We start from the raw sequence: 288,358 nt of genomic DNA, 5'->3' as shown, positions 1-288,358 counted from the left end.
AAAGAGCCGCTAAGCTGCTAACAGTTAGTTGTATGGTTGAGAGGGATGAGGTATGGCAAATAAGTCTGGCAGCCCAACTGATTGGCAAACGTACTGCAAATTTAAGAAATCATGTGACTAAGCTAAATAAAAAGAAACTATACTATGAAACAAATAAATAATACAAAATAATGATAGTAAAAAGCTTTGGAGCACCTTCAATTAAATATTGTGGAAAAAAGCCAACTCGGCTCCATCATTCCTTGAATCAGATCGCTCATTTATCATAAAACCCACTGATATTGTCAACTACTTTAATGACTTTTTCATTGGCAAGATAAACAAACTTAGGGATGACATTCCAGCAACAAACGCTAACACTACACATCCAAGTATATCTGACCAAATTATTGAAGACAAGAATTGTACTTTTGAATTCTGTAAAGTCAGTGTAGAAGAGGTGAACAAATTGTCTATCAACAATGACAAGCCACCGAGGTCTGGCAATCTGGATGGAAAATTACTGAGGATAATAGCGGACGATATTGCCACTCCTATTTGCCTCATCTTCAATTTAAGCCTACTAGAAAGTGTGCTCTCAGGCCTGGAGGGAAGCTAAAGTCATTACGCTACCCAAGAACAGTAAAGCCTCCTTTACTGGCTCAAACAGCTGACCAATCAGTCTGTTACCAACCCTTAGTAAGCTTCTGGATTATTTTTGTTGACCAGATACAATGCTATTTCACAGTAAACAAATTGACAGACTTTCAGCATGCATATTGGGAAGAACACTCAACAAGCACAGGCACTTACACAAATGACTGATGATTGGCTGAGAGAATTCATGATAAAATGATTGTGGGGGCTGTCTTGTTAGAATTCAGTGCAGCTTTTGACATTATCGATCATAGTCTGCTGCTGGAAAAACTTGTGCCCCTGCTATAATGTGGATAAAGAGTTACTTGTCTAACAGAACACAGAGGGTGATCTTTAATGGAAGCCTCTCAAACATAATCCAGGTAGAAGCAGGAATTACCCAGGGTAGCTGTTTAGGCCCCTTGATTTAAAAAAATCTTTACTAACGACATGCCACTGGCTTTGAGTGAGGCCAGTGTGTCTATGTATGCGGATGACTCAACACTATACACGTCAGCTACTACAGCGACAGAAAGGACTAACACTTAACAAAGAGCTGCAGTTAGTTTCAGAATGGCTAGCAAGGAATAAGTTGGTCCTAAATATTTCCAAAACTAAAAGCTTTGTATATGGGACAAATCATTCACTAAACCCTGAACCTCAACTACATATTGTGATGAATAATGTGGGAATTGAGCAAGTTGAGGTGACTAAACTGCTTGGAATAACCCTGGATTGTAAACTGTCATGGTCAAAACATATTGATACAACAGTACCTAAGATGGGGATAAGTCTGTCCATAATAAAGCGATGCTCTGCCTTCTTAACAACACTATAAACAAGGCAGGTTCCTACAGGCCCTAGTTGTGTCGCACCTTGACTACTGTGCAGTCGTGTGGTCAGGTGCCACAAAAAGGACTTAGAAAAATTGAACAGGGCAGCACGGCTGGCCCTTGGATGTACACAGAGAGCTAATATTAATAATACGCATGTCAATCTGAAAGTGGAGTAGAGATTGACGTCGTCACTACTTTTATTTGAGAGGTATTGACATGTTGGGGATTTATACTACTATCTGTACTTATTGGTGGGACAGACGGTGCTTCATCCTTTCCTACACTTAAATTACCCTTGCCTAATGATTGTGTCTGAAGCTGGGCTTGCAACATGGCTATCGTCACCATAAGGCGATAGTTCTCCTACAGTTGAAGTTGGAAGTTTACATAAACTTAGGTTGGAGTCATTAAAACTTGTTTTTCAACCACTCCAAAAATGTCTTGTTAACAAACTGTAGCTTTGGCAAGTCGGTTCGGACATCTACTTTGTGAATGACACAAGTCATTTTTCCAACAATTGTTTACAGACAGATTATTTAACTTATAATTCACTGTATCACAATTCCAGTGGGTCAGAAGATACACTAAGTTGACTGTGCCTTTAAACAGCTTGGAAAATCATAGAAAATTATGCCATGGCTTTAGAAGCTTCTGATAGGCTAATTGACATAATTTGAGATAATTGGAGGTGTACCTGTGGATGTATTTCAAGGCCTACCTTAAAACTCAGTGCCTCTTTGCTTGACATTATGGGAAAATCAAAAGAAATCAGCCAACCCACCTCATAAAAAAAATGTAGACCTCCACAAGTCTGGTTCATCCTTAGGAGCAATTTCCAAACGCCAGAAGGTACCACGTTCATCTGTACATACAATAGTTTAAACAGTATTAACACCATGGGACCACGCAGCCGTCATACCGCTCAGGAAGGAGACGCGTTCTGTCTCCTGGAGATGAACGTACTTTGGTGCGAAAAGTGCAAATCAATCGCAGAACAACAGCAAAGGACCCTGTGAAGATGCTGGAGGAAACGTGTACAAAAGTATCTATATCCACAGTAAAACAAGTCCTATATCAACATAATCTGAAAGGCCTACCAGCAAGGAAGAAGCCACTACTCCTAAACCGCGATTAAAAATCCAGACTTCGGTTTGCAACTGCACATGGGGACAAAGATTGTACATTTTGGAGAAATGTCCTCTGGTCTGATGAAACAAAAATAGAACTGTTTGGCCATAATGACCATCGTTATGTTTGGAGGAAAAAGGGGCAGGCTTGCAAGCCGAAGAACACCATTCCAACCGTGAAGCACGGGGGTGGCAGCATCATGTTGTGGGGGTGCTTTGCTGCAGGAGGGACTGGTGCACTTCACAAAATAGATGGCATCATGACGTAGGAAAATTATGTGGATATACTGAAGCAACATCTCAAGACATCAGTCAGGAAGTTAAAGCTTGGTCGCAAATGGGTCTTCCAAATGGACAATGACCCCAAGCATACTTCCAAAGTTGTGTCAAAATGGTTTAAGGATAACAAAGTCAAGGTGTTTGAGTGGCCATCACAAAGCCCTGACCTCATCCTTTAGAAAATTTGTGGTCAGAACTGAAAAAGCATGTGCGAGCAAGGAGGCCTACAAACCTGACCCAGTTACACCAGCTCTGTCAGGAGGATTGGGCCAAAATTCACCCAACTTGTTGTGGGAAGCTTGTGGAAAGCTACCCGAAACGTTTGACCCAAGTTAAACAATTTAAAGGCAATGCTACCAAATACTAATTGAGTGTATGTAAACTTCTGACCCACTGGGAATGTGATGAAAGAAATAAAAGCTGCAATAAATCATTCTCTCTACTATTATTCTGACATTTCACATTCTTAAAATGAGGTGGTGATCCTAACTGACCTAAGACAGGGAATGTTTACTAGGATTAAATGTCAGGAATTGTGAAAAACTGAGTTTACATGTATTTGGCTAAGGTGTATGTAAACTTCTGACTTCAACTGTACTTCTTGCACTTCGCTGAGCAGAACTGTTGTGAAGGAAGTTGTCAAGGAAGCGAGTTTGTGTTTATACTGGACCTCCCGTACGGCGCTTCTGCATGCCAACATAGGCTCTGCAATTGCGTTACACCATCCATACGGTGCCTCCGATCACATTTTCGGATCAAGCATAAATTGGCTTTAAGACAGATAGGCCTAACATCATCACAACAGCATGTTTCCAATGAAAGACGCATCAAACTAGTTCTACTATTGAACAATTCACGTTGAACAGGCCCAAATAAACGTGTTCTTCAGTGATGTACTTTGTTGTTTATATTGCTTATGAAAGTGGACATGGCATGGAAAGTCCTGCCACTAGAGAGCAGTAGATATCTTCTCACAGTTTGCATGCATCATGACCATCAAAACGCTAATTTACAGAATACTCCAATGCCAGGTATTACCATGGCAGCTGCCCAAGCCTGTTGTCGTACAATATAAGGGTTGTACCAGAAGGTGAATTACGCTATGACATTTGGGAAGGTCTCAGTATTGAGCATGTGCATGGTTTTTTTTAAGGGCCTAATAATAAACTGTAAAACATAATTACCTTTTAATGTGGCATGGACTCAACCAGTCATGACATTTTCATCTGATTGTCCGAGAAATAACTTAAAAAAGAAGGCATGTTCTTCCACTCCAAAATAATTCCAGCATCCATACTGCATGTATACTCATGCCATTGTATGAATGGAAATAGACAGATGTTACAAAACACCAAGTGTGCCTAATGACATTCAGCGATTGCCATTGATTAGGCCTGCATTATATTGATGCGTCTTGCTGACATGGTCAACTTACTAGACTAGTCTACAATGTGTATTACCATGAACTACAAATAGTCCTACCGGTAGCCAGTGATGTAGTGGTAAAAATAATAGGTGGGTAAACTGATTGCTGGTCACGGTGAAAAAGTAACTCTCCCTGGACTTTCAATGCATTTTCTTGAACAGAGTTTACCCTCCACTTGGCCTACACCACTGCCGGGAGCCTACCCTCTCAGCCAAGGCAATGTTAAACACTTGAACATACACAGAATAGACTACATTTAATATAATACATGTTTTGCACCCTAGTTCATGAATTGTCCATAATTCATGAGTTACTGCTTGGAGTCTTCACAGATCATATGATATAAAACACTACCTTTCTTTCCTGACATTAATTAGTGTTTTGTAGCATTGAACAATTCAATTAGAACATTGAGCTTAAACCCTGTACGAATCATGGATCTTGGAGATCTCTGAAAATGCATCGTACTACGTAACGTTTCATTATGTTTCGCCGTGAGAACAAATCTCACACAAATCCAACATAATGTAGGCATATGCTAATTCAAAATCGAATGCTTCTAACCAAAATAGTTACCTATAGGCCTGTTGTCATTAACATATACTGTATACATTGAACAAAAATATAAACGCAACATGTAAAGTGTCCCAGAAATGTTCCAAACGCACAAAAAGCTTATTTCTCTCATATTCCGTGCACAAATTTGTTTACATCCCTATTTGTGAGCATGTATCCTTTGCCAAGATAATCCATCCACCTGACAGGTGTGACACCTCAAGAAGCTGATTAAACAGCATGATCATTACACAGGTGCACCTTGTCCTGGGGACAAAAAAGGCCACGAAAATGTGCAGTTTTGTCACACAACACTGCCACTGATGTCTCAAGTTGAGGCATGCTGACTGCAATTGGCATGCTGACTGCAGGAATGTCCACCAGAGCTTTTGCCAGAGACACCTTGACCAACTTTATGCAAAGTAGATGAGTCACACTGCATAAGGCAAATGGTGGTCACACCAGATACTGACTGGCTTTCTGATCCACACCGCTACCTTTTTTGTAAGGTGTCTGTGACCAACAGATGCATATCTGTATTCCCAGTAATGTGAAATCCATAAATTAGGGCCTAATGAATTTATTTGAATTGACTGATTTTGTTTAGTATACTTGTTGGATGGATTGGATGCACATTTTTTTATTTAACCTGTATTTAACTAGGCCAGCCAGTTAAGAACAAATTCTTACAATGACAGCCTAGGAACAGTGGGTTAACTGCCTTGTTCAGGGACGGAATGACAGATTTTTACCTTGTCAGATCGGGGATTCGATCTAGCAACCTTTTGGTTACTGGCCCAACGCTGTAACCACTAGGCTACCTGCCGCATTTGTGTCTAGCTGCAGGCTAGTTGTCAAGTGATATTGTCGACCATCATCAGGTGATTCAGTGAAGAAAACAAATATTGACAGCAATACATGTACGAACATTAGTCCTGATTTTAATTTTAAATTTATTTCACCTTTATTTAACCAGATAGGCAAGTTGAGAACAAGTTCTCATTTACAATTGCGACCTGGCCAAGGTAAGGCAAAGAAGTTCGACACATACAACAACACAGAGTTACACATGGAGTAAAACAAACATACAGTCAATAATACAGTAGAAAAATAAGTCTATATACAATGTGAGCAAATGAGGTGAGATAAGGGAGGTAAAGACAATAAATAGGCCATGGTGGCGAAGTAAATACAATATAGCAAGTAAAACACTGGAATGGTAGATTTGCAGTGGAAGAATGTGCAAAGTAGAGATAGAAATAATGGGGTGCAAAGGAGCAAAATAAATAAATAAATACAGTAGGGGGAGAGGTAGTTGTTTGGGCTAAATTATAGATGGGCTATGTACAGGTGCAGTAATCTGTGAGCTGCTCTGACAGCTGGTGCTTAAAGCTAGTGAGGGAGATAAGTGTTTGCAGTTTCAGAGATTTTTGTAGTTCATTCCAGTCATTGGCAGCAGAGAACTGGAAGGAGAAGCGGCCAAAGGAAGAATTGGTTTTGGGGGTGACCAGAGAGATATACCTGCTGGAGCGCGTGCTACAGGTGGGTGCTGCTATGGTGACCATCGAGCTGAGATAAGGGGGGACTTTACCTAGCAGGGTCTTGTAGATGACCTGGAGCCAGTGGGTTTGGCGACGAGTATGAAGCGAGGGCCAGCCAACGAGAGCGTACAGGTCGCAGTGGTGGGTAGTATATAGGGCTGTGGGGACAAAACGGATGGCACTGTGATAGACTGCATCCAATTTATTGAGTAGGGTGTTTGAGGCTATTTTGTAAATGACATCGCCGAAGTCGAGGATCGGTAGGATGGTCAGTTTTACAAGGGTATGTTTGGCAGCATGAGTGAAGGATGCTTTGTTGCGAAATAGGATGCCAATTCTAGATTTAACTTTGGATTGGAGATGTTTGATGTGAGTCTGGAAGGAGAGTTTACAGTCTAACCAGACACCTAGGTATTTGTAGTTGTCCACATATTCTAAGTCAGAACTGTCCAGAGTAGTGATGTTGGACGGGCGGGCAGGTGCTGGCAGCGATCGGTTGAAGAGCATGCATTTAGTTTTACTTGTATTTAAGAGCAATTGGAGGCCACGGAAGGAGAGTTGTATGGCATTGAAGCTTGTCTGGAGGGTTGTGTCCAAAGAAGGGCCAGAAGTATACAGAATGGTGTCGTCTGCGTAGAGGTGGATCAGAGACTCACCAGCAGCAAGAGTGACATCATTAATGTATACAGAGAAGAGAGTCGGTCCAAGAATTGAACCCTGTGGCACCCCCATAGAGACGGCCAGAGGCCTGGACAACAGGCCCTCCGATTTGACACACTGAACTCTATCAGAGAAGTAGTTGGTGAACCAGGCGAGGCAATCATTTGAGAAACCAAGGCTATCGAGTCTGCCGATGAGGATGTGGTGATTGACAGAGTCGAAAGCCTTGGCCAGGTCAATGAATACGGCTGCACAGTATTGTTTCTTATCGATGGCGATTAGGATATCGTTTAGGACCTTGAGCGTGGCTGAGGTTCACCCATGACCAGCTCTGAAACCAGATTGCATAGCGGAGAAGGTATGGTGGGATTCAAAATGGTCGGTAATCTGTTTGTTGACTTTGCTTTCGAAGACCTTAGAAAGGCAGGGTAGGATAGATATAGGTCTGTAGCAGTTTGGGTCAAGAGTGTCCCCCCCTTTGAAGAGGGGGATGACCGCAGCTGCTTTCCAATCTTTGGGAATCTCAGACGACACAAAAGAGAGGTTGAACATGCTAGTAATAGGGGTTGCAACAATTTCGGCAGATAATTTTAGAAAGAAAGGGTCCAGATTGTCTAGCCCGGCTGATTTGTAGGGGTCCAGATTTTGCAGCTCTTTCAGAACATCAGCTGACTGGATTTGGGAGAAGGAGAAATGGGGAAGGCTTGGGCGAGTTGCTGTGGGGGGTGCAGTGCTGTTGACCGGGGTCGGGGTAGCCAGGTGGAAAGCATGGCCAGCCGTAGAAAAATGCTTATTGAAATTCTCAATTATAGTGGATTTATCAGTGGTGACAGTGTTTCCTGTCCTCAGTGCAGTGGGCAGCTGGGAGGAGGTGTTCTTATTCTCCATGGACTTTACAGTGTCCCAGAACTTTTTGAGTTTGTGTTGCAGGAAGCAAATTTCTGCTTGAAAAAGCTAGCCTTGGCTTTTCTAACTGCCTGTGTATATTGGTTTCTAGCTTCCCTGAAAAGCTGCATATCACGGGGGCTGTTCGATGCAAATGCAGAACGCCATAGGATGTTTTTGTGTTGGTTAAGGGCAGTCAGGTCTGGAGAGAACCAAGGGCTATATCTGTTCCTGGTTCTAATTTTTTTGAATGGCGCGTGCTTATTTAAGATGGTGAGGAAGGCATAAAAAAAAGAAACAGGCATCCTCTACTGACGGGATGAGATCAATATCCTTCCAGGATACCCCGACCAGGTCGATTAGAAAGGCCTGCTCGCTGAAGTGTTTCAGGGAGCATTTGACAGTGATGAGTGGCGGTCGTTTGACCGCTGACCCATTATGGATGCAGGCAATGAGGCAGTGATCGCTGAGATCTTGGTTGAAAACCGCAGAGGTGTATTTAGAGGGTAAGTTGGTTAGGATGACATCTATGAGGGTGCCCGTGTTTACGGCTTTGGGGTGGTACCCGGTAGGTTCATTGATAATATGTGTGAGATTGAGGGCATCAAGCTGTCTGAAAATGTTGTAGTTAGGAATGGAGATTTCAGAATTTTTAGTGGTCTTCCTAAGCCAGGATCAGACACGGCTAGAACATCCGGGTTGGCAGAGTGTGCTAAAGCAGTGAATAAAACAAACTTAGGGAGGAGGCTTCTAATGTTAACATGCATGAAACCAAGGCTATTACGGTTACAGAAGTCATCAAAAGAGAGTGCCTGGGGAATAGGAGTGGAGCTAGGCACTGCAGGGCCTGGATTCACCTCTACATCACCAGAGGAACAGAGGAGGAGTAGGATAAGGGTACGGCTAAAAGCTATGAGAATTGGTCGTCTAGAACGTCCGGAACAGAGAGTAAAAGGAGGTTTCTGGGGGGCGATAAAATAGCTTCAAGGTATAATGTACAGACAAAGGTATGGTAGGATGTGAATACAGTGGAGGTAAACCTAGGTATTGAGTGATGATGAGAGAGATATTGTCTCTAGAAACATCATTGAAACCAGGTGATGTCATCGCATGTGTGGGTGGTGGAACTGAAAGGTTGGATAAGGTATGATGAGCAGGGCTAGAGGCTCTACATTGAAATAAGTCAATAAACACTAACCAGAACAGCAATGGACAAGGCATATTGACATTAAGGAGAGGCATGCTTAGTCGAGTGATCATAAGGGTCCAGTGAGTAGTGAGGTTGGTTGGGGTAACGGCGATTCAGACAGCTAGCCGAGCCATCGGTAACAAGCTATAGCATAGGATGGAGGCCTGTTTTTATCCACCTCGTGTGTTTCCGACGGTAGATTAGTGGGGTTCCGTGTGGTAGAGGGGATCAATCCAATTGGCAAAATAGATATAGTTATAGTGACCCAAGAAAAATTGTCCGATAGACCTATTCAGATAGCAGCCGATAAGACAGCTAACGATTAGTGGGCCGCAGATGGGCGTTCAGGTAACGTCGTGACGGAGGGGCCAGTTGGATAACTCCCTCGGGCAGATAACGTTCGGTAGTCCAGTCGTGAAGGCCCGGTGGGGCTCTGCATCGGCAGTAAAACGGGTCGGGATAGGTGATTGTAGCCCAGGAGTGGCTGATGGAACTCTTCAGCTGGCTAGCTCCGGAATAATTGATGTTTGCTCCGGGATCGACGTAAGCCAATAGTCACACGGTTAGCAGCTAGCTAGCTGCGAGATCCAGGTGTAAATGTCCAGAGCTTGCGGTTGAAATCCGGGGATATGGAGAGAAAAATAGGTCCGGTATGTTCTGGTCTGAGTCGCGTTGTACAAAACTGGCGATAGCTTTTCGAGCTAAAGGATAGCTGATGACCACAAACCGTGGTTAGCTGAATACTAACGTTAGCCAGTAAACTGGCTAGCTTCTGGCTAGCTTCTATTGTGGATTTCAGATTTGAGGTAAATAATACTTTTTTTTTTTTTTTTTAATTGGTTAGGCGGGTTGCAGGAGAGTGTTTTGAAAAACAAAACAAAAAATAAAATATATAAAAGAAATGCGAAGAAAGATGTAAATATATATATACACGGGACACGACAAGGACAAAGGACGTCTGATTGCTATGCCATCTTGGATGGAGAGGAATTTACTATTGACTTTGAGCATGACAAATTTCACCTCATATCCCAACAAAGAAACACAAACAAGTTAGCAGGATGAATGCTTTATTCTGATTTTCTACATGCAGAAAACAGTTATGTTTATATACTTGTTTTTCAATGTATCACTTTAACAAAAAAATAGCACAAGACAATTTGACATGCATCTTCTCAATTAATCACTACTGAAAATGAAATAAATATACACAGTGGCACAAGTATTCTCAGTACCAAAACACTGAGGTTACCAAAACAGTAACAAAACAATAAATACAACAAACATCTGTGGATGTTATACAACGTTTTCGTCTTCAGAAAGAGGTTCTCTGCAATTTACTTTTCATAAATAAACTGCTCTTGCTAAGATCACGCATGAGAACACATCAGTACCTTTCAATAGGAAAGGAGTTACACAGCCTCCCGTTGAACTGAAACAAACATACCATCACACGGTAAGCCACAGACACTCAGAGCCCTCACCCTCACATTCCCTAAACCGAAGGAGAAGAAACAACTGACATCAAATAAAGCTGACAGCTATTTTTAAATCTCGTCTAGCTTTTCACAGGCTCTAGTTTGTTAATTGTCCGCACTCTATACTTGGTCTCTCTCGTACCATTATTCTTGAACATAAAAAGACAGCTTATTTATTCTGCTTCGTCCCAAATTAGTGTAAGAAGAAGAGGTGCTGTGGCTGCGTTGTTATACGCCTCAGTCCCACTCTGCTTGCCTTGAGTTAGGCCTAACTCACACTCACAGGTGCACGGGCAATTCAACTTTTGCTCGGCAAGACAAAGTCAAGATTCAGTAGTTCTACTCCCCAGTTCCCAGGCTGAGTTGGAACTCCCAAGGGAAAGGTCTGGGACTGGAACTTGGAGGGGAAGAGGGGGAGGAGGGCAGAGATTGTACCATCTGATGAATACACCAAGAAGACTGCAATACAGTACGAACCACAGACTTTTCAAAAACGGGGCATAAAAATGACATTTAACCCCCGCCCTCTTCCAGAGAAAATAAATGGCAAAGTTTGACAGGGACAGTCCATTTTTGACAGTCAGTTGAGTCATACTCTAACGTCATTTAGGTTAGAGCTATTAGCAGAGCAGAAGTAACTCGTCATCGCTATTGGTCTCCGTCTTGCTTGTGGCCTCCACACAGGCGTCTGGGATCTGTGCGGTGTGAACCATGCTACAGTGTTCACAGGGCCCGTTCCGGCCCAGGGACACCCGGCCTGACCTGAGAGAGGCTGGGGATGATAGGCGGGGGGCAGCCTGATCTAGACCTACCTCCAGGCTGAGGAGCCTGGAGGTCTCGCTGGTGGAGTCAGTGTCCGAGGCAGCATCCGACACAGGGATAAGCAGCTCCACGTCGTCTTCGTCCTCCCTGGTCCCTGCTCCATGCTCTAGGTGCCTCAGAGGGCTGAGGTTCTGGGTTCCCCCACCCGAGGAGCCTCCGGAGCGGCCCAGGGAGAAACGTACCCAGCGCAGGCTGCGGGTGACGCGGCTCAGGGCACTGCTCAGCTGGCTCCTCCCGGTCGCAGTACCCTGAGGCTCTGCTGCCTCTCCCCCTGGGGTCTCTATGGTGTGTGTCTCCACCACTGCCGGGCTGGCCCTAGCCCGGTGGCTGTCCCTACGGCTGGGAAGAGGGGCGGGAGTGGTGGAGTTTGTCGACACCGAGACGATGGCCTCCACTGCAGTTGCCGGAGGGGTCTTTACGGGGAGGGGGGCTACAAGCCCCCCCACGGCCCCAGGGACATCCCGACGCTCGCTCTCTGTATCTGTGTCGTCCGAGTCGAGGGGCAGCAGCCCCCGGTGGGGTCCAGCCCTGTCGGGTTCGTGGGCCGAGCAGCCACCGTTACCGCTGCTGGTGCTGTTGTCCTCGCCGTCAGCAGACACCAGGGCCAGTGAGCCGGAGCGCCGTGAGCGTGTGAAGTTGAAGAGGCGTTGCCAGATGTTGCTGTGGCGACCGGAGGTGGGCAGGTGGATGGAGGTGAAACCCAGCTGGGAGCGAACAGCCAACCTCAGGTTCTCCAACACAGACGCCTGGACAACACACAGGGAGAACAGCAAGACTGTTAGTATCATCAATCAAATAATAAAGCCCTTTTTAAATCAACAGTTTACACAGTCCTTTACAGTAAGTAACCCAATCTATTATAGATGACAATAAACATCAAACTCCTGAGATGTGAATCTGAAGGTCATTGGGAAATGTGTCTCCCAACAGAAACCAGGAAAGACTAGAGTTTATCCCACATAGTTGTAAGCTGGCGGCAAACGGGACTGTTTGTTTGGATTTCCATGACAAAGGCTTTATGAGGAGAGAAAAGTTGGTGCTGAACAAACTTGTTGGAGGAGTGGCTATACAGAGAAGCAGGCAGGACAGCTTGATTCGTGGCTGAGGCTCCGGACCTGTCCGTGTTTGGCTGACTAACTGTGACTCTCCTGGCTGCTATCCGCGATCCTCCCTCCACTCAGAGACAAACGATGCTTCCTCCCTCCACTCCAGTTACAAACTGCTTTAAATCAATTATTTCATTTCACCCGAATATCTTTTTTTCCCTTTTTGTCTGTACACTGTAAGCTCAAATAAACCTTACTATATATAAACGGCCATATACTGTAAACATACAGCAGTTACTGTTTAACTAAACAAGCCCAGTCAACTTCCACTTAATGAATCACAGTTAAACCGCTTCAACTTTTGTTACTGAAGCCGGGTTGTTCGATATTACACAGTTGATTCTTGGTGTCTCCAATCCTATGACAAAGATAGGCATTCACGTCCGGACTTGAAATGTGCACTCTTAACACAGACTGAAGCTTGAGTCGTGTATGGACAAGGGGATCACATCTTCCGAGGAGAACAAGAGAGGGCAGTTTGATCTAGATGTAGACTTGCCTGGTTGCCGGAGCAGACAGGGAAGTCCTCCACGGGGGGGATGAGGCCCTGGGCGATCAGCTGACCATAGGAGGGCGGAGCCTCCCTCCTCAGGAGCTCAGCCTCAACCCTGGACAGCTGGGTCTCAAATGACCTGGGGAAACAGTTAGAGGGATTCAAAGGAATGGAAGCAACAAACACAACCAGATCAGTTAGATGTACAAAAAAAAAATGCATTTCAAAGTTCATTCAGTGTCCTTTGATGGAGAAAAAAGACAGAAATCAGAGAGCTAACTAGCTATTTGAATCCAAAGAAAGCATTTATAAAAGCCTAAAGACTAGTCTGGATTACCAATCATCTGTCGTAGTAGGTGTGAAACATACTCAAGCTGTCATAGCAAACCACACAGACAGAAATAAAGTCTTATGACTTATGTGGGCGCTGTATAACTGTTTAACAACTGTGTAATAACAAGGGGTCTGAGTTTATTACCTGCGCTCAAACATCCGGAGGGAGTAGAGCTTGCAGGTGCAGCCCAGAGCGATGACCAGCAGCAGGCCACAGATGAGACTTCCTATAACCGCCGCCGTGATGACCCGTGTGGGCACGATGACCGGACAACTCTCCTCGTCGCTTCCGTCGCCGCAGTCGTCCTGCGCGTCACACACCCAGCTCTCGAACACACAGCGGTTGTTCTTACAGTGGAAGTTGCCCGGCTGGCAGAAGAAGCAGTTCTTCTCGTCCGAGCCGTTGGGGCAGCGGTTCTGGTAGTTGCAGCGGTCCGAGCGCGGGTAGCAGGCGCCATTTCTGGAGCAGGGAAACTCATCCTCCTGGCAGGTGCTACAGTTGACCTCGTCGCGGCCATTGGGGCAGTGCCAGTAACCGTCGCAGCGTTGCTGCTCCGTGTAGCAGCCCCAGTTGCCCCCACACGGGATCTCCCAGGGCAGACAGAAACCGTCCACCTGGCAGGAGATGAGGTAGATTAGGTAGATTCATTGATTAGTTGATTCGAGGGCATCCGTAATGATTCCAAAATAAAGAAATCAAGACTTTTCAAGGGAGAGTTTAAAGGGAAATATCAGAAGCACTTCTAGGTCAGTGTGATGTGTTTTACACATATTTGGCCTCAAAGAAAGTGGGTCTGGGTTTCGTGCGTCTAACGATACACGATACACCCAATGACAAAAATACGGACGAGATCAGAAAATGTAAGTAAGTTCTGCTTTGTGGCATTTCGCAAAGCCTCTGATATACCAATCGCACTATATATTTGTGTGCGTGTAGATATTGTTGTACTTCTTCGATAGAGCCATTGGATGTCTTTCAGCGGATTCATTCCTATATATACAAGATGATACATCAGAAATACTACAGCTCTGTGTGGGGCAGTGCTTCCTGCCCTGGTCCGTCGTGCATTCGGTATGAATGCTGGATCTTGTGGTACACTATGAGCAGAAGAATAGACAGGAAGTCAAAACGTCCTAATTCTGCCAGTGAAATGAAAACGAGCTTGTTGTATTTATATTTATGAAAAAACGTATCGTTGTTACTATTCTATATACAGTGGCAGAGATAAGGCTTAAATGTCCCTTTAAATAAACAAGATTGTTGGTTTTGATTTTTTTTTAAATGCTTTTCTCCCGCGCAATAAATAAGAAGCTAGTATGCAACGATGTGGGTACCTCGTACTATATTTTGCTATATTATATTTTATACTATATTTTGAAAACTATTAATTGAATCAATCGGCCCTAGCAACCAAACCAATAGCAACTAATCGATTTGGAGAAACTTGGGTTGAACTCATGCGCCTACCTGGTAGGTAACATTGAAGCCCCTTGCCGCATTGATCTTGTCAGCGTAGAAGTGAACGCGCAGCTGGCCCGAGGACGAGACCACGGCCATGGGGGCACGGGAGTCGAAGGCTGTGAGGACGCGGAGTAGACGGCGAGGGTTCTCTTCCAAGCCGTCGTACACCTTGACGTAGTCCCCATAGCCCGTCCCGTCCAGCTTGAAGTCCATGAAACGCAGGATCACCTGGAAACAATCCATTAAAGAATTAATGAATGATTTTCAAATACATAGTCTGCGTCTGGTGAGCCTTTGTCAAAAATAGTTTACCATATAGCGTGTCATTTCAGACAAACCCATAGTTGTCTCAGCCATGTGAATACCGTACAACAATACACACATACAAAAAAATCATTGAGGATTTTTTGTATTTATAAAATCAACAGTCCTAGCTACATCCAACCTTGCGGTGGTCGCCTGTGTCGATAAGCCAGGTGCAGTTGCTGCCTGGTGGGTAGAAGTCAGGGTAGTTGGGCGAGCTGAAGGTGCCGTAGAAGTTCCGCAGCCACTCGCCGCAGGTGGGCACGTCACAGTCGATCTCGTCACCAAGGTCCTGGCAGTCGATGCTGCCGTCACATTTGAGCGACTCGTGCAGGCAGGTGTAGACGCGGGTGTAGCGGGACAGGCAGGGAAACTGAATGATAATTGTATTAATTCATAATATTAATATTATTATTTTATTTTACAAATTTAAAATACATAGTTTCCTCGGCCATGGGAGTACAACAAAAATCGTAGAGGATTGAAAACAAAGTCTACAAACGTATTTTCAATTGTGGTCCTTGTTTTTATCAAGTGGGCAAAATAATGGACAGCTTGCGCAAGATTGGCTGTACATTAGACACCCCAAAAGCACTTTATATTCAATTAAATTGGAAAATACATACAGAAAGTATTCACACCCCTTGACTTTTTCCACATTTTGTTGTGTTACAGCCTTAATTTAAAATCGCCTAAATTTAGATTTTGTGTCACTGGTCTAAACACACACAATACCCCATAATGTAAGAGTGGAATTATGTGAAAAACATTATCTACGAACTAATTTAAAATGAAAAGCTGAAAATGCTTGAGTCAATTAGTTTTCAACTCTTCTGTTATAGCAAGCCTTAATACGTTCAGGAGTACAAACTTGCTTAACAAATTACGAGAGTTACGAGAGTGGCAGCGATGGGACAAGACTACCAATTAGATATCACGAAAATTGGAGAGAAAAAGGGCAAAAAATAAATATTTAATGACTGGAAAATGGCTGTCTAGCAATGACCAATAACCAATTTCACAGAGCTTAAAGAATTTGAAAAAATCATAATATGCAAAAAGTATACAATCCAGGTGTGCAAAGCTCTTAGAGACTTACCCAGAAAGAGTCACAGCTGTAATCGCTGCCGAAGATGATTCTAACATGTATTGACTCAGGGGTACCAGTCAAATGTTTGGACACACCTACTCATTCCAGGGTTTTTCTTAATTTTTTACTATTTTCTACATTGTAGAATAATAGTGAAGACATTAGAACTATAAAATAACACATATGGAATCATGTAGTAACCAAAAAAAGTGCTAAATCAAAATAGATTTTAGTAGCCACCCTTTCCCTTGATGACAGCTTTGCACTCTCTTGGCATTCTCTTCATGAGGTAGTCACCTGGATTGCATTTCAATTAACAGGTGTGGCTTGTTAAAAGTTAATTTGTGGAATTTCTTTCCTTCTTAATGCGTTTGAGCCAATCAGTTATGTTATGACAAGGTAGTGGTGGTATACAGAAGATAGCCCTATTTAGTGAAATACCAAGTCCATATTATGGCAAGAACAGCTCAAATAAGCAAAGAGAAACGACCCCCCATCATTACTTTAAGACATGAAGGTCAGTCAATCCGGAGTTTCTTCAAGGGCAGTTGCAAAAACCATCAAGCGCTATGATGAAACTGGCTCTCGTGAGGACCGCCACAGGAAAGGAAGACCCGGATTTACCTCTGCTGCAGAGAATAAGTTTATTAGAGTTACCAGCCTCAAAAATTGCAGCTCAAATATATGCTTCAGAGTTCAAGTAACAGACATCTCAACATCAACTATTCAGACACTGCGTGAATCAGGCCTTCATGGTCAAATTGCTACAAAGAAACCACTACTACAGAACACCAATAATAAGAAGAGACTTGCTTGAGCCAAGAAACACGAGCAACGGACATTAGACCGGTGGAAATCTGTCCTTTGGACTGAGAGTTTTGGTTCCAACCACAGTGTCTTTCTGAGACGCAGAGTAGGTGAACGAATGATCTCCGCATGTGTGGTTCCCACCGTGAAGCTTGGAGGAGGAGGTGTGATGGTGCTTGCTGGTGACACGGTCTGTGATTTATTTAGAATCCAAGGCACACTTAAAAAGCATGGCAACCACAGCATTCTGCAGCAATACGCCATCCCATCTGGTTTGCGCTTAGTGGGACTATAATTTCAACAGGACAATGACCAAAAACACACCTCCAGGCTGTGTAATGGCTATTTGACCAAGGAGAGTGATGGAGTGCTGCATCAGATGACCTGGCCTCCAAAATCACCCGACCTCAACCCAATTGAGATGGTTTGGGATGAGTTGGACCGCAGAGTGAAGGAAAAGCAGCCAACAAGTGCTCAGCATATGTGGGAACTCCTTCAAGACTGTTGGAAAAGTATTCCTCATGAAGCTGGTTAAGAGAATGCCAAGAGTGTGCAAAGCTTTCATCAAGGCAAAAGGTGGCCACTTTGAAGAATCTAAAATATATTTTGATTTGTTTAACACTCTGTTGGTTACTACATGATTCCATATGTGTTATTTCACAGTTGATGGCATCACTATTATTCTACAATGTAGCAAATAATAAATAGAAAGAAAAACCCTTGAATGAGTCCAAACTTTTGACTGGTACTGTATGTAAATGAGATACCTGGTTGAAGGCACAGGGCTGGAAGGAGAATGCTGCCGAGGGGTTGGGCTGTACACACAGCTCCTCGTCAGAGTTGTCACCACACTCGTCCATGGTGTTGCACTTCCACGACTCCGGGATGCACTTTCCGTTGGAACAGTGGAACTGGTCCAAGTCGCAGCTGATCATCTCCGATTTTCCTGAAATTAGGAATATTAGGAAATACTAGGACTGTGGCGGTCATGAAAGTTCGTCAGCCGGTGTTTGTCAAGCAAATATCTGTCGGTCTCACGGTAATTGACCGTTAATTAACATAAACACATTTTGCATCTCCTGGCTTCCACACATCCCTGCCACTGATGCAGACCTTTGGAACATGTACATTTTAGAAAGTCAAATAAATCCATGTAATATGGCCTACGTCTTCACAATAAATCCATTATATATTTTAAAACAGGTCTAAAGAAGCATGATATGAAGAAAATGTTGTCCTTATGTTAGGTCCTGATCTGGCTATGCCAAATGGCTGTGGGCTACACTAGTTCATTTAGCAGACAAGATTTGCTTAGAATTCCGTGGCATTATTTTATAGTATGAAGTATACAATTGAACAAAGCTGAATAAAATAGAAAGGACATTTTCTCCAAACAATTTGAGGGAGTGCGCACGTGCGGCTATTCTGTGTTGAGCGGTTAACAAAGAAATACCTATTCCTATATGCTTAATTTAGAGTTATTAGTGTAACTTTCGTTCTACAAACTTTGCGATATATGTTTTGATTTTTAATACATTGTAAGGCTGCATGATGAGACTAATGATGACTTGAAAAAAGTAGCTTGAAATGAGCTCTGCTTTGTTTCTTGAGTAGGCTGTACTAGAGGTCGACCGATTATGATTTTTCAACGCCGATACCGATTATTGGAGGACCAAAAAAAGCCGATACCGATTAATCGGACTATTAATTAATTAATTTGTAATAATGACAATTACAACAATACTGAATGAACACTTTATTTTAACTTAATATAATACATCAATAAAATCAATTTAGCCTCAAATAAATAATGAAACATGTTCAATTTGGATTAAATAATGCAAAAACAAAGTGTTGGAGAAAGTGCACGTTTAAGTTCCTTGCTCAGAACATAAGAACATATGAAAGCTGGTGGTTCCTTTTAACATGAGTCTTCAATATACCCAGGTAAGAAGTTTTAGGTTGTAGTTATTATAGGACTATTTCTCTCTATACCATTTGCATTTCATATACCTTTGACTATTGGATGTTCTTATAGGCACTTTAGTATTGTCAGTGTAACAGTATAGCTTCCGTCCCTCTCCTCGCCCCTACCTGGGCTCAAACCAGGAACACATCGACAACAGCCACCCTCAAAGCATCGTTGCACCTCGCTCCACAAAAGCCGCGGCCCTTGCAGAGCAAGGGGAACAACTACTTCAAGGTCTCAGAGTGAGCTACGTCACCGATTGAAACGCTATTAGCGCGCACCCCGCTAACTAGCTAGCCATTTCACATCGGTTACACCAGCCTAATCTCGGGAGTTGATAGGCTTGAAGTAATAAACAGCTCAATGCTTGAAGCACAGGGAAGAGCTGCTGGCAAACGCACGAAAGTGCTGTTTGAATGAATGTTTACGAGCCTGCTGCTGCCTACCACCGCTCAGTCAGACTGCTCTATCAAATATCAAATCATAGACTTAATTATAACATAATAACACACAGAAATACGAGCCTTATGTCATTAATATGGTCAAATCCGGAAACTATCATTTCGAAAACAAAACGTTTATTCTTTCAGCGAAATACGGAACCGTTCCGTATTTTATCTAATGGGTGGCATCCATAAGTCTAAAAATTCCTGTTACATTGTACAACCGTCAGTCAATGTTATGTCATAATTACGTACAATTCTGGCAAATTAGTTCGCAACGAGCCTGGCGGCCCAAACTGTCGCATATACCCTGACTCTGTGTGCAATTAACGCAAGAGAAGTGACACAATTTCCCTAGTTTAATATTGCCTGCTAACCTGGATTTCTTTTAACTACCTATACCTCTGTGTATTGATTTTAAGAAAGGCATTGATGTTTATGGTTAGGAACATTCGTGCAACGATTGTGCTTTTTTCGCAAATGCGCTTTTGCTAAATCATCCCCCGTTTGGCGAAGTTGGTCTTCACACAGTTCGCAACGAGCCAGGCGGCCCAAACTGCTGCATATAGCCTGACTCTGTTGCATAGAATGCAAGAGAAGTGACACAATTTCCCTAGTTAAAAGAAATTCATGTTAGCAGGCAATATTAACTAAATATGCAGGTTTAAAAATATATACTTGTGTATTGATTTTAAGAAAGGCGTTGATGGTTAGGTACACATTGGTGCAACGACAGTGCTTTTTTCGCGAATGCGCTTGTTAAATCACCTGTTTGGCGAAGTAGGCTATGATTCAATGATAAATTAACAGGCACCGCATCGATTATATGCAACGGCAGAACAAGCTAGATAAACTAGTAATATCATCAACCATGTGTAGTTAACTAGTGATTATGTTAAGATTGATTGTTTTTTATAAAATACGTTTAATGCTAGCTAGCACCTTGGCTCCTTGCTGCACTCGCATAACAGGTAATCAGCCTGCCACGCAGTCTCCTCGTGGAGTGCAATGTAATCGGCCATGATTGGTGTCCAAAAATGCCGATTACCGATTGTTATGAAAACTTGAAATCGGCCCTAATTAATCAGCCTTTCCGATTAATCGGTCGACCTCTAGGCTGTACACATTACATCAGTCACTCATTCACAATTTGACAACCACTTGATAATGCTTAGAATAAATATTCCAAACATAGTCTGGGACAGTTGTGGGATGCGATAGATCCGAAATTAATACAACCACTAGCATCAAAATACCTTTTTACGCAATGTGGCTGACGCAACAGATCAGAACGTTTAGCTTAAAATGTTGATAAACTATTAGGCTATTTCTTCACATTGTAAGCGCAGCAATGCGCACATGGTAGTAGGCTATAAGCGCAAATGTTCCATTAGCGGACAACACCATTATCATAAGCGGAAAACACCATTATCAGAAGTGACCACAAATGAAATTATGCATGTAATAATTTTCACCATAAAAATGCACCATTATTATAAAAGTATCTTCCCCAAACTTGAAACTCACACACTGCTTGGGTCTGCCAGTTAGGCTCTACACCCCTTGTACAGCGGATTAATATGCTTAATTTTAAGAAGTTATTTGGCCACTTTAGTTGATCCAAACCTTATCAAAACATATAGGGCTTTGGGCTAGGCTACTATGATTTGAAAAAGTCGCAAAAAATGCAGTTTCTTATGCTGGGCATCATTCACAAGTGATATTATATAATTCACAAGTGATAGACTAATATTGTCACCCATCAGACTATTCTTGATTTAATCTTGTCTTTACATATACTAAATAATATATGTGTGAAATTTGTTTTGGATTTAGAATGGACCATTATCATGCACCTGTATCGAAACAGGGACAGCGTGAAAAAATACATGTCATCTATGCACTTAAATAGTGAATGGAGAACGCTTTTCCCCGTGGTTTATTTTCATGCCAGCCAGGTAGGCTATACTCCTGTTGTAAAGATAAACAATGTGCTTAATATTAGGAAAGTTGAGAAATAAATATAGTAGGCCTAGTCTATAGAAAGCTGATGGGATCCTCCTCTTTAGTAGAGGCCATCACTCTGTTTTCTCACGCAATTTCATAGCCTATAGAAATGTTGCCCAACATGAGCTCATGAAGTGTTTGATTAGATTTTCGATTACATTTGCATTGATGTCAGAGTGATTAGAGGGACAATAAAGTGCTGAGTACCAGGCAGTTAAGCAAGTTTGGTAGGCTACTATATGACCAGCAGCAGCATCAGAGCTTGGAGAAGCCTAATTTACAGTGACTAAATGGTCACGTGGAATTTGACTGCCTTCATGACTCGTGACCGCCGGTGTGGCAGAAATCTGGTCACCGCAACAGCCCTAGGGAAAATACCACCATTTAATGCACTGTGTGACCATTTAAAAATGTTTTACCATTAGTGACAATCAAGCGAAAATTGTAGGACCATTTAGTTAAATTATGTACAATGATAGTGCCTATTGATCAAGCTGTGCACCATCAACATTATATCTGCAGAATCAATTTCTTCATACGTTAATTTATAGACGTACACGGTCCGTGAGCCTCTGATCCTTTGTCTTTTTACACGTTTGAAAATCCAATGCTTGGAGACAACAGAGAGAAAAGCATAGAAAGAGGACAAAAAAACTAAAAGCTGCTTTCTCTCTTTTCTCTTGGGGGTAGGAACATCCTCACCACCAGTAGACATCTGTCCACATGTCATCTCTGATCTGACCGTACAATAGTCCTTGCTACAGATATAAATAGCATGATTCTGCGAGCGGTGCTACCTGTTATATAAGACAGCCTGAAGCCCTTGCCGGTCATGATGTCGTCCGAGTGGAACTTGATCCACACGTGGTCCTGGGAGGAAATGTAAGGGGCTGGGATGGATGAGCCACATGCCCGGTATCCGTCCAGGTTCTTGTAGGTGCTAATGGAGATCCAGTCCAGGCCGCAACGGTGAGAGCTCTGGATCTCAAAGTCCTGGAAACTGGGGGGAGAAATGGCAAAGGGTTAAAAAAGGTTTCCCGACAGTAAAAACCATTCATGTACTGTACATTTCACAATTTAGTAAGTTAAAGATCGAATCCGCATTTTGGGAAACAGCACCACTGTTCGCCCCAGCATCTTTGTTATTGTTTTGTTGATGAAACAACGGAGAGGAGTGTCTAGCAGCGTGGTAAAATGAAATGTGCAGTACATATTCTGCTGTTCTATTGCGCGTGCATTGATGTTCGAGTGTTTACGTTGTTTGCAGTAACTTGTTGAAATATCCCAAAAGGACGTGGCAGTCTCACTAATTAAGGACTCTAGCTTTATAGACACTCTTATCCAGAGCGAATTACAATAAGTGCATTCAACTGAAGTAGGTAAGAAAACCACATATCTAGTCGAAGTCTGTAAACTGGATGTCACCGATATGAGCGACTTTCATAGGGTACATGCTAGAAAAAAGCAAACAGTTGAAAGAAGTTTCCCAACAATAAAGATGATCAATGTATTTCCCTGATATGACTAGTTGACTTTCCTCCAGGGTTAGAATACATTGGATGAGACATAACCAATAACTGAACTGCTTTTATTTTTTAAATAAAGAGAGTAAAACCACTTATATTACTAATGTGTAGAACCATGACTTGCGTATAAGCACTACTAACCTATTACTAACACATTCACTAATTTAGTGAATTTATCAAGTGTTGTTTGCATGCAAGCCCTGTTGCCCATTAATGGTCATTGATAGATTGCATTTTCTGTTTGTTCTTAACCACTAAACAGGGTCTATTTCTGTGCTGGTAACCATGGACACAGCACTGCCATAAAGAAAAGGCAAGTTGCTGTCAGCACTCTGGTCAGTGCTCATCCAGAGGCGGCGTTCCTAGTGGCCAGGGACTTTAACGCAGGGAAACTTAAATCCGTTTTACCTCATTTCTACCAGCATGTAACATGTGCAACCAGGGGGGGGAAAAATCTAGACAGCCTTAACTTCACACACACAAAGATGCGTACAAAGAACTCCCTCGCCCTCCATTTGGCAAATCTGACCATAAAGCTATCGTCCTGGTTCCTGCTTACAAGCTAAACTAAAGCAGGAAGGACCAGTGACTCGCTCAATACGGAAGTAGTCAGATGACGCAGATACTAAGCTACAGGACTGTTTTACGACAGGACTGTTTTGCTAGCACAGACTGGAATATGTTCCAAGACTCTTCCGATAGCATTGAGGAGCACACCACAATAGTCACTGGCTTCATCAATAAGTGCATCGATGACGTTGTCCCCACAGTGACCGTACGTACAGTTGAAGTCGGAAGTTTACATACAATTAAATAGGAGTCATAAAAAATTGTTTTTTAACCACTCCACAAAATTCTTGTTAACAAACAATAGTTTTGGCTAGTCGGTTTGTGCATGACAAAATACATTTTTCCAACAATTGTTTACAGACAGATTATTTCACTTATCATTCACTGTATCACAATTCCAGTGGGTCAGAAGTTTACATACACTAAGTCGACTGTGCCTTTAAACAGCTTGGAAAATTCCAGAAAATTATGTCATGGCTTTAGAAGCTTCTGATTGACATAATTGGAGTCAATTGGCTAATTGACATCATTTGAGTCAATTGGAGGTGCACCTGTGGATACATTTCAAGGCCTACCTTCAAACTCAGTGCCTCTTTACTTGACATCATGGGAAAATCATATGAAATCAGCCAAGACCTCAGAAAAAAAAATTGTAGACCTCCACCAGTCTGATTTATCCTTGGGAGCAATTTCCAAACGCCTGAAGGTACCGCGTTCATCTGTACAAACAATAGTATGCAAGTATAAACACCATGGGACCACGCAGCCATCATACCGCTCAGGAAGGAGACGCGTTCTGCTCCTACAGATGAACGTACTTTGCGAAAAGTGCAAATCAATCCCAGAAAAACTGTCCCTGGACTCTAGGTGTGTCGCTTCTGGATGAGCATTGTCTTGTTTGCTTATGGCCTTATACAGCTCTTGAGTGTGGTCTTAGTGCCAGCCTCGTTTTTTGTGGTAAATAGACGGCTACGAAAAATAAAGATGAAAACTCTCTTGGTAGATAGTGTGGTCTACAGCTTATCATGAGGTACTCTACCTTAGGCGAGCAATACCTCAAGATTACCTTAAAATTAGACATTGCGCACCAGCTGTTATTGACAAAGACACACACCCCCTCCCCTTGTCTTACTGGACGTAGCTGTTCTGTCCTGCCGATGCACGTAAAACCCAGCCAACTGTATATTATCTGTGTCGTCGATTAGCCACGACTCGGTGAAACATAAGATACTACAGTTTTTAATGTCCTGTTGGTAGGACAGTCTCGAAATGAGCTCATCCAGTTTATTATCCAGTGATTGCACGTTGGCTAATAGAACGGATGGTAGGGGCGGGTTGAGGGGGTCGACTAAAGTGTTTTGCCTTGCTTAGGGCCCCCAGTTACCCAACCCCCATATGGGCCCCCTACCTCCTCTCTTCCCCATCTGCTGATTAACACACAGGCTTCTGTAGTTGGCAGTTGCAGTAAAAAAAAAATCTCTGCATTTTTCCCCACCTCAACTACCCCCTACGGGCTTGGGGCAGGAGGAATCGGCCCCTGCATTAATCAGGCCCTCTTATCGCGTGGGCAGTGTACACATCCAGCTAGGCTGAGGAGGGTACAGACTGAGGGAGGGAGATACTGAGGGAGGAGAGGAGGAAGAGGGAGAGATGGATCGAAGTGCTGAGGAAGAGAAGCGGTATAGATTGTGTAGAGGAGATGGTGTAGAGCTAGCTGTACCTGATGGTGATGATTTCCCCAGGGTTAGCCCTGATGTTCCAGCTGCAGTTGATCCTGGAGGGGTACTGGAAGGGCCAGCCAGGGCTGGTGATCACTCCACTGGACGCCCTGATCTGCTCTGCCACATCTCCACAGGCTGGGGACACACACACACACGCACACGCACACACACACACACACACACACACACACACACACACACACACACACACACACACACACACACACACACACACACACACAGAGACAACCCACGCAGACACACAAATGAGCATTTAAAGTGCTAATTTCAGGCCGGAATTTTGGAAAGTAGTGCTCACAAGCCAAAACGGGTCACCAAAGATTGTGTTCCGCCTTACATACAGTTGAAGTCGGAAGTTTACATACACTTAGGTTGGAGTCATTAAAACTAGTTTTTCAACCACTCCACACATTTCGTGTTAACACACTATAGTTTTGGCTAGTTGGTTAGGACATCTACTTTGTGCATGACACAAGAAATTTTTCCAACAATTGTTTACAGACAGATTATTTCACTTATCATTCACTGTATCACAATTCCAGTGGGTCAGACGTTTACATACACTAAGTTGACTGTGCCTTTAAACAGCTTGGAAAATTCCAGAAAATGATGTCATGGCTTTGGAAGCTTCTGATAGGCTAATTGACATCATTTGAGTCAATTGGAGGTGTACCTGTGGATGTATTTCAAGGCCTACCTTCAAACTCAGTGCCTCTTTGCTTGACATCATGGGGAAATCTAAAGAAATCAGCCAAGACCTCAGAATTTTCTTTTGAGACCTCCACAAGTCTGGTTCATCCTTGGGAGCAATTCCCAAACGCCTGAAGGTACCACGTTCATCTGTACAAACAATAGTACCATGGGACCACGCAGCCGTCATACTGCTCAGGAAGGAGACGCGTTCTGTCTCCTAGAGATGAACGTACTTTGGTGCGAAAAGTGCAAATCAATCCCAGAAAAACAGCAAAGGATATTGTGAAGATGCTGGAGGAAATAGGTACAAAAGTATCTATATCCACAGTAAAACAAGTCCTATATCGACATAACCTGAAAGGCCGCTCAGCAAGGAAGAAGCTACTGCTCCAAAACCGCCATTAAAAAAAGCCAGACTTCGGTTTGCAACTGCACATGGGGACAAAGATGGTACTTTTTGGAGAGATGTCCTTTGGTCTGATGAAGCAAAAATAGAACTGTTTGGCCATAATGACCATCGTTATGTTTGGAGGAAAAAGGGGCAGGCTTGCAAGCCGAAGAACACCATCCCAACCGTGAAGCACGGGGGTGGCAGCATCATGTTATGGGGTGCTTTACTTCAGGAGGGACTGGTGCACTTCACAAAATAGATGGCATCATGAGGCAGGAAAATTATGTGGATATATTGAAGCAACATCTCAAGACATCAGACAGGAAGTTAAAGCTTGGTCACAAATGGGTCTTCCAAATAGACAATGACCCCAAGCATACTTCCAAATTGTGGCAAAATGGCTTAAGGACAACAAAGTCAAGGTATTGGAGCGGCCATCACAAGCCCTGACCTCAATCCCATAGAAAATTTGTGGGCAGAACTGAAAAAGCGTGTGCGAGCAAGGAGGCGTACAAACCTGACTCAGTTACACCAGCTCTGTCAGGAGGAATGGGCCAAAATTCACCCAACATATTGTGGGAAGCTTGTGGAAGGCTACCCGAAATGTTTGACCCAAGTTAAACAATTTAAAGGCAATGCTACCAAATACTATTTGAGTGTATGTAAACTTCTGACCCAATAGGAATGTGATGAAAGAAATAAAAGCTGCAATAAATCATTTCTCTACTATTATTCTGACATTTCAAATTACAATAAAGTGCTGATCCTAACTGACCTAAGAAAGGGAATTTTTACTTGAATTAAATGTCAGGAATTGTGAAAAACTGAGTTTAAATGTATTTGGCTAAGGTGTATGTAAACTTCCGACTTCAACTGTGTGTGTATCACGTCATTGTTCTCGAACCCTGCACTGTGCACAAAGAGAGTAAATAAAAGATGTGCTTGGATCCACCATGCAACCTCATTGGACAATACTGGGCTGACCTGATCCCGCCTACCATTTTTACCTTGCAACCTAATTGGGCATGATTCCACCTGCCAATAAACATTGTCCATCATGCTAGGTTGTTGTTAGCTACTGATTTTATATCACCCTTTGTTGCATGGTCGGAAAAGACTATGGCAAAATATAATAAAATCTGAGGACCTTCAGAAAGTATTTACACCCCTTGACTTTTTCCAAATTTTGTTGTGTTAAAAAGTGGGGGAAAAAATGTATTTCATTTTCATTTTTGGTCAACAATCTACAGAAAACAGAAAAAAACTATACATCTTGATTAGATAAGTAAGGTTAGAAACACCTAAGATATTTGCACACCTGGATTGTACAATATTTGCCCATTATAAAAATAAAAAAAATTCTTCAAGCTCTGTCAAGTTGGTTGTTGATAATTGCTAGACAGCCATTTTCAAGTCTTGACAGATTTTCTACACTGAATGTACAAAACATTAGGAACACCTGCTCTTTCCATGATTTAAGCCCTATTCGCATGGGACTAATTCTACTATAGAATGTCAGTTATGTAATTATTACCCCAGCATGTCCATTTTTTCAGTGGACGATTCGGACGGAATTAGTTCTACCAAACTGCCGCTGCAATTCTTTTTTTTCCTCATTCAAAATTGGCTCTTCCTGGCGTGAAGATATTTCAAATATCTAAGGATGGCCTAATATTAGCCTACAGTTCAGAGAAAGTCAAAATAATAATGCATATCATTAAGAAGCATGAACTGTAACCTATCCAGACATTTAATTACCTGACGTGTACGGCAATTTAGCAATTCATTGGCAGAATATCATCCACTTCATCTTTTAAAACTGAAGTATCGCACTAGGAAAGTTGATATATGACAAAACAGTTCATCTGAAGGCTATATGCATAGTACTTTGTTCTAAGCATCAGATTGTCCAGATGTTCTTACCCAAACTGGGTGCAGCACCTGTTCAACTCTGTAATATCCTTCAAAACAGGGGCGTGAAGATTCACACAGGATAATTATGATCTGAAGATTTGGCAGTTTGCCGAAAAACAGTAGGCTTTTAGTGCTGGGATAATAACCTTCCTGCCAAGTAAAAATGACTGACATGGCAGATTTGAATGGGACTAAATCAAATCAAATCAAATGGGACTAAAATAACAGATGTTCTCTTCACAGTCCACGCTGTTCCATAAGGTATATTTTTATAAATCTGATTCTAACGCTTGCATCTGTTTCCTGATGTGGAATTGGGTGTCTGAGCTGTGTGCTAGTAGTTTAAACAGACACCTGCATTCAGCATGTCAACACTTCTTACAAAAACAAGTAGTGATGTCAATTTCTCCTCCACTTTGAGCCACGAGAGATTGACATGCATATTATTAATTGTAGCTCTCTGTGTAGATTCAAGGCCTAACTGTGCTGCCCTGTTCTGAGCCAATTGTAAAAAGCCAAGAGCTTTTTACTGTTATTCATCTTTGTTTCATAGTATAATTTCTTCTTCTTATTTAGTTTAGTCACGATTTCTCAATTTGCAGTACATTTGCCAATCAGTTGTGCAGCCAGACTTATTTGCCTCAGCTCTCTCAACCATACAATTTTTATATTCTTCATCAATCCACCGGGATTTAACCGTTTTTAGTCATTTTCTTAAATGGGTGCATGCTTATTAGTAACTGGAATAAGCAATTTCATAAATGTGTCAAGTGCAGCGTGTGGTAGCTCCTCATTACACACCACAGGCATACAAATATTGTTTATATCAACATAGGAATCACTACAAAACTTCTTGTATGACCTCGTGTGACTTTGGTTTTCCTAGATATTATTACTACATTGTGATCACTACATCCGATGGATTTGGATACTGCTGTCAAGCAAATGTCTGTAGCATTAGTGAAGATGTGATCCAATATATGTTGATGATTTCATTCCTGTGCTGTTTGTAACTACCCTGGTATGTTGACTGATAACCTGAACCAGGTTGCAGGCACTGGTTACAGTTTGAAGCTTTTTATTGAGTGGGCAGCTTGATGAAAGCCAGTCAATATTACAATCACACAGAAAACATACCTCTCTGTTGATATTACATACATTTATCAAGCACTTCACATGTTATCCAGATACTGACTGTTAGCACTTGGGGGTCTATAGCAGATTCCCACAATAATGGGCTTTAGGTGAGGCAGATGAACCTGTAGCCATATTACTTCCAACATAATTTAACATGAGATCCTCTGAGCTTTACAGGAATGTAGTTCTAAATATAAACAGCAACACCACCACCATTGGGATTTCTGTCTTTTCTGTTGATGCTATAACCATGTGGCTCAGTTGGTAGAGCTTGGCGCTTGATTCCCACGGGGGACCAGTACCAGAAAATGCATGAACTCACTACTGTAAGTGGCTCTGGATAAGAGCATCTGCTAAATGACAAAAAATGTAAAATGTATATATTGCTACCACTGTATCAAAAGGTATGATCTATAATCCATCCTCCTTATAAAACGTGTTTTGTTTACCAAAAAGGTATTGAAAATGTCAACAAACGTTACACCCATTCAGCTGCAATAATCACATAGCCAGTTGTGAAGCGAAAGAATTCTGCTAAAGCGTTCAATGACACGATTCAAAGAGGGCACAGGGCCAGATATGATGGGTATTTTATTAGTGTCTAGCAGAGAATCAGTCAGCTCTTTAAAATCCAGTTTCAACTGTTCAGAGCTGACTTCATAATGTCATTAAAACCCACATGGACTACGATAGAATTGATTTCCTGTCCTGACGTAGTACATTCGCGAGCAGCTTAGTAATGTCATTTACTCGAGCTCCGGGATAGGACATTGTTTTTGCACCAGGAACAGTCATTTCTTATCATGGAGCTGCCAAAATCACGGCTGGCGAGAAGGATGAGGAAATTCGCCCACTCCAACGCTTCACAGGATTCGGAAAACCCTTTAAGGATGGGCGAGAGGCAGGATAACTTGAGTCAGTTGCTCCTGGTGCCTGGTGCAGGCCCGATCGATCCAGAGCAGGGAAGGAAGGTTGCTGATGCCGACTTCGAAATCCTAGGGGACTGAGTAGGCACGGCGGCCGAGAGACACAGGTACCACCAGTGACTAAGGTGCAGGAGATCAAGCTCCAGGGCGGCGAAACTATTAGTTGTTTGTATCTGCTCCGGGCCCGTCGTACGGAGTGTGCTAGCCTCCCTACACTGGCTTCCTGTTAAGGCAAGGGCAAGGGCTGATTTCAAGGTTTTACTGCTAACCTACAAAGCATTACATGGGCTTGCTCCTACCTATCTTTCCGATTTGGTCCTGCCGTACATACCTACACGTACGCTACGGTCACAAGACGCAGGCCTCCGAATTGTCCCTAGAATTTCTAAGCAAACAGCTGGAGGCAGGGCTTTCTCCTATAGATTTCCATTTTTATGGAATGTTCTGCCTACCCATGTGAGAGACGCAGACTCGGTCTCAACTTTGAAGTCTTTACTGAAGACTCATCTCTTCAGTGGGTCATATGATTGAGTGTAGTCTGGCCCAGGAGTGTGAAGGTGAACGGAAAGGCTCTGGAGCAACAAACCGCCCTTGCTGTCTCTGCCTGGCCAATTCCCCTCTCTCCACTGGGATTCTCTGCCTCTAACCCTATTACAGGGGCTGAGTCACTGGCTTACTGGTGCTCTTTCATGCCGTCCCTAGGAGGGGTGCGTCACTTGAGTGGGTTGAGTCACTGACGTGATCTTCCTGTCTGGGTTGGCGCCCCCCCTTGGGTTGTGCCGTGGTGGAGATCTTTGTGGGCTACACTCGGCCTTGTCTCAGGATGGTAAGTTGGTGGTTGAAGATATCCCTCTAGTGGTGTGGGGGCTGTGCTTTGGCAAAGTGGGTGGGGTTATATCCTTCCTATTTGGCCCTGTCCGGGGGTATCATCGGATGGGGCCCCAGTGTCTCCTGACCCCTCCTGTCTCAGCCTCCAGTATTTATGCTGCAGTCGTTTGTGTCGGGGGCTAGGGTCAGTTTGTTATATCTGGAGTACTTCTCCTGTCTTATCCGGTGTCCTGTGTGAATTTAAGTATGCTCTCTCTAATTCTCTCTTTCTTTCTCTCTCTCGGAGGACCTGAGCCCTAGGGTCATGCCTCAGGACTACCTGGCATGATGACTCCTTGCTGTCCCCAGTCCACCTGGTCGTGCTGCTGCTCCAGTTTCAACTGTTCTGCCTGCGGCTATGGAACCCTGACCTGTTCACCGGACGTGCTACCTGTCCCAGACCTGCTGTTTTCAACTCTCTAGAGACCGCAGGAGCGGTAGAGATACTCTTAATGATCGGCTATGAAAAGCCAACTGACATTTACTCCTGAGGTGCTGACTTGCTGCACCCTCGACAACTACTGTGATTATTATTATTCGACCATGCTGGTAATTTATGAACATTTGAACATCTTGGCCATGTTCTGTTATAATCTCCACCCGGCACAGCCAGAAGAGGACTGGCCACCCCTCATAGCCTGGTTCCTCTCTAGGTTTCTTCCTAGTTTTTGGCCTTTCTAGGGAGTTTTTCCTAGCCACCGTGCTTCTACACCTGCATTGCTTGCTGTTTGGGGTTTTAGGCTGGGTTTCTGTACAGCACTTTGAGATATCAGCTAATGTAAGAAGGGCTATGTAAATACATTTGATTTGATTTGATTAGCCTGCTTTGCGCCATGCCGCTGTCTTCAGCTTCCATGGCTCGTAACATGCGACCATCATTGGATTTGCATGCTCCTCTTGCTGTGCTCCTTCGACCACTATCAGATGGGGGAGGAGAGAAAGAAGATGGCTCCCGTGGAGAGGGAACTCGGGGGAACACCGGCCAGTCGGACAACAACAAACAGCAAGGCAGAGATGCATCCAACAAATGCGAACATCGTCCAGCCACCGGCGTAGAAAAGGTAAACATTCCAATCTGCGTTTCCCCCAGTTTCTTACGTAGGTTTGGAATTTCTTTGATCAAGGAAACCACTTCAATCCTATAATCCTCGGCAAGCAAACAATTGCCACATTGGAACTCCGAGTGATTTGTATTTACTATGGATCCCCATTAGCTGATGTAAAGGCAGAAGCTACTCTTCCTGGGGTCCGGCAGAATTAAGGCAGTTATACACATTTAAAAACATTACAGAATTCACAACACACTAAGTGTGTGCCCTCAGGCGCATACTCCACAACCACATATCTACAACACAAAAACACAAAATGTGTATGTGTGTGTATAGTGCGTATGTTATCATGTGTGTGTTACTTCACAGTCCCCGCTGTTCCATAAGGTGTATATTTACCTGCTTTTTAAATCTGATTCTACTGCTTTCATCAGTTACCTGATGTGGAATAGAGTTCCATATAGTCATGGCTCTATGTAGTACTGTGCGCCTCCCATAGTCTGTTCTGGACTTGGGGGCCGTGAAGAGACCTCTGGTGGCATGTCTTGTGGGGTATGCATGGGTGTCCGAGCTGTGAGCTAGTATTTTAAAAACAGACAGCTCTGTACCTTCAGCTTGTCAACACCTCTTACGAAGATTGACATGCATGTCATTATTGTTAGCTCTCCGTGTACTTTTAACTTCTTTGGGGTAGGGGGCAGTATTTTCACGTTCGGATGAAAAGCATGCCCAGAGTAAACGGCCTGCTACAAAGCCATAAAAGCTATAATATGCATATTATTAGTAGATTTGGATAGAAAACACTCTGAAGTTTCTAAAACTGTTTGAATGATGTCTGTGAGTATAACAGAACTCATCAGGCAGGCAAAAACCTGAGAAAAAAATCCAACAAGGAAGTGAGAAATCTGAGGTTGGTCGATTTTCAACTCAGCTCCTATGTAATGTTGCACTTCCTAAGGCTTCCACTAGATGTCAACAGTCGTTAGAACCTTGTCTGATGCCTCTACTGTTTAGTGCGGCCGAAGGAGAGAGGAATGAGTCAGGTCTGCCATGACCTGAACATGTTTTGACCATGCGCGTTCACGTGAGAGCGAGCTCTGTTCCATCGCAATTCTGAAGACACAGGAATACTCCGGTTGGAACATTATTGAAGAATTATGTTAAAAACATCCTAAAGATTGATTCAATACTTCGTTTGTCATGTTTTTACGGAATGTAATATAACTTTTTTAACTTTTCGTCCGTACTTTCCGCTGGACCTGCCCGCGCGTCGTGAGTTTGGAAAGTGTACTGAACGCTAGAACAACAAGGAGGAATTTGGACATAAATGATGGACATTATCGAACAAAACAAACATTTATTATGAAACTGGGATTCCTGGGAGTGCATTCTGATGAAGATCATCAAAGGTAAGTGAATGTTTATATTGTTACTTCTGACTTCTGTTGACTGCATAATATGGCGGCTATATTTGTGTCTTGATTGGACTCTGAGCGCCGACTCAGATTATTGCATGGTTTGCTTTTTCCGTAAAACTTTTTTGAAATCTGACACAACAGTTGCATTAAGGAGAAGTGCATCTAAAATTCCATGCATAACTGTTGTATCTTTTAGCAATGTTTACTATGAGTATTCCTGTAAATTGATGTGGCTCTCTGCAAAATCAAAGGATGTTTTGTGACTTCTGAACGTAAGGCGCCAATGTAAACTCAGATTTTTGGATATAAATATGAACTTTACCGAACAAAACATACATGTATTGTGTAACATGAAGTCCTGTGAGTGTCATCTGATGAAGATCATCAAAGGTTAGTGATTAATTTGATCTATATTTCTGCTTTTTGTGAATCCTCTCTTTGGCTGGAAAAATGGCTGTTATTCTGTGAATAGGCACTCATCTAACATAATCGTTTGGTTTGCTTTCGTCGTAAAGCTTTTTTGAAATCGGACACTGTGGCTGGATTTACAACAAGTGTATCTTTAAAATGGTGTAAAATACATGTATGTTTGAGGAATTCTAATTATGGGATGGATATCTGTTGTTTTGAATTTGGCGCCCTGCACTTTCACTGGCTGTTGAAGAGGTGGGACACTAACGTCTCACATACCCTAGAGAGGTTAAGGGCCAGTCGTGCTGCCCTGTTCTGAGCCAACTGCAACTTTCCCAAGTGCCTCTTTGTGGCACCTGGCCACACTACTGAACAGTAGTTCAGGTGCAACAAAACCAGGGCCTGTAGGACCTGCCTTGTTGATAGTGCTGTTAACAAGGTTGAGCAACGCTTTATTATGGACAGACTTCTTCCCATCTTAGCTACTGTTGTATCAACTTGATGCACCGGTACCGCTTGCCGTATGGAAGTAGAGAGCCTTTGAACAGGGTATGGTAGTAGGTGCCAGGCGCACCGGTTTGAGTGTGTCAAGAACTGCAACATTGCTGGATTTTTCACACTCAACAGTTTTCCATGTGTATCAAGAATGGTCCACCACCCAAAGGAGATCGAGCCAACTTGACACAACTTTGGGAAGCATTGGAGTCAACATGGGCCAGCATCCCTGTGGAACGCTTTCGACACCTTGTAGAATCCATGCTTCGACTAAATGAGGCTGTTCTGAGAGCAAAAAGGGGGTGCAGATGTTGTGTATATTTGGTGTATATGTGTATATTTGGCCATGTGTTTTAGGTTATTGTACTGCTGAAAGGTGCATTCATCTACCAGTGTCTGTTGGAAAGACAACCAGGTATTCCTCGAGGATTATGCCTGTGCTTTGCTGTATTCCGTGTCTTTCTATGCTAAAAAAACTCCCTAGTCCTTGCCGATGACAAGTATACCCATAACATGATGCAGCCACCACTATGCTCGAAAATATGAAGTGGTACTCAGTGATGTGTTGTGTTGGATTTGCCCCAAATATTTCAGGACAGAAAGTTAATTTCTTTGCCACATTTTTTTGCAGTATTACTTTAGTGCCTTTTTGCAAACATGATGCATGCTTTGGAATATTTTGTATTCGGTACAGGCTTCCTTTTCACCCTGTCATTTAGGTTGGTATGTGTCGTAACTACAATGTTGTTGATCCATCCTTAGTTCTCTCATATCACAACCATTTTTTTGATTTTATTTAAATTTAACCTTTATTTAACTAGTCAAGTCAGTTAAGAACAAATTCTTACATACAATGGCGTCCTACCCCGGCCAAACCCGGGCGACGCTGGGCCAATTGTGCGCCGCCCTATGGGACTCCCAATCACGGCCGGATGTGATGCAGCCTGGATTCGAACCAGGGACTGCAGTGACGCACTGCTTTAGACCGCTGCGACACTCGGGAGCCTGAACTCTGTAAGTGTTGAAATCACCATTGGCCTCATGGTGAAATCCCTGAGCAGTTTCCTTCCACTCCGGCAGCTGAGTTAAGAAGGACGCATGCTTCTTTGTAGTGACTGGGTGTAATGATACATCATCCAAAGCCTATTTCATAACTTCACCATGCACAAAAGGATAATCAGCGGTTGCTTTTTTGTTGTTGTTACACATCTACCAATCGGTGTCCTTCTTTGCGAGGTATTGAAAAACCTCCCTGGTCTTTGTGGTTGAACCTGTGCTTGAAATTCACTACTCGATTGAGGGACCTTATAGATAATTGTATGTGTGGGGTAAAGCGATGGGTAGCAATTCAAAAATCATATTAACCACATATTATTGAACACAGAATGAGTTTGCAACTTCTGTGATTTGTTAAGCACAGTTTTAATCCTGAACTTACTTAGGCTTGCCATAACAATAGAGGTTGAATACTTATGGACTCAAGACATTTCAGCTTTTCATTTTTTTTATTAATTTCTAGAAACAAAATTCGACGTTACGGGCTATTGTGTGACACAAAATCTCAATTTAATACATTTTAAATTCAGGCTGTAACAAAATGTGGAAAAAGTAAAGGGGTGTGAATACTTTCGAAAGGCACTGTATGAGCTAAAATAAATTATTTATTCAAAAAATGTATTACCCTCGCTTTTCATTAGGCTAGATGCTTCAACTGCCAGAGAGCTTCTGACAGGGCAAAAAAATGTAATCACCATCAAAATAATTTCCCTTTTCCAAATAGATATTGATGCGTGCAGCTATGGAAATACAATTTATGATCACTGTTACATTTTTTTGTTGGGTAATATAATTTTGTTGGGCTACAAAAAAAGTACTAACTTTAAATGACTAATAGTTTTATCATCATTAAAAAAAAATATTGCAAGAGATGTTTCCAAGCCAGGGCAAAACTTCCTCGAGCTAGTAAGTGAATGTCATTTTGCACAATGGAAATGTTATACTTATGTCTGCATCAAATAGCCTACTCCTTTGCAAGTCATGTAGCCAATAGATTATAGATTAGCCATACTGTGGACTACCATCACTGGAATACCCGTTGTGAGTTTGTCAAGACAAAAATGTCATAATGGAATCAGGAAAGTAGGCCACAATGTTCTTATTTATAGTGAGTGAAAAAACTGTTTGCTTCTGAGGGCCTATACAGTACAAGTCAAAAGTTTGGACACACCTACTCAAGGGCTTTTCTTTATTTTTACTATTTTCTACTTTATATAATAATAGTGAAGACATCAAAACTATGAAATAACACATATGGAATCATAAAGTAACCCAAAATGTTTTCAACAAATCAACATATATTTTAGATTCTTCAAAGTAGCCACCCTTTGCCTTGAGAGCTTTGCACACTCTTGGCATTCTCTCAACCAGCTTCACGAGGCATGCTTTTCCAAATCTTGAAGGAATTCCCACATATGCTGAGCACTTGACTTGTTGGCAGCTTTTCCTTCAATCTGCAGTCCAACTCTGGTTGTTCTGTTCTGTTCATGCAAAAAGGCTATTCTGAAAGTCTGCTGTGGGCAACAATTGTAGTGTTTGGTTCTTCGCAGACAAAAACAAAGGCTGAGTTGTAAGCCTACTGCCTACTGCCAAAAGCTCAGAGATAATCATAAATCATGTGATCTAGGCTAAATCAACTTACCATTAGAAATCCCCGATACGTAAACGTTCTCGTTGTGCTGGGAGCAAACTGCATTTCCTAGAAAAGATAAAAACAAAAAAAAAGGTTATTTTCTAATGAATGATTGTGTGATCACGAGATGGAGCTTTGGACTCATCTTTTGTGTAAACGGGCTTATTCATAACTGTGGCCCTTCTGAGGCAAGTCCACTGGTTCTAGGGCAAATGCAAATGTTGACCTATTGAATCAATGAAACCCAAGACTGACTTTTTCATTTTCCTTTATTTTACCAGGTAAGTTGACTGAGAACACGTTCTCATTTGCAGCAACGACCTGGGGAATAGTTACAGGGGAGAGGAGGGGGATGAATGAGCCAATTGTAAACTGGGGATTATTAGGTGACCGTGATGGTTTGAGGGCCAGATTGGGAATTTAGCCAGGACACCGGGGTTAACACCCCTACTCTTACGATAAGTGCCATGGGATCTTTAATGACCTCAGAGTCAGGACACCCGTTTAACGTCCCATCCGAAAGACGGCACCCTACACTTTAGACATAGGCTACAAACAACACGTCGATTAACAGGCAACTGAAATGACATCTGTAGTCTTGCAGCAGGAGAATTTGAGAAGCTTTGAGACAGTGTGTAGGATAATGTGTATGGGAACAACTGGCAGTTAGAGAGGACGATAACACTTGCCCAAAGTGTCATGCGTAAACATTGGTCAACAACTGAGTGGAAAATAGTGGAAAGTGGAAAACTAACTAGGCGTAACATTCTTGCAGGTTATGAGTATCATAGAAAAAGAAGAAAAAATATATGACTGAAAGAATTAATTCTACATGCCTATAGAAATATATATGACTTGACAGGCTAGGCTAATGGAAGACTTGAAGTACTTGGCTGCCTGGCCCTAGGCTTATGCCTTGTTATTAGCCAAGCTGTGAGCTGAGGGCATTTAGGCAATGTCGGGTGTGTGGTGCTGTGAGTGAGCAATAGAACAGAGCATCAATAATCTTCAGACAAACCCTCCAACATGTCTCAACAAAGGAAACAATGTTGTTAAACGACTAGTTTTGACTACAGAAGCACTGCTCCTTCCCTGGGGTAGCCTTGAAACTGACTAAACGCAAACAAGACAAGGACTGAATCATTTGACTAGACAAACTACTTAGAAGTATTAACCTATGACATGCTATTCTGAAAACTTCATCGCTCATGTCTCAATCAACTAAGGCAAGCCACTAGGCCTACATGCCCATTATGGATGGTAATGGGGGGGGAAAAACACCCCAGTAGGCATATTGCATTAATTTGTTGGTTGGGTAGTTCCACCTCAAAAAGCACAAGAAAGAGGGTTGACACCCACCATCTCAGATTGTTATGAAATCGCTTCTGTTGTTAGAAACCGTTAAGATTAGCATTCCTGCCAAATCAATTTGTTGAAATATAATTTTGTCTCCGAGAAATTGAGCTAATTGATTGCACCCAATTTGGCAATTTTATAGGATTCATATATAAAAGTACCTAACATCTGATTTGAATGGTCAAAAGCCACCCACGGACCCTCCACACCAATCCCCACCCCAACAACGAGTATACAGTATCAGTTCTTTATGTTTGACAAGTAGTATGGAGCTGTGGCTCTGAGTATTGTTTCTTCATCCTATGTAATGTGTTCTCAGTGAATTTGGTGGTGTTGTTTTCCCCCCAGTTCAGAGAAATTAGTAAATTAAGATGTTGGGTTTATGTCCCATCCTACATCCTGATATTACCAGGTTCTGACCACTATAATGGTGCTGTTCCTCCTATTAGGTGATTCTTGAAAGAGCACACCCCCCTTTTGTTAAAAGTGATAGTTCACCCAAATTACATATTGGTTTTCTTACCCTGTAAACAGTCCATTGACCAGGTATGACAGCAGCACATGCTATGTAATTTGGGTGAACTATCCCTTTAACAATGGGGGAGATTCTTTAAATGGGGCAGAAACCCCAAAACTTAAATTACTAATTTCTCTGAACAGGGGGGGAAAAACATTAAATTTCATAGGATGAAGAAGCAATATTCCGAGCCGGAATAGCATACCACCCTCATGGAGTCTGTTTCTGACCGTTTGAGCAGACACATGCACATTTGTGGCCTGCTGGAGGTCATTTTGCAGGGCTCTGGCAGTGCTCCTCCTTGCACAAAGGCGGAGGTAGCGGTCCTGCTGCTGGGTTGTTGCCCTCCTACGGCCTCCTCCACGTCTCCTGATGTACTGGCCTCTCTCCTGGTAGCGCCTCCATGCTCTGGACACTACGCTGACAGACACAGCAAACCTTCTTGCCACAGCTCGCATTGATGTGCCATCCTGGATGAGCTGCACTACCTGAGACTCTTGTGTGGGTTGTAGACTCCGTCTCATGTTACCACTAGAGTGAATGCACCGCCAGCATTCAAAAGTGACCAAAACATCAGCCAGGAAGCATCGGAACTGAGAAGTGGTCTGTGGTCACCACCTGCAGAACCACTCCTTTATTGGGGGTGTCTTGCTAATTGCCTATAATTTCCACCTTTTGTCTATTCCATTTGCACAACAGCATGTGAAATTTATTGTCAATTGAGTGTTGCTTCCTAAGTGGACAGTTTGATTTCACAGAAGTGTGATTGACTTGGAGTTACATTGTGTTGTTTAAGTGTTCCCTTTATTTTTTTGAGCAGTGTATTAAAAGTCAACAGCGATCTTTTTTTTTACCTTTATTTTACTAGGCAAGTGGGTTAACTGCCTGTTCAGAGGTAGAACGACAGATTTGTACCTTGTCAGCTCGGGATTTGAACTTGCAACCTTTCAGTTACTAGACCAATGCTCTAACCACTAGGCTACCCTGCCACCCCATCATGGGCATGCAACTAAGGTTTTTCATCATACAAAATAAATTAATGCCAAAAAATTTGGCAGAAATAGCTTCATTTTCATCAGTTGACAATAGAAGTGTAATGCTATTTAGCTAGCAGCCACACAAATAAATTAGCTTACAATGAAAAAGCAAGGCATTTTTTGCAAAACAAAGCATGTACATCACATTTCGAATGTTTATCATAGAATGATTGTAACCATCTACATTTTCTAATGTTTTGCTTGAAGTTAATCTTGCATTTTACCGGATAAAAGTACACCGAGAAAATTAGCACATCAGAGTGCTGTCTGCTGATAGAATGCCCATTCGTGAATACGTGAATTTGCTTAGTCTGACGACGAGGGCACAGATTTCTCATCCGAGCGGAAAAGTGCAACTGAAGCACAACATTTTTCTGAAGCCGAGCAGATATTACAATAAGAAACATTTTAGATTTGTGCTTACAAAATACAGCAAGATATTTATTTAGTGTTTTATCTTTATTTTTTGCATTAATTTTAAATACGCAGAATTCTGTGTTAATGCGACCCCTGGTACAGTAGAGTACAGTAAAGAGTACAGTTCAGTACAGTATATTACTCATTTGTGCTCTACTGTACCATACTCTACTGCAACTGTGGTTTGGGATTACTATGATTTCCCCATTGTGGCAAATTCAATTGCAGTCATTTTGTTGCAGATTTTTCAGTCACTGTTACCGATTCATAAACAAAATTGTTATCAGTAAAAACACAAACTAAACGGTAGGTCTACCTATAGTTATTACTTCTGTGAACTTTCATAATTCTCCCTCATGCGGGAGAGAAATAAGAAAATATCATAAAGATATGTGGGTAATTGGAAAGTGATGGTGGGGGGGGGGGGGGGGGGGGGGGATCGGCAGTTACAAACTGCGATATAATTTTGGACAATATTATATCAATACCAAGACTCAAAGTATCGATTTGTAAAAAAATGAATAAAATGCCAGGTAGCGTTAGCTAGCACTAGTTGGCTGTACCTGCGCCGAAATTCAGGTATTTTTCATTCTATAACTTGTTCTACAGCTTTTTAAAAATAGTGTGCCAACATGTTTTCAGCACTTTTATTTCCATGACTGATCAAAACTAATTTTCTCGTGTCTCTGCAGCAAACATATACAGTGAATTTGTAAAGTATTCAGACCCCTTGACTTTTCCAAAAGACTTTTCCAAATACATTCTAAAATGTATTAAATGTTATTTTTTCCATCAATCTACACACAATACCCCATAATGACAAAGCAAAAACTGGTTTAGATATTTTTGCAAATCTATTAACTATAAAAAGCTGAAATATCACATTTACATAAGTATTCATACCCTTTACTCAGTACTTTGTTTAAACACCTTTGGCAGCAATTACAGCCTTGAGTCTTCTTGGATACGACGCTACAAGCTTGGCACACCTGTATTTGGGGAGTTTCTCCCATTTGTCTCTGCAGATTCTCTGTCAGGTTGGATGGGGAGCATCGCTGCACAGCTATTTTCAGGTCTCTCCAGAGATGTTCGATCGGGTTCAAGTCCAGGCTCTGGTTGAGCCACTCAAGGACATTCAGAGACTTGTCCCGAAGCCACTCCTGCAATGTCTTGGCTGTGTGCTTAGGGTTGTTGTCCTGTTGGAAGGTGAACCTTTGCTCCAGTCTGAGGTCCTGAGCGCTCTGGAGCAGGTTCATCAAGGATCTCTCTGTACTTTGCTACGTACATCTTTGCCTCGATCCTGACTAGTCTCCCAGTCCCTGCCGCTGAAAGACATCTCCACAACATGATGCTGCCTCCACCATGCTTCACCGTAGGGATGGTGCTAGGTTTCCTCCAGACGTGACGATTAGCATTCATGTCAAAGAGTTCAATCTTGTTTCTCATGGTCTGAGTCCTTTAGGTGCCTTTCGGCAAACTCCAAGCGGGCTGTCATGTGCCTTTTACTGAGGAGTGGCTTCCCTCTGGCCACTCTACCATAAAGGCCTGATTGGTGGAGTGCTGAAGAGATAGTTGTCCTTCTGGAAGGTTCTCCCATCTCCACAGAGGAATGCTGGAGCTCTGTCAGAGTGACTATCTGGTTCTTGGTCACCTCCCTGACCAAGGCCCTTCTCCACCGATTGCTCAGTTTGACCAGGCAGCCAGCTCTAGGGAGAGTCTTGATGGTTCCAAACTTCTTCCATTCAAGAATAATGGAGGCCACTGTGTTCTTGGGGACCTTCAATGCTGCAGACATGTTTTGGTACCCTTCCCCAGATTTGTGCATCGATACAATTCTGTCTCTGAGCTCTACGGACAATTCCTTCGACCCCATGGCTTGGTTTTTGCTCTGACATGCACTGTGGGACCGTATATAGACAGGTGTGTGTGACTTTCCAAATCATGTCCAATGAATTGAATTTACCACAGGGGGACTCCAATCAAGTTGTAGAAACATCTCAAGGATGATCAATGGAAACATGATGCACCTGAGCTCAATTTCGAGTCTCATAACAAATGGTCTGAATACTTATGCAAATATGACATTTCTGTTATTAATTTTAATACATTTCCAAAAATGTCTAAAAACCTGTTTTTGCTTTGTCATTATGTGGTATTCTGTGAAGATTGGTGACAGGAATAAATATTTTATCCATTTTAGAATAAGGCTGTAAAGTAACAAATTGTGGAAAAAGTCAAGGGGTCTGAATACTTTCCCGAATGCACTGTAGTGAGCAATATGATTGGAACATCAAATCACAAGAAAATCCCAGTATCGAATCGGAATACATATAGCATTGTGAGAATCTCCCAAAAATATAGACTCTTAGCTTTCATTTGACACCAAATGTTATATGCTCCTATAAACTTCATGTTACATTTTAGTCATTTAGCAGACGAGACTTAGAGCATACATTTTCATACTGGTCCACCATGGGAATCGAACCCACAACCCTGGCTTATCTAGCGACATGCTCTACCAACTGAGCTACACAGGACTACGTCGGTGCGCATGGGTCCTTTTAGGTGGAAATGGCCATATCCTGCTGTGTGCTTGAGTTGCTGTGGTATAGATTGTATGAGAGTTGTAACAAATATGTAGTTATTAAATACTTACCAGTGAATATGAAGAGGAACATGTGTAGAGATATCCATGAAGAAGATGAAATCCCATTTGAGCTCAAAGTGTAGTAGGCCATTATAGCTAATGAACTAGGCCAAATTATATTTGTTGCTACTTTGTTGCTTGTTACAATGTTCCCAAAAATGTAACTAAGCAAGCTCTCTTTGGTGTCCCAAAAACATTTAGGAAGTGACAAATACAAAAGCAACCAATGAGATTGCTACGGATTTAATGTTATTTTAACTAACGTTTGCCAATTCCTTTCTGGCCAGACAACTGACAGTGATCGACAATCAATTATACAGCCAATACAGATCTCATACAGTTATCTTGCTAGCTAGATGACAATGAAGAAACAATAATATAGCCGTCTTGACAAAATACTGCAATCAAACCGTTAAAAACAACAGTGCGTTGTAACTGGCTGGCTAGTTAGTTAGCTGGTATAACAACAAAATAGCGACATTGAATTTTAGCTAACCAAACTGCTAGCTAACGATTACTCTAATGTAAGCTATCTATCTATTCCTAGCCAATATTAATCCATCGTCACATTACATGTGTAGATATATGTGACACCCCATCTCCTAGTATGATATTAACCTTTGTGTTATGCATTGTTCCAGAACAGAGGAAAATGCAAAGGCATTGCTAGCAATATAGTCAACTCCACCGTTAACTAGCTAACGTTAGCTACTAGAACTCCCCTTTGTGTTAGCTAGCTAGCTAACGTTAGTGATCAACGCAAACGTTAGCTATCGTTAACAAAGATAGCTAGCTGGGTTAGCACAATGACGTTTCAATACCAACATTGAAATCGCACATAAATGTCACTGAATGTAAACTAGAAAAATAAATACAATATAACCGAAAGATAACTGTGAACTAAAAAAACAAAAGAGCGTTGCAATCCCTCTTCTCTCGTTTTACGCCTCCACAACCTCCCAACTGCTAGCTACAAGCTAGCCTGCTAACGTAAGCTAGCTTCCAAAGCAATGGCAGAACGGAACGAAAATATTCCTGAGGTATCCTTGAAACGTCACTTCACTGTCTTCTTCTAGTGGTGTCTAAAATGTTTATTTAGAGTTTCATCATCATTGAAAATGTTATAAAGCATAAGCCCCCTAAAACTCCGGGCCCTAACCTGTATGTAACAGTACACCCCGTTGTAGCCACTACTAGCTATGAATCGGCTGAATGTTGTTACAGCCGGGGTATCAGTATCATCAGTATCATTATCATCAGTATCATTATCATCATCATCCCCTTCTGCTTCTTCTTTTTGTGCGTTTCCGGCAGACTAGACGCTGTATTGCGTATTGCTGCCTTTCTCAGGTCGGAGTGCGAATTACACGTTTAAATATCTAAAAAAACGTCACCCGTAGGTGCAGGCCGGTGGAATAGGGAAACGACAACGAAATAGTGCGCTCGCGAACGAGCATTACAACTCCGCCTGAAAAACGACCACCAATCACCTTTCATGCTGACAATAACACTCCGTATACTTTGGAAGTATTGGAATTAGGCCAGGATTGTATCTAAGGAAATCGCAATGCATGGCGAACTTGGTCAAATGTCTTTGGAGTGGTTGGCAGAATGTATTTTTTTAAGTGACATTTGCTGTATCTGAAAGACAAAAACAATTGCACATTGTTGTGGACCATGTTGGGCAAGGTTGCCCAATTTCGCCTTACCTCTTCCTGCTTGCAACTCAACTTCTTACAAGTTTTGTTAAATCCAGTGATATAAAAGGGATCTCTATTGCGGACAGAGATATTATCATAAGTCAACTTGCAGATGACACAACCCTCTTTTTGAAAGATGCTGACCAGATTCCTAGAGCAGTCGATGTGATAGATATATTTTCCAAAGCATCTGGTCTTTGCCTAAACCTTAATAAGTGTGAATTGTTTGCTGTTAAAGACTGTGTGATACCCTCTATAAGCAATATTCCAGTCAAGGAAAAAGTAACATACCTTGGGATTACCATATCTAAGGATCAACAGGAAAGATGCTCATTACATGTTATACCTATTATTGAAAAAACCCAAATGAAGTTGAACCATTGGTTGCAGAGGGATTTATCCTTGAAAGGTTGAGTATTGCTTTCTAAAGCTGAATGTATCTCCAGACTTACTTATGCAGCCCGGTCTCTATATCTTGACAACAAAATAGGTAAAGCAACCAGGTGCTTTTCAACTTCATCTGGAAAAATCGTACACATTATATTAGGAAATCTGTCATTATGAACTCATATGAATATGGTGGACAACATTTTTTAGATTTTCCTTCTTTGAATACTATTTTTAAGATAAATTGGGCTAAACTTTTTTTTAAAGAATCCTACTTCAATTTGGAATTTCATCCCTCATTATATCTTCTCCCGTTTTGGTGGCCTCAATTTTGTTACTTTGTAACTATAACATTGATAAGATTCCTACAAAATGATCTGCTTTTCACAGACACGTATTCTTAGCGTGGTCGTTAATATATAAACATAATTTTTCCCCGCATAGGTATTTCATTTGGAACAATAAGGACATTTTGTATAGAAACAAGTCTTTATTTTTTAAGAACTGGTTCAATAATCATATCCTACTGGTGAGTCAACTTTTTAATGTAGAAGGATTGTTACTCAATTATGAGGAATTTTTTATCTCGTTACAATATCCCTGTAACACCTAGAGAGTTCGCCATAGTCTTTGATGCTATTCCATCTGGAACTCTCATGTTATTCAGAGGTGTAGCCAGACCTCACCCTCGCTTAATCCAGTTGACTCTCTAATAGGGAAAATATGTTTCTCCTTCCTCCCTCAGAACAATAGGTCTATATGTGCTTTATTTCAAAGGGATATTGTATCCATTCCTTATGTCACAAGTTACTGGAATACATTGGTCACTAATATCTGTTGGAAAAAAGTATGGTTATTACCACACAAATACTTGCTTGTTAACAAGGTCAAAGAGGTCTCTTTTAGAATGATCCATAAGTATTACCCTGCAAATCAATACCTGAAGAAACACAAAAACTTTTTGTGTAGAGCATCCAGAAACAGTTTCACATTTATTTTGGCATTGTCTACATGTAAAAAAAAAAAATGGAAAGATATTCAAAGTTTTATAATTGTTAATATTCTTGATGACTTTTGTTTTTTATGGGAGAATGTGCTGCTCGGTTTCCTTAACCATAATAAAGATAAAGAAAAACAATTTTACCTTAGAAATCTAATTGTGCTAATGGCAAAATTTCATATTCATAAATGTACATTCACGAATAAAAAAACACGCTTCTGTGTTTTCTATAAGGAATTCGAGCAGTACATTAATACCATTATACATTCTTCCAATAAGAAAGCTGTTAAAACAATCAATATGTGTGCATCTTTTAAGGTCTTCGTATAATCTGTCATTTGTTGTACCCCCTAGCATATGTTATCATTGTCTGTTTGTATACTTCTTGTATGTATACTGATTTTTCTCCCCCCCAAAATAAAATACAAATACATTGTTGTGGACCTGTAAATAGATGTTTTATATTTGTGTTTTATTTTTACTTTTTCCGAACATAAATATTGTAATGAAATAGGAAGGGAGCAGGTCTCGAACCCTCGACTTTCTAGCCCGAAGTCCAGCGCACTATCGACTGTGCCGCAAAAGCATGCTCTTGCGGAAGAGTCGATATCCACGTTTATAAACCCAGGGTCGGTACAATATGCTGCACTGCCTGTGAATTCTGAAACATTGTCCACTCGGAACGAAAAGAAAACTGACTTACAGTAGGACTACTTACAGTGATAGCCTACCCACTTACACTGTTTATTCGCTTAAAAAAAAAAAAAACATTGAAATTATAATATCTAAAAAGCACAATGATAGATACGCATGGTAATTTGTTGTATGGCTGCTACAGGAATATTAATAAAAAATGTCTAGAAAAGGTGAGGAATTTATTCTGCAATGTTTATAATAGTGTACGTATTATGTTTATATATGAAATAATGTCTACTCGAGAAATTTGACATTACAGTATTCAGCCACAGTAGCCTACAAACGTCAATGGAAAAGGTAAACCGTCTGTTCTACCAGTAAACTGCGCTTTGGATCGGCTCAAACAGAGCAAAATATTTGAAATATCTAAATCAAATCTTATTTGTCACATACAGTTGAAGTCGGAAGTTTACATACACCTTAGCCAAATACATTTAAACTCAGTTTTTCCACAATTCCTGACATTTAATCCTAGTAAAAATTCCCTGTCTTGTCAGAATAATAGTAGAGAGAATTACTGTCAGAATAATAGTAGAGAGAATTACTTATTTCAGCCTTTATTTCTTTCATCACATTCCCAGTGGGTCAGAAGTTTACATACACTCAATTCGTTTTTGGTAGCATTGCCTTTAAATTTTTTAACTTGGGTCACATGTTTTGGGTAGCCTTCCACAAGCTTCCCACAATACGTTGGGTGAACTTTGGCCCATTCCTCCTGACAGAGCTGGTGTAACTGAGTCAGGTTTGTAGGCCTCCGTGCTCGCACACGCTTTTTCAGTTCTGTACATGTAGCATTGTGATGTTGTTCCCCTAGATTATGCACCAAGTGCGTTTACACCAATTGTACAGTCAGCTCCTGGGAGTAGAGTGTTTGCTAGTCCTGAGTTTACAAGCACTGGGAGGGGTAGGCTGTTTACTCCACCTGACCAGGGTATCCCACCTCTGTCTTTTGGTGTACCATCATCCCCAGTCCTCAGTAATAATGGGACACCTCCGAGTCAGCTTAGTGACCTTATTAAGCAGATTGGTTCAGCGAGTTTACTGCAGCCTGGGGCTTCAAGTCTTTCTCCTGCCTATCCCCCTGACCAACCCCAGCAGTTCCCCTGCCTGAGCAATGTGGGTCAACTATTATTGATGCGTCCAAGCTGAATCTGGTTGTGTAGTCAGATGTTAGTGCTCCACCTTTCTTTAGGGTGATGGCTCAGATAAGTACTCTGTCCTGGAGTGGGAGGAGCTAATGGGAGTCTATCTAGAGAAAAGGGGTTACATTGGGTCTGAGCATGTTGGGGAGGTGATGTCTAAGCTCATGGGGAGGGCACGGGATGTGACCAAAGTCTGGAGGAGTAACAACCCTGTTGTCACAGATGTTAAGGCAGTGTTCAGTGTTCTCAGGCAACACTTTGGGGATACTGTCTGCTCAGGTATGCCATTAGCTGATTTCTACTCAATCAAACCATACACTAATGAGGGTCCACTAGATTTCTGGATTAGGCTTAATTAACAAAGCTGCAGAGGTGAACAGTACCTTGTGAGCGAAGGTAGAACCTTGCCCAATCAGTGCTCAGAGTTGGCAGTCATGTTTGTACGCAACTGTCCTGATAAAGAGTTGGCCCAAGTGTTCAAGTGCAAACCCCTTCGTGACTGGACAGCCAGTGAGGTACAGGATCATTTGGATGAACTGTTAAGGGAGCGTAAAGCATGTAGAACACAACTTTCACAGCAGGTGGCTGCCATCTTTGACTCCGCCCAGGAGGAAGTGGATCCTGTGAGCAGACCTAATGTGTCATCTTTTTCTCGATGTGGCCGTGAACCAGAACAGGCCCCATCTGTATCTGAGGGTGGGACATTATAGAAAGTTTTGAGTGTGTTAAAGAAGGCTCTTGTCAGCAATACTAGAAAGCTAGAAAACTAGAAAGCCTCCATTCTGAGGGCAATGTGGGGCAGTCTAAATTTTCCTCCACTGATGATGATATCCAATCTGTTTATTCTTATTTTTGTGAGTCAGTACCCAAGAACAACACAGTAATTTTTCAGAACACAATGAAAATTACTTAGAATTTACACCACTGTGCTAGTACAGGATAACGTTGAGCTGAAGGGGATGTTAGATAGTGGGTCCATGGCTACTACTCTGCGTGCAGATATTGTACCATGGTTGAGGGAGGCAGGAGTGGTAGAGGGGAACTTTCTACCTCCTTCAGACATCATCCTCGTGGGTTGTGGTACGCAAACTAGCCCAGTGGGCATGTGTGACTTAAAAATACAGCTTTATGGCTTCAGTTATCAAGTCCCAGTGCTTATTGTAGATGGGCAGGTTGATGAACTCATTGTGGGCACTAACGTGTTGAAGTCTCTGATTAGGCAGTTCAAATCAAATGACAGCTACTGGCGGGTGGTGGGTATGCCAGGTCCTTCTGGCCAGTGTGATGACAGCCAGTTGCTGCGTCTCCTATCAAATCTGGAGAGATGGAGAGGAGACTCCATCCCAGATAAAGTGGGCACTATTAAATTGAAGAGAGCAGTAACCCTCCAACCCATGAGTGAGCATCTGGTGTGGAGCCGCCTACCCCCAAAGACAAAACTCTATGTGGGCCGTACTGTTGTTGTCGAGCCCAGCACGTCTCGTTGTGTGAATCGACACATATTAGTAGGGAGAGTAGTTACGCCTCTGTGGGGGGATGGATGGCTCCCTGTGAAGATTGTGAATCCAACAACTTCGCCAGTTACCCTGAGATGAAATGCTAAAGTGGCGGATGTGTACCCTTGCATTGCATTGGAGGATTTTGATGATGTCAAGCAGCAAGCAGCTTACCGGAACATGGCAAAAGTACAATGTGACAGCTCACATGGCAGTTTGACTGCTAAGAATTCAGTTGGTGGCAGTGTAGTTAATGGCAACAGTACACTGAGCAATCTTGGATTTCAAGGCCTGTCTGTTGAGGAGTGTACAGTTTCACAGTTCTGGAAAGACAAACTTGTCAGTTTAATTGAGAAGTATGACACAGTGTTCTCTAGACATAGCCTGGATTGTGGCAAGGCAAAAGAGTTCTGCCATCGCATACGGCTGACTGATGACTGCCCATTTCAATTACCTTATCGTAGGCTTTCTCCAGCTCATTACCAAAAACTCAGGGAAACACTGGATGATATGGAGGAAAAGGAAATCGTCAGAAAATCCAGCAGCGAGTATGCCTCGCCATTGGTGCTGGTATATAGAAAAAGAATGGGGACTTGCGTCTGTGTACTGACTTTAGGTGGTTAAATGCTCGCACAGTAAAGGATGCTCATCCCCTGCCTCATCAGGCTGATGTACTGTCTGCGCTGGGAGGTAATGCCTTCTTCAGCACAATGGATTTGACGTCAGGGTACTACAATGTGCCACTGCATGAAGAGGATAAGAAATACACTGCCTTTTCCTCTCCTTTAGGTCTGCACGAGTACAATCGTTTACCTCAATGCCTTTGCAACAGCCCAGCTACTTTTAAGAGAATGATGCTGACCATCTTTGGTGACCAAAACTTTCTAAGTCTCCTTTGCTATTTGGATGATCTGATGGTTTTTGATAAGATGGAGGAAGAGAGTCTGCAGAGACTTGAGATGGTTTTTCAGCAGTTGCAGGAGCACAATCTTAAACTGTCTCCGTCTAAGTGCAAGTTTTTGAGGAGGTCTGTTAAGTTTTTGGGCCACATCATTTTTCAGGAGGGTGTAGCCACTGACCCTGCTAAGGGTCAAACCATTTTAAATGTGATTGAGAGAGATGATGGAAGCTGATGGTGTCACTCCATCTCCTAGCAAAATCCGTTCTTTCTTTGGTATGGTAGTATACTATCAACACTACATTGAGAATTGTTCCATGGTTGCTAGGCCATTGTTTCAGCTGACTACAGGTCAGAAGAAGCCTAGGAGAGGCAAGGGCCGAAAGAGGCCTGGTACCTTTCGCAGGCTCACTGCTGCAGACTGAACTGCCGAATGTCAACTCGCTTTTGAAGCTTTGAAAGCAGCACTAGTTGACCAGGCACTGCTGGCTCATCCAGATTTTTCTCAGACATTTTTACTTTCTGTTGATGCATCTACTAGTGGTTTGGGAGCTGTACTATCCCAAGTGCGAGATGGGAATGCCATAGCCAGGCCAATAGCTTTTGCTAGTAAATCTCTTAATCATGCACAATCCAAGTATCCTGCTCACCGGCTGGAATTTCTAGCCATGAAATGGGCCATTCATGATAAATTCAGCCATTGGCTGCGAGGGCATACGTTTACTGTGTGGACCGACAACAATCCACTCAAATATATTCTTACAAAGCCGAGACTTGATGCATGCGAGCAGAGATGGGTTGCAAAGCTGGCTCCCAAAGCTGGCTCCCTTTGATTTTGATATCCAGTACATACCAGGGCCCAACAATGTTGTTGCTGATGCTTTGAGCAGAGAGCCATTTGTCCGCTCCAAAGTTCTGCACCGACTGACAGGAATTCCATATGATGTCCTGCTGGAGGAAGCAAGAGGTCTTTGAGTGGATGATGTTCAAGACATGTTCCGCCTCTCCTGTGAGCAGCCTGAGGCTGACTGTAGAACGTCTATGGCTCCTGGGAGTGAGTTGAGTAGAGCTGGAGACTTTGTCAGTGGTTTGGTTTCCTGTGAAGAGGTGTCTGCTGTCCTCCATGTCCACCGCCGATGGGATGATGGTGCCACAGTGAAGGCCGTTTCACATGTGCAGCACCTTGAGAAGTTGATGTCCATGGGTCAGAGCCCATTACCTGTCCTTACACACAAGGAGCTGTATGACAACCAGTCACTGGATCCTATCATCAGCAGAGTCATGTTCTTTGTAGATAGAGGCCGGCGCCCATCTAGGAGAGAGCGAGTCCTTGAAGCTAAAGAAACAGTTTATACCCTAAGACAGTGGGGAAAACTCACCACGCGGTTAGGGATTCTGTATCGTGTCTCAAAAAACCCAGTGAGTAAGAAGAAAATATTCCAGTATGTCGTACCTGTGTCTTTGAGAGGCCTTGTGTTGAAGGGAATTCATGATGATGCTGGTCATCAAGGTCAGCAGCGCACATTGTGGCTTACGAGACAGCGGTTTTACTGGGAATCTATGGAAAAGGATGTCAAGGAATACGTGGCCCACTGTAAGAGAGGTGTGTTGAGTAAAGCACCTGAGCCTGAAACAAGAGATCCACTTGTCTCCATTGTGACAATGGCACGTTTAGAACTCGTGTGTATTGATTTCTGGACTGCAGAATATTCAAACAACAAGTCTATTGATGTGTTAGTAGTGACTGATCACTTTACTAAGCCTGTGCGTATCAATATCCAAACCAGTCTGCTAAGACTGTTGCTCGTGTTCTCTGGAATAATTTCTTCTGCATTTATGGGTTCGCTGATTGTATCCATTCTGACAGGGGTGCTAACTTTGAGAGTTCACTTATTGCAGAATTACTTCAGTTATCTGGTGTTAAAAAGTCCCACACCACACCTTATCATCCCATGGGTAACAGTCAAGCAGAACGTCTGAATCGCACACTGGGTGGGATGATTAGAGCTCTGCCAGCTAGGTCCAAGGCTAAATGGTCTCAGATGTTGAACACATTGACATTCTCCTATAACTGAACTGTTCACGAGACTACTGGGTTTCCGCCCTTCTTCTTGATGTTTGAACGCACCCCTAGGTTGCCGGTAGATGTTATGTTTGAAAGTGTGCTGTTGGATGGGGACACAGTAGATGTGGATGAGTATGTCCAGTCTCTGGGTGAGGATCTGAGAGAGGCCATGACATTGGCCCAGCAGCATGCCAGTAAGCAACAAAAGAGACAAGCCGAGGTCTACAACAGACGGTCTAAGGGTCACTCAGTGCAGAAGGGAGACAGAGTTCTACTTGCTAACAAGGGGGAGAGGGGCAAGAAGAAACTGACTGATCGCTGGGAGAGTGTGGTGTACATAGTGGTTGCGAAGAACAGCTCACTGAACACATATCGTATCCAACAACCTACCACTGGACGCATCAAAACTGTGCATAGGAACCTGGTTATGCCAGTCAACTTTCTGCCTTTGCCTTCTTGGGAGGAACCTGATGGTCAAGGATCTCTATCTAGTGGTGACGTGATCTCTGCGATGTCTGCAGAGTCCAGCCAAATGAATGGGAGTGATGCCAGGACTGTCCACTGGGTAGCAGGCCTTCCTGAGTCTTCTGGGAGGATACTCCAAGAGGATGGTGAAGTCCCAGCTGATGGAAGTGAAGTGGAACAACCGTATGAAGTCCCCTTAAGTGAGATGTGCTTAGCAGAAGTGGACCAGAGATATCCCAGAAGCCTACAAGAGTTCTGATAGCGAAACTCCATTCAGTGTGGATGATGCTGTGACAGATGATGTTACCTTGGTTGAAGATGCTTCGTCAGTGTGGTCTGTGACAATCGACCAGGATTCTGATCAGTCGTCTGACACTACTAGTGTTGAGTCGGTAACTGAAAGTGTGCTGGCTCCGGATATGCCGATCTGTAGTACTCCCCATCCTGAGGTTAGACCTCTGAGCACGGTTAGTGCTGTCCGTGACATTCCTGCTAGGTTTTTGGGTGAGGGTGTTCGGACTAGACAAGGTAGACTTATTAAGCCAGTGAATAGGCTAATCCAAACTATGTCTACACAGGAAATGAAACAGTTCTTGGTTTCTCAGTGACGGTAGGATATTGCCTACCTTTTCATTTTTTTGATATACAATGGGGAGAACAAGTATTTGATACACTGACGATTTTGCAGGTTTTTCTACTTACAAAGCATGTAGAGGTCTGTAATTGTTATCATAGGTACACTTCAACTGTGAGAGACGGAATCTAAAACAAAAATCCAGAAAATCGCATTGTATGATTTTTAAGTAATTCATTTGCATTTTATTGCATGACATAAGTATTTGATACATCAGAAAAGCAGAACTTAATATTTGGTACAGAAACCTTTGTTTGCAATTACAGAGATCATACGTTTCCTGTAGTTCTTGACCAGGTTTGCACACACTGCAGCAGGGATTTTGGCCCACTCCTCCATACAGACCTTCTCCAGATCCTTCAGGTTTTGGGGCTGTCGCTGGGCAATACGGACTTTCAGCTCCCTCCTAAGATTTTCTATTGGGTTCAGGTCTGGAGCCTGGCTAGGCCACTCCAGGACCTTGAGATGCTTCTTATGGAGCCACTCCTTAGTTGCCCTGGCTGTGTGTTTCGGGTCGTTGTCATGCTGGAAGACCCAGCCACGACCCATCTTCAATGCTCTTACTGAGGGAAGGAGGTTGTTGGCCAAGATCGCGATACATGGCCCCATCCATCCTCCCCTCAATACGGTGCAGTCGTCCTGTCCCCTTTGCAGAAAAGCATCCCCAAAGAATGATGTTTCCACCTCCATGCTTCACGGTTGGGATGGTGTTCTTGGGGTTGTACTCATCCTTCTTCTTCCTCCAAACACGGTGAGTGGAGTTTAGACCAAAAAGCTCTATTTTTGTCTCATCAGACCACATGACCTTCTCCCATTCCTCCTCTGGATCATCCAGATGGTCATTGGCAAACTTCAGACGGGCCTGGACATGCGCTGGCTTGAGCAGGGGGACCTTGCGTGCGCTGCAGGATTTTAATCCATGACGGCGTAGTGTGTTACTAATGGTTTTCTTTGAGACTGTGGTCACAGCTCTCTTCAGGTCATTGACCAGGTCCTGCCGTGTTGTTCTGGGCTGATCCCTCACCTTCCTCATGATCATTGATGCCCCACGAGGTGAGATCTTGCATGGAGCCCCAGACCGAGGGTGATTGACCGTCATCTTGAACTTCTTCCATTTTCTAATAATTGCGGCAACAGTTGTTGCCTTCTCACCAAGCTGCTTGCCTATTGTCCTGTAGCCCATCCCAGCCTTGTGCAGGTCTACAATTTTATCCCTGATGTCCTTACACAGCTCTCTGGTCTTGGCCATTGTGGAGAGGTTGGAGTCTGTTTGATTGAGTGTGTGGACAGGTGTCTTTTATACAGGTAACAAGTTCAAACAGGTGCAGTTAATACAGGTAATGAGAGGAGAACAGGAGGGCTTCTTAAAGAGAAACTAACAGGTCTGTGAGAGCCGGAATTTTTACTGGTTGGTAGGTGATCAAATACTTATGTCATGCAATAAAATGCAAATTAATTACTTAAAAATCATACAATGCGATTTTCTGGATTTTTGTTTTAGATTCCGTCTCTCACAGTTGAAGTGTACATATGATAAAAATTACAGACCTCTACATGCTTTGTAAGTAGGGAAACCTGCAAAATCGGCAGTGTATCAAATACTTGTTCTCCCCACTGTATGTAGTAATCTAAGCGTGTCTTAGAATGATTTGTGGGTTTGTTTAATATATTTGGCAATTCATGTAACTTTGTGTGTAGTCCATCGGCATAAAATGTATATGTCATTTTTTTGTATACAGAATAAGGGATTAGCTACCCCTTATTTTTCCTAATCCTTCGTGGATAGGTTTTCAGCTGATGGACCATTTGTGGGTCTAGAATTAAGGGACTACACTGGGTTACTCTGTCGCACTGTGGGTGTGATTGTCTTTTTTCTTTCTTTGCTTTGTTACTGTCACGATCGTCGTATGAGTGAGACCAAGGCGCAGCGTGGTATGCGTACATTCTCTTTTAATGAATGAAACACTTAACAAAAACAACAAAAACAACAAAACCAACAAACGAAACATAAAGCTATACAAAATAGTGCAGACAGGCAACTAAACATAGTCAAGATCCCAGAACTAACAATGGGGAAATGGCTACTTAAATATGATCCCCAATCAGAGACAACAATAAACAGCTGTCTCTGATTGGGAACCATATCAGGCCAACATAGACATACAAAAACCTAGATGACCTACCCTAGTCACTATCACGCCCCAATCAACACAGAGAAAAAACAGCTTACTATGGTCAGGGCGTGACAGTTACCTTCGAGGTAATGTGTTTTGTTTTGTGCCTATAATCTAGTGTAAAACAGTGGGGGTGAATGTAGCAGTGTGATGTTGTTCCCCTAGATAATGCACCAAGTTGTACACAAGGACCAATTCAAATAGGCCAGGTCAAGAGGGGATGTTAATAATTTGATAATAATAATAATAATTCAGTGTATTTTTTAAATTTATTTCCAGCTGCATAGCTAATGTTATTTTTTGGTGTACAAACACATTTTCATATCTATATCGTACATACACGTGATTGTAAAAGTTTTCTATATTTTGGTTTAGTCCATCGCAGGTTATCTGTATTTCCGTACCCCCTTATTGTTCTCTTTTGCCTGATCTTCAGCTAGAGAGGGGTATGTTGTTCTTGGCTCTGCAATTGTTCAATATAAAACTGTGGTAATGTTACACAATGTGCTGTTATGCAACTATAAGTTTGTTACAATGTGGACAATATAATGATTTATATTAACAAGTTTTACCGAGCTCGCTAACTAGGGTACCTATTGTAACTTGTGAGTACTTGGGACAGTGTTTGAGTGAGTGTCCATGTGCTCGCGCAGGTGCCTGAGAGCTGTGACTGCTCCAAGGGCTAAAATATTGTGTGTTGTCTCTTCGTGTGCAGGTATGTCTTTTATTTTGTCCGAATTATGTTGTATGTCATTTTACTTGTATTGTATGGTGTGCTGTTGTGCACTGAATGTGTGCACGCAGCACCTGTTATTTATTTTGGCGCTCTCTTTTGCCTGACCTTCGGCTAGCGAGGTGCCTGAGAGCTGTGACTGCGCCAAGGGCTAAAATATTGTGTGTTGTCTCTTCGTGTGCAGGGCAAATAAAAAAATCCAACCAGCAGACCTCCAGTTGTGGCAGTGTCCTACTTAAATCACAAAACACAGAACGAACCACGCTACACCCACACATTTTCTATAGGATTGAGGTCAGGGCTTTGTGATGGCCACTCCAATACCTTGACTTTGTTATCCATAAACCATTTTGCCACAACTTTGGAAGTATGCTTGGGGTCATTGTCCATTTGGAAGACCCATTTGCGACCAAGCTTTAACTTCCTGACTGATGTCTTGAGATGTTGCTTCAATATTTTCACATACTTTTCGTTCCTCACGATGCCATCTATTTTGTGAAGTGCATCAGTCCCTCTTGCAGCAAATCACTCCCACAACATGATGCTGCCACCCCCGTGCTTCACGGTTGGGATGGTGTTCTTCGGCTTGCAAGCCTCCCCCTTTTTCCTCCAAACATAACGATGGACATTATGGCCAATCAATTCTATTTTTGTTTCATCAGACCAGAGGACATTTCTCCAAAAAGCATAATATTTGTCACCATGTGCAGTTGCAAACCGTAGTCTGGCTTTTTTATGGCGGTTTTGGAGCAGTGGCTTCTTCCATGCTGGTCGGCCGTTCAGGTTATGTCGATATAGGAATCGTTTTACTGTGGATATAGATACTTTTGTACCTGTTTCCTCCAATATCTTCACAGGGTCCTTTGTTGTTGTTCTGGGATTGATTTGCACTTTTCTCACCAAAGTACGTTCAGCTATAGGAGATAGAATGCATCTCTTTCCTGAGCGGTATGACGGTTGCGTGGTCCCATGGTGTTTATACATGCATACTATTGTTTGTACAGATGAACGTGGTACCTTCAGGTGTTTGGAAATTGCTCCCAAGGATGAACCAGACTTGTGGAGGTCTACCATTTTTTTTTCTGAGGTTTTGGCTGATTTCTTTAGATTTTCTCATGATGTCAAGCAAAGAGGAACTGAGTTTAAAGGTAGGCCTTGAAATACATCCACAGGTACACCTCCAATTGACTCAAATGATGTCAATTAGCCTATCAGAAGCTTCTAAAGCCATGACATAATTTTCTGGAGTTTAAAGGCACAGTCAACTAACTGTATGTAAACTTCTAACCCACAGGATTTGTGATACAGTGAATGATAAGTGATATCATTTGTCTGTAAACAATTGTTGGAAAAATTACTTGTGTCAGACACAAAGTAGATGTCCTAACCGACTTGCCAAAACTATAGTTTGTTTACAAGAAATTTGTGGAGTGGTTGAAAAACAAGTTTTAATGACTCCAACCTAAGTGTATGTAAACTTCCGACTTCAAATGTATATAATAGGCGGTGTCAGAGGAAAGCCCATAAAATAGTCAGAGATTCCAGTCACCCAAGTTATAGATTGTTTTCTCTGCTACCGCACGGCAAGTGGTACTGGAGCGCCAAATCTAGGACCAAAAGGCTCCTCAACAGCTTCTATCCCCAAGCCATAAGAATGCTGAACAATTCTTAAAAATTGCCACCGAACAAGTTACATTGACCCCCCCTCCCTTCTTGTACACTGCTGCTACTCGCTGTTTGTTTGTTACCTATGCATAGTCACTTTACCCCCACCTACATGTACAGATTACCTCAACTAGCCTGTACCCCTGCACACTGACTCGATACCGGTGCCCCTTGTATATAGCCTCGTTATTGTTATTCTAATTGTGTTACTTTTTATTTTAGCCTACTTGGTAAATATTTTCTTCTTCTTGAACTGCACTGTTGGTTAAGGGCTTGTAAGTAAGCATTTCACTGTAAAGTCTACACTTGTTGTATTCGGCACATGTGGCAAATAAAGTTTGATTTGATCCCCCTCCCGGATGCGAATGAGATTGTAGGCACTCCGCAGGGCCAGTTTGGTGAAGAACCGGACCCAGCGGAGCTGCTCGATGGCTGTCGGCATTGATTCCACGTTAATCGATACAAGGGCTTAATCCTCCCTCCTTCTTGGCCACGAAGAAGAAACCAGCCAACGCAGGGGACGTGGACCTGCGGATGAAACCCTGTTGGAGGGCATCTTGAATGTAGTCTATCTACCCTCTGTCGGTTGGCCTGGGTCTCAGCCACCGACAGAGGGTAGATGCGTCTGCGCAGAGGTGTAGCACCGGAAAACAGGTCAATGGCACAGTCCCAGGGGTGATGAGGAGAGAGATTGGTAAGACGGGTCTTGGAGAAAACCTCCCTTAGATCCTGATATTCCTCCGGGATATTGGGCTGGAGGGCAACCACAGGACTCTCAACCGACGTGGAACCACAGGGGACAGGGAAGCATGTCCTCCGGCATTCAGGTGACCAGTCAGTAATTCTCATCCTCGACCATGAGATGGTAGGGTTATGGCGCTGAAGCCAAGGTAGGCCGAGGATGATTTTGTGAACTGGTGTAATGGTGATGAAGAAGGGGATGTTTTCTTGGTGATTAGGCTCCACAGTGAGGGTGAGTGGGGGTGAGTGAGGGTGAGGGTGAGTGGTTGGGTGATCCTAGAGGCCGACAGCCAAGACCTTGAACTGGAAAAGGAGAACGGGTAGGTAGTAATAACTCTCCTGCAGAGTGTGATTGAGAAACATTTTGACTTGAGTTTTGTAAGGTTGGGTACTCTTCCAACACCACTAATCTCACCCTCATTCCTAACCGCCAGCAGTGGGACCCGAGTGATGGTAACAGGACTGTGTCAGAAGGTTGCTGCTTATCAACCGTTGGGACCCAAAGTTTACACTGTAACAAGGGTGTTCACAAAGGGGTGCGGTGTAGATTGGACTTGGGATGAGAGATGTGTACCTAACCAGAGCATAGGGAAGCATTATGCACAGATACTGACAGTAGCAGAACATAGGATGTCATTGGAGATGTTGGTGGCTAGAAAATCGGGTAGGATTTGGGAGACAGGTAGGGAGTATCTGAAAGATTCAGTCCTAAATCTATCAGTGAACCACAAAGGCAATAGGAGATTAGGAACAGGAGACAGAGTCAATGCAATAGCTATTCTCACGGCAGTCGCTGTAGGGACAGCAACTGAAGAAGCAGTAGTAATGGTGAAGGATGCTATAGTAACAGCATGGAACTGGACTACGGCGCAAATGAGGGGTATATTGAAGTATGCATCATGGGCAGTGTTAGTGGTAGCAGCGGTTACCTTCGTAGCATTGCTGGGATATCACCTTCTGAGGGCATTGATGTTGAAACGTATGTACAATGATGATTTACCTCTAGATGAGGTAAAGTTGATTAAGGCCACCGCACGTTTATATCGGGGGGCCATGGAGGATGAAGGAGATAGGGGCCGAAGTGATTATGTGGCGTGGGAACACCTTTTTGTAACCTGTGGCCGAACGGGGGAAGAGTGGGTGAAAGCATGAGTTTTTTTAGGGCCTTCATTTTTCTGTGGACCCCAGCATAACAGCATCCCGAAGGCATAGTCAGGCTAAGAGAGAATGTTTTCAAACTGCGGTTTTTCTTTGTATATATAATTATGTTTTGTGTTTCTTTTTGCTTTTCAAGTTCTGTGCTATCACTCTCTTAGGAACCCGAAGGAGGAAATGGAGAAAGTCAAAAGCTCCAGTTGAAATGTCATTATCAGTTGTATGACGAGAGGGGGGAACACGAGTGTGCATAGTGTGATTATAGATTAGAGGCCATAAGTCTCGGAGGTGTAAATATACAAATCAACTGTGAATGTTAATCAGGTTTTTATTCATTTCTCATTCATTTCCAAGTTTATGTAATTTTGAACAGTATGGAGTTACTGTTAAAAAGGGGGGACTGTTGGATTCTAGCTTGGAATATAGTTATTCATGTTACCATACTGCTTAACATGTACAATTAATATACACTGCTCAAAAAAATAAAGGGAACACTTAAACAACACAATGTAACTCCAAGTCAATCACACTTCTGTGAAATCAAACTGTCCACTTAGGAAGCAACACTGATTGACAATAAATTTCACATGCTGTTGTGCAAATGGAATAGACAACAGGTGGAAATTATAGGCAATTAGCAAGACACCCCCAATAAAGGAGTGGTTCTGCAGGTGGTGACCACAGACCACTTCTCAGTTCCTATGCTTCCTGGCTGATGTTTTGGTCACTTTTGAATGCTGGCGGTGCTTTCACTCTAGTGGTAGCATGAGACGGAGTCTACAACCCACACAAGTGGCTCAGGTAGTGCAGCTCATCCAGGATGGCACATCAATGCGAGCTGTGGCAAGAAGGTTTGCTGTGTCTGTCAGCGTAGTGTCCAGAGCATGGAGGCGCTACCAGGAGACAGGCCAGTACATCAGGAGACGTGGAGGAGGCCGTAGGTGGGCAACAACCCAGCAGCAGGATCGCTACCTCCGCCTTTGTGCAAGGAGGAGCACGAGGAGCACTGCCAGAGCCCTGCAAAATGACCTCCAGCAGGCCACAAATGTGCATGTGTCTGCTCAAACGGTCAGAAACAGACTCCATGAGGGTGGTATGAGGGCCCGACGTCCACAGGTGGGGGTTGTGCTTACAGCCCAACACCGTGCAGGACGTTTGGCATTTGCCAGAGAACACCAAGATTGTGCTCTTCACAGATGAAAGCAGGTTCACACTGAGCACGTGACAGACGTGACAGAGTCTGGAGACGCCGTGGAGAACGTTCTGCTGCCTGCAACATCCTCCAGCATGACCGGTTTGGCGGTGGGTCAGTCATGGTGTGGGGTGGCATTTCTTTGGGGGGCCGCACAGCCCTCCATGTGCTCGCCAGAGGTAGCCTGACTGCCATTAGGTACCGAGATGAGATCCTCAGACCCCTTGTGAGACCATATGCTGGTGCGGTTGGCCCTGGGTTCCTCCTAATGCAAGACAATGCTAGACCTCATGTGGCTGGAGTGTGTCAGCAGTTCCTGCAAGAGGAAGGCATTGATGCTATGGACTGGCCCGCCCGTTCCCCAGACCTGAATCCAATTGAGCACATCTGGGACATCATGTCTCGCTCCATCCACCAAAGCCACGTTGCACCACAGACTGTCCAGGAGTTGGCGGATGCTTTAGTCAAGGTCTGGGAGGAGATCCCTCAGGAGACCATCCGCCACCTCATCAGGAGCATGCCCAGGCGTTGTAGGGAGGTCATACAGGCACGTGGAGGCCACACACACTACTGAGCCTCATTTTGACTTGTTTTAAGGACATTACATCAAAGTTGGATCAGCCTGTAGTGTGGTTTTCCACTTTCATTTTGAGTGTGACTCCAAATCCAGACCTCCATGGGTTGATAAATTTGATTTCCATTGATAATTTTTGTGTGATTTTGTTGTCAGCACATTCAACTATGTAAAGAAAAAAGTATTTAATAAGAATATTTCATTCATTCAGATCTAGGATGTGTTATTTTAGTGTTCCCTTTATTTTTTTGAGCAGTGTATATTGGGGTCAATGGAGGGTGGATAAGGGAGAGTGCAGAAAGTTGACTTTTTGTTATTGTCAAATATCATGTATCCTATGGAGAGAGGCAAAGAGTAACAGTCTGATTTCAGTCACTGATAAGGTTGGATTGCCGGTGGATTACAGAGGAGTGAGAAATGTGGGCCGAGGTCAGGTCAGATGATGTGAGAAGGAACAGTCATCACTTAAGTTCCTGCCTAGCAACAGAGATGCATTGGCTGTCTAGAGGTGCAATGAGGAGACTCCACCTAGAAGGAGGGTATAAATACAGGTGCTTGTGTAAACATGTCTTTGTCTTCTGGAGCTGTTTGACCTAGTGGGTGAATAAACTTGGTTTGAGCTTTGGCTAGTTGTCCATGAGTTTTACTCTGTTCAGAACCTAACAATCCCCATTAGCTGCTGCCAAGGCAGAAGCTACTCTTCCTGGGGTCAAGCTAAATTAAGGCAGTTATACATTTTTTTAAACATTACAAAAGATTCAAAACAGATTTCTCCACACATTAAGTGTGTACCCTCAGGCCACTACTCTATTACCACATATCTACAACACAAAATCCATGTGCACGTTTGTGTATAGTGCACATGTTATCATGTGTGTGTATGCATGTGTCTATGCCTGTGTTTGTGTCTCTTCACAGTCCCAGCTGTTCCATAAGATGCACTTTTATCTGTTTTTTAAATCTAATTTTATTGCATGCATCAGTTACTTGATGTGGAATGGAGTTCCATGTAGTCATGGCTCTATGTAGTACTGTGCGCCTCCCATAGTCTGTTCTGGACTTGGGAACTGTGATGAGACCTCTGGTGACATGTCTTGTGGGGTATGTATGGGTGTCCAAGCTGTGCACCAGCAGTTCAAACAGACAGCTTGGTGCATTCAACATGTCAAAACCTCTCACAAATACAAGTAGTGATGAAGTCAATCTCTCCTCCACTTTGAGCCAGGAGTGATTGACATGCATATTATTAATAATAGATCTCTGTGTACTCCCAAGGGCCAGCCAAGCTGGCCTGTTCCTTGCTAATTGCAATTTTCCAAAGTCCCTCTTTGTGGCACCTGACCACACGACTGAACAGTAGTCCAGGTGCGATTAAACTAGGGCCTGTAGGACTTGCCTTGTTGATAGTGTTGTTAAGAAGGCAGAGCAGCGCTTTATTACGGACAGACTTCTCCCCATCTTAGCTACTGTTGTATCAATATGTTTTGACCATGACAGTTTACAATCCAGTGTTACTCCAAGCAGTTTATTCACTGCTACTTTCTCAATTTCCACATTATTCACTACAAGATTTAGTTGAGGTTTAGGGTTTAGTGAATGATTTGTCCCAATTACAATGCTTTTAGTTTTTTAAATATTTAGGACTAACTTATTCCTTGCCACCCATTCTGAAACTAACTGCAGCTCTTTGTTAAGTGTTTCAGTTATTTCAGTCGCTATAGTATCTGACGTGTATAGTATTGAGTCATCCGCTTTAGTCAAAGCCAGTGGCATGTCGTTAGTAAAGGGGCCTAGACAGTTGCTCTTGGGAATTCCTGATTCTTCCGGGATTATGTTGGAGAGGCTTCCATTAAAGATCACCCGCTGTGTTCTGTTAGACAGCCATAACACATATGTTTTTCCAGCATCAAATCGATAATGTCAAACGCCGCACTGAAGTCTAACAAAACAGCCCCCAAAATCATTTTTGTAAGTGCTTTGTCTGTTGTCAATTTGTTTACTATAAAATAGCATTGTATCTGGTCAAACACAATTTGTTCTTGAACTTTACTAAGGGTTGGTAATAGGCTGATTGGTCGGCTATTTGAGCCAGTAAAGGGGGCTTTACTATTCTTAGGTAGCGGAATGACTTTTGCTTCACTCCAGGCCTGAGGGAACACACTTTCTACTAGGCCTAAATTGAAGATATAGCAAATAGGAGTGGCAATATCGTCCGCTATTATCCTCAGTAATTTTCATTTGAAGTTGTTAGACTCCGGTGGCTTGTCATTGTTGATAGACAACAATATCTTTTTCACCTCTTCCAAACACACTTTAAGGAATTCAAATGTACAATGCTGTTTGTAACTACCCCGGGAGCTTGACTGACAACCTAAACCAGGTTGCAGGCACTGACTGGTCACAGTTCGAAGCTTTCTCTTGAGTGGGCAGATTCAATATTTAAATCACCCAGAAAATATACCTCTCTGTTGATATCACATACATTATCAAGCATTTCACATATGTTATCCAGATACGGACTGTTAGCACTTGGGGGTCTATAGCAGATTCCCACCAGAATGGGCTTTAGGTGAGGCAGATGAACCTGTAGCCATATTACTTATTTAACATGAGATCCTCTCTAAGCTTCACAGGAATGTGGTTATGAATATAAACAGCAACACCTCCACCACAATAGCTGTGAGATCAGCAGAGGCATTCAGGGCAGTAAGAGGGACATACAATATGTTACTTACATTGTATCTGCCAATGCCCCTGGGATAATATACATTTGCTGAAGCATTATGACAACTCAGCAACACAACGGTTGGGATTAACTGAGCTGGGCTTGGGCCATTGATAGGTCATTGTCTCAACGTAGCCTTATAATGCTGTGAAAGGATCCAGGAACCCCAATGATTTTGGTGGATCCCATCCACCCACAGAGCTGCAATAGTCTTGTATCCGGTTATGGAAGGCTAAAAGTCTGCTGAACTGTTCAATGCCACAATTTAGGGAGGGCCAGATATTATGGGGTGTTTGTTGTTGTCAAGTAGTGACCCAATCAGTTGTTTAAAATCCATCTTCAGCTGTTCTGAGCTGGCCTTCATAATGTCATTGAATCACACATAAACCAATATACACTACATTTCCTGATGCTGGTTTAAACTGTTTGGGAGCAGCTTATTGATGTCATGTACTCGTGCTCCTGCATAGCACAACGTTTTTGCTCTAGGGACTGAGACATTTCTCACCATTGAACTCGTCAATACAACGGCCGGAGAAGGGAATGGAAAAATCTGCCCATTCCTACCCCTCACACAATTAGTTGAACCTTTCAAGGGCACATGAGAAGCAGGATAGCGTACTCCCGCTGCTCCCGGCGATAGGTCCAGACCTCCCACAGTAGGCAGTGCCCCGTCAGATCGAGAGAGAGGGATTGGAGCTGAACTCGACGACAAAGCTGCTGCTGGAGTCAACGTAGACACATTCAATCCCAGCGATGAAGGCGCAGGTAGATCCGGCACCAGTGCAGCAGAGCTATTCCTTATGTCAATCTGCTACGAACCTCTCCCAGTCACTCCCATCCACTTAGCAGCATGCCGCTGCCTTCGGTTTCCACAACTTGTGACATGGGACCAGCGCTGACTGGAACAAATCTTATTGCTGTTCTCTGTCTACTCCACTACAAGATGGAGGAGATGCAGATGGAGAACTTCCTTGGCAGGCAAGTTCCAGGTAGCACAGGCCATAGGGACAGATGACTAGGTTGGGGAAACATCCATCAGGCAGAGCGGCATCCAGTCACAGGAGTTGATAACGAATGTTTAATTGCATTTTTCTCATAAGTTCGCTCAGTATTGAGATTTGTTTGCTCAGCAAGTCAGTTTGCTCAGCTCAGTCGTTTGTCGTGCTGAGAAATTATATATAAAAAAAAATCTGAATTATGCCCCACCTCATGAGGTTCCTTGAGGATGTGAGTCCTTAGGCTTCTTCTGCCTAATGGTAAGTCTGCTGCTGCTGCATAGGATGATGCTCTCTCTAAATCCAGTGCTGAATATCAGGGAGGGGAACGAACAACAAGGGATTGTATTCTGTTTACCAGTGATGCTAAAGTCCTACGTCCTCTTTCGATTTTGGGATATCCATCTCATTTGGGATTTGATTTGGTGGCAGATAATGATTCTAATGCAAGGGACTTTGTTTCCCTTATGTAATGCGGGGAGCTTGTATCAAAGCCACTGTTTAAGAACATACAACAGATTAGAAGCAGATTCAGTGGCCTAATGTAAAACAACAACTACAACCCCACCAACATACCTTATCCTTCTTTGACTTGTTTTTATTGCTACTTTTTCCAATATAGCATTAAAACGAATACTAAATTCTAAAATGTTGCTCATGTAGTTAAACGTAAGCAAAGTTTTCTAAAATTTCTAAAATGGTTTGAAAGCTGCATACTACCTATTAAATGATGCAAGCAAAGAAGAAAATGATTGAGCATTTGTTTCAGTATAGTTACATTATTTGATCATTGTTAGTAGGATAAATTATTCATGGTCGTGTTATGTAGAAATGAATAGATTCAATGTCTTTTGATTTAGCAACTCTTCCAAAATTAAGCCGTTTTTGTTATGCCACTTGCCTTTTTGATTTAACATATAGATGATGCCTACTGAAGAATAGTTATTGTACAAATATGGGGAGGAGTTTGATTATGGGACAACTGTAGGGTCAATTACAATGGACATGAAATAAGATTCTCATAGTGATCCTACTGCATTTTATGGCTTGAGAACTGAAATTCGAATCTTCTCTACAATTTTTTTCAGTAAGCTGTATTCTATATTTTGTTCTGAAGTTGCAATTTGTGTGTATTTCTAGTTGAAGACACACAAACATGTCTATTTTAGAAGAATATTGGAATATTTGGCACATTAAGAGATCAATAACATTTTACATTCAATATAGCATATAACTGTCACATACAATATAGTCTCAAATGCAGCCCTATCTGTGGCCCCTGCATCTTCCAGCTTTGGAAAAGCAGATGCAGATGTTGCAATAATAACAGTGTATCTTTGTCCTGAGCCTGCATCCAAATGTGTGATATTCTAAGGGTCTATGTCTCGCCAAGCACCACAGCAGGAATAAATAGCTGGTTGTCTTGGAGACCGCTGAAAGTACTGAGGTGAGAGGGATTGAGTACACTATGTCCAGATACAGAACGCAAAAGAGAACAGCAACCATCTTTGTTTAAACCGGGACACGTTCACCTTAGTTGAGAAGCCACCCTGATAGACCATAATTACATATACCTACTGTTGTATAGCACACTGTATTACTTATACAACTAATATAAGGACAGGACACGAGACGGGAGCAGAAATTAAGTGGGCATTGTTTAATGCATTTCACAGGAAAAACATTCCAAGCATTTTAACGTAGGTAAGCAAGGGGGGTTACAGGTGCCTCAAAGGGACAAAACTAGAATATCAATACACAACACCTACACCTGTAGTTGTTTTATCCATGAGTGATATAAACTCTTTGATTTTCAAATTTTTACAGTTTTAGACAAATATCGTATGTCATATCTAAGAATTCCCAGTCTGATTGGAATCTTTTCGATGTTTTACTTTGCTCAGTCAATAGTGCATCATTGTGTCATACAGAGACCCCTAGAGAAACGGAATGACAAGAATGTGGCTACCATTACACTAGATGGCAGTATTGACTAAAATTTCAAGTTTCTTGCCTCTGTTCTACCATCATTAGCAAACTATCAGCCTCCCCCTTCAAATGAGACCTTTATTAATTGAGAGATGAGAGGATGAGATTTATAAAGGGTATATCTGTAGATCCTTGACAGATCTCAAGAGTCACAATAGTCACCTGACAGAGACAGGCAGAATACTATTTGTTCTTATCTCCCTCTCATCAGCGAGGACATTTACAGTGCTCAAAGTTTCCAGATAATGTTGAAAACAGACTTTCACAAGGCAACCATCACAGTCACCGGTTCTCAAATGTCAACATGCTCTTGTAACTAAGAGGAGAATGGAAAAAGATAAAGTCAAAATGGAGAAATCTATACATTACATAGCAGTGGTTTTGTGAATCAATGGCTTACAGTCTCCTGTTCATGTATCTTTGGTAAACTCATTGGTCATTCTAAGATCTTCAGATAGAAGAGGAATCTGAATGAAGTAGATAGCTACAATCTCCTTACTTGCAACATGGCAAGTGAATGAGACTCCCTCCTAGAGTACAGTTTATCATGTCTGCCTGATATAGCTTCTGTCAAAGGCTTTCACCTCACCTTGAGCGACGCCTGGGTGTCCGAGGCTAGTCCTGATACAATTTCACTGAAGTTAAAACACACATCACACCCAACATGTGCAGTCTCTCATACTTCAGCACAAATCATTGTGTAATAAGCCCCATTAAACGTCAACTCATACAGGACTGCTTATTAGAAATGTGGTACTTCTCCCTCTTTTTACAAAGCACCCTTACCACTGACATTTTAACATGTCAACATATAGTCATATTCATACCTCAGAGCTTTGATGGAGAGTTCTACGTGAAAGGCTTGAAATTTGCCCTCAGATTTGGATGGAAAATAGACTTGGATGAGCCGTAAGTGAACATAATGCAGAAGAGGGTTGTTGTTCTCAAATGAGGGGAAAATATAGTGTGAATCAGGTTAGTTAGATAGATATATTGACAGGTCTATACTATACTATCAATCGATCTTAGTAAGGTAATAGCGAATGCAAAAAAAAGAGATAACATGGTAATTGTCATATGGTGTTTTATACACCTGACAATGACGGAAAAAGTGATACAAACCATTGCAGAAAAACAACACTGCAGTAATACTAATGTGGTAACACTTTACTTGACACCTAGCGTCATATCACGTTATGATATGGTCATAACCATGTCATAAATGTCATAACAGCTGACATAACCTGTCACAGCCTAAATATTTACACCTGTTGTGACATATGTTATTTTATGGTTGATTATGACACCTACATAAGTGTCAAAACCCACATTTATTCAAATGTATTATTTCCCTTCCAATAAGTTTTCTTTCGTTTGAAATATGTCTCTTAAAGCCTTCGTTGTTGTTGTAATGAATTCTTTAAAGTCATATTTTTCCACTTTATGACACTGTCAAGAAACATTATGACCATCCTGTGTCACTTTACTTGGACTAAGAAAATACACTTTATGACGCTGTCATGAAGCATTATGACCATCAGCATTATATAAGCCAGATAGGCCTATCACGTACAGTACATGACAATATGTCAGTCATCAGTCAAAAAAGAGGGGGTCTTGTCCCACTCCTGAAATCTGCTCCTGCATTCATCCCAGTCATCAGCCACAGAGAAATGGGGTAGGTACATGTCTGACATCAATGTGTGAGCAATTACAATGATAATTCAATATGGTTCATTTCAGAAAATGCTTCTTCGGGATCGGTGTCCCTTCCACGGGACGGTTGAGCTAATGTAGGCTAATGCAATTAGCATGAGGTTGTAAGTATTAAGCACATTTCCCAGGACATAGACATATCTGATATTGGCAGAAAGCGTACGTTCTTGTTAATATAATTGCACTGTCCAATTTACAGTATCTATTACAGTGAAAGAATACCATTCTATTGGTTGAGGAGAGTGCACAATTTTGAACATGAAAAGTTATTAATAAACAAATTTGGTCAGTCTTGATACAACATTTTGAACAGAAATGCAATGGTTCACTGGATCAGTGTAAAATTTGCATATACACTGCTGCCATCTAGTGGCCAAAATATAAATTGCACCTGGGCTGGAATAATACATTATGGCCTTTCCCTTGCATTTCAAAGATGATGGTACAAAAAAATTGAAAAGAACGGTTGTTTTTTTCTTTGTATTATCTTTTACCAGACCTATTGTGTTATATTCTCCTACATTCCTTTCACATTTCCACAAAATTCAAAGTTTTTCCTTTCAAATGGTACCAAGAATATGCATATCCTTGCTTCAGGGCCTGAGCTACAGGCAGTTAGATTTGGGTATGTCATTTTAGGCGAAAATTGAAAAGAATCCTTATACAATACAACAAAAATATGTTTGACAAGTAGGCTATCGTGTTATGGAATGTTTTGCCTTGTGTGGTAGGTTTTGTGGGTTTTGACACTCTTATGTTGGTGTCATAACCAGCCATAAAATAACTACCATGGTAGGTTTGGTGGGTTTTGACACTCTTACTGTATGTAGGTGTCATAACCACCCATAAAAAAATTATATATATTTCACAACAGGTCTAAATAGATGTGTCATGACAGTGTTATGACCATGTTATGACAAGTTATGTCTGCTGTTGACATATTATGACATGGTTATTTAGTTTTACTAATTTAGTTTTACTCAGCTAAACATAGCCCCATAGATTCCAATGTGAGAGAGATATAAACATCACCTGTACTGTAAAATGTAAGTGGTTGAGTGACAGGTGTGGACTCCACTGGTTGGAACAGCCATTTGGGAATGCATATTTCCAGATGTCTTTTAGCTTTTACCCAGACAGTTTCGAGGGGGGATAGAGAAACATCACAGAGAGAGTACCATGCAAATGAACACAGAGATGCAAATCTTTACTGACAAGCCGCATATTTTGACAGCCATCTGTGAAGATGCCTTTTCTCATTCAACAAATTAGCAATTAAAAGTAGTCCCACTTAATTCTGCTGTACCATGGTTGTTTCATGGCTGGTGCTGCGAGCATATATCTACTGCATAGAAATATTTGTAGTGGATTCAGATTTATGTAGATTAAAATACCTGAACCTTGCACATATGGCACTATGGAATTTCAAAGACACAATTAAAGTATGCATGTGGAAATTATGAAAAAGAGAGAAAGAGAGAGAGAAAGAGAAAAAGTACACTTTTGTTTATTATCTATTTCACTTGTTTTGGCAATGTAAACATATGTTTCCCATTCCAATAAAGCCCTTTGAATTGAAAAAGGGAGTGAAAGAGAGAGAGAGGAGGATAAGGAGAGACAAAGAGAAAGAGAAAGAGGAGAGAGGGTGGGAGGAGAGAGAGATCAAATTAACTCTCCTTGCAATTCTTTAATTTTGCTTGTCTAATATTTATCTGTCAGACTTTTGTCCCAGTCAAAACTGTCAATTAGATTATATGAGCATTTCATACATGTATGTGATTCCTATCACAGACAAATAATAGGGGAGAGCGAATGGAGAAGCAGAGAGAGCGAGAGAATGACAGAGTCTCCAATCAATGTCTCACAAGGACAATAACTGGCATTTCTTTTTCTTCTTCTTAATTTCCTACCCAAATACAAACTGCTTTAACATCACAATATAAACCATTATATCTCCAAGAAAAGATCCAAAAGACCTGTATTTTCCTTAAGCTTCCAGATCAGAAGACTGAGTTTAGGTGGGTGCAGATGTTGTCGCAAACTGACACACTTTCAAAATACAACGTTTTAAAACACCATAATTGTGTAATGAAATCATGAAAAGTAATGCACCTAAGCTGCGATCTGGTGTTTGGAGGCTGTTTGAATGTAAACCCAATGTAAGTGTTTTAAAACAGAAATGAAGTACTCTGAAACACTCAAAGTGGTTCATCAACCTGAATATTGGTGTTTTTGAGAGTGTTGTGAAAACACTCTGAGGGTTTAAGTGCATGTAAAATGCAGCATGAAAACACAAAAACGGTGTTTCTCATAGGATTAGAGGTTTAGAAATGCAAATACTTTATAGCCTAAATATTGATTGATGTTAAGGTCCTATGGAGAATATTTTTTGTGGAATTCCACCTTTATTTTTTCAAACCTTTATTTAGACATATTAGGGGCAGTAAGATGATACATTTCGTAGGAATTTTACCGACTCAACCACACAGCCACACTGTAAGAAATTATTCAGGGGTGAATTGAAATTAACACAAAAAAACCCATCACATACTTAATAAAAATGAATGCAAGTTGTGCAGAGCCCGTGGTCTAGCGGTAACGAACCCGGCTTAGACTCGTCATCCCTCTCCCCACCGAAGAACAGGGTTAAATTCCCTACTCCAACCCTTCAATCTGCTTCTCCCACCTATCTGTATTCCCTCTGTCATTGCATAACTGTCTCAATAAAAAAATTCTAATTCTGTTTTAATTTTGCACTAAACAGGAATCGAAACACCAAATAGTGTTTTCAATCTTTTCTGTTAGTGTTACCAGTTCCTGGCAAGGTATTGCACAACACTTGATTAAATAGTGTTACAACACACCATGTTATGTTTCAAAACATCTCAGGATGATGTGTTTCAATACTCCAGCAAAGTTAAGGTTTAGTCTTCTTCAAGTTGGTGGCAGCTCAGTTAACCCTAGTTTTGGTGTTACAAAGTACTTCATTTTAACAGTGCAGTGCCATCCTAATTATTTCACATCAGTAGATATGCAACAAATATGACTTTTATGATCAGTAGTGCTTTGGCATTGCTGTTTAGGAATTCACTGCATTTTGATCTAATCCCGCCATCAAAATATTCATGAACACAATGGTATCTCATTCCAGCAGGCTGACAGCCATTAACTGGGAAATTCAGGTAATTTATTAACACTTATCAGGACCTGGAAAGGCCTTTCCACTGTGTTTGTCACATAGGGAAGGATAAATGGGTGCTACAAAAATGATTTATGATGGCCTGTTGTTATTTGCTCCAGAAAATGTATTAAAATGTGTGTCCAATTTTGGCTCAAGATCTTCAGTTAAAAAGTCCCCTTTAATTTATCTTCTCGCAGCATGCACAAGCAAACATTAAGATTGCTTTTCAAATATTCTAATGATTTCTGATAAAATGCAAGGCTATGATTGTGCCAGTTGAATGTCGGCTTATTGTTGGACTGCATGTATTCATAAATCATAATACTGGTATCTTCTTTTGAAACTCATTTGGAGAAATTATCATTAATAAGACAAAATATGTATTTCATTTTAAAAAATGTCCGCATATGCCTCAGTGCAATATGAAATCATGTAAAATACATCACTATTATCTGGAGTGCATTGGATCCTTTTGTCTTCTATCTGTCTGGGTGTTCAATTTAACCCAAACAGCTCTAAGCTTTGGTCTGAGGACAGATAAGCACAGGACAGATCAATATGGCTGTTGTTAAGGTTAACTGAGGTGATGTTGCGTGTTGTTCTTGCACTGTCGATGATATTGACATTCTCAATCAAGTGAGAAACGCGTGTTTAGTTCTGTTCGAAACCCATGTTCAATACTGTAATTTCAGGGCACATTCTGATGGATGTTCTGAGAACTGGAAAATAAGGCAGAGATAGATTATCACATGTTTAAAAAAAATCAAAAAAATACGTTGTCATTTAGCAGACAATAGAGTCATAGCTAGAAGGGGGGGGGGGGGGTTGAAGTGAAGAGGAGGATTATTTAAGATACTGTTTGAAGAAGTAGGGTTTCAGATGTTTTAAAAAGATTAATATTAACATGATGTATTCCGTATCTTAAATAGCATACCTTGATGATAGTATTGAATAAATAATTGTCAATACAGAGCACATGTTGAAGTAATATGGTTACAGGTTAATCTACCTCACCTAAAGCTGCTATAGACCACCAAGTGCTAACAGTCAGTATCTGGATAATATGTGTGAAATGCTTGATAATATGTGATATCAACAAAGAGGTATATTTTCTGGGTGATTAACATATCTATGAAAACCGAAGTTCCAAAGGCTGGGCCTAATATAGTGTATCAGAGGTCATACAATACATTTTGTAGTGATTCTTATGTTGATGATGTAAAGAATATTTGCAGGTCTGTGGTGTGTAATGAAGAGCAACCAGATGTTGCACTTGACACATTTATGAAATTGTTTATTCCAGTTACTAATAAGCATGCACCCATTAATAAAATTAATGTGAAACATGTTAAATCCCCTTGAATTGATGAGGAATTTAAAAATAGTATGGTTGAGAGGGATGATGCAAAAGGTACAGCAAATAAGTCTGGCAGCACGACTGATTGGCAAACGTACTGCAAATTGAGAAATCATGTGACTAAACTGAATAAAAAGAAGAAGAAACTATATTATGAGTCACATTATATAAAGATTGATAGTAAAAACAACTTTGGAGCTCCTTAAATGAAATGTTGGGCAAAAGGGAAAACTCAGCTACATCATTCATTGACTCAGACGGCTCATGAGGATACTAGTGGACGATATTGCCACTCCTATTTCAAATCAAATCAAATTTTATTGGTCACATACGCATATTTAGCAGACGTTATTGCGGGTGTAGCGAAATTCTTGTGTATTCTTGCGCAAATGCGGTTGCGGGCGGTGCAGTTGCGGTATCAGGCGGTGATACAGCCCGAATAGATGCTCTCAATTGTGCATCTGTAAAAGTTTGTGAAGGTCTTAGGGGCCAAGCGGGCTGAGCAGGTACCCTTGTGGGGCCCCTGTGTTGAGGATCAGGGAAATGTCTTACCTTCACCACCTGGGGCGGCCCGTCAGGAAGTCCAGGACCCAGTTGCACAGGACCCGAGCTTAATGATGAGCTTGGAGGGTACTATGGTGTTGAAGGCTGAGCTATAGTCAATGAACAGCATTCTTACATATGTATTCCTCTTGTCCAGATGGAATAGGGTCTTGTGCAGTGCGATGGCGATTGCATCGTCTGTGGATCTATTGGGGTGGTAAGCAAATTGAAGTGGGTCTAGGGTGTCAGGTAAGGTAGAGGTGATATGATCCTTATCTAGCCTCTCAAAGCACTGCATCATGACAGAAGTGAGTGCTATGGGGCGATAGTCATTTAGTTCCGTCACCTTTGCTTTCTTGGGTACAGGAACAATGGTGGACATCTTGAAGCAAGTGAGGACAGCAGACTGGGATAGGTAGAGATTGAATATGTCTGTAAACACACCAGCCAGCTGGTCTGCGCATGCTCTGAGGATGCTGCTAGGGATGCCCTCTGGGCCGGCAGCCTTTGCGAAACATGCTTAAAATGTCTTACTCATGTTGGTCATGGAGAATGAGAGCCTCCAGTCCTTGGGAGCGGGCTACGTCGGTGACACTGTGTTATCCTCAAAGCGGGCGAAGAAGGTGTTTAGCTTGTCCCGGAAGCAAGACGTCAGTGTCCGCGATGTGGCTGGTTTTCCCATTGTAATCCGTGATTGTCTGTAGACCCTGCCACATACGTCTCGTGTCATAGCTGTTGAATTGCGACTCAGATTTGTCTCTGTACTGACGTTTTGCCTGTTTGATTGTCTTACGTAGGGAATAACTAAACTATTTGTATAGTACTATTTCTATTCGACCATATTCCCAGTCACCTTCCCATGGTTACATGCGGTGGTTCATGCTAGACCTTAGCACGGGTACTTCCTGTTTGAGTTTCTGCCTATAGGAAGGGAGGAGCAAAATGGAGTCGTGATCTGATTTGCTGAAGAGAGGGCGGGGGAGGGCCTTGTAGGCATCCCAGAAGGGGAAGTAGCAGTCCAGTGTTTTTCCAGCGCGAGTACTACAGTTAATGTGTTGATAGAAGAGTGTGTTTTCCTCAAATTTGCTCTGTTAAAATCCCCAGCTAAAATAAATGCCTCCTCAGGATATGTGGTTGCCAGTTTGCATAAAGTCCAGTGTAGTTCCTTGAGGGCCTTTGTGGTGTTGGCTTGAGGGGGAATATACACGGCTGTGACTATAACCAAAGAGAATTCTCTTGGAAGGTAATTTAATTGTGAGGTATTCTAGATTGGGTGAACAAAAGGACTTGAGTTTCTGTAGGTTATCACAATCACACCATGAGTAGTTAATCATGAAACATGCACAACAGCCTTTCTTCCCGGATAGTTATTTATTCCTGTCTGCGTGATGTACTGAGAACCCAGCTGGCTGTATGGACGAGGACAGTATGTCTGGAGAGAGCCATGATTCTGTGAAACAGAGTATGTTACGGTCCCTGTTGTCTCTCTGGAAGGAGATCCTCACCCTGAGCTGGTCTACTTTATTATCGAGAGACTGAACATTAGTGAGTAATATACTTGGAAGCGGTGGATGGTGTGCACTTGGCACTTGGCGGCGTCTTGGAGCAGCCTATGGGATAAATTAAATTGCCCTGGGGGGTATGAACGAAGGATCCAATTTGGGAAAGTCATATTCCTGGTCGTAATGCTGGTGAGTTACTGCCGCTCTGATATCCAAAAGTTATTTTGATTTGTTTGTAATAACACAAAAAACGTTAATAGCTAATAATGTAAGGAATAACACACAAAAAACTAAATACTGCAAAGTTGCTTAGGAGCTAGAAGCAGACCGGCCATTTCTGTCTGTGCCATCTCTGGCGAAATGTTTATAGGGGACAGATTGAAGTGGTGGCAAGTCTCAAACTTTTAATGAGCGAGTATTTGCCATGTCTTTTGGTCTGTTTGCCCTGTAATCACTGCTAGTTTGGAAGCCTTTGTTACCTTCTTATGGCTGGGGGCAGTATTGAGTAGCTTGGATGAATAAGGTGCCCAGAGTAAACTGCCTGCTACTTAGTCCCAGAAGCTAAGATATGCATATGATTAGTATATTTGGATAGAAAACACGCTGACGTTTCTAAAACTGTTTGAATGATGTCTGTGAGTATAACAGAACTCATATGGCAGGCAAAAACCTGAGAAGAAATCCAACCAGGAAGTTGGAAATCTGAGGTTTGTAGTTTTTCAACTCATCGCCTATCGAATATACAGTGGGATATTGGTCATATTGCACTTCCTAAGGCTTCCACTAGATGTCAACAGTCTTTAGAACCTTGTTTGATGCTTCTACTGTGAAGGATGAGGGAATGAGGGCTCTTTGAGTCAGGGGTCTGGCAGAGTGCCATGAGCTGACCAGGCGAGTGAGAGTTAGCTTGCGTTCCATTGCATTTCTGAAGACAAAGGAATTCTCCGGTTGAAACATTATTGAAGATTTATGATAAAAACATCCTAACACATGTTTCTGCGGACTGTAATGGAACTTTTGGACTTTTCGTCTGCTCGCGCCTCAGGAATTTGGATTACTGGGCTAAACACGCGAACAAAAAGGAGGTATTTGGACATAAATTATGTACTTTATCGAACAAATCAAACATTTATTGTCGAACTGGGATTCCTGGGAGTGCATTCTGATGAAGATCATCAAAGGTAAGTGAATATTTATAACGCTATTTCTGACTTCTGTTGACTCCAACATGGTTTTGTTGTCTGAGCGCTGTACTCAGATTATTGCATGGTGTGCTTTTTCCGTAAAGTTTAAAAAAAATCTGACACAGCCGTTGCATTAAGGAGAAGTATATCTCTAATTCTGTGCATAACACTTGTATCTTATATTAAAGTTTACGATGACTATTTCTGTAAATTGATGTGGCTCTCTGCAAAATCACCGGATGTTTTGGAAGCAAAACATTACTGAACGTAACGCGCCAATGTAAACTGAGATTTTTGGATATAAATATGCACTTTATCAAACAAAACATACATGTATTGTGTAACATGAAGTCCTATGAGTGTCATCTGATGAAGATCATCAAAGGTTAGTGATTCATTTAATCTCTATTTCTGCTTTTTGTGACTCCTCTCTTTTGCTGGAAAAATGGCTGTGTTTTTCTGTGACTAGGTACTGACCTAACATAATCGTTTGGTGTGCTTTCGTCGTAAAGCCTTTTTGAAATCGGACAATGTGGTTTGATTAACAACAAGTTTATCTTTAAAATGGTGTGAAATACTTGTATGTTTGAGGAATTTTAATTGAGATTTCTGTAGTTTGAATTTGGCGCCCTGCACTTTCACTGGCTGTTGTCAGATCGATCCCGTTAACGGGATCTTAGCCGATCTCAGCCATAAGAGGTTTTAAGGCCTATAGAAGTGGAAGCGATATCAAAGACCAACATTTTGATATACATTCATTGATTTGCTGTAATATGTAAACACATTACCTATTTGCCATATCTACTAGAAAATGTGTGCCCTCAAGCCTGGAGGGAAGCAAAAGTAATTCCGCTACACTAGAGCCCCTTTTACTGACTCAAATAGCCTATCAATCAGCCTGTTACCAACCCTTAGTAAACTTTTGGAGAAAGTATTTTTTTGACCAGATACAATGCTATTTTATAGTAAACAAATTGACAACAGACTTTCAGTAGGCTTATAGGGAAGAACATTCAACAAGCACAGCACTAACACAAATGACTGACGATTGGCTGAGGGAAACTGATGATAAAATGATTGTGGAGGCTGTTCTGTTAGACTTCACTGTGGCTTTTGACATTATCGGTGACAATAGGCAGAGTTGCAAAGAAAAAGCCATATCTCAGACTGGCCAAAAGAAGAAAAGATTAAGATGGCTAAAGAACACATACACTGAACAGAGGAACTCTGCCTAGAAGGCCAGCATCCCAGAGTCGCCTCTTCAATGTTGACGTTGAGACTGGTGTTTTGCGGGTACAATTGAATGAATCTGCCAGTTGAGGACTTGTGAGGCATCTGTTTCTCAAACTAGACACTCTAACGTACTTGTCCTCTTGCTCAGTTGTGCACCGGGGACTCCCACTCCTCTTTCTATTCTGGTTAGAGCCAGTTTGTGCTGTTCTGTGAAGGGAGTAGTACACAGTGCAACTGTTCTGTGAAGGGAGTAGTACACAGCGTTGTACGAGATCTTCCGTGTCTTGGCAATTTCTCGCATGGAATAGCCTTCAATTCTCTGAACAAGAATAGACTGACGAGTTTCAGAAGAAAGTTATTTGTTTCTGGCCATTTTGAGCCTGTTATCGAACCCACAAATGCTGATGCTCCAGATACTCAACTAGTCCAAAGAAGGCCAGTTTTATTGCTTCTTTAATCAGGACAACAGTTTTCAGCTGTGCTAACATAATTGCAAAAGGGTTTTCTAATGATCAATTAGCCTTTTAAAATTATAAACTTGGATTAGCTAACACAACGTATTATTGGAACATAGGAGTGATGGTTGCTGATAATGGGCCTCTGTACGCCTATGTAGATATTCCATTGAAAATGTGTTCTTTCTAGCTACAATAGTCATTTACAACATTAACCAATGTCTACACTGTATTTCTGATTGATTTTATGTTATTTTAATGAACAAAAAAATTTGCTTTTATTTCAAAAACAAGGACATTTCGAAGTGACTCCAAACTTTTGAACGGTAGTGTATATATATATTTTTTATGTCTCGCGGGCCGGATTGAATTGCCCATTCTTTGCCCCTCCCCCTTGTCCTAGATGCTCGAGGTTTCGCACCTGGACTACTGTTCAGTCGTGTGGTCAGGTGCCACAAAGAGGGACTTAGGAAAATTGCAATGGCTCAGAAAAAGGCAGCATGGCCCTTGGATGTACACAGAGAACAAACAATAATATTATACCTTTATTTCAACAAGGAACACAGACTGGGACCAAGGTCTCTTTTACAGCCGGGCCCTGCGTATACATGTTTACACATACAGTTTAGGTACAATGATTAAGAAACTACACAAGACAAACAAAACGATCACAGATCGTCAAACTCTCCTGGCTCAAAGTAGAGGAGAGGTTGACATCATCACTACCTGTATTTGTGAGAGGTATTAACATGTTGAAAGCACCGAGCTGTCTGTTTAAACGACTAACACCCACTCAGACACCCATGCATAGCCCACAAGACATGCCACCAGAGGCATGTCGTGCGTCACTACTTCCCAGAGAGCCGTTTAAATGTAAACTTGTTTTTATTATTATAATGCGTTTTTTTGCCAGAAATGCCTTCTGGAACATCTGAACTTTCATGTGCCTTAATAAAAACTTGTATGCCATCTGTAAATACAAGTAAAATTGTTAAATTACGAGCCTAGTTGGTTTAGCCACAGAAAAAGGGAGCAACCTTCCTGCTAGCCATGATTGGCTGAGATAATGAGTGAGCTGGAAATGCTGAGCGATGAGTTCGGATTAGTCTGCCATATAGCACGCTTCTGTCTATTTGAGCTGGTCAGTATGTGTAGGTAATCCTGTCTAACGCAGCTTTAAATGTTTTTATCTATTGAGTAGTATATCTCCATAATTGTTGCTCTCCACTTTCTGGAGGAGTTTCTGGAGTTTTGAAATCAGTGGAATTGATGTATGATAGCTAAGGAGATGGAGAAAACACCTGTCTTCGGATTACATCTTCAAACTAAGGGCAACCATGGCATCCGTGACAGGGAGACGCATCCATCCATGATGTATACGGGTAAGATAGTCTAGCTAGTTACATTTTCAGATATTACACATTTGTAATTTTGACAGAAAGTGGTTTCATTTCAAGTGTACTGTTAGCTAGCTAACGTTAGTTGGCTGGCTCACTAGCTAACGTTAGTTAGTTTTTTCTTATCGTTGTTATTTTGTGTAGTGTTCAGTTTGATATTAAAATATGACGAACACTTACCACGCTGCATTTTGGTCCTCCTCTCCTTCCACGAACGAGAATCGTTACAGATGGAGAGTGACCGCATTTCAGCCGTGCGTAATTGGCCGACTCCCACCACGGAGTCGGCCAATTACTACCGGAGGTTAATCCGGGGTTTTGGTCAGGTAGCGGCTCCCATTACCTCACTGCTGAAGGGGGGACCTGTACGTTTGCAGTGGTCGGCTGAGGCGGACAGGGCTTTTGGTCACCTGAGGGCTCTGTTTACCTCTGCTCCCGTGCTGTCCCATCCGGATCCCTCATTGGCGTTCATAGTGGAGGTGGACGCGTCCGAGGCTGGGATAGGAGCCGTGCTCTCTCAGTGCTCGGGTACATTACCGAAGCTCCGCCCCTGTGCCTTCTCCTCGAAGAAGCTCAGCCCGGTGGAGCAAAACTATGACGTGGGGGACCGGGAGCTGTTGGCTGTCGTCAAGGCTCTGAAGGCGTGGAGACATTGGCTTGAGGGGGCTTAACACCCTTTTCTCATCTGGACTGACCACCACAATCTGGAGTACATCCGGGCAGCGAGGAGACTGAACCCTTGCCAGGCAAGGTGGGCCATGTTTTTCACCCGTTTAGTTTTTTCCCTTTCCTACAGACCAGGTTCCCAAAACGTGAAGGGAGACGCACTGTCCCGACTGTATGACACAGAGGAGCAGCCCATGGATCGCACTCCCATACTCCCGGTCTCCTGCCTGGTGGCGCCGGTAGTGTGGGAGCTGGACGTGGACATTGAGCAGGCGTTACGTGCAGAGTCCGCTCCCCTCCAGTGTCCCGCTGGGCGTCTGTACGTTCCGTCTGCTGACCGTGACCGGTTGATCTATTGGGCCCACACCTCACCCTCCTCTTTTCATTCTGGGATCGGTCGGACGGTGCGCTGTTGGTTGGAAAGTACAGGTGGCCTACCTTGGCCAAGGATGTGAGGGTTTAGGTTTCCTCCTGCACGGTGTGCGCCCAGTGTAAGGCTCCTAGGCACCTGCCCAGAGGGAAGCTACACCCCTTATCCGTTCCACAGTGGCCTTGGTCGCACCTGTCGGTGGATTTTCTTACCGACCTCCCCCCCTCACAGGGAAACAACACGATCCTGGTTGTTGTGGATCGGTTCTCTAAGTCCTGCCGTCTCCTCCCACTACCCAGTCTCCCTACGGCCCTACAGATTGCGGAGGCCTTGTTTACGCACGTCTTCCGACACTACGGGGTGCCTGAGGATATAGTGTCTGATCAAGGTCCCCAGTTCACTTCGAGGGTCTGGAAGGCGTTCATGGAACGTCTGGGGGTCTCGATCAGCCTTACCTCGGGGTTTCATCCCGAGAGTAATGGGCAGGTGGAGAGAGCCTGTGGTTTTCTGAACATAACGCGGAAACCAAATGGAGGTTTTTGGTTATAAAAATAATCTTTATCGAACAAAAATAACATTTATTGTGTAACTGGGAGTGCAAACATCCGAAGATCATCAAAGGTAAGCGATTCATTTTATTGCTTTTCTGACTTTCGTGACCAAGCTAATTTGCGGCTAGCTGTTCTTACTGTTTTGTCTAGTGATTGATAAACTCACAAATGCTTGGATTGCTTTAGCTGTAAAGCATATTTTCAAAATCTGACACGATAGGTGGATTAACAACAAGCTAAGCTGTGTTTTGGTATATTTCACTTGTGATTTCATGATTATAAATATTTGTAGTATTTTTTATTTATTTTGGCGCTCTGCAATTCAGCGGTTGTTTACAAAAATGATCCCGCTAAAGGGATCCGTGCGTCAAGAAGTTAAAGGCCGGTGGTGGTTGACCTGCTCCAGGAGTCTGAGGTGCGGGAGGTTCCTCCGCCCCCTCTGGACATCGAGGGTGCCCCGGCGTACTCCGTTCGCTCTATACTGGATCCGAGGCGTCGGACGAGGGGCCTTCAGTACCTCGTGGAGTGGGAGTGGTACGGTCCGGAGGAGAGGTGCTGGGTTCCGGTGGAGGACGTGTTGGACCCTTCAATGCTGCGGGAGTTCCACCGTCTCCGTCCGGATCACCCTGTGCCTCGCCCTCCGGGTCGTCCCCGAGGCCGGCGTCGGCACACTGCTGGAGTGGCGTGTCAAGGGGGGGTACTGTCACGACTTCCGCCGAAGTCGGGTCCTCTCCTTGTTCGGTCGGCGGTCAGCGTCGCCGGTCTTCTAGCCATCATCAATCCATTTTTCATTTTACATGTGTTTTGTCTTGTTTTTCCTCACTCCTGGTTTCAATTCCCTCAATTACTTGTATTGTGTTTTTAACCCTCTGTTCCCCCCCGTGTCTTTGTGTTTGATTGTTTATTTTAGTGCTTGTGCACGTTCCCGTGAGTGCACAACGGGTTATTTTTGTGCCCATTTATCTTGTTGTTCTGGAAGCCGTTGGTTTTGCTTAATAAATCTCCGGTTATTACCCAGTTCTGCTCTCCTGCGCCTGACTTCTCTGCCGCCAATTACGCACCCCGCTACAGTTAGCTAGCTATCTAACGTTAAGTTAGCTGGCTAGCCATTTCAAACAATGACCATATCATATAGCTGACAACGTCTTAACTTTAGCTAATTTGTATTCGTTATTACAGGAAAATAAACCCACAAGATAATTATTTACAAGTTAATGGTGAGCTAATTACAGGAAATAGCTTACGGTTGTGAGTGTGATGGGAAAAAAGCAGGGCATTCTACTGGAGAATTTTAGAACTTGGACACTGTCTCGTTGGTCTACCGTTATATCCTAATTTGACTTTGGTGCAGGTCATGTTGTTCTTCACATTACCGTCTTTGGTAAACACACACAATATCAAATAAAATCTATGTTTATTTGTCACATGCACAGGATACAGAAGGTGTAAATGGTACAGTGAAATGGTTACTTGCATAGTGTCTTTTGTTTAGACATGTAGCGAGCTAGCTAAACAATGAACCATAATCCCAACTCATAATGTTACTACCCTGCATGAACCTGCAGGTAGCTAAAGGTAACCAACTAGCTAGGTTCATTGGTAGCTAGCTAGCTAACATTAGGCTATAACTAGCAATGCAATTGGCACTGAGATACAATTAATATTACTACGCAGATCATACACATAACGTTAGCTAGTGAGCCAGCCAGCTAACGTTAGCTAGTTAGCTAACAGTACACTTTAACTTGAAATGAAAACGACTTTCTGAAACTGTAGCTAGCTAGACTCGTTTACCCGTATAAATGGATGAACTCGTCCCAATCTCTGTCACGGATGCCATGGTTGCCCTTAGTTTGAAGATGTAATCCGGAGACAGGTGTTTTATACAACAGCCTTCTTCTGTGTGTTCTTTTTTTGACTCCCTCCGCATTATTTGCAATCAAACGGAAACATTTTCTCCATCTCCTTATCTATCATACTCTACTTCCACCAGGCATTCCACTGATTTCCAAACTCAGTCCTCCAGAAAGTGGAGAGTATTAGCAACACTAATGCAGTTGTTCATGATCTCTTACAAAAAGCTGCGTTAGTAAGGATTACTTACACATACAGCTCATGTTATAGACAGAAGCGTGCTACACGGCAGATCAATCCAAACTCATCTTTCGGCATGTCCTGAATCGAGTCACAGTTATTCAAATCCAAAATTTCTGGAGGAATCATGTTGTCTGAATCAATAGCCATATTGGTATGCCTCTCATTTGAATTGCTATACAAGATGCAGTGGCAGAGATTGGCAGAGTACAGTAGCAGTCTTAAAGTGAAAATAATACTGCTACTATACCATTTTCACAAGGAAATTTACGACAACCAAAAATAAAGGAACTCTGAATTTAAAATACTGTATGATTATGCTGATAAGCATCAATGAAATGCATGGTAGTATTGATTCATTAAATAATCATGCACAGCAATTTAACATTACACTGATTGGTTTGCTACATAGATATCCCAAAGTACACCTATTTCTGCCCCCCTCCTATCCCACCATCTCTCTCTGTGCCTCTCGCCCCAGTCTGAGGTTGGGTTGCTGCTCCATCTCCAGCAACTAATGATAATTGCCCCACACACACAAACTAAACCAGTCTCAGTAAGAGAGTGGGGGAACACAGTTATGACATAGGGCTGTGTGCAGTTGGGATAGAGTCTTTATGCTAAAACGTTTCCTTCCTGGGAGCAGGTCATCAGCTAGGCAGCTGGAATAATCCGAGGCCCCCTTATCTCTATTCTTGAGCTCATTTGAAAACTTCCCCTCTGCTCTCTCTTCATCACACGCTGTCCACTGGGGCCCCTCGTCTTGCACCCAGTTTCATTACGCCAGATATGCTCCTATCTAACACAGCCATCCTCGCTGTCACCTCACTGTATGGCAGGGATTGGGAGATTAGCTGCATCCCGTATACTCCTTAAGCCTTTATCATAATGAAGGCTCCCCACACAGATGGAGGGATGGGTGAAGGCCAGACTAGTTATAGGGAACTGAATATACATAACTAGTTGGTTGGAGCAAATGTATGAGAATATACCTAAGAAGATTACACTAAGGGAACATCTGGTGCGTTAGGGGATGTTTTGATTGCATGCATTGTGGTGTGTGGTTTGTGCTTTAGTGAAGCGAATTGTTAGTGCAATTGAAACATTTTAAAAGTAGGCCTAGTACTTTGGATGGCATACGACCTGCTTTTCTAGGGCAAGACGAGGTTGAACTCATTTACACTCTGACAGACACACACAAAACACACTGCCACTATGGCAATGAGAGTACAGCCAGAGATGAGGTATGACCCTACATTTCCAATCAAATCAAAATGTATTTGTCACATGCGCCGAATACAACAAGTGTAGACTTTACCATGAATGCTTATTTACAAGCCCTTAACCAACAGCGCAGTTCAAGCAGAGTTAAGAGTTAAGTTACCAATAGCTTGGTTTAAACAATTACTACATCTTTCCAATTCCCTGGCTGACACATTTTCTTACCTGTGACATTTTAATGTACAGAACCATTTTTGATGGGCAGGTCTGACATGTGAGATCTGTCTGTCTGTAGCAGTGAAATTAATTCCTGCAATAACCGTGGGTGAAAAATCCTCATATGGGTGGAAAATCCAGCTCCTTGGTGGTTCTCAAGTACCCATGTTGAAGAGTCTCCGGTCGCCTAGTAATTTTCCAATGCCCATACTATTATTAGGTGGTGTAGGATGAACTAAGCTAAACAAGGACCAGTCTGTTCGGAGCCACATAGAATATCATCAGGGCTAAGTGGTGTAACCTGAACAGGTCATAAGGATAATGGTGGCACAAAGCCAAGGGGAGATGTTCATATACATGGGAGGGAATGACTATATTTGTGATGTAAAGAAGGAAAACTATAAAGACAGAGCTCTGTGATAAGAAAGTCAGTGGTTCCATGGAATTGCTCGGCTCTGTTACTTTGTAACAAAGTCTAACTGGATCGACAAGTTCCGGTATCGGTGCAAATATTTGACTCAATATTTCCACAACATAAATGGCGAGCTTGCCAGGAGTTGAGAAAAGGGACCAGAAGACGGTGACACTTCTGTAGCTGACGACGGATCTTCTGGGCGAATCTCACAAACGGGTGGCCGCACAACTATTATCAGGTAAGCTTTGTTCTTACATATAGTTGAATGTTTGTGTGATTTGCTTCGGAAATCCTGTCTCAGTGATAGAAGCACCAACTAGGTCTCTCCAAATTCTAAACGAACTGAATGATACTAGGAACTTTTAAATTCAGTACCTGCACGCATGCTGAGTAAAAAGCTTTGGTGGGTTAAAATAGTTATTTATAGGTATATGTGGGGGATATATGTATTGGGAGTTGTGTGTGCCTTGTGGGTGTCGGGTGTCTCAGTTGGGTGGGGCTGTTCACTTGCTCTGTTCAGATTGTCCATTTAACTCGCATGGGTGGCCTGTTTGAGTAGGAATTGTCTTGTCTGATTCTATCCGGCAGGGCGCATATGTCTGGGTCTGTGCGAAAACACAACCCATTCAACTTGATAAGGTGGTCCGAGTCGGGTGTGTCATTCAGGTAGTCCCTCTCACCAGACCGTTCATCTGGGGAACTTGTCTAGTCTGGTTCGGTGCATCTGTTTGCCCTGGCTGGCTGGTCTGCCTGGTCCCATCTGGGGTGCCGGCTGCCTCTGCATATTGTCAACGCAAATAGAAACAATATCCCGTGGCTACCGCTTTGCTAAGAATAGCGAAGGTCTGAACGGGTGGGTCACCTACGATACCGCTCCAAATAGGGAGGTCTGCTTGGGTAGGTGTATAGCTTATGATAGAACTTTGACCCGATTTTTATCATAGAAACAAAATCCCATGGCTACCGCTTTGCTAAGAATAGCGAAGGTCGGCCTCCCGGGTGGCGAAGTGGTCTAAGGCACTGCATCACAGTGCTAGCTGTGCCACCAGAGACTCTGGGTTCGAGCCCAAGCTCTGTCGCTGCCGGCCACGACCGGGAGGTCCATGGGGCGACGCACAATTGGCCTAGCGTCTTCCGGGTTAAGGAGGGTTTGGCCGGTAGGGATATCCTTGTCTCATTGCGCACTAGCGACTACTGTGGCGGGCCGGGCGCAGTGCACTCTGACCAGGTCGCTAGGTGTACGGTGTTTCCTCCGACACATTGGTGCGGCTGGCTACCGGGTTGGATGCGCGCTGTGTTAAGAAGCAGTGCGGCTTGGTTGGGTTGTGTTTCGGGGGACACATGGCTCTCGACCTTCGTCTCTCCCGAGCCCGTACGGGAATTGTAGCGATGAGACAAGATAGTAACTACTAACAATTGGATACCACGAAATTGGGGAGAAAAAGGGGGTAAAATGTAAAATAAAAAAATAAAAAAGAATAGCGAAGGTCTGAATGGGTGGGTCATTTACGATACCCCTCCGAATAGGGAGGTCTGCTTGGGTAAGTGTATAGCTTATGATGACGCCTTTACCCAGGGTGGTGAGGGTTTGTTTAAATAGGTGAATAAATCCTGTATAATAACGTCTCTCTGTGTTGTGGAAGTGTATCAGGGATATAACTGAATTTGCAGGTCGTTTTAGGAAATATGTGAATAGGTGTGCAAGAAAGTTGCCTGCCCTTAGTGAGGGGGATTGCGCAACCTTCCTGTAACACCACTAGAGTGTGGCTTGATTGTAGGGGCGCAGCTGGTCCTCACTGGGAAGGGGGAATGCAAATGATATATGAATGAGTAATGGAAATGTGTAAAAAATAGGAGCTTAATGAAATAGTATGTTTAATAATTATCCTTGCATACATAGGAATTATTAACAAGTGTTAAGTAAGACTTATAAAAGTATATACTGGTATAAAGTACAGAGAAACATAGCTAAACGTAGTGTATATCACATGCTAGTGAGAGAGAGATTGGTTTTAAATAGGTGAATAGCACAGTAAAAATAGGAAAAAGTGCAGAAACGGTAGATAGCTAAACTAGAAATAAGAATATTAACTAACAATAAGATAGAATATAATAAATAAGGAATAACAAGCGATAAAATGAGTAGAACTGTTACGCTCGTCGAAATGATTGGACCCAAGCGCAGCGTGGAAAGTGTTCATGAAAATGTAATACTGAAACACCGACAAACAACAAAATTTAAACGAACGTAAAGTTCTTTAGGGCTATACAGCAACTGTGCAAAAACAAGATCCCACAACCTACGGTGGAAAACAGGCTGCCTAAGTATGATTCCCAATCAGAGACAACGATAAACAGCTGCTTCTGATTGGGAACCATACCCGGCCAACAAAGAAATAGAAAACTAGAATGCCCACCCAAATCACACCCTGACCTAACCAAATAGAGAAATAAAAAGGCTCTCTGAGGTCAGGGAGTGACACGAACACCGGTAGAAATCCTAAAGGCTAGGCCTATGCAAAAAATAAATAATAAAAACATCAGTGAAATGGGAGAAACGCACAAAGAAAATGAATACCAAATGGCCAGTAGAAGGAACACTGGATGTCTCTGTGTGTGAGGAGATGGAAACTCTAATAAAAAAAACATAAACCAAATGACAAAGGAACGAAAAGAAGAAATAAACGAGAAAGAGAAAGTGAGGTAATAAGAATGTTTAACTTCTTATGGCTGCAGGGGCAGTATTGAGTAGCTTGGATGAAGGGTGCCCAGAGTAAAACGGCCTGCTCCTCAGTCTCAGTTGCTAATATATGCATATTATTATTATTTTTGGATAGAAAACACTCTGAAGTTTCTAAAACTGTTTGAATGATGTCTGTGAGTATAACAGAACTCATATGGCAGGCAAAAACCTGAGAAGAAATCCAAACAGGAAGTGAGAAATCTGAGGTTGGTATATTTTCAACCCAGGCCCTATTGAATTCACATTGGGATTTGAAGGAAGTTGCCAACTTCCCAACTATTTTGCAATTTATATGGCACAGCTGTACATTTTTTGGTCCTTAAATGAAATTAGTATCACACAATTTTCTTTAACCAATTATGGTCTTTAATGCAGGGCCGACAGACAAGTTCCTTACTTTTTCCCCCTTCCACTTCCTCTTCCATTTTTGTGGAAATGCTGCAATTAATTGGTTGTAATTTTGGGTAGAGCAGACATTTCAATATGTCTGTGTTAGCTGCATGTGTGACATAATGCCATCAGTCCTATTTATGATATAATTTACAAAAATACCTTTTTAAACATTTTATAGAAAAACACGCTTTTTTTTTATCAATGAGTATATTTGAATAATATTTGTATTATTTGTTCTGTCTTTTCAGGTGGATTAAACTGAAATTGCAACCAACTTTCTAAGGCTTGTTTAAAAAATAACGAGATTTTGGAGATTTTGGAGATTCCGTTTTCAAATAACCAAAAGTGAGCAGTTGTAATCTGAATAAAGGGAAAAAGGCCATTCTTGAACATGGGGTGAGACAGTCTTACTAAGAGAACCATTTAGGATTTAAGTATAACTTTTGTATGACCGATGCCTTTAGTGATAGGTCTAATGCTTTAATATTTAATAATTTCTGCCCTCCGAATTGATATTTGTTATATAAGTAGGCCCTTTTCATTTTGTCTGGCTTGCCATTCCAAATAAAATGAAATATTTTTTGCTCATATAATCTGAAAAGCAGGTCACAAGGTGTAGGCAAAACTTTCTATAAACATTTATTGGAGTGAGATCATTTCTGTCTTTCGGGATATGTATACAGAGTATGTCCACATCCCTGTCAGACAATTTTATTGGTAAACTACACGGTAATGTAAAAGTAATTTTTTTTGTGATCCAATACGTGTCACGGCCGTCGTCAGGGTGGAAATGACCGGACCAAGGTGCAGCGTGGTAAGCGTACATTTTCCTTTATTTATGTAAATGTCGCCAACAAAACAAAACAAGAAACAAAGAAACGACCGTGAAGCTTACTAGGGCTATAGTGCCACTAACAAAGATAACTATCCACAAAATACAAAGGTAAAAAGGCTGCCTAAGTATGATTCCCAATCATAGACAACGATAGACAGCTGTTCCTGATTGAGAACCATACCTGGCCAAAACATAGAAACAAACAACATAGAATGCCCACCCCAAATCACACCCTGACCTAACCAAATAGAGAAATACAACGGCTCTCTAAGGTCAGGGCGTGACAGTACCCCCCCCCCCCCCCCCCCCCAAAGGTGCGGACTCCCGGCCGCAAACCTGAACCTATAGGGGAGGGTCCGGGTGGGCATCTACCCTCGGTGGCGGCTCCGACTCGGGACGTAGCCCCTGCTCCAACTCTTGCTCCACCCACTTTGGTGGCGCCTCTGGTGCGGGGACCCTCGTTGCAGGCCCCGGACTGGGGACTCTCGCTGCAGGCCCCGGACTGGGGACCCTCGTTGCAGGCCCCGGATTGGGGACCCTCGTTGCAGGCCTCGTACTGGGGACCCTCGTTGCAGGCCCCGGACTGGGGACCCTCGTTGCAGGCCCCGGACTGGGGACCGTCGCTGGAGGCTCCGGACTGGGGACAGTCGCTGGAGGCTCCGGACTGGGGACCGTCGCTGGAGGCTCCGGACTGGGGACCGTCGCTGGAGGCTCCGGAATGACCCGTGGAGCAGGCACAGGAGGAACCGGGCTGTGGGGGAGCGCTGGAGATCTGGTGCTTCTCCTTGGCACCACTCTTCCAGGCTGAATGCCCACTTTGGCCCGGCACCTCCAGAGTGCAGGCACAGGTCGAACCGGGCTGTGGGGGAGCACTGGAGATCTGGTGCTTAGACCTTGCACCGCTCCTCTTGGCTGAATGCCCACTTTAGCCCGGCACGTACGGAGCGCAGGCATAGGACGAACCGGGCTGTCACAGCGCACCGGAGACACAGTGCGCAGTGCCGGCGCAGGACTCACCGGGCTGTGGAGGCGCACTGGAGGTCTGCAGCCTAGAGCTGGCACAAGACGTGCAGGGCTGGAGAGGCGCACAGGAGACCTGGTGCGTGGGGCTGGCACAGTCTTCACCAGACGGCTAGCACGCACCTCAGGACGAGTATGGAGAGCTGACTCAGGTGACATTAAACTGAGGACACGCTCTGTAGGGCGAATGTCGTGCCTCATGCACCAACACAACAGCTCTCTCCTAACTCTCTCCTCCAATCTCCCCATCAACTCCTTAACTGTCTTTGCTTCACTCCCCTCCAAGTTCACCTTCTTCTCCCCGACTGGCTCTGGTTCCAACCTCGGCTCCGCCGACCGTCCCGTGGCTGCCTCTCCTGGCCACGCTGCTTTGTCCTTTGGTGGTGGGTAGATCTGTCACGAACGTTGTCAGGGAAAAAATTACCGGACCAAGGTGCAGCGTTGTGAGCGTACATTTTCCTTTATTTATGTAAATGTCACCTACAAAACAAGAAACAAAGAAACGACTGTGAAGCTTACTAGGGCTATAGTGCCACTAACAAAGATAACTGCCCACAAAATACAAAGGAAAAAATGCTGCCTAAGTATGATTCCCAATAAGAGACAACGATAGACAGCTGTCCCTGATTGAGAACCATACCCGGCCAAAACATAGAAACAAACAACATAGAATGCCCACCCCAAATCACATCCTGACCTAACCAAATAGAGAAATAAAACATCTCTCTAAGGTCAGGGCTTGACAATACGTAATATTATACTTATCATAATTTGGTTTTAATCCAGAGAGGTTAGCAAAAGTATCTAGATCCTCTATGAGGCTGTGGAGGGATGAATCATCAGCATACAATGTCACCTTTATATTATTGTTAGATGTAATTTTAACAGCTAACGATGGTAATAATAAATACATTTTTGCATCACAACACTGAAGTGTAAGAGGCCTCAAATTTTTTTAATGGACTGGATCTTTATATATACCACTTGGATCCTGTTTAGTAATAATGAAATCAAACCTTCTTGTTGCGTGTGCGATTATCTACCATTTATAGAGGAGTGGTTAAAACATGCTAATAATGGTCCTCTGAGTATATCATAAAAACATTTGGTATACTTCCACTGGTATGCCATCCAGCCCTGGAATTTTCCCAGCCCTAAAGGCTTTAATTGCATCAAGAAGTTCCTCCTCTGTAATTTGGCCTTCAGGTGAGTACAGGTGTTAATTTTACATTATTAATAGGAAAAGAATCCATACAATTAGCTTCGGTTAGTGGAGATGGAGGCGACTGAAACAAAAACCTATTCTTAAATTACTTTACTTCCTCTTTCAAAATATCGTTTGTTGAATCACGCGTGACTCCATCATTTGTAACAAGTTTAAATTAAAAAAAATTGGTAGCATTTCTATGTTGAAGATTGAAAAATATTTGTGCATTTTTCCCCAATTCCCATTCTGTTTGCTTTATTTTTATAATATATTACACTGGATCTTTCTTGATTAAAACTTCTCTAGGGTAGGGGGCAGCATTCGGAATTTTGGATGAAATGCATGCCCAAATTAAACTGCCTGCTTCTAGGACCCAGAAGATATGATATGCATATAACTGGTGGATTTGGATAGAAATCACTCTAAAGTTTCCAAAACTGTTAAAATAGTGTCTGTGAGTATAACATAACTGATTTGGCAGGCAAAAACCTGAGAAAAATCCATTCAGGAAGTAGTTTTTTTTGTGGTTTTGTAGTTTTCTATTCAATGCCATTACAGTATCCATTGACTTAGGACTCAAATTGCAGTTTCTATGCCTTCCACTAGATGTCAACAGTCTTTAGAAATTGTTTCAGTCTTGTATTCTGAAAAATTAGGAAGTAAGAGCAGTCTGAATGACTGGACCCTAAAGTGTCACAGAGCTTTTTCATGCGCGAGACCGAGAGAGTGCCTTTCTTGTTTACCTTTTAAATTGACAACGTTATTGTCCGTTTGAAATATTATTGATTATTTAGGCTAAAAACAACCTGAGGATTGAATATAAACATCGTTTGACATGTTTCTATGAACTTTACGGATACAATTTTGATTTTTCTGTCTTCCTGTTTTGACTGCGTTTGAGCCTGTGGATTACTGAAGAAAACGCGCAAACAAAACGGTTTTTGGATATAAAGAGACTTTATCGAACAAAAGGAACATTTATTGAGTAAATGAATGTCTGCTGAGTGCAACCATATGAAGATCATCAAAGGTAAGGGATTAATTTTATCTCTATTTCTGACTTGTGTAACTCTTCTACTTGGCTGGTTACTGTTTGTAATGATTTGTCTAGTGGGCTATGTTCTCAAATAATCGTAAGGTATGCTTTCGCCGTAAAGCATTTTTTAAATCTGACACCGTGGTTGGATTCACAAGAAGTTCATCTTTAAACCTATGTAAAATATATTTTGTTTTCTGAATTTTTATAATGAGTATTTCATTTTTTGAATTTGGCGCCCAGCAGTTTCACTGGCTGTTGAAGAGGTGGGACGCTAACGTCTCATGTACCCAAGAGAGGTTAAGTTCCACCATTTATTTTTCCTCAAACGTATTCTGTTTCTCTATGGTACAGTTTTATTGCTTTCTAACTGTACTGTTAGTCCTTCAATTTTTTTTGATCTTTGGGACTCTTTTGACATAAATTGCTTTATAGATGAGTACTAAATTGCATGGCCTCTAAAGGCACATTTAAAAGTGCCCCATACAATAAGTGGATCTGCTGTACCTATGTTATGTCAGAAAAAGTCAGTTATAAATTATTCTGTCTTAGTCACAAAAAAGTTATCATCCAGTAGGCTTCGATTACATTTTTAATATCCTCGAACACTTGGAAATTCTGTAAGAGTAATATATATGCCAATTAAGTGATGATCCGACCGCATTCTGTCCCCTATCAACACTTTAACTTTTGGTGCCAGAGAGAATGAAATAAGAAAGTAATCAAGACGACTAGCTTGATTAAGCCTCCGCCATGTATATCTTACTAGGTCAGGGTATTTAAGCCTCCATATATCCACTAATTCCAATATATCCATGACATTCATGATTTCCTTAAGTGCCTGAAGGGTGATAGTTTGTAGTGTGATTTCCTTTACGGTCCATAGAGGGATTTGAAACCGTATTAAAATCTCCCACCATAATAATAGAGTCTAGTGTTACTAGTAGAGTTGATAAATTCTTATATACAGTTTCAAAGCTTGGATCATCATTATTTGGACCATATAGGTTAATAAGCCATATCTGTTTATTGTCCAATACCATATTTAAAATAATCCTTCTACCTTGATGATCTGTTTGGAGAATTTGCACATTTGGATCAAAATTACTGTTAGTATCATCACCCCTTTTGAATTTTGGTTGTGACCCGGCAGACCACCCCGACCCCTGGATCCCATAGCCCCGGAGAGACCGGGACCCATCCTTCGAAAAGAGCCCACTGTGCCACACACAAAACAGAAACAGATCAACCGCCAAATATTATGAATCATCATATATTGTCCCTAACATATTTTACTCCCTCACAACAGTTGTGGGATACACACACCCACACACTCATACACACTCAACCCCTTTCCCCACAACAACCATTGACTCAGATTCTCAAAAGTTGCACCATCCCATAGCCCAACTCAAGAAAGGTCTGGCTTTACAAATGCATATACAGTTGCAGCTGTATGAGAAGGCCTGCATAACTGCGCAAAAAAATGGGCAGAAATCGGGAGATTTGATTAACCATTGTCACGTCCTAGATGGAGGTCAGATATACCCCCTTGCTCTGAAACACCCACAACATGGTCCCCCGTAGTGACCATGTTCCCAAGCATCTCTGTGCAGTCAGACCTTTGATTTTGTGCCACCAGGGTCACAATAATATGCCCCCTCTCTGAATGTCCAAGTGTGACCCCCCTCCCCATGGGTTACTGCAGCTAGTGTTGCCAGCACTGCCACTGCCTGGGTGGTGGCACCCCACCAGAATCTAGGTACAAGGCTAGGTACAAGGTCGTTAAGCGTTAAGGTTCTCATTAGCAGCTTTGAGGATTTCCTTGTATATTATGCTCTCCCATCAGGGGGCTTTGGCTTTAAAGGACCAACCCTGCCAAGCAGGCTCAGAATCTTGAGGGGGCGGTGCTGCTCTAGAAGGTCTCTGACCACATTTTGGCTGCATACAGGCCGTTTACAGCAGGCCCATAAAACAGATATAGTATCTGGGTTGTTCAGGTGGGTGTCTAGGGTATAGGGTTGTGGACCGTTCCATCAATATAGAACCATAAATTAATATATTAGATGTATAATTTATTTTAAAATGCTGTTCCACCATGATGACAATAAATAAATAATATGTATAATTCATTAGTGTCACAACATCCCCCGATTTTCGCTCCCTCTCCTTGTTCGGGCGGTGTTCGGCGGTCGACGTCACCAACCTTCTAGCCATCACTGATCCATTTTTCATTTTCCATTGGTTTTGTCTTATCTTCCTTCACACCTGGTTCCAATCCCATCAATTACATATTGTGTATTTAACCCCCTGTTTCCCCTCATGTCCTTGTCGGAGATTGTTTTGTTTGTATGTGATGTGCATTTTAGTGTTGGTGTGCGACGGGTTTTGTACATTTTGGTTGTTTTGGAGTTTTGTCAGTATTTATTAAACAACTCTGTTTATACCAAGTTCGTTCTCCTGCGCCTGACTTCCCTGCCACCAACACGCACCCCTTACAATTAGTTATATTTGAAGATAGAAAAACTATATATTTTTTAATCTGTATTATTACAATCCATAACAGGGCTAGAATTGTGTTTCATTATTTGCCTCCTCCATGAGAACTTTCGTTTTTAAAATAGCCATGGAGTGGTCTTTGTGTCTCTGAACAACTGGTTATCAATATACAGTTTATCGACCACGAGAGCTACACATTTCCCTTTCAATCTATTTTCCTCGAAAATTGGATACAGAACTTTATGCCGTTCTGCAAATTCCTTCGGGAACTGGTCATTCATGCCTATTTTCATGCCAAAAAGTATTTTACCAGGCTTTGAACCATTATTTTATCTTTAATTAAAGAAAGCATATTTGGCAACAATTTGGCGTTCATTTCTCTGCCCTCAGCAGTGTACACGTTCGAGTTGGATTTTTGCGATAGCTTTGCGTGGGACCTGAACCACTGTAAGGAGGAACTCTAACTACAGATTCAGGAACTTCTCCTTTCTCTTGGATACCTGTAAGTACCAGATTCTCATGGATCTAGTCTGTATGTCAAGTAAGGCTTCTCTCAGAACGATGTTCTCCTTTTTAAGTTCATTAACTTCGGTTTCAATCTCATTGACTGTCTCTTTTAGCTTGTTTGTGTCTTTCTCCAATGTTGCAGCTTTTTCATCACTCATCGAGCTTTGCCTTTAACTCTTGTATATCCTTACTAACTAGTTCAAGTATACCCAGTTTGTCATTTATTGATTTTAACAGATCGGTTTTGACCTTTACCATTCCCGGTGGTGAAAATATTAAATCGTCTGTGTCTGTAGAAGACTCACATTTTCGTTTTGAAATAGGTTCCCCTGTCTTACTCTACATCATGTTTGGGTGCTGCTTGTTTTTGCAAAATTTGGAGATATATTTCTCTAGTCTTATGATTTGTTTTGTGTTATCCAGATTGAAGGTTATTACCCACCAGATTGTGTAGTGCTAGTAAACTCAGCAAAAAAAGAAACATTCTCTCATGGTCAACTACATTTATTTTCAGTAAACATAACATGTGTAAATATTTGTATGAACTTAATAAGACTCAACAACTGAGACATAAACGGAACAAGTTCCACAGACATGTGAATGACAGAAATGGAATCATGTGTCCCTGAATAAAGGTGGGGGGTCAAAATCAAAAGTAACAGCCAGTATCTGGTGTGGCTACCAGCTGCATTAAGTACTGTATTAAGGAAGCATTTCCTCCTCGTGGACTGCACCAGATTTGCCAGTTCTTGCTGTGAGATGTTACCCCAATCTTCCACCAAGGCACCTGCAAGTTCCCAGACATTTCTGCAGGGAAGGCCCTAGCCTTCACCCTCTGATGATGCAATGACAACAAGCTCAGTGCGATGATGCTTTTGACACACCACCCCAGACCATGACGGACCGTCCACCTCCAAATCAATCCCGCTCCAGAGTACAGGCCTCGGTGTAACGCTCATTCCTTCGACGATAAACGCGAATCTGACCATCACCCCTGGTGAGAGAAAACCGCAACTCGTCAGTGAAGAGCACTTTTTGCTAGTCCTGTCTGGTGCAGCGACTGTGGGTTTGTGCCCATAGGCGATGTTGTTGCCAGTGATGTCTGGTGAGGACCTGCCTACAACAGGCCTACAAGCCCTCAGTCCAGCCTCTCTCAGCCTATTGCGGACAATCTGAGCACTGACGGAGGGATTGTGCGTTCCTGGTGTAACTCGGGCAGTTGTTGTTGCCATCTTGTACCTGTCCCGCAGGTGTGATGTTCGGCTGTACCAATCCTATGCAAGTGTTGTTACACGTGGTCTGCCACTGCGAGGACGATCAGCTGTCTGTCCTGTCTCCCTGTAGCACTGTCTTAGGTGTCTCATAGTACGGACGTTGCAATATATTACCCTGGCCACATCTGCAGTCCTCATGCCTCCTTGCAGCATGCCTATGGCACGTTCACGCAGATAAGCAGGGACCCTGGACATCTTACTTTTGGTGTTTTTCAGAGTCAGTAGAAAGGCCTCTTTTGTGTCCTTACGTTTCCATAACTGTGACCTTAATTGCCTACCGTCTGTATGCTGTTAGTGTCTTAACGACCGTTCAACAGGTGCATGTTCATTAATTGTTTATGGTTCATTGAACAAGCAAGGGAAACAGTGTTTAAACCCTTTACAATGAAGATCTGTGAAGTATTTGGATTTTTATGAATTATCTTTGAAAGACAGGGTCCTGAAAAATGATTGTTTCATTTTTTGCTGAGTTTATTTAGTCTAACTTACCGATGTTGAATATCACGTTTTTATCTTGAAGTGGTCTACATAGCTATGTTCAGTCTGCCATCTTGCTGACTGTGTTCAGTCCTGCTGAAAATAGCTTATTTCTTGTAGATATGAAAACAATAACTGAGATATGACCTTTCAATCTAAAGCAGCAGATGTCATTTTCAGGATACGTCAATACAGCACAGAAAGCTTAACACCAGACTGGTATTGTGGTTGTTCATTAGGTGATAGGAAATATGCAAAATGCATATAAAATAATATACTTACCTTCCTTGAAAATCCATCTATACCGCCAAAGATGACAATGTTGTATCTTGAAAAAAAAACATTGGAATTAAAAGTGAAATGTTTAACCTATTAACCTGCTTCATTATTTATGTATTATCAGTTGATGATGAACAATTCCAATTTCATACATCATTGAAAATTTGTCTATGAATAAGTAAGAATAAAAAAGTTTCAATAACTTCTTAGATTTAATGGAGTCAATATACATCTTAGTACCTTATCAATTTATGATTTGTATCAACGTGGACGAGAGACAGGAGAGCAGGAACAGTGTCACGCCCTGGCCTTAGTATTCTTTGTTTTCTTTATGTTTTTTAGTTAGGTCAGGGTGTGACATGGGGAATGTATGTGTTTTTGTAGTGTCTAGTGTAGTTGTCTAGTTATGTCTATGGCTGCCTAGATTGGTTCTCAATTAGAGGCAGCTGTGGTTCATTGTCTCTGATTGAGAGCCATATTTAAGGCAGTCATAGGCATTGGGGTTTTGTGGGTAATTGTCTGTGTCTATGTTCTATGTTGCATGTGTGCACTTAGTTCATTTATATAGCGTCACGTTCGTCTATTTGTTGTTTTGTTTTGTTTTTCTTCTTAATAATAAAGAGAAGATGTATTTTCACACGCTGCGCCTTGGTCCACTCTCTCACCCTTAGACAGCCGTGACAAACAGAGTATTTTTGCAGAGCAATGCAATGAAGCTGGATCATTCTGGCAATGATACCTGCACCATCTACACGCTGCAAAGACTTCCTAACTCGTCGCCATTGTACACAATGGCCCATTGCTTGGAGACTTCCTTTGACCATTCTAAAGCCTGCATGGGGAATCCTTGCCTTAATGGCCCTGACTTTCTGGTCTATCACTTCATCTGACATATCAGAATAGCATTCCCTGACAGACATATTGTGTTATTTCATCCTTCTGTAAATGGTCGACCTTGAAATGCCATGCATGTCAGCTAAGTTAGCCAGAGGAAAAGCAGTATCCAGCCTACTGTCACGTTCCTGACCTGTTTTCTGTTAGTTTTTGTATGTGTTAGTTGGTCAGGACGTGAGTTTGGGTGGGCAGTCTATGTTTTCTGTTTCTATGTTGGTTTAAAGGGTGACCTGATATGGCTCTCAATTAGAGGCAGGTGGTTTTCATTTCCTCTGATTGAGAGTCATATTAAGGTAGGTGTTTTCACACTGTTTGTTTGTGGGTGGTTGTTTCCTGTGTCAGTGTTTGTTGCACCATACGGGACTGTTTCGTTCGTTCATCGTTTTATGTAGTCATTTTTCCTGTTGTGCGTTCTTCGTGTTTTGTAAGTTCGTATGTTCAGGTTTGTCTACATTCGTTTTGTTATTTTGTTTATTATCAAGTATAGTTCGTTTTTCGTCTTGTTTGAATAAATATCATGTCATTTCACAACGCTGCAGTTTGGTTCAATCCCTGCTCCTCCTCTTCGGATGAAGAGGAGGAGGAACGCCGTTACACCTACTTTGAAGGGTGTCACGAGTAATTTCTAGTTTTGGCAGTCCTACATTGCCACTTTAAGAACTGATAACAACTTCATTAAATAGTGAAGGGACAACATTGTGTGTGAGATAGGTGCTGACAACTTCAATAAACTGTTGCAGACCATCTACCACCTCCGTGGGAATATCAATATAATTTACCCTAGCTCGAACAAACTGTATCTCTTGTCTGCACACAAACTGCGGATATTCAAAATTAGTTGGTAATATGTTGATGATAGATCTTAACCTATCCCTCAACCTGATCAATAGCTGCTGAGACATTCTTCCCTGCAATGAAACATTATCCCAATTAGTTAATGTTATATGATTATAAACAATGCATATATGACAACACTGAGTGCAAGTGTGTGTTTTATCATTAGCTAATGGAAACGCAGTGATATTTTTTGGCAAAAAAAAGCAAACCGTTACACTGTCATGAAATATGATTATACGTATAATCGACTAAATAGGACATGGCCTACCTATGAGTTGCCATGAAAGAAAGTTTGATGAATTCAACTGAAAATGGTAAGAACAGGCGTTCGTTGCTAAATGTTTTTGGTTAGCTTGAGAATAATAATTGCATGATTTATCATTCTACGGTATGTATGTTTTTTATGAAGATACTGAATCGTCGGAACTAACATCTAGCTATGTAGAAGTTGGACGGAAGAACGCCCAGTGCTGCTTACCTGAGATGCCATCACATTCTTCGTAGGTGTCCGGACTTCCTTTGTGTCGGAAAGAAAGGTTGAACAGTATTGGTTGTAGCCAAACTGACACTCAAAAAATGGACAAAATGGAGGGTGGTTTTCAAATACATTTCTTGTCAAAATATTTGGGGGGAATAAAATGCATAAAGTTTTGTGCTCCATTACAAAATATTTGATTGCAGAATTTTTTTAAACTTTGAAGCCTCGTTTTTGCTTTCAGAACAATTATTTTGGATTGAAAAAAAAAAAAAATTCTCTCGACAAAAAGACACAAATGTACCTCCTAGCATATAACAATTTGCCTGTGAATAACCAGACCTTCCTACAATCTTGCTTTGCAGATTCTTGACGCACAATCGAAGGTGCTATCATATCCTGCCAGCATGCCCACAAGCGAGCCACTCAGGCGGAGAATGACGCATGGAAGAGGAACGAGATGGGAGTAACAACAATTTGTTGCAAGTTGGGGAGGGTTAATAGCTTAAACCTCTTATGGCTGCAAGCCCGAGGTCGGTACACCTATGACAACATCCAGCTCAAAGTGCAGGGCGCGAAATTCAAAAAAATATATTTTTTAAATATTTAACTTTCACACATTAACAAGTCCAATACAGCATATGAAAGGTACACATCTTGTGAATCAAGCCAACATGTCCGATTTTTAAAATGTTTTACAGGGAAGACAAAATATGTAAATCTATTAGCTAACCACGTTAGCAAAAGACACCACTTTTCTAACTCCATCAGTTTCTTACTCCATCAGGTGCTATCACCAATTCGGCCAAATAAAGATATTGATAGCCACTAACCAAGAAAAAACCTCATCAGATGACAGTCTGATAACATATTTATTGTATAGGATAGGTTTTGTTAGAAAAATGTGCATATTTCAGGTAGAAATCATAGTTTACAATTGCACCCACCATCACAACTCGACTAGAATAAATACAGAGAGCAACGAGAATTACCTAATTACTAATCATAAAACATTTCTTAAAAATACACAGCTCACAGCAATGGAAAGACACAGATCTTGTGAATTCAGACAATATTTCAGATGTTCTAAGTGTTTTACAGCGAAAACACAATAAATCGTTATATTAGCATACCAGATGTGCAAACGTTACCCGAGCATTGATTCAAGCCAAAGAGAGCGATAACGTAATCATCACCAAAATATATTAATTTTTTCACTAACCTTCTCAGAATTCTTCCGATGACACTCCTGTAACATCATATTACAACATACATATAGAGTTTGTTCGAAAATGTGCATATTTAGCCACAAAAAACCGTGGTTATACAATGACAATACTAGCAAAACTAGCCTGAAAATGTCGGGCGCCATCTTTAACAGTGATCTTGTCTCATGCATAACTATTCATAAACTTGACTAAAAAAATATAAGTTGGACAGCTATCGAAAGACAAATTAGTTCTTAATGCAATCGCTGAATTACATTTCTAAAATTATCCTTACTGTGCAATACAGGGTTCGCCAAGCGAAGCTATACCAAAAAAAATGGCGGAATATGCGTTTAAAATTTTTCGACAGAACAACGATTTATCATCTTAAATATTTCTTACTATGAGGTGATCTTCCATCAGAATCTTGGGCAATGTATCCTTTCTTGGGTCTAATCTTCTTTTGGTCGAAAGATGTCCTCTTGTCCGTCGAAATGCCCACTAACGTTCGACCGGGACCCCGAAACGTGCCCGGCGCTTCAAAGTGCAACACAAAGCAATGCCTCAAAATCGCACTAAACGGATATAAATTGCTATAAAACGGTTTAAATTAACTACCTTATGATGTTTTTAACACCTATAACGAGTAAAAACATGACCGTCGATATATTACTGGCTAAACCCAAGCTTGGAAAGAGAGCAGGTCCGACGTACATCGTGCGTCAGGCGCAGCAGGAAAAGAACGGTACATCCGGTCTTTGGCCTTTTATACAGGCCCTGATTGCGCAATCGACTCCATTCAAATTGTCACCTCTTACTGACATCTAGAGGAAGGCGTGGGCAGTGTTTGTATCCTCATAGCATTTACAGGGACTTTAAAACTGACCTGGGACCAGAGTCCAAGATTTCTGAAATCTCACTCCATATCAGGAAAAGTGCTGTAGAATGAGTTCTGTTCCACTCAGAGACATAATTCAAACGGCTATAGAAACTAGAGAGTGTTTTCTATCCAATAATAACAATAATATGCATATTGTACGAGCAAGAATTGAGTACGAGGCCGTTTGAAATGGGCACCTTAAACAGAGCTACTCAATACTGCCCCTGCAGCCATAAAAAGTTAATAGACTATTAGACCATTACTAAATAATAGTCTAATAGCCATACTAGGTGTGAAAAAAGTTACTGCAATGTATTATGGAGGGACTCCATGCCGTGGCAGAACGCCATGACAAGGCGTTCGATACATTGCTGGAGCAATTCCGCGGATTCCCCACTGGGCAGCAGGTCACACCCATAATCTCCCAGCCTAGCCCAGTGTCCCGAGAACCCCACTTACCTCCTCCGGGGCTCTACGCTAGAGATTCCAGAACTTGCCAGAATTTTCTTTCCCAGTACTCCCTCATTTTCAAGCTGCAGCCTTCTTCGTTCCCCTCGGGCCGCTTGAGGATATCGTCCATCATAAAGTTGATGTCCGGGAGGGCACTCGCCTGGACCACGGTGGTGTGGGAGCAAAAATCCTCTGTCTGCCTCAGTCTAGAGGAGTTTGTGGAGGATTTTCGGAAGGTGTTTGATTCTCCTTTGTCTGGGAGAGAGGCTGCTCATAACCTGCTCCAGCTACGTCAAGACTCCTGTAGTGTGGCAGACTACGCAATGGATTTTCGCACGTTGGCGGCTGAGAATGCCTGGAACCTGGAAGCATTGTTCAACATGTTCCTTCAGGGATTATCGGAGGTGTCCGGGAGCTGTCCATGGACCTTTACTCCCTCAGCCTTGACCATCCGGATTGATGGGCTGCTTCAAGAATGTAGGAGGGAGAAGGAATCTGTGCCCTGTTGCCCTCGTTTGTCCTTGATTCCCACCTCACCTCCGAAGAATCCCGGAGACCCCCGAAGTCTAAGTGTCCGAGTGAACCCGACGTCACCCGAGTTCTCTCGGGAAACAGAGAGGGCTGCCGACTCGCCTCCTTCGGAGTCCATGAACCTGGGCAGGGCTAGATTGACACGGTTGAGTGCCTACGCTGACTCCACACCCAGAGCTGTCTATATTGTGGTGCTACGGGACATTTCGTAGCTACATACCTGCCCATTCAAAACACAGGCAAATCAAGAAGGGGCGAGTATGGATAACTTTTCCTTTCCCCTTACTCACACCCCTTTCCATTCTATCCTGCTGTGGGGGAACCAGTCGAAATTTCTCCGGGTACTCATCGACTCCGGGGCAGATGAGAGTTTTTTGGACGCTACCCTGGGTCCAAGCTGGGCATCCCCACTCAGCCCCTCTCCATTCCCATGGACATTAGAGCACTGGGAGGGCACTCTATAGGCCTGGGCCACTCACAATGCCACTCCCATCAACCTACGAGTGTCAGGGAACCACAGTGAGAAAATCCAACTCCTGCTTATTAAGTCTCCCCAGGTTCCCATGGTATTGGGATTCTCTTGGCTCCAGGGACACAATCCCATCATAGACTGGACAGCTGGTGCCATTATGGGTTGGAGCCTATTCTGCCACGCTCATTGTCTGAAGTCAGTGCAGCCTGCCTCGGGATGTCTTCCTGTGGGCTCGGGAGTTGACATGGACCTCTCCGCCATTCCCGTGGAGTACCAGGACCTCCGGGAGATTTTCAGTAAGGCCCGGCCACTTCACTTCCTCCGCACCGACCCTATGACTGCGGGATCGACCTTCTCCAGGCACCACACCGCCCCGGAGATGACTGTACTCTCTGTCGGGTCCGGAGACCAAGGCTATGGAGACCTACATCGAGGACTCCCTAGCTGCAGGGTCTATCCATCCTTCTGCCTCCCCCGCTGGTGCATAGTTCTTCTTTGTGGAGAAGAAGGACAAAATCATGCGCCCGTGCATCGGCCTCAATGACATCACGGTGAAGAACTGCTACATGCTACCATTCATCGCCTCTGCCTTCGAGACAATCCAGAGGGCCACCGTTTTCTCCAAGTTGGACCTGCAGAACTCCTACCATCTGGTGCGGATACGGGAAGGGGACGAGTGGAAGACTGCCCTCAACACGGCCCGCAGCCACTACGAATACCTGGTCATGCCATTTGGATTTACCAACGCCCCAGCTGTGTTTCAGGCCCTGGTTAATGACGTTCTCCGCGACATGTTGAACCGATTCATTTTCGTCTACCTTGATGACATCCTCGTTTTCTCCCACTCAGCCCAAGAACATGTGCTCCACATCCTCCAGCGCCTCCTGGAGAACCAGCTTTTTGTGAAAGCGGAGAAATGCGAATTCCATCGCTCCACCATCCCCGGGAAGATGGATCCCGGGAAGGTGAGAGCGGTAGTGGATTGGCCCCAGCCTACGTCCAGAGTGCAGCAGAAACGTTTCCTGGGATTTTCCAACTTCTATTGCCGCTTTGTCCGGGGTTACAGCGCCCTGGCTTACCCCCTGTCTGCACTCACTTATCCCAAGGTTCCATTCACATGGTCCCCAGTTGCTGACCGGGCGATCCGGGACCTCAAGCACCGCTTCACCACTGCCCCCATATTGGTTCATCCTGACCCTTCTCTTCAATTTGTGGTGGAGGCCGATGCTTCGGATGTCGTAGTGGGGGCTGTCCTGTCCCAGCGTTCTGCCCTGGACCTCAAGTTACATCCCTGCGCCTTCTCCCATCGCCTCAACATCACAGAGCGGACTACAATGTGGGGAATCGTGAGCTTCTCGCTGTGAAGATGGTGTTGGAGGTGTGGAGACACTGGTTGGAGGGGGTGGAACATCCATTCATTGTGTGGACGAACCACAAGAACCTGGAATATCTCCGCTTCGCCAAGTGTCTCAATTCCAGACAAGCTAAGTGGGCCCTGCTTTTCACCCGGTGTATCTTCTCCCTCTCCTACCGACCAGAAATCCAAGAACATCAAGCCGGATGCGCTGTCACGCCGCTATAGCCCCGCGGCTATACCTTTGGACCCCGAGACCAACCCTCCCACCCCGTGTCTGGCGACGGTACTTAGCTGGGGAACAGGGAAGCAGGTTTGGGGGGGGCCCAGATAACCGGATGTTTGTGCCTGACGCTGTCTGCTCCTCGGTCCTGGAGTGGTTCCACTCCTCCAGGCTTGCCTGCCACCCGGGCTCCCGTCGGACCCTGGCCTTTGTGCCCGGATGTCTCAGCGTTCGTTGCCGCCTCCACGGTCTGTGAGCAGAACAAGACTCCTCGGCAAGTTTTGGCTGGTCTTCTTTAACCACTGCCTGTCCCTCACCATCCCTGGTCTCACATATCCCTGAACTTCGTCACATGTCTTCCCCTGTCTGATGGCAACACCGCCATCCTGACAGAAGTGGACCGGTTTCCTCTCCCCAAGCTACCCTCTGCCAAAGAGACGGCCCAGCTCTGTGTGCAGCATGTCTTCTGGATCCATGGACTCCCGGTGGAGATGGTCTCCGACCGGGGCCCTCAGTTCTCATCCCGGAACTGGAAGGCGTACTGCATGCTCATTGGGTCGTTGGCCAGCCTGTCCTCCGGGTTCCTCCCGCAGTCCAACGGCCAGTCGGAGTGAGCCAATCAAGACCTGGAGACGTCTCTTCGCTGCCTTGTCTCCGCCAACCCCACCACCTGGAGCCAGCAACTCATGTGGGTTGAATATACCAGCAACACCCTCCCCTGCTCTGCCACTGGGCTCTCGCCTTTCGTGTGTTCCCCGGGGTATCCGCCCCCGCTCTCCCCGGAGCAAGAGGGAGAGGTCGACATACCCTCGGCCCAGATGTTTGTCCGCCGCTGTTGCCGTACCTGGAAGAGAGACCGGATGGCTCTTCTCAAAACCACCTCCAGGTATCGACGACAAGCGGACTACCACAGTACACTGGCTCCCCAGTATTGTCTCGGGCAGAGAGTATGGCTGTCCACTTGTGACCTGTCCCGCAAACTTTCCCACCCGCTTTATTGGCCCTCTCCCCACCTCAAAGACATTTAGCCCCTCTGCTGTTCGTCTTCTGTTGTCCCGTACCCTCCGTATTCATCCCACTTTTCATGTGTCTAGGATTAAACCTATGTCTCAACCTAAACCCATCTCATCAACGGCCAACCGGCGTACACGGTGAGGCGCTTCCTGAAGGTTCGACCGGAGGGCAGTGGATTCCAGTATCTGGTTGACTGGGAGGGTTATAGCCTGGAGGAGAGGTGCCGGGTCCCCGCTAAGGACACCCTGGACTCAGGCCTCAATGCTGAGTTCCAACACCAGCAACCAGGTATGCGCACAGGTAGAACGCCAGGTGGCGCCCCTAGAGAGCGGGGTACTGTCACCTGTGTTTGTGCTTGTCTCCACCCCCGTCCAGCTGTCACCCATCTTCCTCATTATCCCCAGTGTATTTATACCTGTGTTCACTGTTTGTCTGTTGCCAGTTCGTCATGTCTTGTCAGGTCTTACCAGCATGTTTTTACCGTCTCCCTGCTTTCTCAAATTCTGTTTCCTAGTTTCCCCGGTTTTGACCATTCTACCTACCCTGACCCCGAGCCTCAAATAAAGAAAAAAAATCTAATCGTATTAGTCACATGAGCTGAATACAGTGAAATGCTTACATATAAGCCCCTAACCAACAATGACGTTTTAAAAAATACGGATAGGAATAAGAAATAAAAATAACTAGTAATTAAAGAGCAGCAGTAAAATAACAATAGCGAGACTATATACAGGCGAGTACCGGTACAGAGTCAATGTGTGGGGGCACCGGTTAGTTGAGGTAATATGTACATGTAGATAGGGTTATTAAAGTGACTATGCATAGATGACAACAACAGAGAGTAGCAGTGGTGTAAGGGGGGGGGGGGGGGGGTGCAATGCAAATAGTCTGGGTTGACATTTGATTAGGTGTTCAGGAGTCTTATGGCTTGAGGTAGAAGCTGTTTAGAAGCCTTTTGGACCTAGACTTGGCTCTCCGGTATCGCTTGCCGTGTGGTAGCAGAGAAAACAGTTGATGACTAGAGTGGCTGGAGTCTTTGACAATTTTTAGGGCCTTCCTCTGACACCGCCTGGATTAGAGGTCCTGGATGGCAGGAAGCTTGGCCCCAGTGATGTACTGGGCCGTATGCACTACCCTCTGTAGTGCCTTGCGTTCGGAGGATGAGCAGTTGCCATACCAGGCAGGGATGCAACCAGTCAGGATGCTTTTGATGGTACAGCTGTAGAACCTTTTGAGGATCTGAGGACCCATGCCAAATCTTTTCAGTCTCTTGAGGGTTAATAGGTTTTGTTGTGCCCTCTTCACAACTGTTTTGGTGTGCTTGGACCATATTAGTTTGTTGGTGATGTGGACACCAAGGAACTTGAAGCTCTCAACCTGCTCGACTGCAGCCCCGTTGATGAGAATGGGGGCGTGCTCTGTCCTCTTTTTCCTGTAGTCCACAATCATCTCCTTTGTCTTGATCACGTTGAGGGAGAGGTTTTTGTTCTGGCACCACATGGCCAGGTCTCTGACCTCCTCCCTATAGGATGTCTCGTCATTGTCGGTGATCAGGCCTACCACTGTTGTGTCATCTGCAAACTTAATGATGGTGTTGGAGTCGTACCTGGCCGTGCAGTCATGAGTGTACAGGGAGTACAGGAGGAGACTGAGCATGCACCCCTGAGGGGCCCCTGTGTTGAGGATCAGCGTGGCGGATGTGTTCTTATCTACCCTTACCACCTGGGGCAGCCCGTTAGTCCAGGATCCAGTTGCAGAGGGAGGTGTTTAGTCCCAGGATCCTTAGCTTAGTGATGAGATTTGAGGGCATTATGGTGTTGAACGCTGAGCTGTAGTCAATGAATAGCATTCTCACATAGCTGTTTCTTTTGTCTAGGTGGGAAAGGGCAGTGTGGAGTGCAATAAAGATTGCATCATCTGTGGATCTGTTGGGGCGATATTCAAATTGGAGTGGGTCTAGGGTTTCTGGGATAATGGTGTAGATGTGAGCCATGGCCAGCTTTTCAAAGCACTTCATGGCTACAGACGTGAGTGCTACTGGTCGTAGTCATTTAGGCAGGTAACCTTTTTTGTTCTTAGGCCAGGCACTATGGTGGTCTCCTTAAAACATGTTTGTATTACAGACTCGGACGGGAGAGGTTGAAAATGTCAGTGAAGACACTTGCCAGTTGGCCAGCGCATGCTCGCAGTACACATCCTGGTAATCCATCTGACCCTGCGGCCTTGTGAATGTTGACATGTTTAAAGATCTTGCATCAGCTGAGGAGAGCTTGATCACAGTCATTCAGAACAGCTGGTGCTCTCATGCATGTTTCAGTGTTATTTACCTCGAAGCGAGCATAGAAGTAGTTTAGCTCGTCTCGTCGTGTCACTGGGCAGCTCTCGGCTGTGCTTCCCTTTGTAGTCTGTAATGGTTTGCAAGTCCTGCCACATCCAATGAGTTTCAGAGCCGGTGTAGTATGATTCTATTTTAGTCCTGTATTGACACTTTGCCTGTTTAATGGTTCGTCGGATGGAATAGAGGGATTTCTTTTAAGCTTCCGGGTTAGAGTCCCGCTCCTTGAAAGCGGCAGCTCTAGCCTTTAGCTCATTGCGGATGTTGGTTGTGGTATGTACGTATGGTCACTGTGGGGACGACGTCATCGATGCACTTATTGATGATGCCGATGGTGTACTCCTCAATGTAATTGGAGGAATCCCGGAACATATTCCAGTCTGTGCTAGCAAAACAGTCCTGTAGCTTAGCATCTGCTTCATCTGACCACTTTTTTATTGATCTAGTCACTGGTGCTTCCTGCTTTAATTTTTGCTTGTAAGCAGGAATCAGGAGGATAGAATTATGTTCCGATTTGCCAAATGGAGGACGAGGGAGAACTTTGTTAGTGTCTCTGTGTGTGAAGTAAAGGTGGTCCAGAGTTGTTTTCCCTCAGTTGCACATTTAACATGCTGATAGAAATTTGGTAAAATGGATTTAAGTTTCCCTGCATTAAAGTCCCCGGCTACTAGGAGCGCCGCCTCTGGGTGAGTGGTTTTTGTTTGCTTAGCAGCCTGCCTGCTGTTCTGTACCTTTTTGACTCCCTGGACTATGGACAGTTCCTTGCCTTTTACCTGTCTTTTGCCTGCCCCCTGTTAGGGTCAATAAACATCTGTCACTCTAGCTGTCTGCATCTGGGTCTTATCCTGAGTTCTGATACATGTCATATTTAAAAGTATACATAACTGCTCTAATTACTGTCTTAATGTTGCTGGACTCTAGGAAGAGTGGAATTTAAAAAGCTAATGGGGATCCTTAATAAATTCAAATACGTCTGAATATCCTCAACATAAGGTGATAGTTCTCCTGTATATTATTCGCAATGAGAAGGAATAATGTTACTTTGATTTTTTTTCCGGTCGGAGAAGGTCCTGCAGATCTATGTCCAGATAAAGCGGCCAGGGTGAAAAAGTTGAATTAAAAAGTTGTGTGAGGACAAACTAAGACGTCGTTAAGTACAGAGTTTGATAAATAGTTATTAAGAGTAAAAAGTGAAAATGATTGACATGTAGCCAAGTAGAAACAAACAGTACAGCGATATCGTGGACAACGCGGAAGTGAGTTAAGTCACCAGTCACGTGATCAGATTGAGTCCAAGTTTGTTCCGCCTGAGGTGAAAAATCTGTTAATATGCTCATGAGCAAGGCACATAACCCTAATTGCTTTGGATAAGAGCATCTGCTAAATGACTAAAATGTGACATTTTATTTTAACTTTTACTCTTGAAAAGCAATATCCCAAGTATAAATACAGTAAAGTACACACACAAAAGGGTAAAATAATCTGTTATGAGAAAAATAGACTGCACACTTCAATGAGTTTGTCTGATAGGCATCCCCTTGAAGAATAGAGGAGAATTGATGCAGCAGGTTAGGATAATTAACATAGCAGATTAGGAGACAGGTTGAGGTTAGAAAAAGAGTAAGGGTTAGGGAAAAATCTCTCCCAACCTGCTACGAAAATCATTTCTGCTTGTACCTGTATTGAAGTGGCATGAAAAGTGTGTGTCCTGAGCAGTGGCGATTTTAACACGTAAATCTTGGTGGGGCAAAAAAACAAACAAGTGGGATGCATGCCAGCAAAGCCATTACACAACACAACACTAACACATTAATTGCACTATAACGGTGACAAACGGTGCCCACAAACTGTTAGGGCCTACATAAAGCTGTCCCAACAGCAGTCCCAACATCTTACCACTGCTACACCTGGCTATCAGCGGAGCCTTGTCTGGCAGCAAAACAGTTCATTTAGGCTCATTTACTGCCTTTTAAAAAAACATAGCAGATATGGCTGACTTGCTTAAACAAATGTGGTTTCTAATGACAATTGAGATGTACACACTATGGCATAAGGGGGACAACAAGCGGATAAGAGGCAATCTGTAATTTTGATTAAGACATTAATGAGCAAGTGTTTAGCACTTTTGAAATGTACTAAATTCAGAACATGGGCTGTTCTTACAGTGTGCTCCCTGTACACCAAGTCAGAACTGTAGGATAAATAAAGGGGGCATATAAGCAGACAATGAAAGCTCTTACAATATTCGATGATTACATTTCTCTAAAACAGGTTATAGGCTACATGTGCACCACCAAGTCAGAACAGTAGGCGAAAATAAGAGGGGTAAATAGACAAAATTATTAGGGTGAGGCACATGGGCTACTAACATCTTACTACACAACATACACTTAGTATTACTTTCTTAACTACAGTATACATATCTCCCTTGTCACGACATCTGCCTCTCCTTGTTTGGGCGGTGTTCGGCGGTCGATGTCGACGGTCTTCTAGCCATCGCTGAACCATTTTTCATTTTGTTAGGTCAAAATGAAAAAACAAGGACATTTCAAAGTGACCCCAAGCTTTTGAACGGTAGTGTATATCTGAGCATTTTGAAACGTTTCCGTCTGGTTTATTCCCGGGTGCTGTTTTACCCATGTTTAGTGGCAACCGTTATTTTGTTCGCACGTTGGGTTTGTTACTTTGTGCTATTGCCTTTATTAACCTCTCTGGGATATTCGGGACGCAAGCGTCCCACCTCAACAACAGCCAGTGAAATTGCAGGGCTCCAAATTCAAAACAACAGAAATCCCATAATTAAAATTCCTCAAAAATACAAGTATTTTACACCATTTTAAAGATAACCTTGTTGTAAATCCAGCCACAGTGTCCGATTTCAAAAGGCTTTACGACGAAAGCACACCAAACGATTATGTTAGGTCAGTACCTAGTCACAGAAATAGAGATAAAATGAATCACTAACCTTTGATGATCTTCGTCAGATGACACTCATAGCACTTCATGTTACACAATACATGTATGTTTTGTTCGATAAAGTTCACATTTATATCCAAAAATCTCAGTTTACATTGGCGCGTTATGTTCAGTAGTTCCAAAACATCCGGTGATTTTGCAGAGAGCCACATTAATTTACAGAAATACTCATAATAAACATTGCTAAAAGATACAAGTGTTATGCATGGAATTTTAGATCCACTTCTCCTTAATGCAACCGCTGTGTCAGATTTCAAAAAAGCTTTACCGAAAAAGCACACCATGCAATAATCTGAGTACAGCGCTCAGACAATGAAACAAGCCATACAGATATCTGCCATGTTGTGGAGTCAACAGAAGTCAGAAATAGCATTATAAATATTTACTTACCTTTGATGATCTTCATCAGAATGCACTCCCAGGAATAACAGTTCCACAATAAATGTTTGATTTGTTCGATAAAGTCCATCATTTATGTCCAAATACTTACTTTTCTTTGCGCGTTTAGTACACAACCCAAACTCACGAGGCGCGGGCAATCCAGGCAAAATTTCAGACAAAAGTCATATTACAGTTCGTAGAAACATGTCAAACGAAGTATAGAATCAATCTTTAGGAGCCGTAGGAAGTGCAATATGACCCCATAGACACTGTATATTGGATAGGCAATGACTTGAAAAACTACAAACCTCATTTCCCACTTCCTGGTTGGATTTTTTCTCAGGTTTTTGCCTGCCATATGAGTTCTGTTATACTCATTCAGAGTGTTTTCTATCCAAATCCACTAATTATATGCATATTCTAGCTTTTAGGACTGAGTAGCAGGCAGTTTACTCTGGGCACCTTTTTATCCAAGCTACTCAATACTGCCCCCCAGTCCCAAAGAAGTTAACCTTTTGTCAATAGGGGGAGCAGTTAGCATTTTTTTTTTCTGGGTGTTGCCAAATTAAACTGCCTCGTACTCAATTCTTGCTCGTACAATATGCATATTATTAATTCTATTGGATAGAAAACACTCTCTAGTTTCATAAACCGTTGGAATTATGTCTGTGGGTGACCCAGAACTCTTTCTACAGCGAAATCCATGACAGGTACTGCGAAGGTCTGAGAGCGAAGCTCTGGTCTCAGATCAGTTTTAAAGGTCTGTGTGTATCCTATGGAACGACATGAACTGCACCCGCCTTCCCCTGGATGTCAGTAACCAATGAGAAGTGGAATGGGCTTTCTACGTAGCTCTCAGAGGTTATAAAAGGCCAAGGAGTGAGGGTAGCCTTCTTTTCGACGCTGACCATTACGCAGAGAGGGACCTCAGGATGCCATTTTCAAACGCTCAGTTATCAACGTTAGATGTATCCGTCTGTAATTTAATTCGATATAGGTGTTAGAAACATCATAACGAAGCTATTTTAAACCGAGTTATATCAGATTATGCGAGTATATTGCTATTTTTCGGAATTTCCTCAGTATTGCGTCTTGAGGATTTGGACACGTTGGGGCAAAATAGCTATTGTTAGCTATTGTTAGCTGCTATATCAGAAGTTGAATGCAACGTTTTACAACCAAGCAACGATTCTTTTGGACAAAGGACCACTTGGCCAAGATTCTGATGGAAGCTCGTCGAAAAGTAAGAGCTATTTATGATGTTATTCCGTTTTTATGTGGAAAAATGTAAACTCAATAATGGCGACTAGTGACGCCATTATTGCGGCACTAGTCTGGCTGTAACGCACACTGTATGTCTAGTAACGTTAATTTTAAAAATCTAACTCAGCGGTTGCATTAATAACTAATGCATCTTTCATTTCATGTCCAACCTGTATTTTTTTAGTCAAGTTTATGAATAGTTTTCGATAAAAATAGTTGTATTTTCAAGATGGCGCCGGGCAGATTGCTTGAGTAGTTGGACACTATTTCCATTGTGTAAGCACGATTTGTGCCGCTAAATATGCACATTTTCGATCAAACTCTATATGGATTGTGTAATATGATGTTACAGGAGTGTCATCGGAAGAATTCTGAGAAGGTTAGTGAAAAAATTAATGTATTTTGGTGATGATAACGCTATAGCTCATTTTGCCTTGAATCAATGCTCGGGTAACGTTTGCAAATGTGGTATGCTAATATAACGATTTATTGTGTTTTCGCTGTAAGACACTTTGAAAATCTGAAATATTGTCTGAATTCACAAGATCTGTGTCTTTCCATTGCTGTGAGCTGTGTATTTTTAAGAAATGTTTTATGATGAGTAAATTGGTAATACACGTTGCTCTCTGTAGTAATTCTAGTCGCTTTGGGGAGATTTGTAATGGTGGCTGCAATTGCAAACTATGATTTATACCTGAAATATGCACATTTTTCTAACAAAACCTATGCTATACAATAAATATGTTATCAGACTGTCATCTGATGAGGTTTTTTCTTGGTTAGTGGCTATTTATTTCTTTATTTGGTCGAATTGGTGATAGCTGGTGATGGAGTGGAAAAATAGTGGAGTAAAAAAAATGGTGTCTTTTGCTAACGTGGTTAGCTAATAGATTTACATATTGTGTCTTCCCTGTAAAACATTTTAAAAATCAGAAATGGTGGCTAGATTCACAAGAAGTGTATCTTTCATCTGGTGTCTTGGACTTGTGATTTAATGATATTTAGAAGCTACAATTTACTTGTGACGCTATGCTAGCTATGCTAGTCAGTGGGGGGGGGGGGGGGGTGGGGGGTGCTCCCGGATCCGGGTTTCTGAGGCGGTAAAAGTTAAAGTGCGTTGTTCACTTATCTCTGCTCTCCTGCGCTTGACTTCATGCACCAGCTACACTCACCGCCTGACAGAATCACGCAACTCAATCGTCATGGAGTCAGCAGGAGCAAGTACCCTTGTTATTGGGGTCGAGGAGCGCGTCCAGGAGCAAGCGGCGATGCTCCATCATCTCGGCGCCACCATCTCGGCGCCACCATGGATCGCGTCCTAAAGACTATGGATCGCTGGGAGAGAAAGGGAGGTCCTCCAGCACCTCCACCAGAGCAACCAAGGTCTCCACTACTCGTTCCTCTTTCACCCGGTCCCAGTGGTATTCGTCTGGCCCTCCCTAGGGAGTATGATGGGACGGTTGCACAATGTCAGCGCTTACAATTACAACTGGAGCTCTAACTAGCAACCGTCCACCCGGCGCCTTCGGATCGAGAGAGGGTGTCCTCCCTCGTCTCATGCCTCTCAGGGAGAGCCCTGGAGTGGGCCAATGCCGTGTGGGAGGAAGGAGATGCGGCGCTGGACCACTTCAAAGATTTCCCCCGCCGCTTCCGGGCAGTCTTCGACCACCCGCCTGAGGGTAGAGATGCGGGTGAACGTCTCATTCATCTGAGGCAGGGGACGAGGAGCGCCCAGGATTTCGCTCTGGACTTCCGGACCCTGGCCGCTGGCGTGGGATGGAACGACAGGTCCCTGATCGACCACTATCGTTGCAGTTTGCGCAAGGGCGTCCGTCGGGAGTTGGCCTGCAGGGACACCACTCTCACTTTCAATCAGCTGGTGGACCTGTCCATTCGGTTGGATAACCTGCTGGCTACTCGCGGACGTCCAGATCAGGGTCTGTCGGTTCCATTCCCCAGTGCCACCGCTCCGACGCCTATGGAGCTGGGAGGTGCTGCGCTTAGGGAGACCGGAGGAGGTTCCGTTTCAGGCACCATCTGTGGCCGCAGAGGGCACACTGCCGGTCGGTGTTGGGGAGGTTCCTCTGGGAGTCGAAGCAGCAGGCAGGGCACTCTCGCATCACCCCAGGTGAGCCGGCACCATGCTCACCCAGAGCTCTCTGTTGCCCACATGTTTTTGAACATTACTTTTCCTGAGTTTTCCCCGCATTCCCAGCATAAGGCGCTCGTCGATTCAGGCGCAGCTGGGAATTTCATTGACAGATCATTTGCCCATAGATTAGGGATCCCCATTGTTCCAGTGGATATGCCCTTACCAGTTCACGCCCTAGACAGTCAACCATTAGGGTCCGGGTTGATTAGGGAGGTCACCGCGTCCCTCGGCATGGTGACGCAGGAGGGTCATAAGGAGAGAATCAGTCTCTTCCTTATTGATTCTCCTGTGTTTCCCGTGGTACTAGGCCTACCCTGGTTAGTCTGTCATGATCCCACTGTTTCGTGGCAACGGAGGGCTCTCACAGGGTGGTCACGAGAGTGCTCGGGGAGGTGTTTAGAGGTTTCCGTTGGTGCTACCACGGTGGAAAGTCCAGACCAGGTCTCCACCGTGTGCATTCCCTCAGAATATGCCGATTTGGCTCTCGCCTTCTGTAAGAAGAAGGCGACTCAATTACCACCCCATTGACAGGGGGATTGTGCAATAAATCTCCTGGTAGACGCTGCACTTCCCAGGAGTCACGTGTATCCCCTGTCACAGGCGGAGATGGTGGCTATGGAAACAGATGTCTCCGAATCCCTGCGTCAGGGGTACATTCGGTCATCCACTTCACCCGCCTCCTCAAATCTTTTTTTTTGAAGGAGGGAGGTCTGCGCCCGTGTATTGACTATCGAGGTCTGAACCAGATCACGGTGAGGTACAGTTACCCGCTACCTCTCATCGCCATGGCGATTGAGTCAATACACGGGGCGCACTTCTTCACGAAACTAGATCTCAGGAGCGCGTACAACCTGGTGTGTATCCGGGAGGGAGACGAGTGGAAGACAGCGTTCAGTACCACCTCAGGGCATTATGAGTACCTCGTCATGCCGTACGGGTTGATGAATGCTCCATCAGTTTTCCAGGCATTTGTAGACTAAATTTTCAGGAACCTGCACGGGTAGGGTGTAGTGGTGTATATTGATGACATTCTGATATACTCCGCTACACGGGCCGAGCATGTGTCCCTGGTGCGCAGGGTGCTTGGACAATTGTTGGAGCATGACCTGTACGTCAAGGCTGAGAAATGCTTGTTCTTCCAGCAGGCCGTCTCCTTCCTAGGGTACCGCATTTCCACATCAGGGGTGGAGATGGAGAGTGACCGCATTTCAGCCGTGTGTAATTGGCCGACTCCCACCACGGTAAAGGAGGTGCAGCGGTTTTTAGGGTTTGCCAATATATACCAGAGGTTTATCCGGGGTTTTGGCCGACCATGTTTGCAGTGGTCGGCTGAGGCGACAGGGCTTTTGGTCACCTAAGGGCTCTGTTTACCTCGGCTCCCGTGCTGGCCCATCCGGATCCTTCTTTGGCATTCATAGTGGAGGTGGACGCGTCCACGGCTGAGATAGGAGCCGTGCTCTCTCAGCGCTCAGGCACGCCACCGAAGCTCCGCCCCTGTGCTTTCTTCTCGAAGAAGCTCAGCCCGGGGGAGCGGAACTATGATGTGGGTGACCGGGAGTTGTTGGCTGTGGTGAAAGCCTTGAAGGCATGGATACATTGACTTGAGGGGGCTAAACAACCTTTTCTCATCTGGACTGACCACCGCAACTTGGAGTACATCTGGGCAGCAAGGAGACTGAATCTTAGTCAGGCAAGATGGGCCATGTTTTTTTACACGTTTTGTGTTTACCTTGTCCTACAGACCAGGTTCCCAAAATGTGAAGGCAGATGCACTGTCCCGGCTGTATGACACAGAGGAGCGGCTCATGGATCATACTCCCATGCTCCCAGGCCCCCTGCCTGGTAGCGCTGGTCGTATGGGAGCTGGACGCTGACATTGAGCAGGCGTTACGTACAGAGCCCGCTCCCCTCCAGTGTCCAGCTGGGCGTCTGTACGTTCCGTCTGCTGTCCGTGACCGGCTGATCTATTGGGCCCACACGTCACCCTCCTCTGGTCATCCTTGTATCAGTCGGATGGTGCGCTCTCTTAGTGGGAAGTACTGATGGCCGACTTTGGCTAAGGACGTGAGGGTTTATGTTTCGTCCTGCTCGGTGTGCGCCCAGTGCAAGGCTCCTAGGCACCTGCCCAGAGGTACGTTACAACCCTTACAACGGCCGTGGTCGCACCTGTCGGTAGATTTAATGACCGATCTTCCTCCCTCCCTCACAAGGTAACACCACGATCCTGGTCGTTGTGGATCGTTTTTCTAAGTCCTGTCGTCTCCTCCCTTTGCCCGGTCTCCCTACGGCCTTACAGACTGCGGAGGCGTTGTTTACACACGTCTTCCGGCACAACGGGGTGCCTGAGGATATAGTGTCTGATTGGGGTCCCCAGTTCACGTCGAGGGTCTGGAGGGCGTTCATGGAACGTCTGGGGGGTCTCGGTCAGCCTTACCCCGAGAGTAACGGGCAGGTGGAGATAGTGAACCAGGATGTGGGTAGGATTCTGAGGTCCTATTGCCAGGACCGGCCGGGGGAGTGGGCGGTGTTCGTGCCCTGGGTAGAGATGGCCCAGACCTCGCTCCGCCACTCCTCCACTAACCTCTCCCCCTTCCAGTGTGTATTGGGGTATCAGCCGGTCCTGGCTCCTTGGCATCAGAGTCAGATCGAGGCTCCTGCGGTGGACAACTGGTTCAGGCGTGCGGAGGAAACATGGGACACCGCCCATGTTCACCTTCAGCGCACCGTGCTGCACCAGAAAGTTGGCGCAGACCGTCACCGCAGCGAGGCCCCGGTGTTCGCACAGTGGGCCGGGGCTGGCTCTCGACCCTAAACCTGCCCCTCCGCCTGCCCTGCCGGAAGCTGGGTCCGCGGTTTGTGGGGCCATTTAAAGTCCTGAGGAGAGTGACCGAGGTATGTTATAGGTTACAGCTTGATTACGACATTAACCCCTCACTCCATGTGACTCTCCTCAGGCCGATGGTGGCTGGCCCGCTCCAGGAGTCTGAGGTGCGAGAGGTTCCTCCGCCCCCTCTGGACATCGAGGGGGCCCCGGTGTACTCTCCTTGTTTGGGCGGTGTTCGGCGGTCGACGTCGCCGGTCTTCTAGCCATCACTGATCCATTTTTCATTTTCCATTTGTGTTGTCTTGTTTTCCAACACACCTGGTTTAATTTCCCTCATTATGTGTTGTGTATTTAGCCCTCTGTTTCCCCCATGTCTTTGTGCGTGATTGTTTATTGTTAGGTCGGTACGTTTCCGGCTGGTTTATTCCCGGGTGCTGCCTTACTCAAGAAAACAGAAAAAGAGACGATGTTTGTATGCGGCTATATTAACTATATATATTTATTGTTTGCCAACTGATATGTAACACATAATAATGCAAAAATAACATGCAAAACAGTCAAGCCCAAAAAAACAGGCAAGCCCGGCTTTATTAACTCAATGATATATATATATTTTTTTAAACGTTTTTTGCTAATAATGTGGGGCTCAAAACAGGTGGCTGCCGTGAACGAAGGGGCCCCACTGGTCCTGGGAGTATTGTGCCTACAGCAATGGAACACCGGGAGTCACACACCTCATTCTGAAACAAAAACGCGATCCTCTGTCAACGTCTCGCTTCAGTTCACGCGCACATCAGAGAACTACAGCCCTCTCAAAGGACTAGGTACGAGCGCGAGAGACGAGAGAAGCTAAATACACCACGGGTGCTCGAGTCTTTTCATGTCAGTTACATGTAGCCTACTGTTCAATACCTATATAGTGGTTGGCGTTTGGATGAATCAAAAGGCAAATTTGAGAAAATAATAGAAGGAATCAAGTGAGCAGCTCTCAGCTCTGAGCACTGAGCAGGCATGTCCCGAAGGAAGCAGAGCAATCCAAGGCAATTTAAATGTAAGTTTCTATTTCTCTATCTTTTGTGTTGCTTTATTAAAAAACATATTTAAACACATGCTGTATTATCTTCAACATATAGAATGTATTTCACAATAGAGAGTGAGAGACACCATGACGATCAACTTTTGATTCGTAAATATTTCAGCAGCCTAGTCATGTCCCGAAGGAAGCAAAGCAATCCAAGGCAATTTAAACGTAAATGACTTATTATCTGTCTTTTGTGTTGCTTTCTTAAAACACAGAAAACACAGGCTACTGAAATATTTACGAATTAAAAGTTGATTGTAATAAGGTCTCTGTCTCTCTATTGTGAAATATATTCTACGTGTTGAAAAAATACAGCATGTGTGAAAATATGCAAGCGTATTTGTAAGAAATCATCATCATTATAGCAGTAGGCCTATATACTGTATAATGAATGGTCACAATCATTTGTAAATAGTTGTATACAAAATGTTCTGGAGTTTTGTGAAATGTGGTAATTCTTGCAACTGTTATTCTTGAGCTAGTGCAGCCTACTTTTTTTGTTGTGGCTCTTTTCATACTATTTCTTAGAAGTGTATGATTTAATACAATGTATTCATGTTCCATCAGCAGTCATGTGAAATCCTTAGATTAGGGCCTACTGAATTTATTTAAATTGACTGATTTCCTTATATGAACTGTAACTCAGTAAAATCTTGTTGCATTTACATTTTTGTTCCGTGTATTTTTAACTACTAAAAGTCACTGCATTAAATGTAATTTTTCTGTGTGCTGGTGGGAAAATTTGTATAGTCATTTATCATTGATTCGGGGTCATATCACCCAACACATTCTGATGACCTGTCCTAAACCTTTGGCCTCATATGGCATTTGTTTACACATTGTTTACATGTTTCTAAATATATATGTATATTTCATCATGGCTATGTCCGTGGCTGTTTATGATATATGTTATGTCATTGGTATGACAGTGTTATGCAACCCTTATTACCGAGGGTTCAAGTGAAGTGTTTACCTTGTATATAATGCAGTCTGTTCTGCTCACCTTATGTCATTGGACTGCCTCGGTGTTACCAGAGTAAAAACTCTAGTGTGTTTAAATCATTTAACTATTTCAACCCTTCTAACTTACATTAGGTCAACGCACATGACCTGTATGTACTTTAATACAGTGTGTACTGTAATACGGTGTGTACGTCTCACCCCCTATCATTGGGTTATACGTCAAAGTAAAAACTCAAGTATGGTTGGGGGAATGTGATGAGCCTGAGAGCCAGCCCATCAGCACAGACAGTTATAGCAGAGGACAAAAAGGGTGTTAAAGGGTGAGAAGGATTTTTCTGCTCCCCCTTCAATGGAACGCATTGCCCCTGCCTGTTATCTGGCCATGCGATTCACAGTGAGCAGAGTATTTTAATATTTAGCTTATTCCATTCTCTGGGGTGCCCTCTGCAGAGCAGATAAAAAGAGGAGGTCTGAAAGAGCTCCATTAATTTGCCCCGATGACTGAGGTGATAAGGGGAGATAATGGAGGAGATAAGCTGTAGAAGATATACCATCAGACACCCCATTATTACCATTAGAATTCCAGCCTGGCAGTCTGCAGTTTCCTGATAATCCCCCCCCCCCCCCCCCCCACTGGATGATAAGACAAAAAATAGTCACTCTGTCCACACTCCCGAGGCCCTTCATTATTCCACCTCCAGGATATTCTGATAATATGATGATATATATATTATGTCTTTTTTCCCCCACCTCAACTTTTGTGCCCTTTTGATATTAGTATAATTATTTCTCTATTTTTCCATCAGACAGAGATATAACAAAGGCATTTCTTTCTGGAAATCTTTCACGTTGGTTTTTCCACCTTCTTTCATCTCGCCCCCCCCCCCCCCAAAAAAAAATACAGAGCTTTTATTGTAATAAGAGTTAGATCCCAAAACCAGATAGAGGAAAAGGAGGTGTTGTATGGAAAAACATATATCAATGGTATCAGCCAAATCTAACCAGCCCAAGTAGCAGCTGTTGTTCTCTGCCTTATCACCTCCAAGCCAATATGCCAATAAATATTGTTCAGATTGGGCTGGCCAAAGTTATGACAGGGGGATTAAAATAATGTCCAGTGCTTTGCAGATTGGGCTAGGCTGGGTATGTGTGATATGTGGTCGTGCTTCGAAACCTCCACAGTGTCCACACACCACCATGCCTCTTCCACACACAGCCTATCTGCTCCTTCAGAGGTAGTGTACTGTAAATATCCATGTTTCAATGGGCACCTGTCCGGACTCTTTCTGCTAGTGTGCACACTGTGACGCACGGCTGTCCAACCCTGTTCCTGGAGAGCCACCCTCCTCTAAGTTTTCATTTCAACCCCAGTTGTAGCCAATTTAATTTGAGGTATAATCAACAGTAAAATACTCTGAAAAGCGTGTTTGTCCAATACTCTTAGCCACGTTATTCCCACACCGTACAACTTTAAGAAGTACCGTATTAATTATTTACATAAAATTGCCATATATGGCAATGCACTCTGGGTGATTTGAAGCGTAAACAGTCAATTATACCGTCAATTCCAAAGAAATCTTGGTTTAACAGTACATTACTGTAACTGTACAGCATTGTGGGATTGGAAACTTGCAGCCTTTTCAAACAATTAGGATTGATAGGATTGAGAGACGTCAAGGTCTGAAGTGAACCAACCAAACAAGGTGTGTAAAACGTTTACTGTATAGGATTTACCTAAATTAATTACACCAAACATTACACTGTGATAAAAACAGTGATTTAAACGGTCCATTTTTACATTAATCAACAATAAAATACTGTGAAGCATTATACTGAAACATACTGTAAATGATGGTGCATTGTCAAAACACTTTGTGGGCAGGGAAAGAATTGCTGTATTTCGAATGATACTGTAATTCCACCCCACAGAATACAGTAGCATAACGTATCTTTGGAGCGCTAAAAACTTTTTGACCACTAATGAGTGCACGGTGATGTTGTTTCAGGCTCATTAACGTATTTTGCGGTTTGCCTTGTAAGAGGCTATATTTGTTGCACCTGTGAGTGAGAACGCTGTACCAATTTAACTCCTATGTGGTTATAGTGACCCACCTGTTTTGAGACCCCACTTTTTATGCCTGTTTTGCATGTTATTTTGGCATTAAAACGTGTCATATCAGTTTGCAAACAATGTAAAAAATAATATATCATTGAGTTAATAAAGCCGCATACAAACATGGTCTCTTTTTTGTTTTCTTGAGTAAGGCAGGTCACTTTCTTATTGACTTGGTCAATAAGAAAGTGATCAGATGAAGCAGATGCTAAGCTACAGGACTGCTTTGCTAGCACAAACTGGATTATGTTCCGGGATTCTTCCGATGGCATTGAGGAGTACACCACATCACTGGCTTCATCAATAAGTGCATTGATGACGTCATCCCCATAGTGACCGTACGTACATACCCCAACCAGAAGCCATAGATTACAGGCAACATCTGCACTGAGCTAAAGGCTAGAGCTGCCGCTTTCAAGGAGCGGGACTCTAACCCGGAAGCTTATGAGAAATCCCTCTATGCCCTCCGACGAACCATCAAACAGGCAAAGCATCAATACAAGACTAAGCTTGAATCGTACTACACCGGCTCCGACGCTCGTCGGATGTGGCAGGGCTTGCAAACTATTACAGACTACAAAGGGAAGCACAGCCGAGAGCTGCCCAGTGACACAAGCCTACCAGACGAGCTAAATAACTTCTATGCTCGCTTCGAAGCAAGTAACACTGAAACATGAAACATGCAAATGCTTTGTCCTATATATATATTTTTTTTTTTATCCCCCGTCCAGCCCCCGTCCCCGCAAGAGGCCTTTTGCAGTAGGTGTACAGTAGGTGTACTGTAAAATGAAATACATAATTTTGCTAGCCCTGAGTTGCCTGTTCTACTGCCAAATTCACGGCAACCCCTTTACAGTGTATAGTAGTTCCAGGTGATCAGAATTTGAATAAACAATAGGAAATGTATGTTCTAAATATTCTAATATGAATTATAAAAGTCTGACTTTGTTGTTATTATATGTCAATTTGATAGTGTGGCTCTCAGTCAGTGAAGAATTAATAATTCCCAGATCAATGCGACATGAAGAGGGGTGACTGCATGCCAGCGTCTCTCTCTCCATCCCCAGCATCTGTGCACTCTGCTAATTAGGTACACAGTGTTGTGGTCCATTGGTCTACAAAGAGGCGGCAGGTAGCCTAGTGGTTAAGAGCGTTCGGCCAGTATCCAAAAGTTTCCCGGTTTGAATTCCAGGTCGTACTAGGTGAAAAATCTGTCAATGTGCCTTTGAGCAAGGCATTCAACCCTAATTGGGTAAGAGCGATTGACACATGTACAGTAGTTGGGACCTGACTAAGAGGAGTTGATGTTCCTTTCTCTCCCCCTCTACAATATTAGAAAACAATACTCCGCATCGTTTCACGTTGATGATGGATATCACTGCGACCAAGATGGCACAGGGATGAAAGGAGTGTTGTCAGGTGATCCTCTCTGTTAGCTAGCGGAACACTGAGCGGTCTGGCCAAGTCAGACCCTGTGGGAGGTTATATGGAAGGTGTTGATGACTGCTTTCTTTGTTAAATGAGGGGGGGTTGACAACTACTACCTCGGATGAATGAAAGGTGTTGATTTGTTACCGTGCTTCCCTTTTGGGGTAGATTTACTGTGGTGTACATTTGGGGCTATTGTGTTGAGAGGCTGGTAAGAAAGTGTTGGAGTTGATGAGAGTGAATGAATGAATAGTATGGACTGTTTGGGCAAGTTTCCGTTGTGCCTCAATATGCAGAGAAAATGTGCATTAATTAAAGAATAGAATCTGTCTTCAATTAACCACACTGGAAAAACTTTTAATGTTTGTTTTGTGATGGAAGAATGAGGTACAAACTGGTGTGAACTGCTTATTCCAGAATTGCCACAATCATCACAATCCATTGAAATTGGCCTTGTTCTTTTCTGATAGAATCAATGTAAAAAAAAAAAAGAAGCAAGACAAGCAAAGGTGTTTATTTGACAAATCTTTATCACTTATGTTCCAGTGTTTGTAGATTTGCTATTAGTGATGTCCAGCAAGCCCGCGTCAACAAAATCCCTTTTATTTTCAGGTTGACCTTCAGTTAGCTTGTAGGGATCAATGCTTGTGTTAGTCAGCCGTGATTATCAGTTACACGATCTCCCTTCTGTTTGTTGTTGTTGAATAACATCGATACCAATATCTAGTCTGCTCATGGTAGAACACGGTCTAATATATATATATTTTATCCCCCGTCCAGCCCCCGTCCCCGCAGGAGGCCTTTTGCCTTTTGGTAGGCCGTCGTTGTAAATAGGAATTTGTTCTTAACTGACTTGCCTAGTTAAATAAAGGTTAAATAAAATAAAAAAATCCACAGATGATGCAATATCTAGTCTGCTCATGGTAGAACACGGAATGCGAGTTGTGAAAAAAAAAAAACTTTGCAGGTTTGAATTCTTTCATTGATTCGTTTTTCTGCACAGAGGGAGGTGGATCTTCCTCAAAGTATGGCAGGATAATCACAGTGTGTTCTAATTGTATTGGAAATGTAAAGGATTTGATTCAGAGAAGAAGGAAGTTGATTTTTGTTTCTGTAATTCGCTTAATTTAATTCATTGTCGTAATTTGAATGATCAGTGAACTTCAGAAAGGATTTGACTGTAGAGACAGAGCGAGAGCGACACAGAGAAGGCCTAACCCTACTCTACTGGAGTCTGACGTCAAATGTCTACTGTTTGCTGATGATCTGGTGCTTCTGTCCCCAACCAAGGAGGGCCTACAGCAACACCTAGATCTTCTGCACAGATTCTGTCAGACCTGGGCCCTGACAGTAAATCTCAGTAAGACAACAATAATGGTGTTCCAAAGAAGGTCCAGTTGCCAGGACCACAAATACAAATTCCATCTAGACACCGTTGCCCCCCCCCCCCCCCCAAAGAAGGTAACTTCCACGATCTGAGAGCCAACGCAAGAAGGGCCTTCTACGCCATCAAAAGGAACATAAAATTCTATATACTAAGTAGGATCTGGCAAAAAATACTTGAATCATTTATAGAACCCATTGCCCTTTATGGATGCGATGTCTGGGATCCGCTCACCAACCAAGAATTCACAAAATGGGACAAACACCAAATTAATACTCTGCATGCAGAATTCTGCAAAAATATCCCCTGAGTACAACGTAAAACAGCAAATAATGCAGGCAGAGCAGAATTAGACCGATACCCGCTAATTATCAAAACCCAGAAAAGAGCCGTTAAATTCTACACCCACCTAAAAGGAAGCGATTCCCAAACCTTCGATAACAAAGCCATCACCTACAGAGAGATGAACCTAAGCAAATTGTTCCTGGGGCTCTGTTCACAAACAGACCCCAGAGATCCCCAGGACAACAACTCAATTAGACCCAACCAAATCATGAGAAATCAAAAAGATCATTACTTGACATATTGGAAAGAGTTAACAAAAAAACAGAGAAAACTAGAATGCTGTTTGGCCCTAAACAGAGAGTACACAGTGACAGAATACCTGACCAGTATGACTGACCCAAGCTGCTGCTCCAGTTTCAACTGTTCTGCCTGCGGCTATGGAACCCTGACCTGTTCATCGGACGTGCTACCTGTCCCAGACATGCTGTTTTCAACTCTCTAGAGACAGCAGGAGCGGTAGAGATACTCTCAATGATCGGCTATGAAAAGCCAACTGACATTTACTCCTGAGGTGCTGACTTGTTGCACCCTCGACAACTACTGTGATTATTATTATTTGACCATGCTGGTCATTTATGAACATTTGAACATCTTGGCCATGTTTTGTTATAATCTCCACCCGGCACAGGCAGAAGAGGACTGGCCACCCCTCATAGCCTGGTTCCTCTCTAGGTTTCTTCCTAGGTTTTGGCCTTTCTAGGGAGTTTTTCCTAGCCACCGTGCTTCTACACCTGCATTGCTTGCTGTTTGGGGTTTTAGGTGGGGTTTCTGTACAGCACTTTGAGATATCAGCTGATGTAAGAAGGGCTATATAATAAATACATTTGATTTGATTTGATTTAAGGAAAGCTTTGACTATGTACAGACTCAGTGAGCATAGCCTTGCTATTGAGAGAGGCCGCCGTCGGCAGACCTGGCTCTCAAGAGAAGACAGGCTATGTGCACACTGCCCACAAAATGAGGTGGAAACTGAGCGGCACTTCCTAACGTTCTGCCAAATGTTTGACCATATTAGAGACACATATTTCCCTCAGATTACACAGACCCACAAAGATTTCGAAAAACAAATCCAATTTGGATAAACTCACATTTATATTGGGTGAAATACCCCAGTGTGCCATCACAGCAGCAAGATTTGTGATTTGTGACCAAACACCATTGTAAATACAACCCATATTTATGTTTATTTATTTTCAATTTTTCCCTATTTGCACATCGTTACAACACTGTATATAGCCATAATATGACATCTGAAGTGTTTATTCCTTTCAAACTTGTGTGAGTGTAATGTTCACTGTTAATTTTATATTGTTTATTTCACTTTTGTGTATTATCTATTTAACTTGCTTTGACAATGTTAACATCTGTGACCATTTGAATTTAATTGAAATTGAATTGTGAGAGAGAGAGAGAGAGAGAGAGAGAGAGAGAGAGAGAGAGAGAGAGAGAGAGAGAGAGAGAGAGAGAGAGAGAGAGAGAGAGAGAGAGAGAGAGAGAAATGTGCATTGCGTGACAGACTTGAAGATATTTTTAATGGATATTGGAGTATTGGATTTATGTATTCCGTGATGTTTTTACGGGTATGCTCAGTGCTCATTGAATTTAACAAGACCAGTGGGCCGCTCAAGAGAGAGGCTGGGTCTGAAGAAGAGAGTGAAGGTGAAAAATTAGAAGGAAAGACAGACAGGTCCGATAAAACTAGATTGGTTGATGTGAGGCAGCCAGACCAGCCACCAAGGAATCAACAGTTTGACTGTTGCAACTAGATCAAAATCTCCGGGTCTGAAGAAGAGAGTGAAGGTGAAAAATTGGAAGGAAAGACAGACAGGTCCGATAAACTTAGATTGGTTGATGTGAGGCAGCCAGGCCAGCCACCAAGGAATCAACAGTTTGACTGTTGCAACTAGATCAAAATCTCTAGATCTCTTCAAAACGGGAACAGTAAGCAAGTCAAGGACAAATCCAGGTCGACGGCCCTTCCATCTCCTTTCCTTTCTGAGTGTTAACACTGCCAGTGTCCCTCTATTGTGCAGTTTAGGCTTTATTTTGTTGACACTAAGACACTAAATACAAGAGGCAACACTTAAGGAAGTATTGGTGCGCTGCTCCTCTCTCCCGGTTAAAAAGGTGGGTGAAAAGACATTCATTATTCTGGGGGATTTGAACCTTTGGTGGTTTAAGGGCTGTGCAATCAGTCTTCCTAATCTCATTTAAAGATGGGAATAAACAATCAGTCTTCACGGTGAGGAAGAAAGCCCAGAGATGCATGTGGGTAGGATTATGGTAATGTGGGAATGAAACAAGCGTCTTTAACACACTGCACTAATAACTCTTTATGCATGCGAGAAGAAGATGGTTCCAACAAAAATGGGGGAAGACGAATCTCAATCACATTGTTTCTTTGAACCGAAAACTAAAATTCGCATGCTGATTTTTCAACATTAATCTGGGACTATTTGTTACAGATGGTAAATGTTCAGAGAACAAGTCAGAAAAATGCCACAAAAAATCTCAGGGTAGGATTTCTGAGCTAGGATCAGGTCTTCCATGTCCATATGACCATCATTATGGTCTAAAAGGCTAAACTGATGCAATGGTGAGGGAGACATTTTTATTTTCCCTCAAGTCCTGGAGGTAAACAATAGTTAATTTAGGTCTCAGGTTGTTCTCTCTCTCTCTCTCTCTCTCTCTCTCTCTCTCTCTCTCTCTCTCTCTCTCTCTCTCTCTCTCTCTCTCTCTCTCTCTCTCTCTCTCTCTCTCTCTCTCTCTCTCTCTCTCTCTCTCTCTCTCTCTCTCTCTCTCTCTCTCTATATATATATATATATATATATATATATATATATATATATATATATATATATATATATATGAACTGGGACCAGCTGAGAGAGGGGGGGGGGTGATAGGGAGAAATAGAGAGAGAGAGTAAGAGTGAGAAAGAGTGAGTGATATAGAGAGAGCCGTTAGTCACGGCACTGAGGGGATTGGGCACACAATGCAGCATGGCACCGCACAGCGTAACGCGGTGGATCCGGATTCCCTTGTCCCCAGCCAAGGTGCCACAGCTGCGTGTTTGATGTGTGGCAGCCGGGCAGGAGGGGCATGTGGAGAGTGCTATGCTCTCTCTCTATCTCTTTCTCTCTCTGAAATATAAATTCTGATCGCTTTATTGGCATGAAATACAATTTGTAGATTTTGCCAAAGCAGTATAGTGGTATAGCATTTCAGTAAATACAGTACAATGCAATGAGGATAATGAAAAACAGTTAATTTCAGTAGTAATAATAATAATTGTACATATAATCATGTATACAGGTACAAAAATACTGCTGTTGTATTGGGTAATCTTCGGTTGATACATTTTATTAAATAAAAATAAGATTATAAAAAAATCTATATATTGGCTAATAAATAAACAACAAAATGTACATGGATGATGGTCACACTATTACTTGTAAGTTATATACAATGTAAATACTTCAAGTAGTTAATGGCTATGGGATGTCCCTAAGACTATGGCAATCATATACGTACATACTGTATCTGGCAGTAATATTTTAGGTTTCTCCCTCATCCAGAATCATTCACAGCTTTATGTCCTTAGTAAATGCATAGAAGTTGGGAATTGATTGAGATATTTTCTTGAAAAATATGATCTTATTTGGGAGTAAAAAACAAAAGTGCATCTCTGTCTCTACCTCCCCTGTCGTGCAGTGACCACATAGACACTCCTCTTTGGATAGCCTTGTCTTTTTGTGTCTCCCTTTTTCGATAGCCAATTAGTGATCGCTGATCCTGTATTTGGTCAGGATCTGTCTATGTTTTGTATCTCTGATCGCTCTGCAGCTCAGGAGTACTGTGTTTAAGCATTTTATTTCTGATTCTCTCAGGGCCACATGCCTTTCCAGGTTTAAGACTTTGTATTTTCTTTGAAAGTTCAGCCTGTGTAAGTTGGTAGTCAATTGGGTTCTGGTTGTTTTTAATTGTGTGTTCTAAGGAGCTGAGTTTTTCTTGCATATTTTGGGGATTTAAAGTAAGGTCTTCTGATGGTATTATTTCATAGAGATTTTCACACACAAAAAAATCTCCAAATGTTACCATTTTGAATGGCTAGGTCATTCCTTTGTTTTCCATTTAAACCATTCCATTTCTCCCACAACTGGTTTCTCCCAGAATATGCTTCAATCTCTTTCAGAGTATTTTCAAAATGCTTCCATTTCTTCCATCTTAGATTTTGTTCGTATTCTTTCAATGTGTCACAATATTGTTGCCGAAAGTCTCTATCCTGTGGTTGTTGATGTTTTCTACTTGATAAAGCTCTAAAACATGTTCTTATGAGATTACGTTCAGCATCAAACAATTTCCATTTTTGAGGTTTCCAATTTTCCTTTTCTTTTTCTCCTTTTGCATAAATTTACTTTTGTGGCTACTTTATGATATATCTCATTTAATTTATACACAGCCAAATTTATGTCAGGGAGGTTTGGGCTGAATGTACTTGAAAGGAAACCAGTGATACAGGTTGTAATTTCTGGACAGTGCAACGCTGTGTTTAAGTGTGTTGCGATGTCAGGGGCCCATCTGTATATTTTATTTAGATTAATCAGTGTACAGGGCTCTGTTTGTGTGGTCTTTTTAAAAAATACATGAATCTGGCAGTGGTCAGATAATGATATCTGTGGTCTGACAGTGAATGCACTAATGGTGGAGCGGTTCAAGTCTGAGATTGCATAGTCAACAACATTGGTCACAAGAGCTGAGCAGTAGGTGAACCTTCCCAAAGAAGAGATGCATGCTCCTTTCCATTTTAGTTTACTACCTGGTCAGGGTTATTTCTATTACTAGTGGGGTATATGGAGGGATGTCCAAATGTACTGTATGTCTATTACCCTCAGGCTTCGCGGTTCAGAACCGGTTCTAGCATCAAAATCCCCACACAAAATGACATTCCCCTCATCTTGAAACTGTTTGGTCTCTTTTGGGAGATTATCATAAAACTGATCATCATAGTAAGGATGAATCTGAGGGAGAAGCATAAACCACACCAATGTATAAATCATTGTCACTAAGGATTGTGCCCTTTTCTGAGTTTAACCAAATCTGGGTTTTACCCTTTTTATTTTTCTCAGTGAAGGGTCCCGTTTATATCATATGATCAATCCTCCCAAGTCCCTGCCCTGTTTTATGTTTTTATGTTTTAACGATTGAAGTAGAATTTCCCTATAGCCCGAAGGACTTTTAGGGTTTGTGGTCTTAAGACCCAAGGTAGAGGAGTACAAGCCCTGGATATTCCAATAACTAAAACCCAACAAAAATATAAATGCAACATGCAACAATCTGAGTTACGGTTCATATAAGGAAATCAGTCAATTGAAATGAATTCATTAGGTTCAAATCTATGGATTTCACATGACTGGGAATGCAGATATGCATCTGTTGGTCACAGATCCTTTAAAAAAAGGTAGCGGTGTGACCACCATTTGCCTCATGTGGCACAACACATCTTCTTCGCAAAGAGTTGCTCAGGCTGTTGATTGTGGCCTGTGGAATGTTGTCCCACACCTCTTCAATGGCTGTGCGAAGTTGCTGGATATTGGCGGGCACTCAAAAAACGCTGTCGTACACGTCGACCCAGAGCATCCCAAACATGCTCAATGGGGTGACATGTATGCAGGCCATGGAAGAACTGGGACATTTTCAGCTTCCAGGAATTGTGTACAGATCCTTGTGACATGGAGCAGTGCATTATCATGCAGAAACACGAGTTGATGGCGGCGGATGAATGGTACGACAATGGGCCTCAGGATCTCGTCACGGTATCTCTGTACATACAAATTGCAATCGACAAAATGCAATTGTTTTTGTTGTCTGCCTATACCATAACCCCACCATGAGCAAACTCCTTGCCCACACGACTCCATACATGCTGTCTGCCATCTGCCCGGTACAGTTGAAACCATGATTCATCCGTGAAGAGTACACTTCTCCAGCATGCCAGTTGCCATCAAAGGTTTACCTTCTGAAAGGGGTTACGACACCAAACTGCAGTCAGGTCAAGTGTCACGCCCTGACCATAGAGAGCCTTTTTATTCTCTATTTTGGTTAGGTCGTGGTGTGATTAGGGGGGATGTTCCTATCTAGGTGTTTTTTTCTATGTTGGCCTGGTATGGTTCCCAATCAGAGGCAGCTGTTTATTGTTGTCTCTGATTGGGGATCATATTTAGGCAGCCATTTCCCAACTGTGTTTTGTGGAATCTTGTTTTGAGTTGGTGCATGTTGCACCTCTTATGTTACGGTTCGTTGTATGTTTCCTTTTTGTTTTTTTGTAAGTTTAAAAAAATGTAAGATGTGGAACTCAGAGCACGCTGCCCCTTGGTCTGTCTCTCCACACAACCGTGACATCAAGACCCTGGTGAGGACAAAGAGCCCGCAGATGAGCTTCCCTTGACCGTTTGTGCAGAAATTCTTAAGTTGTACAAACCCACAGTTTCATCAGTTGTCCAGGTGGCAGGTCTTAGACGATACCACAGGTGAAGAAGCTTGATGTGGAGGTCCTGGGCTGGCATAGTTACATGTGGTTTTGCGGTTGTGAGGCCGGTAGGACGAACTGCCAAATTCTCTAAAATGACAGTCTTATGGTAGAGAAATGAACATTTAGTTCTCCGGCAACAGCTCTGGTGGACATTCCTGCAGTCAGCATGCCAATTGCACGCTTCCTCAAAACTTGAGACATCTGTCCTAATGAAGTGGCAATGGGCTGATTGATTTGAAAATTCTTATTAGGTTTCACGCCTTAGTGTTATTATGAACACTGGTAAGATGCATGTCTATGGAGATGCTAACCTTCCTATTATGAAAACAACAGTATCATTGACTTGAATTGAAAGTATAGTCCAGCATCCACAAATGGTAGAATAAGCAAACATGTATAGTTTTATGACAGTCTTGTACAGACTCATGCAAATAGCTTAAGCCATAGCTCCATAGCACTAAGGCCGAGGACGAGTTCAGGTCCAGGGACCAGAGGTTGAGAAACACTTTAGACCACATTGACTTCTATTGAAGTCTCAGGTACTGCTGCAGTGCTGTGTCCCTGGGCCAAGCAAGCTATGGTCACCAGGTTGGAAAACCAGGAGCCAGGCATCAGCCAGCATTGTGTGTGTGTGTGTGTGTGTGTGTGTGTGTGTGTGTGTGTGTGTGTGTGTGTGTGTGTGTGTGTGTGTGTGTGTGTGTGTGTGTGTGTGTGTGTGTGTGTGTGTGTGTGTGTGTGTTTGTGCATATGTGTGCGTGTGTGTGTGTGTGCTCGCGTGCGTGCGTGTGTGCGTGGCATAGAGGCAGTGTAGTGGCTGAGGCTCAGGAATGATTTCCACATTCAATTACCTCACCTCTAATTAGGGGACCTGTGGAGGGCCCCAGCTCTGTGATACAGCCCCCATACTGTACTGTGGAGCCAGCTGATAGTGTGCACTGGCGCTATCACCTTGCAAACACACTCCTATTACATCGCAGGCGGGAGACAAACCCAACCATGTAATTTACAGTCACTCAGATCATACCTGCATGTTTTATTGCATATTTTATTTTGTAGGTTAGTGTGTGTGTGTGTGTGTGTTTGTGTCTCTATGTGTTGTTGTTTCTCTGGCTCTTCTGATTCAGTCAGTGTTTGAGAGAGAGTGTTGTCGAAGTAAGGCTTCTCCCTCACCCATTTTTGTACATTTGTATTGTTCGTATCACAGTCAGACTACGAGAGCTTATAAAAAAAATAATAATTTAGTGAGCTTTATCAACAAGTGAATTACAACACAATCCACCCAATCAATCAATCAAATTGTATTTGTCACATGCTTCGTAAACAACAGGTGTAGACTAACAGTGAAATTCTTACAGGCCCTTCCCAACAATGAAGACAGAAAAAAAGCTAAATAATAGAAAAACAATAAAAGAAGGAATAAATACACAATGAGTAATGATAACTTGGCTATATACACGGTACCAGTACCGGGTTGATGTGCAGGGTACGAGGTAATTGAGGTAGATATGTACAGTACAGTGCATTCAGAAAGTATTCAAAGCCCTTCCCAATTTCATAATTTTGTTACATTACAGCCTTATTCTAAAATGGATTAAATTAATTTCCTCATAAATCTACACACAATACCCCATAATGACAAAGCAAAAACAGTTTTTTTTTAATGTTTGCACATTTATAATTTTTTTAAACAGAAATACTTTATTTACATAAGTATTCAGACCCATTGCTATGAGACTTGAAATTGAGCTCAGGTGCATCCTGTTTCTATTGATCATCCTTAAGATATTTCTACAACTTGATTGGAGAAACAAATTCTATAGATATTTTCCCGGAAGGTTCTCTCATCTCCACAGAGGAACTCTAGGGATTCTGTCAAAGTGACCATCGAGTTCTTGGTCACCTCCCTGACCAAGGCCCTTCTCCCCCAATTGCTCAGACTGAACCAGATTTTCCTCTATGATTTTGTCTGTGTTTAGCACCATTCTGTTTATTTTTATTCCACATCAGTTAACTGATGCTAGCAGTAGAACCCGATTTAAAAAACAGATACTGTCACGTCTAATCCTGCTCCTCCCCTCTGGCGTGCGACGTCGCCGGAATACTATCCACCGGTCCTGGGAATCATCCTTACGCACACCTGGCACTCATCATTACGCGTACCTGGCACTCATTGTTATGACTCACACCTGGACCTCATAAACTCCTATTTTCAGGTCCCTTCCTTTTGTTCAATCCTCAGTTGGTATTGCACCTGCGTTCATGTTACCTCGCGTCCGTTACGCTGTCTTGTTTCATGTTTGTTGTTTTCATTAAACGTTTTACCTGCACCTGCTTCTTGACTCACGGCGTCCTCGTTACAGATATATATATATATAACTTATGGAACAGTGGGGACTGTGAAGAGACAGACACACGCATACACATGATAACACGCACTCTACACACACGTAAACATGTACTCTGTCTGGTGTAAAGCAGACTGAACCAGGTTTTCCTCTATGATTATGTCTGTGCTTAGCTCCATTCTTTTATCCTGAAACTCCTTACCGATTACAACAGCCATGGCTACATGGAACTCTATTCCACATCAGTTACCTGATTTTGTATTGTGTGTATATACGTATGTGCTAGTAGGGTAGTGGCATGAGGGCACACACTTAATGTGTTGTGAAAAGTGTTATGAAATTATATATATGTAACTGCCTTAATGTTGCTGGACCCCAGGATAAGTAGCTGCTCCCTTACCAGCAACTAATGGGGATCCTTCATAAATACAAGCAGACCAATAACATGATGCAGCCACCACTATGCTTGAAAATATGGAGAGTGGTACTCAGTGATGTGTTGTATTGGATTTTCCCCAAACATAACACTTTGTATTCAGGACAAACAGTGAATTACTTTGCCACATTTTTTGCAGTATTACTTTAGTGCCTTGTTGCAAACAGGATGCATGTTTTGGAATATTGTTATTTTGTACAGTCTTCCCTTTCACTCTGTCAATTGCGTTAGTATTGTGGAGTAACTACAATGTTGTTGATCCATCTTCCAGTTTTCTCTTATCACAGCCATTAAACTATGTAGCTGTTTTAAAGTCACCATTGGCCTTTCCTTCCTCTCTGGCAACTGAGTTAGTAAGCATGCCTGTGTCTTTAGTTACTGGGTGTATTGATACACCATCCAAAGTGTAATTAATAACTTCACCATGCTCAACGGGATATTCACTGTCTGCTTTTTTTACCCATCTACCAATAGGTGACCTTCTTTGTGAGACACTGGAAAACCTCCCTGATCTTTGTGGTTGAATCTGTTTTTGAAAATAATTGCTTGACTGAGGGACCATACAGATCGTTTTATGTGTTGGGTACAGAGATGAGGTAGTCATTCAAATCAGGTTAAACACTTATTGCACACAGAGTGAGTCCATGCAACTTGTGACTTGTTAAGCAGATTTTTACTCCTGAACTTATTTAGGCTTGCCATAACAAAGGGATTGAATACTTATTGAATCAACACATTTCAGCTTTTCATTTTGAATTAATTTGTAAAAATGTTAAACAATTCCACTTTGACATTATGGGGTACTGTGTGTAGGCCAGTGACAATAAAAACTAAATGTATTCCATTTTAAATTCAGGCTGTAACACAACAAAATGTGGAAATATCAAGGGGTGTGAATACTTTCTGAAGGCACTGTAGGTAGGGATAAAGTGACTAGGCAATAGGATAGAGAAACAGTAGCAGCAGTGTGTGATGAGTCAAAAGAGTTAGTGCAAAAAGGGTCAATTTTCTATTTTGTATTTGTATTTGTTATGAATCCCCATTAGCTGCTGACAAGGCAGCAGCTACTCTTCCTGGGGTCCAACAATATTAAGGCAGTTATACAATTTTAAAATCATTACAATACATTCACAGATTTCACAACACACTGCAATACAGAGAGTCCGTGTGGATATTGGTTTGCTATTTAACTAAGTATTTAGCAGTCTTATGGCTTGGGGGTAGAAGCTGTTCAGGGTCCTATTGGTTACAGACTTGGTGCATTGGTACCGCTTGCCTGCGGTACCCGAGATAACAGTCTGACTTGGGAGGATGGAGTCTTTGAACATTTCTACGGCCTTCCCCTGACACCGCCTGATATAGAGGTCCAGGATGGCAGGGAGCTCGGCCCCAGTGATGTACTCGGCCGTACGCACTACCCTCTGTAGCACCTTGCGGTCCGATGCCAAGCAGTTGCCATACCAAGCGGTGATGCAGCCAGTCAAGATGCTCTCAATGGTGCTCTCACACTGTGTGTAAGAATAAGAGAGAGTGAAGTCTGTTCACATTGTCCGTTTTAAGGGACTCAAATCGAACAGCCAAAAAGCACATTGAATCGGATATTTCAAGCCACATTTCAAACCACCTTCGTAGGTAGTTTGAAGTCAGAAACAAATCTGATTCCTGATTCCTGGCCATGCGACTTGTGTATGAATGGTCAAATCTGATTTATTTGCCCTCAAGTGGTTTTTAGACTGTTGCTTGTTGACAGTTTGACAAGAACATGTGGTAGCTAACTAGCTTGTTAATTGTTTAAAAACAAACGAGTGAATGTGCTAGAAAGCTAAACAGCTACCTAGCTACTGTACATACTGTATTTGACTGCTGTGGCTAGCTAGCTAGCTAGCTAGTTGACTGCTGTGGCTATCTAGCTAGCTAGTTAACTGCTGTTTCTAGCTAGCTAGTTGACTGCTTGTGGCTAGCCAGAAAGGACTCGTTTTGAAAGTTGGATCATCTTATCCTTTAAGGCTTTAAAAGTGTTCTTACACTATCATTTTGAACATTCTAATCACCTGGGAAACGTCCATGGCAGGCGTTGTTGTCACCTTAGCTTGCTGCATAACTTCTGAGTGATAGCACACACATGCATGCGTACATGCATGCACAAACATACTCACATGTGTGCGTGCACACACAGACACAGATACACACGTTATATTCGTCAATCCTTGTGGGGACCTAATAATGTATTTCCATTGAAAATCCTATTTTCCCTAACCCCTAACCCTAAACTTAACCCTAACCCGTAACCATAACCATAACCCTAACCCTAACCACTAACCTCTTACATGACGCTAATTTTAACCCTAACCCCTAAGCTTAAAATAGCCTTTGCCCTTATGGGGACGTGGGAAATGTCCACACGAGGGATACTTTTCCTTGTGTTACTATCCTTGTGGCGACTTCTGGGGATTGAAGGTCCCCACAAGGATATTTGTATTTGTATTTATTTATTAAGGATCCCCATCCTGGGGTCCATCAACATTAACAGTTATATACAGGTAAAATTTTTACATGACATTACATTTCATAACACTTTACGCAATACATTTAGTGTGTTCCCTCAGGCCACTACTCCACGATCACATACAGTATTTACAATAAAACATCCATGTGTCCGTGTGTGTAGAGTTCGTGTCTTATCATGTGTATGTGTGTCTGTGCCTGTGTGTGTCTCTTCACAGTCCCCGCTGTTCCATAAGGTGTATTTTTACCTGTTTTTTAAAATCTGATTCTACTGCTTGGAATAGATGTGGAATAGATGTCCATGTAGTCATGTCTCTATGTCATGGCTCTACACGACTGAAAAGTAGTCCAGGTGCGTCAAAACTAGAAGAACACACCCGCACGCACGCACGCACGCACGCACGCACGCACGCACACACACACACACACACACACACACACACACACACACACACACACACACACACACACACACACACACACACACACACACACACACACACACTACGTTTGTGGTGCAAAACCAATATTCTCTTTACACCTCATGTATCCTCAGTCAGACTCCAAGGACATAAATTCTAATGTAAATATGCAAAGTTTCAAATGACTTGAAAAAATGTCATACAGTATTTCAAAGGTGAAATGTCCTGAACTAATTCATTCAGGCAGGTAGGTAGCCGCGATTCCTTCACCGCCCCTGATTAAAGCAAAAACAGGAATACACAAATATCAAAGAATTTGCGTAGCTCGGAGCAATAATGAATCATTGGGATTTAAATGAGTACAATTGTGTGGAGGGGAGGAAAATTAATCAAATATGAACTTCCCGAAGGCATCAGGAGTAAATGAAAAAAATCAACATTGTACTGGCAGATAAAAAAGTGTGTTATGTTCTGACTACCTTCAGTGGCTTGTTTTTGCTTTTGTGAATATTTAGCCCTGCAGTGCAACCTTAGGCTTTTGGATCAGTTCCTGTTTTGCTCACTGTGGAAGAACCACTTTGTTGTGTAGAATATGCTTTTATTCAGAATTTAAAAGCAGAGTGAAGTAGAACCCATTGGTTGTATCAACCTATTTCTCTCTTGATTAAAAATGTTTTCTATTATTCTAGTCTAATCTCCGCCTGAGAAGAGGGAAGACCTCTGTGAAGGCAGATTGTATTGATCATTGATGTGGACATCTTATTTTGGGAATGCTTGAACTGACTGTCATCTCTCTCTCTCTCACGCTCAGTTCAATTTAAGGGGCTTTAATGGCAGGGGAAACATATGTTTACATTGCCAAAGTATGTGAAATAGATCATAAACAAAAGTGTAATAAACAATTTAAAAAATGAACAGTGAACATTACACTCACAAAAGTTCCAAAAGAATAAAGACATTTCAAATGTCATATTATGTGCAAATAGTTAAAGCACAAAAGGGAAAATAAATAAACAAATATGGGTTGTATTTACAATGGTGTTTGTTCTTCACTGGTTGTCCTTTTTTTGTGGCAACAAGTCACAAATCTTGCTGCTGTAATGACACACTGGGTTATTTCTCCCAAATTCTTTGTGGGTCTGTGTAGTCGGAGGGAAATATGTGTCTCTAATATGGTCATACATTTGGCTGGAGGTTTGGAAGTGCAGCTCAGTTTCCACCTCATTTTGTGGGCAGTGTGCCCACAAAATGAGAGCAAGGTCTGCCGATGGCGGCTTTTTTCAATTGTAAGGCTATGCTCACTGAATCTGTACATAGTCAAAGCTTTCCTTAAGTTTGGGTCAGTCACAGTGGTCAGGTATTCTGCCACTGCGTACTCTCTGTTTAGGGCCAAATATCATTCTCGTTTTTTTGTTTTTTGTTAATTCTTTCCAATGTGTCAAGTAATTATCTTTTTGTTTTCTCATGATTTGGTTAGGTCTAATTGAGTTGCTGTCCTGATGCTCTGTGGGGTCTGTTTGTGTTTGTGAACAGAGCTCCAGGACCAGCTTGCTTGGGGGACTCTTCTCCAAGCTCATCTCTCTGTAGGTGATGGCTTTGTTATGGAAGGTTTGGGAATCGCTTCCTTTTAGGTGGTTGTAGAATTTAACGACTCTTTTCTGGATTTTGATCATTAGCGGGTATCGGCCTAATTCTGCTCTGTGTGCATTATTTGTGTCACGTTGGTATAAAGGGATCGGGAGACAGGTGCAGGAATGCGTAATCTTTTTTTTTTTTTAATTACCCAAATTACAGCGTGCCATGTAAAGGCACGGGGACGAAGACCAAACAAACACGTATGCAAAACACAGGGTTGAAACCCCAAAAAAGAGCGAGGAGTTCCTTGAATAAATACACCGGGGCGAGACCCGTAATCATCTGCACAATACAAGCGGCACGAAAGCCAAAACACAGCACAGGTACTCACACGACCAACGGACATTGGAACAGTAATCGACAGCCCAATGGAAACCAAAGGGCACATTTAAACAATTAGTGTGCGTAATGACGGAGGGATCCGTGACAATATAGTGTTTTACGTTGTACACTAAGGATATTTTTGCAGAATCCTGCATGCAGAGTCTCAATTGGGTGTTTGTACCGTTTTGTGAATTATTGGTTGGTGAGCGGACCCCAGACCTCACAACCATAAAGGGCAATGGGTCCTATAACTGATTCAAGTATTTTTTCGCCAGATCCTAATTGGTATGTTGAATTTTCTCACTCTCTCGATCTCTCTCTGTTTTGTTCTCTCTCCCCCTTTTTGGAAGTTGCTGTGGAAGGGGGCCAGATGTTTTGTGAATTAGAGGAGAAAGTGGCACTGTCTTATGAAGACTCTATGGATGAGAACCTCTCTGATGGTGCCGAGCGCAAAAGTGTGAAAGATGCAGATGACTCAGGCAGCAAAGGTGATGCTTCTACTTTGTATTATGCTAGCCAGAGTATTTATGTTGGCTTCTTTATATACTGTAACACCTGATAACTGTTGAGATCCCTCACCTCTTTTGAAAAAGTCTAACCAATAAGGAAATAAATTGTCGTCAAAGTTTTTTTGTTTTATTATCCTGCAAAATGTCTCGAAAAATGCACTGAAGTTTTTATACCGTCTGGATCTAACTGATGGGACTGGCAGTTAGTTGGCTTTCGTACCAATACCCCAAAGAAGGAACAACAAACAACCTTAAACTCAATCATCTTCCATTCCCCTCTTCGACACCTCCAGTAACACCCACCTAGAGTGAATCCATCACTCCTTCCCTCTCTTTCTCTCCACCTCTCCACACCTCCCCCCGTCATTCTCCGTTGCTGGAGGATCATCCTTTTCCTTTTCATTCTAGAATACAATTCCAACAAGAAGTGCGATATTGAGAAAAACGTATTCTTTACTAACAAATGTATTCGTCATAGAAGGTCAATAACAACATGATCGCTGCAGGGTTTCAACATCCCGAGCTACAGTATACTATCACTAGCTCTTTGAACTGAAATTAAATTACACACATTTCTCCTGGCCACACCTTACGATCACACAAGGCTAATTTGCGCACTGCTCCAGAGTCATTGAGGGGAGGATGTTATATCTGCCGTCTCCCGTACTGGAATTCAACAACCCCAGGCCTTTTTAAATTCACTTGCTGTTTAAATGGTACATATGTTATTTAAAAATGATGAATCTTCCCTTGAAATGTATTTCAATATTTCCTGCGTTCAAGAAAGTTTGGAGACAGCAAACTTTATAAACTAACTACCTTGCAAGGAAGAAATCTTCAAAAGGGAAATCTTTCAAATTGGTGTTGCAGTTATTCATTATGCGTTCCTTTTGTTCTTGCTGTTAAGGAATGAAAGGGACAATGTTTCAGTGCATTTATTTCTAGCTACAAATGGAATTTAAAATGTTTTGGCCACCTGCTTTTTTGTAATTGTGTGTGCTCGTGGAAATTATATTTGTCTACAGGTGAAGACATGTATTTGATATATTTTACATGTACACTAAATTACCAAAAGTATATGGACACTTGCTCGTCGAACATCTCATTCCAAAATCATCGGCATTAATATGGAGTTGGTCCCCCCTTTCCTGCCATAACAAACTCCACTCTGCTGGGAATGCTTTCCATTAGATGTTGGAACATTACTGCAGGGACTTGTGTTGGGCGATTAGGCCTGGCTCACAGTTGGCGTGTCAATTCATCCAAAAGGTGTTTGATGGGGTTGAGGTCAGGTCTCTTTGCAGGTCAGTCAAGTTCTTCCACATGATCTCGACAAACCGTTTCTGTATGGACCTCGCTTTGTGCATGGGGGAATTGTCATGCTAAAACAGGAAAGGGCCTCCCCCAAACTGTTACCACAAAGTTGGAAGCGTAGAATCATCTAGAATGTCATTGTATGCTGTAGCCTTAAGATTTCCCTTCACTGAAACTAAGGGGCCTAGCCCGAACCATGAAAAACAGCCCCAGGCCATTATTCCTACTCCACCAAACTTTACAGTTGGTACTATGCATTGGGGCAGGTTGCGTTCTCCTGGCAACCGCCAAACCTAGATTTGTCCATCGGACTGCCAGATGGTGAAGCGTGATTCATCACTCCAGAGAACGCGTTTCCACTACTCCAGAGTCCAATGATGGCGAGCTTTACACCACTCCAGCCGACGCTTGGCATTGTGTGTGGTGATCTTAGACTTGTTTGCGGCTGCTCGGCCATGAAAACCAATTTCATGAAGCTCCCGACAAACAGTGCTGACATTGCTTCCAGAGGCAGTTTGGAAAGCGGTAGTGAGTGTTGCAACCGAGGACAGACAATTTTACGCACTAAGCGCTTCAGCACTCGGTGGTCCCGTTCTGTGAGCTTGTGTGGCCTACCACTTCGCGGCAGAGCCGTTGTTGCTCATAGACGTTTCCACTTCACAATAACGGCACTTACAATTGACCGGGGCAGCTGTAGCAGGGCAGAAATTTGATGAACTGACTTGTTGGAAAGGTGGAATCCTATGACGGTAACCACGTTGAAAGTCACTTAGCTCTTCAGTAAGGCAATTCTACTGCCAATGTTCATCTATGGAGATTTCATGGCGGTGTGCTCGGTTTTATACGCCTGTCAGCAACGGGTGTGGATGAAATAGCATAGTTTTGAATATACTGTATGGTGTACTACTATGTATGCAATTGCTCTGACTTCTGACCTGGCTGTGTCATGGCCACAGTCCGGTTTTGCAGCTTCACTCCTCAGATGGTTCTATAATCGAACAAGTCCCTGCATTCAAATACCTTCGCATTTGAATTGATAATGATTTAATGTTAAAAAAGCATACGAATGAGCTCGTTAAGAAGCTAAGATTTAAAGTGGGCTTTTTTTTATAGAAACAGATGTTGCCTCTCTCTAGTCAGCAGGAAGCAGATTGTGCAGTCAACCTTTCTATCTGTTCTTGATTACGGTGATACTATTTATGAAATTGCAGCTGCCACTACTCTTAAACCCCTGGATGCTGTTTGTCATAGCACCCTTTGTTTTATCACAGGAGACCGTTTTATTACTCATCACTGCATTCTTTACCAAAACATTGGCCGGCCCGTCTTTAAAGTCATGTAGATCACATCATTACGCTCTTTTTGTTCACAAAGCCCTGCTTCATAAGCTTCCGACATACCTAACATCAGCAGAGGAGTCAGTCTCATACTTTATGTAGACGTCGACCAGTCAGGCGCATACAGTTACGGCTGTAATATCAGGGTTATCATTCATTTTAAACAGAAAGACAGAGTTCATTTTTTTCTAGGCCCAGCCAAGCTAACTCCATTTCATCCTTCCTTACAATACAAACTCCTTCTAGCAGACGTCAGTACAGTTAAACCAATAATAGATTAATACCAGGCTAGCAGCTGTGCACAGTAGTTTTGCAAATCTCTCTGTAATCTTCCTCATGTCCTTCATTCAACCGATGTTTAACTTTTCCTGTTAGTTTCGCAGAACATCCCTGTTACATCACTGCATCGTAATAAACACACATCAGACATTTACTCCAGTTTATGTTGCTCAAGGAGCACAGCTTAATGTCATACTTGTGAACTCTATACCACATCTCTCTCTCTTTTGCTGCATTCATTCCCAGTATGAACAGCGTCAGTTAGATAGCATACACTCGGCTAATGCTTTAGTTTGCAGGTCATATTTCAACAGTTTAAAAAAATATATATTTGTGTAATAACCATTTCATTTCTAAATGAATAGCAGGTTGACTGTAAAATAACCAAGTCGATGTTACCATTAGATGGCCCCTTTGCTGCCGAGTGAGGCTGACCTCTGAACTATCCTTCCTCAGGTGAAGAAGATGGTGGACAATCAAAATCACAGGTTGACGATGGACACAGTGGGAAGTCGGACGTAAGGCCACCGAACAAGGACGAGTGGGACGGACCAAGTAAGACAACACGCACGCACACACACATGCACGCACACACACACACTACACTATACCGATTAATTAACCAACTCATAAGTCCACCACAACTTCATCAAAATTTGCTGAAGGTGTGGACTTATGAGTTGGTTAATTAACCGGAACAAACACAAATCATAAACGTAAAGGACCTGGCATATCTGGTTTATATCTTTTCATGGTTTTGTAGCCATTGTCTAGTGTGATATTACTAGCACAGACAGACATTCAGTCTTTGTCCCAGATTACTACAGTCAGTGTGGTATCTCCTCTCTCTCCGCTCTCCTTCAGGGCAGAACATGATTAAAAGGAGATAAAGAATCATGTCCATGTCAGTAATGAGCTACACTGCCTTTTATCTGATCGTTTAGAAATATGTATTTTTCTCCAAGATTTTGCTGCTCTTTGGTGAGGTTGCTTAGGGAAGGGTTTTTCAAACCTCTCCCGTGGGACCCCCAGTCGTTCCAAGTATTTGAACTATTCCACAGCTAGCAGACCTGATTCAAATGGTCAACTAATCATGAAACACTTGACTAGGTGAATCAGGCGAGTTAGTTCTGGGCTATAGCAAAATTGTTACATGTCTGATGGTCCCCGAGGAGAGGTTTGAGAATCACTGGCTTAGGGAATAAATACAGTATATGAAAGGGTTGTTATACACACTTTCCTCTGATGGGATACAACATATTTTATATATGAATCTTGAAATTTAAACAAATATGACATTTTTTAATGGAGATTTTTTACTTCGATGTCAATTGTGGTGTCCTGTCAACGTTATATCTTCCTAACAGTGAAATATAAATGTGTTATATAATCACAAACCTATTCTATAATCAATCTATAATAATACGCCTGTAGGCATACAGTTTCAATTGACTTCCAACATTCATTATCACCACCAACCACTCTGACTTGGATATAACTTTTTCCAACTGCCAAGGAATGTACATTTGATCCTGTCCAATAATAAGTCCAATAATACGTTTCAGGAGAGAGTAGAGCGAGAGAGAGATGGATAATGAGAGAGAGCGAGGGAGACAAAGTGAGACGGAGGAGCGACACAGATGCAGCAGCAAGTAACGAGGGCCTGGGAGGATCGGAGGAGGGATGGGGATGGAAAATGGATTTTAATGGCAGTGTTGGATTAGAGAAATCCCTGGAACAATGTTAAATCATTACAGCTCCAGACGACATCAAAGTCCCCATGATTGAGTCCCTAAAGCCTTTTCACAGGGGGACTGGCGGAGAGCAAAGCGGGTGTAAACCAGTGGCGAGACCAGCCCGGCCACATTGGGCTAGAGTGGATTGGAAATGTAAGAGCAGGAAGATACAGTGGGAGACAGTCTCTTTACTTTAGATATATTACAGTAGGTGATGTGGTGAAGCCAGGGATGTATGTAAATACTGTATATATAGTACATGTATATAGTCCTACAAGTGAAATGTGTTATTGAAAGGAGATAGTTATGTGAAGTGATGAAGTCAGGGATATAGGATACATCTACTGTATAGTATATGTGTACATCTGAAAGGTATTTTTGAAAGTGCCATATTGGAAATGTACTCAGTTAAATAGCAAGAGTTAAATCAACTACAAATGTAACACTATTTGGGGTTTATATGGTCCCACCCACGTTTTGTGTTAAAACTACTCTTGTCATCGTGTTGATATTTTTGGAGTTAAAGCAACACTAAATTAAGTGGATATCCAACCTTCAGAGAGTCGCTTAAATTTAACGCCAATTGCCATTTTACTATTGTCAGTGTTGTTTTTAATCAGCTCCCTTGCCATTTTACTATTGTCAGTGTTGTTTTTAATCAGCTCCCTTGCCATTTTACTATTGTCAGTGTTGTTTTTAAATCAACTCCCTTGCCATTTGACACTTTTCTGTGTTGTTTTGAATTAACAATCCACTTCCTTTGAGTTCTAAGTGCGTGAAGCCTTATTTGAAAACGTCTTAATGTGTTACATTATGTTGGTTTGCAATGTGATATCCAATCTCTGTTGGACGCCAACTTGCAGGAGGATATCCAGCACTGTTACGTCACTCACAACTTGTGTTTAGAATGCTTGTCAGAGTAGGGAAGAAATCCCAGTCCATGAAGACTACCTACACTACATAAACTGGAATAACTATCTCACTAACGTTTGCTTTAAATCCAACCACATACATTTTTGCCAAACGAATACAATCGGTATGTTTCTTATCTTTGTGTGGCATAAGATAATTAACAATCAAATGCAAACAATCAAAGCACAGATTTAAAAATAATTTTAAAAAATCTATCTGTAACAGAACATGCTTGGAAATATGACAATGAAGCCCCTCCCAAATCTGTGAATAACTCCATAGATTTAACTTCTGTTAACTCTTAATGGAGTTAAAAGTACTCTCAATGAACTCCAGTTATCAACACTGACTCCAGGAATTGTATCCCTCTCTTCAATTTAACCCACATTTTCTTTAAAAGCTGTGATTTCAACTATCCTTGATTTACTGTGTAAGAACAGGAAGATTGACTTTTGACATGCAGAATGTGATCTGAAAGGTGTGGAAAGTGTCATTCATAACACAAGCCAATCTAGTATTATATATCTCGCTATACTTCCAATTCCTCCTTGGTGAATATTATCAACACACTTGTCCACCTGACCCTCACTTTGTCTCGTTTATAAAGGCAGTGTCTAAATGATGGATCTCTCACTATGTGGATGAACGAGGGAGGGAGGAGGAGGAGGGACTTGGTTGTCAGCCGAATTAACTAAGATACCAAATAATGCTGTTAATAATAATATTCATATCGATAATGATAAAGGCCTCTAATCTTCAAAAAAAAAAAAACGCCATGTTCCTCCCTGATTGTTGGAGTGTTGCGGTATTCAATTAGGAGGTTTTTCCTCCAGCATATTAATCATCTCCTCAACAAACAACTCGGCAGTAATTAAAGCCTCAGCGTGGATAAAGACGCGTTGCTGGATCATCAGTCTGTTTATCAACGTTCACACAGCTGCTGTTAAGTAAATTCCGTGTCTTGAGGGGAATTTCAATTATCGCAGTCAGGTTAGCCTATATTCTTTTGTGAGTTCAGTGTATTTGGATCAAACAAACAAATACTTGATAAAGTACAGAACACTCATAGAGAAGAATAAAAAAATAAGAGTTATATAGACACCAAGAGGCAACAAAAGTACTATTTACACAGTATTCATATATACAGTATTCATATATACATATTCATATATACAGTACAGTTAAATTCGAGATACGCAGTGATACAATATGTTATATATATTTTTTTAATTTAAAGCTAAACTTGCTTTTTGCGAGAGTCACCTCTGGTGGCAGAGCATTCCACGATGACATGGCTCTGTACATAACTGAGCGACGCATTAAATCAGTTTTTTTGGTTTGGGTACCGTGAAGACACCCATAGTGGCGTGTCTGGCGGGGTATGTCTGTTTGAAGTGTACGCAAATAGATTATACACGTGGTTAGGCATTTTCAACACACAAAAAAAATGTTCTTAAAAAGATGAGAAGTGGTCCATTTCTCCTCAAGTGACTGAGGGAGAGGACGACTGCTTGAGTTCGGATGTTTGAATTCAAGTCTGTCAACGGAATGGAAAGGGCCTTCGGTGTTTGTAAATGTGGGGGGGGAGTGGCAGATCTAAAGGAAGAATAGAACTAGAAAGGCTTGACCCGAGCAGCGATGCTCCCTACCCTACAGGGGTTTGACAGGAAGGCCCGGGGAGTGAAATGTAAGCTTTCTGATCATGGTCAAATAAAATGGGAAGTGTGTGGGAGGAAAATAAAGCCTTTTGGGCCAGAGGAAACATGCACAGGTTACTGAGGAAGTATGGAAGTCAATCAAGGAATAAATTGTATCATTAGTATTGTTATTTATTTCTTTGAGCTCATTTCTAGGCCTGTTTTTATTTATTTTTTATCAACTCCATATCACATTCTCCCAATTATATACAGAATGATTTAATATGAAGATGCATATTTTAATTATTTGCATTAGTGTTTTGTGGAATTGGCTATTTAGATGGTTCTAGACCAGTTGTGGGATTGGGATTTCAGTCCACAGAACACAACCTTTTCTTTAATGATGGGGTGATTTATATCAGTGCTATACTGTATATCGGAGTCTTGAGCTTGTGGTTGGTCAGCCCTGAACCATCAGCAGGGGCTGTACGCGGTCTCACAGTACGACTAAGAGAGGACTTAACACATCCATCACTGGGCTGCAGCACATCATAAAATCACTCCACACCCTACAACCTCTTTATTCTCCAACAGCTTGAAACCCCCAACGCACTCAAACAGACTACTGCACCACAGCAGCAAGATCATTCCCTTCTCCATGAAATCTAGACAGAGAGAGAGAGAGGGAGAGGGAGAGAGAGAGAGAGGGAGAAGTAAAAAACCTGTGACAATGTGCCTGAGAAATGTGTTTTTTTCCTCTCACTTCCTCTCCTAAGCCAAAGATGGGCTTTCTCCAAATCCTTGTGCCCTATCAGACAAATTAAAGTAAATCAAGCATGAAATGAAGCAGTAGAGCCTGGAGATAAGGTCCCTTTAAGTCCCTCACAGATTACGCTGTAGAGAGAGCAAGAGAGGGAGTGAGGGGAGTGTGAGAGAGTGAGAGGGAGCGAGGTGCATCAGGTCCCCAGCAGTGGAGGAGGCCAGCCTCTCATCTCAGCACAATAGAAGCCTGTGTATTGGATTACTGATGTGGGGGAGCGGTGCAGTAAGACGAGAGGGAGACAGAAAAATGAAAACAGAGTTTAAAATGTTCTTTAAATCTCCCGAGCCCCCAATGTTCCCCCCCAAAACCAAACTTAAATTAATTGTATTTTTTTTAACAGAGAAAGTCATCAGAGAGAGAGAAATTTGACTTGAGAGTGAGAGAAGGAGTGAGAGTGAGAGAGAGAGAGAGAGATAGAGAGAGAGAGAGAGAGAGAGAGAGAGAGAGAGAGAGAGAGAGAGAGAGAGAGAGAGAGAGAGAGAGAGAGAGAGAGAGAAATGTGCATTGCGTGACAGACTTGAAGATATTTTTAATGGATATTGGAGTATTGGATTTATGTATTCCGTGATGTTTTTACGGGTATGCTCAGTGCTCATTGAATTTAACAAGACCAGTGGGCCGCTCAATCAGGAACTCCCTGCCTCTCTGTAATCCAAGTTCATAGTCACGAAGAAAAAAAACTACTCCTGATCACACTGAGCCAGAGGCTTAGGTTCGTCAGCCTTTCTATTTGGTTGATCTCCTAGAACATTTTCAAAAAATACTCCTGAAACTGGGTGATTTTTATTTTATTTTGTATGAACTTTTATTTAATCAGGGGAACCCAATTGAGACCAGTGTCTCATTTACAATGGTGCTCCGAAAAAGTCCATCAATACAACAAAAAGATATAAAAACTACAAGACAGCTAAAAATACATTTACATCAGGTTACTACAACAAGTTATAATAATCAATTGAAACAAATGCACAAATCAGTGAACTCATTTAATAGCAGAGTTTTAAACTACCCTATCGGCACCAGGGAATCCAGGTGTCATTTGTTTTGTAAGGTATTCCATCACTGTGGTGCGTTAAATCTAAAGGTCGATTCACTAAACCTTGAGGAGACAAGCGGGACCTTAAGAGTTAATCCACCCTGCGAACGGGTTTGGTATCAAAATGTTTTTATATTTCAACAGAGAAATTAGGTATGTTAGAAGCTGGTGGAGCCAAGCTTTGTAAACAAGAATGGAGTAATGAAGTGGGTATGCAGGATTTTTGTGAGGTCCAGCTGACCTTCTTATACAGGATGCAGTGATGAGTATTAAAACTGTCACCTGTAATAAAGCCAAGGGCGCTATGGTAGACAGCATCCAAAGGTTTAACTATCACCATAGTCAAGAACTGGCAGAAAAATGTACAGTACAATCTGCTTCCTGCTGTTCATGGAGAGGCAAGAGCTATTTCCCAAAATTAAGCCCACTTTAAAGCTGCAATATGTAACTTTTTGGTTATAGAGTTATAGATCTGTCATTCTCGTTGAAAGCAAGTGTAAAACGGTAGAGCTGTTCTATGTGCACTATTTCTATACTCCACGTTCTTCATTTTTGTTTTAGCGTCTTTTACATCAGTTTCAAAACAGCTGAAACTACTATATTTTTGGATATGGAAAATATATTTCACAGCTGTTTAGATGGTACAATCATTCTCTCCACTACACTTGCTTCTTTTGTCACATAAACTGAAATTAGGCGAATTAGAATTTTTCTACATAGTGCACCTTTAAATCTTAGCTTTTTAACTAGCTCATCAGTATGCTTTTTAGATGTTAGATCTTAATCAATCTAAACGTCCAGATCTTTATAGGCGGGAACCCGCTCGATTTGAGAAACAATCAATGAGTGAATATGTAGCCCATCTGACAAATTTTTCTGTGAATTAGAGAACAACATATATTTAGTTTGGCCTGTTTTAAATCAACATTGCCTTCATGTAATGTAACAAAATCAGCTTTGGTCAACAGTCAGTGCAATGGCATACATAACCATATCATCTGCATACAGACGTATATTACAGGATTGAATACATAGAACAATATTATTTATATAAATATGAAGGAGAACAGGACCAAAATCTACCCCTGCAGTGCACCTTTCATAATATCAAGGAAACTAGACTTGACACCATCAGAAAGCACACATTGTGTCCTGTTTGTCAAATACAGTGTAGGTCTTAAACCATTTGCAAGACTCCTTATCCAGGCTCATTTCAGACAGTTTTTGAATGAGTAGGGAATGGTCAATGGTGTCGAATGCCTTGGAAAGATCTATAAATGAGGCAGCACAATGTTTTTTTATGATCTAGGCAATTTAACACCATCTAAAACAAGCATAGTGTCCGAAACCGTGCATGTTTAGAATAGAGTGAGAAGTTAAAATAGTTCTTAGCTGGGATTTGGTCAGGGATTCTAATAACTTTGGCTAAGCAAGATAACTTGGTGATTGGGCAGTAATTATCTAAATCAGAAGGATCTCCACCCTTATGTAGGGGGAGGACATGTGCCACTTTCCAAATCTAAGGGATAAACCCAGGATCAGTTGTTAAGTTAAAAATATAGGTTCAACAATAAGTGGGGCTGAAAGCTGTAGTAGAAGGGGTCAAGTGAATCAGCTCCTGTGGATTTTTTTTACATTGATTATTAGCAAGGTATTTAATACATCGTATACAATACCAGTCAAAAGTTTGGACACACCTACTTATTCAAAGGTTTTCTTTATTTTTTTTTACTATTTTCTACATTGTAGAATAATAGTGAAGACATCATAACTATGAAATAATACATATGGAATAATGTAGTAACCAAAAAAGTGTTGAACAAATCAAAATATGTTCTATATGTGAGATTCTTCAAAGTAGCCACCCTTTGCCTTTGTGACAGCTTTGCACTCTCTTGGCATTCTCTCAACCAACTTCATGAGGTAGTCACCTAGAATGCACTTCAATTAACAGGTGTGCCTTGTTAAAAGTACATTTGTGGAATTTCTTTCCTGCTAATGCATTTGAGCCAATCAGTTGTGTTGTGACAAGGTAGGGGTGGTATACAGAAGATAGCCATATTTAGTAAAAAAACAAGTCCATATTAACAGCTCAAATAATCAAAGAGAAGCGGCAGTCCATTACTTTAAGATATGAAGGTCAGTCAATCCGGAAAATGTCAAGAACTTTGAACGTTTCTTCAGGTGCTATTCAGGCGCTATGATGGAACTGGCCCTCATGAGGACTGCCACAGGAAAGGAAGACCCAGAGTTACCTCTGCTGCAGAGGATAAGTTCATTAGAGTTACCAGCCTCAGAAATTGCAGCCCAAATAAATGCTTCACAGAGTTCAAGTAACAGACAGATCTCAACATGAACTGTTCAGAGGAGACTACGTGAATCAGGCCTTCATGGATGAATTGCTGCAAAGGAACTACTACTAAATGACACCAATAAGAAGAAGAGACTTACTTGGGTCAAGAAACACGAGCAATAAACATTAGACCGGTGCAAATCTGTCCTTTGGTCTGATGAGTCCAAATTTGAGATTTTTGCTCCCAACCGCTCTGTCTTTGTGAGAAGCAGAGTAGATGAACAGATGATCTCCGCATGTGTGGTTTCCACCGTGAGCATGGAGGAGAAGGTGTGATGGTTAGGGCTCCCGCGTAGCACAGTGGTCTAAGGCACTGCATCTTAGTGCTAGAGGCGTCACTACAGACCCTAGTTCGATCCCAGGCTGTATCACAACCGGCCGCGATCGGGAAACCCATAGGGCGGCGCACAATTGGCCCAGTGTTGTCTGGGGGAGGGTTTGGCCGGGGTAGGCCGTCATTGTAAATAAGAATTTGTTCTTAACTGACTTGCCTAGTTAAATAAAAAAATGTAAAAATGGTGTGTTGGTGCTTTGCTGGTGACACTGTTGTTGATTTATTTAGAATTCAAGGCACACTTAACCAGCATGGTTACCACAGCATTGTGCAGTGATACCCCATTCCATCTGGTTTGCTCTTTGTGGGACTATCATTTGTTTTTCAACAGGAGAATGACCCAACATACCTCCAGGCTGTGTAAGTGCTAGTGATGGAGTGCTGCATCAGATGACCTGGCCTCCACAATCACCTGACCTCAACCCAATTGAGATGGTTTGGGATGAGTTAGACCGCAGAGTGAAGGAAAAACAGCCAACAAGTGCTCAGCATATGTGACTGACTGGCTCAAATGTAGCAAAATTTGAAATTGTGTTTTTTACATTGGATAAAAGTAGAGACTCAGAGCTAAAAAATTGTATATCATACAGTACAGTTTAGGAACAATGGGAAAGTAATTTTTCTTTGAAAGTCAATTAACTTGTAAACTCACTTTTGAGAAATGGCCTTTGAATATTTTGGTACTACTATTGGAGAGCCCTTCTTTGTCTACACCCATTCAACATTGTTCACACCCTCTTAAGCTTTAGCCCAACCCATCTCATTAAGGGTAGATCCGAATGTACTAACAACAGCAGTCAAGCACCCAAGCTAACTTGCTAGCTACTTCCAGACTTCTACGTGAGAGAGAACAGCTCACTGAACATTACTCGCCCTAGCAGAGCTGGTTAGTCTGTTATGTTATCCAGAGTGTTGGTGACTGCAACTGTGCTGTCAGATTGTCAGTTGTAAATTCAGAGCGTTTCGCATTCAGAGCGCACACCAGACCCTCTGGCCGATGTTTACTGATGTTTACTGATACCGGCCATATTCAACGGGTATAGAGCTTTCGTAAATTCATCAGTTATTCTGCGCCCTCTACTCAGACGAGAGTGCTCTGAAATCAGAGTAGATGGCCAGACTGAATTTACGAACGCACCTGAAATGGTTACTTGCATAGTGGAGTCTTTTGTTAAGACATGTAGCTAGTTAGCTAGGTAAGTAATCAATGAACCATAATCACAACTCATGATGTTACTACCCTTTATGAATCTGCAGGTAGCTAACCAACCAGGTTCAATGTTAGCTAGCTAACATTAGGCAATAGCTAGCCAAGCAAATGGCTCTTTCTGTCATAATTAGAAATGTGTAATATCTGAAAATGTAGCTAGCTAGACTCTCTTACCCACATTCGTGGTTGGACGCATCTCCTGTCGGATGCCATGGTTGCTCTTAGTTTGAGATGTAATCTGGAGACAGTTGTTTTGTCCATCTCCTTAGCTATCATACTCAAATTCCACTGATATCAAAACTCAGTCCTCCAGAAAGTTGAGAGCAACACTTATGCAGTCTTACTACACGATACATAAAAAAGCAGTGTTAGACAGGATTACCTAGACATACTGACCAGCTCAAATTGACAGAAGCGTGCTATATGGCAGACCAATCCAAACTCATCTCTCGGCATATCCAGCCCACACATTATCTCAGCCAATCATGGCTAGTGGGAAGGTTGCTGACTTTTCTTTGGCTAAACCAACTAGGCTCATAATTGAACACTTTTATTCATATTTTACAGATGGCATACAAGTATGTTATTAAGGCACATGAAAGTTCACATGATCGAAAAGGCATTTCTACCCAAAAATGCATTTTGATTTAAAAAAAGTTTACGTTCAAATGGCTCTCCTGAGAAGTAGTGACCCCGCGACATACGCCTAGTTTCCTGAAACGGGTCACATATGTGGGCACTCCTTCAAGGCTTTTGGAAAAGCATTCCAGGTGAAGCTGGTTGATAGAATGCCAAGAGTGTGCAAAGCTGTCACCAAGGCAAAGAGTGGCGACATTGAGAATCTAAAATATTTTGATTTGTTTAACACTTTTTTGGTTACCATATGATTCCATATGTGTTAGTTTTGATTTCTTCACAATTTTTCTACAATGTAGAAGATAGTAAAAATAAAGAAAACCCTTGAATGAGTAGATGTGTCCAAACTTTTGACTGGTACTGTACATCAAATGGTTGAAATGAAAATAAAGTACACTGCATTCGAAAAGTATTCAGACCCCTTGACTTTTTCCACATTGTTACGTTACAGCCTCATTCTAAAATTGTCGTTTTTTTCTCATCAATCTACACACAATACCCATAATGACAAAGCACAAACACGTTTTTAGAAACAGTTGCAAATGTATTAAAAATAAAAAATCTGAAATATTCAGACCCTTATTCAGACCCTTCACTGAGTACTTTATTGAAGCACCTTTGGCAGCAATTACAGCCTCGAATCTTCTTGGGTATGAGGCTACAAGCTTGGCACACCTGTTTTTGGGGAGTTTCTCCCATTCTTCTCTGCAGATTCTCTCAAGTTCTGTCAGGTTGGATGGAGAGTGTCGCTGCACAGCTATTTTCAGGTCTCTCCGGAGATGTTCGATCGGGTTCAAGTCTGGGCTCTGGCTGGGCCACTCAAGGACATTCAGAGACTTGTCCCGAAGCCACTCCTGCGTTGTCTTGGTTGTGTGCTTAGGGTCGTTGTCCAGTTGGAAGTTGAACCATGGCCCCAGTCTGAGGTCTTGTGCGCCCTGGAGCAGAGATCTCTCTGTACGTTGCTACATTTATCTTTCCCTCGATCCTGACTAGTCTCCCAGTCCCTGCCGCTGAACAACATCCCCACAGCATGATGCTGCCACCATCATGCTTCACCGTAGGGATGGTGCCAGGTTTCCTTCAGACGTGATGCTTGGCATTCAGGCCAAAGAGTTCAATCTTGGTTTCATCAGACCAGAGAATCTTGGTTTTCATGCTCTGAGAGTCCTTTAGGTGCCTTTTGGCAAACTTCATGTGCCTTTTAGTGAGGAGTGGCTTCCATCTGGCCACTCTACCATAAAGGCCTGATTGTTGGATTGCTGCAGAGATGGTTGTCCTTCTGGTAGGTTCTCCCATCTCCACAGAGGAACTCTGGAGCTCTGTCAGAGTGACCATCGGGTCTTGGTCACCTCCCTGACCAAGGCCCTTTTCTCTCACTTTCTCAGTTTGGCCGGGCGGCCAACTCTAAGAAGGGTCTTGGTGGTTCCAAACTTCTTAAATTTAAGAATGACGGAGGCCACTGTGTTCTTGGGAACCTTCAATGCTGCAGAAGTTTTTTGGTACCCTTCCCCAGATCTGTGCCTCGACACAGTCCTGTCTCGGAGCTCTACGTACAATTCCTTCGACCTCATTGCTTGGTTTTTGCTCTGACATGCACTGTGGAACCTTATATAGACAGATATGTATGCCTTTCCAAATCATGTCCAATCAATTGAATTTACCACAGGTGGACTCCAATCAAGTTGTAGAAACTTCTGATGATCAATAGAAACAGGATGCACCTGAGCTCAATCTCAAGTCTCATAGCAAGGGGTCTGAATAATTACACTACCGTTCAAAGTTTGGGGTCACTTAGAAATGTCCTTGTTTTTGAAAGAAAAACAATTTTTTTGTCCATTAAAATAACATCAAATTGATCAGAAATACAGTGTAGACATTATTAACTTCTTATGGCTTCAATCGCGTTACCGGGATCGATATGACAACAGCCAGTGATAGTGCAGGGCGCCAAATTCAAACAACAGAAATCTCATAATTAAAATTCCTCAGACATTCATGTGTCTTATATCATTTTAAAGGTAATCTTGTTGTTAATCCCACCAAAGTGTCTGATTTCAAATATGCTTTTCAGCAAAAGCACTACAAACGATTATGTTAGGTCACCACAAAACCACAATAAGCATAGCCATTTTTCCAGTGAAAGATAGCTTTCACAAAAACCAGAAATAGAGATAAAATTAATCACTAACCTTTCATTATCTTCATCAGATGACACTCATAGGACTTCATGTTACACAATACATGCATGTTTTGTTTGATAAAGTTCATATTTATATAAAAAAATCTGAGTTTACATTGGCGCGTTAGATTCACTAGTTGCAAAAACATCAAGTGATTTTGCATAGCCACATCGTTTCAACAGAAATACTCATCATAAATGTAGATGACAATACAAGTTATACACATGGAATTATAGATATACCTCTCCTTAATGCAACCGCTGTGTCAGATTTCAAAAAAACTTTACGGAAAAATAAACCATGCAATAATCTGAGACGGAGCTCAGAACAATTGCCAAATTAGCCGCCATGTTGGACTCAACAGAAACCAGAAAATACATGATAAATGTTTCCTTACCTTTGATGACCTTCATCAGAATGCAGTCCTAGGAAACCCAGGTCCACATAAAATGCTTGATTTGTTCGATAATGTCCGTTATTTATGTCCAATTAGCTACTTTCGAATTGTTTACCAAACGCCCTAACCAAAGTCTCAAAGCGCGTCCACTATAACGTGACGAAATGTTCCGTTACAGTCAGTAGAAACATGTCAAACGATGTACTGAATCAATCTTTAGAATGTTGTTAACATACATCTTGAATAAAGTTCCAACCGGAGAATTACATCGACTTCAATTGACGATGGAACGGAGCTCCCTCTCACATGAACGCGCCAGTGCAATGCGTGGGCACCTCATGGAAGTGATTACTCATTCCTGTCTCCTTCGGCCCCCCTTCACATTAGAGTCATCAGACAAAGTTCTATTGACTGTTGACATCTAGTGGAAGCCGTAGGAAGTGAAAACCCATCCATATCTCTCTGTATTTTCAATGAGAGCTTGGTTGAAAATCTGGCACCCCCAGAAAATATCCAAACAGGAAGTGTAACTTCTCAGGTTTTTGCCTGCCATATGAGTTCTGTTATACTCACAGACATAATTCAAACAGTTTTAGAAACTTCAGAGTGTTTTCTATCCACTACTACTAATAATATGCATGTATTAGCAACTATGACATAGGAGCAGGCCGTTTACTCTGGGCACCTCTGTGCACCTTTCATCCAAGCTACTCAATACTGCCCCTTCAGCCATAAGAAGGTAATGTTGCAAATGACTATTGTAGCTGGAAATGGCTGACTTTTAATGGAATATCTACATAGGCATACAGAGGCCCATTATCAGCAACCATCACTCCTGTGTTCCAATGGCACGTTGTGTTAGCTAATCCAAATTTATCATTTTAAAAGGCTAATTGATCATAAGGAAACCCTTTTGCAATTATGTTACCACAGCTGAAAACTGTAGTCCTGATTAAAGAAGCAATAAAACTGGCCTTCTTGAGACTAGTTGAGTATCTGGAGCATCAGCATTTGTGGGTTCGATTACAGGCTCAAAATGGCCACAAACAAAGAACTTTCTTCTGAAAGTCGTCAGTCTATTCTTGTTCTGGGAAATGAAGGCTATTCCGTGCGAGAAATTGCCAAGAAACTGAAGATCTCGTACAACGCTGTGTACTATTCCCTTCACAGGACATTGCAAACTGGCTCTAACTAGAATAGAAAAAGGAGTGGGAGGCACAGTGCACAACTGAGCAAGAGGACAAGTACATTAGAGTGTCTAGTTTGAGAAACAGACGCCTCACAAGTCCTCAACTGGCAGCTTCATTAAATAGCACCCGCAAAACACCAGTCTCAATGTCAAAAGTGAAGAGGCGACTCCGGGATGCTGGCCTTCTAGACAGAGTTCCTCTGTCCAGTGTTTGTGTTATTTTCCCCATCTTAATCTTTTCTTTTTATTGTCCAGTCTGAGATATGGCTTTTTCTTTGCAACTCTGCCTAGAAGGCCAGCATCCCGGAGTCGCCTCTTCACTGTTGACATTGAGACTGGTGTTAGAATAATATCTAAGAGAGTCTTTAAAGTTGAGGCGAGTAGTTATCAGCTGAGTTAGATTTAGCTCAATACAAATATCTTTCAGCCGATCAGATACTGGCATCAACCAATCCAGAATAATTATTAATTATTCGGATTTAGCATAGTTAGACAGCAGGTCAGACAATTTGTTAATAGCACATAAGGAGGCCGAAGGGGGGGATAAATTCCTGCTAGCATCAGATGGGCATTATTACCAAGGGCCACATTTAAGACAAGACATTCAAATTGCTTAGGGACAGAGGGTGTAATGGATACAGAAACATTTAAGTTGCTCTTTATGTATATGGCGACACCCCCTCCTCTGCCAACTCTGTCAGATCTAAAAACGTTATAATCAATCAGAGACAAATCAGAGTCTGGCGTAGACTTCTTTAGCCAAGGTTCAGTTATAACCATGTCCACCTTCGTTTGAGAAGCCAGAGTTACAATAAAATACATTTTCTAAATACAATTTCTGGCATTTACGTGAATCAGTCCAAATCCGCAGGTGTGGGATTTCAGATCAGAAGGAGTTTCAAATACGTACATGCCATGTTTAGCAAGTACATTTAGAAAATATTAGAACATCTCATGTAGTAGGCTTGAATTGGAATAGATACAAGATTGCCTAGAACTGAACCATTAGGCCTATGCCTTAGAAAGAGGACGTGGATTAAAACAAGAGTCAATGAGGGTTACCTGTTGCGGACAAGGACTGATATCCCGTCATTTTTGTAGTACCTCTTCGATATTAGCACTCAGCATCCTAGTTCCTCTCCTGTTTGGGTGCAACCTGTCCCTTTTTAAGAGCTGAGGATGTTCCCAAAATAAATTGAAATTGTCAATAATATTAGACTTCATCAAAGAGTCCAACGAAAAAAGACGGGTGAAACTATCAACTCCAAGATCATGGTTAGGAATAGGACTAGAAAATATAGCCAATAGCCCTCAGCTATTTGAAATTCAGTCTCAACTCCCAACACACTCCTCCACTATTCACATCCAAACTGGATGGACAAAGAGGCTTAGTCCACACTATCTGTTGGCTGTCAAACTGCTGGGGCTAAAGCCTAATCAAAGAGACAACTAGGTCATCAAGGATCAAAGCTAGGGAGAGTCGCTTTAGTGAAGTTTATGATCTGTTAATTGACTGCAGAGGGAAGAGGGGCTCAGTGATGATGTTGATAGTGGTGGTGGTGTTCAGTATGATGAGGAAGGAAGTAATCCTGAAATACACTGAAGGGACATTGTGAGAAATGTTCTCTAGCTAAATGTTCTCTACCTGTGTTCCCGGTAAGAATAACTGTAGAAAGGCTTCTACATTGAAACCAAAAGGGTTCTACCTAGAACCAAAAAGGGTTCTTCAAAGGGTTCTCTCATGGGGACAGCTGAAGAACCCTTTAAGGTTCTAGATAGGACCTTTTGTTCTAAGAGTGTACCAAAGACTATCATACACTAGTACTCTCTTTGACTGAAAATGCTAATGCAGTGGTGTGGTGCCTCATTAAGATACTATGGAGTAGAAAACAGTTTTTATTAAAGAATTATGAACTCAAGCTGAGTCATGATTGAATGTTAATAAATAATCTAAATACAGATTGTGCTCTGTTTTATAGGAGAGCTGGAGATTCTCTATGACGGTACAGAGTGGCAGACACGTTCTCGCCAGGCACTTCCTGTGGGCATCACATGGGGTCCTTTCGAGGGGAAGATCGAAATGACCACAGCAGGAAGTTACATGGTAGGCTACTCAATAATGAACACTGTTGATGTTCTGGAGATGTGATATGAACGATATGACAACTATATTTGGATGGGTCCAAATATACAATGCATATTGTAAAGATCTTGCCAATGACATGAAACATTTCCATATTTTCACAAACTATACTGAACAGAAATATAAACGCAACATCTAAAGTGTTGGTCCCATGTTTCAGGAGCTGAAATAAAAGATCCCAGAAATGTTCCATATGCACAAAAAGCTTATTTCTCAAAAATGTTGTGCACAAATTTGTTAGTGAGCATGTTGTGCACAAATCCCTGTTAGTGAGCATTTCTCCTTTGCCAAGATAATCCATCCATCTGACAGGTGTGGGATATCAATAAACTGATTAAAAAGTATGATCATTACACAGGTGACTTAAGTAATACTGTGACACTGGAGGGACAGAGATGGCGGACTGAAGATGGCGGTGCAAAATGCCTCATGAGAAATTGCAATATTCAATATCTAAAACTGTCTAAATAGTAGTACTATACTGATCTATTTACTCGTGGGCAATAGCATTCAAGCTGGATAATAACTCCCTAAAAAGGCGAGAGAAGTTTATTGATAAATATTACGAACACAGTCAAGGCCAAAACATGTTGGAGAGGAAACAGTGAAAAAACGGAGAACCAAACTCCGAGAGAAAACTACGAGATTCCTCGACAGACACCTATGATTTATGCTTTTCACCACCTGGTACGGTAAGAGTTGAAACCAACCTGCTAAAATCAATAAATGATAAGTTGGGTGTACTTGAACTTGTAAGTAAAGCGATGAAGGCGAGCCTCGAAATGAGTGATGAAAAAGCCGTGACAATGTAGAAAGAAACCAACAAGCTTCAAGGTCAGTACTATTGAAACGGACATTAAAGAACTTAAAGAGGAGAGAATGTTTCTGAGAGAAGCCTTACTTGGAATACAGACGCAATCCATGCAAGAATATCTGGTATTGGGTGAAGATCCTGAAAGTGTGTTGAAAGAATTCCTTTTTAAAGTGCTACAGATCCCAGGCGATACTGTTGACAAAATCAAACTCGAACAAGTACCCCGTTTTGGACAGAGATATGAGTGCCCAATCATTGCCAAATGTGCATTCTTTAAACATAAAATAATGGTTAAAAGCCCGGGCAAAAGCTCGCTGGCATGAAAATAAGAATGAATGATCAGTTCTGGAGGAAATTGCAGAACGGCGCAAAGTTCTGTACCCATTCTTCAAGGTGAATAGACTTAAAGGGAAACGTGTAGCTCTCGTAGTCGATAAACTGTACACCGATAATCAACTCTTCCGAGACACCAATCACTTCTCCATGGCTATTCTAAATAATGCAAAGTTTCCATAGAGGAGTCGAATAATGGAACACCCAATACTATCCATGGTAGGGATTGTAAAAAAAACAACAACTGAAAAACAATGAAATACAACAATTGATAAAAAAATAAACTGCAAATACACTATACCATTCAAGATAGGGAATGCTGTAAAAATAATTAGTATTCAACATTCTATTCTTAGTATTTATAAATAGATATAAGACAGCATTAGAAGAAATATAAGGAATCTTCAAATATAAGGAACTGGACCACAAAAGTACTTAAAAGCCAGAAGTTAGGTAGAAATCAACATTGCAGGGATAAAAACACAGCAAACAGAGGACATAGAAGGCACAGTATGTGGGTATGTGCGGGTGTATTGTGATGGAAGGTGGGGTGTGTGTTTTTGTGTTTGGAAAAGTGTGGTTAAGTGAGTGAAAAACGGAAAATGGTTGCAAATGTCAGAGCCCATGTGTGCGTGTCTGCGAGCAGGTGTTGTGGCAGAGAGAGCGTTCAATTTTGTGCAGATATGGGATAAACATTTTAAAGGAAATTCTAAATATAGTTTATGTATTTATTGTCCTATCATGATGGAACAGTCCCTAACCCTATACACCCACCTGAGCGACCCACACACTCAGGAGAAGTCCTTATCTGTTTTATAGGCCTACTGCAAGTAGCCTATACGCAGCCAAGACAGAAAGACCAGAAACCCACTAAAACAGCACTGCCCCCTCAAGAGTCTGAGCCTGGCTGGCAGGGTTGGTCCAACGAAGCCAAAGCCCCTAGATGGGTGAGCATAACGTAAAAGGAATTTCTCAAAGCTGCTAATGAGAACATTGATGAACGTGTACCCAGCCGGTGAGAATTTCGATGGGGTGCCCCCACCCAGGCAATGGTAGTGCTGGCAACACTAGCTGCTGTAACCCATGGAGAGGGGGGGTCACACTACGACAATCAGAGAGCGGGAAAATTATTGTGACCCTGGTGGCACAAAATAATCAAAAGGTCAGACTGCACAGAGATGTTTGGGGAAATGGTCACAACTGGGGACCAGCGTGTGTGTGTTTCAGGGTAGGGGGGTGTATTTGAACTCCATCAGCTAGGATTTTAAATTGGTTAATCAAATCTCCCCATTCTTGCTCAATTTTGCATGCATGCTCAAACAGCTACAACTGGATATGCATTCACACCTCAAGTCTTTTCTTGCCGCCAAATAAAAATGTGATTCACATTGTTTTTCTTCACATTTTCAAACAGTCCATTTATATTTTCCAACAGGTGATGGGTGAGGTTTTCTTCTCGCCTGAGTAGCCTCGTTTCACTGCCAAAAATAAAATTCAACCATCTAGTGTTCAGCGAAATAACAACACAATGTCAAATGCAGGTAGCCTAGTCAAATAATTAACATCCAATCACATTACCGTTACTCTCTCGCAGGAATTCCACTAACGGTCCGTATGTAGCCAAACGTAGCTGCTGCTCATGTTGGTATCTGTACTGATGGCGCAAAAGCCATGACAGGGAGACATAGTGGAGTGGTAACAGGTGTGCAAGCAGTTGCTCCCGACGCCGCTTGGGTACACTGCAGCATCCACCGAGAGGCTCTTGCTGCCAAGGGAATGCCTGACAGCTTGAAAGATGTTTTGGACACGACAGTGAAAATGGTTAACTTTGTTAAAGCAAGGCCCCTGAACTCTCGTGTATTTTCTGCGCTATGCAATGATATGGGCAGCGACCATTGAACGCTTTTACAACATACAGAAGTGCGCTGGTTATCAAGGGGCAAAGTATTGACACATTTTTGATGAATTGAGAGATGAGCTTAAAGTTTTCTTTACTGACCATAATTTTGACTTGTCTGACCGCTTGCATGAAGATGAGTTTCTCACACGACTGGCCTCTCTGGGTGATGTTATTTCTTGCCTAAACGTTCTGAATCTAGGATTACAGGGACTCTTCACAACTATATTCAATGTGCGGAACAAAATTGAGGCTATGATTAAGAGAAGCTCTTCTCTGTCTGCATTAACAAGGACAACACACAGGTATTTCCATCATTGTATGATTTTTTGTGTGCAAATAAACTCAAGCTTACGGACAATGTCAAATGTGAAATAGCGAGCACCTGAATGAGTTAGGTGCGCAATTACGCAAGTACTTTCCCGAAACGGACGACACAAACAACTGGATTCGTTATCCATTTCATGCAATGGTTCCAGTCCACTTACTGATATCTGAACAAGAGAGCCTCATCGATTCTCGGCCCTCACTAGCATGAAAACTAAATACAGGCACAGACTGTGTGTGGAAAATGATATGAGACTGAGACTCTCCAATACAACCCAACATTGCAGAGTTATGTGCATCCTTTCAAGCACACCCTTCTAATTAACCTGTAGTGAGTTATTCATAGTTTTCGATGAACAAATAAGGGCAATATTATTGATTATTATTATATTATTATTTGTGCCCTGGTCCTATAAGAGCTCTTTGTCACTTCCCACGAGCCAGGTTCTTACACCCATTCTTATGCTTAATAAATGTATCGTATAGTGTGTGTGTGGCAGGCTTACAATGATGGCAAAAAACAACATTTGAAAGTGCGCTGACCCTAGTGCTAGAGGAGGTATGCAGCTGGAGGTTGAATGTTTGAAGGGGCACGGGACTATAAAAAGTTTGTGAACCACTGGCTTAGAAGATAAGAAAAGACGATCCATATTTACCTGGCTAAAAGAAAAAGAAAATAGTACCTATTGTTTACAGGACACTCATTCCACTATTTTAGATGAAGTTGTGTGGAAAAGGGCCTGGGGAGGGGGTCTAAATATACTTATCCCATGGGCAAAGAAACTCAAAAGGTGTGATGATATTAATTAACAATAATTTTGATCCGAATGTGCAAGTTGTTCAAACAGATCCGCAAGGTCGATGATTCTTTAAAATATGTTATTGGACCATAAACAGATTTGTCTCATTAATCTATACGGTCCAAATAATGATGATCCACTATTCTTTGAAAATCTATATAATATTGTAACTTATCAAGCCTACAACAAGCAATACAAGACTATATTATTATGGTGGGAGATTATAATACAGTTTTAAATACCTCAATGGATCTTGAAGGAAATCACACTACAAACCATCACACTTATGCACTTAAGGAAATCTCGAATGTCATGGATATATTAGAACTACTGGATATATGGAGGCTTAAATATCCTGACCTAGTGAGATATACATGTCATTCTCGCTGGCACCAAACGTTTAAAAAGTGTTGATAAAGGACAGAATGGTCAGACCATCAGATAATTGTCATATACATTACTCTTACAGAATTTCCATGTTTGAGGATTTTGCAAATTTAATCAAAGCCCATTGGATGACAACATGTTTTTAACCAGGACAGAATCATTTATAACTGACTTTTTCTGTCATAATATACGCTACCGTTCAAAAGTTTGGGGTCACTTAGAAATGTCCTTGTTTTTGAAAGAGAAACAAAAAAAAATGTCCATTAAAATAACATCAAATTGATCAGAAATACAGTGTAGACATTGTTAATGTTGTAAATGACTATTTTAGCCGGAAACTGCAGATTTTTTTAAATGGAATATCTACATAGTTGTACAGAGGCCCATTATCAGCAACCATCACTCCTGTGTTCCAATGGCATGTTGTGTTAGCTAATCCAAGTTGATCATTTTAAAAGGCTAATTGATCATTAGAAAGCCCTTTTACAATAATGTTAGCACAGCTGAAAACTGTAGTTTGACTAAAAAAGCAATAAAACTGGCCTTCTTGAGATTAGTTGAGTATCTGGAGCATCAGCATTTGTCGGTTCGATTACAGACTCAAAATGGCCAGAAATAAATGACTTTCTTCTGAAATTCGTCAGTCTATTCTTGTTCTGAGAAATGAAGGCTATCCCATTTGAGAAATTGCCAAGAAACTGAAGATCTCGTACAACGCTGTGTACTACTCCCTTCACAGAACAGCCTAAACAACCTGTAACCAGAATAGAAAGAGGAGTGGGAGGCCCCGGTGCACAACTGAGCAAGAGGGCAAGTACATTAGAGAGTCTAGTTTGAGAAACAGATGCCTCACAAGTCCTCAACTGGCAGCTTCATTAAATAGTTCCTGAAAAACACCAGTCTCAACGTCAACAGTGAAGAGGTGACTCCTGGATACTGGCCTTCTTGGCATATTAATAAAAAATAGATGGGATAGCAGTACAGATAGATACCAATAAAAGCTTTACCAATATCAAATCAAATTGTATTTGTCACATGCGTCGAATACAACAGGTGTACAACACCTTACCGTGAAATGCTTAATTACAAGCCGTTAACCAACAATGCAGTTTTAGAGGCACAGAATGCGTTAGAGGAAAAAGAATAATATGTAATATATTATAAAAATAAACCAAACTGGATGAAATATGGGGAAAAAAGCACCAAAATATTTTTTCATCTTTAACATAGAAATGCTACCAAAAATAATTTACTGAAACTTGTTACAAATGACGGAGTCACCCATGATTCACCAAACTAGATTTTGGAAGAGGAAGCAAAGTACTTTAAGCATATGTTTTAATTTCAGTCTCCTCCATCTCCATTAATCGAAGTTAATTGGAAGGATTTTTTTTCTATTAATAATGTAAAATGAACAGCTGTACAGAAAGACTTATGTGAAAGCCAACATACAGAGGATGAACTTCTTGATTAAATTAAAGCCTTTAAGTCTGGGAAAGGTCTGTATGACATACCAGTTTTGATATACCAAACCTTTTGTTATGTACTCAGAATACCGTTAATTAGCATGTTTTAACCACTACTATAAAAATGGTAGATAATCAGATACTCAATAATATGGTCTGATTTAATTATTACTGAAAAAAGAACCAAGTGGTAATTATAAAGATCCAGTCCATTTTAACAGTTGGAGGCCACTTACAATTCAGTGTTGTGATGCAAAAAAAATTTGCAAAATGCATAGTCCATAGAATTAAAAAGGGATTGTCAGATATTATTCATACTAATCAGAGGTTTTTTTACATGGACGATGCATTGGAGATAATATAGGACAAGTACTGGAAACAATAGAACACTATGAAAAATCTGGGAAGTACGACTGGAATATTTCCACTTTGGAGAATATCTTATAGTTATGTATAGTAACCCTATGTGTAAAATAGTAAATAATGGCTACTTATCATTAAGTATTAAACTGTCAGAAGGAACAAAACAAGGTTATCCACTATCGGCATATCTATTTACTATGGCCATCAAAATGTTAGCTATTAAAATCCAATCCAACAATAATATCAAAGAGCTAGAAATCTAGGGCTTAAAAAAAAGGTGTCATTGTACAATGATGATTCATGTTTTCTTTTAAATCCACAATTTAGATCCCTCCACAATTTAGATCTAGATACCTTTTCTAACCTCTCTGGATTATAACCAAATTATGAAAAATCTACTATATTACGTATTGGATCACAAAAAAATATTCAATTTTATTTGGAATGGCAAGCCAGACAAAATTAAAACGGGCCTATTTACAGTTGAAGTCGGAAGTTTACATACACCTTTGCCAAATACATTTAAACTCAGTTTTTCACAATTCCTGACATTTAATCCATGTAACAATTCCCTGTTTTAGGTCAGTTAGGATGACCACTTTATTTTAAGAATGTGAAATGTCAGAATAGTAGTAGAGAGAATGATTTATTTCAGCTTTTATTTCTTTCAACACATTACCAGTGGGTCAGAAGTTTACATACACTCAATTAGTATTTGGTAGAATTGCCTTTAAATTGTTTAACTTGGGTCAAACATTTCAGGTAGCCTTCCACAAGCTTCCCACAATAAGTTGGGTGATTTTTGGCCTATTCCTCCAGACAGAGCTGGTGTAACTGAGTCAGGTTTGTAGGCCACACACTTTTTCAGTTCTGCCCACAAATTTTCTATAGGATTGGGTTCAAGGTTTTGTGATGGCCACTCCAATACCTTGACTTTGTTGTCCTTAAGCCATTTTGCCACAACTTTGGAATTACGCTTGGGGTCATTGTCCATTTGGAAGATCCATTTGCGACCAAGCTTTAACTTCCTGACTGATGTCTTGAGATGTTGCTTCAATATTTCTACATAGTTTTCCTACCTCATTATGCCATCAATTTTGTGAAGTGCACCAGTCCCTCTTGCAGCGAGGCACCCGCACAACATGATGCTGCCAGCGCCGTAGTGAAGGGCGACTCCGGCAGCGCCGTAGTGAAGGGCGACTCCGGCAGCACCGTAGTGAAGGGCGACTCCGGCAGCTCCTGACTGACGGGCGGCTCCGGCAGCTCCTGACTGACGGGCGGCTCCGGCAGCTCCTGACTGACGGGCGGCTCCGGCAGCTCAGGACAGACGGGCGGCTCTGGCTGCTCCGGACCGGAGGGCGACGCTGGAGGCTCCGGACTGGAGGGCGACGCTGGAGGCTCCAGACTAGAGGGCGTCGCTGGAGGCTCCGGACTAGAGGGCGACGCTGGAGGCTCCGGACTAGAGGGTGACGTTGGAGGCTCCGGACTAGAAGGCGTTGCTGGAGGCTCCGGACTGATGTCCTTCGTTGGAGGCCTCATGCCATGGATCCTCACCGGAGGCTTCATGCCATGGATTATCACTGGAGGCTTCTTGCCATGGATCATCACTGGAGGCTTGGCTCTGGGAGAAGGCACAGGACTCACCAGGCTGGGGAGACATGCAGGAGGGTTAGATTTTAGCACAGGCACAGGACTCACCAGGCTGGGGAGACATGCAGGAGTCCTTGTCCTTGGCCGAGGCACCGGATGCACTGGACCGTGGAGGCGCACTGGCGGTCTCGAGCGCAGAGCTAGCACCACTCGTCCTGGCTGGATCCCCCCTGTAGCCCGGCAAGTGCGGAGAGTTGGAACAGGCCGCACTGGACTGTGCTGGCGAACTGGAGACACCGTGCGTAGGGCTGGTGCAGTATACCCCGGGCCGAGGAGACGCACTGGAGACCAGATGCGCTGAGCCGGCATCATCCCTCCTGGCTCGATGCCCACTCTAGCCCGGCCGATTCGAGGAGCTGCGATGTAGCACACCGGGCTATGCGTGCGCACTGGGGACACCTTGCGCTTCTCCGCATAACACGGTGCCTGCCCAGTCACTCTCTCGCCACGGTAAGCACGGGGAGTCCGCCAATCTACCCGTGTGCCCCCCCCCAAAAATGTCTGGGGCTGCCTCTCGTGCCCGTTACCTCGCTCCAATTCCTTGTAGTGGCGCCGCTCCGCTCTAGCTGCCTCTAGCTCCTCTTTCGGACGGCGATACTCCCCCGGCTGTGCCCAGGGTCCTTTGCCGTCCAAAATGTCCTCCCATGTCCAGGAGTCCATGTTCCCACGCTGCTTGGTCCTTTGTTGGTGAGTGTTTCTGTAACGATTCTCGTCTCGTGAAGGAGAAGAGGACCAAAATGCAGCGTGGTAAGTGTTCGTCATAATTTAATTGAAAACTGAACACTACACAAAATAACAACGAGGAGAAAACGAAACAGTTCTGCAAGGTGAACAGACACTACACAGAAAATATAACAACCTAGAAAAAAGAACATAGACTACCCACCCCAACTCACGCCCTGACCAACGTAACACAAAGACATAAAAAAAGGAACTAAGGTTAGAACGTGACAGTATCCCTCATATATATATGAGGGATACAACCATCCCAGCTCTGCAGATTTTGCTGCGAATGGTTGAAGAATTGCACCATTTACTTGGAGCTAACTCTGCAAATAACTCTGCTGGGTGATTTAAAAATTCATAGTCAATCGATCAATAATATAATAACTTAGCAAAATTTTTTATCTTTAATTTAAAATCTGTAGAAACTATAAGAACAGAAAGGTTCAGAATTTTTCTAAAACATCACAGCACAGTTTAAAAATATGTCAAATAGAAATCAAAACTGGATGGTGTTCAGAGATCGATGGGAGGGGTTGAGTGGAGCTGAGGGGTGGGACTAAAAATAACAAGATAACTATTGTAAAATATACTGTGTCCGTAAAATGTATATACAGTAGGTTTGGAACTTTTGTATCACAGTACAGTTGAAAAATATATGGCAAACAGAAATCAAAACTGGATGGTCTCAGGAGATGGGAGGGCTTGAGGGTAGCGGATGGGACTAAAAACAAACAAAAGATAACTATTGTAAAATGTACTCTGTCTGTAAAATGTATATAATATGTATAAGCTGCAATTGGCACGCTGACTGCAAGAATGTCCACGAAAGCTGTTGCCAGAGAATGTAATGTTAATTTCTCTATCATAAGCTGCCTCCAACATCGTATTAGATAGCTTGGCAGTACATCCAACCGGCCTCACAACCGCAGACCACGTGTAACACATCTAGCTTCTTCATCTGCGGGATTGTCTGAGACCAGCCACCCGGACAGCTGATGAAACTGTGGGTTTGCACAACTAAATAATTTCTGCACAAACGTCAGAAACTGTTTCAGGGAAGCTCATCTGTCTGCTCATCGTCCTCACTAGGGTCTTGACCTGACTGCAGTTTTGCGTCGTAACTGATTTCAATGGGCAAATGCTAACCTTCGATGGCCACCGGCACGCTGGAGAAGTGTGCTCTTCACGGATTAATCCAGATTTCAATTGTACCGTTTCAACCGTACCAGACAGATGTCAGACAGATGGTGTGTATGATGTCGTGTGGGCGAGCGGTTTGCTGATGTCAACGTTGTGAACAGTGCCCCATGGTGGCGGTGGGGTTATGGTATGGGCAGACATAAACTACGGACAACGAACACAATTGCATTTTATCGATGGCAATTTGAATGCACAGAGATACCGTGACGAGAGCATAAGTGGGCCGTGGTCACACCAGATACTGACTGATTTTCTGATCCACGCCCCTACCTTTCATTTGAAGGTATCTGTGACCAAGAGATGCATATCTGTATTCTCAGTCATGTGAAATCCATAGATGAGGGCCTCATGAATCTATTTCAATTGACTGATTTCTTTATATGAACTGTAACTCAGTCAAATCTGTAAAATTGCTGTACGTTGCGTTTATATTTTTGTTCAGTGTAGGAGACAATCGTTGTGACTATCATTCCACCAACTTACTTACATTTTTTTGATTTCTGCAAAGTTAGAATATGTTCGCTTGTATTTGTTTGGAATGTGTGTGTGTGTGTGTGTGTGTGCATGCATGCATGTGTACCCACGTGTGTATGTGTGTGTGTAATCTGCGCCTGTGGCAGGTTCCCCTCTCTGAAGCACGGTGGTATCGCTGGCCCATTGTTGTCGCTGCTGTCAGAGCAGGGAGAGGCCAATGCAGCCTGTGCTGGCCTGATAAGGAAAAGAGGATTCAGCCAGGCTGGGAAGAGCAGAATCAGTGGGACTTGAGGAGAGTGGACTACAGTGGAGTTCTCACTCTCCCTCTCTCTCTCTCTCATATTCCCACTCAGTCATATTCACGTAGACACAAATCTGGAACGTTGGACTTACATGTCCTGTCCAAGATGTCTTTGAAAGATTCCTTTGATGACAACATTGGAATGTACCTCCTGTTTAAAGTCCATCTTATTCTTAGAAATCCATTGGAATTTTAGCATTTTGAATACACATAATACAACTCTCAAGTTTATAGTATCCTAATTCAACATTATTTGACCAGTGAAAACGTGCAATACTGCATTAGGCATCAAGTTCCATAGATACTGAGGGATAATCAATACAAATGTGAACAGCAGCAGTCAAGCAGCTTTGAAGGTCTATCCTGTAAGGATGATGCTGCGGTATCCCATAGCTTAAAGCAAAGTTCTTTAGACTCCTCTGTGATAGAGATCATGAACGCCTGAACAGCCTCCGTTGGTCATAGATGCTTTTCTTCTCCTCTCTCAACTCCCTTGCTTCTCTCACCTCCACCAGAAAGGCAGGCAGCATGGTACAGGCTGACGATCCGCCCGGTGAGGTATTTGGTATTTTAATAGAATCCCCATTAGCGGTTGCGAAAGCAGCAGCTACGCTTCCTGGGGTCCACACAAAACATGAAACATGACATAATACAGAACATTAATAGACAAGAACAGCTCAAGGACAGAGCTATTACTGAACAAAAATATAAAACGCAACATGCAACAATTTCAAAGATTTGACTGATTTACAGTTCATATAAGGAAAACAGTCAATTAAAAATAAATGCATTAGGGCCTAATCTATGGATTTCACTGGGAAAACAGATATGCATCTGCTGGTCACAGATACCTTAAAAAAAGGTAGGGGCGTGGATCAGAAAACCAGTGAGTATCTCATTTGACCACCATTTTCTTCATGCAGCACGACAAATCTCCTTCACATAGAGTTGATCAGGCTGTTAGTGGCCTGTGGAATGTTGTCCAACACCTCTTCAATGGCTGTGTGAAGTGGCTGGATATTGGCTGGAACACGCTCAATGGGTGACATGTCTGGTGAGTCTGCAGGTCATGGAAGAACTTGGGCATTTTCAGCTTCCAGGAAGTGTGTACAGATCCTTAAGACATGGGGCTGTGCATTATCATGCTGAAACATGAAGTGATGGCGGCGAATGAATGGCACGACAATGGGCCTCAGGATCTCGTCCCGGTATCTCTGTGCCTTCAAATTGCCATCGATAAAATGCAATTGTTTTCGTTGTCCGTAGCTTATGCCTGCCCATACCATAAACCCACTGCCGCCATGGGGTATTCTGTTCACAACTTTGACGTCAGCAAAAATTCTCTAAAATGACGTTGGAGACGGCTTACGGTAGATATATGAACATAAAATTATCTGGCAGTCAGCATGCCAATTGCACACTCCCTTAAAATTTGAAACATCTGTGGCATTGTGTTTTGTGACAAAACAGCACATTTTAGAGTGGTCTTTTACTGTCCCCAGCACAATATGCACCTGTGTAATGATCATGCTGTTTAATCAGCTTCTTGATATGCCACACTTGTCAGGTGGATGGATTATCTTGACAAAGGAGAAATGCTCACTAACAGGGATGTAAAGAAATTTGTGCACCACATTTGAGAGAAATACAGTTATTGTGTGTATGGAACATTTTTGTGATCTTTTATTTCAGCTCAACAGTTTACATGTTGTGTTCATAGTTTTGTTCAGTGTACATACATTTAAAATGTTACACATAACCTACATATCAGTACATACTGTACACACAAAATATCTAGATCAAATAGGGGAGAGGTGTTGTGCCGTCAGGTGATGCTTTATCTGGTTTTTCAAACCAGGTTTGCTTTCCACTTGAGCAATCTGAGATGGAAGGGAGTTCTATGCAATCATGGCTCTATATAATACTGTACATTTTCTTGAATTTGTTCTGGATTTGGGGACTGTGAAAAGACCTTCGTGGCATGTCTAGTGGGATAAGTGTATCAGATCTGTGTGTAAGTTGACTATGCAAACAATTTGGAATTTTCAACATAATGTTTTGTATAAAAAAAAAATGTATGCAGTCAGTCCCCTCTACATTAAGCCAAGAGAGACTGGCATGCATAATATTGGTATTATCCCTCTGATTACATTGAATACGTTTTTCTAGGTCCTTCTTTGCAGCACCTGATCATATGACTGGGCAATAACCAAGTTACGATCAAACTAAAGCCTGTAATACTTATTTTGTGGAGTGTGGTGTATAAAAAGCAAAGCATCTCTTTATCACGGACAGACCATTTTTTACAACCATTGAATCGATATGCTTTGACCATGACAGTTTACAATTTACAACAAACACCAAGTCATTTAGTCTCCTCAACTTGCTCAACTGCCACATTATTCATGATCAGATTCAGCTGAGGTCTAGAACTTGGGGAATGATTTGTACCAAATACAATGCTCCTAGTTTTAGAGATGTTCAGGAATAGTTTAATAGTGGCCAACCATTCTAAAACGGACTGCAACTCTTTGTTTGGGGTTGCAGTGATTTCACTAGCTGTGGTTGCTGACATGTATATGGTTGAATCATCAGACACAGGCTTTGTTTAATGCCAGTGGCAGGTCATTAGTGAAAATAGAAAAGAGCAGAGGCACAAGAGAGTAGCCCTGTGGTACACCACACATGTTTAACATTAGAGAAAAAAATCCTCTGTGTTCTATTAGATAGATAGCTCTGAATCCATGATATGGCAGAGGTTGAAAAACACATACACTACCGTTCAAAAGTTTGGGGTCACTTAGAAATGTCCTTGTTTTTGTAGGAAAAGCACATTTTTTGTCCATTAAAATAACATCAAATTGATCAAATACAGTGTAGACATTATTAATGTTGTAAATTACTATTGTAGCTGGAAACGGCAGATTTTTTTATGGAATATCTACATAGGCGTACAGAGGCCCATTATCAGCAACCATTACTCCTGTGCTCCAATGGCACGTTGTGTTAGCTAATCCAAGTTCATAATTTTAAAAGGCTAATTGATCATTAGAAAACCCTTTTGAAATTATGTTAGCACAGCTGAAAACTGTTGTCCTGATTAAAGAAGCAATACAACTGGCCTTCTTTAGACTAGTTGAGTATCTGGAACATCAGCATTTGTGGGTTCAATTATAGGCTCAAAATGGCCAGAAACAAAGTACTTTCTTATAAAACTCGTCAGTCTATTCTTGTTCTGAGAAATGAAGGCTATTCTATGCGAGAAATTGCCAAGAAACTGAAGATCTCGTACAACGTTGTGTACTACTCCCTTCACAGAATAGCGCAAACTGGCTCTAACCAGAATAGAAAGAGGAGTGGGAGGCCAAGTACATTAGTGTCTAGTTTGAGAAACAGACACCTCACAAGTCCTCAACTGGCAGCTTCATTAAATAGTACTCGCAAAACACCAGTCTCAACGTTAACATTGAAGAGGCGACTCCGGGATGCTGGCCTTCTAGGCGGAGTTCCGCTGTCCAGTGTCTGTGTTCATTTGCTCATCTTAATCTAAGATATGGCTTTTTCTTTGCGCCTCTTCACTGTTGACGTTGACACTACTTTCAAAATCTTAGCTAGCAGTTATCAACATGAATCAAGTCGACAATCTCCTGGCAAATCCTTTTTAATCATTGTCATATGAAGATAAATAATAGATAAAACATACCGGGTGCTCATCGGCCATTGGACATAAACATTATACAACAAGTTGGAAATCGTAAATTCAACGATGAGTGGTTTGGAAGGAATCAGTGACAGTGGCTAACTGCAAACATTGCAAAGCAATCACTAGCATGCTATTCAGTGCAGTGGCTGTGTGGTCCCAAATCTGGGATTAAAGGTCTCTTTTCCCAGTTTAAAATGATAAACATTCAACATTAGCCATGCTGTCAATGAAGCATGATTTGTGCCGTGCTCAAAACAACTGTTAACTCAGAACTGTGAAAACTTGACTTCAGTGAGTTCAAGAAACTGTGAATTCTGGAAAAAACGAGCTCCGACTGGGAAACAGGTTTTGAACGGTCATCCAACTCAGAATTGTAAATCGGGAACTCGGGCTTCTTTCTAGAGCTACGACCTGAAGATCAATGACGTCATTATGATTCGACTTGTTTTTTTCTGAGTTCCCAGTTGTCTTGAAAGCACCATAAATCAGGAGAATTCCAGACTTTGATGACAAAATTTGCCCATGAAGGACCGCCATGTCACCTTCCTGTTCAAGTGAGCACAACAAGTTGAGTCCAAAAATGTATTGTATGCTGCTATATAAATTATGTAATACGCCAGGGAGATATGTATACTGTACCTAAGAATGTAATACTAAGTGTATGTTGTGTTGTAAGCTGTTAGTAGCCCATGTGCTCACCCTAATAATTTGGTATATTTATTTTGCCAACTGTTCTGACTTGATGGTGCACATGTAGCCTATAACCTGTTTTATAGAATTGTAATCATCAAATTTTGTAAGAACTTTCATTGTCTGCTTATAGGCCCCCTTTATTTATCCTATGGTTTTGACTTGGTGTACAGGGATTCTGTCGCTGTACATTTCAAAAATGCTAAACAAATAGTCACTCATTAATGTCTTAAACGAAATGATGGATTGCCTCTTATCCGCTTGTCGTCCCATTATGCCATAGTTTATTTGTACATCTCAAATGTCATTAGAAACCACATTTGTTTTAGCAAGTCAGCCAAATCAGGTATGTTTTTCTAAAATGCAGTAAATGAGCCTAAATGAACTGTTTCGCTGCCAGACAAGGCTCCGCTGATAGCCAGGTGTAGCAGTGGTAAGATGGTGGGACTGCTGTTTGGACAGCTTTATGTAGGCCCCGTTTGTCAATGTTATACTCCAATTATTGTATCGTTTAGTGTTGTGCTGTGTAGTAGCTTTGCTTTCAGGCATCCCACTTTTTATTTATACTTTTTTTTGCTCCACCAAGATTCACATGCTAAAATCGCCACTGGGTCATACTATGGTCAGTACATCCAATGGGTATGGATACAGCTTTGAGCAGAGTTCTGTAGCACTGATAAAAATGTCATCAATACATGTATATGATATAGTTCCTGTACTGTTTATAAACACCCTGGTAGGTTGATTAATAACCTGAACCAGATTACAAGTACTGCTCAGGGCGAAAAGGGTCCATATCAGGGGATATCTTTACATGACAAGTGTTTTTATATTCTAGAGAATACAGACCATTTCCAATGCATGTTTTCAGTTTTGTGGATATGCACCATATTCTGACAAATTCTGAATCCAGATGTGTCTTTTAGACAAATATGATATTAGGATTCCTCGGAATATCACACATGGACATTTCCTATGGCCGGATAAGGACTCATTCAATATCATAAGATATGTGACATCCTATTTTCTCTCTTAATGTCGATAAATACTGACTGTATACATCAAATATCTGTGTTTTGTGAAGATATGAAGCTACACTACATGACCAAAAGTATGTGGACACATGCTCGTCGAACATCTCATTCCAAAATCATGGGCATTAATATGGAGTTGGTTCCCCTTAGCTCCTCCACTCTTCTGGGAAGGCTTTCCACTACATGTTGAAATGACAACATTTTCTTGCAATATCGACACAATTTTGATTCATGATTTATGCATTGACAGTTTGGAGTGGATCACAGACCAACACTACCACCATGTTGGGTCTGGACTGCGAGGGGCCGCTGCTGACAACCCAATCTGCACCCATTGCATCCATCCTCCATAACAAACAGGGCAGACAGGGGTATTGAGAGTGCAACTTTTACTTTCTCTTAAATAAATAAGACATTTTCGCAAAGATTGGCCTAAGTTTGCATCTTTAGAGAACGTGTTGTGATTGGAGGTCTGGATTTGCTATGCTGCAGAGATGTGCTTTGGAAATAGCAACTTGGATTTAATGAGTATGTTTGCCTTTCCATGCCTTGTATAGCCTACTACTGTCACGGCTTTCGTCCTTTTCGTCTGAGGAGGAGTAGGAAATATCGGACCAATGTGCAGCGTGGTACGTATCCATAATATCTTTTAATAAAATGAATACAAAATACAAAAAAAGAACAAGAGAATCAAAATGAAAACCGAAACAGTCCCGAATGGTGAAAACACTGAAACAACCACCCACAACACACAATGGAAAACAGGCTACCTAAATATGGCTCCCAATCAGAGACAACGATAAACAGCTGCCTCTGATTGGGAACCACACCAGGCCAAACACATAGAAAACAAACAACCTAGAAAAAAGAACATAGACTGCCCACCCCAACTCACGCCCTGACCAACCTAACACAACGACATAAAAAAGAAACTAAGGTCAGAATGTGACAACTACTGAATATTGTGCAAATGTTTGCTCAGATATGTCACCTTCATGTGAAGAAGCAATATGATTTTCAGTGGCTGAACAGGTAAAATCATTTGGCCACTGGATATTTCATGAGTTGGATTTAGCCCATTTTCGATCAGACATACGAGGCTGAATATTACATCATGTAAGGATATCTGTTGAAATTATGCATTTTTTATGAATATGGATAGATAAATTATCAGGTAATGACTACAGATATGATACATTTCTGAAAATATGTGTATTTGTTCATGCCTAAGTATAAAGGCTTAGATACAGTGGAAAGAAAAAGTATGTGAACCCTTTGGAATTACCTGGATTTTTGCATAAATTGGTCTTAAAAATTATTATTTTTTTGGACAGCAGTGGCTTCTTCTGTAGTGTCCTCCCATGAACACCATTCTTGTTTAGTGTTTTACGTATCGTAGACTCGTCAACAGAGAAGTTAGCATGTTCCAGAGATTTCTATAAGTCTTTAGCTGACAGTCTAGGATTCTTCTTAACCTCATTCAGCATTCTGCGCTGTGCTCTTGCAGTCATCTTTGCAGGATGGTCACTCCTAGTGAGAGTAGCAACAGTACTGAACTTTCTCCATGTATAGACAATTTGCCTTACCGTGAACTGATGAACATACAGGATTCTAGAGATACTTTTGCAACAATTCTTAATCTTAGGTCTTCTGAGATCTATTTTGTTCGAGGCATGGTTCACATCAGGCAATGCTTCTTGTGAATAGAAATTATGTGAGTGTTTTTTAAAGGGCAGGGCAGCTTTAACCAACATTTCCAATCTCATGTCATTGATTGGACTCCAGGTTAGCTGACTCCTGACTCCAATTAACTTTTGGAGAAGTCCTTAGCCTAGGGGTTCACATAATTTTCCCAACCTACACTGTGAATGTTTAAATGAGGTATTCAATATAGACAAGAAAAATACAATAATTTGTGTGTTATTAGTTTAAGCACACTGTGTTTGTCTATTGTTGTGCCTAAGATGAAGATCAGGTCAAATTGCATGACTAATTTATGCAGATATCCAGGTAATTCCAAAGAGATCACATACTTTCTCTTGCCACTGTATGTCAGCATGTTGACACATGCCCTTTCCAGAGTTAGAAATATGTAAGCTAGTGCATGTGCATCAGGTGCGTGTCTTGAACGTATCTCATACGGTAGCAGGGAGATTTCTGAGGTCCAGGTTGGATGCATGTCAAAACTGGCCCATTATGAAGAATATCCTAGCTCAGTATATGAAATTAAGGACATGCACATCTGTAGCATGTCTACTCCTAATAAAACCATAAAACTATCCAAAAAAATATCATATCTGGAAATATACAGATAAAGATATCCTCTGATATTGACCCTTTTCGCCCAGTGCTGGTTACAGCAGCTTCATCTCAAGCAGAGTGCTTGATGAAAACCAATCTACAATATATTCAGGTCACCCAGAAAATAGACCTCTCTGTTAAAACTTCTTAGGGCTAGGCGTCCCGCCAGCGGGACACCTGTTGACAACTTCCGTTGAAATTGGAGGGCGCGCAATTCAAATAAATAATTGTAAAAAATATGGATATTAAACATCTAGGTACATACAAGTGTCTTATATCGGTTAAAAGCTTAAAGTCTTGTTAATCTAACTGCATTGTCCGATTTACAATAGGCTTTACAGCGAAAGCATACCATGCGATTGTTTAAGGACGGAGCCCCACATCAACATATTTTTCAACCAGCACAGGCTTCATAAAATTACAAATAGAGATTAAATAGTCACTTACTTTTTGAGAATCTTCCTCTGATTTACAATCCAAAGGGTCCCAGCTACAACATGCATGGTCGTTTTGTTAGATAAAATCCTTCTTTATATCCCAAAAAGTCAGTTTAGTTGGCGCTATCGATTTGAGTAATCCACTCATTCAACTTGCAGAGAAGGAATCCAAAAAGTTACCGCTAAACTTGTTAAAACAAGTCAAAATATATTTCTATTTAATCTTCAGGTACCCTAAAATGTAATTAAACTATAATATTTCATACGGAAAGAAGTATGTTCAATTGGAAAGCAAAATTAGCAGGTGCGTGTCCTGTTCGGACTGATTTCCAACTCTGACTCCCAGTTCTAAAACTCAAAATTCTTCCTCCTTTGGGAAGAAACAAGCCTGAAACCTTGAACAAAGACTATTGTCATCTAGTGGAAGCAAGAGGATTTGAAATCTGGGAGCTGGAATTGTATATGCCCCATAGCTTTCCATTGTAAGAGCATGGGATCTCAAAAAAAAGGTTTTCAGGTTGGTTTTTCTTTGGATTTTCTCCTACCAAACCCTAATCCGGATGATGCTGGGCCAATTGTGCGCCGCCCTATGGGACTCCCAATCACAGCTGGTTGTGATACAGCCTGGAATCAAACCAGGGTATGTAGTGACGCCTCTAGCACTGAGATGCAGTGCCTTAGACCGAAGCGCCACTCAGGCTACATATATTAATATGGGCAATTTTCTATTGGAGATATGATACAGAATATATATGAATATATAGATATGATACAGATACAGAATATGAAGGGAAAAATGACAAGAATCAAATGTATTTATGAAGCCCTTTTTACATCAGTAGATGTCACAAAGTGCATTTATACAGATGTTAAGCCAGTTAAGAACAAATTCTTATTTACAATGACAGCCTCGGAACTGTGGGTTAACTGCCTTGTTCAGGGGCAGAACAACATATTTTTACCTTGGGGATTCGATCTCACAACCTTTTGGTTACTGACCCAACTCTCTAACCACTAGGCTACCTGCCGCCCCAGAACCCCAGCCTAAAACCCCAAACAGCAAGCAATGCCGATGTAGAAGCATGGTGGCTAGGAAAAACTCCCTAGAAAGAACATTGTTTGACTAATAGAATCAGTCAATAAGGCATATGTGATTGTCAGTTGGTGTATGTTTGTGATGTGGCGCTAAAGCTACTGACCCGGAAGTTAGGCTCTCTCACTTCTCCCAGTCTTTTGGGAGGTAGGGTGGACAATTAGCTTGTCCTAGCGGATGTAAGCAATGTCCCAATGCTCTCTGGCAGCTTTCATTGCTGGGATAAGTTATTTCCGCCTCTGGTGCACAGTTTCTGAGTAGTCCTCGTTAAGGATGATGTTGTTTCCTCTCAAGTTCTTGGCTCTCTACAGGACAGACATTTTGTCCTTAAACCTTAGGAACCTTAAACCACTATCGGCCTGGGTCTTTCACCTGGGCTGGTTACTGGTTTTCCACCTCGATCTTCCTATGGTCCATCTGGAGCTTTTCAGTGATCAATTGTCATACTTTCTCCTCAGACTCGGCTCAGTTCTCGTGTGAAGACTCTGGTATGCCATCCACAATGCTGTTATGACTCCTGGATTGTCCCTCTAGATTGTCTGTTTTCCCAGATATTGTTAATAATGATTCACAGACAGTGCTGATGTCATCTCGCGTGGACTTACAGTTAGGTGTCATATTGTTGCAGGTCTCTTTCAGGACATCCACCTCTCCTTGGGAGAACTGCAAATTGTTCTTAATGTCCTGGACCTCTCTGGTCAGATCGTCCATTATTTTATTAGTTGAGTCCATCAGTATTTGGACAAAGCTCTTGAAGTTATTTTCCTGTTGTTGTAAGAACTGCTTGTTTAAAAGATTCATCACCTGTGATAGAGAAACACTGTCCTCTCCGTTACTCCCACCGGCTTTGGTTTTGGATGTCATGGTAGCAACGTAGGCTAACGCTGGTACTCCATGCAGTTCCAGACAGGGCAGGTTGCAGGGCAGATGGAAACAGCAAGACACAGAAGGGATTTGACAGCCACAAGCCTGGGACAATCTGCGGGCCCAGCCACAAGGGATAACCGTGTCGCAGGCTGTGTGATGCTGAGGCGTATTTCTGTCTGTAATAAAACCCTTTTGTAGGGAAAAACTCATTCTGATTGGATAGGCCTGGCTCCCCAGTGGGTGGGCCTGACTGCCAAGTGGGTGGGCCTATGCCCTTCCAGGCCCACCCGATGGCTGCACCCCTGCCCAGTCATGTGAAATCCATAGGTTAGGGCCTAATGAATTTATTTCAATTGACTGTTTTCCTTATATGAACTGTAACTCAGTAAAATCTTTGAAATTGTTGCATGTTGCATTTATATTTTGGTTCAGTATAGTAACTAATTATTATTTTATATGTATATATATATATTTAAAAATATATATATATTTTTTAACACCAAATACAAACATACATATACGAACAACAACTTACAGACGTACACAAACAACGACAATATCCTCTGCCCAGACCTGCATGCTCACAACCTCATCCCTAGTGCCCTCATTATTGTTTGCCACATGGCCTTAAATTGTATCAATTTGTTTTTCTCGGTCGCCCATGCTATTTCAATATTTCAATAATAAATCATTCGATTTTTCCATTGTGTTAAGGACGGGAGATTGAACAAACTTTTTCAATAGAACACTTTTTCAGAGTTCTATTGAAAAAGTTTGTTCAATCTCCCTCTTCAAAACAACAATCCGTGCTCTCCCTCGTTCCACGTTGCCTCTCAGTGAATAGAGGTAGAAACATGGAAGACCTGTATCCAGTTGTTGTTAAAAATGGAACCGAGATGCTGTTTCCCTGGATAAGTAGTGAGAAGCTAGAATGACATATTGAAGACAGCACGTTCCTTATGTGGAGGACGACCTCCCTGCAGAAAAACAGCCCAGTCTGACCATGAGATGGCAAGCCCCTGCTGCTGCTGCTGCTGCTGCTGCTGCTGCTGCTGCTGCTGCTGCTGCTGCTGCTGCTGCTGCTGCTGCTGCTGCTGCTGCTGCTGCTGAGGCCTGATAAGTGTCCCTCACCCGCCTCACCCTTGCCTCTCATCTCCCCCGCCCGGTGCAGTGCCAGGGCCCTAAAACAAACCCCTGTCAAATTAGCCAACCAGGTGACTGAAGAGATGAGGGAGAAGAAAAATGGCAGCATTCAGCAGAAATGCAGATTTTGGGCTATTAGGCTAATGAAAGATTAATGCTATAATTAAATAAAAATGTCTGAGAGCAAATTTAGAGAGCTCTTTCTTCCATGGTTGAATATAGCCAAATCTTTTGTCAAAATAGTTGCTAAAAATGATCCTTATGAGACACTATAATTCACATGATTTTACGTATAGCTATTATCGATATGATACATCTTGCTCATCTTATTGTCTGAAGTGGACAGCTGCAGATCCATGTCATCATCTAATGACATGTAAATCTATGCATCAGCTGGGTGTGACACATTCAGTCACAATGGCTCAGGAGGAGTTGCATGCATTCAATTGTACAACTGACTAGGTATCCCCCTTTCCTTTCACTTTCCCTTGTATGTATGCAGAGGAATTGGATACTTAAAGCTACAGCCTGGGATCTGGAATGTGTTTAATGATCATTTCAATTCTTGATATAGAGTGTACTCTGTCACTACCGTTTTGTTCTTTTTCAAATAGCAGAATGTAGCTTTAAAACCAGTTTGATCCGGGTTGTATGGGAACAGACCCCTTCTTCCATCTCCTAGAAGCAGTCATTGATGGTATACCAGCCTATTGCTGAACATGAGGTAGAGATCAGCTCACAGAGATACATTGGAACTTATGCCCTGACCTGATCCACTCACTGTGATCCTAATCTCGCGGTTGAAAGTTCACGTTAGATTGAACAGTCGGCCAAAGTCTAGAAAAACCAAAAATCAATGAGGGTTATCTTATCATGTGAGTCAACTTGTTGCTGTATTGATTTTCATTTAACGACAAGGTCCCTAAAACCATGGCAGAGGCTGCGACTGAAATGGCACCCTCTTCCATAGAAATACATTAAATGTGTTATTTTTAATTACATGCACTATTCCTTATAGACATTCACTATTCCATTGTCCAAAAAAAGTGCACTATATAGGGAATAGAGGGCCATTTCGGATGCACCCAGAGTCTCTACACTACGCACAGTTGGATATAGATCACTTCACTTCAAGGATGCCCAGTTTGTTTAGCTCAGAGGAGAGGGTCAACTTGTTACAGATTAGGAACACTTACATTTAGACAGAGAGTCATGTGTCAAGCAGTGGTATTATGCCTCTGTCTCTGAAAGCACATTAAACCACTCTTTATGAGAAATTACATACCATATCTGAACTAGGCAGGAAGTGAAATATAGTCCAAGATATTGACACAATCATTTATCCCTGCATTGTGATCTGCAGCCCTGGGTCACTCTTTTGAAACGCACACCAATTCTTTCGATTCTTTCCCTTCCCTGCCAGTCTTCAGGAGGCAGCGGCGATCGTACAGATAGTGAGGTACAATGTGTCTAAAGATCACTTCTAATGCAGGTCTCCTCCTTTCTTCTTCTCCATCCGAACTCTCTTCGGGATTCTAAAGCACCCTGAAGAACAAGAAAATTCAAAAGAGCCCCGTAACCCCATTGTCTCTGAGGACAAATTCGAATGACGGCCTAGGCCTGGGCTGTACCCCATAAGACACTCCCCGCCACACACACCACACATGCCATCCTTCAATCTCACTGTCAGGTCAACTGAAAAAGACTATGGAAACTCACTTTCCATAACAGCGACAGGCCTGATTGATGAATGAGTGATCACAGGTTTTTAGACAGCAAAATACTAACGTACCACCAACGTCTTTCCTGTCCGACAGAGCGCCCTGTCCGCAAAGCGGCCTGTCCCAATGGTTCTGACTGGCGGTCCCAGGTGGCTTCAGGACATCACCTGGCTGGCAGCAGAAGACGACAAGAACAACTGTGTAGTGTACAGTATAGGTACGTACCCTGTTTGTCCTTTCACTAACACTGTACTGTTGGGAACAGGTCTCCCTCGTAAAGGTATCTATCGACCTGAGGAGACTTCCAGGTTTAGTAAAAGCTAAATCTTGTCTTTAACACAAACTGTAGTAATCAACTTCCCTGGAGACTGTGAGAGCAGGGATGTGTCTTTGGAGGTTTTTACATACGGTTGAAGTCGGAAGTTTACATACACCTTAGCCAAATACATTTAAACTCAGTTTTGCATTTGAGTCTATTTGCTCTCAGTTGACTATTTTTTAAATTCAAGAGCAGCAAGTTTTCAAGACACCGACTATCGTTTATTGTAAGAAGTTGTGCATTTATTCAACATATTACTTCCTTTACAGTTTTCAATGATTCTATATATTTAACGTTGTTGCTTAATATACCGCTTACAGTTGCAATTCGTTGTCATAAAGAGGAGTGTTGCCCTTGATTTTCAACTGTAAAGCTGTCTGTATATTAGGCAACAACATTGAATCTATTATCATATTAACAACAAACATAAACACGACATTTCCATGAACTAAAACACACCTAAAATGTGTAGGCATAATGCGAATAATTTACTTCAGTTATCATTGTTTGACGAAATCTAATCTCTAAATGCTTTTTAAAATATGAAGACTTCGGGCAACAAGAAGCGTTTCAGGTCACCATCAGTTATCTTAGGACACAGAGCAATACTGAGAGTGAAGAATAACAGAACATCTCCACCAATGTCATATTCTATTATCAGTCCGTTGAAAGAGAATTGCATCCTGAGGGAGACTCCACAGACACAGCAGCGACAGCAGCAGCCAGTCAGTGTGCTGTGATTGGGTTTAATTAAAACACAACAGAGATGAACTGAATCACGGTTCTCAGAGGGAAGTTGGTAATGAATTGTACACAGCGGTAATTGATTGGGTTTAGCCACAGGTTCTGTCGTTATAGTCAGGCTGGATAGAGACTGGATGGGATGGCAGAGGATCAGACAGAAAACGGAGGCCTATAATCTATAGCTGGGCAGTGGGTAGTTCTGTCACTGAGATAATGCCACTGTACAGTAGATTGGCTGTGGATGGGTGATTTTAGAAGATGTTTTAAATATTGATAGTTTACTCATCTGATCTATTGTAGCTACTGTAACATGCTAATACTGTATTCATATTTAGTGGACAGACGCACGTGACGTAGGATGTTATGTCAACAGACTGTGGTATGCAACGATTAATGAGGAATTTGTCACTGACCATTTGGACAAGTCACAATTTAGCAGGTGTTCGCATATTTTGGTATCTTGGAATTGGAGGGGACATTTGGCCCATGGTTTAGCTCAGATGCATTTAGTCAAGATTTTAGTTCTGCGTTTCCGAGATTAATATTGTATATGCCAACTGTCCTTGGTGTTTGTTTAAAAACACATTTATAAAGCAGGGTGCCTCACATAATTTCATCTCTGCTGGTGACTTCAATGTGACTTTCTATAGAGGTTTTCAAATGCCTTTTACGTTGAGGTTCATTGCTTTAAAATAGTTTTTCTTTTAATCGTGTCAGGATTGTTACCAGATTTGATTGTGAGAATTCACTCAAACAGAAATGGAGAAACAGAATCTTTTGCTCCATTGACTCCCGGTGCCAAAATGGCAGCACATATTATTTATGTGTTTTATATATGCTCTCTATACTGTCAGAAGGCTTTTGGCTTATCTTGAGTGACTGTCAGGGGCTGCATGGGATGTCAGAGGAAAGGAAGGAAATATATGAGATTATTAAGCTCTGCTGGATGTTGTCGGGATGGTCTGACGACACGTCATAAAGCCTGGTTTGATCAATGCTGGACAAGGTGACAAGACTTAAGTCCTTATCGTACCCTAGTCCCTGATGCTCGTAGACGGTTGTTAGGACTAGGCAGGGGGTTTCGACTGTTCAGCTAGGCCCTAGTCGCTGCACTTAGATGTATCATCTCTCCCCCGTCTCGCTCCTTCTCCCTTCATCCCCCTTCTCCCTGACGGATATGTGACAGCCTTATGGAAGTTGCTTGCTCTGAGGAAACATAATGGAAGTGCGGGGTCGGGATGCAGCAGGGTGAAACTGAGGCCAATGTCAGAAAAATGTCTAGGCGTTGCAACAGGAAGATAGAAATGGGTAGTGGCTTATCAGTATAGTTCCTGTTTTGGGCGATGGCAGGCTGTTGTAGCTTCTAGCTGTATTACGTATGGAGGCTGTGCTTTACAGTGGTGCAGGTATACAGTAATATGCTGCAGCTATTTTTTTCCCAGATGTTGTAAAACTGGGTCTAAGTAGTAGTTACAGTAGTGGGTCTATATTGCGTACAGATATAGGTAATACATTATGGTGCAGCTGTGTTTTGCAGTCAAATGTCTTATTGGATCTTGTATGTTGTAGAAGTTTGATATCAATGTTTTGCTTTCACACTCCCACACTTTGATGAGGAAGTGAGAAGTAACAGCACCAGAGATCCTGGCAGAGGGAGTGAAAAGTAACAGGCCCAACAGGAATAATCCTGGCACAGAGATCAGAGATGGGCAACCATCCTGGATAGAGGGAGGGAAGAAGGGAGGGAAGAAGGAGGCAAGTATCTGACAGGACAGGAGGAGTGATCCCTTAAGCTTTTCAGGAACAGAGGATGTCTCTCTTTGTATTTCCCTCTTTCCTTTTTTTAACCACACAAAGATTACGATGTGCTTTGTCTTTTATTATACATCATGCATATCCCTCTTAAGTGTTCCAGAGCATTCCTACTTACCTCAAAATAGCTCATTTTTAAACGCAATTCAAATATCTGTATGCATGAATATGCTACAGTACCACCTCTTCAGTTTAAATTATGAAAAACAAAAACATTAGGATTATATTTCCAGGACATAATGTGTTAAATATGCCTTAATTTGATCATAGTGTTACTGGTTACACTAACCAAGGACCTACCAACTAGGGCTACGTCCTTGCTGTAATCAAGCAGGAGCCAGGGCTGACACAGTAACTAGATGCCATAGATCAAATTATGTATCCTCTATCCACAAGCAACTTTACAACCTTCTGCACCAACCGTGGCCACAGAAAAGTATAGTGTAGTATACCGACACCCTGAGAGTAAACCTGGGCAGTCTCTGTTTGACTGTAAATGATCAGAGCAGAGATACACTACGTGACCAAAAGTGGAGTCGGTCCCCCCTTTGCTGCTATAACAGCCTCCATTCTTCTGGGAAGGCTTTTTACTAGATGTTGGGACATTGCTGCAGGGACTTGCTTCCATTCAGCAACAAGAGCATGAGTGAGGTTGGGCACTGATGTTGGGTGATTAGGCCTGGCTCGCAGTAAGCGTTCCAATTCATCCCAAAGGTGTTCGATGGGGTTGCAGCTGTTCGTCGGGAGCTCCATTTCATGAAGCTCCCGACGAACAGTTCTTGTGCTGCCTTTGCTTCCAGAGGCATTTTGGAACTCGGTAGTGAGTGTTGCAACCGAGGACAGACGATTTTTACGCGCTACGCGCTTCAGCACTTGGCTGTCCCATTCTTTGAGCTCGTGTGGCCTACCACTTCGCGGCTGAGCCGTTGTCGCTCCGAGACGTTTCCACTTCACAATAATAGCACTTACAGTTGACCGGGGCAATGACTTGTTGGAAAGGTGGCATCCTATGATGGTGCCACGTTAAAAGCCACTGAGCTCTTCAGTAAGGCCATTCGTTCTACTGTCAATGTTTGTCTATGGAGATTGCATGACAGTGTTCTCGATTCTGTACACCTGTCAGCAACGGGTGTGGCTGAAATAGCCAAATCCACTAAGTTGAAGGGGTATCCACATACTTTTGTATATATAGTGTAGCTTCCTGCCTGCCTGTCAGATAATAACAGCATTTGCATTAAATGTCAATCATGTGGCATCATCATCCCTGCAGTCTGCTCTGCATCTCCTTATTATTTATGAGCTTTGGCTGGCATGGGGATGAACCAGGAAAAGTCTCTGATTAGCACCACTGAGTATGTGAGCTGTGGTAGTAACTATCAGCAGCCCGCTTTTAAGAATTTCCCTTACATCCTCAGTACATTTTTATAATAGCTTTTAAGTGACAAGGAATCATGTCTGCTAGGACTCCATTTACGAAGTCTAAGCTAGCATCATAAACCTGTCAGGCACCATGCGGAGTGCTGGTTGAGCATCATGTCATGTGACTTAATTATACTGAACAAAAATATAAACACAACATGTAAAGTGTTGGTCCCATGTTTCATGAGCTGAAATAAATAATGCCAGAAATTTTCCAACGCTTATTTCTCTCAATTTATTTTCACAAATTTGATTACATCCCTGTTAGTGAGCATTTCTCCTTTGCCAAGATAATCCATCCACCTGACAGGTGTGGCATATCAAGAAGCTGATTAAACAGCATGGGCATTACACAGGTGCACCTTGTGCTGGGGACAATAAAAGGCCACTCCAAAATGTGCAGTTTTGTCACACAACACAATGCCACAGATGTCTCAAGTTTTGAGGGAGCGTGCATTTGGCATGCTGACTGCAGGAATGTCCACCAGAGCTGTTGTCAGTTAATTTAAAGTTCATTTCTCGACCATAATCCACCTCCAACATCATTTTAGAGAAATTCCCGGACTCACAACTGCAGACCACATGTAACCACCTCAGCCCAGGACCTCCACATCCGGCTTATTCACTAACGGGATCGTCTGAGACCAGCCACCCGGATAGCTGATGAAATTGTGGGTTTGCTAAACCGAAGGATTTCTGCACAAACTGTCAAGGAAGCTCATCTCCATGCTTGTCGTCTTAACCAGTGTCTTGCCCTGACTGCAGTTCGGCGTCGTAATCGACTTAAAATGCTCACCTTCGATGGCCACTGGCACACTGACAAAATGTGCTCTTCACGTATTAATAGCAGTTTCAACTGTACCGGGCTGATTGTGTCGTGTGGGCGAACGGTTTGCTGATGTCAAAGTTGTGAACAGAGTGCCCCAATGTGGCGGTGGGCTATGGTAAGGGCAGGCATAAGCTACGGACAAAGATCACAATTGCATTTTACAAATGGCAATTTGAATGCACCGAGATACCATGACAAGATCCCGAGGACCATTGTCGTGCCAGTCATCCACCGCCATCACCTCATGTTTCATCATGATAATGCACAGCCAAATGTCACAATGATCTGTACACAATTCCTGGAAGCTGAAAATGTCCCAGTTCTTTCATGGCCTGCATACTCACCAGACATGTCACCAATTGAGCATGTTTGGGATGCTCTGGATCGGTGTGTACAACAGAGTGTTCCAGTTCCTGCCAATACCCAGCAAAGTCGCACAGCCATTGAAGAGTGGAACAACATTCTACAGGCCACAATAAACAACATGATCTACTCTATGCGAAGGAAATGTGTCGCGCTGCATGAGGCAAATGGGGGTCACACCAGATACAGACGGGTTTTCTGATCCACGCCCCTACTTTTTTTTAAAGGTATCTGTGACCAACAGATGCATATCTGTATTACCGGTCATGAAATCCATACATTAGGGCCTAATTAAGTTATTTCAATTTGTCTTTGTATTTATTATGGATCCCCATTACCTGCTGCCAAGGCAGCAGCTACTCTTCCTGCGGTCCAGCAAAATTAAGGCAGTTACAATTTTAAAAACATTACAATACATTCACAGATTTCACAACACTGTGTGCCCTCAGGCCGCTACTCCACCACTACCACTTATCTACAATACTAAATCCATGTGTACGTGTGTGTATAGTGCGTATGTTATCGTGTGTGTATGCATGTGTCTGTGCCTATGTTTAAAGTCTATTTTTATCTGTTTTCTAAATCTAATTTTACTGCTTGCATCAGTTACTTGATGTGGAATAGAGTTCCATGTAGTCATGTCTCTATGTAGTACTGTGCGCCTCCCATTGTCTGTTCTGGACTTGGTGAATGTGAAGAGACCTATTGTGGCATGTCTTGTGGGGTATGCATGGGTGTCCGAGCTGTGCGCCAGTAGTTCAAACAGACAGCTCGGTGAATTCAACAGGTCAATACATCTCATAAACACAAGTGGTGATGAAGTCAATCTCTCCTCCACTTTGATCCAGGAGAGATTTATAGATGTATTACAAGATTTAGTTGAGGTTTAGGGTTTAGTGAATGATTTGTCACAAATACAATGATTTTAGTTTTAGAAATATTTAGGACAAACTTATTCCTTGCCACTCACTCTGAAACTAACTGCAGCTCTTTGTTAAGTGTTGCAGTCATTTCAGTCGCTGTAGTAGCTGATGTGTATGGTGTTGCGTCATCAGCATACATAGACACACTAGATTAACTCAAAGCCAGTGGCATGTCATTAGTAAAGATTTATAAAAGGGGCCTAGAAAGCTGCCCTGGGGAATTCCTGAATCTCCCTTGATTATGTTGGAGAGGCTTCCATTAAAGAACACCCTCTGTGTTCTGTTAGACAAGTAACTATTTATCCACAGTATAGTATGGGGTGTAAAGCCATAACTAGGGCTGTGGCGGTCACAAAATTCTGTCAGCTGGTGATTGTCAAGCAAATAACTGTCGGTCTCATTGACTAATTGACTGTTAATTAACATAAACACATTTAGCATCTCCTGGCTTCCACAAGACATTTTAAAAAGTCTAATAAATCCATGTATTAAAGCCTACACCTTCACAATAAATCCATTATTTATTGAGACAGGTCTAAAGAAGCATGATATGAAGAAAATGTAGTCTATTTTAGAAGAAAAGAATAGCATACTCTGAGTTGTCCTTATGTTAGGTCCTGGTGTGGCTATGCCAAACGGCTGTGGGCTACACTAGTTAATTTAGCAGACAAGATTAGTTTATAATTCCGTGGAATTATTTTATAGTATTTTATAGTATGAAGAATACAATTGAACAAAGCTGAATAAAATCTAAATCTTTTCTTCAAACAATTTGAGGGAGTGCGCACATGCGGCTATTCTGTGTTGAGCGGTTAATATATAAATAGGTACTTCTATATGCTTAATTTAGAGTTATTAATGTAACTTTAGTTGTTCTACAAACGTTGGGCTATATGTTTATATTTTCTATACATTTTAAGGCTGCATGATGAGACTAATGATGATTTGAAAAAAGTTGCTTGAAAGGCATGAGCTCTGCTTTGTTTTTTTGCGCAGGCTGTGAACACTCCCAATAGTCTCTCATTCACAATTTGACAAGCACTTGATAATGCCTTGAATTTCACAGAGGCATCCCCTTTTTGGCCGTAATATACCCCAAACAATCCCTGCCTTTTGTGGCATGGAGTGCTGCGTTGTGCCCTTCTCCCTGAGTGTGCCGTGCAACCCGAAGCGTCTCTCACTCACACGGCTCTCCGTCACGTCTTTTTCAGGTCTTTTTCACAGGCTACAAGTTAAGACAGACACATCAGGGACTCAACTGCACTCGTCCTTATCCAATTCCGAGGTGCATATAGAAGATATTGGAAGAACTATCCACGTTTACTTTTAGTCAGCCAACAAGATGAGTTGGCCTAACGAACAGCAAAAGCACCAGCCTATGTCAATCAACTACCCCCCATAGTACAAAAGTCGACCTATTCTATTCTGTGCGAGAAATAAATATTCTAAACATAGTCTGGGACAATTGTGGGATGGGATAGATGCCCAATTAATACAACCACTAGTATAAAAAAAAAGGTTTTTATGCAATGTGGCTGACGCAACAGTTCATAATGTTTAGCTTCAAATATTGATAAACTATTAGGCTATATCTTCACGTTATAAGCGCAGCAATGTGCACATGGTATTAGGCTATAAGCGTGAATGTTCCATTAGCGGAAAAACACCATTATCAAAAGTGACTGTAAATGCAATTATGCATGTAATGGTTTTATTATAAAGGTGCATTTTTATGGTGAAAATGTTCTCCCCAAACTTGAAACTCACACGCTGCTTATATATGCCAGTTAGGCTCTACACCCCTTGTAAAGCAGATGAATGTGCTTAATTTTAAGAAGTTATTTGGTCACTTTAGTTGTGATACAAAACTTATTAAAACATATGGGCTAGGCTACATGAGGTGTGCGACTATGATTCGAACAAGTCACAAAAAAAAGGCATTGTTTCTTATGCTGGGCATCATTCACAAGTGATAATATATCATTCACAAGTGATAGGCTAATATTGTCACCCATCAGACTATTCTTGATTTAATCTTGTCTTTACATATACTAAATGATAGAAGTGTGACATTTGTTTTAAATTTAGAATGAACCATTATCTTGCACCTGTATCGAAACAGGTGCAGCAGGAAAAAAATACATGTAATCTATGGACTTAAATAGTGAACGGAGGACGCTTTTCCACGTGGTTTATTTTCATGCCAGCCAGGTAGGCTACACTCCTGTTGTAAATAGAAGAAATGTGCTTAATATTAGGAAAGTTGAGAAATAAATATAGTAGGCCTAGCCTATAGAATGCCGATGGGCACCACCTCTTTTTATTAGAGGCCATCACTCTGTTTTCTCACTCAATTGCATAGCCTATAGAAATGTTGCACAACATGAGCTCATGGGCTCTCATGAAGTGTTTGATTAGATTTTAGAATACATTTTCATTGATGTCAGAGTGATTCGAGGGACAATAGACTGCTGAGTATCAGGCAGTTAGCAAGTTTGGTAGGCTACTAATGACCTTCAGCAGCATCAGAGCTTGGAGACTCGTGACCGCCGGTGTAGCGGTAATACGGTTACCGCAACAGCCCTAGCCATAACACATACGTTTTTCCAGTAGCAGACTATGATCGATAATGTCAAAAGCCGCACTCCAGTCTAACAAAAGAGCCCCCATAATCTTTTTATCATCAATTTCTCTCAGCCAATCATCAGTCATTTGTGTAATTGCTGTCCTTGTTGAATGTTTGTGCTTTGCCTCATCCATCTCAACCATACCATTTTTAATTCCTCATCAATCCACTGGGATTTAACTGTTTTTACAGTCATTTTCTTAATGGGTGCATGCTTATTAGTAACTGGATTAAGCAATTTCATAAATGTGTCAAGTGCAGCGTCTGTTTGCTCCTTATTACACACCACGGACCAACAAATATTCTTTACATCAACAACATAGGAATCACTACAAAACTTCTTGAATGACCTCTTATGCACTATATTAGGCCCAGCCTTTGGAACTTTGGTTTTCCTAGATATGGCTACAATATTGTGATCACTACATCCGATGGATCTGGATAGTGCTTTCAAGAAAATGTATGCAGCATTAGTAAATGCAGTTGAAGTCGGAAGTTTACATACACCTTAGCCAAATACATTTAAACTCAGTTTTTTACAAATCCTGACATTTAATCCTAGTAAAAATTCCCTGTCTTAGGTCAGTTAGGATCACCACTTTATTTTAAGAATGTGAAATGTCAGAATAATAGTAGAGAGAATGATTTATTTCAGCTTTTAATTATTTTATCACATTCCCAGTTGGTCAGAAGTTTACATACACTCAATTAGTATTTGGTAGCATTGCCTTTAAATTGTTTAACTTGGGTCAAATTTTATTTTATTTTTATTTCACCTTTATTTAACCAGGTAGGCAAGTAGAGAACAAGTTCTCATTTACAACTGCGACCTGGCCAAGATAAAGCAAAGCAGTTCGACACATACAACAACACTGTCACGCCCTGACCTTAGAGATCCTTTTTATTCTCTATTTTGGTTAGGTCAGGGTGTGACTAGGGTGGGTACTCTAGTTTTTGCATTTCTATGTTGGCCTGGTATGGTTCCCAATCAGAGGCAGCTGTCTATCGTTTGGGGATCATATTTAGGCAGCCTTTTCCCACCTGTTGTTTGTGGGATCTTGTTTTTGTATAGTTGCCTTGAGCACTGCAATACTGGACGTTTGTTATATTCTTTGTTGTTTTGGTTGTAAGTTTCACTATTAAATATAATGTGGAACTCTACGCACGCTGCGCCTTGGTCCATTCATTCTAACAACGAACGTGACAGAAGATCCCACCACAACTGGACCAAGCAGCGGAGGAGATGGCATCCTGGTCTTTGGAGGAGGTCGAGGAGAGAATATCCTGGACTTGGGAGGAAGTCTTGGCAAGACACGAAAGCCTGCCGTGGAGGAAGCAGCAAAGGAGCAACAACGACGACACCGGGGTTCGCGGCCATGCCGGAAGCCTGAGAGGCAGCCTAAAAAATAAAAATGGGGGGGGCACACGGGGTGGTTGGCGGAGCCAAGGTGGGAACAAGAACCAACTCCCTGTACTCACCGTGTGGAGTTGGTCACCATTCAGGTGCCATGTTTTGCGGTTCTACGCACCGTGTCTCCAGTGCGCCTCCACAGCCCGGTGCGTTCTGTGCCAGCTCCCCGCACTTGTCGTGCTAAAGGGGGTATCTGTCCAGGACGGGTTGTGCTGTCTCAGCACTCCTGGTCTCCAGTATGCCTCCAGGGTCCAGTATATCCTGCGCCGGCTCTACGCACTGTGTCCTCAGTGCGCCTTCACAGCCTAGTGCGTCCTGTGCCAGCTCTCCGCACTTGCCGTGCGAAGGTGGTCATGTGTCCAGGACGCGTGGTGCCAGCTCTACGCTCCAGACCTCCAGTGTGCCTCCACGGCCCAGTACATCCTGTGCCAGCTCCACGCACCAGGCCTCCAGCGACGGTTCCCAGTCCAGAGCCTCCGGCCACGGTCCGCAGCCCGGAACCTCCAGCGACGGTTCACAGTCCGGAAGCTCCAGCAACACTTTGCGGCCCGAAGCCTCCGAAGCCTTACAATATCACATACATTATCAAGCATTTCACAAATTTTATCCAGATGCTGATTGTTAGCACTTGGTGGACTATAGCACCCTCCTACAAGAATGGGCTTTAGGTGAGGCAGATGAACCTGCAGCCATATTACTTTAACAGTATTTAACATGAGATCCTCTCTAAGCTTTACAGGAATGAGGTTCTGAATATAAACAGAAACACCTCCACCATTTTAATTGCTACCACTGTATCATCAAAGGTATTATCTAAGTGAGTTTCAGACATAGTCAGAATATGAATGTCATCTGTTACTAGCAAATTATTGATTTCATGAACCTTGTTTCTTAAGCTACATATGTTAACGTGGGCTATTTTGAGCCCTTTTCTTCTGGGATTCTTACTTGCTTTACTGGGAAGCTTAGCAGAAGTAGATATTATCATGTTATTTATGTTAGAGCAGGGTGACGGAAGGTTGCCGACGTCGACTTCGAAATTGTAGGATTAGTCACTGCGGCCGCAGACACAGGTACCCCCTAGCGACGAAGGTGCAGGAAGATCAGACTCCAGGACGGCGAAACTATTCGTTGTTTGTATCAGCTCCGGGCTTCTCGGGAGTGTAGACTGCTTTGCAGGAGGCCGCTGTCTTCGTCTTCCACGGCTCGTGACATGCGACCATCGTTGATTGATCCTTCGACTCTGCTATCAGATGGGGAGCTCCGGGCAACACCGGCCAGTCGGATAACGACAAACGACAAGGCGGAGATGCATCCAACAAGCTCAAATTTCGTCCAGCCACCGGCGTAGAAAATGTAAACACCCCACTCTTCGTTTTCTACAGTTTCTTACGTAGGCTGGCGACCTGCGTGATCAAGCCTATAATCCTAGGCAAGCAAACAATTGGCGCATTGGAACTCTTGAGTGATCCGGTTTGTCCCGAAACATGAAACAGCCTCTGTTGTTCAGAAAATTAAGCATTTGCCAAAAATGGAGTGAGTGCATAGTGAGGTTGGAAGGGTTCAGGCAGGTCTGCCGCACTCTCTCAATATTCATATTCCTCAACAGCTGTGTTATCACTTAAAAGCCTTTCCAATTACAACAACAAGACAAAAACTCCTTTGGATTCAGTCCAGACCTGCTAAATGATGAAATAAGCGTTCATTCTCTCGCTCCCTGTCTTTCTCCCTCTTAATCTCCACAAAGCACCTTGGAGACCGCTCACCCAAATACATGCCAATGAAGGCGGAAGTGTCATTCGGAGATGCAGGTGTCACATTTGATAATAAACTTCTGGATGATATATGCCTGGGCTAATGAGGCACAGGGCTAGCCTGTCAGGGTTGGAACCATTGGCAGTGGGGATTGTTTGCGGGCTGATAACGTTCTGCTTTGCGCCAACATTCCAAAATCCGTCATTAATAAACAGAGCAGCCCCGGTCTCTATCATAGGGAGCGTCTGGATCTGTGTGTTAAGTGGAAGACATTGCTTTCCATTACGGAATGCTTGTGGGATTCAGGGTGGGAGGACTGGAGGAGGATAATGGGGTGTATAATCTGCTCATATTTATTTAGCTGTCCGTGAGGGTTTTATACTGATTCCATGCGTCAGTAGTAAATTAAGCAGAAGAACACAAGAAAGCTATGTATTGTCATTTATTTAGCTAGTTTTGAAAATAAAAGCAGGAATGAAGAACTTCTCAGTGGAGTGTTCTGACCAACTTTTAAAAGACCATCCAAAGGTTTACAAGAATAGGTCATTGTTCTGTCATTATTTGAAACTCTCTATCAATATCAATTATACCCCATATTGGACTGATATGTGGATCTGGTGAATATGTTTCTCTGTTCACATTGTTTTTAGGTTCCTTAATAATTTATCCTCTTAGATGTAAGGGACCTTCGTGGTTCTGGTACCGGTTCCGACCAACATTTTTGCCTATAAATTGATAAAATTCCCACAGACACATTCATATTTTTTTCTGAAATCTGAAACCACTTGAAGCTGGGATCTATCTCCCTTCTACCATTTAATTCGCTTTTCCGACTGTCTATCAACTCCTGGCTGAACCCTACACCGCAGCCACAGACAAAGCACATGCCTGCAATTGTTACATCGTAGCGCAGCATGGTAGCAAATTCAGAGATCAATTTATAGCCATTAATCAAAAATAATTTCTATAGATTTTAAACAAAAAACACTTTCTATTTCTCATAGACGGACAAGTGTAATATAAGATGAACGAGCTCAGGAAGCCAAGCTAGAGCTTTGTAAAAACGTTTACAGTGATGGTGGCTGCCCTTTTGATCAAGAAAGACCTTGAGAAAATATGCACATTTTCTCTAAACATACAAATATGTATTTTACAGTTATAAGGAAAGTGAAATCTTATAGTTAGTAAGTTTTATAATTTGATTCGGCTATATTTAGAATGCATATACTGTAAGTCATTTCAAGCCTTATTCATAGTTTTGTTGAATAGGAAATAAATCATATAATATTTTTATATTTCTACCATATTTGTACTGTGTACTTGAGCTTATGTTTTCAAAAGGGACTAAACCTCAGAGTAATTTATAACCATTTCTACCAGAAAGGTGAGATTTTAACCTTTCTTTCAGTATGCGGCACTACTATACTGAAAAAAAGAATATAAACACAACATGCAACAATTTCAAAGTTTTTACTGAGTTACAGTTCATTCTATAGAATGAAATCATTCAATTGAAATAAATTCATTAGGCCCTAATCTATGGATTTCAGATGACTAGGCAGGGACACAGCCACGGGTGGGCCTGAGAGGGTACAGGCCCCCCCATTTGGGAGCCAGGTCCACCCATTGGGGAGCCAGGCCCAGCCAATCAGAATCAGTTTTTCCCCAGAAAAGGGCTTTATTACAGACATAAATACTCCTCAGCACCCCTCCTCAGACGATCCCATAGGTGAAGAAGCCGGATATGGAGGTCCTGGACGTGGTTACACGTGGTCTGCGGTTGTGAAACGTTGGTTGTACTGCCAAATTCTCTAAAATGAAGTTGGAGTTGGCTTATGGTAGAGGAATTAACATTCAATTATTTGGCAACAGCTCTGTTGGACATTCCTGCAGTCAGCATGCCAATTGCACGCTCCTTCAAAACTTGAGACATCTATGGCATTGTGTTGTGTGACAAAACTGCACATTTTAGAGTGGGCTTTTATTGTCCATAGCAGAAGGTGCACCTGTGTAATGATCATTCTGTTTAATCAGCTTCTTGATATGCCACACCTGTCAGGCAGATGGGTTATCTTGGCAAATGAGAAATGCTCACTAACAGGGATGTTCACAGACATTTTAGAGAAATAAGCTTTTTGTGTGTATGGAACATTTCTGGGATCTTTTATTTTATTTCATTTTTGTTCAGTATAGTTATTGTTTATGGCCCTCTCATGATAAATAGTTACTTTTGGTGATTACGTAGATGACATTTCCGATTACATTTAGTTACATTTAACTGGTTTTAAAGGAACGTTCTGCAGCATGTCTCCAAGACTTCACCGCAAGTTGTTAATGGCCCTAGTTATCCAAATTGGCCAAGAAAAAACAAACAATCGCGCTAATAAACAATAAAATTGCCTTTTATCCAACCAGGAAGTCATTTGTTAGAATCATGAGATTACTACAGCTTCCATGATGCTTTGCGTCTGGAATGCAGGTACGTGGAGGAGTGTCTAAGCTAGATGGGTGTTAGATTGGCACTAGCTTTCCAACAGCAAGGTTCAGTGCAACATGGCAGTGTTGCCATTGTTTATAAAAGTTGTTCTTTATAAATGTGGAAATAAACATGTCTCCAACCCCCATATCACACACTCACAAACTGGAAATATGTGTGTACATTGTACAATCAATTGGTGAAAGAGAGAGCCTCAAATATCACATGAATTTGTATATATCCACTGTACACATGAATTGTGGCAAGTCTTTGGTCACATTCGCGTGTGGGGGAAAAAAACGATTGGTTGATAACAGAGTCTCCCACAATGCAGGTGATGGTTGCAGGATGAAGTTGGTGAAGAGCAACTGAAGAAACTTGCAGTCGACTGCAGTCAAAACTTTATGACCTTTGATCACATGATTTTTGTAAAGTTCATGCAGTCAACATTTAGGCGCAAGTCGGACAATTGGTCACCGACTTGACAAAAGTGATCTGCCCTCTGTCTCTGTAGCGATTACAGTCAGGGCAGTTTCCACATAGTCAGTGTTTCACGAGCTTCCCCAGCTTTGCAGCTGCTCACATCTTTGTTGTTTTTGTTTGTTGACTCGTTGATTTGCGTCAATATGCGGACTACTTTAACGCTGGATGAGCTACTAGGGACACGTTGCCAACTGGTTCGTGCCCCGATATTCTATCCTCATGCACGGCATATTGAGAAAGGACACCGTCCACGACTACGAGTCGGTCTACTAGCCAGAGACGTGGCCTCTGTGCTTCGCTTCCTGGCTTGTTCCTCTCCAACGTGCATTCACTCGCCAACAAAACTGATGAACTAATCAGCCTATACTCCAGAGTTTTATAATTTATGTTTACTGTTCCGATATTGTATTCTGTGTATTCTGTTTGTATATTGTCTACTGCTGGCAGCACCTTCTCACTCAGTCAAATTCCGGTTATGTGTAAATGTACTTGGCGAATAAAGGTGATTCTGATTCTGATTATTCAACAAAACTTGATAAAAGTTGTACTCGTCCAACTCTGCAAGGGGGTCATTGCTTGCAGCAGCCATCCTACTCATGACTTCTACTCATGGTTCTCTGACAGTAGTAAGGGGGGAAGCTCAGTGTCACTGAGGGTCAAATCTGGAACATAACCATACATACCTTTTGATCTACAGAACAACCTTTGGAAGCAGTTTTCACAGTCCTACATGTTTGTAATGTGATCTGGACAACAGAATGTTCCTTTAAAATCATGAGGAGGACTGTCCTCCTCTTCCTCCCTGGAGGAGCCTCCTTGTTACATTAATCCCACAAACCCATTACAATGCCGTAACTTTTAAGACTTCCATCTAAAAGACCATCATTTAGATGGAAGTGGACATTTGTTGGCTCTGGGTCTTTGTGTCTGTGTTGGAAGAGAGGAAACAAAGACCAAAGGGAGTGGAAGTTTGTTGGCTCATGTACTGTGAGGCAATCTAGGAACACAAGAGTTAGATGGAGACTAGGAGAGGGCTGTCTGTCTGACTGTCACTTTGCAGGAGCTCAGCTCATCCAGCCAGTAAAGCATCAGCGGACTGACAGCAGCAGGTTACCCACACCAATAACAGTCCGTCAAGAAACTCACTCAACTCGCTCTTCCAACAAAAAATGAGAAAATTGGACACAGGTTGAATTTTCTTTAAATATGCGTTAAGACCCTCAAAACTCACTGCACCCCCACCCCCTGGCCCCACCCATATGTAGGACGGAAAATAAATATGAATATCAAATATGCGTTACCCCTAAACAAGCATCCTGGCCCTGGGATTGTAGCGGATGTTCAGTTGCCTCGTGCTGCTGTCCTCTCCGCTGTCTGTTTGATCTAGTGCTCTGGCATTGCGATCAATGAGGACACAGGTGCAGGGCGCAGATGGCAGCGTGCTGATACCAGGGGGGGTGCGGGTTGGATGGAGGGGGAGTGGAGGGGGGTTCAGAGACCGTGCCAGGATGACAGAATGGTACCAGGGGCGGGGGCCCGCCCCTTCCCTCCCCCTCCTGTGAAACATGCAGTCCCATCTTCACTAATGGAGGTTGTCGTTTTGTTCTCAGTGCAAGCTTTTGATTTGTGGTTCAAGCTAAGGGAAACTGCACTCCGAAACATAGTTTTAGAGTTCAGAGTTCCAATTTAATAGATTTTTGAACATAAACGGTCTAGGCCTCCTGGGGAGCTAATCATAACAAAGTAGCAAGGGCAGCCTATTACCACTGTAGTGTCCATTTAACGCTGGTTTTAATAGTCCAAAACAAGCATTTCGTTACTCTCACAATAACTCCTGAGTGGCGCAGCGGTCTAAGGCACTGCATCTCAGTGCAAGAGGTGTCCCTGGTTTGAATCCAGGCTGTATTACTTCCTGCTGTGATTTGGAGTGCCATAGGGCGGCGCACAATTGGCCCAGCGTCGTCTAGGTTTGGCCGGGGTAGGCCGTCATTGTAAATAAATATTTGTTCTTAACTGACTTGCCTAGTTAAAAAAAATAAAAAAGAACATCTGCTAAATATGTGTATGTTACCAATAAAATTAGATTTGTAAAAAGTGACTGATGTTAAAGCGTAACGGTCAAAGTATGTTAGGCTACTCCCCTCTGTATGCTACGGTATGTCTAATGTCATGTGAATCTCTGTAATTTGGATTCCCTGACTGAGGATGCAATTGATTCTGGTATATGAGCAAGAAAATTGTGAATTAGAGACAAATCAGATTCTAACAAAATGTTGAAATACTCTTAATTCTCATCTCATTGCTTGTTTATGACGAAGTGCAGTGTGGTAACAGTAATCCACGGAGAGAGCGCCACCTTGTGGAGAAGAGGTGTCACCTCTTGATCAACTGTTACAAGGGAAAGAAAGGAATGGCAGATTTTTTATTTAACTAGGTGTAACCGATGTGAAATGGCTAGCTAGTTAGCGGTGGTGCGCGCTAATAGCCTTTCAATCGGTGACGTCACTTGCTCTGAGACCTTGAAGTAGTGGTTCCCATTGCTCTGCAAGTGCCGCGGCTTTTGTGGAGCGATGGGTAACGATGCTTCGTGGGTGACTGTTGTTGATGTGTGCAGAGGGTCCCTGGTTCGCGCCCGGGTCGGGGCGAGGGGACGGACTAAAGTTAAACTGTTACATAGGCAAGTCAGTTAACTGCAATCCCGTGAACGGGATCGATATGACAACAGCCAGTGAAAGTGCAGGGCACCAAATTCAAACAACAGAAATCTCATAATTAAAATTCCTCAAGCATACAAGTATTTCACACCATTTTAAAGACACACTTCTTGTTAATCCTACCACAGTGTCTGATTTCAAAAAGGTTTTACAGCGAAAGCACCACAAACGATTATGTTAGGTCACCGCAAAATCACAGAAAAACACAGCCATTTTTCCAGCCAGACAGGAGTCACAAAAAGCTGAAATAGAGATAAAATTCATCACTAACCTTTGATGATCTTCATCAGCTGACACTCATAGGACTTCATGTTACACAATACATACATGTTTTGTTCGATAAAGTTCATATTTATATCCAAAAACCTCAGTTTACATTGGCGCCATGTTCAGAAATGCCTCCAAAATATCCGGAGAAATTGCAGAGAGCCACATCAAATAACAGAAATACTCATAAACTTTGATGAAAGATACATGTTTTACATGGAATTAAAGATACACTTGTTCTTAATGCAACCGCTGTGTCAGATTTCAAAAAGCTTTACGGCAAAAGCACAATATTCAATAATCTGAGAACAGCGTTCAGCCACAAAAGGAAGCCATACAGTTACCCGCCAAATTGTGGAGTCAACAAAAGTTATAAATAGCATTATAAATCTTCACTTACCTTTGCTGATCTTCTTCGGAATGCACTCCCAGGACTCCCACTTCCACAAGAAATGTTCGTTTTGTTCGGTAATGTCCATTATTTATGTCCAAATAGCTATTGTTATTAGTGTGTTTGGTAAACAAATCCAAAGTCATGAAGCGCGTTCACTAAAAGCAGACGAAATGTCAAAAAGCTCCGTAACAGTCAGTAGAAACATGTCAAACGATATATTGAATCAATCTTTAGGATGTTTTTAACATAAATCTTCAATAAAGTTCCAACCGGAGAATTCCATTGTCTTCAGAAGTGCGATGGAACAGAGCTCCCTCTCATGTGAACGCGCATGGTCAGAGCATGGTCAGGTCATGGTAGACCTTACTCATTCCCGTCTCCTTCGGCCCCACTTCACAGTAGCATCAGACAAGGTTCTACAGACTGTTGACATCTAGTGGAAGCCGTAGGAAGTGCAAACTGACCCATATCCCACTGTGTATTCGATAGGCGATGAGTTGAAAATCGACCAACCTCAGATTTCCCACTTCTTGTTTGGATTTCTTCTCAGGTTTTTGCTTGCCATATGAGTTCTGTTATACTCACAGACATAATTCAAACAGTTTTAGAAACTGCAGAGTGTTTTCTATCCAATACTAATAATATGCATATATTAGCAACTGGGACTGAGGAGCAGGCAGTTTACTCTGGGCACCTTTCATCCAAGCTACTCAATACTGCCCATGCAGTCATAAGAAGTTAAGAACAAATTATTATTAACAAAGACAGCCTACACCGGCCAAACCCGGACGACGCTGGGCCAATTGTGCACCGCCCTATGGGACTCCCAATCACGGCCGGTTGTGATACAGGCCAATATCATCCTTTACACATCTTTTTCGCGGCTGTTGCTGCTTGGCTTTGAGAAGTGATTGGCAGAATTTTCTTTGAATTCTTACTTGTTACTATAAACAGTATATTTTAAAATGTAGTACCTTGCTAAGAAATCACCTGCAATTATAATTCGAAGGTTATGTGAATCCATCACATTACATGCAATGGGTGAACGTATACACGTAATGTTGAAATAGCAATTGTCAGAGCCTTATATTCTCAACATAAGGTTAGGGCTTTAGCTGAAGTCAATCATACTAGTTCCATTCACATGCGTATGATTGTTTTGTGTGTTTGCCATGCACATCTTCAAATGGAGAGGTACTAGAATCCAGCAGAAGCATTGTCCAGCTGGTCTGTCAGTACCCTGTGTCTTTCTTCTAGTGTTTAGCTCCAAAGTATCATGGTTAGCTCGTTATCTCGGCAGCCAGACTTTTGTAAATAGTCATATTAAAAGATGGAGAGGCTGTCATTGGGAGAGAGAGAAATGTTATCATGGCTCCAAAGCCCCCCTTTCTTGTTCTTCTGCCTAATTAGTTTGTTCTCTGGCCTCCTGTGGAATGTTCCATGCCAAGGCTTCTAGAATTAGATTTTCCAGGACTTTCATATGAAAAGTGTTTGTTCTAGGATGTAAACTCAGCAAAAAAAAAGAAACGTCCTCTCACTGTCAACTTTGTTTATTTTCAGCAAACTTAACATGTGTAAATATTTGTATGAACATAACAAGATTCAACAACTGAGACATAAACTGAACAAGTTCCACAGACATGTGACTAACAGAAATTTAAAAATGTGTCCCTGAACAAAGGTCAAAATCAAAAGTAACAGTATCTGGTGTGGCCACCAGCTGCATTAAGTACTGCAGTGCATCTTCTCTTCATGGACTGCACCAGATTTGCCAGTTCTTGCTGTGAGATGTTACCCCACTCTTCCACCAAGGCACCTGCAAGTTCCCAGACATTTCTGGGGGGAATGGCTCTAGCCCTCACCCTCCGAACCAACAGGTGCCAGACGTGCTCAATGGGATTGAGATCAGGGCTCTTCGCTGGCCATGGCAGAACACTGACATTCCTGTCTTGCAGGAAATCACGCACAGAACGAGCAGAATGGCTGGTGGCATTGTCATGCTGGAGGGTCATGTCAGGATGAGCCTGCAGGAAGGGTACCACATGAGGGAGGAGGATGTCTTCCCTGTAACGCACAGCGTTGAGATTGCCTGCATTGACAACAAGCTGCTGTGACACAATGATGCTGTGACACACCGCCCCAGACCATGACGGACCCTCCACCTCCAAATCGATCCCGCTCCAGAGTACAGGCCTCGGTGTAACGCTCATTCCTTCGACGATAAACACGAATCTGACCGTCACCCCTGGTGAGACAAAACCGCGACTCGTCAGTGAAGAGCACTTTTCTCCAGTCCTGTTTGGTCCAGCGACGGTGGCTTTGTGCCCATAAGCAACACTGTTGCCAGTGATGTCTGTTGAGGACCTGCCTTACAACAGGCCTACAAGCCCTCAGTCCAGCCTCTCTCAGCCTATTGCGGACAGAGCACTGATGGAGGGATTGTGCATTCCTGGTGTAACTCGGGCAGTTGTTGTGGCCATCCTGTACCTGTTCCGCAGGTGTGATGTTCGGATGTACCGATCCTGTGCAGGTTTTTGTTTCATGTGGTCTGCCACTGCGAGGACGATCAGCTGTCCGTCCTGTCTCCCTGTAGCGCTGTCTTAGGCGTCTCACAGTACAGACATTGCAATTTATTGCTCTGGTCACATCTGCAGTCCTCATGACTCCTTGCAGTATGCCTAAGGCACGTTCACGCAGATGAGCAGGGACCCTGGGCATCTTTCTTTTGGTGTTTTCCAGAATCAATAGAAAGGCCTCTTTAGTGTCCTAAGTTTTCATAACTGTGACCTTAATTGCCTACCGTCTGTAAGCTGTTAGTGTCTTAACGACCGTTCCACAGGTGCATGTTCATTAATTGTTTATGGTTCATTGAACAGGCATGGGAAACAGTGTTTAAACCCTTTACAATGAAGATCTGTGAAGTTGTTTAGATTTTTACGAATTATCTTTGAAAGACAGGGTCCTGAACAAGGGACGTTTCTTTTTTTGCTGAGTTTATATTGAATGCGGTGGACTGCATGGGTTTTACTCATGTTTGACTTGCACAGAGTGAATTCCCTTAATTAATTTTCAAGCTGGTGTATCTGAATATGACTTATTAATCATGTAGCCTAAGCCCTAAGCAATTGCACAGTGTGCGAACTGAAGCAGAGAGCCTACCATATACTTTACGATACAACATTGGAGTATTATTGCAGGCATAGTCTTTTTTTCTACAATACATCTTTTAACTAATATTCAGATATTATAAGTACACAGTTTCTACCTGATTACTACAAAGAAGAACACGTTTTTTCCCCCAGGTGGACAACTTTGGTGCACTACAACCAAACCCATCATGGAAGGAGAGGAGCTAGCTGCGTTTGCTGTGGACTTCTACTCCCGTCTTCAGGCGGTCAACCAGGCAGCTCTCTCTGAGGGAATGTACCCGGCCAGATTGCTGGACTCCATCCAACTATTGCCCCAACAGGCCAACATGGCATCCATACTTCCCAACGCTATAGTCAACAGTAAGTACAACTTAAAGCCTAGGAGACTAGGCTGAGAAATCTTTTCAGCCTCCTGAGAGGGAAGAGGCGTTGTTGTGCCCTCTTCACGACTGTGTTGATGTGTGTGTGTGTAACAGTATAACTTTAAACCGTCCCCTCGCCCCGACACGGGCGCGAACAAGGGGCAACACTACTTCTAGGTTTCAGAGCAAGTGACGTAACTGATTGAAACGCTAGTAGCGCGTACCCGCTAACTGGCTAGCCATATCACATCCGTTACATGTGTGCGTGTGGGTATGTGTCCATCCATTGTGTGTGTTTGTGTGTGTACGTAGGTTTGTGTATTTTTGTGTGTGTGCGTGCGAATGTGTGTGTGTGTTTGTCTATCATCAATTAGCTATCTCAGCTTAGATGAGTCTGTTTGGCAGGTATAAGACCCAACGGGTTCTCCTTGACCTTCAGTTTGTGTTGAAATTAAGTATTTACTCTTCACCCACATAGACAGCACCCCCCATCAAATAACAGCCCATTTACTCTGATTAAGGTCTATTGGGTTCAGGTCATCGCTGTTTGACAGTCTATTCCAGCCCTGGTGAAAAATTCAAGTTAACTTAAGCTAAAACGCTTTCCTCACCCAAGAGACCGCACTGATGCTTTTTAGAGAGTCGATTGAGTACAGTGAGATGTGATTCTAATGTCTATGTGTGTGTGTATTCATCATGATTGGTTAGATTTATAATGCTTTTGTCACGACTTCTCCCAAAGTCGAAGCCTCTCCTTGTTCGGGCGGTGCTCGGCGCTCGACGTCACCGGTCTTCTAGCCATCATTGATCCATTTTTCATTGGTTTTGTCTTGTCTTCCTACACACCTGGTTTCAATCCCATTCATTACCTGTTGTGTATTTAACCATCTGTTTCCCTTCATGTCTTTGTCAGAGATTGTTTGTTATTCAGATTCCGTGTTGTTTGTAGTGGCGCGCGACGGGTCCCCGTACCCACTTTGTTTTATTTTTATTCATAGTTTTGGAGTTATGTTTTGTTCACAGTCATTAAACAACTCCATTTCATTAAGTTTGATTCTCCTGCGCCTGACTTCCCTGCCACCTATACACACAACTCTGACAGCTTTTCCAGTGCTCAATGCACTGTACATGGTAGGCCTAATGGGGTGAACTCACCTCATCTCTGTATTCATCTCTGTCTTTCTGCAGAGGACATCTTCCCTTGTAAGGCGTGTGGGATATGGTACCGCAGTGAGAGGAACCTGCAGGCTCATCTGATGTACTATTGCAGTGGGAGACAGCGGGACTCAGTCTCAGACATGATGGCAGAGCAGTTAGACAGGAAGACTGGTCCCCATCACATGCCCAACGTAGGCCCCGGCCCCTACCCACACTGCAATTTAACTGGATCAGTACAGCAGGCCTTGGAGATGCACTTGAACACCCACAATGGTAAGCTGAGAGGAGAATATGTTGACATTGTTAGGTTCTAAGTTCTGGTACAAATCTAGTCGGATACCAAAAGTCCAACTAGATTTATTCAACACACTGGGCAAAAGAACTCATACAAGCACTCATACAATTCACAGACTCATATATTTATACCTTCCGATTATTATTGACCTTTATTTCAACAGAGAAGACATACAGTTGAAGTCGGAAGTTTACATACACTTAGGCTGGAGTCATGAAAACTAGTTTGTCAACCACTCCACAAATTTCTTGTTAACAAACTATAGTTTTGGCAAGTTGGTTAGGACATCTACTTTGTGCATGACACAAGTAATTTTTCCAACAATTGTTTACAGACAGATTATTTCACTTATAATTCATTGTATCACAATTCCAGTGGGTCAGAAGTTTACACTAAGTTGACTGCCTTTCAACAGCTTGGAAAAATCCAGAAAATTATGTCAAGGCCTTGAAATACATCCACAGGTACACCTCCAATTGACTCAAATGATTTTCTGGAATTTCCCGAGCTGTTTAAAGGCTCAGTCAACTTAGTGTTATGTTATGTTTGGGGTAAATCCAAGACAATACATCACTGATTACCACTCTTCATATTTTCAAGCATGGTTGTGGCTGCATCATGTTATGGGTATGCTTGCCATCGGCAAGGACTATGGAGTTTTATTAGGATAAAAAGAAACAGAATAGAGCTAAGCACAGGCAAAATCCTAGAAGAAAACCTGATTCAGTCTGCTTTCCAACAGACACTGTGTGACACATTCACCTTTCAGCAGTACAGTAACCTAAAACTCAAGGCCAAATATACACTGGAGTTGTTTACCAAGACGATATTGAATGTTCCTGAGTGGCCTAGATACAGTTTTGACTCAAACCGACTTGAAAATCTATGGCAAGATTTGAAAATCGCTGTCTAGAAATGATCAACAACCAACATGACAGAGCTCGAAGATTTTTTTTTAAAGAATAATGTGCAAGAATTTTGTGTAGATTGTTGACAAAAAATGTAATACATTTTAATCCCAATTCGTAGCACAACAAAATGTGAAAAAAGTAAATGGGTGGAACTTTCTGAAGGCACTAACAATCTAAAATGTCTTCTTCTCCCCAGGTGTTAAGATGGAGGACTTGGTGTCCACTGGCAGCAGTAGTATGAAATGCACAGTATGTGACCTAACAGCGGACTCCCTCCCCAGCCTCCAGCAGCACATTCTCTCCCACCTGTCTCAGACAAGCTACCGGTGCTCCCACTGCCACTTCAGCTTCACCTCCCCCAGGGAACTGGACAAGCACCGGGAGAATCAGGGACACAGCCACAGCCCACTCAGACAGCACGGTCCCAGGCAGGTCGAGACAGAGTACTCTCCCAGGGAGGGCAGCAGCGTGGAGAGGAGCCCCCAGCGGGCCATGGTGAAACGGGGGAAGGAGCTCCTTCAGAGCCCAGTACTGGGTAGCATCCTTGACACCAGGACTAGTCCCAAAGCGGAGCTGGAGAAGATGGAGACTTTCCCGGTGAAAGCTGACCCTAACTCAGGAAGCAGGGCTAGTTTCTCCTACACCAGTGTCAAATCGGAACCCTCCAGCCCTCGCCAGGCATCCTCACCCATCCAGAACTACATGGGCCCCGCAGCTTTCCCAATGGGGCCATTCTTACCCCCTTTCCCCTTCTCACAGGACATAACAGCCGCCCCCCAGGCCTCGGAGATCCTGGCTAAGATGTCCGAGCTGGTGCACCGTAGACTGAGGCATGGAGATGCTAACAACTACCCCCCTCATGTCATGTACAGCACCCTTGTCCCCAAAGGGGCCACGTGTTTCAAATGCAATATCACTTTCGGTAACTTGGACAACTACTTAGTTCATAAAAAGGACTACTGTAATAGCCGTTGGCAGCACGTGACCAAGCCACATGACTACGCCAGTGTCCTGGACAAAGTGGCTGATACAGGGAGCCCTAAAAGTGGGGGTTTGGGTGGGTTGGGCAGCATGACCATGGGTCAGGGTCATCTATCTGACCACAACAGTCATCTCATGTCCCCCCGCCTGAACTTGTCAGGACTGGATGTTGGGGAAGGGAAGGCACAAGTGCATGCTGAGCTCCCAGGTAGCGTGAATAACCCCTCCACCCCCACCAGTTCAGATGAGAACCCCTCTATACAGGGAGATGTGACAAGTCCCAAAACATCCCAAACGCCTGAGACAGACCCTAACAAGACAACGTGCGAGCCCTGTAAGATCACCTTTAGTCGTACCGAGACCTACATGGTTCACAAGCAGTATTACTGCGCCACGCGTCATGACCCGCCCATGAAACGAGTGCATGGAAACAAACTGCCCGCCACCCAGAGAATGGTTCGTACGCGGAAACGGAGGAAGGACTTAGAAATTAGTGTTCCCGACCATGAACAACAGAGGCCTCCCATGAGTCATCAGCCACATTACTTTGGGATAGCATCCATTGGAGGGCGAGGCATGTACCAAGACCCAGGGAAGATGTATGGTAACCAGTTTCACCCCAGTTACAACTTGTTTCTTGGCATGGTTCCTAAGCATCCAGAGGCTAATCTCCCTGTCACTAAATCAGCTCTGATCTCTCAGTGCAACGCCATAGCTCAAGATGATCGGGACAGCCCTATCGATCTTAGTAAAAAGTGTTTATCATCAAGCCCTGGTAAATTATCGACCGCTCCTAAAAGACTCACGGACTATCACGAGTGCACAGAGTGCAAGATCAGCTTCAACAAAGTGGAAGACTACCTTGCGCACAAACTGAGCTCTTGCCCCATCACTGCTCCAGATCACAAAATATCTGAGGTTGTAAAAAGAGAAGGGTTTAACAACCCACTAGATGACAACGATACAAACCTGGAGAAATGTGTCACCAATGGAGCCAATAAGGTGTCTTTTCAAACAGGTAGCACTAAGGGGGAACAGCTCGCTGTCATCAAAGAGGAAAGCAGGGACCAGTTCCTGTCCCAAGAATTTAACCCTCCATTATTTAAGAAAATTCGACCTGGTGAACAGATTTCACCCTTTTATGGAATCAAGCCTGCCGACTACACCACAGGTACAGTGGTGATGCAGAGAGAGCAGAGACAGAGCCCCAATGAAGGGAGTGAGGTGGAAAAAGATCAGCCTATGCCTGATGGCTACCAGGAAACACAAGGTGTATTGCCCCAAAATGCCTGCCAGGAGCCTGAGAACACAGAGAACACACTCCAGGACAACAAGCTTGTTAATTCCCATCTCCCAGACAGCCAAGTATCATCCTTGTCAGATTCAGACAGTCTTGTCATTGTCAACCCCAAGAACAGCACTTCCTCATCCTGGTCCTCCCCAGCAGTATCTAAGACAGAGGAGGTCCTACCTTCCTGTGTGAAAAGAAGCCTAAACGGCTCCACCCAGGCAACACAGGGTAACGTCAAATACTGCCGCCCCTGCGACATCCAGTTCAACAACCTGTCCAACTTCATAACGCACAAGAAGTTCTACTGCTCGTCACACACCGCCGAACACGTCAAATGAGTTTGGTTCGGTGCCCAGTCTCTCTCCTCCTAAACCTGCCTCACACAGGGTAAATACAGCACTGCTGGTGGACAATCAAGAGTAGCATCTCCTTCAGTTTAATAATGCAAACATGTTTGTGGGACAAAATAAATGTGTCATCCTTTCCCGGTATGTGATTGATTTATTTCATTTGAAAAATACTTCCACTGTTAAGATTTTAATTGATATTTAATTGAAAAAAGTTATATTTAAAGCCGTGTGTCATACGCACAGAGAATTTTTGACTTTTGAATGCATATTTATATATTGATTATGAAGAGAGGTACAACAAACGATTTGGGGTTGAAAAGCCTCAAACACTAGTCTATCTGTACAGATTTTTATTTTAGTATGTTTACCATCATTAGGTGATACAAGAATCGTGTTTTTGAAATTATAGGACATGTTTGTTAATCTTATATTTCAGTGTAGAACTTTGTCATGTACTTATGTGTAAATTTTAGCTTGTATATTCATTTAAATGTCTGATTTTACTCTGATGCAAAACTTGTTTTTAAGTGTACCTCTGATTTTGCTCTCCTTTTATATCTCTATTAAAAAGTGAATTCACATTTTTATTTTGTCTGATTTGATGAATTGTTGATAAAATGTTTGAGTATTGACCATGAAGGTTGGGTGATGTGATCGTTCCAATGTCAAAAAAATACATTGTTAAAATGTGTTGCTATGCATGCCTGTGTTCGGAATGAAATTCCTCAAAATGTTTGATATTTTTACTTAATGTGTTGTGGAAATTTGAATAAAAATCTCAGGCACAACTTGCTTTGTGATGTCTATCAACAGTATCTCCTACCTCAAATATGCATCCTCACAATACACACATGAGGTTACATCACCACCTAGTGGGTGTATATTGAATAGATAGAACAAGCATTTAAAATATCTGCATACCAAGGATACTCATGACTGACTTGGACACCACTTTTATGCATGCTAATATCTACAGGGGGCTTTTGGCTATTTCAAAATGCTAAGTCATTTATGTTGAAGGAAATGGAAAAATAAATTCAACAATGTTCTGCAGTCTGACCATTCCATTTGGCTTAGTAAGGGTTGAATGTCCTCATGGCATTTGTTACTTTTGTGCATCTCACAGCCTCAGCCTACATTACAGTGCAGAATTCAATATATATGACCTGAAATATCTAGCAAGAACACCAATTTAGTTTTTGCAACAAAAAAAGTTTGTTTTTGCAACATGTCATGTACTACAAGATATTGGAGTTTTACAAACATGTCATTTACAGAAGCATTATTAAGTGTCGTACAAAATGTATTACAAAGTCTCTCTCTCACCTGTTCATCTCATTTGAATTCCATGCTGTCACTGTCACTTGTCCTCTCAAGCTTAACATTGTTGTCATCTATCACACACCAGTTGCCCTTGGAGAGTCCCTCAATGAACCTGACATCTTGATAAGCTAATTTCCTGACGATGGCTCACTGCTCTTCTTACTAGGCGACTTTAACCGCCCGACGTTTGCCTTCAATTAATTTCTTTCCAACTTCCTCTTTCCCCTTTTTTGACCTCACCCTTTCCCAATCCCCTCCAATTCACAAGGCAGGCTATATGCTTGATCTTTACTTGAGGTTGTTTGCCTACTAATTTCACTTCAACCCCCCTCTGATCACTAGTTTGTTTCCTTTTCTCTCTCCCTCTGCTCCAACCCTAGCCACTCAGCCTCTTCCCAGATGGTCATGCGCTGTCACACTCTCTCTCTCGACGACTGGTCCCAGGTTGACGACAGCCGCTCCTCATTCACTCAGCCTATTAGGTCCACTGGTCCCACTCTCACAGAACTACCCTATGCCATTGACCGTTTTTTCCACTCTCTCCAAATGAAATCCTGCAACTAGTGAGGTCTGGCGACCTGACAACCTGCCCACTCAACACCATCTCCTCCCTACTCCAGACCATCTCTGGAGGCCTTCTCCCATTCCTCACTTCCCTCATCAACTCATCCCTGACCACTGGCTGCATCCCCTCTGACTTTAAAATGGCTCGAGTCGCTCCCCCCTCAAGAAACCAACACAACTTACTGTATCTGGACGTCAAAAACTATAGACCTGTATCCTTTCTTTATTTTCTTTCCAAAACAATTGAGAGTACTTTCTCTGATCAACTGAGGACTTATCTCTCTCAGGACGATCTTCTTGACCCTAACCAGTCAGTCTCTCAAACGAGACTGCTCTTCTCTGTGTCACGGAGGCTCTCCGTATTGCCAAAGTGACTCTCTCCTCTGTTCTCATCCTCCTAGATCTATCCGCTGCTTTTGACACTGTCAGATCCTCCTCTCCACCATCTCAGGGCGGGGCGTCTCAGGCTCTGTACACTCTTGGATTGCATCATACCTGGCAGGCCGCTCTTACCAGGTGACGTGGAGAGGATCTGTGTCTGCACCACGTACTCTCACTACTGGTGTCCCCCAGGGCTTGGGTCTAGGCCCTCTCCTCTTCTCTCTATACACCAAGACACTTGGCTCAGTCATATCCTCACATATCCTCATATCATTGCTATGCGAATGACAGTCAACTACTTTTCTCCTTCCCCGTCTTCTGACACCCAGGTGGCGACACGCATCTCTGCGTTCCTGGCAGATATCTCATCTTGCATGTCGGCCGACCACCTAAAGCTCAAATTCGACGGAGCTGCACTTCCTCCCTGGGAAGGCCTGCCCGCTCAAAGATCTCTCCATCATGGTTTACAACTCCACATTGTCACCCTCCCAGAGTGCAAAGAACCTTGGCATGACCCTGGACACCCTGTCGTTCTCTGCAAACATCAAAGCAGTGACTCGCTCCTGCAGGTTCATGCTCTATAACATCCGTAGAGTATGACACTACTTCACACAAGAAGCGGAGCAGGTCCTAATCCAGGCACTTGTCATCTCTTGTCTGGACTACAGCCCTCCTGGTTTTCAACCTTCCCAAGTGCTCCCATGTCACCCCGTTCCTCCACACAATTCGCTGGCTTCCAGTCGAAGCTCGCATCTACTCCAAGACCATGGTGCTTGCCTACGGAGCAGCAAGAGGAACTTCCCTCCCTACCTTCAGGCTATGTTCAAATCCTTCACCCCAACCCGAGCACTCTGTTCTGCCACCTCTGGTCTCTTGGCCCACCCACCCCTACGGGAGGGCAGCCCAGTCCAAGCTCTTCTCTGTCCTCGAGTCCCTGCCCATCTTCCGACAGCATCTATTAAGCTAACATATGTAATTGTTTTAAGATGGCCATACCATGGATCATTTAGCTATTTGATTTAGAATTTTAGGACCCCTTTATTTGATAAAATATAGAATTTTGGCCTTTACAACTATAGCCCATAGAAACGCATTGAATAAATTGAAAAACAGACAGTCGAAAAATATATCATAAGGAATAAGGTTTTGAAGTGTATGTCCTACAGTACTAGGAAATATAAGAAAGCTCAGAAAAAAATATATATTTTTACACATATTTAAACCCCATATTTTGGGGGGCACAAAATGACCTCCGTACTTCCATTTGCTTGTATAGGTTATCTTCAGACGAGTCCCGTGACACTTGTGGGGGACCTAGAGAAAAACGGTGAACACCGTCATGTTTGCGAGAGTCTCCCCTTTCCATAGAGTGGTGCTACAGTCGTTTTTGTGAGAAGACCGATTTTGGGGATGTCTCATGGTCTGACAAACACCGCTGTAGCTCGGCCATCTTCCACCGCAGATGCAGAAGGCCAACATTGGTGGATGCGTTAGATTGATGGGGACTTTTTGTATTATGTTACTCGGTTTGACGCATGGGTGAATACACTAAGTGTAAATCACTCTGGATTGGAGCATCTGCTAAATGACTAAAATGTCAAATGTAGGCTCCTGTTGTTGAGGATCACAGGGGCAGTGCCCACTTTGACCACTAAGTGTCACTGAAGCACTAATATCACAGATGGAGTTAATTATCAACACTACTTTGATTTAGATGTTATTAGGATCGTTTTTTTTTTAAACATCACAAAAACACAAAACAAGATCCACATTCCTATTACCTATACATATTATGAGGTACACCCCCCCAGCCTACCCCCACCCACATACCTCATGTGCACATATTAATAAATAATACAACAACCTCTTAGACCCACTATATTCATTGAAGACATTTTGTGATTTAATCTCTTTTAAAAAAAACTATTTGGCAAGTTTTTGGAACTTTCTAGCAAGGAGTTCCAGGACTTCACTGCCCTGAAATTAAAAGCTATTTTGCCAAGCTCTAATTTGGTTTTGGTGGTCTATAGGTGGTCTTGGTTCTGCTCTGTGTGTTACGAGAGTTTGTTTTTGACCATTCCAGTTTATCATATATATAGCGGTTGGTCTTTCAGAGTAGTGAATTTGATGTACATGGACTTTTTGTAATGCTGGTCATATTTACTCTCCCTGATAGATTTTCTTAATGTTGTCTTGTATCAGATTAACATGGCTCTGGTCTGCCACACACATCGCTGTTTGACTAGACTTTCTCATCACAAAGCTAAGCAGAGAGACTTTCTAAAGCACTTCCCAAAATAATACCCCCAAGAACTCAACATGTTCCCGGATCTATTTTTAAACTGCCTATATCTGCCTCTGATTAATTGAAATGGTTCTGTTCCGACTGAAGGTGGTGGTATCATTTTATAGAAGTAGACCTCCCCAAGGAACTGGATTAATCAGGTCCCGTTACAGATATGGAAAATATAGTATTGGGTGGACGGACCCCACCATAGCTCTGTCCATCAAAACACTTGAGACAAGACCAGGGGTATTCAACTCTTACCCTACGAGATCCGGAGCCTGCTGGTTTTCTATTCTAGCTGATAATGAATTGCACCCACCTGGTGTCCCAGGTCTAAATCAGTTCCTGATTAGAGGGGAACAATGAAAAAAAAAGGAGTGGAACTGGCTTCGAGGTCCAGAGTTGATTTTGAGGAGACTAAACTATTAAAGGGATAGTACACCCAAATAACACACAGTTACATTTTGGTTTCCTTACCCTGTAAGCAGTCTATGGACAAGGTAAGACAGCAATCCATGCTTTGGTTTTGACATAAAACGGGAAAAATGCTTATACAGTATCTGGGCTTTATTGGGATGCCCAAAAAGTTACTATTTGAAGACAGTGGCAAGGTAAACCAAAGCATGGATTGCTGTCTTACGGATATGGAAAATTCAGTATCAGGTAGACGGGCCCACCGCAGCTCTGTCCATTAAAACACTGATGACTAGACTATTCATGCAGCCAGCAGTAGAATTGGAGTCTAGACTTAGAGCCATTACACAGTTGTAAACGACAGTATTTTTATGCTATAATAGAAAGACTATAACCTCATATTTGGATACTAAGCACTGAGTTTGTTCGAACTTTATTACTATTGATCAAAGCCATGTTATATGGTGAATTACAGTATGATCAATATTGAAACAGTGGAAACTGCTCACATCAGGTCAATCTAAGACAATGTCCCTCTGTAATATATTGCTCATCATACAGACTAGTCGACTAGGTCTATGTCAAAGAAAAGCTGTGGCAGCACAGGTTGCTAAGGAAACGTTTGTCCATCTTAACACCTTTGATTTTCTTGTCATAATGCTTCTGGAGACACCAGGCTGTTTCATTCTCCATGATGTAACATAATACATTTCTGAGTGATCCATACTTGATGGGAACCTAGTAGCTGAGGACTGTAACTGTTTTGCATTGACTTCTGTTTCGCTTTACATTGTATTTATTGGTTGTTGTGATCAGGGCATCCTTGGGAGTGACAACATGGTCTCAATGGGTTTTCCCTGAATACATAAATAAATAAAGAACAATAATGGTAATAAAAATGGTTTTATCCGACCCTTACAGAATAACCACATGATTTCTATTTGTATTTATTAGGGATCCCCATTACGGTTAGCTTCTGCCAAGGCAGCAGCTACTCTTCCTGGGGTCCAAACACAATAAGGCACTTACATGACATATAAACAAAATATAAAACAGTACATCATATAACATTATTACCCCTCTACGTATCTACAATACAAAAATGTTTAATACCAACATACAACAATATTACAATGTATGTGTGTGTAGAGTACGTGTGCTAGCGCCTGTGTGCGTATGCATGTTGTGGCAACCCGGGGGCCTGCACGGAGCTACAAAGGAAGGAGCAGGACCATGGACAGCTCTACAGGGATAGAGAGGCCAAGGTGAGTTAACACCATGGACAGCTCTACAGGCACCAACAGATTCAACACCAATACTACCCAGTCCAGGTGCTGCAACCAATTAGACCTGGAATTGGTCCCACCTGTCAATACCCCAATGGGTATAGGTAGCGGTGTAGTCACTTGGGCAGACAGGCAGAGGGTACGCCTAAACCTCAGAAGAACCAGAGTGAGTATGATAAGCACCTTGATTAGACACCAAAGAAGATACTAGGCAATGTTTGACTCACCTGTCTCTCACTCTTCCTTTTCTTTGCCCCCAAAGGAAAAGGACCCATTCCCGGGCAGCACGCCACCCAGCACAAGATGAGAGAAAACATTAGCCATGAAATGCTTTGAAAGGCATCAACAGCATTATCCCAGAAACACTAGACCCACTCCAATTTGAGTACTGCCCCAACAGATCCACAGATGATGCAATCTCTATTGCACTCCACACTGCCCTTTTACACCTGGACAAAAGGAACACCTATGTGAGAATGCTATTCATGAATTACAGCTCAGCGTTCAACACCATAGTGCCCTCAAAGCTCATGCCTAAGCTTAGGACTAAACACTTCCCTCTGCAACTGGATCCTGGACTTCCCGAGGGGTCGCCCCCAGGTGGTAAAAGTAGGTAACAACACATCCGCCACGCTGATCCTCAACACGGGGGCCCCTCAGGGGTGCGTGTTCAGTCCCCTCCTGTACTCCCTGTTCACTCATGACTGCACGGCCAGGCACGACTCCAACACCATCGTTAAGTTTGCCGATGACACAACAGTGGTAAGCATGATCACCGACAACGTTGAGACAGCCTATAGGGAGGTCAGAGACCTGACCGTGTGGTGAAAGGACAACAACCTGTCCCTCAACGTGATCAAGACAAAGGAGATGATTGTGGACTACAGGAAAAGGTGGACTGAGCACTCCCCCATTCTCATCGACAGGGCTGCAGTGGAGCAGGTTGAGAGCTTCAAGTTCCTTGGTGTGCACATCACCAACAAACTAACATGGTCCAAGCACACCAAGACAGTCGTGAAGAGGGCACGACAAAACCTATTCCCCCTCAGGAGACTGAAAAGATTTGGCATGGGTCCTCAGATCTTCAAAAGGTTTTACAGCTGCACCATCGAGAGCATCCTGACGGGTTGCATCACTGCCTGGTATGGCAACTGCTCGGCCTCCGACCACAAGGCACTACAGAGGGTAATGCGTACGGCCCAGTACATCACCGAGGCCAAGCTTCCTGCCATCCAGGACCAGACGGTGTCAAGAGGAAGGCCCTAAAAATTGTCAAAGACTCCAGCCACCCTAGTCATTGACTGTTCTCTCTGCTACCGCACTGCAAGCGGTACCGGAGTGCCAAGTCTAGGTCCAAGAGGCAGATTCAGCCCCCAAGCCATAAGACTCCTGAACATCTAATCAAATGGCTACCCAGACTATTTGCATTGCCCCCCCCCCCCCCCCCCCCCCACTGCTGCTACTCTCTGTTGTCTATGCATAGTCACTTTAATAACTCTACCTACATGTACATATTACCTCGACACCGGTGCCCCCGCACATCGACTCTGTACCGGTACCCCCTGTATATACAGTAGCCACGCTATTGTTATTTTACTGCTACTCTTCAATTATTTTTATCTCTTACTTTTTTTTGTATTTTCTTAAAACTGCATTGTTGGTTAAGGGCTTGTAAGTAAGTATTGCACTGTAAGGTCTACTACACCTGTTGTATTCGGCATATGTGACAAATAAAATTAGATTTGGTCAGTAGGTGTGTGGTTCAGTACTTGTAGTCAGTAGTTTTGTGGTTGTGATCACTAGCTAGTTGTGGACAATCATGGTCAGAGGTTTTGTGGTTGTGATCACTAGCTAGTTGTGGACAATCATGGTCAGAAGTTTTGTGGTTGTGATCACTAGCTAGTTGTGGACAATCATGGTCAGAAGTTTTGTGGTTGTGATCACTAGCTAGTTGTGGACAATCATGGTCAGAAGTTTTGTGGTTGTGATCACTAGCTAGTTGTGGACAATCATGGTCAGAAGTTTTGTGGTTGTGATCACTAGCTAGTTGTGGACAATCATGGTCAGAGGTTTTGTGGTTGTGATCAGCAGTTGTGGTTGAGTAGTTGTGGGGCTCAAAACTGGTGGGGCTCTGCTGCAACACATTCCTGTTCAATACCTTTGCCTAGTATCCTGTAAGGAAGTCCTTGCTTTTTGAGGTTGGCACATACCCTCCCCCTACATCTCTGTCCCTACGAACCCCTACATATTCCTGTATGATAAACTCCAGTCGGTTTGAGCCATGTTTCCTGCACACAAATCACATCAGGATTAGCCGGCAGTGAACTGCTTGAACTCCATGCCAATTAGCCAACAGACTTCGAGCATTTCATTGTAGTACTACCACCATAAACAAGATCCAGTAATACATGATTCTAACCTCTTCCCATGTCAACCCTGTCATACTCAGATGTCTCCCAGCCGCTTTCACTATTAGCTGAATCCTCTCTGTTTTAGACTCTGATGTAGCCTACAGACTACATCACCAGCTTTCTCTTATCTATGTATACCATATCGCCGCCTACCTGCCACGTAATCCCCGGTCTAGATGCTCCTACCCATCTCTCCCTTGAACCTGTATCTCCCTGGACCTGGACCACCCCCACTGCCTCAGCATGACACCCTTCTCTCCACTCTCAGTTGTTGCACCTCCACTGCAACATTGCCTCACACCCACCATATGGGTACATATGCCCTCACATAATAACTCATATATCCTATGGTTACTTTATCTGGCAGTAACCTGTCCTTGAAGTGTAACAGAATAGACAGGCTATCTAACCCTAACTCCACCCCTTGTTGCTTGCAATCTTTGAATATTCACTAGAATGTTGTCGCTTACCTCTTTAGTGCTAACACTCACAGTCACTCACTCCTGTTATCACCCCTTTAATCCACTGCTTCCCTGCTTGATCAGTCCAGCTGCTCGACACCACCTTACACTTCCCTATTTGTTTCACTCTGTGAGATTTTTCCCTGTGCACAATGTTCTTACACAACAACAAGCTCCATCTCTTAACACTTTAGCATTGACAACTTCCCCAATCAACTATTTTATCACAGCCGTCAACCTTATCGGACTCATTGCCCCAACCCGCCCTAAACTTCAGAATCACTTTATGCTCCTCCTCACCTCACGACATATCTTGCCCTTCCTCAACACTCTCTACCAACGAACTGCCGCTAGCCTTAGAAACTATGTTGTTCTCCTCAAACTTCATTTTCAAACTCCTCTGTGCCTCCATAGACCTCTCGCTTCCCTTCAAACCCCTGCTCCCTTTCTTTTTCTATTTTCTACTTCCCCCTTTATTTGTACCACTGCTCCATACCTGTTTCACTTTCTTCCCCCATCACTATCTCCTACCATCTCTGACCCAGTTACAGCCCTGCCGAACCGCAGCCACACAGAGTAAAGTTTTATTGTTTGTTTACCAACGATTGATACCGGAGTTCCGAACAGTTTTAGTATCATCTCGTGATGCACTCTTTGTTTTGTTTATTTTCCTGGTTTAGACCTAGTTATGTTGAAGACTTCTTCCTCGGGAGTTCTGACAGAAACATTTAGCTAGTTTCCACACTGCCATCTAGTGTGTAGGAGAAGGGTTGACGACAGTAGGGAAGAAATGGTTGGTTAAAGAAATCGCTTGAGGACTCGGGAGTAGCTAGCTAGCTCGTTAGTCATTCGTTGAATCAAGTTCGAAGACAAACTCGTTAGCTAGCTAAGTATTAGCAAGCTAGTAGTAGTAGTAGCTCTGTTAATATCATGGAATTGCTGTGAATCTCTGGTAGGTAGCTAGGTATTCGTTAGCTTCGCCATCTAGATAGCTACCTGTTTGTACAGATATGTCATAATTTGCTAGGACTTTGTCGGTATGCTAATTTTGGTTAGCTAGCTAGCAGACTAGCTAACCTTAACATTGTTAATTAACGTTAACGTTATCTAGCAGGCCAGAAGTAACGTTAGCTAGAATGGTAGCTAGTTAGCCAGGAAATAGCTGCAGTTACGTTAGCTGTGTGGATTATGTTAGGCCAGGGTGTCTGACCCATAATGTGAATATGCCTCTTGTGGTTTAACAGGATATGACAGAGTTGAGATGCCGGAAAACAGTGGTAAAGGAGGGAGAAGAGGATGAGCACCAGCAATGTGAATCTGAACCTTGCTCAGAGAATTTTACAAGTAACCAACCACACTCAATCTGTGTCAACTGTAGGCCTGCATGGTTTGGTGACGGCCAGGAAATAAATGTATGTATGTGAAGTTGTAATGTATTCCTTTTCTTTTACCAGTGGACAAGGTTAGTCTGAAGGAGAAGTGTTCAGAGGACACAGATGGAGCTACCTGTGGGGTTCAGGAGAAAGAGAAGGAAGATGAAGAGGAGGAGGAGGAGAAGAAGGAAGAAGATAAAAAGGAAGAGGCAGACAGTCAGAAGCCCTCTCCTGTCAAAAGAAACCGGAGCGCCTGCAGATGTGAGTGGATCTCTTGTTATTTTCTCACTGTAAGGGTAGGGATGAAGCCTCTCACGGATGAATCTCTTTTACCAGATACTTCCTCCAATGCTATGTGCAAATAGCCTGGGGACAAGGTTACTCACTGACTGACACAATCACACAGTAAAAGACGTGCGTTGGGTAGTGTGTGACTTTTGTCTGACAATAACGTGATGTTCAAATGTACTCTACCCCCACTCCACAGCGGTTATGCTTCAGAGTCTAGTGAAGCTGTTCTTCGGATGCCTGGCAGCAGTTACATGTGGCATGATGTATGCAGTGTATCTCTACACCTACCACGAGAGGAAGTTCTGGTTTTCTAGCAGACAGGTGGGTAGCGCTAGCCTGGGTACTAGTCTGTGCTACCATTCCACTCCTTACCACTCCATGTCATGCCACACTTGCATGACAAGGAGTGGAATGATAGCCTACAGACTAGTAACCAGGCTAGGGTAGCACTGGTTGTTCCCCCAATCCATTTCTCTCTCTCTCTCTCTCTGATACATCGTTAGATAATGGCCAGGTGTTAACAGGAATATGAACAGTGCTTACCCTGCCTTTGTGTTTATTTTGTTTCAGGAGCTGGAACGGGAAATCACCTTCCAGGGTGGCAGTGGAATCTACTATTACTACTACAAACACATGTTGACAGCACCCTCCTTTGAAAGAGGTAATAGCCTAATCTTTCCCCAAACAAACCAGTATCCAATACAAATCAGTGGTTTTGATATCCAAACCTGAGACAACCTGTCTCACCCAGACACGGTTATACTGTAACACTATTATATGTTGCCATACTGTTACTACCATCTAAGGTTTTCAGTCATCGTCATCATCTTATTATTCTTGTCTTATGGATTTGTTGTTTTTCTGCTTTAGGGATATACGAGCTGATGAGAGACAACAGGACTGTGTCTGGTCAGACCATCAACGCAGTGGAACGCCTGTCTCTGTACCCAGAGCTTATTACTAGCCTGCTCTATAGAATCACAGGAAGCCAGGTGCACCACCTGGAGATAATCTCTTTCCCTTGATCAAAAAGATCTGACATGAACTTGTGGTTTTTGGCTGCAAGGCAACTTGCGTTAGTTGACGCGCCGCCTACCCACATCGTGCAGTCTTATCACCCATAAAGATGCTAGCGATGTACTCTGTGTGTGTCTGACTGGTAGGGTTTCCTCCACCCTGCAGGATGTAATAGAGCCAGTATACTTCTACATCGGGGTGGTGTTTGGCCTCCAGGCTGTCTATGTCACTGCCCTCTTCGTGTCTAGCTGGGTGATGAGTGGCACGTGCGTGGCTGGCATACTGGCTGTGGCCTGGTATGTTATCAACCGGTGAGTGGGAGATGGACACACTATCAGACACACAATGTGTGTGTCCCAAGTGGCACCCTATTCCCTTTATAGTGTGCACTACTTTTGACCAGGGCCTTACGATGCAGGCTATGTCTGTTTCCCCATTTGTCCTGCTTTTTCCAGAGGTGTGCACTTGTACCCTCCCTGTCATGGATTTAAAAGCATAGCATAGGAGTGTTGGCTGGAGGGTAGTTTCCACCATTGTGAAATCCATGAGGGAAAGTGTTTAAGTGTGATGAATCAGGACATAGCCATTATCATGGTCTTCCTAGGCATTCAGACATTACAACGTAACTTGTTTTAATTCTGTCATTGTTCATTCATTGTCTCCCCAGACCAGACACAACCAAAGTGGACTATGCCATTCCACTGCGGGACAACTGGGCCTTGCCTTACTTCTCTTGCCAAGTTGCAGCCTTAACCGGATTCCTGAGTAATAACGTTAACTCCGCCTCAGAGGTGAGCTACCTTTGCATGTTACTCCAAATGTAAAAATAGCTTTTTAAACACCTAGGTCATTGGAGTAAGGGAGAGGGATAGAGTGAGACATTCTGTGTATTGCTTTCAATTAAATTGATTTAAAAGCTGTTAAGCCCATCGTTATGTGTGGGATATAGGGAATATGGATATTTTTAGTTTGTGTTTCATCATACCACCTGTCGGTTTTTCCCAGTGGGTAAAATTGACATGATGGCTCTCCCCTCTGTGTTGTAGATGTTCTGTTACCTCCTGATGAGTGCCACCACCTTCACCTTCATCCTGGTGTGGGAGCACAGCCACTACGTGCTCTTCATCCAGGGCCTGGCCCTGTTCCTGCTCGACTCCTTTGACCTGGTGCCGTCCCGCAAGGTACTTACTTACTGCCCTCCAAAGATATTGTGATATTATCTCATTTTGAAGACCTATTTGCTGACTTTCATCTTCATGGTTGTTGTAGATGAAACATTTGCTGAAGGATATTTTGGTATGATAAAATGTCAAAGTATTCAGTCAATTGGATATAGTCTCAGTATCTCTGTTTTCTGTCTCTCTGTGTGATTGACAAGATGGCTGACATTCACAAGGTGTACCTGAGCTCTCTCTTCCTGGCCTACGTCCTCCAATTCCAGAACCCAGCCCTGCTCAGCTCTCCTTTGCTCAGCCTCCTCATCAGCTCAGTGCTAGCGAGGTACTTCCAGGTAGAGAGAGCTTCTGACTTACTCTGTGAAACCAAATGGCAGTGAGGCTTTGGAGCTGTAAGTTAGCTTCCACCTTGCACACAAAATGCTGAAATATTGAACACCCACTACCGTTCGCACATGGAGGGAACGTTTGATTGAGGCATAAGGCGTAAATTAGGCTTAGTAAGATGATGGAAGCTGCTAATGTTAGATAATCAGAGGTTTCTTTGGCAGTTACCACAATCACTTTCAAATGTTGTCTGTGGTCTTGTTTTCAGCAAAACATGAAGATGGGCCCCCTAGTGGCCAGACTGATGAAGCTCTTTCTGCATTTCTACCTTTGCTTCACCACCGGGATCACCTTCAGCTATGTGGCCAAGGTGAGAGTCCCTGAGTTTAGGTTCAGTTTCATCAATATTGTTGGAAATATGGGAGTGTTCCCCCTCTGGATGTGTATTTGAAAGGAAATTGCAACATCTGATTTAACAATCACACAACATGTTGTAGTAGATGGGATTCGAGTTGGAAAATCTAAATGTTCATGTAATATGCATCTAATTTGATTTCCAGCGACTAGTGCCAGTCAGAGAGAGTGATTTCATTTTGAAATTTCTTGAAGTGAAATTCGGACTCAACACAACAACGTGAGTTGTAACACATTCTAACATACAACTGACCCAAATATTTGGCATTCAGCAATAAGACAAAGATAAGGTAATTCTAGTGTGATGTCTTATTGTAGTAAATGTAGTAATATTAAGTGTTCAATCATAATGTTAACTAGCAATGAACAACAGTAAATATAAAAATATTGATGAAAATATTGAATGGTTTCTCTTCCTCAGAGACTTTGTGACTAACCGGCTCCTGTGTCAAGAATGCTTCCAGACCCCCAGTCAGGACTTTTTCCTGCGGCTGACCCAAGCATCAGTCCTGCCTTTTTACCTACTGGTCCTCCTTATCTGTCTCATATCAACACTGCAGACCATCTACAGGAGGCTCAGGTTAGAAACTGTACATAGTAGACGGCAAGAGAAGCTGTTGTTTTGTGTTCTCATAATATGGTCGATTTGAAATACAAGAACCTTCATATGGCCGTTCGGTCATTTTTGTGTCTCCATGGTGATAGTGGTGAGCCAATGAAAACGAACATCAGACTCGAAGATGGACGAATAGGAGAGCAACCCGAGGTTGTCTACCACGTTTTCCACACAATGCTGTTCGGGGCTCTGGCGATGGTCTTTGAGGGGTATGTTCCTAAATTACAAATTACTTGCTATAACCTTTCAGACATGAAAACCAAAAATGGCTGTCATTGTTCACATGTGGTGTTCTCCCGCAGGATGAAGTATTTGTGGACCCCATACGTCTGCATGTTCACAGCGTTTGGCGTGTGTTCTCCAGAGCTCTGGGTGACTTTGTTCAGGTGGCTAAGGCTGAAGTTCATCCACCCTGTGGTACTGGTGAGAGAGGCATTTTCCATTTAATTGTCTCCAATCATAACCTCTATGCTTTGAGTGTGGACATGTCTCCATATTCATAGCTAACAAATAGATTCCAGAACACCAAAGAGTCCCTTCGCAAGTCAGAATGTTGAATACATTTTATTTGAACTTACTCTACTGGTTGTCAGCTGATTTCGTCCTTATGCAGTTGGAAATGTGAGACAAAATATTCCCAGGAAAGTATTATTTAACCGACTTCAAAACGCACGTGGGCCGCTGTGGGTGGCTATCACGGTTTGTTCATCACCTGAGGCACGCTCACACGATGTAAATACATGCGGCATGCATACTAGCCGATCGTGTGTACATGGCTATGCGCGTGTGTCAGGTGATGGAAATATCTGTGCAGTACCAGCGTCTTGAAAAGTCAGGTTAATAATAGATATTTATTCTCACATTTCCAGAGGCATAAGGACCAACCGCAGAGACAACCAGTAGAGTAAGTTCAAATGTAATTTTATTCTGGTGGTAAGAGGAAGCTCTCCAAACAATTGTATTGCTTTGTTTCAGACTGTGATACCTAACTATCACAGTCTGTTTTAGGCTACAAGCACCATATTTGTTCATAATGTAAAAGTATAGTATTCATCTTTTGCTGCTTGTTTTACCCAAACAGGCCTTAATATTGAGCACAGCAGTTCCAACCATCATTGGATTCAGTTTATGGAGAGAGGTGAGGTTTGCAATATATGTTAGTATCATCATGTATTAGTATTCTCTTGCTTTGAACTTATAACAATTAAGGTGACATTTGTAACATGTTAAATTGGCATAACCCTCTGTCCTTCTTTCAGTACTTTCCCCGTGTCATAGCAGAACTATCAGAGCTGCAGGAATTCTATGACCCAGATACAGTCGAGCTGATGAACTGGATAAAGTGTGTAATCTGCCTCATTGCCTCTCACACAGATAATTGAATACGGACTTGAGGGTTACGTTCTGACCCACCAACCCATTTCTGCCTCCCTCCCTCTTTTTCTTTCCGTCCCGCCTCTGTTCCTCTCTTTCCTCTCCAGGACCCATGCTCCGATGGCGGCAGTGTTCGCGGGCAGCCCGCAGCTGTTGGGTTCGGTGAAGCTGTGCTCAGGTTGGACTGTGACCAGTCTGCCTCTCTACTCAGACATTGACCTGCTGAGGAGGAGTGAGGATGTGAGTAGGGCTACCTGAATCATATGGGGTGCACTTAGTAGAGTAGACGCAAACAGGAGAAAACATTATGAGATAGAACAAATATTATTAATCCTACAGGTTAAAACATATCTCCCGCTGAAACATAGGATAGCTGTTCTCCCTAGTAATCTGTTTTTCCCCTTCTGTCAATCCCCCCCATTTGAAACCTTGTGTTTTGCGTCAAATAGACATACCAGGTGTATGCAATGAGGTCCGCGGAAGATGTCTACAAGATTCTGTCTTTGCACAAGACGAGCTACGTGATAATCGAAGAGTCGCTGTGCAACGAGTTGAGTCATACCAAGGGCTGCAGGATCAAAGACCTGCTGGATATCGCCAACAGCCATGTGAGTATTGTGAACACCACTCCCGATACTGCAACATTATACCGGGCACACACACACACACACTTTGATGATAAACAGTAAATTGTTACAGTGCATAACGGCGCTCTGAGAAATATAGCCTATATACATGATTGCGTTCTTGCACATTACTGTTCTTTCTTGCATTGACCGTTGCCCTCCTTCCTCCACCAGGTGGTGTATGACAAAGGCGAGATGTACTCCTTCTCCAAACACGGGCGATTCTGTCATGAGATAAAGATGAACTACTCGCCCTACACAAACTACTTCTCAAGGGTTTTCTGGAACAGGTCCTATCACGTCTACAAAGTCAACTCGGTCATCTCCTTCCAGTACTGAAGACAGCTCCGCTTCAGCCCAACTACTGAGACAAGACTTTCTTCGGTCTCTGCGGTGTCCGTTACCATAGTTGGATGCAGTTACAACCCCTTCGCGGGTTGGTTCTCGTAAAATCCGTGGGAAGCGTGTTGATTGAATATTCAGTCCCCGTGACATTCTACGGGGAGTGTAAATTGTCTTGAGATTCTGCACAGTAACAAATCACACATGTAACAGATTGAGATCCATGATGAGAACATTCAGTTGGTCCCCCCGATTATTGCATGTCAGAAAAGTGGTCAAACTCTTAATGAATAGTTAGGGGCAAAGTTCACAATGCCATGTGAGTCATAGTACTGTATTTTGTTTTCCAAAACACGAATTACTGTGATGTCTTGAGTGAAAGTAAAGCACGCATGCATGTAAGGGAGACGGGTCCACTATTCTCTTGTCATTATTTACCTCTTAATATTGACGCACATGCAGTGCATATGTGTTTTAACAGTTGATGTTTGCTGCTTTGCGCCTTAGGATGTATTTGCCTGCACACCCCCGTTTCTTCTGTATGATGTAAAAGGGAACTGGCGGATAAGGTTGACCCAGAGCTCACTCTTAAGCCTTTTGGCAAGGTTCCCCAATTTGGCCCGTGGGTGGTTGTATTTGGCCTCCCAAGTTTTCTGAGAGGAAAAAAATATATACAGTCCATTCGGAAAGTATTCAGACCAATTGACTTTTTCCACATTTTGTTACGTTACAGCCTTATTCTAAAATGGACTACTTTCCGAATGCACTGTGTGTGTGTGTGTGTTTTGTTGGACATAAAAGACTGACAAAACACCAGGAAATCAGCTCCAAGTGATTTTAATTTATGAAAGAGAGCCACATGACCGAATATGCAGTGTTTGAAATTATTTTGTTTTAGTCAAACATATCTGGGCTTCTTGCAGGCAATTTGCAGACTAGAAAGTAGAAATTATTTGTAATTATGTTCTGGCCCCCTGACCATCCGCTCACTAAATAATTGGCCCGCAGCTGAATCTAGACGATGAAGGCAGGCTCTGAGGCTATCCATTTAGGTTGCTTTTCATTTAAAAAACCTATTGTTCTGGATGCCTTAGTCTTTATTTATTTATTTAACCTTTATTTAACTAGGCAAGTCAGTTAAGACCAAATTCTTATTTACAATGACCCTAACACGGACTACGCTGGGCCAATTGTGCGCTGCCCTATGGGACTCCCAATCACGGCCGGTTGTGATACAGCCCAGGATCGAACCAGGGTCTGTAGTGCCTTAAAATGCTGCGCCACTCGGGAGCCTGAGTCTTGACCTAAAATGTTCACTCAAATGAAACAATTATAGGCCACATAGCTAAAGCAGTGGCATTTAAGATGCTATTTTGAGCTTCCGTCAACTTGGATCTTTTACTGGTTGTCATAGTATGCCAGTCTAACTTGCTATGTCTGGAAATGGTAAACAAAGTGTATTAATTTGTAAATGCAACACAACTATGAAGTCTATCTACGATGTGTTTTAATTATATTTGTCTCAAATGTTTTGCTATTGCTAGTGCTGAACTGCAATGACTTTTGCAAAGCTACTATCTGCTGTTTTTCTCCTGAAATGTCAATGCAAAGAATATATGCTCTTGGAGCGGTCTCGTTTACCAGAATCTGTGCACTCAGTGACCCTTCCCTGTATGTTTTACCTTAGAGACAATTATGCCTATGCATCTTTGTATAGATTGTTCTAGCTATTCTAAACTGTTGAATCCTTCAGGAGCCGGTATGCCACATTTTATGGTGACAGATGGTTGATCTGGTCCTTTTAACCATGGTAAATTCAGAACATAACTCAACAGGAAGTTAGCAAACATACTATTTTATGTTGTGCGTCATATATGTTTCGTGCCTTTTTTGGGAAGGTGATGTATCCTAATTAATGTTCCTGATGTAAAAACAGTCAACTGGCTAGTAACCAGCTGGTACCTAGCCCTCCAATTGCCAAAGGAGTTTCCACTAGTTTCAACATGTACAATTATTGAGGTGAAGTTACTTTTTGTCCTCATTGTTAGGAGATACACTATACAGTTGAAGTCGGAAGTATTTCTTGTTAACAAACTATAGTTTTGGCAAGTCGGTTAGGACATTTACTTTGTGCATGACACAAGTAATTTTTCCAACAATTGTTTACAGACAGATTATTTCACTTATCATTCACTGTATCACAATTCCAGTGGGTCAGAAGTTTACATAGACTAAGTTGACTGTGCCTTTAAACAGCTAGGAAAATTCCAGAAAATGATGTCATGGCTTTAGAAGCTTCTGATAGGCTAATTGACATAATTTGAGTCAATTGGTGTACCTGTGGATGTATTTCAAGGCCTACCTTTCAAACTCAGTGCCTCTTTGCTTGACATCATGGGGAAATCAGCCAAGACCTCAGAAAAAAATTTGTAGACCTCCACAAGTCTGGTTCATCCTTGGGAGCAATTTCCAAACTCCTGAAGGTACCACATTCATCTGTACAAACAATAGTACGCAAGTATAAACACCATGGGACCACGCAGCCGTCATTCCGCTCAGGAAGGAGATGTGTTCTGTCTCCTAGAGATGAAAGTACTTTGGTGTGAAAAGTGCAAATCAATCCCAGAACAGCAGCAAAGGACCTTGTGAAGATGCTGGAGGAAACAAGCACAAAAGTATCTATATCCACAGTAAAACGAGTCCTATATCGACATAACCTGAAAGGCCGCTAAGCAAGGAAGAAGCCACTGCTCCAAAACCGCCATTAAAAAGCCAGAATATGGTTTGCAACTGCACATGGGGACAAAGATCGTACTTGTTGGAGAAATGTCCTCTGGTCTGATGAAACAAAAATAGAGCTGTTTGGCCATAATGACCATTGTTATGTTTGGCAGAAAAAGGGGGAGGCTTGCAAGCCAAAGAACACCATCCCAACCGTGAAGCACAGGGGTGGCAGCATCATGTTGTAGGGGTGCTTTGCTGCAGGAGGGACTGATGCACTTCACAAAATAGATGGCTTCATGAGGCAGGAAAATTATGTGGATATATTGAAGCAACATCTCAAGAAATCAGGAAGATAAAGCTTGGTCTCAAATGGGACTTCCAAATGGACAATGACCCCAAGCATACTTCCAAAGTTGTGGCAAAATGGCTTAAGGACAACAAAGTCAAGGTATTGGAGTGGCCATCACAAAGCCCTGACCTCAATCTCATAGAAAATTTGTGGGCAGAACTGAAAAAGCATGTGTGAGCAAGGAGGCCTACAAACCTGACTCAGTTACACTAGCTCTGTCAGGAGGAATGGGCTAAAATTCAACCAACTTATTGTTTAGTTTATTTAGTTTATTTTTACAGGGACAGTGCACATTAATCAACGCTTCAGTAAAAGTGACGGTTTTAGCCAGCCGGCTAATTTTCAACCGCAGTCCCTGGGCAGGTTATTAAAAACAATTACATTATAGACAATCATTGAGCAGTGAGCACACGCAGAGCAACATAGGACAAGCAAGACGTAGCATACAGACAGAGCAACATAGAACAAAAAGCAGGAAGCTACCTGAAATGTTTGACCCAAGTTAAACAATTTAAAGGCAATCCTACCAAATACTAAATGAGTGTAATGAAAGAAATACAACCTGAAATAAATCATTCTCTACTATTATTTTGACATTTCACATTCTTAAAATAAAGTGGTGGTCCTAACTGACCTAAAACGGAATTTTTTATAGGATTAAATGTCAGGAATTGTGAAAAACTGAGTTTAAATGTATTTGACTAAGGTGTATGTAAACTTCCGACTTAAACTGTATATACAAAAGGATGTGGACACCTCTTCAAATTAGTGGATTTGGCTATTTCAGCCACACCTGTTGTTGACAGATGTGTAAAATCGAGCACAAGGCCTTGCATTCTCCATAGAGAATGGCCTTACTGAAGAGCTCAGTGACTTTCAAAGTGGCACCATCATAGGATGCCACCTTTCCAACAAGTCAGCTTGTCAAATTTCTGCCTTGTCAACTGTAAGGGCTGGTATTGTGAAGTGGATTAGTCTTGGAGCAACAACGGCTCAACCAGCAAAGTGGTAGGCCACACAAGCTCACAGAACAGGACCACCGAGCGCTTAAAAATCGTCTGTCCTTGGTTGCAACACTCACTACCAAGTTCTAAACTGCCTCTGGAAGCAACGTCAGCACAATAACTGTTCGTTTGGAGCTTCATGAAATGGGTTTCCATGGCCGAGCAGCTACACACAAGCCTAAGATTACCATGCGCAATGCCAAGCGTAGGCTGAAGTGGCGTAAAGCTCGCCGCCATTGGTCTCTGGAACAGTGGAAACGCATTCTCTGGAGTGATGAATCACGCTTTCCCATCTGACAGTCCGACGAACGAATCGGGGTTTGGCGGATGCCAGTAGAACTCTACCTGCCCCAATACATAGTGCCAACTGTAAAGTTTGGTGTAGAGGAATAATGGTTTGGGGCTGTTTTTCATGGTTAAGGCTAGGCCCCTTTGTTCTTGTGAAGAGAAATCTTAACGCATACAATGACATTCTAGACAATTCTGTGCTTCCAACTTTGTGGCAACAGTTTGGAGAAGGCCCTTTCCTATTTTAGCATGGTAATGCCCCCGTGCACTAAGCGAGGTGCATACAAAAATGGTTTGTCGAGATCTGTGTGGAAGAACTTGACTGGCCTGCACAGAGCCCTGACCTCAACCTCATCGAAAACCTTTGGGATGAGTTGGAACGCCGACTGTGAGCCATGCCTAATTGCCCAACATAAGTGCCCGACCTCCCTATTGCGCTTGTGGCTGAATAGAAGCAAGTCCCCGCAACAATGTTCCAACATCTAGTGGAAAGCTCTCCAAGAGTGGAGGCTGTTATAGAAGAAAGGGGGGACCAACTCCATATTAATGGCCATGATTTTGGAATGAGATGTTCGACGAGTAGGTGTCCACATACTTTTCGTAATGTAGTGTATGATGAACCCACAGATGGAGGAATTACATTTTCAGTCATATGCACCACAGCATTATGTAAATCTGTATAAGAGCCACTGGAGGTATTGGATTAGACTTGTCAAACAAATGTCAGACTATTCATCAGTCTGCCTGGAAATTGTTTTTGGTCGTAGTAATTTGAATTGAAGAAAATATGTTACTGGCATAATAAAGTTAATCCAAACTGCCCATGGAAGTTATGTAATAGCTTGTTATTCTTTCCAACTTTTTTTAAACTAACAAATAGGTAGATGAATAGGAAGATTAGGCAAACATCTGCAATTTGGGAAGACTGTCAGATAAAAGTACAAATGCAAGTGCACGATGCGCAAAAAGGGTGCAGGATAACCACGTTCATGATTGGAGCGGATCCGGATATGACGTCAGAGATGTTTATTGAGCAAAGCAAATCATTAGAAAGCATCTTGGAGTAAGCTAGCTAACGTTAGGTGTCAAAACATTAAACCTTTCTGAATATTTTTACAATTGCAAACTCAAAAAAGGTAAACTGTCATGCATTTACATTTGCCAGCTTGATAATATTAGGGAGACCCACCTAGCTAGCATCAACCGCTAGCTGCTAACATTAGTTTAGATAGCTAGCTAACTTTTGTTTGCTTGGTTGTGCACCTCATCAGATGTTTTTCTCTTTAGCTTAATTTCTTTAGGATTTTGATATTTGTATAACTTAAGTTAGACTGGTTTTGGATTTACTATTTAATATCCATTGGAAATTTGGTTACTTAGCTACTAGGTGGTATTTTGGAAAAGGGAGCTTGCAGGGTTGGTAGCTCTGGGTCCAGTGATTTTACTAGATAGCACAGCCACAATCAATTTGTCTATATCGTAAATATTTATGAAAACATTTGTTTTTAAGTTGAGGTTGGGTGTAAGGTTATATTGTCGTTAGGTTTCAAATCAGATTTTAAATAGAGAAATTGTAGAAACAGGCGGGGTTTATGACTTTGTGGATGTGTTAAGTATCTGGTCCAGGGTGTAGTGAACGAACGCGACCAGAACTACAGGGTTCAGGTTGCAAAACTTTCGAATTCCCTGCATTTCCCGAAATCCCGTTTGCGATCAAAAGGGAACTACCATTTCTGGCAAACCAGTGAATTTATTTTAAATTGGGATCAATTCCATTATAATTTAGGAGATTAGTTAATTGCAACTTCAATTCAATATGAAATTGCAATTTCTTGTTGCTTATTGAGGATTTTTTTCAGTGCTTTGAGGTGAAATTTCTAACAAGCATTGTTAGCTTCTTAAAAATGTAAATGTAAGTATCATGTAACCTTGCTCTCCAGAAGCCAAGGAACTATTCTATCTTATCCCCAGGGTTCTCAGGTGTAAGTATTGCCCACAGCTGGGACCATGGGGACTACAATCCAGACACTCTGTTTTAACATTTAGAAATGTTAATAAACTCTCTTGCGATATGGTTTTGGAAACATAAAATCCTCTACTTTCACATCACATAAAAATTATTTCACAAATGCAAAACATACAGTTACTGTACACTGTTGTAACCGGTTTAACAGTTGCAGCCAACAGTATTTTTTTTTAGTTACAACACTTTTCTGGCATCCTTCCATTATACAGATCCCCCCTGGATGGGGTGCCTTCGTGAATAGAATTGACATCTATGAAAAGCCTAAGTGTAACCAAGACTGTGTGACACTGACAGGTGGAGATGAGTGCAGAGGCGGTAGACCGTGTGGCTGTGAGCGGCAGCCGGCCAAGCACTCCTCCTCAGACCTCCTGGTTCGAGTTTCTCCTGGATGAGATGCTGCTGGAGAACCACCTCCAGAAGTCCTATCCAGGTCTGCAGAGAGAAAGAGAGAGAATCCTCTCTGAATATTGGTCCAGATCTGATTGGCATAACCATATTGGTAGCAGTGATTGAACTTAGACATGAGTGGACTCAAACTCGACTGGTTTGTTTGATTGAAAACGTATATATGTTTCCTTCCTTCAGATCCTGTTCCAGTGCAGCTTGTCATCCAGTTCCTTGAACAAGCGGCCAAGCCCTCTGTGAATGAGCAGAACCAAGTCCAGCCTCCTGCAGACAACCGCAGGAACCGCACTTTGAAGCTGTTGGCTCTTAAAGTAGCAGCATACTTGAAGTGGGATCTAGATGTATTGGAGAAAGGGTGAGTGTGATGTAGAAACGTTTGCAGTGACTCTTTTTATTTGAGAATTTGTTGTTATTCCATTACCCTGAAAAGCTCGAACAGTCATGTGGATTTTGTTAGTTTTTATGTAGGTGTTTCATATTGAATTGACACATCCTTTTACCCCTCCAGCTTGACTATTCCTGTGCTGAACATGCTGCTGAATGAGCTGCTGTGTGTGAGTAAGGTTCCACCTGGAGTGAAACATGTTGACCTGGATCTGTCCACCTTGCCTCCCACCACTGCCATGGCTGTCATCATCTACAACCGCTGGTGAGAATGGGTACTGCAGAGGAGGGTTGATTGTGCTGTATAATAGACCACCAGGTTGACCAAATTCTGTCATTCCTAATAATTGTATCCATATTTTGTCTCTCGAAGGGCCATACGAACCATTGTGTTAAGTAGTTTTCCAGAAAAACAGACAAAACCCGGGCCTCATCAGATGAACATGTAGGTTCTCCTTCTGCTTTCAGAACTAAATTGGTATTGCTGTAAGTATGACAGGATTTTTATCAGTACAGCATTACATCCCTTTTCCATGTTGTCTATAGGTTGAATGTTGTGCAGCAGGAAAAAGAGTTGACTGAAAATATCCTGAGCGTGGTGAGTCTGCTATTTTCCTCAGGACATATTAGACAACGGAACACCATTTTAAAACATGAGTGAATGACCTGAGGGATTACATGGTGCTGTGTCACTGTCTCTTATTGCAGCTGAAAGAGCAGGCAGCGGACTCTATCATGGTGTTGGAGGGATCTCTTGGTCTGAAGAAGGACTTCTACATCCACACCCTGAGGACTCTGGACCTGCTGGCTGCCGACCCCAGTACTGCTAACGGAGAAACGGAGTCCTCCACAGCAGGCCTTAGGATCAGTGCTGATGAGCTGCACTGTCAGGTGGGTAGACTCACAGAGACTATTAAATTACCATATTATATACAGTACCACATCGGCTGCGGAGAGCGTGATCACAGTCTTCCGGAACAGCTTGTGCTCTTATGCATGTTTGTGGTATTTGCCTCGAAACGAGCATAGAAGTCGTTTAGCTCATCTGGTTCGCTCGTGTCACTGGGTAGCTGTCGGCTGTGCTTCCCTCTGTAGTCTGTAATGGTTTGCAACCCCTGCCACATCTGACTAGCGTCAGAGACTAGCGTCAGGTGTAGTTCGATTCGATCTTAGTCCTGTATTGACGCTATGCCTGTTTGGTGGTTCGTCGGAGGGCATATTGGGATTTCTTATAAGCTTCCGGGTTAGCGTCCCACTCCTTGAAAGCGGCAGCTCTACCCTTTAACTCAGTGCGCATGTTGCCTGTAATCCATGGCTTCTGGTTCGGGTATGTACGTACGGTCACATCTCTGTGTGTGGAGTAAAGGTGGTCCAGAGTTGTTTTTTCTCCCTCTGGTTGCACATTTAACATGCTGATAGAAATTTGGTAAAACAGATGTAAGTTTCCCTGCATTAATGTCCCCGGCTACTAGGAGCGCCGCCTCTGGGTGAGCGTTTTCCTGTTTGCTTATGGCAGAATACAGCTCATTCAATGCTGTCTTAGTGCCAACCTCAGTCTGTGGTGGTATGTAAACAGCTACGAAAAATACAGATTAAAACTCTCTAGGTAGATAGTGTGGTCTACAGCTTATCATGATATACTCAACCTCAGGCGAGCAATAACTCGAGACTTCCTTAGATATCATGCACCAGCTGTTATTTAAAAAATAAATAGCCAGACGCCGCTTTTCTATCCTGCCGGTACAGGGCATAACCAACCAGCTGTATGTTGATAATGTCGTCGTTCAGCCACGACTCTGTGAAGCATAAGATATTACAGTTTTGAATGTCCCGTTGGTAGTTTAATCTTCCGCGTAGGTCATTGATTTTATTCTCCAAAGATTGCACGTTTGCTAGCAGAATGGAAGGAAGTGGAGGTTTATTAGATCACCTACAAATTCTCAGAAGACAGCCTGCCCTCTGGCCCCTTTTTCTCCGCCTCCTCTTCACCCAAATCAATGGAATCTGGGCCTTTTCCCGAGAAAGCGGTATATCATTCACGTTGGGCTCGTCAGACTCGTTAAAGGAAAAAAAGGATTCTGCCAGTCTGTGATGAGTAATCGCGGTCATGATGTCTAGAAGTTATTTTCAGTAATAAGAGACAGTAGCGGCAACAATATGTACAAAATAAGTTACGAACAACGCAAATAAACAAAACAAAAACGCAATCGGTTGGGGACACTTAAAACGTCAGCCTTCTCCAGCGCCATTGCATTCCAGGTTGAAGCTGGTTGAGAGAATGCCAAGAGTGTGCAGAGCTGTCATCAAGGCAAAGTGTGGCTACTTTAAAGAATCTCAAGTATAATATATTTTGATTTGTTTAATACTTTTTTGGTTACTACATGATTCCATATGTGTTATTTGATAGTTTTGATTTCTTCACTATTATTCTAAAAAAACTCACTATTACTATAAAATAGTAAACAAAGAAAAACCCTTGAATGAGTAGGTGTCCAAACTTTTGACTGGTACTGTATATAATTATTGTTTAATATATGTCCTATTAAAGTTCTATATGTCATTATATGGGTAGACTACTCTAGATAGAAGATTATCCTATTGGATGCGGTATGGCCAGAGAGAACGGCTCACAGAGCTCAAGCTCTTGGTAAACAACGTCTTGTGTTCTACAGGTGCATTATGATTTGGGAGGTATTTTTTTTCAACAAGGCTGCTCAGACCAACTGGCATATGAGAAGGCTAGAGAGCATTTTCAACAAACACGAGAGTTGCTGTTGAAGGTACAGTATTGAGCTGTAGATGTTGATATATTTTGCTTTGGTCGTTTCATGGTCTCTTGCACTAAAATATATTCAAAAACATATAATTTGGTCTGACTTTGATTCAATTTGATATGAGTTTTTGTGTTAATGATGTTCATCACTGTAGCTCTGCTGTTCTTGTATTGCAGTTTGACTTGACGCTTCACGTTCACCTGGATGAGAAGCGTCTTGCTGGGTACTGGAACGCCTGCAGGGCCCTGACTGGAGCCTTGGACCCCAGTGACACCCAGCTAAACCCCTACGGACAGATCAACAGCCTCATCAGAACTCGCAACTACCAGGTCAGTCAGCCTGAGGACATAATGCAACAAGTTAGCACCAATGTAGACTGTGCCCTGCTGATGATAGTATAAAAATGTTCTCCTGCGGTTTAGGCATTATGTAAGGAACTCTTACATAATATAAGGTACATAAGGTATTCTTTTTTTTCTTTCTTTCATGTCCTAGACAATTACAGTTTCACGATATTAATATGTACAGTTCATTGGGGGGAAACAATCACAAACTTAACAACACCATACAAATTAAAAAGAACAAAACAAAATAGATTAAAGACAAATAGTTTTCTGTTTTTCCAAATTAAAACGGCCTGTTAAAATGCAATTCTCAAAGGCTACCAACCCAGAGCCACATAGCATTGCCCTGCTCCCTGCTCTTCTTTTTTCCTATCTCACATTGTTGTGAAATGTAGCTCTCGCAAGTGGGAGCATGTGACCATTTACCAAAGTTTTGGGCTTGGCCCCACGCTGTCTGCAGTGGATGTCCAAGTACATAAGAAGGCACTGTGATGCCGACACGTTGGTAAATACCCAATAAATTACTGGGAGTTTATATATGGAGCGTGCGACTCTTATTTATTTTGATACTTTATAGTTTATTCACCGTTTAGTCAGCACCTCCAAACAAAATAATTTTTCTGGGTGTATGCCAGCTCATGTTTTTTTTATTTTATAAGTACATAAGCAACCATCTGCAAAGGGCAATACCCGGTTCAAAAACACTGCTGTTGATGCCGCCTCTCTTGACAAGATCATGTATTGCTACGGCTACAACCCAGCAGGAGGCGGGATGGGCAAACGGGTAGGTACCTGCCAAGAATGCCATTTTAAAACACTAACAACATGAACCCAAAGAGACTTTACCGGTACACAGCTCCGAAAGGTCCTTCTCCCAGATCTCCATAACAGGTAGATGTTTTATATTACGAGTCACTAGCCTATCATATGGTGAGCATGCCATTCTAGCTTTCCTTGGACATGAAAGCGGTTTCAGTAAAGAGTGAGAGCTTGGTTTGGTGTCCCATGGTACACCATAGGTTTTCAACACTGTACGGAATTTGAGATAAAAAAAAAAAAAAAAAAGAACAGGAAGAACCAGCGAGAGTGACTTTCGGAACTTGAAAGGAACAAATCCCTTGCAGGTTGAAGATGCACTTTAAAACAAGAATATCTTGCTTAGACCACAGAGGGAATGTAAACTGCATAATGCCAGATACGATAAAATTGTTATTCCAAATAGGAGAACTTGTGAAAATTGCAAGTTGTGCCAAGATAATTATTGATTTGGTACCAAACAGTCAAATGTATTTTTGTTATAATAGATCCCATAAAATATTAGGCTTTTTTTGTTGCTTTATCTCAGAAGAAGGAAGGTCCTGAATTCTAATTGGGTGAGACTTGGCCTCCTCTATTGTCCACCAAGGCACATCTGATGACTCATGCCAAATAGTCAATGACCTCAGCTGATATGCCCAATAGTAGAGTTTATAGTTTGGTAAAGAGAGCCCTCCAAACTTGGGCATTGTAAGGTGGAGGGACTAAATCTAGGACGTTTCCCATTCCAAATGAAATTTCTCACCAAGATATCTATGTCCTTAAAGAATTAAGTTGGGGAAGGAAGAGGAAGCATTGAAAACAGGAAATTCATATGGGGTGGACATTCATTTTAATAACCTAAACTCTCCCATAAAGAGTAACATGAAGTGGAGACCATCTACTCACAATTATTATTTTCAATGTTGCATCAAAATTCTCCTTAACCATGGGTTGCAAATTAGGTCAAATTTTTATGCCCATGTATGTAAATAACTTATTTTCTAAAGTGAGTGGTAAAGAGGGTAAAGTAACTTGTTTAGAGGCATTAAGATCAACTTGGACCAGTTAATTTTATAGCCAGAGAAAGAGCCGAATTCTTTAGAGGTCAAGTACGTGTGGTATAGAATTAGAGATATTGGACAAATACAGTAAGGTGTCATCAGCATACAGGGAGATATGGTGGACTGTTTCTTTGATTTTAATAGGTAAAATTGTAATATTTTGCCTGATGGCTTGGGCTAGCAGTTCTAATGACAAGGAAACTCTGAGGTATATAGATCGGAATAAAACGTTGTAAATGTGTGATTTAATTTGGGAGGGATAGAAATAGTAAATGTGTGATTTAATTTGGGCGGGATAGAAATAGAGTTCACCTTTTTATTGTTCCTAATGACATCAATAGATGACAAATGTTCAAGTTTGCTTCAATTCATTTCCAAGTGCCTACTCGGTCTATCCGCATTCTCATAGTCATTCTGTCTCGCTTTCAAGTGAATAAATTCAGCCCTAGAACTAGTCACCATCTTAGGCTCAGTTTTAAATGCGGTGGGTTCTCTCTGCACATCTTCAGTGTAGTTAGACTTTTGCATCAACTCTAGACAGGCTATTTCTCTCTCTAATTAAGAATCAGAAGGTTGCTTTTTAAAAATTCTGTGATGAAAAAGTACATATTCCTAATGCAGCACTTTGTTACTTCCCTTAATCTACTGTATGTGGGTCTACCCCTGGTTGTGCATTGACCTGTAAGAAATTATTAATGCCAGCCAAAATTGTGTTTAAGAATTCCCTATCCCGTAAAAGAAAAACATGAATCCCTTAACCTGTGACTTCTCAAATTAATAAGTCAATAATGGAGAATGGTAAGATAACAGCATAGGTAAAATATCTGCATGGGATATACAGTACATTTCAGAAAGACGGAGTCTGTAGTCTCTAGTACTAGGATTTCTTAGGTGCCAGGCATCCACAATGTTCAAGTCATCTAAAAAGCTCTTCAAATAATTTGAAGGTGCCCGGTGTGCCAAGATATTAGCACTGGTGGTATCAATAGTAGGATCTAGAGTCAAATTAAAATGGTCACTGAATCTGGGAAGTCTAACAATTTAAGCTTCAGGTCTTCAAAAAGGAATGAACAAAAGCCTTTGGTGCATACATGGAGGACTAACCTAATTTAGTGGCATTAATAGTAAAAGGCATAACAATACTGACGTTAAGTGTCTCCACCAGACACCCCCACCTTCATATTAAGTTTCCTCTTAATTACAATTATAACACACTTTGTTTTCCTTGGGGCACAAGTGTAGGCTATTATCGACTAACCTGTACCACAGCACATTGACTCGGTACCTGTATACCCTGTACATAGCCTCGTTATTGTTATTTTTTAAACTTTTAATTTATCTAGTTAATATTTTCTAAGCTGCATTGATGGTTAAGGGCTTGTAAATAAGCATTTCACGGTAATGTCTACACCTGTTATATTCGGCGCATGTGAGAACTTAAAAAAAAATTGTTCTTATAAAATTTGTTCTGAAATTGATATCAGTGGGAAGTAGGAATGCAAAATCTGTATTTGTTTTGTACGTAGTAAGTACTCAACACTTAATTCTCTTGATAGGGGTGTTTGAAAAAACTTTGCACAGAATATTGTTTAGACCCTTCACAGAACAGCGTAAACTGGTTCTAACCAGAATAGAAAGAGTGGGAGGTCCTGGTGCACAACTGAGCAAGAGAACAAGTACATTAAAATGTCTAGTTTGAGAAACAGACGCCTCATCAACTCTCCACTGTTGATGTTGAGACTGGTGTTTTGTGGGTACTATTTAATGAAGCTGCCAGTTGAAGACTTGTGAGGTGTCTGTTTTTCCAACTAGACACTCTAATGTGCTTGTCCTCTTGCTCACTTGTGCACCGGGGCCTCCCACTCTTCTTTCTATTTTGGTTAGAGCCAATTTGCGATGTCCTGTGAAGGGAGTAGTACACAGCGTTGTACGAGATCTTCAGTTTCTTGGCAATTTCTCACATGGAATAGCCTTCATTTCTCCGAACAAGAATAGACTGACGAGTTTCAGAAGAAAGGTTTTTGTTTGTGGCCATTTTGAGCCTGTAATCGAACCCACAAATGCTAATGCTCCAGATACTCAACTAGTCTAAAGAAGGCCAGTTTTATTGCTTCTTTAATCAGGACAACAGTTTTCAGCTGTGCTAACATAATTGCAAAAGGGTTTTCTAATGGTCAATTAGCCTTTTAAAATGATCAACTTGGATTAGCTAAGACAACATGCCATTGGAACACAGGAGTGATGGTTGCTGATAATGGGCCTCTGCACGCCTATGTAGATATTCCATAAAAAATCTGCCGTTTCCAGCTACAATAGTCATTTACAACATTAACAATGTCTACACTGTATTTCTGATCAATTTGATGTCATGTGCTTTTCTTTAAAAAAACAGGATATTTCTAAGAGACCCCAAACTTTTCAGCGGTAGTGTACATATTCTATAGTGTTTAAAATAAACATAACCAACAGAAAAAACAAAATAGAAAAGGCCAGTAGGCCGAGAGATCGCCAGCTGGTAGACCTGAGTTGGGCGTCCCTTGGATGCTGACACAATATGGGGACGCCAAGCAAACCTTATATTTAAAATAAAAAGCTTATTGTGTTCTTCTCTATCAGATAAACATACAGTGCATTCGGAAATTATTCAGACACCTTCCCTTTTTCCACATTTTGTTATGTTACAACCTTATTATAAAATGGATGGAATACATGTTTTCCTCATCAATCTACACACAATACCCCATAATGACAAAGCGAAAACAGGTTTAGACATTTTTGCAGTATTACAAATAAAAAACAAAAATAAATGTATTTACATAAGTATTCAGACCCTTTGCTATGAGACTTCAAATTGAGCTCAGGTGCGTCCTGTTTACATTGACAATCCTTGAAATGTTTCTAAAACTTGATAGGAGGCCACCTGTGGTCAGTTAAATCGATTGGACATGATTTAGAAAGGCACACACCTGTCTACATATGGTCCCACAGTTGACAGTGCATGTCAGGGCAACAACCAAGCCATGAGGTCAAAGGAATTGTCCGTAGAGCGCCGAGACAGGATTGTGCCAAGGCAGCATTGAAGGTCCCCAAGAACACAGTGGCCTCCATCATTCTTAAATGGAAAAAGTTTGGAACGATCAACACTACCTAGAGCTGGCCGCCCGCCAAACTGAGCATTTGGGGGAGAAGGGCCTTGGTCAGGGAGGTGACCAAGAAACCGATGATCACTCTGACAGAGCTCCAGAGTTCCTCTGTGGAGATGGTTGTCTTTCTGAAAGGTTCTCCCATCTCTGCAGCACTACCCATCAGGCCTTTATGGTAGAGTGGCTAGACAAAAGACACATGACAGCCCACTTGGAGTTTGCCAAACAGCACCTAAAGGACCTGACCATGAGAAACAAGATTCTCTGGTCTGATGAAACCAAGATTAAACTCTTTGACCTGAATGCCAAGCGTCACGTCTGGAGGAAACCTGGCACCATCCCTATGGTGAAGCATGTTGGTGGCACAATCATGCTGTGGGGATGTTTTTCAGCAGCAGGGACTGGGAGACAAGTCACGATTGAGGGAAAGATGAATGGGGGAAAGTACAGAGGTATCCTTGATGATAACCTGCTCCAGAGCGTTCAGGACCTCAGACTGGGGCGAAGGTTCACCTTCCAACAGGACAACGACCCTAAGCACACAGCCAAGACAACGCAGGAGTGGCTTCGGGACAACACAGGAGTGGCCCGGACTTGAACCCAATCAAACATTTCTGGAGAGACCTGAAAATAGCTGAGGCAACAGTCACCATCCAACCTGACAGAGCTTGAGAAGGTCTGCAGAGAAGAATGGGAGGAACTCCCCAAATACAGTTGTGCCAAGCTTGTAGCGTCATACCCAAGAAGTCTCGACGCTGTAATCGCTGCCTAAGGTGCTTCAACAAAGTACTTTATTATTTTTCTTCATGAGGTGTTGTGTGTAGATTGAGGGGGGGGGGAACAATTTAATCAATTTTAGAATAAGGCTGCAATGTAACAAAATGTGGAAAAGGTCAAGGGGTCTGAATACTTTCCTGAATGCACTGTAAGTTCACTGCAGAGGGAAAATGCTAAAGTCAAAGTATAAACGAGCCTGAACCAGTCAAGACTTAAGGATGTTGGGGGAGGGTGTGAAGATAAATTGTGAAAAAGGGAGGGGGAAACAAAGGTGACAGCCCATACAAATAGTTTGGCATGGCTTAGGGCCCACAAAATTAACATAATGCCCACTCAAATAAATTTACATTTACATTTTAGTCATTTAGCAGACGCTCTTATCCAGAGCGATTTACAGTAGAGTGCATACATTTTATTACATTTTTTTTTTTTTTTTACATTACATTTCATTACATTTTACATACTGAGACAAGGATATCCCTACCGGCCAAACCCTCCCTAACCCGGACGACGCTATGCCAATTGTGCGTCGCCCCACGGACCTCCCGGTTGCGGCCGGCTGCGACAGAGCCTGGGCGCGAACCCAACCCAGCCTGGGCGCGAACCCAGAGACTCTGGTGGCGCAGCTAGCACTGCGATGCAGTGCCCTAGACCACTGCGCCACCCGGGAGGCATTCTTATCGACAATGACAATCGACAATGACATTCTCGATAACACGAGGTGGTTAATCCATACATGTACATAACTAAATGTATGGAGAAACATTGTGGGAGGAATAAACCTCCATTAATGATCCTCATTAATATTGTACGTCAGTCATTGTATAAGGTATATACTGGGAGACAAACTAAATCTCTGGGAGTTAAAGTATGTCACAATTTAAAATGTTTTTCATACACTACCGGTGAAAAGTTTTAGAACACCTACTCATTCAAGGGTGTTTCTTTATTTTTACTATTTTCTACATTGTAGAATAGTATTGAAGACATCAAAACTATGAAATAACACATATAGTAACCAAAAAAGTGTTAAACAAATCAAATGTATATTTTTGATAACAGCTTTGCACAATCTTGGCATTCATGAGGTAGTCAACTGGAATGCATTTCAATTAACAGGTGTGCCTTGTTAATTTGTGGATTTTCTTTCCTTAATGCGTTTTAGCCAATCAGTTGTAATAAGGTAGGGGTGGTATACAGAAGATAGCCCTATTTGATAAAAGACCAAGTCCATATTATGGCAAGAACAGCTCAAAGAATAAAAGAGAAACGACTGTCCATTACTTTAAGACATGAAGGGCAGTCAATATGGAACATTTCAAGAACTTTTAAAGTTTCTTCAAGTGCAGTCGCAAACACCAAGCGCTATGATGAAACTGTCTCATGAGGACCGCCACAGGAATGGAAGACCCAGCGTTACCTCTGCTGCAGAGGATAAGTTCATTGGAGTTACCAGCCTCAGATATTGCAGCCCAAATAAATGCTTCAGAGTTCAAGTAACAGACATATCTCAACATCAACTGTTCAGAGGAGACTGTGTGAATCAGACCTTCATGGTCGAATTGCTGCAAAGAAACCACTAAAAAACACCAATAAGAAGAAGAGACTTGCTTGGGCCAAGAAACACGAGCAATGGACATTAGACCAGTGGAAATTTGTCCTTTTGGTCTGATGAGTCCAAATTTGAAATTTTTGGTTCCAACCACCGTGTCTTTGTGAGATGCGGTGTGGGTGAACGGATGATCTCCGCAAGATTCCCACCATAAAGCATGGAGGAGGATGTGTGATGGTGTGGGGGGGTGCTTTGCTGGTGACACTGTCTGTGATTTATTTAGAATTCAAGACACACTTAACCAGCATAGTTACCACAGCATTCTGCAGCAATACGCCATCCCATCTGGTTTGGGATTAGTGGGACTATCATTTATTTTTCAACAGGACAATGACCTAACACACCTCCAAGCTGTGTAAGGGCTATTTGACCAAGAAGGAGAGTGATGGAGTGCTGCATCAGATGACCTGGCCTCCAACTTTAACCAAATTGAGATTGTTTGGGTTGAGTCGGACCGCAGAGTGAAGGAAAAGCAGCCAAGAAGTGCTCAGCATATGTGGGAATTCCTTCAAGACTGTTGGAAAAGCATTCCAGATGCAGCTGGTTTTAGTATTTGGTATTTTATTAGGATCCCCATTAGCTGTTGCAAAAGCAGCAGCTACTCTTCCTGGGGTCCACACAAAACATGAAACATAATACAGAATGACATAATACAGAACATCAATACACAAGAACAGCTCAATGACAGAACTACATTAAAAAAAAAAGGCACACGTAGCCTACATATCAATGCATACACACAAACTATCTAGGTCAAATAGGCTAGAGAATGCCAAGTGTGCAAAGTTGTCAAGGCAAAGGGTGGCCGTTTTGAAGAATCTCAAATATAAAATATATTGTCATTTGTTTTAGCACTTTTGGTTAATACATGATTCAATGTGTTATTTCATAGTTTGTCTTCACTATTATTCTACAATGTAGAAAATAGTGAAAATAAAGAAACCCTTGAATGAGCAGGTCTTTTTAACCTTTTGACCGGTAGTATCTATCTAATCTATAGAAGGGAACCATGGGAGCGCTAAGCAGAACTCATGATTATTACAGTTTCCTGTTTTCTATTGCTCGTTCATGTACAATGAGGACAGTCAATGCTTTCTGAAGGCTATGCAGGACTTTCTGAGCCTCATCAGGAGTGTCGAATATCGATTTGTTGTGGGACACTTTAAGCTTAGCAGGATACAGTAGAAAGTTCGGTATAGCTCTTTCTCAGGCTTCAGAGCGACCCAGCTGCTTTGTATGCATCCATGAAGGCCTTTTTGTAGGTATAGCGGAGCATCCTGAAGATAAATGTTCTCGGTTGGTTGTTACCGCCTGGTTTTAGTTCAGCGTCGGTGCGCGTTCCAGCTCAATCACCCCACGGGATAACAGTCTGGGGAGCCACAGGCGTAAGGATGAGCTGCATGAATAATCTTCCATCTCGGCTAAATGATTCCTAATCCCATAGGAGTTATCTGCGTAGTTACTGATTTCATCAGTGCTTTGTTTACATTGTATTGTCTGTGTGGGATGATTTTGTTGCGACCAGCCTAGTTTACCTTTTGTGTTTCTCAGTCTGAAGTTGGATGAATTTCATCTTGAATAATTCCATGTCTGTGAAGATGGAATTGACTGTGACACTGGTAGATATCATATCAGTGCGCATTTCAAGTAAAGAGTATTTTTAGATCACCACGCTGTCCCGGAATAAGGAAGAGTTGAGATAAAACGGACTCATCCATGCCGGGAAGGTGTGTGCCTGTAGCCCCAAACACAGAAAGTGTTTAGTGGGGAACGCGTTCTGCAAGCTACATCCTCTTTCTTATTGAGTTGTAGACTTGGTAGTCAGGTCCAACATATCGAGTTTTCTCTTAGCCGGTGTTTCAGTGTTCATCCTTGTTCGTGATTAGTTAAGAGATGGTCAAAAGTACGATAGAAATGGCATTTTTAAAAGTTTGCACCAGCGTGAGCAAAACTCCTATGCCACTATCTTGCTCAGTAACCGGAAGTCCTTGAAGTAATTGAAGGCTCTTCTTTTCCTCAGGCTCTTGTAGAGGCTTTCATCAAAGACAATGTGTCCCTCAGCTTGCCCAACCACCTCAGACAGTCTGTCCTGAGGGAGTTTTTGCACAAAGTCCAGCAAGGGTGAGAACACTTGGTGGTTAAAGTATTCAACCCAGAATTAAAATGGTATCTTTGACATGTACTATACACCACTTCACTGTTTTAGGTGTGAATATTTTTCTTAGAACCAAATATATTAAAATGAGGCACATCAGACTTGATTGCATGCAAGCAATCCCAGCTTTAAGACGTTTAAATGCTTGCCGGTGTTATGTTAATGCTCTGTTTACATGATGTACACAGGGAGAGGGGCCTGGACGAAGTGTGTCACAAGCTTTGTGTGTGCAACGCTGTTCGCGACGCCCTGCAAGGGGAGGTCCTCAGTGTGCGTTTTCAGCAGCTGCTCCACAAGCCAAGGAAACATGTGGTGGACTTTATGCTAGAGGTAGAACTACAAACTCATAGCCTGATTTAAACCACAATAAATGCTGTGCTCACCATTGTTTCAGTCTGGTTTAACCAGGCTAACAAACCCACTCTTCTCAATGAAAACTTCATTCCTATCTATAAACACTAATCTACATTCAAGCTGTTTCCTCTTACAGGTATGCACAAGGTCTTTAGACAAGGACCGTTCATCAGAGACCTCCAAGAGGAAGATGGTTATTTTTCTAAAGTGCGTAGGATTGAGTTGATTAACTTAGATGAGGCATTTTGTAAGCTTGTAATACCTGCAGATTTAATGTGTTGTTGTAGCTTGTTGATGGTGAGCAGTATGCCAAATGCTGATACCTGTCCTGACATTTGATGCTTCCCAATCATAGACATGTATTAATATCTTTATACATCATTGTCCCCACTCCCATACAGAACCCTGTGTGAGAGCTTGGCCGAGCCCCACCTGGTGTTCGTGGTGACCGCCCACAAGCTGTTCACGGAGCTGCTGAAGGAGGAGGATAGGAAGATCCTGGTGGAGCAGATGAGGAAGAGGTCAGCCACGGTCAACCTCTGTGCCAAGCCTCTACCCTCCTTCTATGACATCCCAGGTATGCTGCTAAACTTAGCAAAAAAAGAAACGTCCTCTCACTGTCAACTGCGTTTATTTTCAGCGAACTTAACATGTGTAAATATTTGTATGAACATAAGATTTTACAACTGAGACATAAACTGAACAAGTTCCACAGACATGTGACTAAGTGAAATGGAATAATGTGTCCCTGAACAAAGGGGGGGGGGGGGGGTCAAAATCAAAAGTAACAGTCAGTATCTGGTGTGGCCACCAGCTGCATTTAGTACTGCAGTGCATCTCCTCCTCATGGACTCCACCAAAATTGCCAGTTCTTGCTGTGAGATGTTACCTCACTCTTCCACCAAGGCACCTGCAAGTTCGGACATTTTTGGGGGGAATGGCCCTCACCATCTGATCCAACAGGTCCCAGACGTGAGATCCGGGCTCTTCGCTGGCCATGGCAGAACACTGACATTCCTGTATTGCAGGAAATCACGCACAGAACGAGCAGTATGGCTGGTGGCATTGTCATGCTGGAGGGTCATGTCAGGATGAGCCTGCAGGAAGGGTACCACGTGAGGGAGGAGGATGTCTTCACTGTAAGGCACAGCGTTGAGATTGCCTGCAATGACAACAAGCTCAGTCCGATGATGCTGTGACACACCACCCCAGACCATCACAGACCCTCCACCTCCAAATCGATCCCGCTCCAGAGTACAGGCCTCTCTCAGCCCTCACCCCTGGTGAGACAAATCCGCGACTCGTCAGTGAAGAGCACTTTTTGCCAGTCCTGTCTGGTCCAGCGACAGTGGGTTTGTGCCCATAGGCGACGTTGTTGCCGGTGATGTCTGGTGAGGACCTGCCTTTACAACAGGCCTACAAGCCCTCAGTCCAGCCTCTCTCAGCCTATTGCGGACAGTCTGAGCACTGATGGAGGGATTGTGCATTCCTGGTGTCTTCCTGTACCTGTCCCGCAGGTGTAATGTTCGGATGCAGATGAGCAGGGACCCTGGGCATCTTTCTTTTGGTGTTTTTCAGTCAGTAGAAAGGCCTCTTTAGTGTCTTAAGTTTTCATAACTGTGACCTTAATTGCCTACTGTCGTAAGCTGTTAGTGTCGTAACGACCGTTCCACAGGTGCATGTTCATTAATTATTTATGGTTTATTGAACAAGCATGGTAAACAGTGTTTAAACCCTTGACAATGAAGATCTGTGAAGTTATTTGGATTTATATTTGGTAGCATTGCCTTTAAATTCTGTAACTTGGGTCAAACGTTTCGGGTAGCCTTCCACAAGCTTCCCACAATAAGTTTGATGAATTTTGGCCCATTCCTCCTGACACAGCTGGTGTAACTAAGTCAGGTTTGTAGGCCTCCTTGCTCGCACATGCTTTTTCAGTTCTGCCCACAAATGTTCTATAGGATTGAGGTCAGGACTTTGTGATGGTCCCTCCAATACCTTGACTTTGTTGTTCTTAAGCCATTTTGCCACAACTTTAGAAGTATGCTTGGGGTCATTGTCCATTTGGAAGACCCATTTGCGACTAAGCTTTAACTTCCTGACTGATGTCTTGAGATGTTGCTTCAATATATCCACATAATGCCATCTATTTTGTGAAGTGCACCAGTCCCTCCTGCAGCAAAGCACCCCCACCACATGATGCTGCCACCCCCGTGCTTCACGGTTGGGATGGTGTTCTTCGGCTTGCAAGCCTCCCCCTTATTCCTTCAAACATAACGATGGTCATTATGGCCAAACAGTTCTATTTTTGTTTCATCAGACCAGAGGACATTTCCCCCAAAAGTACAATCTTTGTTCCCATGTGCAGTTGCAAAACGTAGTCTGGCTTTTTTATGTTGGTTTTGGAGCAGTGGCTTCTTCCTTGCTCCTTTCAGGTTATGTCGATTTATAGGACTCGTTTTACTGTGGATATAGATACTTTTGTACCTGTTTCCTCCAGCATCTTCACAAGGTCCTTTGCTGCTGTTCTGGGATTGATTTGCACTTTTCGCACCAAAGTACGTTCATCTCTAGGAGACAAAATGCATCTCCTTCCTGAGAGGTATGACGGCTGAGTGGTCCCTATACTTGCGTACTATTGTTTGTACAGATGAACCAGACTTGTGGAGATCTGAGGTCTTGGCTGATTTCTTTTGATTTTCCCATGATGTCAAGCAAAGAGGAACTGAGTTGAAGGCCTTGAAATACATCCACAGGTACACCTCCAATTGACTCAAATGATGTCAATTACCTTATCAGAAGCTTCTAATGCCATGACATAATGTTCTGGAATTTTCCAAGCTGTTTAAAGGCACAGTCAACTTAGTGTATGTAACTTCTGACCCACTGGAATTGTGATTAAGTGAATGCACAAAGTAGATGTCCTAACCGACTTGCCAAACTATAGTTTCTTAACAAGAAATTTGTGGAGTGGTTGAAAAATGAATTTTAATGGCTCCAACCTAATTGTATGTAAACTTCCATCTTCAACTGTATCTTTGAAAGACGGTACTGAAAAGGAACGTTTCTTTTTTTTGTAGAGTTTATATTAGCACTGCTGTCTGGCTAAACACAGGTGCCACACAACATCACTTCGGCAAGTATTCAGAGCTCTGTATGGCAGGGGTGGAGGAGTAGGGGCCAGTATGTGGTTTCTTAGGTGATTTAGTAGATTACATATTTATCATACCTCTTGTCTGTCTTGCATGGAAAGTTTGCCCTCTTGTTAATCTAAAGCTCCCATCAAGGAGTGATGCAGTCTTCTTTCCCATGCATTATGTTATGGATGTGCATATCCCTCTGATCCTGTGCTTATCCTTCTGTTCCCTGTTGCTCCCCAGCTGCGGCCAGTGTCAACATTGGACAGCTGGAGCAGCAGCTCATCCTCTGCCTGGACGCCCGCCGCATCCGGCAGATCCTAATTGAGCTGCACAGCATGGCCGAACGGCCCTTCTGGCGGGTTAACAACAAGGTCAGGGTTCAAAGGTCACCACAGCTGGACACAGACTGCTTCTACAGCACCTATTATTTTAAATGTTAGCAGGGATGTTGTTCGAAGGATACTTACCTGAAACGTTATTCCTTGTACCTACAGTGGGAAGTTCCTCCAGATTACATCAATGTGATACTCAACATCAAAGACAACCTGACCAAGGATCTGGTGTATATCCTCATGGCCAAAGGGCTACACTGCATCACTGTAAAGGTCTATCCCTTTCAAATTCTCTATTAAAATCATGAGAATTATGGAATATGAAGTTCATGGGTCAACACAATGTTACTGTTGGTTGATAGAAGATGGGATGTATTCCTTGTCAACAAACCTTGATTTTGTAATACTTGTAGGTCCGGTTTCCCAGGCACAGATTAGGCCTAACCCTGGTCTAAGAAATGCTTTCTTCGTTTTAGTCCAGGAATATGCTTAATCTGTCTGGGGAAACCAGCCCATAAAGAATTTAGGTTGATCTCAACCTTTAATGTTGTTGGTATCCCAGGACTTTGCCCACACGCGGCAGCTCTTCTCAGCCTGTCTGGAGCTGGTGACGGAGTTCTCTCCTAAGCTAAGGCAGGTGATGCTAAACGAGATGCTGCTTCTGGAGGTGCGGGCCCATGAGACCGGGGTGGCTGAGGGTAGCAATGTCAGACCCCCACCCGACCTGGTCAGCAGGGTGCGAGGCTACCTGGAGATGAGGATACATGGTAGGTGAATGGAGAAACGGTCACTTTACTCGTGAAACGTTCAAGGCAAAAATAATGAAGCACATGGAATTGAACGTTTGATTTCGGGCCTCCGGTCCCTCAGCATTTTGCCATATCAGTGTCCTATAATGTACAGTTGTGGCAACATATATTGGCACTTTTCTTAAATAATTCCCTATTTCTTCTGAAATAAATTTAAATAATTTCAACATTGTAGAACCAATTTTGTTTTAATAAACTTCAGTTTAGAATTTTAATTTTAAAAATTAAGACAAATGGCATTGGTAGAATTATTGGCACCCTAGAGCTAGTACTTGTTCACACAGCTTTTGGCTGTTCACAAATGCTTCCTGTAGCCATCAATGAGCTCTTTGCAGAAGACTGCTCGAATTCTTCAATGTTTGAGGGGGTGCCCTACACCAACTGCTTTTTTCAGCTCTCACCATGGGTTATAGATGTGATTCATTCTTCGCTGGCCAATCCAGAACAGTCCAATGTTTGTTCTTGAACCATTCCGGGGTGCATTTGATGTGTGTTGGGTTGTTGTCCTGCTGGAATACCCACAACCTTCAACAGAGACACAGGTTTTGGATCCTGGGTTGAACATTGCATCTGCTGATTTCATGATGTCTTGCACACATTCAAGTCATTCAGTACCAGAGACAGAAAAGCAACCTGGGTCTCCATTGAAAGTTGTGAGTCTTCAAGCAGGACAACGACCCCAAACACACACCAAAAAGCACCCAGGAATGGTTGAAGACGAGATGCTGGACTGTTAAGTGGCCACTGACGTGTCCAGAGCTGAATCGCATCCAAAACCTATGGTGAGGGCCGGGCAAGTGGCGCTGCATCGCAGTGTTGCCGCGTCACTACAGCCTGCGGTTCAATCCCAGGCTGTGTTATTACCGGCCGTGACTGGGTGTCCCATAGGGCGGCGCACAATTGGCCTAGCGTCGTCCGGGTTTGGCCAGTGGGCTTTACATGGCTCATCGCGCTTTAGCGACTCCTTGTGGTGGCCCGGGCGCCTGCAGGCTAACTTCGGTCGTCAGATGAACAGTGTTTCCTCCAACACATCTGTGCAGCTGGCTTCCGGGTTAAGCGAGCGGGTTTTAAGAAGCGCGGTTTGGCGGGTCATGTTTCGACCTTCGCCTCTCCCGAGCCCATTGGGGAGTTGCAGCGATGAGACAAGATTGTAATCACGAAATTGGGGAGAAAAGGGGCATTTAAAAAAATAAATGGGGATCTCAAAACAGCAGTCGGTGTAGGGCCACCCCTCAAACATTGAAGAATTAGAGTAGTTTGCTTCTAAAAGAGGGCCAAATTGCCAGTAAGAGCAACAATCTCATTGATGGTTACAAGAAGCGTTTTGCTGCAGTTACCTTGGCCAAAGGCTGTGTGACCGAGCTCTGGGGTGCCAATAATTTTGCCCGTGCCCGTTCTAAACTAAAGTTTACAAAAACTGCTTCTACAATGTTGGAAATTTGACACATTTGTATTTTTCTTAAATAAGGAATTAAGAAAAGGGTGCCAATATATTTGGCCAAAACTCTGACTGCCTAAGGTCCCTGTGTTTCTTGCCATTCCAGATCTCCCTCTGCGACAGATAGTAGGGGAGGAGTGTGTGGCCTTCATGTTGAACTGGAGGGAGAATGAATACCTGACTCTGCAGGTGCCCCAGCAGCTGGTCATGAACAACCCCTACATCAAGGTACAGGCCTCTCAAAGACTGCACGACACCTCACTTTCTATCTGAAGAGGATATAAGATGTGTTTTATCATCAGTGTTCTGTGACTGAACCGTATCATAAATACATTTGTGACGCACACAACTACCACACTGGTTATTGCTTTGTGATATTGAGAAGTGTTCAATGTTACTTGTGTGCCAGTTAAGTTGTATTGTGTTCTGCCAATTGTGGTCTGTTGATAGACTCAAATCCTTTGCTCTACACCTGTGGCACACCTTTTGACCCCAATAGCTGGGTCAGCTCCTGGCCTCCACCTGTAAGGAGCTCCCGGGTCCTAAAGAGAGCCGGCGTACAGCCAAAGAGTTGTGGGAGGTGGTAGTCCAGATCTGCAGTGTGTCCAACCAGCACAAGAGAAACAGCGACGGACGTGTCAGCCTCATCAAACAGAGAGAGTCCAGTATGGGCATCCTGCAAAGGTAAACGGGCCGGTAGTCATAGTTGGTCAATTACCAAATAAGAATGGATGAAATAAACATGATTACACTCAGGTTAACTACTGTTTTATAACTACAGGTTTCTTCACCTGGCTTAGTCCTCATCGGTTTATACTGAAAATTGAGGCAGACATCAATGTGCTAAGTCGCCTTCTTGCTGACGTTTCCCATATTATTTTTAGGAGCCGATTCATCACATTCGTCAAGAAGCTTCGGGAACCACTGGTGCTGACCACCCTCATCTCACTTTTCGTGAGGTTTCATAGCATAGTCCGGGTAGGTTTGGCCACCTTCCGCACACTGGTGCAGGCTATAACGAAACATGTTCTCTCATGGTTGAACAAATGTGCATCTCTCTACAGGATGATATTGTCAATGAAGTGACAGCAGAACACCTTGCCATTTGGCCATCAACCCTGGCAAAGTATGAACACCTGTTTGCTTCTATATGGCTACAGAATGTGGTCCTATTTTCCATTGAGTTCCATTTTTGAGTTTCTAGAAGATAGCGTCTTCTCACAGTATGAGTTTATGAAGACTATTTACTTTGCTACTCATCCGACAATAAGGCTACTTTACTGTCTTCAATAATGTTTGTCTTCTAGCATGCAGGCTGTGGATGTGGAGGCGGTGGCTGTGACGGTTAAAGAGCTCGTGACCTACGCCCTTACACTGAACCCCAACAACCAGTCCTGGCTCATCACGCAGGCCGACATCTACTTTGGTAAGCAGCACTCAAATGGTGGTAGGGAACCTTGCCAGGGGGTGTATGTATCAAGTGTCTGAGTAGTGCTGATCTGGAATCGGATCCCCTTTGTTCATGGGATCTAATTCATTGTGATCTAGAAGGCAAAACTGGCCCTAAATCAGCCCTCTTACTCCGAGTCACTTGATATACACTGAGTGCACAAAACATTATGAGCAACTGCTCTATCCATGGCAGACTGACCAGGTGAATCCATGATATCTTATTGATGTCACTTGTTAAATGCACTTCAATCAGTGTAGAGAGACAGGTTAAAGATGGATTTTTAAGCCTTGAGACAATTGTGACATGGATTGTGTATGTGCTATTCAGAGGGTGAATGGGCAAGACAAAAGATGTGTGCCTTTGAACAGGGTATGGTAGTAGGTGCCAGTACTGCAACGCTGCTGGGTTTTTGACGCTCAACAGTTTCCCATGTGTATACACAAATGTCCACCACCCTGTGGGAAGCATTGGGGTCAACATGGGCCAGCATCCCTGTGGAACGCTTTCCACACCTTGTAGAGTAAATGCCCAGACGAATTGAGGCTGTTCTGAGGTCAGAAAGGTTGGAGAGGGCTGCAACTCAATAGTAGGAAGACGTTCTTAATGTTTTGTACACTATATATACACAATGCGTTCGGAAAGTATTCAGACACCTTGACTTCATATTTAGCTACGTTACAGCCGTAATCTAAAATTGATTAAATCATTTTTTCCCCTCAATCTGCCCATAATGACAAAGCGAAAACAGGTATTTAGACATTTTGGCAAATATATAATAAATAGAAATAGACCCTCTGATATGAGCCTCGAAATTGAGCTCAGGTGCATCCATTGATCATCCTTGAGATGTTTCGACAACTTGATTGGAGTCCACCTGTGGTAAATTCAATTGATTGGACATGATTTGGAAAGGCACACACCTGTCTATATAAGGTCCCACAGTTGACAGTGCATGTCAGAGCCAAAGACAGGATTGTGTCGGAGCACAGATCTGGGGAAGGGTACCAAAACATTTCTGCAGCATTGAAGGTCCCCAAGAACACAGTGGCCATCAAGACTCTTCCTAGAGCTAGCTGCCCGGCCAAACTGAATAATCGGGGGAGAAGGGCCTCGGTCAGGGAGGTGACCAAGAACCCGATGGTCACTCTGACAGAGCTCCAGAGTTCCTCTGTGGAGATGGGAGAACCTTCCAGAAGGACAACCATCTCTGCAGCATTCCACCAATCAGGCCTTTATGGTAGAGTGGCCAGATGGAAGCAACTCCTCAGTAAAAGGCACATGACAGCCCGCTTGGAGTTTGCCAAAAGGCACCTAAAGGACTCAGACGATGAGAAACAAGATTCTCTGGTCTGATGAAACCAAGATTGGCCTGAATGCTAAGCGTTACGTCTGGAGGAAACCTGGTACCATCCCTACGGTGAAGCATGGTGGTGGCAGAATCATGCTATGGGGATGTTTTTCAGCGGAAGGGAGACAAGTCAGGATCAAGGGGAAAAATAAACGTAGCAAAGTACAGAGAGATCCTTGATGAAAACCTGCTCCAGAGCACTCAGGACCTCAGACTGGGGCGACGGTTCACCTTCCAACAGGACAACGACCCTAAGCACATAACTAAGACAACGCAGGAATGGCTTTGGAACAAGTCTCTGAATGCCCTTGAGTGGCCCAGCTAGAACATCTCTGGAGAGACCTGAAAATAGCTGTGCAGCGACGCTCCCCATCCAACCTGACAGCTTTAGAGGATCTGCAGAGAAGGATGAGAAACTCCCCAAATACAGCTGTGCCAAGCTTGTAGTGTCATACCCAATTTTGTCATTATGGGGAATTGTGTGTAGATTGAGGGGGGGGGGGGGGGGGGGGGCATTTTAAGCAATTTTAGAATAAGGCTGTAATGTAACAAAATGTGGAAAAAGTCAAGGGGTCTGAAATATTTTCCGAATGCACTGTACAGACCTTAGAACAAGTTTAGTGGGTAGCTAGTTGTCACAGTCAAGTAATGTCCTTCTCTATTTTGTCTCCGCAGTGACCAACCAGTACTCTGCAGCGTTGCATTTCTACCTCCAGGCTGGGGCAGTGTGCTCTGACTTCTTTACCAAGGCTGTGGCTCCTGATGTCTACACTGACCAGGTAGCGAAACAGTCTGGTGTTTTCAAATGGAACTCAAAGGGCTCTGGTCAAAAGTAGTGCATTATATAGGGAATAGAGTGCCATTTGGCACGCAGACTTGGTGTTTTCTTGTTTAAACACCCAAGATCACTGGATTAGTTGTGACGCTGATCTTTTTTCTTTGCAGGTCCTAAAGAGAATGATCAAGTGTTGTTCGATGCTGAACTGTCACACACAGGTCAGACTTCCTTCCAGAAAGTTTATAATGGTTCTTATTCAGTACGCTGAGATTTGAACTTTGTAAATGTTACATGGTTGAAGGCTATGATCATGTTGTCTTGCTGATTAGGTTGCAGTTCTGTGCCAGTTTCTAAGGGAGGTGGACTACATGACAGCGTTCAAAGCTCTTCAAGAACAGAACAGGTATGACAATTTATTGGGAGGGCGGGCCTTGTACACCCAGGCAACGAAATGCGATTTGGAAGGATGGCCCTGTGACTAATATAGGCCTATTTGTTCCATCTTATCATTTAGTCACGATGCCATGGATTCGTTCTATGACTACATCTGGGACGTCACCATCCTTGAATATCTCACACGTATCCTTTAATCTTTAGTTATTTACTTAGGCATTATTTTAACAGGCAAGTTTTTAAAACAATATTTACCCCTTGACTGTGCATGCGTGTAGACATCCACCATAAAAGGGGTGAGAGCGAGAAGAGACAAATTGCTGTAAGTAGAATCTATTTCCATTGAATACCTTGATTCGCTATGGCTTGTCTCCGTCGACAGTCATGTGTCTTTTGGAGAGCCTAGAAGCCCAATCGACTTAACCTTAGGGGAGGTTTCCCGTACAGATTAAGCTTAATCCTGGACTAAAACAGACTCTCTCCTCAGATCAAGGCGATTGGACAGACTGAGCTGAATGCCAGTAACCCCGAGGAAGTTCTGCAGCTGGCTGCACAGAAGAGAAAGAAGAAATTCCTGCAAGCTATGGCCAAACTGTACTTTTAGATAAAACCGGGCCACCAAACATGTGGGAGAATTTTTTTCAAATAAATAATTAAGTTCATATTTTGTACTCAATACCTGTAAGCAGTTTTATTCCCTGTGTTCAGAGAAGGTAATTCCCTGATGTACAATGGCCTGGTTTAACAAACAGCACCACTTTAATAAATGACATTAGCCTTTCAGAAGTGTTCAAGTTAACAAGTTCTACCTCTGGTCCCATATACAAGAAAATACTCAGTGGGCAGTTTTAGGTACACCACCCCGTTCACGAAAAAGGTTCACTCTGTGGCTTTTTATAAGGCAGACAGACACAGGCATTGTTACTGTTCAATTGAATATTAGTGGGCAAAATAAGTGGCCTGGGCATGGTATGATCGTCGATTCCAGTATCTTAGAAACGGCCGGCCTCCTGGGCTTTTCATGCACGACAGTGGCTAAGGTTTACGGAGAACGGTGTGACAAACAAAAAAATCCAGTTAGCGGCAGTCCTGTGTGCAAAAACAGCTCGATGACAGGTCAAAGGAGATTTCAGGTGGCAAAGGGGATGTCCAAGCTGGCACTAGATGGCTGTACCTAATAAACTGGCCATTGAGTACATGTAGTTAATGCCATACTCTGCAATTGATTTAAAGGAATAGAATCTTCCAGAAATACAATTCAGAAAACTCATCAATATAACCTCACATTTTAATGTTCTCGTATACTAATCAGTGGATATTTAAAAAAACAAAGTTAAAGATCAATCTAAGCACAAGTACCACAGGCCAATAAACCCATAATACGTTGAGGTAACATGTCCCCATTACTGAGCGTCAGTATGACGGTCCTCATTCAAACCATAACATTAAAAGAAATAAAAATTGACCATATGAAATACAATGACTCCTATGCAAAAATGTTCATTAAACGAGCTGGACATCCAGCTCAGACAAAACAGCCAGGTCTGGACCCCTTGGCGCAAAGCAGACTGGTCATTCCTTTGGTCCTTAATAATCAACCACGAACCATGTCCTGTATTTTCCTATTAGAATGCCAGAGCCAGCTCTTTACTGTTATCTTCCAAGCGTTAGTTTAGCGCTTCAGACCACTGTCTCTCCAGGCTCAGTGTGTCATGGGCTTCTCTGTGCTGTTGGGGGGAGTCAGGAATTGGTGCTCCAACTCCCTCCTGGCATCCTCCTGAAAAGAAAAGACACCAAGTGGTTGGCCAAAGCTTAATCCCAATTCACGCACTGAGAATCCTTCCTCTACAACTGTGTTACTTACAGCAACCACATTGACATCCACAGTATGGAAATTGAAGAAATTAAGTCGATGGTGTCTGAGGTACTAAGTACTCACCAGCATGAGTAGGTAGCTTGAGTGTGTCTGCATGTTGTGTCTGAATATTATGCCTGTCCTCAGAGGCTACTTTGGTAAAGTCCTTCAATTGTGCCCTGCCACACACAGCAACCATTTCCACAAAGGGAGCCATCCAGTCAGTAACACGTCCAGGACATCCCACATCAGACCTGGGAGAGCGAGAGACAATAACAGTCTCCTCAGTAATCACATTGAAAAGTCTCATCGCGCACCAGCGACTCCTGTGGCGGGCCGGGAGCAGTGCGCGCTAACCAGATCGCCAGGTGCACGGTGTTTCCTCCGACACATTGGTGCGGCTGGCTTCCGGGTTGGATGCGCGCTGTGTTAAGAAGCAGTGTGGCTTGGTTGGGTTGTGTTTTGGAGGACGCATGGCTTTCGACCTTCGTCTCTCCCGAGCCCGTATGGGAGTTGTAGCGATGAGACAAGATAGTAACTACTAACAATTGGATACCACGAACCATATGAAATACAATGGGGAGAAAAGGGGGTAAAGAGATGTTTTTTAAAGAGATGTTTTTGAATATAAATATTAACTTTATCGAACAATTGTGTAACATGAAGTCCTATGAGTGTCATCTGATGAAGATCATCAAAGGTTAGTGATTAATTTTATGTCTTTCTGCTTTTTGTGACTCCTTTCTTTGGCTGGAAAAATGACTGTTTGTCTGTGATTTTGCGGTGACCTAACATAATCGTTGGTGGTGCTTTCGCTGTAAAGCCTATTTGAAATCGGACACTTTGGTGGGATTAACAACAAGATTACCTTTAAAATGGTATAAGATACATGTATGTTTGAGGAATTTTAATTATGAGATTTCTGTTGTTTGAATTTGGCGCCCTGCACTTTCACAGGCTGTTGTCATATCATCCCGTTAACGGGATTCCAGTCATAAGAAGTTTTAACAAACATGACTCAGCTTATCAACTAGCTAATTGTTAGAATCAGTTGTGATAGATTAGGGTTGTCGCGAAACCCTACAACATGGTAGCTCTCCAGGAACCGATTTGGGCGGCCCTGCGCTAGTTTGATATTCCCTGGTACTTCTGTGTTCTTTAACCTTCAATTTGCATGTAGGGAAAACTATTGCTCTGACTATATGTTCTGTTTCCATAGTGGAAAATGTTGTCTGAGACTGTTGTTGGGCGTGGTGGTCAGATGAGATAATTGGCCTGTTAATGGCCAGCCCAACGAGAAGGCACTTTAAAACAGCCCACACTTCACACCCACTTGCTTGTACACACAAAACATGGCCCACATCAGCTGGTGCCAGACACCATCGGTTAGATTAGATGAAAAATGTTTGTTCTGCTTTCATATTTCAGTCAGATCTTAAGTTCTGTTTTGCTGGAAAGGTGCATAATAGCCTACTTTTCTTCTCTTGTAGGAAATGTATCCACCAAGGCTAGCTCATGAAGCTTATGTAACAGATGGGGCATGCATGGAGGAGATTCTGCAAATGGAACTGTTCATTTTGAAGGTATTCATTTGAAATGTGCTGTCTGCATCCCAATTGGCACCACATAGACCCATATGGCTTTTGTCAAAAGTAGTATATAGTTCTATCCTGATTCCTGCTTAAAAGCAAAAATGAAAGCAGGAAGTACAAGTGACTCGCTCAATACGGAAGTGGTCAGATGATGCGGATGCTACAGGACTGTTTTGCTAGCACAGACTGGAATATGTTCCTGGTTTCATCCAATGGCATTGAGCATACCACCTCAGTCACTGGCTTCATCAATAAGTGCATTGATGATGTCATCCCCACAGTGACCATACGTACATTTCACAACCAGAAGCCATGGATAACAGGCAACATCTGCACCGAGCTAAAGGCTAGACCTGCTGCTTTCAAGGAGCGGGACACTAATCCGGATGCTTATAATAAATTCCGCTATGCCCTTAGACGAACCATCAAACAGGACTAAGATTGAATCCTACTACACCGGCTCTGACGCTCGTCGAATGTGGCAGCGCTTGCGAGCCTTCCAGACCTGGCAGTGTGGTGCCAGGACAACAACCTCTCCCTCAATGTGATTAAGACGAAGAAGCTGATCGTGGACTATAGGAAAAGGAGGGCCCCAATTAACATTGACGGTGCTGAAGTGGAGCGGGTTGAGAGTTAAGTTCCTTGGTGTCCACATCAACAAATTATCATGGTCCAAACACACCAAGACAGTTGTGAAAAGGGCACAAAACCTTTTCCCCCTCAGGAGACTGAAAAGATTTGGCATGGGTCCCCAGATCCTCAAAGTTCAACAGCTGCACCATCAAGATCATCCTGACCGGTTGCATCACCACCTGGTATGGCATCTGACCTAAAGGCGCTACAGAGGGTAGTGTGTACGGCCCAGTACATCACTGGGGCCAAGCTTCCTGACATCCAAGGACCTATATACTAGGCAGTGTCAGAGGAAGGCCCCAAAAAAATTGTCAAAGACTCCAGTCACCCAAGTCATAGACTTTTCTCTCTGCTACTGCACGGTACCGGAGCGCCAAGTCTAGGACCAAAAGGCTCCTTAACAGCTTCTACCCTCCGCCAGCCATAAGACTGCTGAACATTTAATCAAATGGCCACCTGGACTATTTAAAAAAAAAAATACTCCATTTCTTGAACTGCATTTTTGGTTAAGGGCTTGTAAGTAAGCATTTCCGCTACACCTGTTGTATTCGGCACGTTACAAATACAATTTGATTTTGAGATAGATCAGGGCTCTCAACCCTGTTCCTGGAGAGCTACCCTGCCATATGCTTTTGCTCCAATCCCAGTTGTAACTAACCTGATTCAGTTTATCAACCAGCTAATAATTCAAATCGGGTGCACTAGCTCTCTATGAACAGGGTTAGAGAACCCTGAGATGTGTGTGTGTATGTTAATATATGTATTAATATATATATTAATATATGTTAATATATGTATTAATATATAATATATACGTATTAATATATGTGTATTAATATATATGTATTAATATATGTGTATTAATATATTAATATATATGTATTAATATATATATATTAATATATAAATGTATTAATATATATATTAATATATAAATGTATTCATATAAATATATATTTATTAATATATATATATATACACACAGGGAATAAAGTGCAATTTGGGAAGCATACATTGTTCTTTAGGGAGTTCAGTAGGTGAACTACAGACGTTGATATACTTTAACTATCCTTGATCCATTTAACAGGCATTGAACTGGAATCTTTGTCCTGAGACCGTTGTTGTGTGGCTGAAGCTCATGATTCAGATGTCATTACTGGCAGACCAACCTGACTGTGTTAATCTGTTGCCTGTGTTTTCTCAGGAGAATTATATACAGGTCACATTATATACAGGTCACACGGGTATGTTTACTCACTGAACCAGTCTTCGTTGATTGCCTTTAGCCACCAATCAAGATACTTATAGAGAAAAGTGATAATGATAAATATTGTCTGTTTACAGTGCTTTCAGGAAGAATTCACCCCTTGACATTTTCCACATTTTGTTGTTACAGCCTGGATTAAATTGACATTTGGTCGCTGGCCTATACACAATGTCAAAGCGTTTTTTTTTTTTTTTGTAGACATTTTTATGAAAAGCTTAAATGTCGAGTTAATAACTGGGATCTGTAGCGCTTTAAGAAAGAATTCTTTCACCACACATTCAGGATCTTCACCCTCATTTTCTTTAATACCGGTAAGTACCAGATTTTCTCGCATTTCAACGTGGCACATAGGATGATATCATTCCAACAAGTGAGTTCGTTAAAAAAATTGCCCTGCTAGAGCTGCCCCGGTCAACTGCAAGTGCTGTTATTGTGAAGTGGAAATGTCTAGGAGCAACAACGGCTCAGCCGGGAAGTGGTAGGCCACACAAGCTCACAAAACGGGACCACTGAGTGCTGAATCGTGTAGAAATAGTCTGTCCTCGGTTGCAACATTCACTACCAAGTTCCAAACTGCCTCTGGAAGCAATGTCAGCACTGTTTGTTGGGAGCTTCATGAATTGGGTTTCCATGGCCAAGCAGCCGCACACAAGTATAAGCTCACCATGCACAATGCCAAGTGGTGTAAAGCTTGCCGCCATAGGACTTTGGAGCAGTGGAAATGCGTTCTCTGGACTGAAGAATCACGCTTCACCATCTGGCAGTCCGACGGATGAATCTGGGTTTGGCGGATACATTCTAGACAATTCTGTTCTTCCAACTTTGGGGCAACAGTTTGGGGAAGTCCCTTTACTGTTTCAGCATGACAATGCGCAAAAACGAGGTCCATATAGAAATTATTTGTCGATCGGTGTGGAAGAATTTGACTGGCCTACACAGAGCCCTGACCTCATTGAACACCTTTGGGATGAATTGGAAAGCCAACTGCGAGCCAGGCCTAATCACCCAACATCAGTTCCCGACTTCACTAATGCTCTTGTGGCTGAATGGAAGCAAGTCCCCCTCAGCAATGTCCCAATATCTAGTGGAAAGCCTTCCCATAAGAGTAGAGGCTATTGTAGCAGCAAAGGGGGGACCAACTCCATATTAATGCCCATGATTTTGGAATGAGATGTTTGACGAGCAGCTGTCCACATACTTTTGGTCATGTAGTGTATGTGTAATGGGGAATTGATAGACATTAACATTCAAATGCAAACAATTCACACAATTAAGTTATGAAACAATGAATGTGCACAAATCGGTAGGAGATATATATAGTACCAGTCAAAAGTTTGGACACGCCTACTCATTCAAGGGTTTATCTTTATTTTTTACAATTTTCTACATTGTAGAAAAACTAAGAAATATCACATATGGATTCATGTAGTAACCAAAAAAGTTTATATTTGAGATTCTTCAAAGTAGCCACCCTTTGCGTCTTGGCATTCTCTGAACCAGCTTCATGAGGAATGCTTTTCCAACATTCTTGAATAAATCCCCACATGTGCTGAGCACTTGTTGGCTGCTTTTACTTCACTCTGTGGTCCAACTCATCCCAAACCATCTGAATTGGATTGAGGTCGGGTGAGTGCATCATCTGATGCAGCACTCATCACTCTCCTTATTGGTCAATTAGCCCTTACACAGCCTGGAGGTGTGTTTTGGGTCATTGTCCTGTTGAAAAACAAATGATAGTACCACTAAGGGCAAACCAGATGGGATGGTGTATCGCTGCAGAATGATGTGGTAGCCATGCTGGTTAAGCGTGCCTTTTATTTCTAATTCATCACAGGCAATGCACCCCACACCATCACACTTCCTCCTCCCCCATGCTCACGGTGGGAAGCACATATGCAGAGGTCATCCGTTCACCTACTCTGCCGGATGGAACCAAAAATCTAAAATTTGGACTCATCAGACCAAAGGACATATTTCCACTGGTCTAATGTCCATTGCTCGTGTTTCTTGGCCCAAGCAATTCTCTTCTTATTGGTGTCCTTTAGTAGTTGTTTCTTTGCAGAAATTCTACCATTAAGGCCTGATTCACGCAGTCTCCTCTGAACATACATTTGGGCTGCAATCTGAGGTGCAGTTAATTCCACAAATTAACTTTTAACAAGGCACATCTGTTAATTATAATGCATTCCAGGTAACTACCTCATGAAGCAGGTTGAGAGAATGCCAATAGTGTGCAAAGCTGTCATCAAGGCAAAGAGTGGCTTCTTTAAAGATTCTCATTTGCTTAACACTTTTTTGGTTACCACATGATTTCATATGTGTTATTTCATAGTTTTGATGTCTTCAAAAATATATATATTTGATTTGATTCACTATTATTTTACAATGTAGGAAATAGTAAAAATAAAGAAAAACCCTTGAAGGAGTAGGTGTGTCCAAACATTTGACATATTTTTTTAGATAAATATGTTTAACAATAAATAAAACTACTAATTAGATTAACATCTTTCAATGTAATAATAGAACAACTCAAGATGTTCTGTTGAAATAATAGTGTTAATTAAATCATTAATTGTTTTATTTTCAAACATGAAGATTAGGAATCAGGCTTTAGGACAGCCATATCTCTATAGAAATAGGAGTATAAACAATGACTGTACCATATTCATTTAACAATATGTTTGTTATTGCCTTGGATTGAATTAGACAATTTCATGATGTAAATAAAGGTTCTAAATTTGGAGACGTAACTGTGTTTTTAATAGTTAGAATGCAATTTGCACCACTTCTGTAGAATCAACCATATGGGAAAGGGGGACACCTAGTCAGCTGTACAACTGAATGCATTCAACTAAAATGTGTCTTCTGCATTTAACCTGCAGCCCTACCGTATGGTCCAATATAGGTACTGTTGGATTGGATAGGACCTGATACTTTAGCTTTTAGTCCAGCAAAGACATGCTAACCTGCAGACGCCCACTGAACATCATGACCAGGACTACCGGGATTCTGTGAAAATGATCAGGCAACAATCATAACATTTTCATAGTAGCTGTAATGTTGCAATAGCTCTAAGTTGAATTTCTATTCATCTTGTGCATTTATTTTTCTCTGCCAAAGGGAATAGATCCATGGCATTCTCCAGTTACCCACAATGCAAATATCCACCTGATTTCTTCAGGGAACCCTGATCAAACTCGGGTACATGACCAGGATAAATGAGCTTCTCCTCTCTTATCCTCTTCTCTATTTACTCTATTTTGGCAATAAGGGATTTGGGATGGTCACTATATTTTCTGACACACTATATTCTGTTTATCATGGTTTGTAACCAGGGGTGGCTGATGGGAAGAGTGATGATTATGAGGAGGAGGAGGACCACCTGTTCACTTTTGACCCCAAACAGTCCTCAGAGAGTGACTATGATGACATTGCTAACTACCGGGTTCTCAAACCCAGAGCAAGGCTACTGAATGAGCTGGATGTCCAGTTTTCTGTTCATGTAAAAGAGTAGCTAGCTAATTGTTTGAAATTATGTGTTGTGATACATCATCCATATGTACGTTTATTATGTGTTTTTGATTGTGATCATATTTCTTTATATATTTGTTTAATATTTTCAAGACCCAGCACTTCATAATATGCAGTTATGATATTTGTTCAGTTTGTAACATACAATGACTGGTGATGTAGTCCACAGGGGAAAACAAGGAAGACGCATTTTAATATCAATATCTATTTTAACCACATGGTGCCACTGCAAGCTCATCATTTCCTGGTCCTTGAAATGTAGGGCATGAGAGTTATAGAAAGAGAGCGGATGGGACCACATTTCACTAACTCTAATGACATGTGACAACTATCTATTTATAGCTGGTTTGCAAGGGGGGCCAATCAAATGAAACACTGTGAGAACCTTTCAAACAGGAAATCAACAGTGGTTCAGATCTGGTACCAGGCCAACATAAACAATCACTGTTGCTTGAAACAGAACCTGGCATTTTCTTTTTCGGTCCATTACATATCAAGCAGCTGCAAAGTATCAAGCAATAGTCTGGTTGCCTACCAAATGGTATGATGCAATGACAGTATAAAGTACTGTTTAAAAAAATTATCATTAGGATAAAGAGATCTCCTTACAAGGAGAATATGTGCCATGGTAGATTACCAATACTTTAGCGTGCATGAGTCAAAATAAGTGGGAAGGTCAGATGATTCTTTCTGGAGATTTACAGTATGAATGTGTCAACAATCAAAGCTATCCCCCCTGATTAATTTCACTCATCTTTAATAGTTTTGGATCAAGAAAAACACATTCATTATTGGCCCTTTCTTCATATGAAATCCAATCTCTTTCACGCGTCAGAGAATCTGGTACGTATAACAGCCCGCCCACCATTACACTGAAGCCGCGGTTACACCTTGCATTATTAAGATGTGGTTATCGTCATCTGATCAACATGATGATCCGATCACTATCTTATCGAGATTTGTTCCGTCTACACATGGTAATAAAAGCTGCCCAGCTGCCCAATGTGTCCGTATTGTGACCAGACTCACTGGTCCCTCCCTTATCCAACCTGGCTTTAACCTCCCCTTATGACACAAGCTGTATAAATTGACAGAAAACAGAACACTTTTGTTATCCAACGATTAGTACTAATAGGCTACTGTCCCGATAACTTCAACCTGTCCACAGCCATACAAATAAACATTCAAATAAATATTCAGAGAATCTCTACCATCGCTAAAACATTCACCACACAAATGAGTATCTTGATGTGTGTACAAATTACAATTAATGCACAGTATGAATACAAACAATTAGGACCCTTATGCACACAGTAGAAACAGAAACGCACGGTAACGGAAAACTAATTTATACAGCTATTTTAGGTATCAACAGTAATAAAAACTCTGAAACATGCTGCTGCAGCATACTGTAAATGATGGTGCATTGTAGGAAGCTGTGTTTCAAATGATACTGGGATTCCACCCCACAGAATAGAGTACCGTACCGGATTCTTGGAGTGCCAAAATTATTTTGACCACTAGTGGGTGCATGTTATTCTTGTTTCTTGCTCATTAACATATTGTGCCTTTGTAAGAAACTATATTTGTTGCACCCCTGAGTGAGAATGCAGTACCAATTTAACTCCTATGTGGTTATTTTTATTCACTTGTATTTTATTTAAATTCTATTTGACTTGGAAGTCATACTGAAACTAGGGTATATTTTACAGATGAGCTCCGAATAAATATGTCAAACAAATGCAATATACAACATCACAAAACATATTAAGAAAATAAGATGCATTTATCAACATAGAGGCTGCTGATCGGGACTCTGAACTGACAAAGGGGGACCAGAACATCTAATTTCAGAGAACTGTTGTAACACATAAAGGGTGCAATTAAACTAAAAACAGCTTTACCCAACTCTGTGGAGACCAAAGGGGCCTCCAGAGTTATCCAAGACTGAGACCGGGTTTGGTAATTTATATGTCTAAGTTGAGTTAATAATGATAGATACATAGGAAGTTTCTGCATGAACTCTCTCCTTAGATACAAAGAGGCCCAACCCACTTTTGATACAAAACACAATGGATGAGTTCTGTAGTTTTTAGTTTATTAATTCGACCATTTGAAAATACAAGCACACATAAAACTTGAAAAAGCCATACATGCACACGAATAAAATCATTGAGGATAACACACAAAGTCTGGGACTTATTTCCATTGTGGTCTTCTTGAGACAAGATGGCTTGGCAAGATCGAATGAAGTTTAACACCGTATGGCATTGAGATAATAAAACATAAAACAAAGAAGAAGAACATCTATCTCATCATTGCAGTTACATCGTAGGGGTTATTCATATCGGCACAGAAGACATACTTTGTTTTTAAAGCTGCACAGAGAGGACGTCGTTTTTATGGGCAAAGGCAACTATGCCAAATGGCATCACCAAGTACTTGTAGTGACCAGACATCGTGCTAAAAGCAGTCTTCAATTCATCCCCTCCTGGATGCGGATGAGATTGGACCGGAGGAGTGCAAACAGTTTGGTAAAGAACCGGGCCCCGCGGAGCTGTTCGATGGCTGCCAGCACCAACGGGAGAGGGTAACGCTACTTAGTGGTGATTTCATTGAGTGCTCTGTAATCAATACATGGACGTAACCCTGCATCCTTCTTGGCCACGAAGAAGAATCCAGCCTACGCAGGAGAAGTGGACGTGCGGATGAAACCTTGTTGGAGCGCCTCTTGGATGTACTCCTCCATGGCCTGGGTCTCAGCCTCCGACAGAGGGTAGATGCGCCTGCACAGGGGCGCAGAACCTGCCAGCAGGTCGATGGCACAGTCCCAGGCATGATGAGGAGGAAGACAGGGCGAGTGGGTCTTGGAAAATACCTCCCGCAGGTCTCGGTATACCTCCGGGATGTTGGGCTGAAGAGCAACCACAGGACTCTCAACCAATGTGGAACCACAGGGGATGGGGAAGCAGGTCCTCTGGCATTTGGGTGACCAATCTGTGATTCACATCCTCGACCATGAGATGGTGGGGTTATGGCGTTGAAGCCAAGGGAGGCCGAGGATGATCTTGCAAACTGGTGCACTGGTGATGAAGGGGATGTTCTCCCGATGAATGGACTCCACGGTGATGGTGGGTGGTTGGTTGATGTGTGTGATGGTTTCGGATCCTAGTGGCCGATTATCGAGGACTTGAACCGGGAAAGGAGAGGAGAGCGGATATGAGATGATGAGTGGGTCTGGTCAATAAAGTGCCCACCTGCACCGAAATCCACTAACGCTGTAGACACAGTACATGAGGGACAGTCAACTAGTGTGATGGATACCAAAAACAGTTTAGCAGAAAGTGATGAAGAGGGAATACTCACTCCTGCCCCAGGAGGTGGAAGATCATGTGACCGTCCCTCTGCTTTCTTGGATCCCGGGTTGGGAAGTACCGGACATCGCTGCAGCTGGTGCCCTTCTTGACCACAATAAAGACAGAGCCCCAGCTGTCTCCATCTGCTTCGCTCCGCCGCAGGGAAGCATGTGACCCCTACCTCCATGGGTTCAGGCTCTGATCCAGAGTGTTCACTGAGGGAGGGAGAGAAGCAATGAGAGTACCGACACTCCCGAAGTAGGTTATCCAGACAGATAGCCACCACAATGAGTGCGTCCAAGGAGAGGTTGTCGTCTCGACGGGCCAGTTCCTTTTGGACCTCCTCGCGCAGACCTCTTCTGAATAGCGTACGAAGCACTGGCTCATTCCATCCTCTGGATGCTGCTACTGTCCGAAAGATGAGCGCGTACCCGCCAGCCGTCTGGTCATCCTACCGTAATTGGAGTAGGCGCTCACCCCCCTCTCTGCCCTCCGGTGGATGACCGAAGATACATTTGAACAGAACCATGAACCCCTCATATGAATCTGGTTCCTCCTCTCCTCTCTCCCAGATGGCCGTGGCCCATTACAACGCATGCCCAGTCAGCAGAGAAATAACCGTGGCAACCTTGGACTTTTCGGTGGTGGGGGCTCCCATCTGGTGCACAAAGTAGAGGGAACACTGAAGTAGGAAGCCACAGCATTTAGACGGGGTGCCGTCATATTTATCCGGGAGGGTCAAACGGGCATCGCTGACCTGAGCGGGTTGCTGAATGGGCTGTTGTGCTGGCTCGACTGGTTGTAGAGTATCCTTTGCTAGTCGACCGTCTGGGATATATTCTATTTTCCTGCTGAATCCATTGTTTGAGTCAGTATTCTATAATGAAGACAATGAGAGTTGAGAAGCAGGTGCAGGTGGTACGTTTAATAAAACAACAAACATGGAACGAGACAGCATAGCAGTGGCGTCTTCACATAAAACCCAGAAACAATACTGACTGGGGAAAGAACCTAAGGGAGTGCCAGATATAGGGGAGGTAATGAGTGAGGTAATGGAGTCTAGGTGTGCCTCATGATGAAGTAGAGGTGCGCGTAATGATAGGTGCCTGGTGTGTGTAATGATGGATGCCAGAACCGGGGGTTAGTATACCAGCGACGTCGAACGCCGGAGGGGAGGAGCAAGAGTAGACGTGACAATACTTGAGATTCTTCAAAGTAGCCACCCTTTGCCTTCATGACAGCTTTGCACACTCTTGGCATTCTCTCAACCAACCATCTTTTTTATTATATTTTCAATTTTTATTTATCTTATTGTTTTAAAATATTTTTTTACATGTATTTCACTAGGCAAGTGAGTTAAGAACACATTCTTATTTACACCGGCCAAACCCGGACGACGCCTGGCCAATTGTGCGCCACCCTATGGGACTCCCAATCACGGCCGGCTGTGATACAGCATGGAATCAAACCAGGGTGTCTGTAGTGACGCCTCAAGCACAGAGATGCATTGCCTTGGACCGTTGCTCCACTCGGGAGCTCTAAGCTTCACCTGGAATGCTTTTCCAACAGTCTTGAAGGAGTTCCCACATATGCTGAGCACTTGTTGGCTGCTTTTCCTTCACACTGCAGTCCAACTCATCCCAAACCATCTCAATTGGTTGAGATCAGGTGATTGTGGAGGCCAGGTCATCTGATGCAGCACTCCAATACTCTCCATCTTGGTCAAATAGTCCTTACACAGCCTGGAGGTGTGTTGGGTCATTGTCTTGTTGAAAAACAAATGATAGTCCCACTCAGCGCAAACCAGAAGGGATGGCGTATCGATGCAGAATGCTGTGTTAGCCATGCTGGTTAAGTGTGCCTTGAATTCTAAATAAATCACTGACAGTGTCACCAGCAAAGCACCCCCACAGGACAGATTTCCATCGGTCTAATGTCCATTGCTCGTCTTTCTTGGCCCAAGCAAGTATCTTCTTCTTATTGGTGTCCTTTAGTAGTCGTTTCTTTGCAGCAATTCAACCATGAAGGTCTGATTCACGCTGTTTCTTCTGAATAGTTGATGTTGAGATGTGTCTGTTACTTGAACTCTGTGAAGCATTTATTTGGGCTGCAATTTCTGAGGCTGGTAACTCAATTGAACTTATCCTCTGCAGCAGAGGTAACTCTGGGTCTTCCTTTCCTGTGACGGTACTCATGAGAGCCAGTTTCTTCATAGCGTTTGATGGTTTTGTGACTGCACTTGAAGAAACTTTCAAAGTTCTTGACGTTTTCCTTATTGACTGACCTTGATGTCTTAAAGTAATGATGGACTGTCATTTCTGTTTGCTTATTTGAGCTGTTCTTGACATAATATGGTTGGCTCAAAAGCATTATGAAGGAAAGAAATTCCCCAAAATAACTTTTAACAAGGCACATCTGTTAATTCAATCAATCAATCAATCAAGTTTATTTTATATAGCCCTTCGTACATCAGCTAATATCTCGAAGTGCTGTACAGAAACCCAGCCTAAAACCCCAAACAGCAAGCAATGCAGGTGTAGAAGCACGTAATTGAAATGCATTCCAGTTAACTACCTCGTGAAGCTAGTTGAGAGAATGCCAAGAGTGTGCAAAGCTGTCATCAACGCAAAGGGTGGCTACTTCAAAGAATCTCAAATCAATTTGTTTAGCACTTTTTTGGTTACTACATGATTCCATATGTGTCATTTCATAGTTTTGATGTCCTCACTATTATTTTACAATGTTCAAAATAGTAAAAATAAAGAAAAGCCTTGCAATGAGTAGGTGTGTCCAAACTTTTGACTGGTACTGTATTTAGCAGATGTTATTGCGTGTGTAGCAAAATGCTTGTGTTCCTAGCTCCAACAGTGCAGTAATATCTAACGATTCACAGCAATACACACAAATCTAAAAGTAAATGATTGGAAAAAGAAATATATAAATATTAGGACGAGCAATGTCGGAGTGGTATTGACTAAAATACAGTAGAATAGAATAAAGTATATACATAGGAAATTAGTAAAGCAGTAAGTAAACATTATTAAAGTTACCAGTGATTCCATGCCTATGTATATACGGCAACAGCCTCTAAGGTGCAGGGTTGAGTAACAGGGTGGTAGCCGGTAGTGATCCTCAATGAACAGCATTCTTACATAGGTATTCCTCTTGTCCAGATGGGATAGGGCTGTGTGCAATGCATCGTCTGTGGATCTATTGGGGCGGTATGCAAATTGAAGTGGGTCTAGGGTGTCAGGTAAGGTAGAGGTGATATGAGCCTCTCAAAACACTTCATAATGCTACGGGGCGATAGTAATTTAGTTCAGTTACCTTTGCTTTTTTGGGTACAGGAACAATGGTGGACAGCTTGAAGCAAGTGGGGACAGCAGACTGGGATAGGGAGAGATTGAATATGTCTGTAAACACTCCAGCCAGCTGGTCAGCGCATGCTCTGAGGTTGCGGCTAGGGTTGCTGTCTGGGCTGGCAGCCTTGCTAGGCTTAAATGTCTTACTCACTTCAGCCACGGAGAACAAGAGCCCACAGTCCTTTGTAGCGGGCTGTGTTGGTTGCACTGTGCTATCCTCAAAGTGGGCGAAGGTGTTTAGCTGTCCGGGAGCAAGACGTCGATGTCCACGACGTGGCTGGTTTTCCCTTTGTAATCCATGATTGTCTGTAGACCCTGCCACATACGTCTCGTATCTGAGCCGTATCTGAGCCGTTGACTCCACTTTGTCTCTGTACTGACATTTTGCCTGTTTGAATGCCTTACAGAGGGATTAACTACACTGTTTGGTTAAATGTGGTGCGCGAATGCTGACATCTATCCACAGTTTCTGGTTTGGGTAGGTTTTAATAGTCACAGTGGGAACAATATCCCCTATACACTTCCTGATGAACTCAGTGAATGTTTGTACCATGCTTTGTGCTGCTATCATGTTGTGCTGCTGCCATTTTGTGTTGCTACCATGTTGTTGTCATGTTGTGTTGTTACCATGCTGTGTTGCTGCCATGCTATGTTGTTGTGTTAGGTCTCTGTTTATGTAGTGTTGTGATGTCTCTTGTCGTGATGTGTGTTTTGTCCTATATATATATATTTTTTTTTAAATGCCAGCCCCCATCTCCGCAGGAGGCTTTCTGCCTTTTGGTAGGCCGTCATTGTAAATAAGAATTTGTTCTTAACTGACTTGCCTAGTTAAATAAAGGTTAAATAAAATAAATAAAAATAGTAAAGTAGGATGAATGATACAGCTAGCTAGTTGCAATTGGAATGCCGATGTCTAGCCAGGAGTTTATCTAAAATGTAGACTTACCGGTGAACAACAGTGTGCACTTAGTCCACCGCCTGTTCTTTCAACCGCTTACTGATATCAGTTGTTTGAGTAACTTTTCTCCATACATCGCTTGATATATGAAACTTTTGCATTAGCCAGTTGGCAAGCATGCTAAAACTCCCCCTTCGTCAGTCAACATTTCTAAGCACGACTGTTGCATTGGCTTTAATGACGGGATGGAATGGTCAATGCTAAGATTCTAAATAACTGTGTTTAAAACATCCTCACTGACATCTTCCGTGTCTACTGCTTCGTACGTGTCCACACGGATCATAAACATGGGTGAAATGAGTGGAAGGGAGGGATTTGGCTGAGAGTTTCCTTTTGCGAGGGAGGAGACTTCGCTTCCTTCCTTCACACAACGGAAGTCACAATTGTTAATGTCATTCCCCCCCAACTTTCGCAATAATTTTACTGCTGGATAGCGAGATTAAAGTAGGGTACAATAAAGAACATTATACTGTACTATACTCTACTGTGCTGTATTATTGTACTGTACTGAACTATATTTTCCTTTCTGCGCTCTACTCTATTGTATTGTACCGTAATCTACTTTTCTTTACTGTACTGTACTGTACTGTGCTGTGCTGTCCAAACTTCGGAAACATGTCTATAATTGGTTCAGATTTGGTCTGATCAAATGTTTTGGCCAAGTCAAGGACAGTCTGGACTGGACCAAATCTGAACCAATTATAGACGTCTATGTTTGGGACAAATATATGCCGGTCCAGACCGGCCCAAATCTGAACCAAACATAGATGTCTGTGATTGGTTCAGATTTGGTCCGGTCCATGGACGTTGAAATCAAGGCCGGTCCTGACCGTACCAAAAAAAAGACAAGATGTCCGGTCCAAACAGGACCAAAAAAAGGGGTCCAAAAGATGTCGGCCCGTGCTTACTGGGGTGTAGCCTACAGTGTCAGCTGCAATTTAATTTTATGAATGCCCATCCAGTTGGTAGGCCGACCGTTTGTAAAACAGGCTTTATTAAGTCCTGATTCTTGTGACTAATAATTTTGGCTATTTAAGCTCTGAATATCAGCTACCCAACTTCACCAGGAGTTACCATGAGCCTATTTGCAATGAGAATAAATGTGTTTACACTGTGGGAAATAGAGAAGTTGTTTTTTCGCATTTTTTATTTTTAGGTTAAGCTATTTGATCGAACAAATGTGCATGATGTAAAAAGTGGCTGTCTCATGGCATTGTCATACATTTGATCTCCACTCTAGCCTGTAGGCTACAGAAAATGCCATATACTCTTTCTGCCGTAGGCTACAGGTTACATAGTTTATGTTCTGATTTTTTGACATAACGTTGGTAGAGCGCCGCAGCTGTGCATGGAGAGGTGTGTTCGGCATGGACAAGCAAATTATTTTGATCTACAATTTGAATAAAGTAGATTACAGCATCAGCGCTCACCTATATAGCCCATATGCCACTGGGTGAGAGACATTGTCATTCTTTTTGGGCAGAATTATGTGACCTTTTATGTGTTGTTGGTCCGTTTAGCTTGGAAAATGCCACCCTCATCAATCCACCTCTGGTGGTATGTCTTGTGGGGTATGCATGGGTGTCTGAGCTTTGGGCAAATATTTTAAACAGACAGCTCGGTACATTCAGCGTGTCAACACCTCTTAAAAAACAAGTAGTGATGAAGTCAATCTCTCTTCCTCTTTGAGCCATGAGAGATTGACATACATGTCATTAATGTTAGCTCTCCATTAGCTCTCCATGTACTTTTAATGGCCAGCCGTGCCGCCCTATTCAGAACCAACTGCAATTTTCCTACGTCCCTCTTTGTGGCATCTGACCACACTACTGAACAGTAGTCCAGGTGTGACAAAACTAGGGCCTGTAGGACTTGCCTTGTTGATTGTGTTGTTAAGCAGAGCAGCGTATTATTATGGACAGACTTCTCCCCATCTTAGCTACTGTTGTATCAATATGTTTAGACCATGAAGGTTTACAATCCAGGGTTACTCTAAGCAGTTTAGTCACCTCAACTTGCTCAATTTCCACATTATTCATTACAATATGTAGTTAAAGTTTAGGGTTTAGTGAATGATTTGTCCCAAATGGAATGCTTTTAGTTTTGGAAATATTTAGGACTAACTTATTCCTTGCTACCCATTCCAAAACTAACTGCAGCTCTTTGTTAAGTGCAGTCATTTCAGTTGCTGTAGTAGCTGACGTGTATAGTGTTGAGTCATCTGCATACATAAACACAAGCCAGTGGCATGTCGTTAGTAAAGATTGAAAAAGTAAGGGTCCTAAACAGCTGCCCTGGGGAATTCCTGATTCTACCTGTATTATGTTTGAGAGCCTTCCATTAAAGAACACCCTCTGTGTTCTGTTAGACAATTAACTCTTTATCCACAGTATAGCAGGGGGTGTAAAGCAATAACACATATGTTTTTCCAGCAGCAAACTATGATCAATAATGTCAAAAGCTGCACTTAAGTCTAACAAGACAGCCCCCACAATCATTTTATCATCGATTTCTCTCAGCCAATCATCAGTAATTTGTGTAAGTGCTGTGCTTGTGGAGTGCCCTTCCCTATAAGTGTGCTGAAAGTGTGTTGTCAATTTGTTTACTGTGAAATAGCATTGTATCTGGTCAAACACCTTTTTTCCCAGAAGTTTACTAAGGGTTGGTAACAGGCTGATTGGTCGGCTATTTGAGCCAGTAAAGGGGGCTTTACTATTCTTGGATAGCGGAATGACTTTAGCTTCCCTCCAGGCCTGAGGGTACACACTTTCTAGTAAGCTTAAATTGAAGATGTGGCAATGTCGTCCACTATTATCCTCAGTAATCTTTCATCGAGATTGTCAGACCCCGGTGGCTTGTCATTGTTGATAGATAACAATACTTTTTTCACCTCTTCCACTGACTTTACGGAATTCAAAAGTACAATCCTTGTCTTTCATAATTTGGTCAGATATAATTGGATGTGTAGTCTCAGCTTTTGTTGCTGGCATGTTATCTCTAAGATTGTTTATCTTGCCAATGAAAAAGTAATTAAAGTAGTTGGCAATACCACTAGGTTTTATGATGAATGAGCCATCTGATTCAATGAATGAAGGACCCGAGTTGGCTTTTTTCCCCAAATTTCATTTAAAGTGCCCCAAAGCTTTTTACTATAATTCGTTATATAATTTACGTTTGTTTCATAGTATAGTCTCTTTTTATTTAGTTTACTAACATGATTTCTTAATTTGCAATACATTTGCCAATCAGTTGGGCTGCCAGACTTATTTGCCATACCTTTTGTCTCATCCCTCTCAACCATACAATTTTTCAATTCCTCATCAATCCAATGGGATTCAACACTTTTTTACAGACATTTTCTTACTGAGTGCGTGCTTATTAGTAACTGGAATAAGCAATTTCATAAATGTGTCAAGTGCATTGTTTGGTTGCTCCTCATTACACACCAGCAAATATTCTTTATATCATCAACATATGAATCACTACAATATTTATTGTATGACCTCTTACACTATATTAGGCCCAGCCTTTGAAACTTAGATATGGCTACTATATTGTGATCACTACATCCTATGGATTTGGATACTGCTTTCAAGCAAATTTCTGCAGCATTAGTAAAGATGTGATCAATACATGTTGATGATTTTATTCCTGTGCTGTTTGTAAATACCCTGGTAGATTGACTGACAACCTGAACCAGGTTACAGGCACTGCTTACAATTTGAACTTTTTTCTTGAGTGGGCAGCTTGATGAGACCCAGTCAATATTTAAATCACCCAGAAAATATACTTCTCTGTTTATATCACATAGCCTATTCAAGCATTTCACACATATTATCCAGATACTGACTGTTAGCACTTGGTCTATAGCACCTTCCCACAAGAATGGGCTTTAGGTGAGGCAGATGAACCTGACGCTTTACAGGAATGTGGTTCTGAATATAAACCGCAACACCGCCCCCGTTGGCATTTCTGTATTTCCGTTAGATGTTATAACCATGTATTGCTACCACTGTATGATCAAAGGTATTATTTAAGTGAGTTTCAGAGATAGAATATGATTGTCATCTTTTACAAGCAAGTTATTGACTTCATGGACCTTGTTTCTCAGGCTGGGCTATATTTAGCACTTTTCTGGGTTGCTTGATTGTTTTTAATGCTTTACTGGGAAGCTTATCAGAAGTAGACTTGCTAAATTTATTTATATTGGAGCTGGTGACATAATTATTTTTTTAGCTTTGTTTAACTACTTACATTGTGTCTGCCAACACCCCTAGGATAATGTACATTTGATGCAGCATTATGACGACTCATTGTCACAATGGTAGGGATTAACTGAGCTGGTCTTGGGTCATTGATAAGTCATTGTTTCAACGCAGCCTTGAAATGCGTGGACAGAATCCAGGATCCAAGATGATTGGATGGACTCAGTCCTGTAGAGCACCTTCTGTTTCCAGAAGATGTCAAAGTTATCTATAAAAGGGATTCCAGCAGAGCTACAGTCATGTTTTAGCCATTAGCCTGCTGAATCTTTCACATTAATCTTTTGGCTTTTTGGAGTCTTTTAATGCCAAAATCAGTTCTTTAAAATACATTTTTAGATGTCCCGAGCTAACCCTCCTGATGTCGTTTGACCCCACATGGACTACGACAGCGTCAGCTCCCGCCAATTTGCCGTAGAACAGTCAGAAGCATCCTTGTGATGTTCTGTACTCATGCTCCTGGGTAGCAAAGGGCATTGGGAACCTAGATGTTTCTCACCGTCGAGCTGCCGATGATGACAGCTGGTGATGTTGAATGGGCCGGTCTCTCAGGCAGCCACACGGTCTGATGAGGGTGGGAGTGCTAAGGATCTGAACCCGAGGTAGTAGCCACCGGAGCGGTAGACAGAACAGAGGACGAAGACGCAGGTACCTCCGGATCAGATCTGGAATGAGAAGCCCATAAGGAAGAAGTCGGGGCTTAACATCTCCAAGGAGACCCCGGTGGTTAGCCTAGCGGTTAAGAGTTTTATGCCAGTAACTGAAACTGGTAACTGGTTTGAATCCCTGAGCCGACTAGGTGAAAAATCTGTTGATGTACCCTTGAGCAAAGCAGTTAAGAGTGTCTGCTTAAATGTAGTATCTTTTTGACCTTTTTGACCTTTGAAAAGATTATTATTTCACCTTTGCCATAATCCATTGCCTTGATCCCTGTTTCTCAGACAAAACAGGCCTACACCACCACAAAAACAAGCCCTCAAATGACTATTTTCAAGAGTGCAAAGAAGTCATACCTATCGCACACCAGATATGGTAGAAGTCTGAAAAACACTATGCTTTCTGTGTTTCATTAATACAACAACATACCATGTCATTTAGCAAACGTTCCTCATTCAAAAGCGACTACAGTCTTGCACGCACACATTTTTCATACGGGTGGCCCCAGCGGGAATCAAACTCACGATCCTGGCATTGTAAGCACCTTGCTCTATTCACTGAGCCACACAGGGCAAAAATACTAGTGAACTGTAATACTACAATCAGATGAATTGTGTGGTTTTCAATGGTCCTCTGACTGGCGCTTACCCAGATGCCCTCAGTATTGGCACCCAGAATCCCTTTCCAGGAATATGAAGTGGGAATGGAGCATAGCCAATGAGTACTTATGAAGTCATTCGTTTAGGTAAAACTCCAGATGGTAAGGCACCAACTTCCACTTCATGTTATTAATCAAAGCTTTCTCATGGCCTGGCAATGGCAAGGATTACATACTGCCCAAGGCCTATAAATCAAAGCCTTACACACTAAGTCAATTCACCAAAATGTATTTGCTTTCATTATCTCTAATTATGTGCATTACAGTACAGTCTAACATTGTGGCTTTCCATGTATTGTTCTGTGCACAAAGCAACAGTCAAAACACAACTGCAGTTTCTCTGCACGTTGTAAATGGCGGTAGCACATGCTGTCTGTCTGTGGTGGCTGTTTGGCGGCATTAGCGAGGCTGGGGGGAATAGTGTTGATTACTTATTACTCATTAGGTTGCTTTCACTGCTGCTGCTAAGCCCTCATCAGGAGGTTCTTGGTTAAGTGGCTGACTGAGTGCCGTGATCCAATTCACCTTTTAACTTCACTGGACCTATCTGGGTTGACATGGGTCAGTGCATCTATAGACACACTGTGCACTCCCAGTGAAGATCTCATTACCTCATTTCCTCTGACTACTGTACCAAACATTAAGGAGGATTTTCAAGATGGATTCTTACATAAAATGCAAGTATAAAGTTTAGAATGTTTCTCATACTTCGCCATGGAAGGAAATATTGAGTATGATGATTGTAATAACTGATTCTTGTGACAAATGGATTGATGTGATGATGATGTGGTCAAAGAGAGGATCCAGAGAATTAGCCATGCTGCTTTGCAGGTTTTTTTTACAAGACACATTTATTAGTCTGTATGAAGAAATAAAGCCAAACTTGAAAGTTAGTCTCTCGGTGCAGCGTTGAGGTCATTAACCTCTGTCCCTTGTACCTTGCTGGAGCTAACAGGCTCAGCCTTTACAGGACACATTCATTTAGCCATAATAAGGTCAACAGCAGAATTAAGCTATCTTTTAAACTTGGTCAGTGGTGCTTGGAGGTTGTAAAAAATGACTTCCTTTTGCGTGTCGATGCGACTCAGTGTGTTAAAGCAGCCATCAATGGGCGATACAGTACCTATGTGAAGTAAAAGTGACAAGTCCGGCCTGAAGGCCAAAGGACAGCTGCCTGGGACAGTTCTCACTGGTATTACGAAGAGTGGAGAAAGGGTTCACAACTGGTAGATAATGAAAATTCGCTTACATCATTCTATAGGAGCTATATACAAATATGTGTATGAAGTGAAGAGAAGCAAGGTAAGTTTAAGCCACAGTCAAATGTGTTAATGGAGAGGGAAAGTGTAGGAAATGATACATTAGTAATTATGTAATGTATGATACACTCTTAGAAAAATGGATTCTATCTAGAATCTAAAAGGGTTCTTCGGCTGTCCCCATAGGAGAACCCTTTGAAGAACCCTTTTGGTTCCAGGTAGAACCCTTTTAGGTTCCATGTAGGACCCTTTCAACAGACAGTTCTAGATGGAACCCAAAAGGGATCTCCTTGGCTACCGGGTCCCTAACATAGAAATCAGAATGTTTCAGATTAAAATCAATTACTAAACAATATGTGTTATTAAATGTACTAACTATAAGTTTCTGCTGCTCTATACTACAATCGTGCAGATTCTAGTTTCCACCTTCATCCTTTGCCTATATTTACAGTATTGCAAACATTTTTGGTTGCTAATGTTAACTAAAGCTGTCTGTGTCATGAGATTTTTCTAATGCTTTATTATAAATAACTACACAATTGGCGACAATTTTTTAATATTCCTGATTATTGTAGTCAGTTTTAATGAAGACATTACCAATGATCCATGTTTCACATTAAAGAATTTATTACCAATTCTTATAAACAAGGTTAACCCTCTTCTGCCCTATGCATAATTCCTAAATAACATACCCAAAATGTAAAAAAATCCTGAACTATGTAGACTGCAGGCATAAATGTGTTACCTACCTAGAACAAGCATCTGTGAAACTGAAATTTTAGTTTCAAGACATTATGTGGGCATTCCTGAGTAAGTTCAACAGGAGATAAACCACAGCAGAAAATACTCTGAAACAGTCCCCGGGCAGGCTTGGGTAGAACAGGTTAAGGCGTTTGTCCTTGTGTTTGTTCCATGTAAACAAAACTCAGAGGTTAAACTGCACCAGAGCCCAGCGTCGAGCCTTCTTGTGAGTAAACTCATTTATAATGTCTTTAAAATTACATTTTCTAGCTAACTGGTTTGCAATTGAAAGGATGGCAAGGCTGTTCAACCTGTCTTGGCACATTGTAGATCTTTAGATAGTTCTTTATACGTTTCAGCTTACTGAAGGCACGTTCACCTCCAGCAACTGTTGCAGCCATTGTACAGAAGATTTGCAGTGCAATGCACACCTCTCCAAAAATCCTCTGTAGCTGCATCTTGTGTATGGCATTTAGGAGCTCTACAGGAGAAAGACCATCTGAAAAAGTGGAACGATATATCGTCTTTAGATGTCGCACTTCATTTTCAAATCCATCTGTGAGATCTTTGGAGTACTTGTTTCTCAATCTGTGGCAAGATACCACGAATTTGGTTTTCAGTCATTTTCAGTCATTTTCCTAAATGTAAGTATTGGCAAACTCCTCGCATAATGCTGCAATCGTGTGGAACTGCATGTCCAAATGACTGATTATACTATCCAGAGCCACATAAAACACTGTGTTGCGAAATCCAGCGTCTGACTTCTGTTCATCTGCTATGTCATCTTCAGTCTCATCACCGAAATTTTAAAATTTAAAAAAAAAAATTCTGGTGGCTCCTCTGTTCACTGTGGAACTGAGTAGTTACACCCATTTCATTTGCCACCATGGAGGCTTCTGCCAGAAGAGCGTCACCATTGATTACGCAGAGCATGTATTTCTTCCTGTAGTGTCTTATTGTGAGCTGCTTCAGTGTCCAGAGAAATATTTCCTGACTGAAGGATTAGGCTTCTATTCTCAATACACTACAAAACTTTTACACCAGAAAGTCAGCAGGAGATTGCCTTGAAAGACATGACGTCGCTTTTCAGACCTTTTGCCTCAGATTTGGCTTCGTTTGTCAGGCTGCAGGTAGCAAGAAGCATGTCTAGGGCCTTGATGATAGATGGTAAATGAGTTGCCACTGGTCGGACCTCAGCAATACGCTCACTCCATTGGGTGTCTGAAAGGCAGTTAAGACAGCAGAAAGTATTTTCCTTGACAATGGCCCATCGCTCTGGGCTGGCACAGATTGTAAAATGATTAACGATTCACACAGCAAAAAAAGGTTGATACTTCTGGACACGACTGAGCTGCATGTACACCCACAAGATTAAGAGTGTGGGAGGCACAAGGTGAGTATGTGGCCAGTGGATTCTTTTGCAGTATGTGTGCTTGAACTCCCTTCCCTTTCCCTGACATATTTGCACCGTTATCATAGCCTTGACCACGGCAATCTGCTATGTCAATACCATGCCCTTCCAATGCACTCAAAATCATTTCAGAAATGTCACTGCCTGTCTTTCTAGCAAACTCTTTAAAATCAGGAAAACGTTCAATTATTTCCAATTCACCTGTTCCCTGAACTTTATCTTTTTGTACATATCTCACCAATAATACATTTTTCTCAGTATGGGAAATGTCTGGAGTTGCATCACATGTAACCGAGTCACATGTAACCATTTTCTATCTCATAAAGTTTTGCTTTCAAAACCCTTTGACCACATATTCCTATGAATTTGTTTTGTCTCTCAGGGCTGTGAGGTAATGAGTCAGCTGTGCTCCTTTCTTTTTGTCCCTGACTTTCTGTAAGTGCTCATGTAATGGGGACATCATTTGACAACAGTTCAAGTAAGCCTCGGTAATGTCCATTATGTACATCATCAAGATTGAGTGATTTTCCCCCGGAATGGCAGATTCCTAGATGCTAAGTACAGTGTCACATCCAAAATCCATTCTAGAAGTTTCTGACTGGATTTGTTTCTGCAGCTGATTGTCTATACCTGTAGCTGTTGTTATAGTATGCTGCAGATTTTTCAATTTCCAGTAACAGTTCTTGTAAGACACACCATCCTCATGCTCTGGTGGTTTGTCATACATTCTCCGCCATTTCACTGATCATATCTTATAGCCATCCTTACTATTCAGAGAACTGGGTGATGGTTTACTTTGCTCATGAGAAAAAAAACACATGGAATGCTATATAATGCCTTTACAATCTTACAATCTTACAATCTATAAGCCAGTCTCGCTGCATCTTTTCTCTTCCGTTTGCTGACTTACTGTACTGTAAATAGTTGGGGAATGGCTAGCCTTCTGAGTCTGGGGGCATGATTTTACACAGTTCTGTCTCCTCACCACACCTGTTGGCTAGTCTGCGAACAATAGCTTCTCTTTCATGATCTTGTACTTTCTCTGGCCACAGTGCTGGATCATCTAAAACCTCATCTTCTTCACTTCAAATCTGCCCATACTCTTCCTTTCCCTTATTACTTGCTTGTTCAATCTCTAGTTATGCTGCTGCTGCTACAAAACAATTGCCTCACCTCCAAGGTCCGCTGTTTCAACTTCATGTAGTAGACACACATTGGGATCTTTGTCTACAGCAGTAGTAGTAGTAGCATCTACAGCATGGATAGGTAGGCTACATACAGGGGCTATATACAAGGGCTACCGGTACAGAGTCAATGTGTCAATGTGCGGGGGCACCAGTGTCGAGGTAATTGATGTAATTATGTACATACAGGTAGGGTTATTAAAGTGGCTATGCATAGATAATAACAGAGAGTAGCAGCAGCGTATGGGGGGGGGGGGTGCAAATAGTATGGTTAGCCCTTTGATTAGAAGCCTCTTGGACCTAGACCTGTCGCTCCGGTACCGCTTGCCGTGCGGGAGCAGAGAGAACAGTTTATGACTAGGTCTAGGTCCAAGAGGCTTCTAAATAGCTTCTACCCCCAAGCCATAAGACTCCTGAACAGCTAATCAAATGGCTACCCAGACTATTTGCACTCTGACACCGCCTGGTATAGAAGTCCTGGATGGCAGGAAGCTTGGTCCCGGTGATGTACTGGGCCGTAAGCACTACCCTCTGTAGTGTCTTGCGGTCGGAGGACAAGCAGTTGCCATACCAGGCAGTGATGCAACCCATCAGGATGCTCTCGATGGTACAGCTGTAAAACCTTTTGAGGATCTGAGGACCCATGCCAAATATTTTCAGCCTCCTGAGAGGGAATAGGTTTTGTTGTGCCCTCTTCACGACGGTCTTGGTGTGCTTGGTGCTTGGTGTTGGTGATGTAGACGCCAAGGAACTTGAAGCTCTCAACCTGCTAGCCTCTTTGGGATAGGCGTGCCGCTAGCGCCCGGCCTCGTCAACATCCAGTGCAATTGCAGAGCACGAAATTCAAAATACAAAATTCGTAATATTAAACATTCATGCAAATACAAGTGTTATGCATCGTTTAAAAGCTTAACTTCTTGTTATTTCAGCCGCGTTATCAGATTCAAAAAGGCTTTACGGCGAAAGCACACCATACGATTATCTGAGGACAGTGCCCAGCACACAAAAGCATTACATACATTTTCCAACCAAGCAGAGGCGTCACGAAAGTCAGAAATAGCAATAAACTAAATCACTTACCTTTGAAGATCTTCCTCTGGTTGCAATCACAAGGGTCCCAGCTACTTAACAAATGGTCATTTTGTTTGATAAAGTCCTTCTTTATATCCCAAAAAAGTCAGTTTAGTTGGTGCGCTTGACTCAGTAATCAACCGGTTTCCCTCGTTCAAAATGCATAAAATTGAGTCCCGAAAGTCACCAATAAACTTCGTCCAAACAAGTCAAACAACGTTTCTAATCAATCCTCAGGTACCCTAATATGTAAATAAACTATCAAATTTAAGACGGAGAATAGTATGTTCATTACCGGAGATAAATAACGAAGTGCGCGCCCTCACCGGAGCGCGCTACAAACACTACAGCCAAAATGGGAGCCACTTAGAAAAACTACAAATTCTAGCTCTTTATTCAAAAAACAAGCCTGAAACTCTTTCTAAAGACTGTTGACATCTACTGGAAGCCCTAGGAACTGCAATCTGGGAGGTATTCCTTTTATATTCCCAAAGACAGCCATTATAATGAGTGGTGAGCCCCCCCAAAAAAATCATGGATGGATTCTCCTCGGGTTTTTGCCTGCTATATCAGTTCTGTTATACTCACATACATTATTCTAACAGTTTTGGAAAAGTTAGAGTGTTTTCTATCCAATACTACCAATTATATGCATATCATAGCTTCTGGGCCTGAGTAACAGGCAGTTTACATTGGGCACCTCATTCATCCAAACTTCCGAATACTGCCCCCTATCCATAACTAGACTACAGCCTTGTCGATGAGAATAGAGGTGTGCTCAGTCCTCCTTTTCCTGTAGTCCACAATCATCTCCTGTCTTGATCACGTTGAGGGAGAGGTTGTTGTCCTTGTGCCACACGGTCAGGTCTCTGACCTCCTCCCTATAGGCTGTCTCATCGTTGTCGGTGATCAGGCCTACCACTGTTGTGTCATCAGCGTACTTAATGATTGGAGTCGTGCCTGGCCGTGCAGTCATGAGTGAACAGGGAGTACAAAAGGGGACTGAGCACTCACCCCTGAGGGGCCCCTGTGTTGAGAATCAGCGTGGCGGATGTGTTGTTACCTACCCTTACCACCTGGGGGCGGCCCGTCAGGAAGTCCAGGATCCAGTTGCAGAGGGAGGTGTTTAGTCCCAAGGTCCTTATCTTAGTGATGAGCTTTGAGGGCACTATGGTGTTGAACGCTGAGCTGTAGTCAATGAATAGCATTCTCACATAGGTGTTCCTTTTGTCCAGGTGTGAAAGTGCAGTGTGGAGTGCAATAGAGATTGCATCCTCTGTGGATCTGTTGGTGCAGTATGCAAATTGGAGTGGGTCCAGGGTTTCTGGGTGTTGATGTGAGCCATGACCAGCCTTTCAAAGCATTTCATGGCTACAGATGTGAGTGCTACGGGTCGGTAGTCACCTAAGCAGGTCACCTTAGTGTTCTTGGGCACAGAGACTATGGTGGTCTGCTTGAAACATGTTGGTATTACAGTCTCAGACAGGGAGAGGTTGAAAATGTCAGTTAGTCAGCGCATGCTTGGATACACGTCCTGGTAATCCATCTGGCCCATCTGTGAATTTTTACCTGTTTAAAGGTCTTACTCCCATACTTCTCATGCATGTTTCAGTATTACTTGCCTCAAAGCGAGCATATAAGTTATTTTGCTCGTCTGGTAGGCTCGTGTCACTGGGCAGCTCTCGGCTGTGCTTCCCTTTGTAGCCTGTAATAGTTTGCAAGCCCTGCCACATCCGATGAGCGTCGGAGCCGGTGCATTACGATTCGATCTTTGTCCTGTATTTACGCTTTGCCTGTTTGATGGTTCGTTGGAGGGCATATCGGGATTTCTTATAAGCTTCCGGGTTAGAGTCCCGCTCCTTGAAAGCGGCAGCTCTACCCGTCATGTTGCCTGTAATCCATGGCTTCTGGTTGAGGTATGTACTTACAGTCACTGTGGGGACAACATCCTCGATGCACTTATTGATAAAGCCAGTGACTGATGTGGTGTACTCCTCAATGCCATCGCAAGAATCCCGGAACATATTCCAGTCTGTGCTAGCAAAACAGTCCTGTAGTTTAGCATCTGCTTCATCTAATCACTTTTTTATAGACCTAGTCACTGGTGCTTCCTGCTTTAATTTTTGCTTGTAAGCAGGAATCAGGAGGATAGAGTTACAGTCAGATTTGCCCAATGGAGGGCGAGGGAGAGCTTTATATGCGTCTCTGTGGGTGGAGTAAAGGTGGTCTAGATTTTTTCCCCCTCTGGTTGCACATTTAACATGCAGGTAGAAATGAGGTAGAAAAGATTTAAGTTTCCCTGCAGTAAAGTCACAGGCCACTAGGAGAGCCGCCTCTGGATGAACGTTTTCCTGTTTGCTTATGGCGGAACACAGCTCATTTAGTGCGGTTTTAGTGCCAACCTCGCTCTTTGGTGGTATGTAGACAGGTACAAAAAATACAGATGAAAACTCTCTTAGTAGATAGTGTGGTCTACAGCTTATCATGAGATACTCTACCTTAGGTGAGCAAAACTTTGAGACTTCCTTAGATATTGTGCACCAGCTGTTGTGTACATAAATGCATAGGCCCCCGCCCTGTGTCTTACCATAGGCTGCTGTTCTGTCTTGCCGATAGAGTGTATAACCCGCCAGCTGTATGTTCTTAATGTTGTTGTTCAGCCACGACTCAGTGAAACATAAGATATTACCGTTTTTAATTTCGCATTGGTAGGATATACGTGCTTTCAGTTCATCCCATTTATTTTGGAGCGATTGGACGTTAGCTAGCAGAACGGAAGGCAAGGGCAGATTAGCCACTCGTCGCCTGATCCTCGCAAGGCACCCTGATCTTTTGCCTCAATCTCAGTTTCCTTCTCCAGCGAATCACGTGGATCAGGGCCTGGTCAGGTGTCTGAAGTTTATCCCTCACGTCCGACTCATTGAAGAAGAACTCCTTGTCTAATTTGAGGTGGTTAATCCTAGTTCCGATGTCCAGAAGCGCTTTCGGTCAAAAGAGACGGTAGCAGCAACATTATGTACAATACAAGTTACGAACAACGCAAAAAAACTAACAAAATAGCATGATTGGTCGAGAGCCGATAAGATGGCAGCCCTACCCTCCAGCGCCATCGTTACCACTCAAATCCTTCTCCTCGTTTTTTTCGTTTTTAATCGTAGTGAGTAATTTTTTTCCTGAATTTTGCTGTATCTGTCTCTGTTTCATTTCTTTCCTTTTCAAGAAATTCGTTTTTGAGGGGGGCATGGTGGTTATCTTAGGCTACATGCCGGAGCAACTGTCAGATCAGCTGTATTTTTTCTCCTCGTCGAGAATAGACCAAACCATGTGCATTATGGGGGGTATAAACAGGATATTTGGGTAGAGATGCCTGATCTGATTATGGTTATACATTTTAAT

The 288,358-nt window shown here is 42.5% G+C and overlaps 4 protein-coding genes across 5 annotated transcripts; 3 read left to right on the top strand and 1 right to left on the bottom strand.

The window, feature by feature from the left end:
• Positions 1-10,166: 10,166 nt before the first annotated feature.
• On the bottom strand, positions 10,167-44,443 carry LOC120022146 (low-density lipoprotein receptor-related protein 12-like). The gene is made up of 10 exons (XM_038966003.1): positions 43,238-44,443; positions 37,264-37,320; positions 25,243-25,378; positions 22,224-22,426; positions 17,775-17,953; positions 15,253-15,483; positions 14,814-15,035; positions 13,491-13,960; positions 13,019-13,151; positions 10,167-12,159 (listed from the first exon to the last, which is right to left on the bottom strand). Exons 1-10 carry the CDS (start codon positions 43,317-43,319, stop codon positions 11,212-11,214), a joined length of 2,661 nt encoding a protein of 886 aa, XP_038821931.1. The 5' UTR covers positions 43,320-44,443; the 3' UTR covers positions 10,167-11,211.
• A 58,196-nt stretch (positions 44,444-102,639) lies between these two features.
• On the top strand, positions 102,640-210,582 carry LOC120022401 (zinc finger protein ZFPM2-like). Its single transcript, XM_038966289.1, has 15 exons — positions 102,640-103,494; positions 103,894-104,160; positions 104,264-104,677; positions 105,314-105,415; positions 105,772-105,890; positions 106,509-106,654; positions 114,890-115,373; positions 117,215-117,315; positions 140,161-140,298; positions 143,706-143,804; positions 159,672-159,796; positions 183,677-183,779; positions 205,400-205,606; positions 206,797-207,039; positions 208,169-210,582. Exons 1-15 carry the CDS (start codon positions 102,640-102,642, stop codon positions 210,580-210,582), a joined length of 5,817 nt encoding a protein of 1,938 aa, XP_038822217.1.
• A 9,798-nt stretch (positions 210,583-220,380) lies between these two features.
• LOC120022528 (probable C-mannosyltransferase DPY19L4) lies at positions 220,381-227,688 on the top strand. 2 transcript variants are annotated; one of them, XM_038966474.1, is made up of 20 exons: positions 220,381-220,514; positions 220,966-221,065; positions 221,176-221,355; positions 221,582-221,706; positions 221,956-222,046; positions 222,256-222,377; positions 222,568-222,713; positions 223,070-223,193; positions 223,449-223,583; positions 223,781-223,912; positions 224,173-224,274; positions 224,465-224,538; positions 224,740-224,898; positions 225,024-225,143; positions 225,237-225,357; positions 226,016-226,072; positions 226,194-226,276; positions 226,416-226,548; positions 226,758-226,916; positions 227,109-227,688. In XM_038966474.1, the coding sequence occupies exons 1-20, from the start codon at positions 220,512-220,514 to the stop codon at positions 227,271-227,273; spliced, it is 2,331 nt and encodes a 776-aa protein (XP_038822402.1). In that variant the 5' UTR covers positions 220,381-220,511; the 3' UTR covers positions 227,274-227,688. The 2 variants fall into 2 exon arrangements, with proteins under 2 accessions (XP_038822402.1, XP_038822403.1); XM_038966475.1 differs by having other exon boundaries at positions 220,384-220,673.
• Positions 227,689-232,665: 4,977 nt separating this feature from the next.
• On the top strand, positions 232,666-257,841 carry ints8 (integrator complex subunit 8). Its single transcript, XM_038966659.1, has 27 exons — positions 232,666-232,777; positions 233,962-234,097; positions 234,253-234,427; positions 234,581-234,721; positions 234,830-234,901; positions 235,003-235,054; positions 235,165-235,347; positions 237,129-237,236; positions 237,407-237,559; positions 246,986-247,086; positions 247,309-247,450; positions 247,611-247,681; positions 247,876-248,051; positions 250,855-250,985; positions 251,109-251,219; positions 251,509-251,713; positions 253,300-253,421; positions 253,693-253,877; positions 254,078-254,171; positions 254,258-254,319; positions 254,501-254,619; positions 256,670-256,773; positions 256,940-256,990; positions 257,102-257,175; positions 257,287-257,351; positions 257,444-257,487; positions 257,653-257,841. The coding sequence occupies exons 2-27, from the start codon at positions 233,968-233,970 to the stop codon at positions 257,767-257,769; spliced, it is 2,988 nt and encodes a 995-aa protein (XP_038822587.1). The 5' UTR covers positions 232,666-232,777; positions 233,962-233,967; the 3' UTR covers positions 257,770-257,841.
• The last annotated feature ends 30,517 nt before the right edge of the window (positions 257,842-288,358 follow it).

This window comes from Salvelinus namaycush, chromosome 27 (genome assembly GCF_016432855.1).
Source record: "Salvelinus namaycush isolate Seneca chromosome 27, SaNama_1.0, whole genome shotgun sequence".
Taxonomy (NCBI): domain Eukaryota; kingdom Metazoa; phylum Chordata; class Actinopteri; order Salmoniformes; family Salmonidae; genus Salvelinus; species Salvelinus namaycush.
Note: the sequence above shows the minus strand (reverse complement) of the source record. Positions and strands in the feature narration are given on the sequence as shown.

What these genes read in the sequence shown, in the direction of transcription:
- LOC120022146 (XM_038966003.1), bottom strand. Translation starts at nt 43,319, where the DNA reads ATGGCCTACTACACTTTGAGCTCAAATGGGATTTCATCTTCTTCATGG. An exon ending in CGTATCGGGGATTTCTAATG is followed by an intron (nt 25,379 to 37,263) that starts GTAAGTTGATTT and finishes GTGTGTCCCCAG; the next exon opens with CCTGTGGAGATGTGGCAGAG. An exon ending in CTGTCTGCTCCGGCAACCAG is followed by an intron (nt 12,160 to 13,018) that starts GCAAGTCTACAT and finishes TGTGTTGTCCAG; the next exon opens with GCGTCTGTGTTGGAGAACCT.
- LOC120022401 (XM_038966289.1), top strand. Translation starts at nt 102,640, where the DNA reads ATGGAGGGACTCCATGCCGTGGCAGAACGCCATGACAAGGCGTTCGAT. An exon ending in CCAGAGCTGTCTATATTGTG is followed by an intron (nt 103,495 to 103,893) that starts GTGCTACGGGAC and finishes TCTTGGCTCCAG; the next exon opens with GGACACAATCCCATCATAGA. An exon ending in ACACCGCCCCGGAGATGACT is followed by an intron (nt 104,161 to 104,263) that starts GTACTCTCTGTC and finishes GCTGGTGCATAG; the next exon opens with TTCTTCTTTGTGGAGAAGAA.
- LOC120022528 (XM_038966474.1), top strand. An exon ending in ACGTTAACTCCGCCTCAGAG is followed by an intron (nt 223,194 to 223,448) that starts GTGAGCTACCTT and finishes TCTGTGTTGTAG; the next exon opens with ATGTTCTGTTACCTCCTGAT. An exon ending in CCTTCAGCTATGTGGCCAAG is followed by an intron (nt 224,275 to 224,464) that starts GTGAGAGTCCCT and finishes TTTGATTTCCAG; the next exon opens with CGACTAGTGCCAGTCAGAGA.
- ints8 (XM_038966659.1), top strand. Translation starts at nt 233,968, where the DNA reads ATGAGTGCAGAGGCGGTAGACCGTGTGGCTGTGAGCGGCAGCCGGCCA. An exon ending in CTGATGTCTACACTGACCAG is followed by an intron (nt 256,774 to 256,939) that starts GTAGCGAAACAG and finishes TTTTCTTTGCAG; the next exon opens with GTCCTAAAGAGAATGATCAA. An exon ending in TGCTGAACTGTCACACACAG is followed by an intron (nt 256,991 to 257,101) that starts GTCAGACTTCCT and finishes CTTGCTGATTAG; the next exon opens with GTTGCAGTTCTGTGCCAGTT.